This window comes from Copadichromis virginalis, linkage group LG16 (genome assembly GCF_057382275.1).
Source record: "Copadichromis virginalis isolate Kocher_CV1m ecotype Utaka linkage group LG16, C_Virginalis_male_GT1.1, whole genome shotgun sequence".
NCBI classification, from domain to species: domain Eukaryota; kingdom Metazoa; phylum Chordata; class Actinopteri; order Cichliformes; family Cichlidae; genus Copadichromis; species Copadichromis virginalis.
The window spans coordinates 24,481,582-24,698,125 of record NC_140633.1 but is presented as its reverse complement, the minus strand read 5'-3'; the positions used below and the strand labels follow the sequence as shown (position 1 = coordinate 24,698,125).

The following is a 216,544-nucleotide window of genomic DNA, read 5'->3' as shown; positions in this document are numbered from 1 at the left end:
CTGTTTTATCAGTCTGACTCTGGATGGATGAATTCAAGGACTGAAGCAGGAATGGGGTGCTGGTTTGTCTCTGGGTTCTTGTGGAAGATCAGCAGCTGTGTAATCAGACCTGGCTCTGACCCTACCTGTCCGGACGTTCCTCCAAACCCTCCATCATGTCCCGGTGTCACGCACATGCTGATGAATCACTGGTCGCGTGCAACCTCTGAGCTGGCTTGACCTGCAGTCCTGATTTAGTGAGGATAAGACATAACTGCCAGCACTGTCGGGACTTCCAGGGAATACAGTACATTATTCTTCCTCCTTAACATTCATCAGGGGTTTATTTAAACTCTGCCTGATTTATAGCGGATCTGTGGCCACTCAAGCTGTCCAATAAAGAGACAGATAATAAGGCCATCATAAAACCCCAGCTTTCAGCGCAGATCTGAGGTATTTTTAGTTTACATGAGAATGCCGCATTTTTTTATATTTAACAAGGGAATGCTGTACACAAAAGTGCATGTTATGCATTATACTTTTCGGGAAGGATATTAAAATTAGCTCCAACGTAAACATGTCAGTGAACCAGTAATGCGGTTATACATGTATTCTTTTAGGAAAAAGAGCATAACTGGGTTCTGTTCAAGCACTAACATGTAGAAAATGGGTTTTCAGACTGTCTGAAAAGCTGTGCACAGTTTTGTGCTTTTATTTTGTTTTATTTTTTAGCCCAGTTATGTCCCTGCCATAGTGCATTTATAATATCTGTTGAGATAAAATGTAGCTTTTTATTTTCTATAGGTTTACTGCTATTCATAGCAGCACAATCATATATTTTATTAGATATTCTATTTATTAAATCTCCAATCAAATACCAAACTGCATCACTTTCACTTAAATTACAAATCCAGACGACAGTTTTATCTAATTAGTTACCGTCTGCATGGGCTTACCCATTTTATTCTTCATTGTTTAATTCAGTGTCTACTTTTTTGGTCAGTGCAAATTGAATATGTTTTTGTGCATTTGTGCACTCTGCACTGCTGCAGCATTGCATATATAAATATGCTATACATGTTGTTGTTTTCTGTGTGTCTATTCTGTTGTCTGTTAAGAGCCTAATGTCTTGTATGTGTACACATACTTGGCCAATAAAGCTGATTTTGATTATGCATTACATATGTTTTTTCTTTTGATGCACTTTGATACACTGCTTACTTTTTACAGTAGTAACATGATTTTAGGGCTTTTTTTCCCTTTAACAATAACAATATTATTGAAATCGCTTTAGAAACTATAAAATATACTGATATTTTGGTAAGTAAAATTCATCTTTAACTTTCTTTGTTATGAGTTTTATCTCGTTTTTGGTGAATAAACACTGAGTCTGTAACACTGACTGTGCAAAAGCATACAAATAAGATATTATTCTATGTAATTATCATTATGATACCAATAAAATATCTTTTAGTACTGCTATATTGCAACACCAATATATTAATTCCTAATACTACTGCATTATAACATAATGACTTTTACTCAGGTGAGGATCCAAGTACATGTTCCACCTCTGCCCTCTGATAAAGAGCCCCAGTGAGTGCTCACATGGTTTATCTGATGACTGAATGTGACACAGTGGATGGAGCAGCCAGTGTGGAACATGTGGATGCTCTGCGGTCCCTGTTGAGAACACTAAGCTCTGTATTTGCCCTCCTCTTGCTGAGTATAACAGCCTCTCCAGCCCAGGTTAGGAGAGGGGCTCCCTGCAGCTGCTGTCTCTGAGGCTGATTAGCGCAGTGATGAGCGAATGGGGGCCGGGGGAGAGGCGCGCACACACACTATGAAAGGGTTAAGCAGCCGGTTAGGGAGGAGACCTGCTCTGTGTCCAGGATGTTGAGTGCTGCAGCACGATGGTGTGCTGTTACACTGCATGAGGCCTCGGCTCTACTTGGGGTTCTGATTGGGTCTGTAAGATCACAACAGCTACAACCTCCCCCCCAACCTCGCCACCCCCTCCTCCCTCAGGGTTTTTCTCTCTCCACATCCTCCCTGTTGATTATCACCACTGCCAGAGCTGACTCTTGCACTCCAGCTGCTGTCCACACTCTGGCTCTGGGGCTAATTTATCCAGGCTGCAAGGAGGGAGAAAACTTTCTCACACAGCACTGAGAAGCCAAGCTGCTGCACACCAAAACCATAGCTCGTTGCCCTCTGTGCAAACCACCATCAACAACTGCTGTTTGCTTTTCTGTCAGGCTTTCCCTGGTGGTGCATTTAAACAATATCCAGAGCTACAGATGTTCAGAACAAGTCCTCTTTACTTGGAAATAGTTCATCAGTGCAAAACAGACAGCGGAGGTTTCCCTGCAAACCACCATGTGTTGCTCTCTGCAGGTGTTTCCTCTGAGCAAAGCCAGGGCGGAGCGCTGCCTTCTCTGTCCAAAAGGTTGACTTTCAGCAGTCATCTTCAATGTGAAACTCAACCCTTAAGCTCTTAATATAAAACACACATACAACGTCTCGCTAGCTACTGTGAAGCTTTGTGTGCTTCCTTCACAATGCAACCACGAATAACAGACGTCAATGATGTGGGGAGGATTGTTGATTTCTTTTTCCAAGAAAGCAGACGGATGGATGAAAGAGAGCTGGAGTTTCTACCTGAATTGCTATTTCTGCATTAGGGTTTTTCAAGTTATTGTTATTTGATAAAAGCGTAGGCTGAATAATTCACACAAACATTGTCATAAAACGGAGCTACGAAAGCATCTATTTGACTTTGTGAGGCTGTGGGGGAGAAAAACATAGTAATTGACCAGTCAGACAAGTGACTTTGGGAGCAGGACAAAAAAGCTGGGACTAAAAGAAGAAAGGACTAAAACGTTGCCTTCAGGCTTCTGAGGGAAATTTGAATTTGAAATGTTCCTTGCAGAAAATGCTTGTGCAATTGTGCAAATCTGTAATTAATTTCTAAATAACTTATCATGGGAGATATTACAGTTTTGCATGTGTGTTTAATTCTTCGTGACAGTTAATAATTTAAACAACATGCACTCCATAAACATTAGGGCTATTCTCTGCCTTGGCATATATCCATAAACCACTTGGAAACTTGCCAGCGGCTCTCGGGTGTAGCCTCGTCTTACTTGCGAGTCCTTGCCAAAGCGGTATTATATGAGTGCTGATGGGGAGAGTCCTCTGTCAGCCCGCGGGGCTCCGGTGTCTCTCTGCTGTCAAGGGTCGTGCAGACAGGGTAACCTGTGGCTTCACAATCCCAGCCGCTGCCCCCCTCAGCTCATCATCTCATGTTGAGAGCATTGTGACTGAACAACACCCGCTCTCATCTTCATGTACTTTCCTTTTTTTGGTCTCATTCTCTCTTATTAACACAGATTTTGTAACATGTATGTGTATGGCAGTCCGCATAAAAAAGAAAAAGAAAAAAAGAGGATGTGAATCAGAGGTACACGTCTCTTGCTGCTGAGAAGTTTATCGACACACTTTTTCACGGTGTAAACTTTATAAACATTAGGGCATGTGGTAAATCTGTGGTGGGAGGGAATTTTTAATTTTGGGATTATACCTTTAATCCTGCCTAACACATTAAAATAAGTTGTGAGATAAATGTACACATAGCATGAACCCCTGCAATGTAACTCAATGATATCATTTCAGACATGATGGGGTTTTAATATCAGATGTGATTTGTTCACACGCACGCGCACACACACACACACACACACACACACACACACACACACACACACACACACATGAAATCCATTGTAGGAGAAAGAAGATTTATCCTGCTTTCCTCCCCCTTCCGTATAGAACTGTTCTTTCCATCATCTTTACTGTGAACAATGTGGTCACACTACACCTGACAGGTATTAAATCTCTCGTAGTCATTTTACCCTGGAATTCCCCTTTCTTTCAATTATCAATTGCAATTTAGAAATCAAACACAGCGGCACTGTTCACCCGCGGAGGAGTCATGAGAAGATCGCGTTTTCTGTTTTTCAGAGAAGCTGCACAGCAAACACTTCCATGGAAAGATGATGTATTCTTTGAAAAAAGGTGATTATTATTCCACCACGTGTGATGCAAACAATCCAGACTACATGGGTTTGTGCTGAAAGAGAGTGTCCTATTGGAAGTATTGCATGTACGTAGCTTGAGTTGGTACTGTACAAGCTCCTAGCAGGAACATTTTGTGGCTACTGCCCGAATATTAATTCAGCGTTTTGTTAAACTAACCACAGAGATATCATCTTGGGCCTCAGAAGGCAATTAAAAAGAAATTAACTCAAATTGTGTCTAATTTTGTGTTGTCTGCTATTTTCGTGTTTATTTTGAATAAGCTTTCTTGGAAACTCCCACTTTTTAATTGCACCAAATGCTTATTTTAGGGGTTTTTCCCTTCTTTTTTCCCTTGCCTTTCCACTGGTCAGCAGAAAGCTAAGATGCTATCAACGACCATGTCAGCATGGCTGTATACACTGATCTGGCGCATGTATAAATAATTCACATAGGTCAAGCTTTGATCCTCTGATACAGCCTCTCGGATTGCCAGTGGTGGCAGGAAAACCAGAAGATTGAAAACGAGGAATGCATCAAGGGGTGTGCTGTTTACTTGTAGCACGGGCAGCTGGTTAGCCACCCCTCTGCCGGTTTACACCCCCCTCCCTCACTTTTCAATTCCAGCCAGACCCCAGGCTCGGCTACTAACTGGGGGCTGGAATATTGTGCACTGGGGATCAATGCAGCCCTGAGTGAAATGTCAACTGTGGCCCTGCGATGTGTCAGGCTGTGAGGGAGTTGTAATGGCTATTGATCCACTGTGCGCTTAATGCAGAGCTGCCCTGCCACGATGCGAGCCAGCTGCAGCAGAAAGATATGTATGAGATGAGCTAAAAGTGAGAAAATAGAAAAGAAAGAGCCCACAGTTTTGTCCCCCTCCTTCCATCCCTCCCTCTCTGGCTGCAGATTGATCTTCCTCTTCCTGCTGATTCTAACTGGGGTCTGTCATTATCTTACTCTGTCATTAGGGGCTCCATTGACAGCCTTGGCTTGTCTGTGTCACTCTATTGAGACAGCAACACTTTTCCCATGCAGTGTTCCCTACATTTATTAAAGTCTCTGACAGCCTTGTCTTAGCTTTCTCCATAGATGGCTGAGCTTCAGGCTGCACCACAGCCTGAAGCTCAGCCTGTAATTGGAAGACGAGGCTCTCTGTCCCTGGTTAGTAATATCTGTGAGGTACAGCTGTAGGTCAGACTGGTTTATATCAGACTGCTGGTTATGAAGTACAAAATCAGACCACCTGTGTCCGAGGGTCAGTGGGAGCAGTAGTATAGACCCTACATTTATGCCTTTATCTATGAATCACATGAGGATGATTGGAGTTTTCTTGCTGCCGCTGCTGGGAGAATATTTTTTTTCTCCAAAAATGTAAGGGTAAGAGCCGGTGGGGAAAATTAAGAGATGAAAGGGATCACATATTGGCGAGGGTTATGCGTTTCCCATTTTGCAAAAGTTTAAACTTTCTATTCAAACTTTTGTTGGTTTATTCCCACCTGAATAAAATCATCCGAAAGCTAAACTAGGATACCAGTATAGGAGCAAACATATATGCAACCCAACTTTGCTCTAAAATTTAACAGAAGAAGTTTTGAAAGGGTATTAAATGTGTAATATTTTGGGGGGTTGCATTTTAGCCTTAATTAAACAGGGCGGTGCAGAAAATGATAAGAAAGCGGTGGGAAGTGGGGAGTATGACCCGTGTGGGTCACCGGCTCAACCAGGGGAGTCTGGGTGGTGCGCCTTAATGTGTAATATAAATTTAACATTGTAGTTCTTGTTCCACAGATTTTTGTTTGCATAATTTTGTTATTCCAGTTCCTCTCGTGTTGGATTTCTGATTATGTATGTGAAATTAGGACACACTGTCTCATACCCAGTGTGCACTTTTGGTTATTACAGCCAAGGTGAGTTGTGATGGTGTCATATTCTCCAGCTATAATTGGCTGCAGACCCCAATAATTTTCACACAGTCCCTAAATCACATTTTTGCATGTATTTTGTGTTTAACTGCACGGTTTTATCAGCTGAAGTGGAGCTAGTTTTCCATTCATACATATATGTATACCAAATAAGTACAGCAGCTTCACAGGGCTTTAAGCAAAAAAGCAACTACAGCACATTGAACAAAAGTCCTATAGCTGGACTTTTGAGGTTGTAGCCAGAGCCACATTAGTGCACTGCTGTTACAGCAGATTATTTATGTTTTATTCAGACTCCATAAACGAGAGTTTCAGCAGCCTTTTATATCTCAGAATAACAGAAGGTTATTTTGGCTGCTAGTTTTTTTCTGTTAGTAAATGAGTATGAAGTTTAACCATATTCATGGCTCGCTAAACTTGAAGGACCAAAAACCTTTACAATAGCAACTAAATCAGCTGAGATATGGACAAGATAGTAACCAGTGCTGTAGCCTGACAGATGAAATTAAACCTCAGCCTTTCTTTTAATTGGCCTAATAATTTTCAGACGCTCCCTCGCTGCGGTCAGGATGCATAAACTTGTTTGCAAAACAACAAATTTGTGCTCAAATGTCTCAGCTGTTGCTGCTGCTGCTGCTGCTGCTGCTGCAAAGAACAGCAAGTAAAGTGATTTGAGAAGCCAATTTGGTTCAGTGCCAAGGAGTCCAAACTGTTTAAATACCTCACCAGCTTTCCATGTGAAACAAAGTGAAAACAGCAAATGAAAGAGCCCGAGAGATGCAACCCAAACAGGCTCTTACGGTCCTTACATAACCTAAATATCTGATCACATGATTATTGTTTTGTTGTTTTCTCTGCTCCGAGACTATTACCGTAGAGATTTGACAACTTGAAAACATTTCTGGAGGCTGTCAGGAAGTTCACAGTGGGGTGCAGCGAACTGAGATTGGTGGTTTATGGAGAGAGCGTGTGTGCGTGTATTTGTGTGTTACACAAAAATGAAGCTGAGTATAGGCTTGTGCCGGGACCTAGCTGCTTTTCTGTGTTACTGGAGGCACAATCAAGTAAGACCGGGGGGTCTCTGGCTGTCTTGGCCCCGTAACACACAACACTGCTCAATGGGACGGAAGTTATTGGGGGGTTGGGGGTGAAACTGATGACATGGTGTGTGACAGAGACTCATCATTTGAGTGCGATACAAGTGTTTGAGCTGCAAGGCTGTAATGTTGCTCAGCTTGTCTGGAAAGATTTATTCTAGATTGCAGGGCCCGAGGGGTCAGCGGATGCACATGCGGGAGGTTTACCTGGGAAAAAAAATGGACTTTTTCTTTTAAGGAGGGGGGAAATGATGGTGTCCATAATGAAACAATTCACAAGAATCAGCTGGCTGAGAGTTAAAAACAATTAGTGTGGATATCTGACTACTTCTTCATCTGCTGTTTCCCTCAAACACAACAGCAAGTGTTAATGTAATGTTTCCTTTAATGGAGATCTACATAGGCGGGCTGCTTCTGAGAACACAATGCATTTAGGTCTCCACAGAAGTTGGATTTACAGCCACGTTTCTGCCTGACAGAAAAAAATGCTTTTATATATTTTTCACCCACCAAGGAAGGAGAAATGTTTAATCCAACACCCACTGCGAAAGGAAAAAGTAATGCATATCTCACTATCTCGTCTGTCTCGCAGCGAGATGAAATTGAAATTTTAATGCATTTCAGAGTTTTTTTTTTTCCTCCCGAATGGAGACGTTGATAGACACCAGGATGTCATATTTACAGTAGGAACACTCATGGTTTAATGCACTCTACAATACTGCCATCTCCAAGTTCTTCGGAATAAAACATGCTCTCGAACATAAAGGAAAAGCCAAAGGTAAAATTATTCCTCAAGCTTTCTATCAAGCTTCTGCATTCATGGCAAAGTCTAAAGGGCATGTCAGTCCTCCTGCCTCTGAGAGAGGTAATTATCCTTTTCCTGTCAGAGAACAACAAATGATAGCCAACTATGGGGGTGCATTTTCAGGAGCTGAAATTTGTCAAAAGGAAGGAGAAGGAGGTTTAATTTTCTGGCAGCTGCATATCTACTTTTATCATGTTTTTTTTTCCCCCACTGGTCATTTGTTGCTTTTTTTTTTGCTCTTCACATGAGCTCGCACAGTGTAGAGCTGTTTGTTTATGTCTGCGAGCTTCTGAGGGTGTATTTATGTGCCCTGCATTAACATACCTATTTATAGTCCTACACTTTCTTACAGTCATCTTTTTTTTTTCTGTTGTGACCATTTCACAGATTATATATTGTCCAAGTAATTTCCCTTTCAGCATCTGTGTTTTTTACCTTTCAGAGAAGGCAGTGAATGGAGGGAAAATTATCACAATTACTCATATAATTGAGCCGTCTTTGTAGCAAGTGCAGCTTCAGTAGCCCCTTTTTTCCATCAGCCAAAATGGTTTCATTATATGGGTTTTTCATATTCCCTGACACAGGGCTCTGCTGAGGGCCTGGCACGTGGATGAGATGCAGGATGAACAGAGCGAATCATTAAGGTCACAGTAGGAATAATTATCCCAGCTATGGAAAGAGCATCTACAGCCTTTTTTCTCCCCCAGCACAAATGCAATGTCCACGGCTTTTAGTCACAAAGAACTTTGTTACAAATGGAGCTTCCACCTTCTACTTATACAAAGAAGAGAGGGGGAGAGCAAGACTTGTATCAACATGACAATTTTCCATCATTAAGACTAATGACAGGCACAGACTGTGGGGATCAAGGGGAGCACAAAAAAGAGAGGCGCATTCAGGTGTTGGCTGAGTGCTGACCTCCTTCCTGTCTTTGTTGGAGACTTAACTCTTAACAAAAACTAAAAAGGGTTTCAGACTAAAGGCGCAGTGGCAGCTGAACGTCAAGCAGCCCAGCTCTCCATGGGCAAATGACTTAATTGGCGAATTTGCATGTTTTCCATTTGTGAGGAAATTAATTCAATAAGGCCTGCATGTAAAGATGTTTAATCAATCGTTGTTTTACTGTAGGTGAAATAATTCTCCGTTATGGATGCATTTTATTGATTTCTACCCCTGTCATCCATCTCTCTCGCATCACTGCGCAGACTAAGACTTTAATTTTTCACTCATTTTTTTCTCCATCTAATTTGTTAACGTGAAAGTGGAGCTTAACAAGTGGGACTCTGCAATATGTCCACAAGTATGAAGCATCCGCCTGACACTAGTTTCTTTTACAGTTTAGCTGAATTAAGTAAAAGTCATATTTTTCCAAGTCCTCTCTCCCCAGCCTTCCCTCAGGTAATTGGTCATTTTGCAGCCAATTTTGGTCAGGTTGGATGCTTGCTGCCATGGCCTGACCCCTGCTGCTGCTGTAATGGGGACAGCATTTCTACCAGTTCACTAGGAGCCTTTCCACGCCGTGACCCCCAGCTTTCTGAAGAAAGAGCTGCTCTGAGCACTGAGATGGAAAGAAAAAAAGGAGTTTGAAATGTGACTTTTCAGCTCTGCAATGAGCCACCTTAAGTCAGTCAGCCAGCATATTAGAGGTATATTAGGGAGGCCCTGCTGGATATGAAAGACTTGGACATCATGTTTTTCCACAGGTGTGAAAATCAAGAAAGGATATTTTAAAAACAAGCAAATATATAAATATATATATTTTCAATTTGATTTATTGCCTCCAGGCTTCAGCACTTATAAGAGTGTCAGTCACTTCCGGAGCAACAAGTCCAGATTGTCCAGTTCCTCCCAAAGTGATGAGAAGCAGGAGCTCATGAGGTCACCAAAGCCTGAAAACAAACAAAAATAATGATTGTTATCCCGAACAATTTCTTAGTTTCATTTTTTTAATTGTTTAATTGTTTAAACAAGGAGAGAGAAAAAAACATTTTAGTTTGCTATTAAAATATGACAAAGTGCAAAGTTAACTTTGTCCTGCTTATAAACAGTCAATTAAAATCAAATGAGGAACACAAGCATGTTTTAATTAGGATGTGAAATTGAATGAAAAAAGTCACATTTATACAGGAAGAAAATGAAAATGAAAAACTCTAAATATATTTAAAAAAATTTCATTTCACACAACATAAATGATGAGCTGATAAAATATACTGTCAACTCCGATTATCACACAGAAATGCACCATTAGCTATTAAAACATATTCTGAGGGAAAAAAACTGACACCAAACAAATTTGAGTTCAGCTGTCCAAAATAAATTCTGCGTCCTTCTCTGTTTTATATAAACAGTCAAATAAAACCCAACATGATTTCATCTTCTCCCTCTTGACCCCTATGATAATGCAATAAATTAACCAATGCGACAATCTTGCCTCTCAGATACTATGATTCATTTTTTGTTGTTTTTTTTTTGTTTACACGTAACTCGGTAAACAAAATCAATTCGCATTTTGATGCCGCATTGAACATGAAAATAGACATTGAATCGAGTTAATTGTAGTGCATCTAGTTTTCGTTCATTGAGGCTGCAAATTACAGGATGGCAGCGCGAAGCAACGCCAGAGAAGAAGCAGGACAAAAGGCAATTTCACTTGTCTGATCCGCTGCCTTTAAAAACGTGAAATGCAACCTTCGTATAGTTTGACATTTCTGCTGCAGACCACTCACCGAATTGCATTTGGATTTGATGATGTGCTGAGGCCTGCTGTATTCATCTTTATTATTATTATTAATAATAAGATTTTACATCAGTTATATTGTTAGTGCTGTTTGAGATATCTGTGCCCTATAACCATTTAGTAAATAATAATAATAGCAATAAAAAAAAAAGAAGGATTTGCACACTTCGGAAATAATTCAATATTCTCAGAAATTCTAAAATCAGAAGGAGGGGGAAATATACATATCCTAATAGGCATATTTGATCTTTTGCAGTTTAAGGAAGAGGAATTGCGATTTTATTTTATTAAAAAAAAAAAAAAGGATTTAAATTTCCCTGCACCTCCAGTGTTGGTAATTAATCATCACTCCCATGCAGAGCCTGCAGGGTGCACAGGGAGCTGAGCCTCCACACAGCATGGATGCACAGTTTACCAGCGCACCGCGGTCGGGGTAATATTTGGCGGCTGTTAAAATGTGGGTTGGTATGGCAGTTGAGGAGGGCTTTCTATCACCGGACTGAAATGAAGTCTGTGACATCTTGGCCCGTTTACCCCACCACCACCACCATCACCACCACAAGCAGCAGCAGCAGCCCCCCTCTCTCTTTCTGTCTCTCCACCTCTGCACTAACCCTCAGGTGAAGAGCAGCAGGTGTTAAAACACCCTCAGCCACAGAGCTACTCACTCCTAATGAGTCCTGCCTCCGCGCTCCATCCATGCATGGAGGACTTTATTTTTAGTGTGGCTAGTTAGAGCCGTGCTGCCCCGCTGCAGGAAGGACCGCTGTGGCCTGCGCTGCCCTCCTGCCGGCGTGCGCAGGAGTCAAATTATTAATGAAAGCGGTAATATTATCACCGCGCCTGCCTCGTCCGAGCCACACCGAGGATGGCTTGAAAAAGAGAGAGAGAGAAAAAAATCCCCCTTAAATAGGAAATAAATAGTTGTCAAATTAAGTTTGTAAATGTTTGATTCTGCAAGAAGGATCAATGGGATGAATATAATTTATGCAGGATGTTTTTCTCCTCGTCTCCAAATGACATAAAAATCTCTCATTATTATTGCTATTAGGGTGTTATTTTACATTTTTCTGCAAATTCTGCCTCTATTCTGTTAATGGTTTTGCTTCACAGCTGTCTGTAGATACTATAATCGTGGGAAAATAATGACAGTTATCAGTCGCACCCACCAAGTACCCATAAAAATCTGTCCTCTGTTCTGGAAGATGATAATTATTGGTTGTACTACCATTATCATTGTCGTTGTTGATAGAGGAAATCTTGAAGCATTTTTCGAAAGTAATTCCAGAGAAATCACTTCAAATTGGCCTATTTTAGGGGGGACAAGGGACCAGCTTTCGTTATAGCCTAATATTTCACAGAAATCTTTAAATTCAGGCATCCGCAGCCGCCTGGCACATTGTGGCACACGCGCCGTGATGTCAGCGCCTGCATTTTGATAACACATTTTGCAACTTGCTAGTTCTGCTATGAGTTCAATTATGTAATTATACTGATAATCACAGTGACGGAATTTAACTGCCTTTAATTTGTTATTCAGGTGGAGATGGAGGGACTACGGATGGAGCAGCCAGGCTGTGTTTCTGCTCTGCGCAGACACCAGAAGAGAAGCAGCCTACAAATGAAGCCTAATAAAATGAAGAGCTGCTGCTGCTGCTGGATACTTTCTTCTTCTTTCAAGTGCATCCCGCGGAGGCTCCCTGACCCCGGATGATGCGGATTTATTTGCTTTTTTTCATGACTTAAAAAAAATTGAGTAAGTGAACAGATATGTATGTGTATCTATATTTTAAATTGCAGCTCCTGTACCAATTTGAATTTTGTTCTAAATCTGCCGCTGAGGGAAATTGCCTCCAGTCTTTTCAGTAGTAAGTTCAATTAAATCAAACGACAATTATTCTTGTTAGGCTGTGGGAGGCTGGCCGCACCCCATCCTCACTTAGATTCATAATAATCAAAGGTGGCGGTGTTTAACTAAACTGTGATCAGTAAATTGACTGCGGCAAAAAGGGTGCGTAAAGATGTTTGGAAAGCATTTAAATGCGACTAGAAAACGTGTCCATCCGGCCTAAAAAACAGGGAAAAAAGAAAAAGAAAAAAAAAGATGCGCAAAAATAAAACCGCAAGTTTGCCTAAATTTGCAAGACTAAATTTGGAAACTGTAGTTTAAATACAAGCAGTATCCCCGGGTTTAATTTAAAGGGATTGCTCTGCTACATTTGCCGTAATATGCTGTGATGCTGTGTTGTTGTTGTTGTTTTTTTAGTTGGTATTATTCTTGTCATCATCAGGCCTCAGACAGAGAAGCTTCTCATTTCACATCATTGCAGACTTTGCTGTTTCAGTCCTTCTGCTGCCAGGTGAGACCTCAAGTTGCACTAAGTGTTAAATACATGACTAATTACAGGCCTACTTATGAAAATTGAACGCTAGTGTTATGCTAATACGCGTTCACTCCTGATGCAGCATTGGGAGCTGTGATCATCATCTTAAGAAAAAAAGGCTTTAATGCAGAAAGAGCAGCCGAATATTTAAGTTTACTGGCCTTTTTTTTTTTTTTGCAGTAGCAGTATCACTACTACAAATAATAATCATGTTATTATGGTGAATCTTGACATGTCAGGAGGAAATCTGAGGTTTTGCGGTTTTCCTTGACTTTATCAGGTTCTTCGGACCTAGCCCCAGCGTCACCAATCGGCTTCCCTCTTGGAGAGAGTGGACCAATCAGCGACAGTCTTGATGAATATTCATGAGTCCGAGATTCAAACCTTTGAGCGAGTTTGTCTTGGTCCACAGCATCATTCCTAGGACTTTTCACGGGCACAAACTACATTTTCTTATGAATGGAAAGAGAAAAAATCTGTTCGGCTTAAATTGGGATCCGTCCTTCACTGAGATCATAGAAGGAAAACAACAAAAGCGAGACAAGGGGAACCGCCAGAAGAGATGACAATGACTACGATTCCAGAAAGTCTTAATAGCCCTGCCTCAGGAAAAACCGTTTTCATGGAGTTTGGACCCCCGAGTCAACAAATGTCGCCTTCCTCCATGTCTCACGGACACTATCCCATGCACTGTTTACATTCTGCAGGTCACACACAGCACGACAGCTACAGTCCAGCCTCGTCGTTCCCCAGATCCTTGGGTTATCCATACGTAAATTCCGTCGGCAGCCATTCCACCAGTCCATATCTCAGCACAGTACAGACTTACCAAAACAGCTCGGGACTCACGCAGACACGATTAGAAGATGCAGGTAAGTGTGCCACAGAGTGCTCTGGATCCTAAATATCAACTTTCTGTGCTGGTACGGCTTTCCACTAGACGGTGTAGGCAAAAAAGACGACCCAGATGTGGAATTAGGCTTGGTAATTATTTATTGCGTAAGGCTATAAACAATGTATGCAATTAAGGGTAATTATACCTAAAGTACAGCCTGTAAAACTTGCGCTGCAGTATTCATTGCTGTGCAGCACTCTTTGCTACAACTGTCTCCTCATTTTTCTCCCCTTCTCTGCTTCTTCTTCTTCTTTGCTTTCTTCTGTGTCTCTGCCAGCGCCAGAAACAGAGAAAAACACAGTGGTGGAAGGCGGAGAGGTGCGCTTCAACGGCAAAGGGAAAAAGATTAGAAAACCAAGGACTATATATTCGAGTTTACAACTTCAAGCCCTGAACAGGAGATTTCAACAGACTCAGTATTTGGCGCTACCGGAGAGAGCTGAGCTCGCAGCGTCGCTGGGTCTCACCCAGACACAGGCGAGTGTGATCCGCACACACATAGCTTCACTGCGCAGCTGCGCCAACGACGCATTTCTGCACATTTTTAAATGTTTTTTTTTTTATCTCTCACAGCATACATTCTTCTTCTTCTTCTTCTTCTTCTTATATTATTATTATTATTATTATTATTATTATTATTATTATTATAGACTATAATTTATTTAGTGTTGTTTATTAATAAAGATAATTTATATTTTTTATTATCATGTTTTGCTTTTCACTTTTCACGTGCGTAAAACCGCGTAAAATGGTTATATATATTTACATATATTTTAATGTCTCTCTTTAAAAAAAATATATATATCTGCAGGTAAAAATTTGGTTTCAGAATAAAAGATCCAAATTCAAGAAGCTGATGAAGCAAGGCGGTGGTACGATCGACAGCAACGCTTTGGCCACCGGCCGTGGACTTTCCAGTGGTTCTCCCTCGGTGGCACCTGTCTGGAGCTCGCCGACCACCGTGAAGACTTCAATGGGCACGACCGGATCTTACATTCCCAGCTACACCTCATGGTATCCAACCACACACCAAGAGTCTATGCAACAGTCACAGCTCATGTGAGCAGAGAGCTCAGCATCAGGATGGTGAAAGGCCCAGCAGCCGCTGAGCGCGGCTCAGCATTGACAATGCACAACAAACAACAAGATTCCCGGAGTTTGCTGCCGCATCCCGCCAGCTGACACAGAGGCCTCCTCATACCGAAGACGGCGAGCAGAGATACAGAAGAAGAGAAGAGGTCAGACAGAGTGAAAAGGCGCACAATGCGCCAGAGGGCAACCAGTCCGTGACCGTCCCTGACAGCGGAAATCGCAGACAAAAGGATCATTTGGTTTTTTTTGGCTGCTTTTGTTTGTTTTTTTTTTGTTTTTTTTCCAAATGTCGGTTTCTGTTTGTTTTCAAACTCATATTTGTGTGAACACTTCGGTTGTTGAGCTGTAGGCTACATGTTTATTAGAAAACACGTGTTTGTTTACGCCAGATTGTCGGGGCCCAAGGTGATGACGGCCATAAAAGTCAATTTGCATTCATCGACAGTTAAAAGGGCCACTTAGGCCACAGCAGAGTTTCTCTAACCAAATAATTAACGATAAATTCCAGCGGTAGCCATCAAGCCGCTCCACTCACAGCGCATTCAACCGCAGAGCACAGGGTGCTGTGCGCAGAGCCTCGAGATGCTACTATGTTGTTTCTACGTGTTTGTTATTTAAGTTAAATTATTCGGGCTAGTTTTTTCTGTTTGAGGTCAGTCTGTGTTCAGTTTGTAAGCGTGTTTGAAATGACAACACTGTGTTGTTAATGCTGCACTAACGCAAGCAAAGCTTTTCTATGCCGTGCCCCGATGTTATGTGAAAAATGTAAAAGGCCTGACGATTTGCTGCTTTAGAAAAAAAATTGTCCTGAGGGTGAGCAGCTCATTTGTCACTGTATTTTGTACATAATTTTCTTTTTTTCTGTTCCTTTTTTTGTGCTGTATACTGGATACGCTGTGAAACAGGGTTTAGGCTTTGTGTAGCTTACTCGTCGAAATGTGTTTAGTCAACATAGGAAATATTTAGTTTTGTATTGATCACCTTAATTTATTTATCTGTTTCTGAAGTTTATGTACATAATGTGCAAAGTTTCAAAAGCAGTAAAATATGATTTAAATTATGTCAAGAACGGTGTCTGATTCACCCCACCTCTTCCTCCACCATACCGCCATCACCACCACCCCTCCATCCTCCTCTACCCACCCTGGCCCCTGAAAAGAAAGGCTTCAGCGTGGTGCAGGTTTAATGCGAGCTGACACAAAGGAGTATCATGTTGGCTATTGTAGCAGACACCATGTGAGCGCGTTTGAATTAACTGCAAAAGGGTCCTCGTTTAGATTTATGGTCATGTCTAGCGTTTAGCCTGCATGTGTTTGTGCTGCTGCTCGCTGGCTGCAGATGTTGTCAGACCTCTGGAGTCAAGCTCAGAATTAGAAATCTGGCCTCGCATGTAAAAATGCATCAAGACAGTGTTGTTACGAGGCCTAGTCTCTGCAGTGTGTGTGTGTATGTATATATATATATATGTATATATATATATATATATATATATATATATATATATATATATATATATATATATGATTTAACCACCACTGTGTCATTCAGCAAAATCGCCTTTCAGCCCTTTCTTAAAGATAACCTCCTTTCTGTTCTACTCTTTAACGATCCTCACTTTTTCACTTTTTCGTCATGAGAGAGATCAATTGGGTGTGTTAAGTGAATAATTGCACAAGAGGCAGGTGCTGCAACAAGAAAAAAAAAAAGTCTGGCAAAGGGCGGATCAGATGGAGATCAGTGAGAGTGAAAAGTTCAAAGGCCTTCTTGTTTGTTTAACACGGCCGAAGGCTGTGGTTAGAAATAGCCATCTACATGGGAAAAAATGAAATAAATATTAATAATATTTTAAAAAGAAGAACGAGATCTGTTTTTCGCGCGCATTTCGGTGGTGATATAGGAAACAAATTCATTTATTATAGTTGGATTTTAGCAATATTCATAGAAATTCAAATAACACTTGGATGCATTGGGGAAAAATCAAAGTAAACGATATAAGTAATTAAGTAAATAATGATTTGAATAATTAATATTAAATTAAAGTAAAAAAATAAAAATAAATATTAACATAAATTAAAAATAAAATAAAGAATTGAAAAATATATTACAAAAATTAGAGTTTTGTATGTGCCTGCAAAGAAAAAAATTCAAAAAACAAAACAAAGAAAGAACAATTTTTTTGATGCACGGATGTGCTCGCTCTTGCAGCTGTCACAGCTCCATGAATAAATAAATGTTATTATAATAGCAAATTCGGCCTAAAAATATTATTTTCTGGCATCTGCGAAGTCCGTTTAAACCTGACTCAAGCCAACATCCAAAAAAGTAACCAACACAAGATTATTATTATTATTATTATTATTATTATTATTATTATTATTATTATTATTATTATTATTATTATTATTGTAGAACACGTTAAACTAGTAAGCGTGAGTAGTAGCCTTGTTTTTTATGGCATGCTTTGCTTCGATGCCGTCTCCTTTGTTATTCTAATACAAATCTTAAACATGTAGAGCTCTTTGTGTGCAGCCTCACATTTACAACAGGCCTTCGTATATTTCGATACCATTAGGAAAGCAGAGCTGCTGCTGCTGCAGTGAACATAAATCTGCCTACCTAGCCTTAGAAAAGGCGCAGCTGCACATCCAAGAGGGTCAGTGTTATTTCGCTGTATTCTCCCCTTGATTATACGAGCTGAGCCCATCAAACCCAGCATAATTACAGTAATTTCGCCCTTATTTATTCTAATGCCGTTTCCTATCTCTGAGGTAATTATGAGCAATTTTTTTCGCACCGAGGATCTTTCTGCGTTGACAAAAGAGATAGCGCTCTGAAAGACATTTTCTGCTGCAATAGGAGGGGAAAAAAAGTGAAATAGGTGAGGTGCCATTTCGTCACCGTTCCCTTTAGACTTAGCCTATGTATAAGACTGACAAATTGCTTGCAGGTGTACATCACCGAGTTGTCAATGCGAAGAGGCTTCAAAATGAGCAAAGCACAATGTAAGAGTAACGAGTGCAGCGACTATAAAGAAGAACTTCTCTGTCTCCTCTTCCTTGCATCTTCTCTCCATGTGAGCGGCTTTCTAAGCCATGGGAGATTTCAGCTAAAAGAAGCTCCTCGGTTGCACTTTAACACTGAAGTTGGAGGATAAAATAGTCCACGTGTAATATATTTTTCTTTACCCCTCCTGCTTCTTGAGGATCTAGTCTTTGAAACGGCATCAAAGAATCAGCATCATTCACGGATGAGAATACAAATTAATAAAGGCTGTGCGCAATGAAAGAAATGGACAAATCGAGCCTCATTGCCACTCGGCGAAGCCCCTAAAATGTAAGAAATAAACATGTGGTACACACCTTTCAGCTTGAAATTGAAGAGACAAGCTTGCCCTCTCTGGATTTTCAGATATCAGCATGGAGGCAGATCAGCACCACCAGCAAGAAGCAGCAGCAATCCTTCAGCACAGACTCAAGACGAGCGCTTAAATCCCACAAAATGTGTCCCATGTGTCGGTCTAAGCTATAGCAGCAGAGTTCAGAATATGACTGAAAATGTCTGCTTTATTTCCCCTCTTTATAGCTGATGGGGAAAAAAATGTAGATTATTAGCATAAATGTTTACTCCTCATTACGCTGATGACATTGTGCACTCGAGATCTTGGTAATCTTTGGGGGAAATTATGAGTAATTTTTTAAAATTTAAAGCAGCAGTTACCATGCAATTCAGGCTAATTCTGCGTAGGCTCCACACGGATATAATTACCGTCGAGTCAAGATGTTAGGCTAAAAACTATGCATTGATATTCCCATTTATTATGTACATACAACTTTGACAATGTTGATGCTTGAAATAGCGGGAAATTGTCTTGTGTAAAAATTACACCCCATATTAGGACATCTAAAATTGCGAAGAATTATATAGTAATTGCAGGCTTTCAGATTTGAAAGCCAGAATGCTCAAACCAGAGCAAATGTGGATGAAATTACAGATCAGGGTATAAATTAGGATAGGGGGGTATGGCATTTACAAGTTGCCCAGAGAAATGCAAAAAGTATAAACCACAGCAGCTCTAATCCATGAATGAAATCACAGGGAGCAACAGAAAGCACCCAGAACCCCCCCCCCCCCCTTTATTTTATTTTATGACGCAAACAATAAATTAAAGCAAGCAAAATGTGTTATTTTGAAGCATTTTTTAAGTGCACGCTTGTACACTATTTGCAACACTGACTTTTTAGACGTGTGTACATAGGGGGGCTGCATGTGTCTGATACTGTCAGCCCTAGGGGGGGGTGGGGTTGGTTGGTGGGGGGCTTCATCATGCAGATACAGCAACCGCTGACAAGCTGCAGTCTTAATTATGTACAAGGAAGAGGTCCCACTTTATGGCCTGTGGTCTTTTGAAGAGAAGCGTGTGGGACCATGCACCGTATATCACCATCTTTGTGTGGGAGCCATGTGTAAATAACACGAGCCCCGCTCTACCTGTCTGTTGGAGTCAAAACATCTCTAATAAACATTTTCTCAATTAAATCTATAATAAAACAGGGTTTCCTGCATGGCTCCAATAAATTGTTTTTTTGGACGTATGCCTGTGTTTTCCATGTTGCCCACAGGCCCTACAAGCAGCCAAATAATGTGGGTCAAGCTGCTCGTCTTCGAAGATCAGAGACCTCGCTTGTGAGGCGTGAGAAATGTTTCCATGATGTTGTAGCTGCAGGCTGTCTTGGCTCTCGAGTTCCTGTCTCTTTTCTCTTGTTAGGTTGAGTTCATAAAACGTCTGGAAAGCGGCTCTGTGACTCCACAGAGTCTGACGAGCTTGTGCTCATTCATACCCACCCTCGTCTTCTCCTCTCGCATGCCAAGGCGTGTTGGTGATGTTGTCGCTCTAAGCTCGGCGTGCGCCCCCCGGGCCTCTGTCTCTGCTTGCCTGCCTGCCCGAGCCTCGGTTCGGATAAGCAGCTGCTGGCGGCAGTCAGAAGTAAATTTCAACCGAGACAACTCAGGAGTCCCCCTGGATGCCCTGGAGCTTGTCCACGCTCGTGATATAGCACCACAAGACCTTCATGTAACTACAGGCTACATTTTTACAACAAATTGTTTCCTAAGATTTTTTATTTATTTATTTTTAAACCCATTTAATAAAAAAAGGCACAAAATTAAATTAAATGAATAAATAAATAATAATAAATAAATCTTAATGCATCGACATGCCTTCATTTTCTAAAATGATTTATTTTTATTTATTTACTTTTTTTTTTTTTTGAGAGGGTAAATCCAGCTTTAGTGAACATAGAATGTATTTATACACACATACAAACTCGGATGCAAATGCACAGAAAACATTTTATTTAAATAAAATCTGGCCATATATGAAACACTGCTAAAATAAATAAGACCAGAACAAAAAAAGAAAATACAATTTAGTGTTGATACAAGTCAGAGGGCGGGACAATCAGTAGCTCACGGTGGTTAATGGATGAAGAGCCAGAAAAAGACAAAAAAATAAAAAATAAAATTAAGTCAAAGCGAGGTGGGATATGAAAAAAAAGCTGTTGTAAAATATTTACAAACGTGGATCGGAACACTTATCCCCCCGGACTATTCAGATGAACTACGTGAGGAATGGATAAAGGTAAGCTGGTTTTGTTTTGATCGCACAACATAAATGAGGTCATATTGCAAAAAAGGCACCATACAGTTAACTTGTGCTACATTTGTGACAGGTTGTCCTGCGATTCATGTTTTATTTTATTTTATTTTTTTGCAGGGATGGCAACACACATAAAAAAGGAAGAGAAAAAAAACAAAAGAAAGAAGAAGAAAAAGTGACGTCCAAGTAAAAGTATATGGGCTCGCGCCCATGCTGTGATTGCTTTGGGTAATAGTGGTTCATTCATCCCTCACATAAACAAAATAAATAAATACAAAAATAACTGTAGAAATCTGAGTCTACCATTTGTAAGCACGAAAACTGGCAAGGTCCATAAACCTGTCTGGTTCCATGAAATCTCCTAGATGCTGCGCGTAAAGTTCGTATGGTGCAAGCACGAGGTCTGCAAAATGAAGGTAATGGCATTTTATTTTCTCTTTATTCACCAGTATTGTCCGATTTACACCCGACGTTTTCTCGTTCTCTCGCTCGCTCTCTCTTTTAAATTTCAGAATATTGTCCCAGCGCTTATGGCGGAGTTGTGGTGATGCTGAACCAGAGGAGGCTGCAGATGCGTGGCAGAGTTCGTAGTTGAGTACCAGGAGTAGTTTGCCAAAAACGACGAAGGCGCAGTTGTGTTTGGAGGGCTGCTGCTCTGAGGTAAACTAGAGCTGACATTGTTCATTCTTTGAGTCTGTGGAAAGTCCCAGGCGGCTGTTGGTGGAGACGTGCACGGGGGAGATTCACTGGAAGCAACATGTTGTTCTGGGGGGATTTCTCCACTTTTCCACAGCTTCTTGAACTTGGAGCGGCGGTTTTGGAACCAGATTTTAACCTGAGAAAAAAAAGAAAGAAACTAATTTAAGCTTAAAATCGATTATAAGCGATATTTCCCCCTTAAATCCCATCTTTGTCAGTTTTAATTTGTTTTCACACTGAGACATGCAGTGGATATTTGACAGCGCATGAGCCCACAGATGCAGACTACCCACCTGTGTTTGCGTAAGGCCCAGCGACGCTGCCAGCTCGGCCCGTTCTGGTAGAGCCAAATACTGAGTCTTTTGAAACCTCCGTTGAAGTGCAGCCAGTTGGAAGCTTGAGTAAATGGTTCGAGGTTTCCTGACCTTCTTTGGTTTTCCATTAACCATCCGGATTTCTGGCTCGCTCTCATCTTTCTCTGAGGGAACATTCAAATGCAATTCACGTTAGGCACGAAGGGTTTGGGCATTTTTCAGTGTTGCAGAACTGCTAGGCGTATTTGCACTGTTGTCACTTTAGGTTTGTCAGATTTGTGTACCCCAAATACCTTAAACCTGATTTGATTAAATTATGTATATTTATAAGGCCCTACTAAAAAAATACAAAAAGCCAAAATAGGCCACTTTGTGGATCTGTAGGCTCTTTCTTTGGAAATAAATAAAACAGTTTATCGTGTTACATATTCATACAAGAAAAATAAAGCATCAATACATTTTAGTCAGATAATAATATTTTTGTCAAATACTGTGCATACAAATTAACTCAGACATGTTCTGCAGTGCGTTTTGGTCAAAGACAAAGCCACTGAATACATGCAAAATGCTCTAAAACGAACTTGAGAGCTCGCCTACCTGTGTCTGCGGGAGTTGGCGATGAGTTGGAGCCATAAGAACCGTATGTACCATACGATGAGTTGAAACCGAGGTCGTATGACTTTGCGTTATATGGCACAGAACTCGTGGCGCTGCTGTGGTACTGGTAAGTGCCCAGTTGTCCAAACGGTGACCCGGCGCAGTGCCCAGGCTGCTGGCCGTTGTAATAGCTGCTGTCCGTCGCCGTGGAAACCGGCAGAGTCGGGGACTCCTGCGATTTGTGCAAGCTGTGGTAATTGCTTGAGGTAATCTGGTTCGAATGCATATCAGTATTTAAGTTCTCGAAAACTCCAGTCATCTTGGAACTGGGGGAGAGCAGCCCACTAACCTATGCGAAAAAAAAAAAAGAATATCGCAAAAATCGCGACCTAGGCGATTGCGCGACAGGCTGTAAAGCACGACTCAAATCTTGCACTGATGACACCCTTTCGTGAATCAAAACGCATCCCCGTGTATACCTTGGCAAAATCAGCGCAAGGTGTGTCCTTCTCACAGTGGCCTGTGATTATCTGCTACGGTCGGCGGTGGGAGCGCATTTATGAGAGAGTGAGAGGGAGAGCTACTGTGTCTGAGGCAACCAATGAGTAAGGGCTGCACGACTGACTACTCCCCACCGCGTCCACCCTCCATTATTTCTTCAGGTCTGTCTGTCCCAGTTGTCTGCGGATAGTTTTACATAAAAGCATCTCAAAAGGTTTAGCCTGCAGAACCAGGCCTGATCTCCACGCGCAAACTGCCGTTTAAAACCAGATGAATATTGATTTTGGACAATGGATAACACCTACTGCACGTTAGGAAAACGATGCATTAAACTGGGCCAAGAAGCAGTTTTTGGCTTGCAGCACAGTGTATGTTTTTTGTTGGAATTTGTTTATTAAAGCTTAACAGTTCTTTATAGTAAAAAAAAAACCCTGAGCAACAGTAACACTTTTCTTCTTTTTTGTCAGAAGCAAACTAGATAAGGAGGGGACTGTTTAAGGGAAATCTCAAGGAGCTGACACAAAACCAAACCTTGTGGATATCGCCTAAAGGTGAAGGTTTTGTTGCTGTGCAGAATAACTACAGCGCCACCCAGAGGTCATAAAATTTACTTGTTCACAAAATCCCTTTTGTTCACTTACCTCTCTTTTTCTGTCTGCGCACAACTCTAAAAATAAATAAATAAATAAATAAACTAATGGTGATTTAAGCTACGTCACATCCGCGTGAGGAGTCCAGGTGTGTTGGTCGTTTGACACTGTGATGCGTTCAGATCTCCCGGAGATCCTGGGAAAGTTCAGGTAGTGACGGAGCGGAAGTGCAGTTGTCGCCATAAGATGGCAGCATAGTTCCTTTTATTAACACGCCTAAAGCCTAAAGCAGGCTGCTCTGTGTTGATGAGGTTAGCACCAGCATGCATCTCCACAAAAACAAGTCTCTCTCTGGAGGTTTATAAAGAAACCTGCACTGAACTCTGGCTACTCTTTATATAGTCATAAAGTGAAAGCCTAGAGATGAATCATCTCTGATAGTCTCCTCAGTCTCACAACGTATAATACATAACAACCACAAATACTGTCAAAATACCCTCAGAAAGTTCAACTCAAACTCCACACGTAAACTTTGTGCCACAAGTTGCTTAGATGTGTTGCTTAGCAGCTAACAGCTGACTACCCAGTCAGTTAAAAGAAGAAGTTTTTAGTTGAAAATGCACAAATCATCATATCTTTAAATAGAAGCCCACAAGGATTTCACAATCTAGTTCCCAAAGTTTCTAAAAGTAAAATGGGAGCAGAGCATTGTAGCTCTCCTCTCCTCTCCCTTGTGGAACCAGCTTCCAGTTTGCATTCAGGAGACAGAAACCCTCTCCCCTCTTTGAAGACTAGACCTAAAACTTTACTTTTTGGCAGACCTCATAGTTAGGGCTGGATCAGGTGACCACCCCTTTTATTTGCTGCTATGGGCTCAGACTTCTGGTGGACTTCTGACACACACTGAGCATTTCTTCTTCATTCACTCCTTTTATTTGTCCTTATTTCTCTTTGTGCTTCTTTTCTTTCTTCTTCTTCCTCTCCCCACCCAACTCACCACAATAGCTAGCTATTCCTTCCTGAGCCTGGTTTTGCTAGCTTTCTCTTCCTGTTAAAAAGGGAGTTCTTCCTTCCCACTATTGCCCATTTCTTTATAATAGTGGATCATCTGACTTTTTTGAGTTTTTAACTCTAATCTTGTTGGTTCTTTACCCTGCAGTATAAAGCACCATGAGGTAACTGTTGCTCCAAAGTGGCCCTACACACACACATATATAGTGCTATATATATATATAAATGAACTGAATTAATCAAGAAATCTACTAGATATGACCAAGACAGATACACAAGCGAGAAGGATACAAATCAGTAATATCCATAGTTTTGGTGACAGGTCAAATAGAAATGCAGCAGAAATTATGAATTCATGCATCCTTGCAGCACCGTGTGTTTTAAAGTCTGCTTGATTATGAAAGAGCTGATTTCTAAATCTGTTGTTTCGAAGTCCAGGTAAAGATGTGCTGACACCAAACTAAAGCACATTCATCTGAGGCTTAAAAACATTTTTTTAAAACTAGCACTCAACTATTAATGACAGTGACAAATGAGTTAAATCTTCTGTATTATCAGTGAAGTTCCCTTTTAATTTTCTTTATCTGTGATAGCTCCGAGCAGTCACCCTTCTGATTCAATAAATCATCATCCATTATGACCCAGTTCAGGTCACACGAGTAACCATTTCCTTCTCAACAGTGAGGGTGTAGCAGGACCCCATAGCTCGAGTTCAGGGGGGATTCCATCAGTCCATTGTTTTGCTGATGTGGGCAGTCCTCTGTCACCATAGGTCAGTGTAGCTGCATGTCACTGCTCATTAGTGGAACAAAGTCTCTGCATTCAGCTGCCCCGTCATCATCATCAGAGCCAGAATGAGCAGAAATTCTCCAGGAGAGTCACATGGAAACCTTAAAAGACTGGAGAAGGGGGACACGAGTAGTCATACAAGAAAATATCTTCTTTTCATAGTTTGCTTGTTTGCTTCTTCCGAGTAAGATGCTTATGCTGTGTGTCATTTATGCCACAAAGAGGAAGAACTAAACAGCTTTAAAGTCAGTTGATGGGATAGAAGATTCCTCTGGAGAAGGCACAAATCATTAGATATTGGGATTACAGTGAGTGATTTCACAGTACAGTCACAATCAGCATCAGGATGTGCCAAAACAACAGCTCAGGCTCCGTGTGCTAACGATAGGTGACATTCCTCCCATACCTTTTCTGTCACCCTTAGGAGCAGTTCTTTCTTGCTGCGTCAAACTTTTCTGTTTTCATGTCACTCGCGTGTCACTCTTAGTGACTATAAATGTGATTTCATCCCTCTGTTGCAGAGCAGCTGGTGTAGTGGATCTTCCCCGTGTTCGGTGACATGGAAATGATGCCAAATGACTGCAGACAGATGTAAGCAGCTTTCATTGTGCATGTCAAATTTCCTATTTTTACACGAGTTGCTCTTGACCGGCTTTCAGCACAGTAATCAAACAAGCTTTGCACGCACACACACACACACACACACACACACACACACACACACACACACACACACACACACACACACACACACACACACACAGAGTTGCATGTCAGTTTATTCCTAAAGTAAAAAAAAATTACAAAATTAAAAAATTAAATAAATTTTAAAAATAACAAATAACAAGAGTGAAAGCACATAAATCTTTCAAAGCAGCTATGGCAGAAAATACTTCATTCGAATAATATATTAGCACTCGTATTATAAAAGAAATTTACTGTTTCTTGAATAGAAAGAGAAACTGTTACGCTGCTTCAAATTACAACATGTGTGTTGCTTGTCAAATATAACCTCAGCATTGTCACAACTTTGTTCAGACTTTATGTCAAGACTAAGAATACCATGAGGACATACATAGTAATTACTAATTTCTCAGTCTAGCCGCACCACAAAACCTCTGTTGTTCTCCTTTTCAAGCAGTCTGCTGTACATAGAAACATCACATATGTTATCAAAAATATTTAACAATTTCTCTTTATAACTTCCTGTTTACAAATGAGTTAAAGTGTATCTATGGCATCGAGGTGTCACATAAACTTGTTAGATACAGAATAGACAGTCCAAATGATTAACTCTGACAATCATGGTTGAATTACAGTCTATGGGCTATCAGCCTGTTTTTTACCCTTTGAAAAGAGTGAAAGATGTGCTTATAAAAGGCCAACAGTGCTTAATATTGACAGTTTGTCACAGTTTGTCTTGAGGAATCAAAGTACACAAGCCAGGAAATCACTGTGAGAGATAAACACCCTGACATTTTTAGGAAGTATTGATCTCAAGCCTCACTTATCTGTTTTTATACTCAAACGGCAAACAGAGTCTGAGTTCTTCCTGATGTGATACCATGTGCACATCCTGAGTTTAGGTTATGGAAAACAGAAGTCAGAAAAGTGAAAAAAACAAAACAGAAAACAGCATACCCCTCCATGGCCGCACAGTGTCTAGTCTCTGTTTTTACTGCTTGTGCAAAAATAACAATACGGGCAGTACAGGAGGAAATCTCCTGCCATCTGGAGCGGATGTCAGACTCATTATTGACTGACCTGTTTATTTAGATACTAATTGCTACTGGTGCGAGGATATAATGGAAAGTCTGAAATCCTAAATAAACCCAAAGCAAGTTTAATTTCACTGTATTCTGCACGATCCGTTATGCGCAGAACAATGATGATGATGTTTTGATGATCTTTGCAGGAATGTTGACAGAAGCTGGCGAGAAACTGATGTTATTCTTCACAGCGCTTCGAATCCCACAGAGATAATATGCAAAGATCGTTCTGCAGGTTTTGGTTTTCATCATGTAGATCTTCTTTTTTATTACTCTTGTTCTGAGATATCACATCACTCTGCTTGATTTCAGATGATCAAAGGTAATGCCCACGATAGAGGTATCTGGCGTTTCGTGGCGTACATTTTGCTGGAGATTTGTCACATTTCTAAATCAGTGAGAAAGATATTAAGGTGAACCACTCAAAAGTTGCTCTGTGCTTTCAAGAAGCTTACCCAAAAACTAAGGACTCTGCTACTCTTCTGCACTTTATATACATTGTTTATGTACACCTATATGAGCTGTTTATATTTTTGACTGTTATCAGTATGTAAAGTTACATTTAATCTATTTGTTGCAAGATTATTTTTAATATAACTCACAACAGCTAACAGACTTGTGTAGAGTCAACAACCTGTCTCTGAACGTGGACAAAACAAAGAGATGATTGTTGACTTCAGGAGAGCACAGAGAGATCACTGCCTACTTAACATTAATGGATCCTCTGTGGAGATCATCAAGAGCACCAAATTCCTTGGTGTCCACCTGGCGGAGAACCTCTCCTGGTCCCTCCTGGTCCAGCTCCATAACCAAGAAGGCCCAGCAGTGTCTCTACTTCCCGCGGAAGCTGAGAAAAGCCCATCTCCTTCCACCCATTCTCACCACATTCTACAGAGCGACTATCCAGAGCCTCCTGAGCAGCTGCATCACTGCCTGGCATGGTAACTGCACCGTATCGGATCGCAATACACTACAACGGATAGTTAGAGCAGCTGAGAAGATCATTGGAGCTTATCTTCCCTCCATCAGGGACACTTACATACCCGCTCCATCCACAAAACCACCAGCATTGTGAAGAACCCCACACACCCCTCACACGCACTCTTCCCCCTGCTGCCTTCTGGAAAGAGGTACCGGAGCATCCGGGGCCTCACTAGCAGACTACGGAACAGTTTCTTCCCCCAAGACGTCAGACTCCTGAATGCTCAGTGAACGGACTGAAAGAAACACACACGCACACCTGCATACACATCACTACCAAGCACTTATCTGCAGTATCTCTCTCTCTCTCTCTCTCTCTCTCTCTCTCTCTCTCTCTCTCTCACACACACACACACACCTACAGACACCAACTTATTTTTGCACAATACTCAGCATTTTGTACATTTCCATTGCACTGTCTTGTCTTGTTTATTTTTGCATTTCTTTTTGCACATTGCACTTTACGTAGTCCTGTGTTTGTCCGTTATATGTCATATGTATGGTTGAAATGACAACAAAAGCCACTTCACATGACTTGACTTGATTTAAGAACGTTTTTGGATTGTAATGAAATTTGCATATTTTTGAAGTTCCCCTAATTTTAAATATGAATTAATGTATTAATATAGAGTTATTTTAAGTGTGCTTGTGGTAAAATATGTACAAAAAATGATGCCTAATTTAAAAAATTTATAAAACGTAATTGTATTTAATTATATCCTGAGTACAGTTGGAGAGACACCAAGGTCAACTTAAGTGGTTTTATTTCATTTAAAGTTACAGTCAGCTGATTTTAAATGGGAGAAAGGCACTAAATGACACATTATGATAATTTTCCAGATGTTTTGGGCTAACTGGGGCCAGCAGCAGCAACTCTTTCTGCATTGTCTCGCTGAGCGAAATTCAGGCAGGTTTAGACAGCAGTAGAGTGATTTGGATGTTGCTGATCTCCCGCTGTGTCAGCTGGAGCATTCATCACCCTGGCAACCCATCCTTTTCCTCAAATCACATAAATTCTCTCTGCAAAATGCTTTCACTGAAACCAAACTAAGAGCGGGCAGCTTCTTACAGAGTCAGGAGATAAAATCACCTGTGGGGTCTGCATACATTCAACTCGCTTCTCGCAAACATGGAAATGTGTTCCTTGACCTCTCCGTTTCAAAGGTTGAGCCTGTACTGCGAGGCTCCGGACATACGTGGAGTTTAAGTTGGAAACCTCCAGCGGGGACTTCATGATTGAGCATGTGTTTCCTTAGAATTAGTCACGGTGACTTTTCCCCTCAAGAGAAGTTATTTTTAACAACAAAGGCTTTCATGTTGAGCAACAGCAGCCAATAACAATTGAAAGGAAGTGTTAAGCTTTAAGCTCCGAGCAGATGCTAAGGTTAATGTTTGGTGCATCACACTGAGGAAATCTGTGCTAAAAGCCTTATGGTTGTGCTTCTGTTAAGCACAACATATAAGATTTGAATTCTTGCTTAAATCAGTGGAGGAATAGAGGAAAATATTCACAACCTCTTGGACGTGAAAAATGACATTTAAACCCGAAGGAATTAACAAATCCCCGTTCCTGATGTGACAGCTTTACATAGCTCTCGTTTCCTCTTTGTTCAGGAAAACCTGATTATTTAAAAGATGTGGTTTTCCCAGCTCATGTAAAAAGACTGCCTAGCGTATGATATGATTAGCATGACATAATGATAATACATCCCAGAGGGCAGTCCGTTGCACTAAAGCGGAAATTATTTCTCATTTTGCAGGGCTAACAAAGGAATTCCCTGTTTCATCTGCACAGCCTGGTTGAGAAAGATTTTGAAGAGGTCTGCGAGGTCCCACTCCCCTCACTGCTGACCCAGTAGCACCGTCCACCCCCGCCAAACCCAGGAGCCATAAATGGAACCAATCATTTGTGCGAGGGGAGTGGAGCAAATTTACTGCGGATGGTCTCCTTACAAAGAGCCACACCACTGTCACAACAGGACTGGGATCAGCTGCTCCAACTTTAGGGCATGCTTTACACAGCCACTGATGCAGACACAACTTCTGTTATCACTCAGCATTCATGCACCTCTCCGGTGCCTGTCTGCACCCACAGAGAGATACCATGTTCACTGTTCAGGCTGCTAAATTATAGGCATATCTCATAGGGACACCACAAGTTGTTTGGATTTCACAACGTACCTAAAACGAATTCGAGGTCAGTTCCCACTCTCAGTCCTTTAAAATCAGGGCACTCACTCTCTTGTTGAATCTGTGGTACTCTACTTTAGTTTATTGTACTCCTGTTTGTGTCTTAACATATTTAACATATAATATAAGCATGGTGTATCACCTCGTTGAACGATCCATCCAACTGTTCTCTCTCTGGTTATCTAATTCAGGGTTAAGGGAAGCTGGAGCCTATTCTAGGTGACACAGGATGAGAGGCAGGCTACACCCTGGTTTAGCACAGAGAGCCGCATATTCATGCCTGTGGTCACTTCAGATTCGCCAGCTAACCTAACCCCATCAGCGTCTCTGGGAGGAAGCCACACAGACACAGGGAGAACATGCAAACTCCACACAGACAGACCCCAGGTTAGAGTCAAAGGTTGGACCTCCTCACTGCGAGGTGGCAGTGCTAACCACCACATCACCGTGATGCCCTTTGCCATTAAAAATAAAATTTCCTCAGCCAAACATTTATTGCTATACGTCCAGTGTTAACCTACTTTTATGAAGATCTAAAAGAAACAAAAAAAATAAATTCAGTAACCAAAAGATGTTTTCTGCTTTTAATAACTTTGACCGTCATTCTGTCACCTTCAATAAGACTTGATTTCTTGGCTCACCAGCTGGCAAATTGCTTATGCCAACTGTATGCTCCGGCCATGTTTTCTTGTGGGTTTGGTTTTGTTATGCTGACTTAATTTTGAAACTGATAGCGCTGGCATGGCCGCCTCGCCGGGAGTGTTAGTATTAGAGTTCCTGAAACTCCAACAGTTGATTTGACACCTTCACGCCTACAAGGTGGCAAATAAGTGAAATCCAAATTCAACATGAACACTTACACCACAGTCAACATCTCTGAGAGTGAATTGTCCTGAATGCTGCACAAAAAAGTGAAGCTCATGTCTAAATTAATATTCAGTTAATGTAAACTACATTTAAATATTACAGATGTCCTCCAAATTAAGTGGCAACATCCATCTGTTTACGTTTCGTTGCAATCATCAGTGTGTTGGCACGCCAGCAAATTGCCTGCACCAGCTGTGCCTTTTGGACATGCTTCCCAGTCTCTCCAATAACTTTGGGTTTAGTTTCCTCCATCAGTCTCTGACATGTCGACTTTGGTGCTGTGAAACTTAAGCTCCTCGCCTTTCTGCCTTGCCAGGATCTGAAGTAAAGGGCAAAGTTAGACTCAGCAAGAAATAGTATAAAGATTTGAAATGACATGCTCAGAAAGGAGGAAGATGTTGACATAAAGATTTTATTCTTAGATGTTATTGTAAACAGCTTTGTGAAATGATTACATTTCATTTCATTTTATTTCAAATTCTGCTGAATACTTGAAGACTTATTTAAGAGGTATTTCCCCCCCAAACACCTTAAAATATTGGCTTTACAGGAAGTTGATATGAGGTCAAACACACAGATTATGTTATTTTTCTGATCTGTAACACATCAGTAACATTGATGAGTTGCAACTGATTAAAAATATTATAATTTAATCCTGTAATGCAAAGTGTATCATATTTGATAGAGAAGTTTTTAAGACCCCTACATGATCAGTGTAATATTTCCCCTGAAAAAACTAAATAAATTGCACAAAATACAAATTCTGCAAAAATGATACAAATCCTAACCCATATATGCAAATGTATAATTAATTAAGCTTTAAAAACCCTCTAGTTTGAGTATTTTATCTGGCCTTTATTTCATTGTTCAGGCTTTATAGGACTGATATGTTTTTGCTGCATGTAAGTAAAACTGAAATCTGAAAAACAAATTATTGTGAACATTAAGAATTAAATTTGCTCACTTCTTTTAAGTCAGTGCAATAAGCGTGCACTCATAGAGAAAGGGGACTCCGGTTCTCCAGTGACTAATGAAAGCTGATATCGTTTCCAGTGATTCGACCTTGGGGGCCTCGCAAATCTTTCTCAAGTGAGTGTTCATTTTGCTCATACAAAGGTGCAGCTAATCTGTGAAGAAAGCCCTCGGCACCTGCAGGGGTCCACCTGTCTGACCTCTTTCTTCCCGCTGACCTGAGACAATGCAAAGCTGGGCGGCTTCACCTTCTCCCACAGCTTGTGTTACACAACCACCCAGGGCAACAGTGGACATGAAAGTGCTGTTGCTTTCAGGTGAACTCAACACACCTTTTAACTCTCTCATAGACACGTAGACAAAATCTAACAACAAAAAAAACCTCTTAGTTTCTTTACTGAGCATAAAATGAACACAAAAAAAATGAATGATTATGAATAATTATTGGAAATAATAATATCTGCAAATAAATACACTGTTTATGCTGAATAGTCCAGATGTTAATAATCCTAAATGCGTTGTCAGAGTCAAGAATGGTGTATTAATCAGCATTAAATGCTTTAAATTACAGGAAGAAGTTATAACCTTTTTTTTTGCTACTGCCCTGCTGTGAAGTTAATATTGAGCATTTGCCATACCAGATCTTGACTGTAAATATAGTTATCTATATTTTAATTGATCTGCTATAAAAAAGTTTTATGCCCGCACTCAGTGAAGAAAATGCGGATGACATCAGTGAACATGATCTGATCTGACGCATCTGTGACCGAACCCACCAACAGAGATGCCTTTCACATATCTTACACTAGAACCCCCCAATCTCTTGCCACATTAGGAATGTGGCTAAGACCCTGACGCAGACCCCAACCCCCTCACACAACCCCCGCCCGACAAAACACACACACACACACACACACACACACACACACTGGGCACTGGGCTTTCTAGTTTCAACAATGCCCACATTGTGTCGTCTTCTGCTGTGTAATTGTGGCCCAGTGCGGTTCAAACTTCACACCCGCACCGGCGAACAGCAGCTGATGCAGCGGGAGAAGAGAGCAGAGAGAACAATGGATCTGTTTAATGCTCCTGATTTTGGAAGATGTGACACAAAACGAATCAAATTACAATTTTCAGGGACTCAGCAGCTTCTGCTCAGCTGTTTGTGAGACTCCTTTATCATTTCCTCGTCTCCAGAGAGAGTACTCTGCGATACTTCAATAAGAGTTAAAACATGACCAGAAGCAGAAAGAGGAGCTTCGGACAGGAATGACTGCTGATTTTACTAATTAGTTATTTATGAACACGAGGCAGAGCAGGTGCTGCTAATGACAGCCCAAATAAATATTTAATTATGATTTTCTTAGACGATTGAATACAAGATTTTTTGTGATAGATGCTAACAATGGCAATTTTAAGGTAGTATAGCTATATAGTGACCTGCAGCATCTCGTCTCTGTTGTCTGGCTGAATTTGGAGGCTTTATTTGTCCACCTGATGCAAACATTTGCTGTTTACGTGCGTCCATTCAGCACAACCTGCATCAGTGCGTTTAATCTAAAAGCTGTCTTTTTAAGCATTTATCCGAGAAATAATAAATAGAGCAGTTCTTATGGCATTATTCTTGTTATGTGTATTTTTATTATACACATTTTATCCAGGAAGTATTCTTAAATTCACTTGTGAGAATATGAGGAATTCTGTAAAAGGTGGGTCATTTATTTGATATTTTTAAGGACTATAATTTAGAGTAAAACACGTGTCATAAATTAAGCCTGCTTATTTCAGCTGAGACTAAAAGATATTCAGTTTCTAACGTGTAATTATGACACTGATACAGTGGGGCAAAAAAGTATTTAGTCAGCCACCGATTGTGCAAGTTCCCCCACTTAAAATGATGACAGAGGTCAGTAATTTGCACCAGAGGTACACTTCAACTGTGAGAGACAGAATGTGAAAAAAAAAATCCATGAATCCACATGGTAGGATTTGTAAAGAATTTATTCGTAAATTAGGGTGGAAAATAAGTATTTGGTCACCTCAAACAAGGAAAATCTCTGGCTCTCACAGACCTGTAACGTCTTCTGTAAGAAGCTTTTCTGTCCCCCACTCGTTACCTGTATGAATGGCACCTGTTTGAACTCATCATCTGTATAAAAGACACCTGTCCACAGCCTCAAACAGTCAGACTCCAAACTCCGCCATGGCCAAGACCAAAGAGCTTTCGAAGGACACTAGGAAAAGTATTGTAGACCTGCACCAGACTGGGAAGAGTGAATCTACAATAGGCAAGCAGCTTGGTGTGAAAAAATCAACTGTGGGAGCAATCATCAGAAAATGGAAGACATACAAGACCACTGATAATCTCCCTCGATCTGGGGTTATGTTACAAAGTATTGAGTTGTATTTTTGTTATTGACCAAATACTTATTTTCCACCCTGATTTACGAATAAATTCTTTACAAATCCTACCATGTGGATTCATGGATTTTTTTTTTTCACATTCTGTCTCTCACAGTTGAAGTGTACCTCTGGTGCAAATTACTGACCTCTGTCATCATTTTAAGTGGGGGAACTTGCACAATCGGTGGCTGACTAAATACTTTTTTGCCCCACTGTAAGTGATTCAGTGACACACTCCGCCATCATGGCCAGAGGTGGCGCCGTGGAGTACCACCCTAACCCGGTGGGGTTCAAACAGAGGCAGCTTTCAGTCATCAATTGACAGAGCAGAGAGGAGCCTAATTTTGGGACGGTTGGGCAGATCTGTACGACGCTGCAATGCTGCCGCAGGGAGGACGCTCTGCTGCTCACGCTGCACTTTTATTCTTCGTTTATGTCCTGGAGGCAACTTTTGTGCTCGGCTTTAACCTGGACACCGATCATGTCCTCAGGAAAGACGGAGAGCCTGGGAGCCTGTTCGGCTTTTCTCTGGCCATGCACCGGCAGCTCAACCCGGACAAAGTCATGTGAGTGATGTCTCCAGATGTTCACGTCTGTAGAGCTGTCTGAGCTCCTTGGAACAGGTTCATTTAACAAGCAAGTTTAGGGACTTTTCTGTCAGGTGGCATCAGCGCAGAAATTCAAATGTGACTGGAAGTGCTGTGAGGACTGACTGGCTTACACTCTACCTACTTTCTGTTTAAACTTTAAATAATGAGAGAAAATAACTCTTTAACCCTCTCACGTGTTACAGTCGTGCGTTAGAGCAACTTTCTAATACAATGTCCTTTAACTTTATCTTTTTTTTTTTTTTACCCAGTTTTCCCCAAACCCCACAGGGTTTCTCACACGTTTTGTTTCAATTCTCGGTGATATCAGCAGTTTCCCCGCTGATACTTTGAATATGAAGTAGGGAAACAGCCAAAGGATAACAAGTGAATTTACAATGCTTGTAGTGTCATGCAAATGTGCCTGCAGGGTCAAACCGAGGCAGCACTGCGAGGAGAGAGGTAATAGGAAATAAAAGGGTCTCAGGATTGCTTTGCAAACGAGTGGATTTTTCAATGTACATAAAAAGGATCGAAGCTATTATTCCTGACATTTCATTCACCGATTACAAACTGCCAAAAAATTTCTATTCAAGATGCTATAATAATGTGTCTTTCAGTATTCTCTTGTCTTTTAATCTTCTAGGTTTCCTGTTATCAGCTTTGTTTGCTGGCGTTCTGCACGATCCTGGCAGTTTTTAGATTAGATTAGATTTTTGCTCTTGTGAGACAATTAAGAAGAGAAATCAGAACATGCTGACTAATGCAGCCTCACTCACATGTCAGTGAGTTTTGTTTGAGCAGTGCAGAAGGGGCAGAATCGACAGCGGTGTAGTGACCCTGATCATCCTGCCTCCTCAGTGTTGAGAAGAGGGTGTGGTGTATAAAAATGCTGGCACTCACGGGACCCTGCAGCAGCATGTTGAGAAAAAGAGATCAGGGATGAGAAGCCCTGATAACACGTTTACAAAAAACCCAAGAGATTCCTCAAAGACGGCAGAGATTACTCTTAAATTGTGTAATTTAATCTAACTGCTGTTTTGACCACCGTGCCAAGACAGGTCATGTTGAAGTGAAGTTTTTAAAGCTGGATTTTTCAGATCGCTTTTTCACAAACATTTCTTTGTTCACAAAGAAGCATTCAAACTGAAAAGAGGAACTTTAACATTTGTCTGGCTTGGCAAGTCTAAAGGGAGGGAAAAGTCATGAAACTGATGTCATATTTGTCGGGCAAATAGAGCCTTGAAATGTGACACTGGCTTGAGAGTTTGTTTTCAGCCTGTAAAAGTCTGGGGAGCGTGCCTCTTTTACATCCTGCTCAGTGAGGAAGCAAACCTTATTTAGGGGAGGAAAAACCAGAGCATCTTTTTTTATGTGAAAGGAACCTGAATATTTCAGGTTTTGGACTGTTGTTTAGACAAAAAATAAAAGCTTATAGGGAAAGCTGAGTGATGTGAGCATTTTCATATAGGAAATGTTTTCTTCCTAATCACCAAGCTCAACAGCTGTGCAGAAGTAAGCGCACATCTACCTGACAAGAGGCCTGTGCTTATTACAGGATGTAAACATAACCGCCTCGCTTGGTTGAGCTGTAAGGGCAGCAAGCTGTACGTTTTCATATGCTTGTCAGATATAGTTTGCAGTAAAAAAAAAAGAAAAGAAAACAGTACTCACAACAAGGTTTATGGAGCTTCAAGTAACTTGGTTTCATGAGCTGTTTTGTGTATTCAAGAGAACTCCCTTCAAAACAGTTTACATGTTTAAATAATGCCAGAAGAAAATATGCACTGCTAAAGAAATGTATTAGACCAGCTCTCGTAAAAACTAGAAGACACAAATATTTCAGAAATCTTTAAAAAACTTGTTTAAAACTAAAAATGATCCAAATTCATGTTTTCATACCGAAGTTTGAGTCGGCATGTTGAACTCCTCTGATAAGTCAGAGATAAAGCAAGCATAACCACTTGAACCACTCAAACAACTTCTTCTTTGCAGGAACCACTTTTTTTTTTTCCACATGTGAGCTAATTAATATTTGATTTAGCATTACTTAACCAGCCACACCCCCAACCACAGGGGGCCACAAACCAGTGTACTACCAGTGCCCATAAAAGGGGAGGGTTGTGCCAGGAAGGACATGCTGTGTAAGCTCAAAGATACGCATCATCTGTAAAATTTCCATGTTGGATCAATCAAAGCCTGAGTAACAACAGCTGTCACTTGTGCAGCTGACCAGCAAGATGTTAGTGGAAATTGTGCTATTGTTGGCTGAAGACAGATGAGGACATGCATGGGTTGGTGTGACACTGGAGGAGGCTAGGAATAAGGTGAGATGGAGGTAGACAGTCCACTGTGGGAGACCCCTGAAAAGAAGAAGATAACTCCACAGAGTAAGAATGAGTCCTCCTGATCATATAAAAGAAAGATATGTTTATGGTTTTATGTGGTTTTATATGGTTTTATTTAAAAACTGACTTAAATAATTACTTTGTTGTTTTAGTTGACAAAACGTACAAGCACTGAAGTGACTCATTAATTGGAGCCCTAGTTACAATGAGCTCACATTCTTCAGCTCTTCTTGGTTGAAACTTCAGACACTGAGACACTGAGAAAGTGTAGCTGTACGGAAATAATAAAAGGACAGTAATGACGTAATAAACAGCAGCTCAGTCATGATCTTAGCTCTAGATCCTTGTGTGACCCTGAGATAATCAGTCAGACGAGACAAGAGGAAGCTCAGCAGAACAGCAGAACAGCTCTGCGTGACCTAAAGCTCTGAGGACCTCTGAGCCGGCGAAACCGCAAGTCAGGGATGCGTCACGCTGTCCAACATCCGTCGCTCCCGATTTTTTACGAAAACGTGTCATGACAATCGCCGGCAGCTGCAAATCTCTGCTGGCTATCACTACTTACTGTGCATCAGTCTGATTATGATAAATCATATGTGACGAGAGGAATGCTGGACTTCACTGGCTCTTTTTTAGGCCCTCTGCCCTGATGAGCGGTAGATGTAACTCCTCTCATGCCAAACCTACACAGGCTGAATTTCAGCTAAAAAAACACATTTTTTTGACTCTTCTGATGATTAAAGTGCTGGTGAATTTAATAATCAGGAAACCATCGCGTTGGTTAAGTATAGTCATAAGGTGTTTTGTTTTTGTTTGATTTCTAAAGAGATAATTAAAGCAAAGTAGACTCTCATTTCCATAAGTCACTGAAAGTATTGCAAAAAGTTGCTATTTGGCATTTTGATGCCTCTTTCATGAGTAATATGTTAAAGATGGTTTTAACATTCTCTCAATGAAACCAGACTGGGCATGCACGGCCATCTGTGCACATGTAACCCGATAGATTAAACGCATCAGTGAATCATCAGTGGAGATATTCCAGTCAAACTTCACACCAATGTCTGGCTAGTGTCAAGATAACAGATAAGTGGTCAATAAACAGACCCCCCGAAAATCCTCTAAAAACTTTAATCTTTACTTAAAGTTGACACGATTCTGTGATGTGTGTCAGCCAATCACAGGTCAGCAACAATCAGTGTGCGATGTGTAAACTGAAACAGTTGGAACAGCTGTGAGTTTCTTCTTGCTTTGAGTGCACAGCTGTGAAGGCATTGGAGCACATCTGTTAACAGAGACCAGTGAGATCACTGTGAAAGCCAACACCCGCCACTATGCATTTACGCCGCAGTGAAAGACACCCCACATGATGACTCTGAGTGGGACATTTTACATCTGACATGGTTACATTTTTCCTCAGTAGCCCAGAAAAAACGAACAAACTTTCACACTCTTTCTTCATTTCTTGTTACTTACATACACATGCACATCCATGATGCTAATATCAGCATGTGTGGTCCCTGTTTCGTTGATTAGGCTGTGTTTTTGGCAGTTTACAAATTGGACCGTGCAAATTCTCACATGTTGCTCAATATGTTTTTTGTACTGAGTCTATCCTCATCTGTTAGTGTCTTTTTACTGTCTACTCTCAGATTAGGCTTTTTCTTTGCAGCTCTGCCTACATTCTCGTCACCTCCTCACTGTCACTGTTGGGGGTCTTTATTTTACAGGAGCCATTCATTAAAGCTGCGAGCTGAGGATGCTTTCTCAGTTTAGATCGATGTACTTGTTTTCTTTCTTGGTTGTACACAAAGGCCTCCCACTTCTGTTTCTATTCTGGTTAGAGCTTTTTATGCACATCTTCAGAAGAAAGTTCTGTTGGCAATATCATCACATGCACCAAGACTGACAGATACTCAGCTAACTACGTTGTTGCTTCTTTAATCATCAGTTTTCAGCTGTGCCAACATAATTAGCTTTTTAAGGTGATACAGTTGAATTAAATAACATGATGTGCTACAGGAACATAGGAATGATGGATCTTGAAAATGGGCTTCCATAGGCACTAGATATGTTGATATTCTGTTAAAAATGTCTTTATGACTGAAATTATATTTCAGATGGAAAAACAAACAAAGCAAAGTGAGGGGTTGATCCTGACAACTACAGGTCATCAGTCAACGAGCATTCCCTTCATATTCCTTATTTCTAACACTTAAAATGACCTTTGTTTACAAAAGGGAGTTAATGATTTCATCAGCGTGGCCAGAAATGAGTGACTGAGCAGACTGGCAGAGAAGCTGGCGGTCCTTTGCAACCACAGGTATCAGATGGCCGATAAAAAGAAGGCAGGTTTTTCTAATATACTAAATATAGTTTAGATCTGAACAGGGCAGGAAATAAAACATACCACAAAGGAACAAGTAGGGGAAAACTTTTAACATTACATTTATTCTTTTATTTATTAAGTCATACCTTTTTTTGCACTTTTAAAAAAAAACCACTTTATGGTCTACTGTGTTGTGTTTTGTGTGTTTTAGTTGTGCTTAGGTCCAACATGTGACCGTTTCCAATTTCATTGAACCAAGTATGACTGTGCAATGAAAAGAAAGTGTTATCTCTTATCTTATGTTACAGCAGCTGCAGAGTGTTGCTTAAAGAGCTCACAAACACAGTGGCAAACACACCAACGTCCAGCTGCTTTTAAGATTTATTGAATGAACCTGCATTTAAAATAACTTTGATATTTCTTAGTTTTATCATTTACCCATAATCCCAAACTGTAACAAACTGTAAAGATTCCTTTTTAATATTTGCATGTCGCCGGGCTTTGTTTGAGAGGATGTTTAACGGCTCGGTTAGGAGGGTCCGTGTTGAGCAAATGAAACGCAGCGGGGCCGACCCTACAGATCAATAGGTGGGTCAGAGTCAGCTGCAGTGAGGAAGAAAGAGAGGATTTCCTTTCATTCCTTAAAACAAATTCCTTCATTGTAAGCTTGATGGTCAGCTAACATGTGAAGTGTTTAGATGACTGTTAGTGTAAAATGCGTCAAACTATTGTTTTGGTGCCAACTGGTCCCCAGTGACTCACATCCTGTAGTCTGATGTGTTCTGTTCACTGGCACACAGTTACAGTGTGTTAAAGTTTAAAATCAATCAAGCCTGAATATCAGACGTCTGTATCAAATGGCAAGTGTCACAATTTTCTGTTAAGAGCTGTGATTTATGTTAAGATTTTATCTATTTGTCTAAATGATAACAATAATATCATCCACTGTGTCTTTGACCTGTGCAAGTACCACAACACTGAGTGGAGGGAAGAGTTGTGGTTGAGTCTTGATGCATGCTCAATCATCCAGCTAAGGAAATCCCTGAAAGTTGACGTAGCGTTTTAAGGGGGAGAAACGCTTCATCCAACCGACTTCTTCAGTCTGTGGATGAGGTGATAGTATTTGTTAAAACTTATATGGCATACTGTTATATATGATGTGATTTTACTTGATCACAAGTAATAACCTTTATTTCCTTTTATTTTTAACAGGCCATCTCAGTTGTGTGCTCAGTGTTACTTTTAGTGCAGGAAGTGGTTCAACCCCACTCTATCTGATCAAGACTGCTTGTGGTTTTTCTCCCTCACTTCCTTGCACATTTACTTGACTCTGACACTGTGTAAAAAGTCACACAAAGCAGGTGCTCACTGCATTTCATACCCAGATACAGTATCTAATTGCAGATGCATTGCAACTGTATTTGAAGCTGCTGAATGAATCCTAAAAACGTTTTTAAAAAGTGTTAACAATTACATTTTCAAGCCAAGTAGTAAAATGTACTTTATGAGAAGCGCTGTATATCAGTGTATTTTGTACAGTTAATTCATAGAAATTTCATGTTTTTAGACCCTTTCACTTTCTTCCTGAAATAACTGTAAAACATGTTAAAAAACGCGTAAAATGTGACCGTTGCACACTGCACTGCACAGGAGGGACCATGATTCATGTTCAGTAAAAGCTCGAAAGAAAAACATAAAAATATTCAGATATATTTAAGTGCAAATGTAGGTGTATAATCAGCATAATCACACCCAGTCTTACTATTTCATAGTCCTGTAAAATAACCTGGTCTGCACATAATTTTTGGCAGAAACAGGCTGGGTTTTTGAAAACTATTTGTTCATGCATTTGTCTGTGTTTCTTAAATCAATCTGTAAAAAGACAGTCTGTTGAACCCCAGTGACCTGTGTGTTGGTGCTGCGTATGTCATCGTACCGGCTGCTGAAAACATATAAAACACAGAATCTCTTTCTGAGATGTTAAAAGATGTGTGAGTCTCTGCGACAGTGCGGGGTTTCAAAGGGAAGTGTGTTTAGAAGAGAGCAACAACCACAATACTGAAAAGCAATAGTCTGGTTGAGTTCCCCCTTGCCCTCTGCAGGGTGTGAAAACACTAGTTTATTGCCATATTTGGAACTTCTCTAATTTTTGTTCCTAAAAAATAAAAGATGCTCCTGAGAGCCAAGAAAACAAAAATGTTTTGATGTTTTATTTTATTGTAAACAGTTTAAGAATTGTATTGTAGTATTGTAGCTTAAAGAAACATGCTTTTCAATTGTCAATTGTTATTTCTTTTTGATCTTCTGCTCCTGGTAGTGGACGTCTGGTGCTGCTTGATCCCAGAAGGATATGATGTAATGATATTGTTTTCATTTTTGTCTGGCTTTCTGGTGAAAGTTCTTTTTATTTTACGAATTTTAAAATGAAGCAAACACATCTGAGCATTAAAACATTATTTTAACAAATAATTTCTCATAGTCAAGCTTTTGTTAACCGGCATTCTGCATATCTGATAGTCACCTAAAGCGGGGTTGTTAGATCATGTCACCCATTGTACTAATAGGGATCATGAAAGGTATGACAGAGAACTGAGTGAGGCAGAAGGGAATTTACTCAGAATTGTGGAAGTGGAGCCATAAATTAGCCTCAGAGATAGGCATACTAGCACTTGAGGAGCCCCAGCAGGGCCAAAATGATGACAGCTGTCCTTTAACCATCAGTATTGAACTCATTTGTTGTTTCCCTTCATTATCACTGTTGATGTTTTTATATGTTTTTATATGTGTGTGAAATTCTACAAGCTGTGGCTTTGTTGAATGGTATCCCAGCAAAGGTAACTAAAGCAACAGTTCCCAAACTTTTTATGAAATAAGTTTTGGATTAAATATATTTCTGTCTTGTTTTTTGTGTGTTTTTTAGGGTACTGATTGGTGCACCCAGAGCCCGGTCTTTGCAAAACCAAAAAGCCAATATCACTGGAGGCCTGTATAAATGTGAAGTCACCCAGTCTAGTAATTGTGAGCGTATCAAATTTGATGATAATGGTGAGAACTCTGCCTGCATACCTACCTAAACAAAATCCACTGCCTTTGTAATTTTGACAATTTGTAGAAACCAAGCTTTCCAAGTAAAATGTTCAATTATGTCTGTTGGCAAATTTTCAGCGGATCTGAGACTTGAGAATAAAGAGAATCAGTGGATGGGGGTGTCAGTGAAGAGTCAGGGACCTGGGGGGAAGATTGTGGTGAGTCAAACTAAGTATTAAAACCATCGTTCTGTGGATCCTCGTGCCCTGGTTCAGTAAAGGTCTTACTCGTATCTTTTTCTTCAGACATGTGCTCATCGCTATCAGAGGCGTTTGAATGTGAATACTCCAGAGGAGACTCATCACATCCCCGGACGTTGTTATATTCTGAGTCAGGACCTAACCATTGACCCTCAGTCTTCTGAGGATGGAGGTGAATGGAAATTCTGCGATGGCAGACCTGAAGGCCACGCAATGTTTGGAACATGCCAGCAAGGACTGGCAGCTACTTTCACCAATGACTACCATTACATGGTTTTTGGAGCAGTGGGAGCTTACAACTGGAGAGGTCACTATGTGATTGTGTCTTTATATGCTGTTTATCTTCATTAGAGGATTTAATTTTTGTACATGAATCTCATTTTTTAATCCTAATTTTTCTCATCACTTTGTGCTCTTAAATCTAGGGATAGCGCGACTGGAGCAGAATAACAGTACTTTTCTGGACATGGGAATATTTGATGACGGCCCATATGAAGTTGGGAATGAAAAAGTCAGGAACCCTGATTTTGTGCCTGTACCTGCAAACAGCTACCTCGGTGAGTTGAACACCCACAGATATTTTTTTTCCGTCACTTGTTTGATGTTAGTTCATTAATTTCCTCAAGCAAACGTGAATGAGCTAAAACAATAATGTAAAAAAGAGTGAGCCAAAATTCCTTTAAAAAGATGTAAAGACCAATATGGTCATACGGAAATATCCAGATAAACAGAAGTAACTTTCTGGGATTTCCTTACCTGGATGATTATGCATACATGAAGATATTCATCAAGTTATTATTGCTGCTACACGTGATTTTACAAACTACTGAATTCTGGGGTGTACTTAGTTTTTCAGAGGACTTCAGAGAGACCTGTAAAAACTTTGGTTTTCATATCATTGTATAAAGGGGGTCAGGGGGTCCTTTGTCCCACTTTGGGGGGAAACTCCCACTGGGTTTAAATCTGGGACTCTCCGCCATTTGACCTTAGAACTGAAGAAGCTTCTCGGATGAGAGGTGAAACGTCTTCAAGCAACTTCAAGAAGTCCAGACACTTTTCTTGCAAGCTCCTTTGACTACGATGACCTGGATGACTGAGAACCTTCACAGACATTGTATAAAAGTACAAAATTAGGCTTACCAAGCAAGCATGTCCCTCAAACCTGCTCAGGCCAACATCGAAAGAAGAGCTTTGATTGTCCTTCAAGAAGCCTGGAGAACTATTTCTGAAGACGAATTAGAGAAATTACAAGAAAGCTTGTGTCAGAGAGCTTTGAAGAGTAAAGCTGGTCATACCAAGCACTGACTTTCAAGTTTGTTAGATGTTCAGACTCACATGTTTCGGCCTTAGATACTATATTTCCATGTATTTTTGTGTATGTGTCAATAAACTGCTGCACCTACTTTCCATTTTTCTCGCAAAATATAAAGCAATGAGAGGTAGCTCAACACTTTTGCACAGCACTATAAACCTACTTCATTTAACACACTTTAGGATTCTCCCTTGATTCGGGACACCACATCACCACTAGGGGTAAGCTGACAGTGGTGGCTGGAGCGCCCAGGGCCAATCACAGCGGAGCTGTAGTCCTGTTCAAGCAGGACATGGTAGCAGGAAACCTCTCAACGGAGTACATTCTGCATGGTCCGGGTCTGGGATCCTGCTTTGGATACGACGTGGCTGTAGTGGACCTGAATAACGATGGGTGTGTAACATTTCTGACTGCCTTTGGGTACATTTATTAGATTGTTCAGAAGAGTAGACTCGATCCAAACTTAACAATTCACAAAAGAGTATAAAACACATAAATTTCAGATTTGCACAACTTTCTTTAATATCACTTCATTTAAAAAAATATTTTCCGTTTTTAAGTACTTTTAATAGCGTTTTTTGTTTTTTCACTCTATGTGATACTAGGTGGCAAGACATAGTAATAGGAGCCCCTCAGTTCTACATGAAGGGTGAAGACATTGGGGGAGCTGTTTATGTTTACATCAACAATGCAGGAGTTTGGGAAGGAAACACTCCTGTCCGTCTAATAGGGACCAAAGACTCGATGTTTGGCGTGGCAGTAGAGAACATCGGCGACATCAATCAAGACTCATATAAAGGTGATTAAGCTGACCTTTTTGCGCTGTGTTTGTCTTGTCTTTGTCATTTGCAGTCACATAAATTGTGTTTTTTCCTCATACAGACATTGCGATTGGAGCTCCGCAGGAAGATTCTGGGACAGGAAAAGTCTACATTTATCACGGCTCTGCACAGGGGATCAAAACGACCCCTGCACAGGTGGATATTTGTTTAGAAAATTATATTACATCAGTGTTTTGTTACAGTCTGAATGCTTTCATGAAGTCTGGTTTATGCTGTTGCAGAACCATGTTGCTAGTGATAAACCTCTAAAGCTAGCTGCCAAAGTTCAAAATGACTTTTTTTTTCCACCAGCATATTCCTGATGAACCTAATAACGGCTCCAAATGAATAAAAGTGTTTCTCCATAACTGCTGGACTTAAGAAACATCGGTTTGGTACAGTTTTTAAAAAAATAATAATAAGAAAAATACACGGCTACCCCTAATAGTGAGCCTTAACAGTCTTGGAAAAACAGGATTTTGCATCTGAAATTTTTTTCAGACTTGGGATCAAGAGATAGAAAGCCTGTGCTACAGCATTTTCTCATTATTAATATTTCTTCTTGCTCTTAAACTCAGACATACTAAGGTAAAGTAAAATCTTCAGCTAGTTTAGCTGCTAATTTAAAAAACCTCATTGGGACAACTTTGTCTTTACCGTGTTTCTTTTCCTCGCTTAATTTCAGTTCCATCTTTATTTTCCAGATCCTTTCAGGGAAAGACCACAACATTCGATTTTTCGGCTATTCTCTTGCAGGAAACATGGACCTGGATGGTAACTCTTATCCAGACTTGGCTATAGGCTCTCTGTCAGATTCAGCTATGATTTATAGGTAACTGTGGCCTTAACCGTTAGTTTAAATTTAGTTAAAGTCCTACTGACCTCAATCACAGTTTTATTTAACCATCTTTCTTTTAGAACAAGGCCAGTCATTAGCCTCAACAGTGTTGTCAAAGTGTCTCCAAATGAAATAAGTCTTACAAATAAGACGTGTGGGGACCATGTTTGGTAGGTGTTCTTATATTATTATATTCAAACAGACTTCAGAGTGAAAACTTTCTTTTTCCTAACAATATCTGTTTTCTGTCCATAGTTTCACTGTGATGGCATGCTTTTCCTACAAAGCTAATCCTGCATCTTATAATCCAAAGCTTAGTATGTAAAAATTTATTACATTATTTTTCCATTTTCAAATTTATTTTTTTCTAACATTTTACTTCAACACTGCAGCTGTTAGCTATTCTGTGGAGGTGGACAGAGCTCACAGGAGAGGACTGACTTCCAGAGCGATGTTCTTAAACGACTCCAGCTCTGAACTAGAATACCAGTTCAACGGCACCTTAAAACTCAAAGAGCAAAATCAGCAAAAGTGTATCAAACTAATAGCCAGACTTAAGGTAAATCAAGTGTCACACAGCTACATCACTGAGAACAAGCTAGAAGCCTCTCTCAACTTTAAACTGGAGAAATTATTAAAAAAATGAAGACATGGACGTTGACGATAGTAATAACAATTTCTTGGAGATGTCAGTATTCGAAAAATGACCGTGCATGAACATATGTAGTGCTAACTTTGAGGTCATTTATAATAAATGAATAGTGAAATTATATAAATCAAAACTGTAATAGTATATATTAAAACAGAGACAGTAACAGTAAATCATAATAATAAATGCATTAAAAGCCTTTTTTGTGATTCACGAAGGATAACATCAAGGACAAGATGCGTAGCATTCCCATTGAGGTGTCGGCAGATATAAGTACAAAACAAGAGGAATCAATTAATGGCCTCCCTCGCATGATTCCCATTTTAGACGCCACTCAACCGAGCAAAATCATTTCTGAGGTAAAGGCAACTTCTAAATGTAAACACTAAAACTCATTGTGTCGAGTTTGTTATGTAACATTTGTATATTTGTCGTCATTTCCTGTTGTTTCAGGTGAACTTTCTAAAAGAAGGATGTGGAAGCGATCATATTTGCAAAAGTAACCTAAAGATGAATTATAGTCTACACTACAAAGAAGCCAACAAAGAGGAGTACCCCCCGTTAAATAAGAGGTTAAAACTCATTCTCAGACTGTAGTAATATAAAGTAGCATTGATTGAGTTTTGTAATGGGACCAGTTGGACTTTAAAACCCACCCTGCTTTTTCATGCTTTGGCCTTTTGGATGACACACATCAAAGTGAATGGTTGAGTCTCACTGGGCCACCAACCCTACTTAAGCTCAGACATGCTGATTGCACAACATACACAGTTTGCTACACGATTGTTATCACTGAAGAAGCATGTTTTCTTTGTTTTTGTTTTTTTCATCACTGGTCATGACTGTGTGTCTGCAGCAAGAACGGCATCCCAGAGTTTATTGTGAAATCCCAGAGGAAGGACTTGGCTGTGTTGGTGACAGTAAGCAACATGAATGGTGACGATGCTTATGAGGCAAAGCTGGTGGGGACCTTCCCAAATACCATGTCATATTCTGGAGTCCGCACCGATCAAACAACAGTAAGTCGACTGTAAAATTACTTTGTTGTATTGTAAGAAAGTTACAAAATTTAAAGTCCTTTACCTGCAATTGATTCAAGCCCTAAAAGCATTAATCAAAATACTAAAAAATGACTTCCACTGTGGCTTAAAATACCTGGAGCATTTCCGCTGTTTAATATGCAGGAGGTATGAATACACAGTATATGGATGATGATGATGAGAGAGGTGGGCCTGGCAAGAGGAAAATCCAGTATTCAGATAATTAAACACAAATCTCTGACTGATTGAATCCATGACAGTGACTGCTTGTTCCACTCTTCTGGCATATAAAAAACAACGTAATGGGACTGTTACGGGTTTAAAAGCTTGGCCTTCTTTGTATGGAAGCCCGTTTCTGCCACTAAAAAAAAAAGGATCCATAACTCAAAATTTCGAGTTATTTTCTCGAAATTCCGAGTTATTTTCTCGAAATTTCGATTTATTAACTCAAAATTTTGAGAAAAGCAACTCGAAATTTCGAGTTAGCGCTGCCAATCAGTAATCTACGTGAATGACGTCATTTCCTTGTTACCCAGAAGCTGAAGCCCTCAGCTACAAATGCTACAGCTAAGCTACCGGTATTACATCCAGTCGTGAATACACAGATTGCTGAGTGTTTTCAGCCTGGCTTCACAAATGATGAAATCCCTGTGTTATTAGCTGAATCACATGGTGTTACTATCAGCAAACGTACTTGCGAAAGCGCCAATTTGTTGGGATCCGTTTTTGAGTGCGCGTTCCTCTGCGCCATATGCTTCCGGGTAACAAGAAAGCGACCTCATTCACGTATATCTTTGATTGGCAGAGCTAACTCAAAATTTTGACAAAAGTAGCTCGAAATTTCGAGTTATGGATACTAGCTTTTTTATTTTTATTTAGTGGCGGAAACGGGCTTCCATATCTTTGTGCATGTTCTTTAGCGTTTGTAATAGTTTGCATGCTAGCAGCTAAGCTCAAGTACAGTTCTACATCATCAACAAGAGAGTCGCCCCCTGTTGGCCCTTTGGAAAATTGCAGGTTTAAGGGGCTTTACCTTTTCTAAAGCCTAGTGGCTACATCCATCTTTTATATACAGCTTATGACCGCGTCATAAAGTAAATACTTGGATATATTACACACGTTTTCCGATGTGTTCTTTTCTAGATGGAAAACCTGATCACCTGTGATGCAAATGTAAACAGCTCTCAAGCAGAATGTGAGCTGGGAAATCCTTTTAAGAGAAACTCAAAGGTACAGAAATGTCACGCTCCTGCGCTAATGCTTTCTAAGACACTTGGCTGTTGTAATTCATATGTAAGAAATGCTACTACTTTTTCACAAGGTTACCTTTAAAGTCATCCTGAGTGCTGCGCATGTGACTTTAGACACCACTGAGATTGAGATCGACCTGCAGCTGAATACGTAAGTAAAGATGCTGAGATTCGCTTTCTGTTATGTGCTGCACACTTTCAAACTGGAATGTGTTATTGTTATTAATATTACTATCCTTTTCGTTTAGGACCAGCTACCAAGAAGCAATCCATGTAAAAGTAAAGTGTAAAGTGATCATTGAATGGCCTTTGTCTGTCTCTGGGTAAGTTTGTTCTCGCAGAGATTCCTTGACTTGTTTGACTTCACCTTTATACCTATACAGGACCTCCAACCTTCTCGCTTGTTGTCATCAGGGAAGCTAATCCTACCCAGGTGTTTTTTGGAGGTGTTGTGAGAGGAGAAAGTGCAATGAAGTCAGAAGAAGAAATTGGAAGTTCGATTAACTTTACTTTCACTGTAAGTTCATACATTTCACCTATTTTTTTAATATTAATATTGTTTTCATAAAACTTACTGGTCACTTTATTGGGTATACCTGTTTGTTAATGCAAATATATAATTAGGTACTTACATGCGAGTATTGTTGCTGACCACGTCCATACCTTCATGATCACAGTGTCACAAAGCTCATACCCTCTCAAACTGGTTTCTTGAACATGACAATGAGGTGATTGTACTCAAATGGCCTCCAAAGTTACCAGAACTCAGGCCAATAGAGCATCATTGGGATGTGATGAAACGGGGGATTCAGATATCAGATATCACGTCAATATGGACCAAAATCTCAGTGTTGAATATTTCCAGCACCTTGTTCAAGCTATAATATGTAGATTTAAGACAGTTCAGGTTAAGGGAGATTCAACCCAGCGCTAGCAACGTGTACCTAATAAAGTGGTTGCAATGTTTATGTGAAATTGCAGAGTTGTTTCCTGTTAATTTCTCCTCCAGATAAACAACTCGTGGAAGCACTTGAAACCTTCTTTCGAAACCTCACTAAACATTTTTTGGCCCAAAATTCAAAAAAATGGGAAATGGCTTCTGTACCTGATGAGCATCACTTCTGAAGGACCAGAGAAAATCCATTGCTCCCCTAAAACTGAGATCAACCCTCTGAATATTGCTCAGGTAGCATATTTAAGCGTTCAGCTTCATGTGTTACAACTGAAATTAGACCACTGATGAATGGGCCATTATGACACGCCTGCCCTGTTTGATTCTGTGTTGAATTAACGAGATGTTCTTTCAGCAGTCCTCTGTGCATCGAACAAAACGAGAAATTATGAAAGAAGAAAGAAAAACTGGTGGAAAAACGTCTTCGCTGAAGGACAAGAAGAGAGTTTTTGTAAGTGATATAAATGCACATGCACAGTTTAATAAAAGTGTTTATATGATGTTTAACTGTGTATTTGCCTACTAGTCCTGTGAAGATGGGATGGAAAAATGTGTGGTGTTCAAGTGCCCCCTGCAGGGGCTCGATGGTACAGTAGTCGTATTGAGATCCCGTCTGTGGAACTCAACCTTTATTGAGGTAATAAACAGCATTTTTATTGTTTTCACATGTCTCTTCATGTGAGATAAATCAAATCTCATGATTTTGCTTCATTAATAATTGTTGTTTTTTGCACACAGGAGTATGCCCCTAGTTCAACCTTGTCAGTAAAAGCCACACTTGAATTTGATACTCAGAGGGAAAACGTCATACTGACCAATCAAAACACAAATGTAAGCAATTCAAGCTGCATAACGACATTAACCTTATTGCTGTGTCGGTCCCAACTCAGTCTCTCGGATTTCCTCCCTTTTATGTTTTTTTCCAGGTGAATGTGAACGTGTCTCCTGACGATGAAGCAGCTAAGTATCAGGGAGGAGTTCCCTGGTGGATCATCCTGGTGGCAGTTTTCATAGGACTCTTGATTTTGATTCTACTGGTTTATCTGCTGTGGAAGGTGAGAACATGGATGTCACACCTACAGTTACACAATGGACATGGATATGAGAAAAGAACATGAATTTAGAGAACCCCTCGTGAAAATTAGCCAATTAGAAAAGGTAAATGAAGCCTGAAAATAAAGCTAAAGATACTTAAAAATAACATTTTCACCTTTTTTGCTAGATTTTTATGCTCTGATTGCCTTTCTCGGTTTGGTTTTATTGTGAGTATATGAGATATTGATACACTATATGGACAAAAGTGTTGGGCCCCACCTCTTATTCTTTGAATTCGAGTGTTTTCAGTCCAATCCCCACAGGATTATAAAGTCAAGCACCTAGCCATGCAGTCTGCCTTTGCAGACATTTGTGTGGAAACATGGCCTGTATTTGTATGGCGCTTTACTTAGTCCCTATGGGACCAAGACACATGGCTTTCAAAACAAGTATTTCGGTGCCTTGACATTAGTTGCCAGCCTAGCTCTGGTCAGCTGTAATAAAATCTGCCAACCGGCTCCATTAATAAAAACTTTCCCCCTTTTTTCACTTTACAGAAGGTGAAGTGTAAAAATGAAAATTCACTCTTTAATTATGGCAAAGAGCTCTGCACTGGAGAGCTTGTCAGCTCTAAATGATAGTTTATTGTTAGATTTGCATTAAAAGTTTCCATCCATATAAATCTGTTATTTGGTGACTAAAATACACTGTTGGGTAAACTCACTCAGGGTCTGGGTGGGTCATACCAAAACCTGGACATATAACTGATAATAAAACTCGCCACAACACAGTTTTAAGAAGGTGTAAATCATAACCCGAAGTTTAATATTTTCTACACGTTTGTTATTTGTCATATAACATCTGCACATCAACACTGGACTCCGGAGGAAGTATTTGCTTTAAAAATGTATGTTTGCTCCTGCTGGACACGTTTGTAACACTTCACCACCCTTGCTCCTCCTCAGTGTGGTTTCTTCAGGAGACCATCTAAAGACCAGTACAATGCTGCATATCAGAAGGCAGAGATCAACATTCAGCCGTCTGAAAAAGACAAACTCAGTGCTGAGGACTGATATATGCTCTCTGAACGTGGGTAAAGTCAGCATGGCGTGTGGTTACTGCAGTGACTAATGAACTTGCTTTTAAGCAAATTCTGCTGACTTGTTGAAGGAAAATTCAAATCAGACTCATATTGCACGTGTTATTTGTGGGGAAAAAGTCACTTTGCTCCTAAATTGAGTGAAATAGACATGCTGAAGAGAGATATTTTTCGTCTACATAAGAAAATAAATGTATATATTTTTTTTTTATTAATAAGCTCTTTGTGCAATATGGTTCTGTGGATTTTTCAAGAGTAATGCATTTTCTCGCCAGTAGACTTACTAGTTTCCCCTAGTGCTTCTGCAGGCGCTTTTCCTGACATCCCTGCACCTGTTCTGCTGCAAAAGTCAAGGTTGCAAGCATGCTCTGTTGCCACTGAGCATGCTTCCTCAGCATTTCTGCACAGCTCCTTTACAGACTGTGGGAATATTGCTGATACATTTTTTTTAAAGTTATTAATGCATTGTGTTTTCTTTAAAATTTCTCTTTCCTAGTGTGGATTCTTCAAACGCTCCAAAGAAAACGACAGCGTCCCTCGTTACCACGCAGTGCGGATAAGAAAGGAAACTCTTGAGCACAAAGATGGAAAAGTGAAACATGATCCTTTTGAAAAAAAGCAGTGGATGACGACTTGGATCGACAATGAAAGTTACTCATGACCTTTTTCTGCTCAGATGTTTGAACAAAGACAAAACTGATCTTAATTAATAATTTCATTAACATGTTGCTCAGATATAGTTTTTTTTATTGCTAAATGCAGATAATGCTTTTTACACTGTATAGCCTATGAACTATTTTTTCTAATCGTTGTATATATTTGAATATGTCTGCGCATTTTATATTTATACTTTTTTTTTTTTTAAAAAAGAAATCAAATCAAGCAACCAAAGTTTTATCCACTCATGTCTGAAGCCGAATAACAATGGGCAAAGTTTACTGCTGTTTTTAAAGTTGTACTGTCTCACTGGAAGGCAAGGCAAGGCAAGGCAAGTTTATTTGTATAGCACAATTCAACAACAAGGTGATTCAAAGTGCTTTACAGAGACATTAGAAACAAGAACAAATAAAAAGCATGATTTAAAATTGAATAAAACAAGCAAATAAACTAACTAACTAATTAACAAACAAACAAACAAACAAACAACAGTATATAAAATCAAAACAGATAAAATCAGAACAGTAGATAAAATCAGTAGTTAAATGTAAGTTTTGAAATTTAAGCTTAAAGTGTGGATTTGGTGCTTTATTCAAATGCAACTGAGAACAGGTGAGTCTTCAACCTGGATTTAAATAAACTGAGTGTTTCAGCTGATCTGAGGCTTTCTGGGAGTTTGTTCCAGATATAAGGAGCATAAAAGCTGAATGCAGCGTCTCCGTGTCTGGTTCTGACTCTGGGAACTGATAAAAGACCGGATCCAGATGACCTGAGGGATCTGGAAGGTTCATACTGGGTCAGGAGGTCATTGATGTATTTTGGTCCTAAACCATTCAGAGCTTTATAGGCCAGCATCAGAACTTTAAAGTCTATCCTCTGACGGACAGGCAGCCAGTGTAAAGACCTCAGAGCTGGACTGATGTGGTCCACTTTTTTGGTCTTAGTGAGGACTCGAGCAGCAGAGTTCTGAATGAGCTGTAGTTGTCTGACTGATTTTTTAGGTAGACCTGTAAAGATGCTGTTACAGAAGGTACAGCCAGTCACTGTAATATGAATGTAAATGAGGTTTTTTTTCTGTGAATGGTAAGTATGTAAATTTTCTGTTTTTTCTTCTTTGAAATGACATTTAGGTACATTTAGGTACATTGTCTTGTCACAAACAATAGATATTTGAAAATAACTGTGCGAGTCTAATGTGAGAGCAGCTCCATTTTTCCTCTCTGCTCACATTAGCTCACCTTGGTTCTCACATATGAACTCCATCTACTGTACTACGAGCCTCACTTTTTGGTCTCTGTGGGGAATTCAAAGCGAAGACGGTGAAAACAAGTGAAACGCTTTAATTCAAAATGCCTTAAAAAAAAGTTTTTGCCAAGTAAAATAAAAATGCTTAAAGAAAATCTTTTCCTGTTGAATTTTCTTGTCATGAACATATCTGACATGAAAGCTATTAAAGTTATTTCACATTCAGCTGTAACAAACTCCTTTCTAATAGCGAGTTTTCAGATAGTCAGAAATCCAAACACATGAAGTATCTGATTCAATTCAATCTTATTTATACACTGTGCCAAATTACAACAACAATCACCTCAAGGCGCTTTATACTGTAAAGTAGACCCCACACTAATACAATGGGGAAAACCCCAACAATCATATGATGCCATATGAGCAAGCGCTTTGGTGACAGTGGGAAGGAAAAACTCCCCTTTAACAGCAGAACCAGGCTCGGGGAGGGGCGGCCAGGGGTGGTTGGGGTGATGGAAGGAAGACGGGATAAAGACATGCTGTGGAAGAGAACCGCAGATTAATAATAAGTAGTGATTCAATGGAGGTGTATAAACACATGGTGAGTAAGAAAGGTGTCTGAAAAAGAAATACTCAATGCATTATGGGAATCCCACAGGAGCCTACACCTAATGGAGGATAACTAAGAGAGAATTCAGGGTCACCCGATCCAGCCCTACCTGTATGATTTAGCAAAAAGCAAAGTTTTAAACCTGTTACTGAACAATTAACGATTAATTCATTTGCAGGTTTTGCAGGTTTTACTACTAAACGTAGTAAAACCTGCAAAACTACCACTGCCACTGCTTTTATGTTAGAACATGCATTTATATGTACTGTGTTTGGAGATATCACAACATGAAGAACTTAGTATGTTTTAAAAAGTGTTCTATAAATAATGGTATTATAAATTATTGTTCAGCACAAGATCTGAAAACTCTTTGCTGACGATAAGAGCCCGACTGATTTAGCAGCCAGTATTAGTTATCTGCTGATCTATCCGTATGAGCATTTTTAATGGCTGATAAATATAAATTTTACCCTTTAAAGTCTGAACCATGAAGCAGTTGTTAGAAAACTCTCATTTTTGAAAATCGAGTTTCTAGCCATTAAAATTTTTTTTATTAAATATTATTTTGCATACATGAGTTTTGATTTGTATTATATTTTCTTCATTTGCATTTTTTATTTATTTATTACTTCCAGACCCATTCTGCCCGACTCTTCCAGCCCAGTCAGGCAGAATGTAAATGAGTAATTACATAAAACATAACAAACAACTATTTATGGCACTAAAACTTGGACTCTACTGGCAGAATCACTTCCTCTTAATAAAAGCTGTAAACTGAAGAGTTAAGAGGCTTCCAGCACAATTTGTCTGCATTTTTAAAAAATAACCAGCAAATGAAAACTGAAATCTTAGCTTGGCTATGATCATCATCAGAAATGTATGGCTTTGCAAAGTGTAAAAAGTCCAGTGAAATCACTAGTTACTCCAGATTTTCAATGAAATGTGTTTTGGGGCTCTTATTGTGGTGAGCCCAGCTTCACTACACAGGAGTAGAAATTGATAGAAAGCTTTTTTTTTAACTTGCTTTTTAAAAATAAATTTAATTGGTTTTTTTTGTTTTTAAAATTCAGTTTCATTTTGGTTTGATTCCACGGTGGGTTTCCTTGCTTCAGTTTAGCTGTCATTGTTTGAAAGTCTTTAGTTTTTATTAGTTTGGGTGTTTTTAATTTGCATATGTCAGAGACAAGATTTAGGAAAATCAGTACAGGTAATACCTTAAAAACAGAAATCTTTGAAAGCAGTTGACTTTCAGTCTTGAAGGCATTCAGTCTCGATAATCATCAAAGTCTCATCAGTTGTAATATTGTAATAACCGATGCTAAAACTAAGATTTACAGTAATTGTTTACTTTTCAGCTAGTAATAATTTCTTGAAAGTTTTTATTATAGTTATAAAAAACTTTTTTTCTTGTTTGGGATCCAGAACAAGTTTCTTCTTCAGGGAAAATAAAGTATAAAGTAAATTAAAGTTATATAGTGGTGCTACTGGATTGGCCTACAGTGGGGCAAAAAAGTATTTAGTCAGCCACCGATTGTGCAAGTTCCCCCACTTAAAATGATGACAGAGGTCAGTAATTTGCACCAGAGGTACACTTCAACTGTGAGAGACAGAATGTGAAAAAAAAAATCCATGAATTCACATGGTAGGATTTGTAAAGAATTTATTCGTAAATTAGGGTGGAAAATAAGTATTTGGTCACCTCAAACAAGGAAAATCTCTGGCTCTCACAGACCTGTAACATCTTCTGTAAGAAGCTTTTCTGTCCCCCACTCGTTACCTGTATGAATGGCACCTGTTTGAACTCATCATCTGTATACAAGACACCTGTCCACAGCCTCAAACAGTCAGACTCCAAACGCCGCCATGGCCAAGACCAAAGAGCTTTCGAAGGACACCAGGAAAAGTATTGTAGACCTGCACCAGACTGGGAAGAGTGAATCTACAATAGGCAAGCAGCTTGGTGTGAAAAAATCAACTGTGGGAGCAATCATCAGAAAATGGAAGACATACAAGACCACTGATAATCTCCCTCGATCTGGGGCTCCACGCAAGATCTCATCCCGTGGGGTCAAGATGATCATGAGAACGGTGAGCAAAGATCCCAGAACCACACGGGGGGACCTGGTGAATGACCTGCAGAGAGCCGGGACCAAAGTAACAAAGGTCACCATCAGTAACACACTACAACACCAGGGAATCAAATCCCGCAGTGCCAGACGTGTTCCGCTGCTGAAGCCAGTGCATGTCCAGGCCCGTCTGAAGTTTGCCAGAGAGCACATGGATGATACAGCAGAGGATTGGGAGAATGTCATGTGGTCAGATGAAACCAAAGTAGAACTTTTTGGTATAAACTCAACTCGTCGTGTTTGGAGGAAGAAGAATACTGAGTTGCATCCCAAGAACACCATACCTACTGTGAAGCATGGGGGTGGAAACATCATGCTATGGGGCTGTTTTTCTGCCAAGGGGACAGGACGACTGATCCGTGTTAAGGACAGAATGAATGGGGCCATGTATCGTGAGATTTTGAGCCAAAACCTCCTTCCATCAGTGAGAACTTTGAAGATGAAACGAGGCTGGGTCTTCCAACATGACAATGATCCAAAACACACCGCCCGGGCAACAAAGGAGTGGCTCCGTAAGAAGTCCTGGAGTGGCCTAGCCAGTCTCCAGACCTCAACCCCATAGAAAATCTGTGGCGGGAGTTGGAAGTCCGTGTTGCTCGGCGACAGCCCCAAAACATCACTGCTCTCGAGAAGATCTGCATGGAGGAATGGGCCAAAATACCAGCTACTGTGTGTGCAAACCTGGTAAAGACCTATAGTAAACCTTTGACCTCTGTTATTGCCAACAAAGGTTATGTTACAAAGTATTGAGTTGTATTTTTGTTATTGACCAAATACTTATTTTCCACCCTGATTTACGAATAAATTCTTTACAAATCCTACCATGTGAATTCATGGATTTTTTTTTTTTCACATTCTGTCTCTCACAGTTGAAGTGTACCTCTGGTGCAAATTACTGACCTCTGTCATCATTTTAGGTGGGGGAACTTGCACAATCGGTGGCTGACTAAATACTTTTTTGCCCCACTGTACATGCCAGTTTAAGCTGTATTTGGCCCATGAACCAAAATGAGTTTGACACCCTGCGCTAGAGGCTAAGCCAGCCGACTTACCAACAAGTGCCAAAATCGGGAAATAGCACTTTAATGAAGTCCCAGAAACTTAATTTAGACCCTGATCCTAGTGATGGAAGCGCTTTGAGTATCACCAAATGGTTCCTGCAGGAAATGATTACTGATGCAAAAAGTTTCAGCTGCCAGTCTAACAAAATAAAAAGCAACAAATCCTGCATCCATTTCAGTCCAAGTATTATGTGGCCTGTTCAACGTGCCATGTTGACAACCTTTGAAAAACAGTTATCTTTAGTAATAAGAGATATGGCTTGTTTGCACCAGAAGGTGGCATGGTAGAAGTTCATGTTTGCCTTATTTGTCCATCAACAGTTTGTTTTTTTGTTTACTGCACAAACTTAAATCTGTAAATAGAACAAATCAATTCCATCCACACCTCTCTTATCAAAATATATATGCTTAGCTGTAATTCAGCTATTACAGGGGCACCGGATATGTGAACAAAGCACTCCCTCTGACACAGAAAATAATTTTGTATTTAATGCCCACTGTTTTGCACATGTCTCAACTCTGTATATTTTTTATTTTATTTATTGTTTACTCTATTTAATTTGTAAAATATGTGTACACACACACACACACACGTAGAAAAATATTTAGTATACACATCCAGAAATGCATATACTATTATATATTGTACATATATTTATTAGTTTCAGATGTAGCCATTCTTGTATTTTGCTTGTTTACATTATTGTATTTTGCACAACTCTGTTGCTTGTGAAGCTCGCACACAAGAATTTCACTCACATGTGCTGTACCAATGTACCTGCACATGTGATGTGACAATAAAAGTGATTTGATTTGATTATTAAAAAACAAAACAAAAAAAAGACTTCCATTCCAAAGGTTTATTTAATCAGACTTTTTAGAACAAACATAACAATTGACATAGAAAGAGAGGATCCTTTTCACTACTCTAAAGGCAAATGCACTGAAAATATCAATCTTTATGCAACCAAGAAAACTCAAAATAACAGTAATGAAGGTTGGATCTACACCATCTAAAGCCCTGATGACACCTCTGATTACAGAGTAAAAATGTAAGCACACAAGTAAAAGTATTTACTGCAGATCAGTCGAATGTTAACCGGAAGGTTTTCTCCTGCTCCTTTCGTTGGGTGTCGCAAAGTTTGGACACTTCCTCGACCTTTCTCTGCAGCAGAACAGAGTTCTGATCGATCCACTGAAGTGAATCCATGTGGGCGTTGAGGATCTTACAGATCTGCTGCAGCTGATGATGAAAAAAAGGAAATTAGACATGAATTACGTGAGTAAATCTTTGTTAATCTTATCGATTATCAAAAACCGGAGGCGTCATCTTACCGGATCACTGGTGTCAGCCGGGCCGCTGGACGTGTTCAGGTGCTCGATGATCTCCTTCAGGTCCTGCGACATCCTCTTCAGCTGTGCGTCCACGTTCTCAGCGAGCTTGTATGTTCTTTCACGCTCCTCGTCGGCGTTCTGCATGTAGATGGTTCCACTTTGCTCTTTTACCGACTCCTCGAGGGGGCAGAGCAAATCTTCCAGCTCCTTCTGTTGGGACAGGATGAAATCCAGCTCCTGGTTCAGCCTCCTCTGATCCAGCTTCACTTTCTCCATCTCCTTGTGGAGGGATGTGATCTTCTCTCCGTTCTCCACCAGCATGCGGTCCCAGGCATTCACCTGAGTTGCCTGCTGTAAGAAATGTCTCTCCTGGTCCTCCAGCTCAAGACTCCACTTGTTAATGAGCCCCTCTAGCTGGGCATAGGTCATCACTGGAGGAGCTGTGCTGGTGGTGCTGGCAGTGGTTGTGGCTGAAGCAGCTGTCGTGGTGCTTGTGATCGATGAAGTTTTGGCTCCCAGCAAGAAGCCTGTAATAGTACCTGTCGTGGAGGCTGCAGCTGTAGCGGTAGAGGGGGGGGCAGATGTGGTGGTTGCTGGAACCAGAGGTTTGATCATAAAAGTCAAACCTCCACCAGTAGCCGTGGTTGTTGCTGTGGATGTGCTTGCTGCTGAAGCTGAAACGGCATTGAAAGCGAAGCCTGGACCTGCAGCTGTGGCAGCAGCTGTTGTGACAGGCTGAGCGAAGAGAGAAGGCCCGAAAGATGGTGGGGCCTGGGTGGATGCAGGAGGAGCTGGGGTTGATGACGGTTTAATCCCAAAGGTAAACCCTCCACCCTGTCCTGTTGCGGCAGCGGCGGCAGCAGCAGCAGCGGCGGTGGAGGTTGGCTGGGCAAGGCTGGAGGGAGCACTGGTGCCGAAGCTGAAGCCTCCACCTGTGGTGCTGGTGTTGGTTGTGGTGGTGGAGGCTGCCGCTGATGTCACCTGGACCTTGGTAGCTCCGAAGCTGAACCCTCCAAATGAGAGGCCACTTGGTGCTGTGGAGGCTGCTGGTGCAGCTGTTGCTACAGGCTGGGTTTGAGCCTGAGATGCAGCTCCAAAGGTGAAGCCCCCTCCTGCAGGTGCAGTAGCGGTGGTCTGCGCAGACAAAACTCCACCCAGAGTGAACCCCGACCCTGCTGCTTGAGTCGCCGTGGAGCCCAAAGTCAACCCTGAAGCTGCTGTTGTGGTTGGAGGAGCTGCATTCATTCCAAAGGTTGTGGTGGGTGCCCCAAAAGAGAAACCCCCGCCGGCTGCTGTGGACTTTGCTGGGGTGCCAAAGCTGAAACCACCGGTGGGGTTGGTAGTGCTCTGGGTCTGGATGGATGAGCCGAAAGTGAAGCCCCCTCCGGTGGCTGCAGGAGTGGACGTTGTCAGTCCAAAGCCGGTGGTAGGGGCCGGGGCCGGGGCCGTGGTTTTCTGCGTTCCGAAAGTAAAGCCCGAAGAGGGCTGCCCAAAGGTGAAAGCGCCGCTCATTTTCTCCTTAAAGATAAAAAAATAACATTATTAAAATCGACGAACGCACAAAATGGTTACTTCCTCGCTGAATCGTTTAGCTTTTGGCGGGTCACAAACACACAGACCAGGGGGAACTTACCGAAGAATCGGCTTCTCTTTTACGACGGCTTTCTAGACGTTGGCGTCTAATAAAGTTGACTACACCCTTCTTAATGTCACTTTAGTCGTAACAACGATAGAAAACTGGCAACATATCCTTCTTAAAAACGTGGCCAGCTGCCTCGACACTTTTTCAAGTAGGCAGTTCAGTAGTCAACTAAAGGAAATGACGGCAGTTGGCCTGAAAAACAAGCTGTTTATTTGCCCTGTATTTTGTCTAGCGGAGTACAACCCGCCTTTCTTAGTAATATTGGCAGGTCTAACGACCAATTAGAATTATAATTTCAGACAACTCAAACTTTGATTGGTTTGGCTTGTCACCTAGCAGACATACGTCGGAGATTAGGACGCTCACGTTATCAAAGACCAAATTAACAACAAGAGGGTTTACGTTTGTACGCAGTTCGAGCTGCTTCCCACCAAAATCGAAAGTTACATAAAATGAACATTATTCTATAAAGTTAAGATACAAATAATTCTAAGTAACAAGAAGGCGCGTTATTAGAACGGTTTTCTAGAGCAAAACGAATATTGTTCTATTTTGTTGCACACGCCTATGTTAGTTTAACTCAAAAAATTGCTTCAAAACCACAAGAAGCCAGTTCACAAACTTCACGGGAACTTCTGAAAAACTCCTCGATTGTTTTTCAACGTTAACAGTTTGGCTGTGTAACGTTTAGCTATAACGTTACACCAAATTTTGGTCAATAAAGTTTGCTTGAAGAGGTAGCTTATCTTGATGTCGCTGTGACGTCTTTGAATTTACTGGCCGCACACTCTCCTTTCCACGGCATCTGACCAAGAGAAGCTGAAGTAAAAGGCGATTTAGGAAAACAGTGCCGAAGCTCTGAGAATGGAGGCTGAAACTGCACCAAATTACGAAAAAACAAATCATTAATTACTTGTGTGTTGGCAGGCTGTTAAGGTTAGCTAACAAGCTTGTGTCAACACAGATTAGCAAACCAAGCTGCAGCCCTCGCTAGGCTCTGTTGCTGTGGATGCTAATTGCAATTAAACCTAAAAAAAGAGTACCGCTTGTTTAATTATTTATTAAGCAGCAGTCACAGCTGGAAGTGAAGCAATACAAAACGTGCCAGCATGAGGATTTTAAGGTTTCTGAGGAGCAGCGTGTCCATAGGGAAGGACATCGACTACTATTCCAAATTCTCACCATCCCCTCTATCAATGAAGCAGTTTCTGGATTTTGGTAAGAAGCTGCAAGACTAGTAGATATTTACTAACATAATGCTTTACTACATCGTTAACGATACTCTGCCCTAAAATAAGGAGAATCATCATACAACGTGTATGATTCATACACATCCAGGAAACTATATGGAAATAGAAAAAACAAACTAATGTAAAGTTAAACCGAGGATAACTGCCACACAAACGGTCCTAACACAGGCTTTTCCTTCTGTGATGTAAAGGTAGTTGATACCACAAGGATGTATTTCACAAGACGAATGATACTCTTAAAATCATCTAGCCTCCCCTTATTACACTTCCTCGTATTAAACAGGAAGGGATTTTAAAGTATCTCTTAACACATGACTAATGGGATATATGCCCTGTCTGTGTAAGTCAAGCTTGAAGACTTGAATGTAAGTCTTCAAGATTTTCTCTATTTCATACTGAAAATGGTCCAGTTTGCTGAAACTATGGAAGGTTTACAGTTATAAGAGGTTATGGAGCCTGAATGGTTTGGGGGTAGTTTTGCATCTGATATGTAATCCAGCCTTGATGCTAACTAGAAGTGGGTGACATGGAAAAACTTTTATCATGTTACATTTACAGGATTGTGCAAAAGTGTTGATTTATTTGAGTAATGCTTCTAAGGACCAGACTTTATTAGTGTTCATAGTAATCCTTGCATTTGTTTAAACTGGAAACTGGACAAGTAGGGCGCAAAAAAGAAGTGCCAGGCCTAAAAACTATCTGCAGCAGATGTCTTTGTAGGTTCTCAGTCATCCTGTTCATGGTAGTTTAAGGAGCTGGGAAAGAAAGTGACTGGACTTCTATAAGTGTCTTGAAGACGTTTTACCTCACATCGGAGAGGCTTCTTCAGTTCCAAAACCAAATGGCCGACAGTCCCAAGTATTCCAGTATCCCAGTACATTTTTTGCCTTGTATATTTGTATTTATATGTATCTTTGCACATGTTCAGTAGCTTGCTCCACCTGTTTCCCATTTTTCAAGCAAAATTATTAAAAAATATGCCTTTTGTTTCTCTCTCAGGTTCAGAAAATGCATGTGTGAAAACATCCTTCAACTTCCTCAGACAGGAGTTACCTGTGAGGCTGGCCAACATCATGAAGGAAATTAACTTGCTGCCAGACAACTTATTGAGGACGCCATCAGTCCGATTGGTCCAGAGCTGGTATGCAGGTTCTCCTTTTTTTCCACTTAATTTTAACGAATTAACAGTATTTAACTCTTGCCAGTCTGTGAAATACAAAAAGATAATTTTTCCCCCATGTAGGTACATGCAGAGTCTTCAGGAGATTCTCGAGTTCAAAGACAAAAATGCAGACGACGAGAAAGTCACATATGAGTAGGTTTCCTCTTTTAACCACTGCAACAGCTCATCTATTCCTGCAGATTCTTTTCACGCATTGCCTTAACTTTTATGTCTTCAATTAGTTTCACAGATGCTGTGATAAATATCAGAAATCGCCACAATGATGTCATTCCCACCATGGCTCAGGGCGTTGTGGAGTACAAGGAGGCGTACGGCACAGATCCCATCGTCAGCCAGAATGTTCAGTATTTTCTGGATCGCTTCTACATGAGCAGGATTTCCATCAGGATGCTGCTCAACCAGCACAGTGAGCACATGTTGTATTTTTTGTAATGTGATTGCTGAGCTGTACTTGTTTGGAAATGAAAGCCCTTGGGTTCAGGAGCCAGACTTCTGTGCTGAGAAGATATCTGAGGTTTCAGGCTGTCTGTGTCGTTTTAAAACTCCTGCTACAGTAAACCAGGAATCAACAGACCCCACCCAGTGTCATTTTCTGGCAGTTGCACGAAAACTAAATGACTTGTGTTTTATTTACAGACAGCAAAGACCAAAACAAGCTCACTTGCGTAAAGCTACGCTATAAAAACATTGTAGATAAATAAATAAAATATGGCTTATTTTGGACATCGCTAAATATTGTGAGTCATTCAGAAGGGGCTCAGAGTAGAGTTTCCACTTTTCCACATCTAAAGGAGCCAGTTCAAGTGGTTCAGGCATCTGACCAGGATACCTAATCAATGCATGAGGTGTTTCAGGTATATCCTACCAGCAGAAGGCCCTGGAAGAGACCTAGCACACGCTGGAGAGTTTATGGCTCTCTTCTGGCTTAGGAGCACCTCAATGTCCCCCTGGATAAATTGGAGGAGGTGGATGGGTAGAGGGAGGTCTGGGCATATCTGCTTAGGGTGGACTCTGTGACCTGAACCCAGATAAACAATGAGTGGATGGAATTTCAACCAAAGTTTTTATTAGAATTTCCTGCATATGGCGACACTGGAAGAACTCGTTACGGCTCAGGTCCCCTCAGGATGGTACTGCTCATCAGTTTTGTTTTAGCTCTAATCAAAAGGTCTCACATGAAACCCTGAACTTACAGAGACAAATATCAGTAAGTATTAAGACTTCACAATGTTCATGTTGTGTGTTTTTTCTGTAGCTCTGCTCTTTGGAGGGAAGGTGAATCCTGCACACCCCAAACAGATTGGCAGTATTGATCCACACTGTCGGGTCAGCGAGGTTATCAGAGGTGAGACTTTCTTATATTTATAGAAACATGCCGGAGAAAAGTGTTAATCTATGCTGTTCTTCCAGTTTGCAAGCGCCATGTAACAAAAACAAACCACTTCCTTGTAGATGCCTACGAAAATGCAAGAAACCTTTGTGATCGGTATTACATGAACTCTCCTGAGCTGGTCCTGGAGGAATTCAATGGTAATTTATGTAGTTAGAAGAAACAACACAAACAGTTTCAATGATGCCGCTCTTTGAACTGGTTAATGAATGAATTGTAACGTAATCAAATGTTTTCCAATCATCTGTTTGTCCTGATAGCCAAAGAGAAGGGGAAACCTGTCACCATGGTCTATGTTCCATCTCATCTGTATCACATGGTGTTTGAACTTTATAAGGTGCTTTTTAAAAGCCTGTCTTCATATATGTCAGCATTTTATATTTCAAAATATCTCTTTTCCAATGTTAAACATTTGGATAAACACTTGTCACAGAACGCCATGAGGGCCACCATGGAGTTATACGGAGATGCCATGGAGTACCCTTCTATCCATACACAGGTTGCTCTGGGAACTGAAGATCTCACAGTCAAGGTAAATGTGCAGATAAACTCCTGTACAGTAAAGGTTAAAGCAGCAAACTTGGCATTGAAAACTCCTTCAGGTTTTTGTGTACGTTTCGGAGGAGCTTGTGTTTATTCATGCTGTTTGCTTTGTGAGGTGAGCGACCGTGGAGGTGGTGTGCCACTGCGTAAAATCGACAGGCTGTTCACCTACACGTACTCGACTGCTCCGAGACCCAGCATCGACGGATCTCGTGCTGCTCCTCTGGTGAATACTCCTAATTTATCATCACTAGTGACTGAATCAGTGTCAAAGAGAAATCAATCAGTGAGTGTTTGAAAATGGAAACAGCTGTACCAGCGTCTCCACAGCTGGGGTAGGTATCCAGCTATCCCGTATACGCCCTGAAGTTCTAGAGTTCCTTTTCGACACACATACTTGGCTTTTGCAGGGCTTTCACACGTCCCACCTATCAAAACAAAAAGCACTGCTGCAATTTTACCCTATGTTCCAGAGAATGCTGTCTTTGTCATGGAGCTGCTCTGTTGTTTCAGACTTTATCTGGATGAACTCTGCTTCATTTCTCTTTAGGCTGGTTATGGGTATGGCCTGCCCATCTCACGACTGTACGCTCGCTACTTTCAAGGAGACCTCAAGTTGTATTCTATGGAGGGTTACGGAATCGATGCTGTGATCTACATACGGGTAACCCAGTTTCACAGAAGCAGCATTAGTGCCTCTTTTAGAGAGAAGAGCACATTCCTAAAGTATCTCTTTTTTCTTTCCCCTTCAATCACGTTTTAGGCACTATCCACAGAGTCCATCGAGAGGCTCCCGGTGTACAACAAGTCAGCCTGGAAACACTACAACACCATCCACGAGGCAGACGACTGGTGCGTCCCGAGCAAAGAGCCAAAGGACATGACGACATTTCGTAGCTTGTAGATCAAATGTAAATGAAAGTGCGCAAGAGACGTAACCGAATGTGTGAGCGTGTGGCAGTAATTACATCAAACCCTTCAGTTATTTACAAACAAAGCTTAAAGAATAATAGAACAAAGTTTTAGTGCCATATAATCCACATGGAACAATGGCTTTGTTATGATCAGTACTTTAAAGTGCAGCAGCTCTTGGTTTTCCCCATTCATCTTAAATGTTAACTGTTATCTACCAGGACCAGGTTTCAACAAATGCAAGCTGTATGTTTTTTATGTTTTATATTTATATTCGACATGAAAAACTTGCAGGTGCAGAGAAATCAACAATTTAAACATACATTCATGTTTTCTCTTTAAATGATGAACAAGATGGTACTGCACAGCTGTCAGCGCTCTCTGGTGGACAAAGCTTGCAAAGGTGTCATGTTTGTCTGATGAGCTAAAGATCACCTGATGCGTTTATCAGGACACGTATAATTTTTGTGATGCTTTAAGAATAAGACTTAAAAGCCATGTTGTATTGTTTGTATTAGCAGAGGTCTCAGCAAAACAAGCGGTCTGCAGGGTTCAATGCCATCGGGGTCGGAGGACAATGTATTAAAGCTCTTATGTGAGGTTGTCCTTACAGGTATCAGCAAAAGTTTAGTTTGCTTTGCTGCTTTGAAGTTTTTCCTTTGTCTGGTTTAATTACGGTGAACTTTAGTTTCTCCTGTTACAGTTTATCTGTGCGTAGAGTTTCTCTCCCCTGTTTTTGTGGAGTCTGTTACTTTGAAAGAAAAGCACAGCTGATGTGAAATTAAAAGCTTTGCCTTTTGTTAAGCTGCTGTCTTCTAAGCACTTCTCGTGTTTCTTTTGTTTATTTATTAGGGCATTTCTAACAGGGTATTGGTTAAAGTAACGTGATGGAAAAAAGGTTTGATTTGCTGTCTGTAAATTGTTGTATTGCACTTGTTTTACATGTTAGCTTGAGAATGTTGGGGGTATTTATTGGGAGGGTTGCAGCTGGTGTGGTTTATTGGGTCAGTGTTTGTGGTTTTCTGTTATGCTTTAAAAGAAGATACAACCCTGAACTCTTTTCCACATGATTCTTCTGTGTCCTATAAGGAAACTTAATACAGTATTTTAGTGCTGTGGTTGTATTATTTGGGCTCATTCAGCTAAACTGACAGAAGTCCTTGTTTTCCATGTTACACTATCTGCAGTTGTCTGAGTGGATCATGTTCAGTATAGTAGGTTATTTTCCAGATAATTACTTTTGTTAAAATAGCTTTGTGCATGCAGAGTCGAGGTGAGACAAACTTATTTATTTGTGATCACTGATTTCTGTCAAGTATGTAATTAAAACTGTAACACCAGCAGTTTGACTGTTGAAGGCATCAGATATGAAATCATTGCCGTGGGGCAAAAGTTTCAATAAACTGTTACAAACACTGACTACTGCCTGTTTTTAGTTTTAGACCACACGTCTGCTGGATCGAGGCTTATGTCACATGTTTAACTCATCCGGCAAATTGACTGATGTGCTGCCACGATGAGGCGTTTGTTATTGCTCTGACAGTATTGGTCAGAATGTAACTGGACTTGCACACAGTGATCTCATAACAAGTTTTCACACAAACTGAGTCCAAGAGAAAAATGGCTTTACTTTCTCAAGACTCACTCCTCCTCCTCTATTTTTAGTCAAATGAAATTAGTGCTGGATACGACTTTTGCAAGCTGCCTCAGCTACAGCAAACCAACGATCACTTTCTTTACACTCACCTGTGAATTGTGTGCCAGATGAGCAACATCACTGACATCTGGTTAAAGCAGACTTTAATAGTCTGCAGCTGTATATAAAAGCTGTAGCAACATCTTAAGCAATCAGTCGAATATTCACCTCGTTACTTGGGTGGGTTTTGACTCAGGTCTGTGAAGCTAACCCTGAGACTGTTGTGCATACAAGCTTTGCTTTTTGAAAGAGCAGCAACATAAAAGCACACAGGCCACATAAAGTGAAAATTAGTTTATTGACGTTGCATACACCAAGAAACATTTCTCTGATTTTGCGGTTGCAGTCCAATGTCTCAATCGATACGCAACGTGGAGTCATGCTCGAGAGGAAAGGAAGCACTTCGGTTTCGCGGTGAACTCTTTACTGTTTAGACCTCAAATCCCGCATCGCACAAGTCATTGTCACAAGCTGTTTAATGGACCAGTGAGGTGCACGTGTAGCAGACCTGCACGCTGTTTGTATTTACATGGAGCATCACTAACGACACAGACTTGGGGACAGCAGAGCAGCATTCACCTTGTCCCAGCTTGATCTCTTTTTGCTTTTCCATTCAGCAAAAATGATGGCCTAGCTATTCTACTTAGTAGAAAATTTTTGATAATATAAAATGAACAATGATATTTAAGTAAAAAAAAAAAAAAAAAAAAGATATGCAGTTAATAGGCACATGTATAAAACTCATTTATACATTTAAAACCTTGTAGCCCCTTGAAGCTTAAAAGACAAATATAGTGCTTTTATCCAGCTGTACATTAACCGTTCAACACTGAAACGGGCATATCATTTTAGAAAAAATATAAAATGCTTTAACAAAAAAAGAAAAAAAAATCAGTATACATTTGACTTCGATAGGTAAATGTGTGCATGATCTGCAGGAACTACATTATGTCTCAATACAGACTTTAATAATTATCACTTCTGACTTTTTAGTGGTAAAAAGGCTAGGATCTCTTTTTTGGAAAACGTTTTGACGTTTGCCATCTTTGAGTTAAAATTTGATTTTGATGATGCATTTTGGAGAAAACAAACAGTATAAACATAAATCACAGCACAGGGCTGCTCCTGGCACGGATATGTTCTGTGGCTGCCGGCATGGACAATGTCACGTTATTTTAAAAACAAACAAACAAACAAAACAAAACATTTCTCTCCGGATTGTGATGTTGATAAACTTTATGCAATGCATAATCGCCGAAGTGACGCCTCAGTAGACGCCTCAGCAGCCGCCTCAGCAGACGGAGTCACTGGACAGGGGCAGTTTTGCACTGCGTCGAACCTCCTTCTCTCGTTTCTCCCGCTGCTTTTCCAGCTTCTCTTGGGCCTTCCGCATGTCCTTCAGCTTTTTCTTGATGGTTGAGCGATCACTCTGACTCGTCACTCCAAGTGCCTGACAGAAAAAAAATTAAAAATAAATCAATAAATCAAGCACAGACTTGGGGTAAATATAATTCCACCACATTTTCCATACCATTACTGAAACATTTCAAAATTAGGACATTTCAAACCATTTATTTCATCACAATTTAATTACGTTAACTGTCAGAAAATATCACAAAAAAAACCCTGGGATCTTCAAACTGACATGTTTAGTAGAGAGACAGCGCTAACTGTGGATGTATGGAGAAATTGATGCCGTCCGTGTGTTGTCACTGCAAACCTCTCCTGTGCTACTAGGGACTACTTTTTCACAGCAGTTTTTGAATTTATCACTGAGTAAATAACAATCATTACCTCAATGTAAGGACTATATGCCAGCAAATGTTTAAAGGAAGGTTTGCTGAAACCACCAGGATGCATGTGAGGGAATGTAAAGTGGGAAAGCTTGAGGAACAAAAACCTGACCACATCAAAGAGTGAGGACCCAGGAGGGAAACAAGTCCTGGAGTTTTATTTGTTTCTATGAGCTGCCATTGAATATAAAACACCAGGTGATGACCACAAGGCATTTATGCCACACACCCACCCCCATAAATGCTGTCCACGATGTTGGCCTCTTACACAGGTTATATCGTAGGCTCCACAAAGATTCACTGCAGAAGTCTGAATCAGCTCTAACGCTGCCCTTTTACAAAGAAACAACTTTTTTAAATATACTTTTAACATATTTTAGTTTCAAACTTGTGTTATATGAAATGCAAATGTAGCAGTGAAATCAGACAAATATTTAGTCTTATAAACACCACAGTCTGACTAATACGCTTCGTGACATGACTTTAACCCCACACCCGTTAGAAATGTGAAACCTAAATCTGGCCACAAGGTGGCAGTCACAGGCTGACCTGACTGAAGTTTTTTTTCTATAACAAACTTTGATCAATCTACAACACTGACTCATTTGTAAGTGCTGTATTTGAATTTTGTGTTTTACCTTTAATTTGTCGCTGTCCAAGTGTAAGAGCTGCTGGCCGTCCACTCCCTTAGCGGTGAATTCAGGTGTGTACTGGTCCATATTCATGCCCATCAACCAGTGACAGACCTGTTGATTGGTCCAATCAGACACTGGCCGGTTCTGCCACTGATACTCTTTTCCTGTGGCTGCTGGTTCATCATCCAAAGTCTGCAGAGGAAACATATTAACAAATATTAAAATCCTCATACTGTTGCTTCTGTTAGAGCAGCAAAGAATTTATACCACCCTTATACCACCTTTTTTTTGGGCCACATGTTTTTTTTTTTTGTTTTTTTTTTTTTTAAAAGATTATGACTCGAAATGCTGGGAAAATACATTATACAGAATAAAGATGTATAGTTCATGTTCATCGACTAAATAATGCCATGGGCTTGTGTTGCCTTGTGTAATGCAAAGTATAGTGATGGGTGTTGAGCAACAGATCTAAAAATGTCAGCAAGCTAAAATTGCAACTTTGTGTAGGTGAGAAAATTTTGCCAGGAATTATAAGCTGGTCGAGACACCCGAGGAAAGCCAACAAAAGGACATGTTCTACGAGTTGATTTGCATTTCCTAATCTAGCTCAGAGAGAAAAACAAAAGCGTGCAAAGACAGCAAAGTACCAACAACACTCTGATGCATGTCAATGTCTTTATGTTTTCCTGAGACACCTGAAAAGAATTGACGACATCAGAAAAAACAGACAGTGAAACATCACTCAACAGGCAGCGGAGCAGTCAACAAGGTTCTGTGCGCTGCCAAAGCTTGTAAAAAAACAAAAAACAACAAACGAAGCACTGGTTGCACAAGTTCAAACTATTAACATCAGCTAACAGAAAAAGCTAAGCCACAAGACTCACTGTAACACAAAACAAAAAGATTTAACAGGCACACATGCAGCTCTCTTATATTCCCTCTCCATTCATGACTTAATCTGTACTATGAAAGGAGGGCGAAGCTCAAAGAGCATGCTTGAGAATGTCCCCTTTCAGCAGCATCAAGGCGTCCCACACGGCTTTTGTGACTGTGCAACAAGGAGAGCACTCACCTCGCTGGAAGAGAAGATTAAAGTGTGTGAGCGCCCAGACAGATTGGGTTCAGCAACTAACCCAGAGATGTCTGAACTGGGACTGGCAGGGTTAGAATCATCTATGACTGAAAAACTCTGGAACAAGTGGAAACAAGGAACTTGTTTACTAGAGTAACACAGCACCACTCAGCAGTTCTTTACGAGAGGCAAACAAACAGCATTAAGTATGAGGGTTAAAAGCTAGGTTGTCTTGCTTAAGACTGAAATTAAGATTTAATCTTATTACTATGGCAGCAGTCCATGTCATTGATTATAGGCATTGATTGACTGTGATCTTCAACATGTGGAAGGATTAACTATGTAAGAAGTACTGAAGCTGCTAGACTAACACCAATCCACCACCAAAACTACATCGACAACTTCTGAACTACCACAGCTGACACTAGAACACAAACACACAATTATTCAGGTATGGGGTAATGTTTTAATTAATTTGATGCTTGGATCATTCTTAGATATAATGCAGACTCAACTCTGGGTTAAATTTAGAGAGAGGGAATTTTTATCCAGGCCTCCAGGTTGTTGCACCAACTAAGAGCAAGTTCATATGCAGTTAAATTTTAAGACTGTTAGTTACAAGGTAGCAGTGAGTGCTGGATTTTCACACAAATCTCTGAGTAGATTTCTGATTAGCCAGCGCAACAGTCCCTGGAAACTAGTTTTGGCGTCTCTGTTTCATTTAATAAAAGCCAGAAGGCTCTCTCAGCTATAACGAAGGAAAATTAGACAAAAGTTTCCTGAAACAGTACCACATACCCACTACAAAAAACAAAATAAAACTGTGCACTATACATGGGATGCAGCTGAGGTGAGAACTTAGGCATCCAGAGCTATGATTGTTAGTATTTCTCTACTGTGTCATCTAAAACCAAAGGTGAAACAAAAATGTGCATACTGTACCAAATCTAACGAGCGACTGAATAAAGAGGACCAGGAGAGATTTGTCTGTTTAAAGGGAAAAAATGCCATAAAGCACACAGCAATAGAACCAAAAGCAATTTTTTTCCCAGTAATCTCCTTTTGGTGCGATCATGATCTCATTAAAGAGCATTCTGGGAATAATCCAACCACACAGCCTTAAATGAAAATCAGACTTTTCACTGGGGGCAGCTGATGTGTCACTACTTCCAAAGTTACTGAAAAGGGAACCAAATCCCTCACTGATGTGTCTCTCTAATGGAAAACTCGTGGATCTACTTATTAGAGCCTTTGGAAAGCACAGTGTATCTGAAGAACAAGCCCACAACAGGAAGTCAGCCTAACACTGTTTTATATAATAATGATAAGACTACAGTCAAGCCATCAGTACTGAGAGCTGGTCACTCTCTTTAAAGTTCAAGTGAAATTCCATAAAACAGTGTTAATCTATTAAGGCTGTGCTCGATACAAATATTTTCTCTATATTCCACATTTACTTCTTTACATACATTTTCAGGAACTTCATACCTTATTCTTGCGATCTTGACTTTGCTCGCTGCCAGTTTCATTGGCAGCATATGCCAGGCTGTTGCTGGAGGAAGAGGGCTCTCTGTCTCGGTCCCTGTCTTTGTCTCCAAACCAGGAGAAAGGCATACAGGTGGGGATGGAGGTCATTGATTCTGCAGGGGACAGGTTCCCTCCAGATTCCTCTAGTAACTCTGCTGAGCCCCTGGTCATAAAAGAAAAGTTTAAATGTAATTAGAGAGACACAAACTTACACGTGTTTATGCTGAAAATGCGCCACATTCTATAAAATTAATAATTGTTAATAAACACCAGCTATTTGAGTAATGAGCAAGCAAACCTTTGGAAGATTTGGAATCAACAATGAAGAAAACCAAACAGGATTTCTATAAATACTGCAAAATTAAAATCTTGTTCACCTTCCAATGTGGCAAAAGCAACGTCCCCATAAACAAATCAGACTTTTTCAAATATATTCATTTTTTTTATAAACTAGATTCAACTGTGAGTAGCCATAAAATACCTGCTGTCCAAAGATGCCCTCATTGCATCTTTCTCATGTTTTCTTCCTTTTCCACCCGACTTCCTGAGACCCCTGTTTCGATCATTGGAAACATTCATTTAGTTAGTTTAAAAAGCCAAAAGCTTACACATACAATAGTGCTTGATTTGGATATTTACCCAAAGTCTGGAAATCTTCTTTTAGGCTTTCCTCCACTTGAAGGCTCATTAAACTCCTCTGTAATGAAGCAATAAATTTCAGTCTTGGGAGCAATGCAAGAAAAAGCCTTGCTATTCCACACATCTCAAAACAGACCTTGCATACCTTTGGAATCTTTGATCTTGCCTTTGGACTCCCTCTTCTTCGCATTTCGTGTGATACCAGAAGGAGACTGTGGTGATGAGCTGTGTTTTTGGGGCGACAAAGAGGAACTTTCAATGCTTTCAACACTCTCTCCCTGTGATGGGGACAGAGATGGGCTATTGGAATGCTCTCCTTTACTCCTGGAACCATCTCTAGTCTCGCCTGGATCATCTTTCTGTCCATTCCCAGGATAGAAGACCGGCACTGGGAGGGACAGACTCTCCTGGATGGACCTCCTCCTGCAGGGAGATTGTAGCTCCTCCTGCTCGTCCTCGCCGTCACTTTCCTGTTGGGACCAAAACCATAATTTACAAGGACAATGCAAGGAAGAGGGGATAAAAGCTATTTATATAATAGCTTTATATAAGCTCTGCCTCCAAGTAATGTTTGGCTGTTGTCTGTCTCAGTATAATGGCGCACTATTATATTGTTTATTAAAAAAAGAGAAAAAGAACAACATTCCCTAGCCTGTCAGTATGTTTAAACATCTTCTGGACAGAAGTGGTCTCACATGGCTTACAGTTCAATCACATGCCGATATTATGCTCTTTGACAGGATCACAAGCTTTTTCTTTCAGACCTGTGAGTATGACGAAGCCACAGCAAGACTCTCCTTCAGTTTGCTCCGAGACGGAGGCTGACGCCTGGACTTCTGAGCCAACAGGGCCTTTTCTCTGTGTGCACTGGTGTTCAGGCGCTCCGTTTCAGGAAGCAGCTCACTCCAGTCTTTTTCTATAGCAGAGAAAAAAACGAATGCACACCTTTTCAGCAATTTACAAGAGTTCAGAGTTTATTTGTACTTATGAATGATTTACAGATCTCAAAATAAAAGTGTGACATGTACACTTCAGTTTTGGTACCTAGATTTGAGTCAACAGACTGTGTGTGTGTGACCGAGTGCTGGCTGCTCAGTCTATCCTCTGCAGCAGATTCCTGAACAATCTGACTCTCCAAAGCTGACTGAGCTCCTCTGGACTCCAGGACAGCTATCTGTGGACAAAGCATCACACTCTGGTTCATTTCAGTATCTTACAAGTCTGGTTATATATAAGCATTTATTTTTTGAGCTGCAGTCTTACTCTGTTCTGCAAGCTCTCCAGCTGCTCCTTGTACCACTTGTCTTTTTCATCTAGACTTTTTTTCAGTTCCTCCTCTCTCTTCACAAAGTCAATCTCTCTGGGGAGGAAACAAGGAAATGTGGCTCCCATCAGGATTTAAGCTTATAAACATGTTCAGTTTTATGTGATTATCACTAAACCATGCAATTCCACAGAGATATTTTCTGCGGAGGATCACAAAATAAGAGGCTAAGTTTAGACCCAACTGTTTTTTCTGTTGTTTTTTAATGCATAGACACAAATACATATACTCTTAATTTACACATATACTCTTTTCCAAGATCTTCCCACCATCCCTGAGTTACATGGTTGATCTCAAGCGACGTCAGTGATGTAAATCCATGCAAATAATAAATAAGCACTCTCCCACACAACACAGAGACATTATTTGCTGTCACACACTCTCAGACGACTCTCTTAGACCAAAACAGTTTTCCAAAAAATATTTTAAGATGCACCGCAAACGACTGCCTTCTGGGTGTTTTGATAATGCACTCTGTATAAAACGAAGCTAGTGAAATACCTCCGTTATAACGTAACAGTATGGCTGTTAATAAATGTCCATTTGGTTGTAAAGTACTGTGTTGTTACTGGAAATCCCCCTGGCTCCCTCTAGTACTTGCTTCCAGTTACAGTGTTAAGCTCTGTTCATATTTGGTGCTAACAGGCATTGTGGGTGATCAAATCACAATTGGGGAGCTCAATGTATGCAATTTCAAATGTTCAGTTCACAACTGGTATTATCTGTATATCCTGTAATAACAATTCTATAGTTTGAAACAACAGAAAGGCATCCTTCTCACATTTGCTCATGAACTGCTTCAATCAGATTTGACCAACTTAAACCAACTTTTATAAACATCTGAATTCAACAGCGATGGTTTTTTTAAACAGTGTTTTGTAATTTATGACAAACTTACTTTTGCTGGTAATCCTTAAGCAGTTTCTTGGCTTTGTTGTACTTCTTGTCCAGGGTCTCATACTGGGTCTGAGTCTCAGCTAATTGTTCATTCACAGTCTTACACAGAGCCTGGGCTTCCAGCCAGTAATTCTCCAGCTTAAGGATCTTGTCATTATTCTCCTCAATCTTAAGCTCCAGTTCAGACTCCCTGGCTTCCCACACCGATTTATCCTCCTCTGCTGCCATTAGCTGTGCAGAGAGATGGTGAATGTTAGGCTACGTTCACACTGCAGGTCTTGATGCTCAATTCCGATTTTTTGATCAAATCCGATTTTTTTGTCTGCTCGTTCACACTACAAATAAAATGCGACAGCAAACGCGGCCCACATGCGCAAAAGAAGACGTCACACACAACGCACTCTGTTTAGACCCAGAGCAAACAATATTGTTTGACTGATGGCCGTTAATATAAAGACTTCGGACTTTACGTTTCCCAATTTTTGCTTTAAGTTATTTACATAATAATGTAGATAACCTAATAATTATCCTTATTGCTGTTTTAGAGGAGCGGTGCTTCAAAGGATAGTTGCAGATTTCTGTCAGAATCTGCAGATTATACAGTACAAATAAAATGTTCACGTTTCTCCAACGTTGTCTTCCCAACAGTTTCACTGACATCTACACGGGATGGCCAGGAAGCGTTCGTGATGTCTTCTCCGGCGCTGATAATTGGCGTCTGTCTTGTGTCAGTGATGTAAAAGACGGATTTAATGCGACTTGACCATTCAAGCAGCAGTCGCTTTCTAAAACATCGGATATGTATCGGATTCAGGACCACATACGAAAGTGACCCAGATCGGATTTGAAAATATCGGATTTGTGCCGTTCACACTGTCATAGCATGATCGGATATGGGTCGCATAGGGTCCAAAAAAAAAAAAAAAAAAAAAAAAAAAAAAAATCGGATTTGATGCGCTTTCGCCTGCAGTGTGAACGTAGCCTTAGTTGGGGTTGGTAAAATAACTTAATAGATGAGCAGTGTTATTTTATTTGTTAAATACTGACTAAAAAGACACACGTCACAAATTCTGAATGTGTTTTTTTTTCTCCACAAGTCAAACTTTGGGGTATGTAAGGTTTACTAACTCAGACTTCTGAGATGATAACTTAAAAATCTGGCCAAAAATAAATACAGAAATAAATAAATAAATATTATTGCAGACATGGGTGAGCAATAAAAGAAACTCAACTTTTTCTATTTTGGTTTCTTTTTTTTTTTTTTTAAATAAAAATAGCATGGTACATATTATTTAAACTTAAGTTTTTATTACTACTGTATTATGTTATATGTTACATCAAGAGCTTCACCATACCTTTTCTTTTAACTGGTTTATTTCAGCTGTGGCAATGTTGTGTTTGAGCTGGAGCTGGGGGAAAAAGAAAATTGAATATTTTGTTACCTACATTATGTTCATTAAACACTTGAGTATTAACTTTAAATAACCAAATGTCGATAGTAATGCCTCTTTAAACTTGAAGGCCATCTGAGAGCTGTTCATGTTGGTCGGCATAAACAGGGACTCCGAATCAGGGAGTTCAAACACCTCTACATTTCGCCCAGGAGAGAAATTGGATCCCAGAATCCTTTCATCCATTCCATCGTCGTCTTCATACCGGTCCTCCTAAAATGTGATATCACACATGACATTTGATATTGCCAATAGCAACACACCCTCTGTGCACAGGACAAAGGTTAGCATGTGTCAACATTGATCCCAATGTCTGGAAGAAACACTGTAATTATTTTATCATATTCAAACACCTGTAGGTTGACTACACCTATCTGCAGTAACAAATGTAAATACTATGATGACAATTTTAGTTCATACCTTGGCTTTTCTTTCAAAGAAATTAATTTAAACAAAAGAAAAAGAATATCTCAAGGAAAGAAAATGTCACTTGCATTTATTTATTTTTGAGCCAAGCCTAATGACGTGATCATTAACTGATCACAAACAAAGAGGTGAATTCACCATTCAAGCATGCTTAAACTGCCATTAACAGCTCCACATGGGAAATCACTGGAAGCGGATGTGACATTCTGGACAGCTGTACTGCTCAGTTTTAGAACTGTTACAGCGTGAGCAACTGCTATGAATTAAATGAATAATTAAATGAATACTGGAATTTTGTGCTCCTTTTTCTCAGAATCAACCCTTAAAACATGGAGCTTTAAAAAAAAAAGGGGAAAAAAAGGGGGTGGGGTTGCTATGCTTGATAAGAGTACAGTGTTTAAAATTAAGTGAATGAATTTAATCCATCTTAGAATGAGTCAAAAAAAAAAAAATTAAGAACAATGTGGATCACTTTAAAAAAGTGCCTGAAAACCTCCTGTTTGCACTGCATATCCTCTCGCTCTCTCTGCTGCAAAAGCTCAGGCCTGTGGCAGCTTGAACTTCAGAAAGCAAACATTTCACAACTCCAGCAGACAGACGGTAGTTAAATGAACACTTTCCAACACAGCCGAATGGTGACACATGGTTTACTCACAGCCAGCTGCTCATTTGCTGGTTGAGCTGAGTGGGATAGGTCAGGGCGTGGCAAAAGGAGATAGTGCTATTATCGTGGCATGTGAGCTTTATAATAATTACCAGTTTTCAAGCAGCAGACGCTTAATTTTCTTTGGACGGTCTGATGTACAACATGGTTTTACAATTTCTGTTCACAGTACTTTAATGATGTCATGTCATCACTATGGGAATTTTCACATCTCTATCTTTCATCCCACGTGACAACAATATAGCATAAGGATGACCAATGATTAATCCCTTAAAGATATGAGAGGGGTGAAGGAGCAGCTGACTCACCTCTTCTGTTGAATGTTCATACGGGTCATCCAGGTCTTCCTGCTGCTGCTGCTGGTTCTTCTCCTGTTCTAGTGTCTCACTTATGAGGCGGGCTACCTCGCTTTGTGTTCCTGGCTTCTCCCGACCAATCAGAAACCTGTTAATGTTAACCTTGTTAGTAAACTATTTATCATAATACTTTACATGCTGCTTTGAAATACCACACTGCAGAGCATCTGTTATGCCTACTAGGGGGAAATGCAAATTTTGGGTTGCATTTCAGGCCTCCCCGTGTCACGCAGGGGTGTTTGATTTTCCTATGATAAATCAGTAATATAATGCATACTTTGTGCAACCTTTCCTCAAAAGAGAAAACAAACACACCTCACCTCTGACCTCTTATGGGAAAAAACACAGACTCAACTACTAGCTTTATTTTAATATTTTAAGATAACAGCGATACATTCTTGTTACCAGTAAGGTATTTTAACTAAAGTTGTTTTTAATTAAAGTTTTGGAGTTTGAACTGACCTGACTGTGCCTTTGGTGTTCTTTAGCACTGTGGCAGCAAACAGTTGAGTGACTCCCACCAGACTGATACCATCCACCTCCACTATCTGGTCATTGACCTGAATGCTAAAGACAGAAAATGAGGTGATCACAAAATGGAGTATTTCAAAGTACTTCAAATGGGGAGTTATATTACACACCCCTTCTTTAGATGACAATAAAACACATCTAAATATCACAACAAACAGAAACCGAACGATTACTAAAGTGGAGAATTTCTTGAGTATATCCATTAGCTTCGTTGCAAAGTTATAAATAAACATGTTTTTTCAGGTGTGTCAGTAGCTGTGTGACATTACACTGTGGTGTAGTACACGGTGCATTTTATGCATTTTTTTTTCTTCGAAGTCTAATCAGAAGAAGGTTGGAGCAGTGTGACTCACCGTCCATCTTTCTCAGCTGCTCCACTCTCAGTTATGGTTTTCACAAAAATCCCAAGCTTTTCCAGACCCTGGTCAGCTCCCACTCCCATTCCTATTATGCTGATACCAAGCCCATTGTCTCCTGGATAAAGAGAAAATAAGCACATTTTAAAGAATGGGTAGAAAGAACTGCATAACAGCAAACTTGAATTCCCACCTTTTAACTCTAGATAGCCTCCACATGTGAAAACATAAACGACTGGGTGAGCTCATCTGTAGCCTGTGCTATCGTCAACCTGTGAAACTGCTGGTGTTGAATACAATCTCTAGGAGTGTCGTTGACTTTTGGGGGGGTTTGGCAGCTTCATGCCATGTGTATACTTGGAAGATGAAGATGTAAAGCTTTGGCACGTAGAGTTAAATTTAATAATATTTTAATACATTAATGATTGGCAAGCTATCACCTCTCTTTATATTTTCAATGTCAGCACATCCTTGCAAAATTGTTTTTAGGTCTATGCACACCATACGCCATCATTTGATTAAAGAAACTGCTGACTGTCATAAATACTATTAATGCAAATCTATTCCAAAGTTACAATGGTCAACTGTTAAGATCTGTGAACATACGGTTGGCTTTGGAGAACAAACTTATCTTATTCTTTAATATGTGTTATTTATTCATTTAGTTATGGAAAACCCACCTTTCTCAATCTCCACGGGAAACACGTCCATCTTCTCCACCCTCTTCTCCAGCTCATACTCTGCAGATGCTGCAACTGGGTCAACATCATCGTTACGCCGATCGTATTCCTCATTAGAGAAGGTACTGAAAACCTGTGGCAAGAAAAATAGTCCATAGCATCAACAGAGTCGTTCTACGTCCTGACCTGGCAGATAAGCATCACACAAATTTATGAGTTAAATCCACAGGATCCTCACAGGCACAGGCTTTTTTTTGTTTCTTTTTAATAAATCTCGGCAAGCTTAACAAGGACACATTCTTGATATGGTTTGGGGAAGAAGGAATTTCACTCATGCACTGATCTTTGCTAGAGAAAATAAGTCATCAGTTCACTCACTACTTAACTGTAACAACGTGCTGGGCGACAGCTGAACCCATTGACTTGGACCAGTTTCACTAACATTTGCTCTTTTAAGTTCTGTTACACTTTCACCATTTTTGTCACCATTGGGTTTAACTTAGGATATATAGTAGCTTACATTTATAGTATTGATCTTCATGTCTTGAATCAAAGTAAAATGTCAGTGACACTAAAGCTCAAGAGACATTTTAAAACATGCTCTATGTAAGAAGTTGTGAACTTTGCAAGCAGGCTTCACAAAGTACTGGATGTGTCCCAAAGGCAGCATGTGTGTGCAATTATAAAGCACACACAAGCCGTATGTCAGAACAAGAACAGCATGGAAAGCGGGGCGCAGCTGGGGGAACCAAGCAGTGGATGTAGCAATGATCAATATTCAAAGACGACAAGTGCGGCCATCAGCACAGGAAAAAGAGACACAGGAAAAAAAACCCCAAAAACATTAGCCTTGGTTAGCAGGCATTATCCAGGGCTCGGAAACAGCCCCATGGTTTAAAACACACAGCAAGACAACAAGTTCCATTTATCCATTTAGCAGAAATTATATTCATAATCCACTTTGAAAAACAACAAGGGTCAAGCCAAAGTGAGCAGCATAATACTGGGAAAAATGGACATTGATCGCCATCTGTGGTCACTCAGTTATTAAAATATGTAACCCAAAAATACTTTGATTAAAACAAGAGAATTTTTTTCCAGCAAAATGCCATAAAGTGAAGACAGCAAATTACATTTGGTATTACAGATATAACATTACTGTTTTTAAAAGAAGAAAAGAAAAAGAAGTAGATTACAGTTTAGCAGACTCCATCAGAAGCTAATGCCTGATTATGCATTGGTAAGATAACCCCCCTGCTTGGCATTCATTGTTAATCTTAATCTGGGTGGAGTTATAATGATGCCAGTGTCAGTGTTTAATAGTACATCCACGCAGGTATGTAAAGGTTTTAGAGAAAACCGCTCTAAGCCAGAAGGCATCTTTTTCAGGAAAGGCCTCGGATATTTCAGCAAGACAATACTAAACTACATACTGCAGCTATTACAACAGCTTTACAGTAGACAAGTACGTATGCTGAGCTGTACTGCCTGCACTGCTGTTCCCAGATATTTATAGACTGTTGCAAAAAGAAAAGAAAGAATTGGTGTTGTAGATTAAAAGCAATATTATTAATTTCTCAAAATATAAATGTAGGGTTCTAAAAAATGTAGGTTTTTTGTTTCATTAACAGAGCATTCTCATGAAACAATTTTTTTTTTTTTTTTTTTTTTTTTTAAACAGAAAATTTCACATGAATCTTGTAACTATTAAGCAGATGTATTGTGCTCTAGTGTACATTCCTGGGAAACACTAAAACAAGAATCCTAGAACAAAAGATGACACAAACAAAAAACAGAAACTACAAAGTCTATAGGATTAGACTGATTGAGACATTTACCTTCAGATTAAATGATGTAATTAAATAAACATTTCCACTGAGGTCTAGATCCTGCAGCATGTCAAGACTTGAGGAATCAACCACAAACAATCTCATCCTTCCTCAGTTTTTCTTTCTCCTCACAATGTAGCCTTTGGATGAAGCCCAAATACACTGCTGATAGCAAGTTTCCCGAATAACTCACTAAGCTTTATGTTAAATCTGTCAGAGTGAATTACTGCAACCATTTCTGTTTTACAACATCCCACTGATTATCATCAAAGTGGACACATGGAATACATAACACTGCTTCCTTTAGCAGTCTTTTACAGAGGGGAATTCAGACACAGGTCAGTTATACCTTAATGTTCCTCACGGCTTCATTCAGACATAACCATGACAGTGCTGCAGAGTCATTTCCTGTTAAATCCTGTCTCAGTGACGGGGATAATTTATTTTTAGTATTTCAAGAAGTTACTACGGCTGTGCAATAGCACATGCAATTATCTTGCTTTGGAAAGCATGGGGTATATCCAAGATCCTAGAACCTGTTCTTTTATATGCTATATTACATATCTCCAGCAATTTATTTATTTAAGCAGTGCTATGCAAAAGACCCACATCTGAATAGCTTTTGCAGTGTGAGACCACTGTGAGGAGTCTAGATGGATTTATAGTCTAGGAAGAAACGCTATTACTAGTTACACTAGTATAGCATTTCAAACCCCTTTAAAAAAAAAATAAATAAATACCGTATTTCCCGGACTACAAAGCGCACCTAAATATTAGCCGCACAAGCTAAAATCAGGAGAAAATCCTGTTTTGTACATACATTAGCCGCACCTGACCAAAAGCCGCAGGTGTTTCAATGTTGACTTATCATATGTAAGAGAATATGCACAAAGGGAATTGTCAGGAAAGAGATGGCTGTTTGGAGACATCACTTTTATTAATATTTTGAAAAACAAGTTATGGGTACATATTTGCACATGTAGTACATAACAGTAGCCTACAGCACACCAGAAAAATAGATTTGGACTACCTTTTAGGCTCAGGTGCAGTGACACAGCTTTAACAAGAAGAAAAGTCAGTCATTCACCACCATCTTTCTCTTCTTCCTGCGCACTAAAACCACCAAAGTCCTCTTCTCCAGTGTCGGATACAAACAGGCTCAGGATGCCTTCGTCATCCACTCTTCTTCTCTCCTTCGTTGTCACTTTCAAAACCAAAGAAATCCTCATTGTCAGTGTCAGAGTCGAACACCCTCAGAAGGGCCGTGGCGGTGTCCTCCTCTCCATCATGCAGCAGTCCAGCCCTTCAAAATCCGTTGGTAATCGTGGATGTTTTCACACTTTTCCACGCTGTCAGAATCCACTGGTGGAGTTGGGCATAACTTGCAAGTTTATCGCCGCTCATCATCCACGACTTCCGCTGAACGCGTACCGCTACTTTGAAGTTTGTTTTTCGCGCTACTTCGTACGGCACTACGTTGCCTGGCGGACGGACATGTGACTAACATACCACTCTTGAACCCCGATCCTTCCGCCAGGCAACGTAGTGCCGTACAACAGCGGAACACACAAAACAAATCGTCTTATGATATGACAAAAATCACGGACAATCCATAGAAAAGCCGCACCTGACTAAAAGCCGCAGGGTTCAAAGCTTGTGCAAAAAGTAGCGGCTTATAGCCTGACATTTACGGTACTGAAATAATGTTATTCCAGGTGTAGAATTAATATTCCTGTGCTCCCTTCCCACATGTCTTTTTTTTTTTTTAAATCTACATCAAACTAAAGCAAGGTGTCTATACATAGTGTGAAGCTTACATATTTCTATTTAACAACAAGCCACTCAAACACATGAGGGTTACTAATACTGCAAGTCTGTGACTGTCTTTATAAATAGAAGTGGCAGCTATTAATTTATGCAGTTTACATGGATTTATCAGAACTCAGCAAAAGTCTTCACTAAGGATAAAATCTACTGTTTGGTTTATACTTTAAAGAGTTAGTAGTTGAGGGATGAAAATGTAGGTTAATGGAATGCAACAAGCACCACTGAATCCTGGTCTGTGGCATTAGCTGAGGAGGAGCTTGGCTTCTACCCCATACCTTTCCCTGATCTCTCACGTCTGACTTCCCTGTTGCCATGGACTCCTGGGCCTTTTTCAAACAATGTCCTGTTCTGTCCAGAAACCTAATCACTCAACCGCTGTCTTCTTTGCAAGAAAGAGAAAAATCTGTCTTTATTAGCGTCTCCCTTTACAAAAACACCCTTAAACACAGCTCGCTGTTTCCAGATCAGACAGATAAATTCATTTTCATTTTATGTGCAGAACGTGCCCAGCACAGTAACCACTTGAAATGTAAACACGCAAATGTCGATCAGACAACTGACTCCAACAAGTATGAGAAACCAAAGAATGGAAGAACTAAAAAAATTCCTTTAAGTTTATACAGAACAAGGTATTTAGTGCGCATGGGAACCAGACAAATCCAAGAGCTCGTGTTTCATTTGCTCTGGTTCCCCTCCCGATCAAACAAATTTCCACACAGACTTGCTCGTGCTGGGCCAATCACAGCTGTTTGTGTAATATGGGTGGGTTTAAGATAATGATCAGCCTCTCCTCACACTGTAGTTTTCTTACATTTTGCCATCATTTAGTAGTGCATCACATGCAAGGTTATTATACACAACTAAAGGCTCAACTATCACGCTTTCTTATTTTAATAGAAAACTGGACTTGAAATAAAAATGACCATAAACTGAAAGAATACTTATTTACTACCTTTAGAAAATACAAAACTGTAATGCTGATCATGTGTTTTGTTACTTCTACCCTTAATTGACCCCTTTCTTTGATTTCTGGTTCTTTGGTTCTTTAGTAAATTAATAAAATAAGACGTACTTTAAGTATGCCATCTATACGTTTCCATGTCTTTCAATACACTAGCTGTCTGCAACATATGATATCTTAACAACTCCCACAACTGTAATGGTTGTCTGTTCTCTCCATGTGGGCTCACATGCACAGATGGATACATGCCCACACCCAAACTGAAATCCTTTCCATCTTTCCCTCCCCACAACAGAATACCAGTGTGGGAAATGAGTCAGCAGCTGTGAGGAAAAGTCAACCCAGAGAAATATTTTGCCAATGCAAAAAAACAAAAAAAACAAGGGCTGACCACTGATTTGGAAAGCTCATAATGTAAGCAGACCTACAAAAAGACAACAAATCAAAACATGCTGTGGGAGCTAGATGGGGCAGGGGTGGTGGTCTGGCACAGATCAGAGAGTAAATGGGAAAAAAAAAGCAAAGGGGCCCAGTGCTGTGATCCTGGGTAAATGCACCAGAAAACAGAAAAATATGCATCTACTACTTCCTGCATGCATTCTCCTAAAATGAGTTTGTAGAGTTCACCATGACTGACTGTAAGTCAAGTTTGAGTTTGCCTTTTTTAGACTTCAAAGTGTAAAGAACTGCAGCAGGAAGAGGTGGAGTCTGAGAAGCGCACAGTGCCATAACAGAGTCAAATTTCCAAAAGGAGCGCAAACATAAACAGGTTGAACAGGTTTGTTTATAAATAGCACAAAAGCCACTTTTGTACAGCAAGAGCTTCTGAAAACTACAGTTATCTTTGAGTGAAATATACACAGCATCTGTTAAATGTGCTCGCTGGTAAAGGGATAATGAAACCGTTTAAGGCCATCACAATCAAGACTCATCCCATGCCAAGCTGTTTAATGAACAGCATTGAGCTGACGGCATTAGTATTCTGCCCTGTTTCGTCAGAGTCACTCACCAGTCCAGGTGGCTGAAGCAAAATCGAATCCCCTCCATTTGTTGGATCAGGGTGGGACCAAGTCAGACAAATTCCCCAACACAAGACCCATTTTAGTTAGGAAATGGAAAGCATAACGCTAAGGGGTGGATTGGCTGCAGAGGGTAGCATCCAAATGTCAACCCCCCCCCCCCCCTTTTTTTTTTTTTTTAAACTTTCTATGTAAAATACAACTAGAAGGACAAGCCTTCTGCCTTGCTTCAATTAAGTTTAGCTTGGCAAAAATGGGGGGGGGGGGGGGGGGGGGGGGACACACACACTCCTGGCTCTCCCGGTTTTTCACCTCATTTTAAAGTCATTAAACTGTGATCTTCATGACAGTTGAAATGTCTAAAGATCCCAAACAAAAGCTTTACTGCGGGCATATGGGACACCAACCAATAAAAGAAGGTGCGTGCTTGGGCGGCAACCCATGTGTACAGTGTAATCACCAACAGTGCAAACAAAGAAAGATGTGCTATGAACTGTACAATCCTAAACCACACCCTGTGTGTTTGAGAAAGGACAATACAGTCACTTGACCAGCAACTGCTAGTAACACTTCCTGTGACTCTGTAAGTGCAGCAAAGCAGCAGGTGCAGATCCTTTTTTTGTGTGTTATGAACCACTTATGTATAATGTTCAAATTTCTTTGTGTGCAACACAACACACAAAACCGTGACAATTTGGACAGATGTAGAAAATATGTGGCCCGACAGTGATTTTGCAGACTTTGACCCCAAACAGCTAACACACCTACAGGAGAGATTGTTTATTTTAAAGAGTTCATTTGATCATGCTTGATGTTTTGCTCTATTACAGTGTTCAGGAAGAATGAGAAATCCAGGTTATACAAACATACTGTGCTACACGAAGATTTGTTTAATGGTTTATAGTAGAGCTGGGCGATATGAGATTTTTTCATATCACGATATGTTTTTTTCATTTCAGGCAATAACGATATCTATCACGATATAAGCCAAATAACTATATTTGTAAGATTTAAATGTGCCGTTGCTCACAAGTAAAATGTGAAATAATCAGCAGCTTGTTTTTATTTATTTATTATATTATTTATTTCCCATAATAAGTTCAACAGGGTAGATGTACTTAAGGAACATGAGACTTTTTCAGATAAATAAAAGGCAAATATTGCAAACTACACAAAAGGCAGCCGCTAAAGCGTTTAAGTTTCAAAATAGAACAAACGAAACAGACTACTAAATTGTCAATTCCACTTAGAAACAAAATATTAATTCTAAAAATAAATCTTAGTTTGTGTTACAGAAGAACAGACAAAACTGACTAACTTTTGTCAATATCAAATAAACTGAGAACTAAAAGGAAATTCTCAATCTCTCCTTGTTGTATAGCTTAGCTTTTCAAACAGTTTTAACGGTTACTTTAGTCTGACAAAAGCCGAATGACGAATTAGCGCTTCCAGTCAGAGACTGAGGCTACGTCCACACGTACACGGGTATTTTTGAAAACGGAGATTTTCCGTTTCCGTTTTAAAAAATAATCCCGTCCACACATAAAGGCAGAAATGAAGGAAAACGCTGCTATGAACATGCCAAAGCAGCAGGTGGCGCTAGATTCCTAACCGTGCAGAAATGTTGGCCAATCAGAAGTCTAGAAGCCTCGGTGGGAAAAAGTAAACAAAGCTGGGGCATAGAAGCAGAACCGAGTCGTATGTGTGGACGGACAGTAACTGTGTGTATATGTAAGCATTTAAACACTGCAGAGAGTAGAATTAACAGTATTGTAGAAATTCATTTCACCGAAACAATAACGTGGCGCACAGTGTGACGCATGCACCAGTTCATTGTATTTCCAGACTTGCTTTCGGCACAATTTACAGTGCACGCTACTCTGTTTTTTGTCAGACTTGAAATAGCCGAAATACCTTCACACTACGGAACTTCTATGGCTCTTCCGTTCGACAATCTCTCCGGCGTTGGAACCATTATCTGTTTTCTCTTCGGTCACGCTCGGTTGATTTTTCTAGTCGGCACACTCATTTCCTCCATTACCCGCTGGCTGCTTCCCAAACAAACACACATGCGGCTTGGCACTTGTGCTGTACGTTACAAGTCACGCGACGTGACGCTGCGGCTGTGATTGGTTCGGCTCTGCGCTACTTAATTTGGATTGGCTGATCTTTTTTTTTTTTTTTTTTTTTTTTTAGAGGACAAGAGCGGCGAGGTCTATCGCGATAGCTTAATTTCTCTATCGAGTAAAAGTTATATCGCGATACATATCGTTATCGTTCTATCGCCCAGCTCTAGTTTATAGGCATGTCCTTGTTCAGAATTTGTTTGGTGACGATTAAAAACAGACAGTCGGCTCTCTGAGTGACCATTTTGCTTTTAAATCCGAGTATGTACGATACGATATATAAGAGCATGTAGACTTCATCAGACAGTGTCACAGTAACAAAAACTAGACTTCAACAGTGCAGTGCCTTGGTAAATGACTCCAGTGTTTTGGCAGTTTTTCCTTGTGTAAATGGGCCACGTTAATGTCAACATTTCATTGTTATTCTGTTGCCTAACAACAGGAGCAGAAAAATATGCCCGTAAGAAGAGACTGATTGTGAATTCAGCTGTATCGAAATATGATATAAATGAGTGCAGAGAAGAGAGAAGAAAACAAAACAGATGTAAACTGAACAGAAAGCCAGCTGTGTTTAGCTGCAATGAAAAAGACAAAGCAAAATTAACACACGACTCTTCTCTATTGGTTATAAATTGGTCAAGTTTCCACAGTTCATGGCCAGCATTTTATTTTCCTGGAGATCTGATCTGTGTACAGTGATTAAAGCTAATCATTATGTTGACCACATTAGATGCACCAGGCAATGTTTGGTTTCTTTTACTGAAACTATCAGACTCAAGGGGGAAAAGCAAAAAACTCCTATTACCTCAGAACACCAGGTTACTGTTGTTCGAGTCAGAATTAAGATGTTTGTACATTAGTCATACCAACACATTAACTAGTTATGCATTCTGCAAGGTAAAATTACTGTTTTTGTTATCAGCAGAGACTGATGGTTTTAACCAAGACAACAGCTTCAGTTCCTTTTTATAAAGAGTGGTCTGACAACAGCTTCTACCTAAAAAAACAACTTTAAATACAGCCTACAGTTAAACTCCTAATGATCTTTAAGTCTGCTAAAATACATTTTGCTCCTGTCCATGCACAGTAGTGCATGTTAGCAGCATGCTTTGATACTCCGTTATCAGTAAATTCTAGCTCAATTCCAGCCTATTAGTTACCCATTTTCTAAGTAGAAAGAGGGGGAAACTGGCATGCAAACGTTCTTGTTACAAAGGGGCTGAAAGACTGCTGGGAATAAGAGACTTTACATATTCACAACTCGTACTTTCATTTAGAAAATTCTCAGCAGAAATGTATTTTAATGATATGGGACCTGTAATGCAGTAGTGCAACATTTTATCCTGCTGATTCAGCTAGAAGGCCTCACAGGCTAACAGCACAGCAACATTTCCTTGTCCTACTAAAGTGTAACTATCCTACCTGCTTTATTTTCAACACCTTTATTCATCTTATATAGAACATCATGAGTATCATATTCGTGAAATGCATTTGGTAGTCAATCATTTGGTATTTTACATGTTGCTGGACTGCCTTAGAAGAGCTCTTCATCCAGCGTGATTCGTTTTGACACTGGACATGTCTGTCTTTCCTCCATAAAGAGGAAAGACATGTCCAGTGTCTTGCCTTCATAAAGAGGACCTTTGTTTCACACAGCACACCTCCTCCGTCAATAATACTCAGGTTACTTAGAGAGTTAATACTGTTCTGAGGCAGAGTACAAAGAACTTCCTCTCTCCTAGTCAGCTACAACTCAAGTGCACTCAGTCCCAGTGCCAACTCTGACTAATAGACAGTGGAGAATGATGCTGTGCTAGCAAAAGGCTTTAGTTTTCCAGGTAGGAATGTTCGCTGTGGGACAATCATGAGAGCACAACCAGCCCACGCTGTTGTGGTCCAAATCCGGGCAGATATCATCGTTTTAACAAACTCCTGCCCTATGATGCAGTGTGTGCATCAATCAGCCCTACTTTTCAAAAAGAATCACAGTCTAAGTAGAGCCACATAGAATATCCACCTGATCACATATTTGTCTGTTGCATAAGGTATCTGGTTTTCAGTTTCTATATTTGGGCGTTCATTATCTTTTGTTTTCAAATGGGAAACTATTTAACCACACAGCCCTGAAGCCTCAACATACTTTTCACTCCAGACAATGATCATCATGTCATGTCACGTCATTATCGACATCTTGGCGACATCAGTGAAAGATTCCACCACTTTTCTCAGTCTTTTAGCAACTCTTTCCCAAACTAAATAAATAAATCACCAACCTAAAAATCTATGGACAGTAATGCTGCCAATCTCAAGTCTTCTCTACCACGAGAATGCTGCTCAGTCTGAGCTAGCTAAACTGTACACACAAAGGTGTCACCCAAAAAAAGTCTTTACATAGCCTGAGGAAAAACGTAAGAAACTTGGTTTCTTCTGTCTTTTTCTCAGAGTGATACTTGTAAATGTAGCTAAAAATCACAGGCATCATCTTCAACTTATATCTTTAGTTACTTGTCAAGTAACGTCTCAAATATCTGAAGCAAAAACAAGCTCGTATTGTGGACAGCACTCATACTAACTAACATTAGTCCATACATGTAAATCAACAGGGAAATTCATTTTAACATCATTGATCAAAATCCATCCAACCTAACCACTTATTTACCTGAGGAGGGGCTGGAGCCTATGCCACTGACAAAGGGTGAGAAGTTGCGAGTCAACCAAGTAAGATTAATAACTAGGTGTACTTACTACACTGTCGACTTGCCCACATCATGGATGACAATATCCATAATGTGCATCCACATACTGTCCACACAGCAATCAGTGCTCTGGTTAGATGTGCCACATATTGATCAAAATTGTGGTTCTTTTTCAGAATTGACTATGTATGCACCACCTGATGCACCATCAGTGAAGCAAACATTTTGACCTAGTAAACTATGACACACTTGTTTTTTGTTATGAACAAAGTAACTCATTCGTTAGTTGAGAAAACTGATTTATATATAATTCATTATATATAAATCAGTTTTCTGAAAACGAGATGTCCAAGGCTAAGAGGGATAGTGGATATACTGGCCAACGGATGTTGAATATGAAGCTGCCAGGCAGGAAGAAAAAAGGAAGACCACAAAGATTCATGGATGCAGTGAAAAAGGACATGCAGAGCATTGGTGTAATAGAGGAAGATGCTAGGGTGGGATTGACACAAATGAGCCACTGTGGTGACCCCTAAAGGGAGCAGCCGAAAGAAGAAGAAAACAGTATATTAAAAGGACTATAATTTTCATATTGTTCACATACTTAAGTGTCATGCCAGCAGTTTAGTATGTGAAAATTTGGAACAAGCCCTGCAGATGCCCACTGATACAAACTTACATATGAACTAATTTAACCTGATATCAAGGAGTTCTCTTTTACAGACAGTGAATTGCTACAGAGAAGACAGCTTAGTGTTTTGCTGTGACATGTGTCTATAAAGCTGTGTTTATTCCTGTCATAGCTAGATTTTGGGGGGCTAAGGCACACAGTTTGTGTCCCCTTCAGGCCAGGTCAGCTTCTGGTCCCCTCTCTCAGGACCCCCTACCAGGATGACTGGGATAGGGAGGAGGACCCCACACCCTCAGATAACAGCACATTTCAAGGCCTGGATAAACACTGGGCTGTTCAAATGCTGTGTGAAATCTGCTGGTGTGATTCGTTTCCCCTGTTTTAGCAAAAAGTTGATGAGATATGATGACAGTTAAGTATCAGTAGCAGGAAAAAAATAAATAAATCACTTCTGCTTCACACCCCCTAATAACTAGGTGGTGATGTTTGCGCTCGTGATCTGTGTCAATACCAAAAGAGATTACATCAGCTGAAAAACAAGAGTGCAAACGTCTACAATATATAAAACAAATGATAGTACAGGGTAGGGCTGGGCCATATTATACCGTTCACGGTAATACCGGTATAATGTTAGGCAACAATAGGAAAATGAAATATCGCGATAGAATATGAGTAAAACGCGCATGCGCAGTGCCTTTGTTTTCATACGCACATGGCCGATTGTTGAGTGAAACAGATGAACCAGAATTGGTTTGTAAAATGGTGCAACTTCAGTGATGTGGAACTGGTTTGGTGTTTGTCCGTCAGATACACGACAAAGCACATTTTTTTGCAGAACATGCAAGCGGCCATCGTTATTGTCGTATTTGTCGGACTAAGATGCTCTTAAATCTGGGAGTAATCTGGGTCCTAAACTCCTTATTCTTCAGTTCAAACGAACACTGCAGCATCACTGAGCGTTAAAATCTGTCTAAATTCTTTCATCTTTAATAAAACGATCAGCATTGCTGCTTTACCAGGTGTAACTATGAAGTTTAACTTCCAGGGATCCATTAAAACAAAATTTATTACATTTAACAGAGTTAGAAGTTAGCGGGAAGCTAGCGGAAGTTAGCTCGCTAGTTACCTAAGCATGATATTGCATGTTCTGACTGAGAGATTTCTGAAAAAAATCAAACGTACAGCTCTGCTATCACTTCCAACATAAATGAAGACAGGAAACTAAACAGCAGTGACGTTTGTAGGGTTACTGAAGTTGGGCTAGCTGGTATATAATGATGTGCTACGTAATCGCTAGCGACACAGCTATGTTAGCATAACATAAACAGGGAAGCTGGAGGACGAACACTAACACTTTTCCACTTATAAAAGTTAACGTTAAGGTTCCTCATGGTTAGAGACAAATGCAATCGCATGGCAGGGTGCTGTAAACAGACCAAACTTCAGTCAGGAGAACAACTGAGATAATCCATCCACAATATGAGGTTAGTCATTAATATACTGCAACAACATGGGAATAGAGCAGCTGCCAGAGAATTCAACATTAATGAATCAATGGTACAGAAGTGGAGGAAGCAAGAAGAATGAGTTTAATAAAGTTTGATTTATCTGACTGCTTTGTTTCGCTTGATGTGCGTTATAATCCCGTGCACCTTATGGTCCGAAAAATACGTATTGCATACTGCAGTTTAATTTTGCAAAGCACCTCTTTTTAACTTCAGTGGATATTATATATGGTTATGCTCAGGATATGTCAGCCCATTTCTACTGGAAATGCCTTTTGGTTAAACTTTCAGCAAGGAATTTGTATTTGCACTGTTACATTTTTATAAAGCTTTAATGTACATAAAAACCAGCTTCTTATTTAAGTGAAAATAAATGGAAGGTTTTCTTTTTGCGCTAGTAATGTTGTGGAGTTGTATTTTGTCTCGCATCAATTATATCGTCAGTTATATCGTTATCGCAAATTTTCAAATATATATCGTGATAAATATTTTTGGCCATATCGCCCTGCTCTAGTACAGGGTTGTCTTTGCTACATCTAAATTCAATGTGATGCATTATCCCCTAGTCTAGAAGTCTGTATATTCCCACTTATGTGCCTACTCTAGGAAGATGAAATTCACCACTGCTTATTTGGGGAATTATGTTTTTAAAACAGGGACTGAAAGAGAAACATCCCAGAGGAATTTGTGCAGAGGAATTTGCTACCCCCCCAACAAAACCCAAAACAAACAAATACAAAACAAAAAAAAAAGAAACAAACTAGCATTTAAATTTTTTAATTGGCCTTGTTAATTGACAATGCCTTTGCTCAAGTATAACTGATATTTGTGTTTATGCAGTGGTGGGTAATAACAGGAAAATTGAATAGTTTAATAAGGTGACACAGACTCTTTAATGTCCATGAATTAATGTTTAGAAGGTTCCTTTAGGTCAGGGGTGTCAAACTCAAATACACAGTGGGCCAAAATTCAAAACTGGAACAAAGTCGCGGGCTAACATTAATATTTATTGAGAAAAAAAAAAAATCTTCCTCTAGATATAAGAATGAATCTTTTCTTATGGACTCAAACAAGTTTTGCTGAAAAACTGAATATGGAACAAGCAAAGCTTAATACTAAACAATATATATATTAGCTGTATAATACCAGTAGGCCTGCTCCAATAGTAATTTGGTATGGCTTCGCGGGCCAAATGACATTAGGCTGCGGGCCAAATTTGGCCCGCGGGCCAGAGTTTGACACCTATGCTTTAGGTGGTGACTAAGCCTGGAAAACCCCCATCTCTGGGTAAAATGAGATGAGTCATAAGAAAGAAGTCAAAAATATGTTAATTACAATTGTCCTCTCAATGTTCACCAACACCAACAAAACTAGAGACTCAGGTGGACTATAATGTAAATAAAAAATAACAAGTGTTACTGTTAGCCAGGGTCAACCAAAAAGAACTGTTGGACAAACTGGATAAATACGCACATCCATGTTGGACAGACATGAAAAATTCCTTATGACAGAAACAAATAATTCATGATCAAAAGGATAACCTGTCTAAATGAGTTAAAAAAAAAAAAATTTGTACAGTGCAGTTTCTATGAGTCTACCTCCTTGCAGTCTTGTTCAGCAACACCTACTCTTGGACGCTTTTAAGCAAAGTCAACATTATTATAAAAAATATGACCAAACAAAACCACTACCCCCCTTATCCCCAAACAGCTCCCCTATTAGTCATGGGGATTAGGGAGACAAGGTTGTCAAACTACCTGTTTTCCTTGACCCTATGATTAAATGAAGCATCGTTTAGATTTTCTCAGCTGTGGCAAAACTCATCTGATGATACAGTGCAGCAGCTGTGACGTCAACAAGTCCAACAAAAGCATTCATTCTGAGCATACACTCATTTGTCTTGTGTCTTCTGGGAAACACCCCCAGTCAGACACCACTGCTGAGTCAGTGCGACGGTGGTTTATAATGAAGGTGCTGTGCAATTTGTTTTAGGTTTTTTTGTTTTTGTCTCAGATGAGCAAGAATGCTTCAGATGCAAACAACACAAAATACTTACCAGAATGGGATCCGTAGAGAACTTGATTTTCCTTTTTAAGGGAGGCTCTTCCTCATCTGACAAACCAAGGACCTCATAACAGTCATCGTATTCCCCATACATCTGATCCTCCTCATCTTCCTCCTCCTCTTCCCTGAGGACCTGGTCCACTTCCCTGTCATCCACAAACGCTGCATTTTCTATACCATACACTACTGGAGAAGCTCTATCCTGTATGCCCTGGCCCACCTGCTCCTCCAGCTCACCCTCTTCTTCTGCTGCTGCTTCATCATCTACGTCACGTGTGTCTTCACTATCCCGACTCACAACTACATTGTCTTCCATTCTCTCTTTCAGCCCAAATTCCCCATTATCCTCTAAGAGTGTACCTTCGCCTACATCCTCTGCAGTCCATTGTGCCTCTTTTGTGTCATCTCTTAATAAGACCTGGTGGGCAGGGGTACAGTTCAGTTTTTCTGGAGCATGGGTTCTTTTCAGGTCTAACTGCTGATCTTTGGGTTGCTGAACCTTCTGAGCCTGAAACACATCGTCATTATTCTCATCTTCATTCTCCTCACTTTCCGAGGACTCATGCTGAACCACTACCAGTTCAGCACGTACCATGCCCACCCCTTTGGATTCTGGAGAGGAGTTTTGACTGGGAATCTTGTCCCCAACAGGACTGCGTGCTACACGGTCATTACTCTTGGCTTTTTCAGGGTATTTGCCCCCGTTGTCATTCTGTAAGCCACCAGCTGATGGAAGAGGCTGTTTCACATCCCTTGGGGGTGGACTTTGTGGTTTGCCCCTCTCTGAGTCAACAGATGTCCTACTAAATCCATCACCAGATGATGTCAAGCACTTGTGACCATGGCTAACTGGGCTTGTTTGCTCTGGTGAGAGAGGTTTGTGGGTGGCATCGGTTGTAAAAGAAACTGATTTGGATGCTGAACTGGTAGCTGGAAATGTTGGTTTTGGCCCAATATTTGTCCCTAAAGGTGCTGGTTTGTTGTCTCTCTTTTTGTTAGTGGCATCAGAGAAAGAGTCTACGGCGTCTTTAACAGGAGATGTAGGTTTATGTAAGGTGTCCCCTGTTGGAGAGGTAGGCACTATGTGTGCAGTGGTACTGTGTTGTTTAGCAGATGTTGTGCTACTGTCTTCTGAGTCATTCTCAACTATATAATTCTCCAACCTCTTTGACAAGGGCCCCGCATTTAGTGACACCCGAGGCAGTTTCTCAATATCAGCCTTCTCATCTGGCCGATTTTTAACTGCAGGTGAAGGAGTTTGCTCTGATTTGTTAGTGGTCTCTGATCCTGATACTCTCCTTGTGCTTTTCCCTTCATCAGAGGCACTTCCAAGTGACAAACGATTTACTACTCTGTTTGGAGATTGTTTTTCCACGGCAGGCTGCTCTTTAATGCCCCTTTCAAAGAGTTTTCTGGTCACAGAAAACTTCTCTGCCAAGGCCACTTTGTCAATCTCAGCATCTTCTCCCTTGGGCGTTTTATCCAAAATGTGCGATTCTGGGCTTGCTGCACTGTTCAAGTTAAGTCTGTGAGTGCTGACTGGAAACTGCACCTTTGGTGGAGACACCTGGGTTACATCAGACTTTAAATTCACTTTCCCATCTTGGCTCTCCTGTTGCTGACCATCCATCTGTAGGAATATATTCTTTATCTTGTTCACTCTGGTCCCAAAAGGCCTCCCCCTTGAGTCCTCCCGGTTGTCACTGGATCCATTTGCAAAGGTATTAGACGCATTTTCGGACTTTGTCCCATCAAAGGAGCACTTAATGGCGTGGAAGTCAGACTTGTATGCATTTCTGTGAGGGGACGCGCTCCTCAGGCTCCTCTCGCCTGCTTTGCTCTCCGCTTTGATCATTCTGTTTGTTTACGCTGCACACAACTCTTAAAATCCAGCTCTGGAGAGAGTTACAGTGTTTGACGGTGAGCAATTGTCCCTCGACAACTTTACACAACTGATGTCATGGGTCCGGCGGAGAATTTCTGGAGCACGGTTGTATCAACTAAGCACAAGCAGTAAAGTCTCCTACAGAGAGAAAAGCAGAGCAAAGTCTATCAGTGCACGGACGAAACAATGCGGTCTCACCACAGCCAACGACAACGTTAGCTATTTTAGAAACTGCACGCAAACAGGTCGTTCAACTTTCAAATCAAAATAGCCTGAAATGTAGCTTCAGGTAAGCCTGCAACTTATGTTGCACTTCATTTGGCTAGCAACTTGGAAAGGTTAGCGTGAACAGCCGATTGTGTGTATTAGCGCTAAGGTACAGCAACATTATGAGGCTCTAAAGCCACTTTAATGAACTACGAACTTCTTTTTGAACAAATTAAACCGGTTAAACATTACTCAAAACGTCGGCACCGCCAAACATTGATTTTAAAAAAAGCGCGACCAACTTCAGCTTAGTCGGCCAACAGTTCAATAGGAGCGAACGTTGGTATCTCGCTCTCGACAACTCATTGTGGCAATTCCAGCACGAGTTGTTGACAATATTTCAACATAAAACACCACACCAAGGTGAACAACTTTCTCAGCCTCTCACCTCTTTGTTGTTCCATCGTGCTAGCCCTCTAAAACTCGTCAAGCGTTTCAGTTTTACACTAGCAAAGTTGTCCCTTCTCCTTGCTCACCGCCATCATTCCCCCGCTCCAGCGGCTTTTTCCCCCTGCCTCCTCTTTGCACTTCCAGACCTGCCGCGGAGCTGCGCGCGCACACGAGTCTTCTGTCTGTCTGCACGGGCGCGCCGCTGGGACAGACGGAGTGATCGGGAGCGCGCGCACATTCCAGGACTGTAACCCACCGCTTTCCTCGCTCCACCCTCCACTCTATTTCTCCACAGACACGAGGAGGAGTGGAGGGAAAGGCGTGGGAAGCTCACCCTAAAAGTCAGAGAGCTCACCTAAACCTTCGGGCGGATAAAATGGAAACCTTTAACAGTACTCGTTGCAGAACATGTAGAGCATGTCAACAATACTATTATTTTTCTTTAGATAGGCCCCAATGAAAAAGGCATTTCCTTACAACCTTTCCAGTAGAATGGGATCTCTGACTTTTTGCTGTTATAATATGTCACACATTAAGTTCAGTTTGGCCAACATACCACAGCAGGAGCACTCCTCAAGCTGTAACAAAGTTATGATACCGTTAGGTGTATCTGGGCTTCGGATTAAAGATTAATATAAAAGCAATAAAATAAGTTGGTAGTGTGGACCAAACAGATCTGAGATTAAACAGGCGAAGGCTGTGTAATAAAAAATGTCAATGATCATAGTGTCACGTACGGTATTGCACAAAGGTTTTGAGCCACCATTCATTTTTCTATATTTCACTTCCAAGGAGTCAGGCTTTCTTGTAATTTTTAAGAAGAATATTTCTCCAGGCTTTATATAGACATAGTTGCTTTTTCACTCATTTCCAGCCCAGCCTTTGTATCTGACCATTTTCAGAGGAATGTTTGTGCTTACACTAAACACTGACCTATGAATCATTCAAGCATAAAAAGCGCACTTAACGCAAGAGATGGAGTGTTGTGTCTACGCAAAACTGTCACACACAAAAACACATAATATTGTGCCCCGATATTTTCCTATTTCTGTTCCTATTTCTTTAACTGAATGTCAAATGTCAAACATAAGAAACTGACAGGCATACAATAATATTTCTGAGTCAACAAGCTGATTCCCAAAAAACTTGTGTACTGTGTCCTTAAGAAATCTAAGGAAACTGGACAGAAGAAATGGCAGGCATAAGAAAACAGCTGAACTATATCTGAAAGTCATGTCCTTAAGAATTGAGAAAAAAAAATCCAACAAAGACCTGACACAGAATGTCAGGTCAGTCATGAATTGGCCCTGGAGCTCAACATTGCAGAAGTAGTGTGGGATCATCTTGAAAGAGAATAGCACAAAAGGCAACGATCATCCAGCTTTGACAGCTTTGAATGTCTTTCAAAAAGCCTGGCCTGTTCCTGAGGACTGCTTATGAAAAGACAAGAAGTCTTATCTAAAAGAGCTCGGGCTGTGTTGATGAATAAGGGTGGTCGTACCAAATATTGAGTTTCAAATGCATTAGAATTGTACAACCTCTGCATTTGCTTTTAATTACAACGCTGACTTGTATGTTTGCATTATTGTTTAAATAAATCAATGAATTTGCTTCCAACTTTAATAACAAAATATAAAGAAATGAGGGGTGGATCAAGACCTTTTGCACAGTGCTGTAATTGAAAATCGTCTCTGCTTTTATAGCTTGGACATCTTTGACCTTCCTCAAAGGCCCAAGACCCAGGGGAGTCAGTAGTTTCTGGTATCAGATTAATAGGTCTTTTGACACCACACAGGTGGAGCAATAAAATGAAATTGTAGTTTACTGATTTCATGCTGAGCTTTTCACATAAGGACGGTCAGTGTTACACTGGGATATTTGAGTAGAACAGAGTGGTTGTTAATATTAGCTGCACTGACATTTTTTTCCTTCAATCACAATTCAAAATGTGTGAAAAGGGCCCATTGTTCAGAGCATATAATACGGTCATGTAACGCAAAGAAGTCTTATTCTGTGAGCGAGAAATGCATTTCTATGCTTGCCTTTCTTATCATTCTCTTATCACATCTTTTGACCACTCAGATTTATCTCAGGAATGATGCTGGGGTTGTTAAAAGCCTTCAATTCTAAAGCCACTGGAGCAGAGCTCATTTCATGATAAGGTCCAAAGTATACATCCTGTATGTCCTCCAGGCAGATGGTTAGAAATTTACAGAAATGTATAGCTTCTGGGGGGAAGTGCAACCAGGAATATGGCAAAGCAGAGAAAGTTTGTAACACATAATCATACAAACACACGCTAAAGAGCCATTTTGGGTTAAAATATGAAACAGGAAGTGCAGCGCTAAACGCTAAGAGACAAATTAAACAATTCCAACAAGACCAAACTGAAATGCATACGGTTAGGTCCAGAAGATTTTTTTGCAATCTTACCTTTTCCGTCTTTATGACCAGTTGACACTTGTTGATTCGAAGCACTGAACTTGAGTTCTGTAGATGTTCACTTTAACTCTCAAAACAAGGTTACAAAAAGATGCTGATGCTAATGAAGAAGAGCATCATTCGACTGGAAAAACAATATAAATCTATCAGACCGAGGGCAAAACATTTAGGACTGACTAAATAAAAAATCTTGTACATATTAAAAAAGAAATAGAGAGAATGCTTTGACCTGTTCAGCAGCACAACTTTTGCAACCTGTTCTTTAATCTGTGCCTTTTCTATTACGTGCCTTTCTCTTGTTTTGTATATATTTCTCCTGTTTGTTATTTTTTCTTGCTGTCTTACTATTTATATTTTATTCCTACAGATTTGGTGTGAAGCATGGACAATAAAGGGCCATTCTATTCTATTCTATTCTATTCTATTCTATTCTATTCTATTCTATTCTATTCTATTCTAGCCCTGGTGGACCACAAAAGATAATTAAAGTGCATGATGGTAGAATTATTTCTATGGTTAAGAAAAACTTCAAAAACACCTTCATAATATCAAACAAAGTCATAAACACTCTCCAGGGGGTGGGCGTATCATTGTCATCAACAGACGCCTGAATACAGAGAGTTTTCAGAAGGTTTTCAAATAGGTGCAAACCACTGATTATGTTCAAGAACAGAAAGGCCAGATTAGACTTGGCAGAAAACTCTGAAAAGAGCACGCACAAAATAATTCTTTAAACAGAGGAAACCAAGATTAATTTGAACCAGAATGGTGGGGGCGAGAGAACATGGTGGAAGCAATGTTGTGACATGGGCATATTTGGCTGCCGGTGGAACTAGTCACTAGTTTTTATTGATGATGTGACTGCTGCTAGAAGTAGCAGGATGAATTCTGAAGTGTACATGGTTTTAAGCACCGGTCAGATTCAGGCAAATGCTGGAAAACTGACCAGGCAGCTCTTCACAATGTAAATGGATAATGGCTGAATGCATAATGGGAAAACAACCCAAGAGAAATGTGATATTCAACTCAACAGAGCTTTTCAGTCCCTGAAGACAACTCTGAAGAGAGGACTCACAAACAAGCAGCAACTGAAGGTTGTTTGTATAGCTGTGGGCGTGACAGAGCATCTCAAGGGAGGAAGTGCAGCATTTAATGATCTCAATGGTTTGTAGACTTCAGACATTCATTGGCTGCAAAGGATTTTCACTCAAGTATTAAAAACAGTCCTCATATTTCAAATCACTGTATTTTGTTCAATTACTTTTGAGTTAACTTTTGTTACACTCTTTGAATTAAAGGTGAAAGTCTACAAGTTCATATTTTAATTGTTTGATTTAAAATCCACTGCGGTGGTACGCAGAGGCAAAACAAACAAACAAACAAACAAAAAACTGCAGAAACTGCATAAATATATTGACTACAAGTGCAAGGCAGTTTGGCTCAGCTGTAGTGTGTAGTGTAATACTTTGCTTGTGTTAATTAAAAATATAACACGGACTAACGGTGTCATGAATTCAGCAATGTCATGTGTCTCAGCAGTGATCGTGACTTGGTATTTCTCCATACAACACAAAGTCTGTCAGAAGTATCTACTGAGAATATATATGACCTCAATAAAAAATGGGTCACCAGCAGAGATCTTATATCCTTTATGTGCTCGCTCTAGCTTTAATTAGTATTTTGGGTCAGTTTTTAGTACCTAATTTCATATTCATTATGCTTAAATTATCTGTCAAAGTGAGTGTACAGGGCAGTCAGTTTCTCATCGTAGCAGGATAAAACTCCCAAAACACAAAGCCTGCAGATTTTACTTGATATTCACTTTACAAATCAGGTCCCCTCCCAGGAGAGCCATAGTTGTGCGAGTTAACTCTCCACTACACAGTCCATGTACAGTGGTTTGATTCAGAAAAAAAGAGACATTCTCTCTTTTGAGCTCAGCTACAAAGATGCTGAATGAGAGCGCAGTCAGATTTCCTCAGTGGCTAAGAACCTACATTGCAAAAATATCATCCAGTCAAGCTGACCTAGGAAACAGAAGCCAGATCAAGTGCGAGAAGACATCAACGGAATATTTGAATATTTTGTTACAAACTGGCGAATCAGAGTCCACCTTTGAATTAATAATGGTATATAGATTTTAGCTTAGCAGATATTTGTTTGGATGTTTTAAACATGTGTAGTGTTACATTTGAAGAAATATTTATATGTGTTGAAGACAGTCTGTAGTAAGTGTATATGCAACTACAAGGAGCATTATATAACAAAATGCAAATAGATTAGTAATTATTGATAAAGAGAAACCAGACAGTAGCAAGAGCTTTGAGCAGATGGTGTTATTTATTCAGCTGCCTAAGGAATAATCCCATCTACATTTTTAATTGTATAGGTTATGAAATATTAAATGAACAACTCTGATTTTTTTCCTATCACAGATCACTACTTTAGGATCCCGATTACTAAATTCTCCTCAGAGTATATTTATAAATAAAATAAGAAAGCATTTTGGGCTGTTTTAGCCCATCATTGTAAATTTGCGCCTTAAAACATTGATGGAGACGTCTCTGGAAAAGATCCAGTCCTCAGGCATTTCCTCTGGAGTTATCTGCCCTAGCATTCCATCTGAGACGTGGTTATCTGATATATAAAGTTTTATGTAGCTCCTTAAAGCCGCTCCCATGTAGTTTATGCAAGCTTCTTGCTTGTTTACGCCGTACTGCACGGCTTTCAAAGGTGTTCTGTGCTCATTTGTTTTATGTAAATCCAGTGACATTTAACTGCCATGGGAATGCTGAAACTCGTGCTGGAACAGTGTAAATTATGGAGCACATTGCTTTAAACACAACTTCTTTTGAATGTGGCATTGTAATTCAGTAATTTAGGTCTACAAACACATATATCATGGCTCAGAATTATTATCTGACAAGAAGAAATTTAACACGTTTAATCCTGAAGATACTTTTTTGTGAAGCACGGATTTCAAAAGAGTTATATACCAGCAGTAGCAAATATTTCTCCAAATGCTCATCAGCATTTTGAAATTATGCTGTGTGTGCACATAAGGGTTGCATGTGTCCATGTGTTTACCATTTTCAGCTTGCAGGAGCATCTCCTAGCAACTGTGGGCCTGAAAAGCCACATACACAGTCAGTGGGCTCAGGATACGATGGCACATTGCAGCCAGTGGTCCCTATAGCAACATTTCAAACACCATCGAATGCACGGGGAAAACCAAATGGAAAAAGGAGCAGGTGAGCTGCTGAGAGTGGAACCTTTGAGACAGTGTCTCAGACTCTTGCAGGCACAAGAAATACTCCACACCTGGTGTCTTGTCTTTTTTTCTGCAGAACTACTCTTTTCTGTTTTCTTTTACAACAAATATTTGTTTGCAGCAGAAAGAAATGAAAACCCTTTCAGTCGTTACCTTCGTAAATCTTTTTGTTATGTCTTGAACTGATAGCTTGCAGAGTTGCAGTGCATGGCAAATTACTGCAGCGCATGTTGACGTCTTCGCACATTGTTATGTGTTGGTCCATTGCTGCTGTGAGTTAGTGGTATGCAGCATTACAGGAATGTGTGTTTTGTGTTATGCATGCCCTGGCCTGAACTCAGCCTCACACCTCAGCTATTTATTTTAACAAGAAAGGGCAAGACATGTAAGTTCAGCTCACTGGGAAGAAAAACATGTGGGCTGACAACGCAATCTTAATTTAAGGTCCACTGAAAGATCAGAAACAGACAGAGAAACACCTAAAAGTTTCCTTCAGGTGCAGGGCACAGCTCCCTTTGGTTAGACGCCTACATTTTTAAAATCAAAACAAGACTGAGTGCACTTCCCTTTTCTCTGCTCCAGGAATCGAATAGGTTTGTGCCCGGATTCATCTGTTCTTAGGTGTTTTCTTAGAACAAATGCTGACATCTTGCTGTCGGTAAAGGAACTGGATTTTAAATATTGGCTTGGTGAAATTCTCCTGAAGGAGAACCACTTTGGAACCGGTGTTGGGTGCAGATCTGATGTTTCGAAACATTTCCTTTATCTTTAAGATCTTCCATTTTTATCACTGTCTTATTATTTATGTAATGCTATCCCCACAAAGAAGGTTATGCAGTGTTTGCAAGCGTGTCATTACTCTGTCTGTAAAAAAAAAAAGAGTTTTGAATGAATTCTGATAAAAAAAAAAAAAATCTTGTAGAGTTGGGTCATATTAACACTTTGTTGAAAATTGAAATTTGTCTTTCACCCACCAAGGTCACCAAGGTCAACTTAATGATTTGTTGGTCAAAAATTAACATTTGACCTCTGACCTCTCCTTCAACATCAACAGATGATCTGAAGGTCAAAGTGATAATAATGCTACATAGAGTTATTTGAAAGGACAATAGTTGTCAGACTGACAAGAACATGCTGGCATGGGATACATTTGGAGAAAAGCTGATTCATTTTATTATGGCTTTGTTGTGTATATTACAATAAGACGTTATAACCATTTAAGTATGTAATAATATGAATAAATGTACAATATTTCTTAATAATAATAATTATTATTAATTGAAAAAAAATTAACTTGTGATAACAAAAAAATCACTTGATATTTATTAAACATAATTTTAATAAATGAACTTTACTAAACGGGAAGATGAATGCTTGGTATTTACTGTATCTACTCAAGTAAAAAAAATAAATAAATAAAAAAGTAATTGTACTCAAAATTATATCAGTTATATTAAATCTTCCAGTAGTCACAGATTTCAAAAGGCCAAGTAAATCTTTGCACTTATTTTTACTGCACTACAAACATCTTAACGTAAAACAAAATGAATATATAGAAAGTACAAGATTATTCCTGCTCTGGTCGAGGGTTTTACTCTTGGACTGCTTCTTGTTTGGTTTTTCTCTCAAACTATCCAAACCTCACCCTGAAAGGCATTAACTAAATATTTAGTTAAATGATGGAAACAGGACTATACTTAGAAGCCCTACTTTTATTATGATTTAGTCAACTTGTGGATGAAACTTTCTTTACTTGAGATTAGAGACAAAAATCTTTTTTTAGGAAGAGTTTTCTTTTATGCCTTTTAGTGCTGATGACTTGTGTTCAGTAAAAATTAAGTAAATAAATAAATAAATAAATAAACCAATAACATAAGCCTGTAACTTAGGTACCAAGGTATCTGAGCATCAGATGATGGAAAAGAAAATAATTACAGAGGCTTGGTATTTCTTTCTATGAGGTACTTTGTTGCCAGGGTAACTGAAGTAAAGCAATGGGCTTTTTATTATGTGGCTTGTCATAACAAAGCCCAATTTTCTCATGGCTATTATGAAAATGTTCCCACTTTGATATGTTGGAAATGTCATCCACTATACAGGGATGAGAGGCGTGCTGCAGTCAGTTAAAACAGCCATGTGTACTCAGATAGTTTGCTTCAGTGTTTTGGACTTGACTGTATGCAGTCTGTAATTGATCAGATCCACAATCTATAAGAAAAAAAAGATTTTGTTGCCATTTTGCATCTTTACACCATCACAGTGATTTTAAATCAGACAATCAAAATGTGATTTAAGTGCAGAATTTCAGCTTAAATTAAAGGGATTTAACTTAAACTGTTTAGGTGGTAGCTATTTCTAAGCACAGACCTCCATTGACAGACCCTCAAAATTAAACAAATATTAAATAAATAAGGGATTGTTTTAAATACATGTCCTAACATTTCCAGTCAATGACTGCGTGAAGTCCAGAATCTATGGATTTCACCAAATGTTGTTTCCTCCCTTGAGATGCTCCATTAGGTCTTTTGTAAAGCAACCTTTGGATGCTGCTTGTTTGTGGGTGTCTCTCCATTCAGTTTTGTGTTAAATGTCTGAACAGCATGCTCCACTGGGTTAGATCGGGTGACTGGCTTGGCCGTCGAAGACTATCCTATTTCTTTGCCCTGAGAAATCTTGGGTTGCCTTTGCGACTTTGGCTCTTTGTCCATTTGCACTGTGAAGAGCTGTCTGGTTAGTTTTTCAGCATTTGCCTGAATCTGAGTGGAGCTTATATCCCTGTACACTTCAGAGTTCATCCTGCTACTTCTATCAGCTGTAACATCACACGTTATTCTGTGGTCTTCCGGGTCTTTTGTTGTTGTTTAGTCAACCTGTTATTCCATTCTGTTTATAAAAAAATTAAAGTGGTTTGCTGTTGGTTTATTTTTGCATCACTTTGGACCTCATATTGAAAATGCCAGTGGAAAACTGAACAACAGGTCTCACCTAGCCATGGAGCTGCTTTTCAGTCAATTTTCCAACTAATTTTGATCTTCTGAAAATGGGGAAACTCAGAAAATAAGGTCTGTAAAAACCAATAAATCAAAGCTGAAAGTCTGCACTTCAATCACATCTCGATTGTTTGATTTTAAACCATCTGTGGCGGTTCACAGAAGCAAAACTACAAAAGCTTTATCACTGTCTAAATACTTATGAACATTAATGTGATTACGACCAATCACAGGTCACCTGTATGCCCTCCACCTCACCTTTGCAACAGTATCCTTCAGTAGAGAAGTGCCACTTTGTGCTGACTCACCTCATTCAAGCAACAAAAGCTGCTTCTATTTACAGCTCTCGGTGTAAGTTCAACAGCTCTAAAAATGAAATGACTGGAAAATTCCAAGCAACAGTTTGATCTTAACACGAACACTGGGACATACTGATCTATGAGACTGCGTTCATTTTACCTGCATGTGCCTAATAGCAGAAACTGACCTCCATTGCTGAAAAAAATAATGAGTGACCGAGCTCTGTTTCCCCCCAGCCACATCTCTGCTGAAAACTGTTGCCGTCCTCAGTTTGAGATTTTCTTTCTTAACAACATAGCTTTTCACTACAGCTGCATAAAACCCGTCAGTGTGGGCTGTTTTTCGTCCACGCTGCTCCCGCCCAGGTAAGGAGGGACAGCGAGGACTGTCAGCAGTGAGTGAGTGAAGGCAGATGAAGCTGCTGTCGTTGGTCCAGCCCTCTCCTCCGCATTAGCAGCAGCAGCAGCAACAGCAGGATCGCAAGATGGTAGCAGCGCACACTTCTTCACATTCCTCGGAATCTGCCGAGTGGATGATTTGTCTGGATAAGAGGTAATCACTTTATACCATTTCACCCGACCCATCTCAGGCTAGTGTAAGAGCGATGAATTAACGAGGAAATATCGCGATTTGGATTTTTATCCTGTAAGGAACTTGGGCGTTGTGTTTCAGTGGCTGCATTTAAACATTCAAATAAACGGAATTAGGACGTCGTGAGTCCGATCACAGCTTGAGTTAGTGCATCCTTGGACGCGCCAAGGTTACCTTTCCTACAGCCTCTGACCTCACTGTTGACTAAAGGAGTCACGCACAGTGATCCACTTAGCTGTAGAGTTGGGGAAAGCAAAGGCATCAGCTTCAGACTGGGATTTATTAATTATGTCAAATTACTTGCCAATTACTTGGCTCTTTGATGCATTCTACTTACTTCAATTGCTCACTATCTGGGATTATTGTAATAATCAGCAGCAAACTGCTTTCTGTGACTACTGGAAGATCAAAGATCAAATACTGATATCATTATAATAAGACATTAAAAGATATTTAATATGTGTCATGGTTATAATGTATAGTACTTTTTTATTTGAGAGAAATTTGTTCTGCAACTTTTGCCGTGAGCAGTAATGAAATTGCTGAATGCAGGCGGACATAGAGGATTATTGCAAGGGTGGCCAAGCTATGACCATTAACTATATTGGAGTCCTTCAGCTAGCAAAAATCTTTTTTCTGCTTGGCATAATGCTGCAGGAAAATCAGTCAACTTTTCAATCTTGTGCTCTTTTGACTTGATTGTGCCAACATGGCAGCCATGTACAAGTATTACTGAGGACTCATATAAAGTACTGCTTCTTTCTGCTGCTCCCTTATTCACAAACAGTCACCACAGCAGGTAACTCTGCGTGTTTAACCTCATAGATTTTTTTTTTTAACGATTGCCCCTCCTTGACTCTTTCTATCTTCTGCTGGATCAAACAGGGATCTTTCACTTATTAGGTGAATGTGTTAACCTCTACACTATGAAGTCAGAAAAACTGCAGGCAGGCTGGCTTCACCATTTGTTGTGTTGATGGTTTTGTCACAGAGATGTGGCCCTTTAGTCTGTTTTGGCCACGGCCACATCCATCTATCTATCTATCTATCTATCTATCTATCTATCTATCTATCTATCTATCTATCTATCTATCTATCTATCTATCTATCTATCTATCTATCTATCTATCTATCTATCTATCTATCTATCTATCTATCTATCTATCTATCTATCTATTTTAATTCTTACTGCATGTTTTTTTTTTTACATTATTTTTTACATTTACATGCTTAGACAGTTTGGCCAATATGCAAGTATATACTGGATGCAGCTCAGGTGTTAGTGGGTTGCTTACTGTTGATCTACAGGATGATGACAATAAGGGGTGCAGCATATATCAAAAGGTCCAAAGTACAACAGCTACACACAGCAAAGTGACACAGGGTGCCAGACGTGTTTACACAGTAATATCCTCTGCTTGCTTGTAGAAGCCACCTGTGTCCCTCAAGTCAAATGGTTCTTGGGTGACTCACCTTTTCCAAACAGCAAACAGCATCCATGAGTCACCCTATCATTCATTTGACACTTTTACATTGAAATTCAGTGGATGATAGACATCTAAGTTTATCCAAACTGCTTGATTATTTAACAGTTTGGAAAAGATTGGTGAATACGAAAAGCAGTTGTGTCATTTCCTGAACTAAGCTCACAGACAAATTACATCTCACTCATCAATACGCTCATTATTTGACATCTCAGGTTGGATTACTGGTCATTAGGTTGATCATTGTTTGCATTGTACAAATTGTAACAAGCTTGCATGATGAAGATAATCGTTTCTCACTTGCACGTCAAACTGGCACTTTCTGCTTTTTTCTCTGTTCTTTCTGTTTTTTTCATCTAGGTCAGTTTTCAAACAGACACTGGCTTTGAAAGTCAGGCTCCCACACATCTCGCTCTTTCTCGCAGTCTCTCTTTCTCTTGCCTTGTCCTGATTATGATAATGCAGGGTAGAAAAACAGAATACATTCAAAGCGGCTGCACTGCTGAACATAGGGTCTTATCAAGGAGTACATACAATTATAGAGGCATAATGTGAGGTTAAAGGTTTCCAGGGAATACACGATGAAAAGTCTTTTTTTTCCCCGCAAGCTGTTACTTAGTGTATTGTAAAACTATAGAGCAGTACATTTTCAAAAAACAAAAGCACAAAGGTTGTTTCCATCTTTGAATTATTGATAATGTTTGGTTTCACTTTTTTTCAAAAGCCGGACCTTGTTTCAAAGGTGATGTAAGCTGCAGTTTATCCACCCACCAGTTACATCAGAGGCTCTGGACTGAGTGTAACAAAAGTGAGACAGGCACAGAACAGAGAGGTAAAAATTCAGTGCAGGGATTAGTGCAATAACAAATGATATTCAGTTTGAACGTGCCATTAAAAATGGAGTCAAAACTGGGTCAGGCTTTTCAATTTAAATAAAAGAACAAAAGAAATTTTTACTCTAAGGTCTGTGCAACTTTGGAAATAAAGCCTTTCTTATTGCTGCAATGCAACTCATGAATGCAGCAGCCGTGCACACTGGGAAATTGACAGTTATTGTTTGAGAGGAACGAAATTATTGGTTCAACAAAAATCTGACTGTAGAATAAAAACAAATTGTTCTAAATGAGACAGATGCGAGAGATAATCTCAAACTAAATTTGGTGTGCTTTTATTAAAGAGTACATATTCTGTTAATTGCTATATTTTTATTCCTGGACTCAGTTAAAATAGGTTTGCATGATCCACAGCTTAAAATAACCCATGCAAGAGTCTTGAGACTTTCTTTTAATTTTTAAGGTGCTCTTGAGCAATAGTTGTCCAACATCCAAACAAGAGCTTTCGAGAAACCTGGAAAACTATTCCCAAAGACTACTTAATTACAAGAAAGAATTTGTCAGAGATTTTGAGGCTGTATTGAAGAATAAATGTGGTCATACCAAATATTGACTTTCAAGTTTGTTAAATAGAATAGTACAGTGTTAGAATTTAATGGTGTCTTCTGCAGACTTCATGTTTCAGAGTTCAAAGTAAACTTTACTTAAAAAAAGGTTCAGTTGCTTTGAATGATGCAGGCTCTGCAGCTCTGCAGTTAGCTTTTCATGTAGATTTTTAGTTAACTGTACATCACGCTGTTCTTTGTATTTCTCCAGACCAGCAGAGCGCTCGGGGGCAGATGTTGACATAATCCTGGCACGGCTGAAAAATGTGAAGGCCTTTGAGAGATTCCACCCCAGTTTGCTGCAGCAGATATGCCTGTGCGGATTTTACGAGTGCTTGGAAAAAGGCATCACCAGTAGGTGAAAATGCGAGCTCTGAAACTAATCTGAGGACAAGACGGTGCATCTATTTTTATCTTCTTTTCTCAAACTGTTCCCCCCCCCAGTATTTCGACAAGGAGATATTGGCACGTGCTGGTATGCTGTTCTCTCAGGTTCGCTGGATGTAAAGGTGTCCGAGACATCAAGTTATCAGGTATAATTTCACGAGCATTACATAAAGCCCCAGATTAAAATGAAGGCTGATGAAGTAATTGATAATTAAAAGAAATCGCTCTCTTCTTTCATACGTATCACACAAGATCACACTCATCTTAATCAATCTTAGCTTCACACACTAATGCTCCAAATTTGCACCCAAAGCTGAATTACTCTTTCTGTGAAGATCTCGGTAACTTTGTAAGCAAAGCTCCACCTGAAATTCATCAGACTTGAAAAATAAAAGTTAGATGAGGGAATATTACTGACCATTTGTTAACAGTGGAACTTTGCACACCTTAGCCTATTTGTCTGGGTGCTTACTGGAGTGATATGTTTGTATCTTGTTGAGTGTATGGAGTGCTCAGGAGTTCTTTAACCTTCGAGAGTTGTGCGATCGGCATAAATTCATTTGCTAAGAATATTACATTTGAACTTCACAGCATTCTCATCTAGTTGAAAGTTTTTAATCCCAATGAAGGAATGATCTAAGAGGAATGTGTGTGATGTTTGTGTGTCTCATGTAGGATGCTGTTACTATATGCACACTGGGGACGGGAACGGCCTTTGGGGAGTCAATCCTGGATAACACTCCCCGACATGCTACCATCATTACACGGGAATTCAGTGAGCTCCTACGCATCGAGCAGAGGGAGTTTAGGTCTCTGTGGGAGGTATGTGCCTCGTTTTGCTCCGTCTATACTTGTTGCAGAGTACAGAAATTATCTGGGTCATTACGATTTGTGGCACATCTCAGATATCAAAGTCTCAAAGTAAGATTTGAAAATGCTATGGAATAAATGTGTCCATAGGAACTAACTTCTCTCATTTTAGTGATAAACAGAAAATTCAGACCGCTTTTGATCATTTGAAGACAAAGCAGCGCCTTATCAGCTGAGTGGGTAGCTCAAAGGCAGCACACGCTGGTTTCCAGTTATCATTTAATTTGTGAGTAACTGAGGGGGCTGCTTAAAGTCAGAGAACAGCCACCTGTCCTAGCTTGTTCTTGTTGCAGCTGAAATGTTAAATCTGAAAACTGTGACGAATTGAGCTGAGCGCTCTCCAGAGCGTAGGTGGTGTACACCACCTGTGGATCAGCGAAGGTTGGGTTATGAATTTATTGTTGGGCCTCTGGAGGAAAAAATCTGTCCAATTCTTTTACTGTAACCTTCTGCTAGTGCTCCGTCTGATTTTGACTTATGAGTGGTTGGTTTATCCCTTTTGACCACTAGATGGAAGTGTAGCTCTGAGGAGAAACTCTCTCTCCAGCCTTGTGTTTTCACTCACACTAGCATCATTTCAGCAGTCATTCAGTGTAAGTATAAAACTGGGCAGTAACATTCAGTATAAAACGTTTAAATACTGTAAATTAAAGACAAACATAATGTTCATGGACCGCTTCAGTCAGAAATATCTCACTCGTCTTTCTGTCTCCTGCTACTGTGAGCCGGTGGGTGCCATGCTGTGTAGAAGTTCCTCTCGTCACTCACCTCCCCCTCAGCTGGGCTGGGTTCCTGAGAGAGAGACAGCCCATTTCCTTTGGGACCAAAGGGCATCAGCAGGTTAAGTTATAGGCTGTGTCTGTTCCAGCACACTGACCATCAGAAGCTGTGTGTGGCTGGATACTTTAATTTGGCTGTGTGTATGCTCACGCGGAAGTTCAACGGGGATACACATTTCACCTCTGCCCCCGGGCGACCTCTTCAGTTCGGTTCGTCTCAAATTAGATTTTTGAGCTTCTGTATCTGGTGTCCAGATTGTCTTATCTCACTCTTGGATCTTTCTGGTCTTGTTTGTTACTTAATATAAAGACTCACTGCAAAGTGATGGTGAAGATGCTGTTTGGCGCATGAAGATAAACAGATACTATTTTTTCGAGGCTTCTGATTTTTTTAAATTAATGAGTGTCTATATTTGGAAAGAGTTTCCCACAGCACCAGTTTCAAACTCAGGTTTAAGTTCAAGGTTTGTGAAGGGCGTCACACCCACGATAGATACATTCCTTAGATAATGGCACTGAAATGCTTTCTGCTCAACCTTGGTCCTCTTTGTTGCTTGTTTGACGGTCCATTCTTGTATTTTCTAACTAATAATATTACAGTATAAGTGTTTAAATCTAACTTTAAGACTTGGGCTTGTAAGTATTATTTTGCAGCATCACAGGTACAGCTGTTAAAAGGCAAGGATCTTACCAGGCACTTTTCTGAGTTCTCCAGTGCTCATTATGGTTTTAATGTGGTAAGTTTGCATATGTAATTTTGAGGCTTTTTAAAATTTTCTCAAGGTAATTGGTATTTTTGTGTAGGAAAAAAAGGATAATGGGTAGTTTAAAGTTGAAGCTCTCTAAATGAGATATGTCCTACGCTGAGATGTCTCCCGTCCTTGCAGTGTTTCTTGTACAGAACTTCATCTAAAAAAACAGAAAAGTGATTTACAGCATTAGCATCAATACATGGATCTTCTATTGTTAGATGTGCTGAGTTAGCCAGCCTGTACCTGAGCAGCACTGCGGTCAAAATTCACACAATCGAGACAGATGATCATTTCTGTATTTTGCAGTTTGTTGGTCATACAAACAGTTCGCCTGAATGTTCTTCCAGGCATATGTGCTTATTTTTTTCCTCCTAGTTTTACTGCAGTGCTGAACGATTGTTTAAGGTGTATCTTGTTACTGGTGGCATCAGACATCAGACTGTGTGAGCCACTTCTGATGTGCTGTGGTGACTCTAAGTTTCCTGCGTGTCTTGATGGTTGCTTTTGCAGATAAAGCTCAGCTGCTTCACAGGGTCTTAATTTAAGCTGAATTGCATTCTGTGGTGCATGATGAATGTTAAGCTGCATGAGGTCAGTGTTCTTACTGCTTCCAGCCCCTGAAAGATTGGGTGAAAAGAAGAATACAGCTTGATTACAGCTAATGTGAGGAGATGGGAAAAGAGTGATGCTAAAGGAAATATATTACCTGCTCCGGTCTGAGCCAAAGGAAGCATTTAAACAAAGCTACACGCCTCCTCCTTCACCACCTCCTCCTCCACCACCTCCTCCTCCCTACAACACAGAACTGTCCCCTTGCCTTTGGCCAAGCAGTCTTAGAAAATTTTGCAAGAGTGAGAACAACACTAGCTTTATTTATGATTATACTCGTGAATAATTTAGTGTATTTTTTCTGTAGGTGTTTCAACCTTCTGTTTGGAATAATACAGTAAATAAAAGAATTACAGAGAGGTGACAAATTGGATAAACGTAACATAGTAAATGCATTTGGGAAAATACTTTGACGTGCCTTAGCACGTTGATTCTTCAAGTCTCCGGAAGTCACTTGGAGTTATAAAGTACACTCACCATTCACCATTTTCCCATTAGAAGTGCCTCAATTCTTTGTGGAATAGATTCAACAGGGTGCTGGAAACATTCTTCAGAGACTGTGGTCCATATTGATATGATAGCATCACAAGGTTACACCACCTTTGTTGCCTTCAAATCTATTACATGACATGTTATCCTGCCTAAAAACCACTTATATAAGGCATGATGGATCCATGCTTTCATGTTGTTTACACCAAATCTTTACCCTGCCACCCACTGCATCAGAACTCGACACAGTGTGCCAATTTTGGCTTCAGTTGTCTGTTTACAGCTGACAGGTGTGGCACCTGGTATGGTCTTCTGCTGCTGTGGCCCATCTGCTTCAGTGTTTCATGTGTTGATTATTCAGGGATGCTCCTCTGTATACCTTGGTTGTAATGATTGGTTGTTTGTATTACTGTTGTCTTCGTCTCAGCTTGAAGCAGTCTGGCCATTCTTCTCTAACATCTGATATCAACAAGAGTTCTCCTAGAGAACTGCTGCTCAGTCACTGGATATTTTCTCTCTTTCAGACCATTCTCTGTAAATCTTAGAGATTGTTGTGAAGAAAAATCCCAGGAGATCAGCAGTTTGTGAAACTCTCAGACCAAGTCGTCTAGGACCAACAACTGTGACACATTTAGTGTCACTTGACCCACCTTTTGCCCCCATCCTTGACCATGTCTACATTCGCAAATCTAATGAGTCGCCTCCAAATTTGAAAGTCGCAGTAAGGAGCAGTTGAACAGATATACCTAATAAAGTGGCTGGTAAATATATATTATCTCAATTGGTGTTTTGATGATGGTTGTCTTGTGAAATGGTCTTTCAGATGATGATAAATTACGTCAACATCTGGTCCACAGGGGGTCAAAGGTTCAGGTTTTGTCCTTTCATTTTCACCATTTTCACCAGTTCATATAAATAAAGGTTTTCTACACTAATGTTAACAAGACACTTTGCTCCATATTTGTTCCTTAAAATGTTGTATGTCTTGGTGTATGACATCTATGCATATTAAAGCCTGAGCGCCCATGCGTGCAATTTTAATATTTATGTTCTTATGCTGAATCGTCCGAGCACCGAGAGCGCCTTTCATGTAGCTCGGCACGTGACAGAAGCTGTCCGTGTGCTTGTTTGTTTAACATAGCAGACATGAGCCAAGCTCAGCATACACAGGGAGGCTGACTGAAGCATAGACGGCCTGGTCATCAGCTTACTCTTTACTTTGTTTCCTGCTTCCGATGGCCACTGTGATTGAAACAACACAATTGTAATTTGTGCTTGTTGGGTGGCAAGGCGGCTGTATTACAATCACATCAGCCTGGGGGCCGCCTGGACGGGAGGCTTTGTTATCTTCTATCAGATCTGACAAAGGGAGTTTTATAGGCATGTGCACACTCAACATATAGTATATTGAGTAAAATGGAATTACAGATGCTTATATGTGTAGTGTTTTCATCCTTAGGGCAGGTCTGTTGGTCGCTGAGCCCAGCAGGGAGGTTGGTATGTCAGTATCATCAGTCTATAGAAGCAACCCGGTGTGCAACCCGTGGAAAAAAGTGATGAATAGGAAGTGGCAGGGATGCAACATGCCCTCTAGAGTCTGAGGACTGGGTAAGGGGGAGGTTGGAAAAATCAGGCCACATATATCCTCTGATAGGAGCGGTCGGTGGATACGTGCAACGAAAGGGCAGGAAGATTGTATCAACATAGTATAATTGCCTTATCTCCGCCCAGAGTTGTTACATCATCGTAAGCCTGCAACATGAATTTCTGTAAAATAAAACAGCACCTGTGAAGCTGCAGCTGCCCTTGCTGATCTTTGTAATCCTATTCAGCTAGACTAGAAGAATTGCTCCGTGGATAGCAATGTGGCTGACTGACTCATCACAGTCATTGTGTCAAGAGGATGAACCCTGTTGACTTTGTTGACACACGTTTATTTTTTATTTTTTTACGGCAAACCAGATTTTACAACCAACTATGATAACACTGCCAGCATGGCTGCTTATTTTTCTTAATTCACAAAAACAGAGCCAAATTGCAAGGCAGAGTAATGCAACCAGCGTCCCCGACCTCAGTTAAGCTTGCAAGTTAAGGCACATAGTCCTACAGGTCAAATTTGTGACACGAGAGGAAAATAAGGAAAATGGGATATCTTCTTCTTCCACTGTCTTTATCAGCTACAAAAGATAATTTATGCTATTGCCTGTTCAGTACAAGCCTGTATTAATTCAAATTCAAGATTGTTAAATCAAAATATGATTTGATTTGCAAAATTCTCTTGAAGTTGTTGCAGAATCTAGGCCCCTTATTGTTCTCTCGGCTGGATGTGACAGGCTGTCAGATTTGACAGTGACACACTCACCTACACCTGTGTGATCAGTGTGTGTTTCAGCACCTTCTCTCATTAGTAATCCCATTTTCTTCTCTGTCTTAGATCAATAGCTGTAGAAACTGAATAACTATTTAAATTTGTAGGTATTTTCATATTGTCTTATGTTGAGAAATTAGAATGTAAATGACAAAATACTTAATAAATAAGTAAAATGACTCTCGGTTGTTTTTGATGGATTAAGAGAGATAAGACATGTGATGTGACTAATTAATAATTAAAATATTTTTAAAATAAATAAACATCCATTAGATGACACTTGGTGTAGTATTTTGCTTTCTGGCTTCTTTTACTTTCTACTTTTTCACTTTGCTGATGATATATTCTTTGTATACACTCCCTGGCCATGTCATTAGTTCTACCTTGCTTCATTAGTTAATGGGGACTCTCTTTTAACATGCTTTAAATATTTGTAGCATAGATTCATCAACGTGCTGGAAACATTCTTCAGAGATTTTGATCTATATTGGTATCATAGCATTACACAGTTGCTACAGATTTGTCTTTTCCACAATTTGAATACAGTTAACTCTATGTCATGTTTGCGTCAATCAATCAGGTATGATTTAGGCTCAAAATGTGCCCTAAAGAATATAAGGCAGGATGGATCTGTGCTTCGATGTTGTTCATGACAAATTCTGACCACACCCTACAGGAGACATCCCAGATTGGGACCTTCTAAAAATGCGATTTAAACTTCAGCAGGTCATCTTAATCGTGTTGTTGAGTTGCTGCCATGTGGTTGACTGATCAGATATTTGTGTTAACAAATAATTGAACAGGTGTATCTAATGAAGTGGCCAGTGAGCATATAGGTTAAACACTTAATAGTGTGAATAATCACCTCCAGGAATCCAATATGGCTGTCTTGTGGCTCCGATAAGTAACAAAGTCAGAGATAAGATTCAGATTTTCTCTGTTCTTGAAAGGGACATTGATATGAATTTAAATCTTTATGTATCTCTACTACCGCAAATATGAAGCTAGTATTGGGTTATTTTGATAAGTTACACCGGGAAATACGCAAAACAACATTTTTTTTCCTTTTCGAAAAAACACAACACAACTGATTGGTTCAGTGTCTGTGCTGCACAGTTTTTATGTACTTCTTCAGCCTTTTATAAGACACACATAAGTTCTGGAAATGCAATAAAAACAACTCATTAACTGTCAACTCACACATTTTTAATGTCATATGTCAGACAACCATAAAAAGCCAAAATACAAAAATGAGCAGTGTTTTAACTCTGTTTTAACTGCAAAAAGCTGTTGTTTTATGAGACAGCACAGCTGTACTGAGTCATATTCTGTTTAAAGATTGGCACAATTTTTCAGTGGAAAATTAAAGTGCACTAAACTGGAAACACTGAACTGTTTTATATTACTTATTGGGTGTAGCTCAGCAGCCTATGCTACTCATTCAGCATGTACTACCTATGTATTTTTAATTAAAGTTTTTCTTTATATTGTATTCATAGCTTCTTGGTATTCTAAAGTATTTTTCAACCATTTCCCTGTTTAATTTCTTAATATTGATTGAAGTATATTGAAGTATATACTTCAATATATACTGGCAGATGTCAAACACCTGACAAACTAGAAGCAGGGTGGTACTTTTCCAAGTATAACACATAATGTGCAAAGCCACAAGACTTTTTCTGTCTGCAGACGAAAACATCCAAACATCCAAATATCAGTTTTTAGACTTTACTTGAAATAAAAATCAAACCACAATTCAGCTTTGATTGGCACATCTGCAGTTCATTGCAGTCAGTTTTATCTTCCTGAACATTAGTCTTCGCATCCTGTCTGTGACTGCCTTTTGCTCTTGCTTTATGAAGGTGGCCATGCTGAAAATGAGCAGGATTGTGTGAATAGATAAGCTTGAGCTTGTGACAGAGAGAGGGAGAGAGAGGGAGAGATTGAGCATGCTCTCCCGTGTGCTCGGTGACTGGAGTTGAGTAATCACCTAGCAACTGCTGCTCAGAAGAAGTCAGCAGCTGACTGGCACACTGCTGAGCTCTCCGGCTGAGACGGTCTGCTCGCACTGCTCTGAGAGCAGTTTGAGGGCGTTGCTGGATCCTGCTGGACCATGCTGACTGTGACCTGCGACAGACTGCTTGATACCCTGGAAATCTTAAAATCAGACATACATGCTTGGAGTGTTTGCCAACATCTGGATTAAGAGAGCGTGGCGAAGCTTTCAGTAGCAGGCTGCATGGGACTCTGGTAGCATCTTTAGGTAACATTTGCAAAGCTTTCCAGCGATAAAAAATTGATTTGTTGCATTTGAAACAAAATGTAGAAATGAAAAATGCTTCATAGAAATTTATCTTTCTAGTTGCAGGATAGTTACCTTGTAATTACCGGGGCAAATTTAGATATATGAGGATAACCTAAATGTTCAGTTTAAAAGCTTAAATTTACTTTTTTCAGTCCTACCTCATGGTTTGAATTTAGTTTGGAAGAAAATCTATAACTGTAGAAATGAAGCTCTTTTCCCTAAATGGTTTCCCTTTAACTCAAAGCATCCCTATAAATATTCAGAATAACTGCTGAATACTTTCAGAACAGTTTGCACTACGTTTGCTTATGTAATCTCTCGTGAATCATTCAAAATACAGGCGTGCATTCATGCACGGTGATGCTCACAACGCAGTAACGTACTCAAGCGTGAAAGACCGTGAAGGAACTTGAACTGAGACTGCACTGAGATGACCCGGTTAATAGCTTCACTGATCTGCTGTTATGACATAGATAATATAAAACATATATGTCATCTCTTTAAAGTACACCACCTTTGTGCATTAGATGCTTATTTTGCAATTTTCAAATCACGGTGACAGTTTTTTTAGTTGTTTAATGCATATGGAAAAACATAAAATGACATATCATAAGAGAACAGGGTTAAGAGATGTATAAGAGCACATCCAGACTTATTCATTTGATCTTTCAAACGCCACTATACTTACACGCTCCTAGCTAACGTGACGCTTACAGCATTACGTGGCTCGTCTGTCAGTTTGAACCGTGTTTTTGGATGGTTGTGACCTTTTCTGGTTGAATCCTTACTAACAAATTAAGATGAGCAAATGGAAATCTAAATTTTGGCTCTTTAAAAAAAAGTCAAATGTGCACTAATGACTGTCAGTGTTTGTTACTGCACAACAAGCAATCACCAAGGGTGATATTAGATATTACACTTACACAAAATAACAAAAAAATAAAAGTAGTGATCCTCTCTGAGAGATTATGATGCAAAATTAATTAAAAAATCTTGACTTCACTATTGTTAATCTGTGGTATTGCTCAGAAGTGCAAGATTACCTTTTCTGTTGAAATCTGCTCACTTTTAGTCTCTATAGAGTGAATGTGGACAAACATTACATTTGAACCTTTTGTTTTCAGAAATTTCAGGAACATAGTTTTTTTATTATTTATAATTCTTTGAACTTCATCCTTTGTTCTGGGTTCAGCTTTGAAGATGCTACTTCAAATGAGTAAATTCATATTTTTAAAGCATGTTTATACCTCATTTCTATACTTCAGGTTGAAAAGGGGACCTTTTTAAGCTGCTCTTTGAGTTGAACTTTTTAGATCTATTATCTATAGTTCTGCTTTTACTCCGAGCATTCGACTCCAACGATGAGCTTTTTCTCATTGCAATTGTTTGAAATATTTATGAAATATAGAGTTTTTGCACAAAGGTAAAAACCAAACTTAACAGTAAGTGAAATGTAATTGTAAAAATGAATAGAAAAAAATGGATGAAAACAATATTCCCATGTTGAATTTACACCACAGTGTCCTATTTCACCATGTTTGATGTCCAAAACTGTAAATAATTGTAAATAATAATTTCATGATGTGTTGGTCTGCTCTATTATCAGTTTAAACAGCATCATTCTTAGTTTTGAAGTATTTGTAAAATTACTGATCTGCTTTAAGCAAAAGTTCATGAATTTAGTCATGGAAATAAAACAGTCATTCATTTGGATAAAGGGTTGAATCAAAAACTGTGGGCTGACTAATCCATTGTGCTTGCTGACTTAATGACAAACTGTGAAGGATAATTTGATTTGCATATCTTATTTGGTCTTTCTAATTGATGCTTTGCACATTATGCTGTCAGAATCAGCTCAAGTACAAGTGTGGATGTTATTTTCCAAACTGCTTGTGAGTCCTAATACGGACTCTGTGTTAAAAACTTGAACCAGTACATTCTCCCTTCCTAAAGATACTTTCACACAACCATCATCAGGGTTCACAGAAAATGGACTTAAAAGAGAAAACATCCAGTGAGCAGCTATTCTCTGGGTTAAAATAGCTTGGTGATGTCACAGGTCAAAGGCGAATTGATAAAATGCTTACAGCTGTTATAACACTTGCCAGCAACACTTGTTACAACCAACGTATGCAGAACATCATCTCTGAAAGCAGAACACATTGAAAATTTGAAAATTAGAAAAAACATTACTGCTACAACATTTGGATAGTTTGATCACAATTTGTTGTAAACAACATGAAAGGTGGTTCATGTTCACTTTGTGGTGTAATTGCTGTGAATAGTGTAGTGCTGTATGCGCCCCTGAGTGCCAATCAAGCATCTTTTTTTTTTCAATGCAATTCAGTTTTATTTATACAGCACCAAATCACAACAGTCGCATCAATGCACTTTATATTGTAAAGTAGACCCTACAATAATACATACAGAGAAAAACCAAAGAATGTCTTTCCCACTGTGAGCAAGCACTTTGGCAACAGTGGGAAGGAAAAACTCAATTTTAACAAGAAGAAATTTCCAGCAACGGATGTATCGCCAGATATGTTATTTATTTGTTTATTTATTTATTTATTTTTGCCTGTCCTGTTTGGCTCTTTTGCCATCAGAATTATTGTCTAAAGGCAAAGAAAAATGTCCAACAGATTTACTTTACCAACCCAGCCTTGCCGTATTGGTCTATTTGAGTCGCCTTTTATTGTTTATTTTATTTTAACCTGCTAAATACGGGACAGACTTGACTGGGGAAAAGAAAGAGAGGAATCAATCAAGCATCATTTAAAGGCCAAAGCCTACCTGAGTATTGTTAGTATCCATGTTGTCATGGTTGAAAGATTTCTGGATCCAAGTTACCTACCAAAGTTAAGGACTTTAATTATAATAAATGATCAAAAAGGCTGAATCAAAGTTGGCTCTAAATTCAGTCTTAGGAATAAGGTAATGTCTGAGAGGCACAGTTAGACTGGGCAGGTATGGCTGAGTAGGGCTACTGCGAGTTTGGTGAGTTTGATGAGTCTGGCAGACCACAGAGCAGCAGATGCTGTTGCTATTTTATTGAGAAATAAATATTTGAATTAGCATTTCAGAGGAGCAATCCCGGCACATTTAGACATCTTAATAAACGAGCCTCATAAAATGTCAGAAATGACTTTTGCGCCAAATCTACTTATCAAAGTAATTGTAGTATAGCTGCAGTTTGAACCAGTCTAGCTGATCTGCGAGCTGATTTGATGCTCTAATAATCTTCTAATCTGGATGAAAGCAATAAAGGCCAGTGAGTGAATAATCAGACTGATTCATTTCAGTTAAGCAGCAGTTTGACATTTCAGGAAGTACGCCTCGACGAGATTGTTGCCTCTCTAATGTATGGCTTATAAATGCTAATTTTCTCCAGAAGATACCGACTAGATTGTTTTATGTTGTGTTTTTATACATTAAAAATATAACTGTCTAACTATTTGTTTAACTTGTTACAAAGAAATAAGAAATGTCCGTTTTGAATGTTCCCTTTGCAGTATGGTAAACGAATCTGCATGAAGCTTTACTATTTCTTAAAAGAGCGTAAACATGAGAGTATGGATTTTTAGAAGCAAAACCACAACTAACTGTTATTACTATTTGATGCATTTATAAAAAAGAAAAAATACATTTATTAAATAAAAGAAAATGATATACATTTTGAACTAATTTTCTCATCCGAGACTTTTATGAAAAAACGAATATGTTTTTTTTTTCATTTAATATACCATCAAACCAGAAGAAACTGAGTGAAGAATGATGATAAAAAATGACATCCGAGTGAGAAACTTCTTTTTTAATGACTTAAAAGATTTTATTATTACATGCCTGATGTTTTAAAATAAAACAAAGACAGTTTTTATACAGGCAAAAGGTTAGACAGTCCTGAAAACATGGCAGGTTACAGTGAGCTGGTATTAAAACAATTCCCTGCAGAAAATATCGTGTTGTGTATCACAAGAGTCAAAGACGTCATTACGAATAAAATAGAAACTGATTGCTTTTTACACACCTGACAGTGGTCCTAATCCCCCTCGAAAACAACGCTCCCATCCCATCTGCTGCATTCAGTCCCTCAGGGAGCATGGCTTTACTGGCTCAGAGGGATTGAGTTCATTTGTTCATGCGTGCCTCAGTTTAATCCTAAATCCTTTAATTGTCAGCCAAGATTGATAGAATTGCCGGACTCTGACTGAATCACTGCTTTTGCATTGATTAATTTAAAATTAAATATCTTGTTTTGCATGTTCACAGCAGGCACATTATCAAAATCGGAGCTTGGAGAGCTTATATCTTTTAGTATCTTGGTGAGCAACAAGTCAAGTTACAACCTGAGGCCACTGAGGTATATCTAAAAGGCTTGAGGGAAAAGGTTGTGTGCCACTGAGGGCTTGCTTAAGTGATTAACTGACTTCAGAGTGCAGAATTGAGTTTAAAGCATGACCTCTGAGTACGCTGCCATCAGAGGAACAAAGGGCTCTAGAGTTCTTGCCTTCATTCAGTCTCCACTGACCAGAAGATAGGATGGTGGGGAAAATTGGTCTGGCACTAAGTGGTCCTCAATCAGTTTTTTATTGACCTATTACGCAGTGGCTGCAGCACATAATCAGTTTTTGTTTGTCTTTCACCCCATATTAATCTTGAGTTGTCAATCTACTTGGCAAATTCCTATTAAGAAAATATAATTTTAACAATCAGCTGTGTTGGAGTGATGTATTTATGTATGCAGATCTCGTTATTTGATTGACAAAGTTTAAAATACGATAACAAATGCACACTCACTCAATGCTTTATTATTTGTACCTTTTTAGTACCAGTTCAACCCAATTCTGTCTTCAGATATGCTTTAGTTTTTTGTGGAACAACAAAGAAACATTCCTCAGAGATTTTCAGATATGCAGATTCTTCAGCTGCATGTCCATGATGAGAATCTACCACATCCCAAAGGTGCTCTATTGAAGCTCCGCTGACTATGGAGGTGACTCGCATACAGTGAAATCATTGTCATATTCAAAAATAAAGCCTGAGTTAATCTGAATTTTGTGGCACATTAACCTGGTGCAAGCAGCCATCAGAAGGTATACACTGTGTATGGACCTGGTGTGGTCTTCTGCTGTACTTTCAGAGATGTTCTTCTGCATACATTGCATGTTAAAAATGGTTATTTGAATTACTGCTGCCTTCCTATCAGTTCAAAGCAGAACTGTTGCTCACTGAATCTTTTCTCTTTTTAGACTATTATCTTTAAAGTCTAGAGGTGGTTGTGTGGGAAAATCCCATCAGATCAGCAGTTTCTGGAGTTTCAGCCCGTCTTCCGACAACAATCACGGCATGTGCAAAGTTCCTTAAATCCCCTTTCTTCCCCAAATGCTCAGATCGTACTTTAGCCGGTCACCTTGACCATGTCTACATGCCTAAATGCATCAAGCTACTGCTGTGTGACTGGCTAAGTGTACGTTATTAAAAGGTAGTTGTCTGTACCATCTAACTATACTTTACTTCCAAAGCTGGCTGAACACAATTTGTACAGTAATATGCTGCTAGGAAAACAGTGTTAGTTTAAAAATCACAGAAATAATTTGGAATTAAATGGTATTCTATGCATCTTTTTAGTGTTTTTTATTCCTGAATTTGAAAAAAAAAACCTGTCTCGCTGGTTACTGTTGGAGTGTCCTATTAGTGCTCCAGTGTCATAAACATTGCATTTGTAAGTGCACGGGTGCAGTATGATGTTCATTATGTAATATCTGTGCTGCCTCAGGACACAATTATGGTACGAGGGAAGTATACTTGTATTGTCTTGCTGTGCTTGTTCTGTGGCTCTCTGCAGTTGGAACAGCATTAATGGACATGTACTTAGTGGCAAAAAGAAATATGCAACATACAAGAGGTATTTGTATGTGGTTTTCCCCTATTTTTAATAATTATGCACTGAACCGTTCTTACATTTGCATGTTAGGACTAATAAGAATGAAATATCATCAGACACCCGAAACCCTCATTGACTTTTTATTTTTTCCACACAGCCTAGAGACAAGTGATGACAGTGGGGGTGATTTCTATTCCTCTTGTCCTGCCTTTGTTAGACAACACATTAATGAGAGGCAGAGATGGGAAATGCTGGAAAAGAGGGAGCTAAAGAACATGGAAAGACATTTAAGAAGTATAGATTTTTGAGTCCTAGAGTGATTCCTGAGACACATTTAAGTATTTTTCCAGTTATTGTGATCTTTTTGCTGCCATAGATCATCAGCCACCTTGATGAGTCAGAAGCAGCTAAATAAAGGCCATCGAGAGTATATTTTAATTTCAGTTTTGGTGTAATAATGATGGATTGACTCCACCTGTATGCATTTATTTGATTCCTATTGATACATATTATATATATATTATACAATTTACTTTACATTAAACATTATTTTATTTACAAGTGTAACTGGTATTTGCTTTTATTTTTATAGAAATATCATCACTGTATGGCTGGACTACTCGCCCCACCCTATGGTGTCATGGAAAGCGGTTGTAACGCAGACAGTAAGTGACCTCGTTTGGACCTAACAACTATATATTTCATTCCTAACTTTGTCAGTTATTATTAGCAGTTACGCCATCATAATCAACAAATGCCTCAAAATCACAGCCTGTCCTGTGATTTTGAAGCGTTCACTGAACATTGCATAAAATGTCATGCTAACATTCAACTGTAAAATGTCGCAGTGCTGATGCTCCGACACGTTTAAACACAGTAGCTTGTACAGATGGTTATAGTCTTAAAAGCTTGTGGATTTGTTTTACTTTCAGCAGCTTTTATGTCACAAATGATAAAACATTTTTGTGGCCGACGGTGTAGAGAGACAGGAAATTTAGAGAAAGGGCGCCTCCGTTTCACTAAATGAAATGGAGCAGGAGTACAGGCAGAAAAAAAGTACTCACTGCTGATGTGCTTCCTAATTGCTCGGCTGTCATGCCGTCCTCAAGTTGATTCAGTTTACTTCAGTGTTAGTATGTTGATTGTCTTCAGAGTTTATCAAGATGAAGAAGAAATTCTTCATTTTACAGTAAATGGCTCCTCTGACTTTATAAATGTTTTTACAAACAACCAATTTTTCTGCTCCTACGAATAAAAAGGATCTTTTATTGTATTTCTTTCTGACTAACTCCATTACTGTTGGAACCTCTGGCATTGTGTCGAGGCTGATACTATTATTTCTGCTTTTCTGTTGCAACCTAACTTGATATTGACTTTGCTCTGCTCAAACAGAGCACTTAACTTGCTTCAAAGTCACGTATCATAAAAATGATGAACGGCAGTCCATAAATCCATAGTCTGCTGGTTTACCAACACTGGGGTCACTGTCTATTGTTATGTATTTTTAATGATGATGGACATATTTGAAAGAAAATGCTTTTTAAAGATTTTCTTGTAAGGAACTCCCAGCCTCAAACTTACAGTCCCTAAAGCTAAGATTTTATTAACTACTGTAGCTTTTAAAAGTGGATGTGCCTTTTTGGTTGCTGCATGCTTTGCTGCAGCAATATAAGAGCTGGGGTTTGAGTATTTTTGCAGCATAGAGTTGAGTACTGAGGGGTTTTACAGCCTGAACTCGATGCACGGATGCAGAAAGACATAAGTCACACAAGCACCGGCGGCTCGAGGCTGAAGCACTCTCCTGTGCAGAGGCTCAGCCGCTTTGTTACTGTCACAGCAAATCAAATGAATTAAACATGTTTTAAACTGTTTTCTTACAGTGCGCTTTTAAATCACTTTGTTATTAACAGGTCAGCATTGTTTCCTTCACTCCAGTCATGCACTCCACCTAAGCATGCATTTGTTTGGCCACTACAATGGAAAATATTTCTGCTCAGAAACAGCATTTTTCTTTCCTGGCAAATGACTAACACTTGGTTTAACTTTCACTTTACTCTACATTCCTGGTTGAATGAACGGACTGATATCACAGCTTTGCAAACAGAATGATGGGCAGATGTGTTAACTTCTGTAAACATGCACAAATTCTATACAAACACATAACATGAAAAATATAATTCATACTAAAACCGTGCAAGGCTGGTACATGTCTTTAATGTTAGCATGAAATGCAATGACCCTCTCTGCTGCTGAAGGTTTCAATAAAATGCAGAAATCCTCCGGGCTGAACCACGTATACAGTAGGTTATATAAGATGTTTGTGCTTTCAGTGTTTTTCACTCTTTTTTGCACTTGTGGTGAGGAGAACTTTGGGGAAATTTATTTTTTTAAGGATTAATATTAAACAGAAACCATGATGTCAACTGTAAAAGCAACTATGTATGGAGTTTTTTCACAAAATGTTAGGATGTAAACATTTTTCCATCCTGTACTAAAAGTGAGTACTTTTATTTTTATTTTTGACAGTTGTTTGCACGCTGGCAGTAGAGCAGATAAAATGTAGAAAGAAATGAAACAACGCGATACAATTTTAGGCATGTAGATATTTTCAAGACATCTTTGAACGTGGTTTGGTTGTTGGTTCTTGACAGGCTGGTTGGAGTATTTCAGAACACAACTTACAGTATTGGTTTACAGAGAATGGTCAGAAGAAGAGCGGGAGTTCTCTTCGTAAATATGCCTTGTTGAAGCCAAAGGTCAGAGAAACATGGCCAGACTACTTCAAGCTGATTTAAAGGCAAGAGTAACTCAATTAACCATGTGTTACAACCAAGGTTTGCAGAAGAGCAACTCTGCATATGTAACACATTGAACACAGAAGCAGATGGGCTGCAGCGGCAGAAGACCACAGTGGTGCCACTCCTGTCAGCTGAGAACAGGAAACTGAAGCTACAGTTTGCACAGTGTCACCAAAACTGGAAAAACACCAAAGATGTCCAGCTGAGAAATCTGCAGCAACTATGTGATGTTATCGTGTCAATGTGAGCCAAAATCAGCACCTTGTTGAATGTATGCCATGAGTAATGAAGGCACTTCTGAAGTCAGGGTGGTCCAACAAAAAGAAATAGTATGAAGAAAGTGTAGTAATGCAGGCCAACATAGTCTGACATTCAAACCACTGACAGTTGTTCTACAGAGTCTATGGAGGAACCTAATTATTCAGCATAAAAAAAATGACCATTGAACAGTCTAAGGAGCTTGGAAAGAAAAGCTTCCGAGAAGCTTCTCGGATGAGAGGAGGTGGAGGTGACTGAGAACCTTCACACCACCACTGAATATTCAGGATGCAATTTTTAATTAAAAAATTCTAACAGAACATGTACAGTATATGCAACTTTTTTGTTTTCAAGGATTAGTTGATTTTTGTTATAGTAAATTTGAGTCCCCTGTAAAGCTTCTTGTGTGTGTTTTACTTATAACTTTAGCGGACATCTCAGTGATTATAAAGTCTTTTTTTCTCTGCAGCTTTGCAGGATCTTTACAGATCCTTCATGACTAACATACATCCTCTGTTTTTCCCCACCAGGACTGCCTGACAAAGAGAACATAAGCAACAACTCGTTTGTTGTCTCCAAACCTCTGAATAAGGTAATTCCTCTGTCTCTATTTAGGATGAAACCTTTTCATTTTATGAGGCCGCAAGAGCATCCTGTACTGTTGCTCACCTCCTCAGTGGGGCACAGAAATAAGTGTGGAATGTGAAGTTTGTTTAAAGTTGCTCTAAATATAAACACAGTACTGGATTTCTCGTCTCCATCCAGAACAGTTCCTGTCCCCTCTCCTGCTGTCATTTCCTGACCACTGAGTTGATAACGCTGCACTACAGCAGATTTATGGAGCTACATGCGTTGTTCACTTATGGAGTTTAGCCACATCACAATCGCTCTCTTACACAAAAAGAGAAACTGAAAGTGTGCATTCTTGTTATGTAACCGACAAAGACAGAATTAATTTACTATAACATATATAAATAAGCCCAGTTTCTTTGGCAACTGAGTGGTCTAATGTCTTGTAAATAAATGATGAGGCTTTAAAGCTTTCACATAAATGCATGACTTGCACTGCTCTCTGAAGCATTCAGAATGCATTTTAAATGTCAAAGTCCTGCAGCCCACCCCATGGCCATCCTCAGCTGGAAAAATCAAAAACAACAACAACAACAACAAAAAAGCACTCCCAGACTGTAATTCACAGTATCTGTGTCCCATTAAAGCAACTGAATGCATCAGTCAAGACTCTGCTAACGGAACGGTATGGAAAGTAAATAAAAAGTAAATAAAAATCAAATTTGAATGCAATAAAATCATAATGTCAGCTGTGAGTCATGCAGTAACAGCGAGGATGAGATCCTGTGGCCCCACAGTGAGAGGAAAAACATCAGACCGGACTTGTCTCTCTGACACATTGTTTCTTCCCCGATGTATTTTATCGCAAATTACTGGACTGTTTTGTTCTTTGGCGAACCTTCAGTTTTACCCACTTTGTGAGATTCAGTGTAATGCCATCAGTAGATCCTGAGTTTCAGTGTCATGCATGAGGCATTTTATTTCACCTCCTCTCATTTTTTTTTTTTTTATGTTTCACTTTATTTTGCAGAAGTCATTCATTCAAAGTCCAGCCAAACCCCACCCTAAATGCTTTTCTCAGGTAGTAAACACAATCACTGCACTCAGTCAGACTCCACAGTGTGCTGAGATTTAACTAAAATTCTACCGTGCAGGTCCCCTCCGAGAAGATCCTCCGTGCAGGGCAGATTCTCCGGAATGCCATCCTCTCCAGGGCGCCTCACATGATCAGAGACAGGAAGTACCATTTGAAGACGTACAGGTTAGTTCAATAAGGAGAGATCATTAGACAGAGATGAACATGATTTATTGATGCAGAGAATTTAGATAGAGGTATTTGGTGGTTAGACTTCAACAGAAGCCCAGCGGTGATAGGGAATAGAGCAGGACCCCCCCGGGTTTAGACGCTGGTGGTGGAGATGATTTAAGATTTAAAGTAGACGTTGTGAATTAGCCTGAAGAAGGCTGGGAGAAAGATGATTGGACTAGACCAGTGATGTCACAAACAGCTTGATGGCATGGGAAAGTGGAAGTGATGTGAAGCTTAGATTTAGCTGGCAACACCTGGGAACAGAAAGATGTGAGACCCCTTATTGAACTTATGCATAAGCTTCATTTGGCACCCCTTTGTTTTTAATGGAAACACTCAAGCAAAGTGTATTCATTAATTTTTTTCTATTTTTATCACTCTCTAAAAGCAAAGAAAGCAGTTGAAGAACATTAAGGATTTATGCCAGTATCCAACATCAAAAGCTGGGATGTGTGGGATGAACTTTGGCCAGTGTCACATGGTTTAGTATGGTGTTTTGCCTGAGTAGAGCTGACAGCTATTGGACTGAGGAGCTTCACCAGGTAATGTCCAGAAGAGATCAGGGTTGTTGTGCAGGTGTGAAAACACTTCATGGTAAAATCTCGAAACTCTAATCTGCATTGTAACCAGAGGGGCACAGATGAAAACCCAGCCAGTGGGTGGCCATCGGTTCTCTTCCGGTACTCGAGCTTCCTCCCACAGTCCCACAGTTATTTTGGTGATTCTAAATAGCCCATAGGTGGGAGAGTGAGTGTGAATAGTTGTTTTTCTCTCTGTGTTAGCCCCGTGATAGACTGCCAACCTGCCTCTCCCCTCAGTAACAGCTAGGATAGGCTCCACTACATGTTCTGGAGCTTATTTTGGACTGACAGGTGCAAAAAGGGCAGTAAACACACTTTTTGCTTCTACTGCTTTAGAGTAAATGGCAGCCAGGTAGATTTATCTGGTGAGAGCTAAAAGGTGAGTAAATATCATTAGTGGATTCAAAGAAATGATAATGTTGAACTGTGTTTGCCTGATGTGTAAATGTAAAGGTTCACCACGTCTTAGTGTTGCATTTATAGTTTGTTGTCAATCATCAGTTATATTTATTTTAAGAAATCTTCATAATTTTGTTTGTTATGAAGACATTAAATGTATTCACATAATATTCAATTTTATTTACCACATCTATCAGTACAAGCTGTAGACAGCGGCTGAATATAAAAGCTCTTTTATAGCAAAGCCCTGTTTGCACTTCAAGAGAATAAAATATAACAGCAGAAAATCATGAAAAAGGAAATCAGTTCATAAAACACAGAACAAACAGAAAATCAAAGTGATCTTTCGTACCTGCTCAGCCATGTAGGAGCTCATATAGGCATTTGTCTTTCCTAGGCGGTGTTGTGTGGGGACAGAACTGGTTGACTGGCAATTGCAGCAGAGCTCATGTGTCCACTCTCGCGTTCAGGCTGTAGGCATGTGGCAGGTGCTGCTGGAAGAAGGTGTTCTCAACCACGGTGAGGCTCTGCGTGATGTGTGTCTGCACGTGTGCAGCGCGCGACCCAGTGATTTGAAATTGAATGCCCGCTGTCTGCGCTGTGTTTCTGTGATGCAGTGGACCAGGAGCTGAGCTTCCAGGACAAGTACCTTTTTTACCGCTTTCTGGACGATGAACAGGAGGATGCCAGTTTCCCCACTGAAGACGAAAGAAGGGAGAGCCAAGAGGAGCTACAGGATACCTTGCTGCTTCTCTCGCAGATCGGGCCTGATGCCCATCTGAGGATGATCCTGAGGAAACCGTAAGAATCTGAAGCAGAAATCAGTAAAGGAATAAAAAGGGTGATTGTTTCATGACTTCTTTCATCCTCTGTCTTTTAGTCCATCTGAAAGGACAGCAGATGATTTGGAGATCATTTATGAGGAGTTGCTTCATATTAAGGCCTTGTCACACCTCTCCACCACTGTGAGTACAGTTTACCTGCATTATGTGACCATATTATTCCTTCTCTTAATGCACAGATTGAAATTGCATCTTTCTCCTGGTGAAAAACACCATATCTGGCTCATTAGGCCTTTTGGTCCCATTTGAGTGGTGAGAGTGAAGAAAAATGATGCAAAGATGAAAACTTGCGTATTAAACACTCATTCACTGATCCTGTCCAAGAACACTTTGACATACACGCTGGATAAGCAAGGCATTAAGTATGTACTGCGTAGCTTCAGGGGATTATTCTACAACTAAAATCATCCGTTTGTCTTGCTGCTCGGATTCAGCCAAACCAAAAAACAAGATATGTGATGTGGGACTGCTGTGCGTTTCACTCACATTCAGTTTTAAAGAAATCTTTCAAACACCTGTGCTGCATTGAATAGCTGGAATATTAAGCTTTGCACACATACAGCATGCCTTTACTTTTATTTTGGCTGCTTTCTCTTAATGTTGATCCTCCTGATCTTCCTCTGCAGGTGAAGAGAGAGCTGGCCGGAGTGCTGATCTTTGAGTCCCATGCAAAGGCAGGAACAGTATGTAAGTAATCTGATAAAAATAGTAATGTGTAATAGATGCATTGTTAATGCTGATTAATGATTGAATTTGCTCAGCACACAATCAGTATTAATTCAACAAAGACAGCCTATATGAAATCAAATCTTCTCTCCCTTAGTGTTCAATCAGGGTGAGGAGGGCACATCCTGGTACATCATTTTAAAGGGCTCAGTCAATGTTGTCATCTATGGAAAAGTAGGTATTTTCCTCTTGTGAAATCATGTTAGTTCTAGAGACATCAAACTGATTATACTGCTTTGACCGGGACGTTGATTCATCACCCAGTAACTGATCAGTATGCCGTCCTGGACAGGGTGTTGTTTGCACTCTTCATGAAGGAGACGACTTTGGGAAGCTGGCGCTTGTCAACGACGCCCCCCGCGCCGCCTCCATTGTCCTGCGAGAGGACAACTGTCATTTCCTGAGAGTCGACAAGGAGGACTTTAACAGGATTTTGAGGGTTAGTGTCTGTTTAAACTCATCTCATTAACAATGAAAAAGCACCAACACCCTCTGTTGGCAAAAATGTAGTAATGCATCCATAAAAGTTATTTAATGCATCTTTTGTGATCGTATGCCAGTCCCTTGCACCCACTAGCTCAATCATCCCACTAAATATGAAATATGTTGATAATGACCTCTTTTACTGATTTGAGGTTAATTAGGTGTGGATGTAAACTAACATCTGGGAGCTCTGACACGTCATACATTTCCTGCTTGAAATAGAAAATAGAAGCAGAGATTTTTGTTCTAGATTAACTACGTAGTGATGGTCTGCAGATCTAAATGTGTTGAAATTACACATGTAGTGACTGATGGAGTGACATCACATGTTTTTTTAACATATTTTATTAAAGTTGTTAAACGTGTATGATTGATTTACAGAATATCATATTAGGTCTGCATTTGCTTCTTTGGACCACATTAAGTGTGTTAAACATGCTATTAAAAATGCTTAAACAAACAATTAAAAAATTGTACTGAAATTTAGTATTACAGATAGTTTATGCATGCTTATTGCATGGCTCAAAATAGTGCAATGATGGTTCTGAATATTAAATAAATAAAATAGGGAATGAATAATAAGAATAATAATAAGAAAAAAATTAATTAAAAAGCATATATTTATAGTAAAATATCCAAATATGTATAAAAATTGTAAATATCATATAATAACTGATACTTTACATTTCTAAAGAATAACATTTTCACGAAGCTGCTTATGTACTGGCAAACACGTCACTACTGTTTAACACTGTTTAAATGTGACCTCTGGCAGGTGACCTGGGTCGATCAGGTCACATGACTTTATAAACTGAAACAACATTTTCATAGGTCAGTGGTCTCCATAGTAAATGCATTACTGTGTTTGTGTTTATTTGTATGAAGGATGTGGAAGCCAACACTGTGCGACTGAAGGAGCACGGTCAGGACGTTCTGGTGTTAGAGAAGAGCCTCAGCAGCAGTCGAACATCTGTCCAGGGATCCTCTTCCTCTCATTACAAGTAAATATGCCCACCACTAATGCATGTATAGTACAGAGCTGCACTTTCTGGCAGTTGTCTGTTAAACTTGTATCCTTAACTGTCTTCATGTTACAATATAAATTAAGTTGCTGCTTTTATTTAACAGCAAAGAAAAATTGATACTTAAAAATATTTAAAATTGTTTCAGCCATCCTTTTTCTTTGAAGTAATAAGTATGAGCTTTAAAAAAATATATTTGTCCAATCACATGACTATCCCAGGTTGCTGCAGGAGTGATCCTTTCATGGTCACTTTTGAACTTGTGATTACATTTGTGAACAATAGGAAAAATGCTGGACGCTAACAGTCAGTGTGACCAGCAGATAACATGCAGGCAGCACACACACAGCAATCCTGTGAGCTGCAGCCAACGAGCATTATCTTAATAGAGGCATCTGTCACTGCAGCACAGTTGCTAGAGAGACATATTAATGGTTATGATGGCCTTGCTCCTAGGGGGAAAAGAAGACCTGGCAAGTCACAATTACTTGTTTAGGGTCGCCCTCTAATCAACTCCACTCCTCAAACGTAAGAGTGTCAAGACTGTGTTCTCCCCCATGAGTGGGGAAGACATGGCGTTGCTTGTGTAGCTCCCTCTTGCCATGCTGTTATCAAGTAATGAAAACAACCGAGGCTGGATTGTGTTGATTCTCCTTCACGTAGAAGATGCCCCCTCATTTTTTTTCTCCCCTCGGCTTTTCTCGTGGCACTTAGCCCAGACTCCCCTTCATCTTCAGCTGGCCAAGAACACTGATTGTAAATAGGATTGTTATCAAATGAAGCAATCACAGACACACGTTGAAGGAACAGTCGAGGGCCATAGCTGTGTCATCAAGCATTAAGAGCCAGTGTTTCTTGATTAGTGAAGGGTGTGTTTTATTCTGTTTTCCTGCAGATACAACGTAATGTCTGGGACGCCGGAGAAGATTTTGGAGCACCTCCTTGAAATGATGCGATTGGATTCTCAATTCACAGAGTCAGGTACTGCTCACCATGACACATCCCATGTGTCGAATTAGTGCCATCTAACACGGCCTGCCAATACGATGATCATTTATTGTGGAGAGTTGTCACCTATGCAACATTCTCCTCCGCCCTCGCCGGCTCTGTTTCTCTCCTCTGTCCTCTGCCGACTGTTCTGCACTGACCCGTTTGTTCTTGCCTATAATTAGCCACACATCACAGGGCTGATCTAATTACTCTCGCTTGCGTGGATACATATGGTTTTCATTCGTCGGCAGAGGTGACACAGACGGGGCCGCGAGGATCAAGGCCCGATGCTACTCTTTGATGCTCTCTTTCGCTGGCTACACAGGTGTTTGACATAAGCGTCTTTCTTTTTTTGTTACAGACTCAGCCTTAGATGACTTTGTGCTCATGCACTGTGTCTTCATACCCAACACTCAGCTGTGTCCGGTGTTGATGTCCCAATATCCTTTCAGCATTATGTTCCCTAATTTTTTTTTTAATGTTCTTTACCATTCCTGTGAACCTGAAAACACTGGTTCACTGGTTTGCTGCAGCTACATTGTTTCAATCTTTAACTGCTGTGCAGCTACCATGCCCAGGCCTCGCAGGGATCTGAACAGGAGAAGCTGGACTACACGCTTAATAACAAGCGCAGGGTGATCCGGCTGGTGATGCACTGGGCTGCCGTAAATGGGGATCACCTGCAGGAAGAGGATGTCTCAGGGTTGTTTCTGGAGGTCAGCCTAAACATATATGAAGGTTGTTCTAACCTCTGATATAGGTACAGAATAGTCACAACAGCAGAACCGTCTGCAGCTCTGACCAAGACTTGTTCCAGTGTTTCAGATGTGTTCCTAATCAGTTTGCTTTACTTAAAAACAATTAATTGTTAATCATCTTCTTAGATTTTTTGATTCTTGATAATGATAAGATTTTGAAATGTTTTAATAAAGCGAAGGCGCCACACCACTAACCATAACTGATAAATTGATAGAAAATCAGATTTATGTCTGAGTGCATGATGTTCAAATCCAAGAATATCCACAGCTATAATGCTGACAGCCACTCTTTTGTTTCATGGTTGATATTAATTATTTACAACCGTAAACACATACCTTTGCAGTTATCCAAGGTGTTTGCACCTTCTGCTAAGTTTAATTGCACTCTCTCCTCACTATAAATAAACAGACACATGTCAGAAAATCAAAATCACTGAAACTGCAATTTTAAATGTGCATTTATTATAGATGTGAGCATTAGAATATACATATATATATATAAACTCTTATTAAATGAAAGGACTTATGATTCTTGATGATATGCTAACTTAATGTGGTGTGGTGCTTGAGAAAAACTCTTTGTAATTGTATGTTAAAATGAGTTTTAATTAGTTCTTCTGAATCATTGTTTTGCTCAGAGCTTGCTGTGTTTTTCAGGAGTTTTTCATGGCAGTATCTAATGATGCCAAAGCCTTTCCTGCCCTCAGGGATCAACTAACAGAACTGGAAAGAATTGTAAAACGCAAGTAAGTCAGAGCTTTGTTTTTTTGTTTTTAGGTTTTGATATGGATGAAAGGTGCTGTATGTGGTTAGTGTTGAGAATTTAAAGGAGAAAGGCTCTTTAGATAACGATCAAACTTAACTAAAGAGTCATTAACTGTTTTTTTAAATATTTTTATTTTATTCTTCAGTGCTGAAGATGCCAGATCCTCACAGAAAAAGGTATAAGACCGACTCTTTCTGTTCCAAATTAAAGTTCGTGTTTTTTCAAACGTCTGTGAACCTAAACTGTGAACCTAAAATTCCCACACAGCACAAAGTCCTGCTGCGGCATTTCAGTGTGGGAGAGGAGAAGCTTCAGAAACGTCAGCCCATCAGGAGTAACGATGAAAGTGAGTTGTGGATGAACATCCACTCTCCGGTTTCATAAACATGGATAGCTGGGCTGCTGACTGTCACATTCAGCTATCTATTTGGAACTCTTTATCATGCAGTGATAGCGATAGTCAGTATTTTGAAATAGCGACAGAGGTTCGCTACTCATAAACTCAAAGGATGTTTTCTGTTAAAGCATGATGATTTGGTACCGCTTGTTCTTCAAGTCATCTCTCCAATCTCCAAAAGACACACTGAAAATTGTTGTTCTTGGTTTGGTTTTTGTTCTTTGTACTGATTTAAATAATTTGTTTAGGGGCAGTTCAGTGGTGCAGTGATTAGCGCTGTCACCTCGCTCAGCTGGAGCCTTTCTGTGCAGAATATGCATGTGTGGGTGCTCCAGTTTCCTCCCACAGTCCAAAGAGATGCTTGTTAGGTTAATTGGTGACTTTAAATTAGTTGTGAGGATGAGGATGCGAGAGGTTGTGGGTGTCTCTCTCTCTATCTCTGTGGTAGCTGTGCTAATTTGGATAAATGTTTTGGTCTCTTTAAGGCCATTTAGTGTATTATAGTGACATCTTGCCTTTTTCTCTTCCTTGCTACTTTACCATGCCATCATTCCTTCTTGTTTACAGTCTTATTTTTGTTCTAATTCATTCCTTCAGTCCTGTTCAAAGTCTACTGCTGTGACCACACCTACACCACAATCCGGGTCCCTGTAGCCGCTTCAGTTAGGGAGGTTATCGGTGCTGTGGCTGACAAGCTGGGGTCAGCGGAGGACCTGCTCCTGGTCGGCCTCAGTTCGGCAGGAGGTGAGAGCAACGGCAGTTACTTGTCAAATGATTGGAGATGACAAAAGGTAGAACTAAAGCCGGGTGATGTATTAATTCTTTCTGGGTGATGTGTGACCTTTTGTGGTGAGTTTGGTGACGGTAATAGGCTGCTTTAGTAGGGGCTAAAGAATGGCCTTGAAGTGGCCCAAGAAATAACCTGAGCTCAGTTTTCCTCATTACATTCAGCAGAAAGCTGTTGGTTCAACTGGCTGCTCTTTATTGTACTGATATTTGTGTCCGCCAGAAAGTACTAATGCAGCTCTGCCTTCCTCTGAACTTGACCTGGACTTTCCTTACCAGTGGCAAGTCAACAAAGCTGAGGCTGCTCTTATTTGGAGTGGATTATCACAAGGCTCATAAAGAGCATCCAGAAAGTTTTCTGGATCCTAAAATCGCTATATTTATTTTTATAGTCACAAATGTATACATAGTTATCCGCAATGAAAAAGCAAAGCAGGTTTTGAAGTTATTCTCCGGTGCCTGTGCAACTGTGTCGGATCCACTGATAAAAAAGAAAAGATACAAAAGGACAACTGTGTTAGAAGGAAAAAATAAAACTATGAGGTAGAGAGAGAGATGTCATCAAGGAACAGATCAAGCAAAGGACACAAGAAAATTATGCTGCATTGAAAGTACCCATGAGTGCAACATCCTCTATTATTCCTAAATGCTGGATTTAAAAAAATAATTCCCAACAATGTGTGGATGAAACTAGGCATCATGTCATTAATACCATCTCTGCAGTCAGAAACAGTGCTGTGGGGTTGTTTTCCTGCAGGGCATTGAGACTGGTCGGTATCAAGTAAACTTTTTTCCAGGCTACTCAGGATCTCAGGCTGGTAAAAGAACAATACCAAAGAAAAGCTCCCTTGGTCTCATTTATAAACTGTGCCTGCTAAAAAATTCTCTTCCCCACGCATAAAATTATATCTATAAAGGATGAATTTTGGAATAAATCAGACTTTTTTTGAAAGTGAGCCAAGCCATATGTGAAATGGAGATTTTAAAAAGCATGACGGGACTTATCATAAAAGAAAGCAGACTATTCTTAGCAAACCTAGCTATATTAAAATGAACTATTTATTATTCACAAACCTCACTGCAAATTTACTATCTAATTGTATCAGTCCTTTCATTAATGTTAATAATATTTGTAGCCAGTGTTGGTGCTAAAATCACTGGAGCTTTGCATAATGATCTGCTTTTTTTCTGTGAACCGATGTGCTTTTGTGCTTCTTTTTGTTTGTAGTCTGACTGTTTATTTTTACCTCTGCCAGAGTCCTTTGGTATGAACTTCCCAGCTCAACCTGCATTACTTTTTTATTCTTCAGTAGCCTTTCTTCTCTTTGTTAGGTACTGACACCAAAGACACCTTTTTTGTTTTGTTTTCTCCGTGTCTCTGGTTAGGCAAAATGCACATCTTCCCCTGTTTAGTAAATGGATGAAGATGAGAAAAAAAAATAAGAGGTACATGTGGTCAATTTTAGGTTGACACTTATAGAAGTCTTTGTGTTAGAGCAGCTTCATAAATCTAATGAAAAGAATGTGTATGCACTTTTCGTCCTTTTTGCATACACAAAGTTGGTAGTCATGAATTTGAATGATTATTGTGCGTCTGATCTGTAAACTTAAACCCAACAGTGCATCTGGTGAGACCTGAAAGCAGCACTAATGATCTACAATCAGGCTGGTTGAGTTTGAATATTTCTGCCAAGAAAAATCTGGGCATGACTTTCAAAGAAAGACAGCCAGGTTTATGGGATCAGGTCTGTTAAGTTTGTAGGAACAAGTCTGCAGGCTATTGCTGCTGCTAGAGTGTTTAAAGGTGTTTTAACCAAGTAAGCTAGCAAATATGATGTTAGTCTTTTATTGGTAATGCATTTGGATAACACTTCATGAAATATTGTGTCTAGATATATATAAATAAATAAGCACAATTTATCTGAATTTCAGGACCAGGAGCACACCTCATACATACACCTTCCAGTTCTTTGTCTGTTTGTAATATAGAGAGGGCCGGTACTACAAGCTGTTCTCGTTTCCATGCTTCCCTTTTTCAGTTCATTCACCTCTCATAAGAACATGCTTACAGTTCTGTCTGAGGCCTTCCCCAAACCGCAGCCTGAATTCATGCTCATGCCATCTGTTCCAAAAGTTTCGAAGCATGACTTCAATTCAAATTAGTAGTGCCAATTCGCAACAATAGTTATACTGTAAGGTAAAGCCTCTAGAATATTAGAAAGAAGACCGCTACTATGAACAAGCATTTGGCAACAGTGGGAAAGAAAAACGTCCTTTTAACAGCAAGAGACCTCTAGCAGATGCAGCCTCAGGGAGGGGCAGCCATTTATTATGACCAGATGAAGGTGAGAGGAAAAACAGGAGAGTAGAGGGATTCAGGACGAATGCACACTAGAAGACAGCCAAATTAATAATTACTAATTTTGGCTTGAACCTCTAAATTGTGGTCTATAAATATGGATGGTCAAGGGTCCAAATGTATGCAGTGTTTTCTATCAAATACACTACAGCAAAACTAAAGCTTTAATCACCTGGATATATATTTTTTTTTAAAAAAAGCATATGCAGACAAAGACAGGTTATTCTGGTTGTTTGATACTACACACAGCAGTAAATATCTAATGTCAGCATGGTAACATGTTTGCAAAGAAAATACTATTTGATTTCTGAAGTTTATACATGCCAATTAATTCTGATGGTATTAATTCTTTCATTATTTGGACAAATGTTTAAAAAAGAATTGGAGGAAATGTTTTGGGATCACATAAGGTGTGATCCTCATGCTAAAAATAGAAAAAAGTAACAACTAAATAGGGCACTGAGCACCTGCATGCCTATTCTAAAATCTTTTGGCAAGCCATCTAATGGTTATTATTTTTCAGTCTGAGTGAAAACGGTAGACAAATGGATGTTTTCCATTCATTTTTTTAACCTTTGTGTGTTGTGGTCTTCCTTTTGCAGAGAAAACCATCTTTAAGCCCAGTGATATGTCGGTGTTCGCCACACTCAGCATTAATGGACGGCTGTTTGTGTGTCGGAGGGACCAGTTGGATTCTTTGGTGTGTTACAAATTACATTTACATGAGAAACTCGCATATTAACATGTAGTTCAGCTGCAGCTCCAACCCCAGCTGTACACTATATCAATATCACCCAACACGTCATGTGTATGAACTCATCTACACTCCCAACCAGTTGGCTTTAAACACTTCATCAAATTGATAGAAATGACAGTTAGTTTAGTTCAGCTTTCAGTCTCTGTTTTATAAATGTAATGTGTTTTTCATGCTTTGGAGACCACTTTACCTGAGCAGGAGGGTCCCTCTACAGGATCACTGGCCAGCTTTGAGTTAATGAGCTCTAAGGACGTGGCTTACCACATGACTTCCTATGACTGGGAACTTTTCCACTGTGTACATGAGGTATTCAACAGCAACTGAGTCTGATTAGAAGAGCTGAATATATATCTTCTTTTATTTATTGGTATGAAATATTCAGTTACTTCACTTGCTTATTTTACATGAAAATCAGTTGTTTTTCTTCTGCATCTTGCAGCTTGAACTCATCTATCACACATTTGGGAGACAATATGTGAAGAAAACCACTGTGAACCTGGACCTGTTCCTGAGGAGGTTCAATGAAATTCAGTTTTGGGTGATCACTGAGATGTGTTTGTGTCCTCAGCTGAGCAAGCGAGTACAGCTTCTTAAGAAGTTTATCAAGATCGCTGCCCAGTATGTGGATTTCATGTTCTAGTTCAGTTTGTAGTTTGGTTTATTTGCCACACTAATTTCATGTTTCCTGTTAAAGCTGCAAGGAGTACAGAAATCTGAATGCCTTCTTTGCTATCATTATGGGCCTAAGTAACCCGGCTGTTTGCAGACTGAGTCAGACATGGGAGGTGTGTATTTGTGCATTGTCCGTCTTTGGAAAACTATTAATTACTTAACTGCAAGGAAACTTTTGTCTGGTGTTTTTGTTCACAGAAACTTCCCAGTAAATTCAAGAAGTTTTATGTGGAATTTGAAAACTTGATGGTAAGCTCCAAAGTAAAAAATTTAAGATGAGCCACCTGATCAGAGTAAAATATGAGGTTAGTGTCCAGACTGTGATTGATCCACAGCATGACTGTCTCCACAGGATCCGTCCAGGAACCACAGGGCGTACCGGCTAACAGTAGCCAAACTGGAACCTCCCATCATTCCTTTCATGCCCCTGTTGATCAAAGGTTAGGCCAATTTATTGGGTGACAGTTTATCATTTTGGCCTGTAGACCACAATTGTTTCGCTGCTGAATTGCTTCAACAGCTTTAACACTTTCCAATTGGTCCTTTTTTTTCTAGACATGACATTTACTCATGAGGGCAACAAAACATTTATCGACAGTTTGGTCAATTTTGAGAAAATGGTGAGGCTCTGCTGCGCATCTGTGAATCTTTTTTTTTTTTTGTTCTTCTCAGCTAATTGGCGATATTTGCTGCTGATCATTGCTCTTTGTCTTGCAGCGGATGATAGCTAACACAGTGAAAATAGTGAGATACTGTAGAAGCCAGAGATTCAGTAAGTTTCAAATGTTTTCTTTTTTTTTTTTTTTTTGTACTAATTTCACATATGTCGCACTTAAGACAACAAAAGGACACTTTATAAAATTAAACATAAAAATAAATAACCAAAATATATCTTGGAAACACAATATCAAAAAACTGTATGATGAAGAAACAACAATAAAAGACTTTATGTCCTGTTAATTTGATGTCTTTTAGATACATCTTAGAATAAATCTGCAAGCTGGAATAGAACTAACAGAAGAGGCCGTTCTTCTAGAAAGCACATTGGGAGAAATTCTGACAACGACTAGCTTCCCATAATTTTAATTTCTTATTTCCAAAATAAAAAATAAAGTAATATTCTCACAATAGGTCGAGAAAAGTACCTGTTTTGACTGACTGACAGCAAGCTGTAATATTGATCTTTTGAAGTTTAGTTGGAGTATATTATTGGTATCTCTGAACCTTTAACATCTATATTCAATCATTTATCCAGCAGTTTCCTATTAATCCCTTTATATTGATTGCCCGTACAGCTTAGATATACTCAATCAGCACAAATATTTTATTAAAAAGCACAAATATTTTAGGTTCCTATATGATGAACTTACAAATTCTTCTTGCATTTTTTTCCTGACACTGCCCATCTTTTCAATTAAATCAGGTCCAGAGTCACCACTGCCAAGCAAGAACCACCCTGACGTTTGGACTTATATTCGTCAGCTTAACGTGATCGATAACCAAAGGATGCTTACTCAGCTCTCTCATGGACTTGAGCCCCGCAGGTCTTGAAATCCACTCAGGGACAGAAACATTACACGAAGACGCTACTCCATGACGTGATGTGCGCTCGCTTGGGATGAGTTTACTTAGTACAGGATTGAGGACCTGATGTTGTATCAGATAATGAGATGTTGTTTCAGAAGCCTGCCTTGTTAAGCTTTTTCTTACAGTAATTAGTGATATTTTAGCAGTAGTTGTTGGCGGGTGATGTACCTCCTCGTATCATTGTCGTACAGATATCACAACAAACAGCATGAAGAAATGAATGATGTTTGGAGGGATCTCATTCATCAAACTGTGTAAGATTTTAGATGTAAACGCTATATGATGCTGACGCTTACAGGTCTCAGTATTCCTGATATTCAGCTGTTTCGTATATTTTGTATCAGACAATATTTATATATATTTACGTTTTTAAGACTCTTGTGTTGTAAATTGTATACAGATATTTATTTTGACAAGCATGCAGAGGATTATGATTGTTTTACGTTTTTATTCATGTGAGCACATTTCTCTTTAAAGCCTGAGATATCATAAGTGTCTGAAAACCTTTTTGTGCGCTCTAAATAATAAAAAACCTTTAGATGTATTTGTTCAACTTTATATTTATTATCTAGTATAAAGACAGTTTGGTCAGTATAGTGTCAGTGTATAACATGGAAATCAACCAAGACAACTCATGAAACGTTTTCTTACATCTTATTGAATTAGAGCAGCAGAACAGGTCAGCTGATCACAGTCTGTACATTATGAAAATCTACTGGAGCACAGAATAGAAATGACTGTGAGCTGTTCAAATCATTGTCGATATCTACGGAGGAGGTCAGGAGAGTGAGTGAGTGTCTGCAGCCATTTGTAAAACATGGTGGAAGCGCTGCAATAATTTGGAGCTTCATTTCAGCCAGTGGTGTTGGACCTCTTGTCAGAAATAATGGAAATATGAACACAAATGTACCATCAGATTTTGATCCACCATGCAATACCATCTGGACACCTCTGACTGGCTTCATTTTTCAGCATGACAATCATCCCAAAAGGCCTACGCAGTAAAAAAAAACCCAAACAAAACAAAATCCAAAAGAGACATGGATAACAAAACAATGGAGTATTATCACTCATGGACTGGCCTCCCCAGACCCCGAACCTTAACATCACTGAAGCAACATGGGATCTTAACAGACAACAGAACAAAAGTCAGCCAACATCCAAAGACGAGCTTTGAATGGCCATCAAGACATGTCCATATTCCCGAAGACTACCTAAAGAAATTACAAGATGTTTACCTAAGAGAGTTCAGGCTGTGTTGAAGAATAAAGGTGGTCATACAAGATATTGACTTTCAAGCTAATTTGAATGGTATAAAGAAATAAAACAAAAATATAAAGAAATGGCAGACTGACAGACTGCTTTCTATCTTGTAAATCAGGTTCTGCTTTAAGAAATAGTAATTTATTAGTGCTGCTAAACTTCTAGTGTATATTTGTTTAGTTAAGAGTTGGTTTAAATGACTTTTTTCTGAAAGCTTAAGCTGAAAATATTTGGGGCAGCAAGAAGGAATTAAATGTAAATTAATTCTTATCTCAGGTTTAGCTTTGAGTGATTTGGCGTGTCTGATCAAACATTAATCATCATCACTTCCATTCATTTCTAGAAGTGCATTAAACATTTTTTATTGTTGACTTATACTGTTGACCTGTGAATTGTGTCAACAGTGAAGCAGATGGTTGCTTTATATTTTCCATTCGCCACTACTTGAGGAAAGAATGAGTCATTGACAGCTTTTAAGTTTGCAGAAATGTATTACCTAGATTTAATATGCGATGAATAGAGAATCAGTGAATCTGATATCTCACAGTGTTTCTGACGTCACAGTGGAGACTGGAGAAGTACTCATATTCTTCCTCCTGGAGCAGGGGTGTCGAACTCCAGGCCTTGGGGGCTGGTGTCCTGCATGTTTTAGATCTCACCCTGGGTTAACACACCTGAATCAAATGATTCATTCATTTTTAGGCCTCTGGAGAACTTCAAGACATGTTGAGGAGGTCATTTAGCCATTTAAATCAGCTGTGTTGGATCAAGGACACATCTAAAACCTGCAGGACACCGGCCCTCGAGGCCTGGACTTTGACACCCCTGTCCTAAAGCATGTTGTAAATGTACAGTTAAATTTATAAGCTGTATTATTGTTATTAGTGAGGAAGCTCTGATGTTGCTCTGATGTAGCTGGCCAAAGGTTTCCTGATGGTAAACACTTATAGACAGTTGGGGTACATGTGTACGCAATAAATCACAACCTTGAACTCATCTGATATTTTGTTTATAAAGTCTCGATGTGGAGCAACATTAGTTCTTGTGGAGTCAAAAGTAAATTGAAGTGAATGAAAAATTGTTTTATATAAATTGTACTTTATTCTTAAATGCTTTATTAAGATGAAAAATACTTTTGAAGGGTTTTTGAGTGATATATTTCTGTATTAGTTCATATAGATAGTACAGTACATTTGAATGATTCCTTTGCTTTACGTGGTCTTATTGATTAAGAAATCCACATTGTCATGAGTTTACATGGATTAAATGAGTGGTTGGTGATCTTATTGATTTCCCACCAAGCTTCCTGAGTTGCTGAAATGATGAAGGTCTTACAGCAATTATGTTTTTTGATAGATTGGGACATGAGTATAGGTCTTTAATAGAGAGAAATGCACAGAATGACTTTTCGATTTTAAGTCAAGGATCTTGTTGCATATCTGAATATATCAATTTTATTACGTCGTGTCATCACCCAAAAAAAACCAACAAAAAAACAATCTGACAATCCAATGAAAAGATTTAACACTGCAGACTGATCTAAGCTTTTGCACATATACAAATACATCTGAAAACATCTGTGATGAACAACTGCATAGTGCAGTTAATCCAAGATAACATTATGCATAGATCACATATTAACAATTGTAGAATGTACCTCGTGGGCTTCAAGGATACAAATGTTCCCAAATTTCTAGTAAATTTCCACTTTCCAGATTTCTGAGTCACAGCTTTGCACTGCGCTCACCTTTTTGCCTTCTATCAGTCATCTTCACCTATAATAACAACCTAACCAAAGGGACAACCCCATTAACCCCACCTAGGCTGACCAGGAGGTTTCATTTCAGAACCTGGTTGCTGTGAGAAGTCACACACCTCATCAACCCTTAACTTTCTTGACAGTGGCAATGCAGAAGTCTTTGGGTGTAGCCTGGGTTTAATTGCTAATTGTGTATACCTGAAAAGGTGTTGACAAAGACATTTCTTAGACTTGATTTGGACTGTCAATGCCTTTTAGAGCATTTAGAGTGGTCTCATCCAGATAATGTCTTTTTCAGGGAAACCCTTCCATATTTCAGTGAGACAATGCTAAACTACACACTTTTATTACAACAGCATGGCTTCATTTTAGAAGAATGTGGTTGCTGAACTGGCCTACAAGACCTTTCTACAACTCTAAACATTTGGCAAAGAAGACCCAGAGCAATTAAGCAGCTAGAATCTTATATAAGGCAAGAAAGGGACATTCCTCTCGCAGAAGTCCAGCTGATCGCTCTTTTCAGATGTTCATAGGCTATTGTCCTGATGCATGCTCAATCATCCAGGTAAGTAAATCCCAAAAGGCTGATTCTGTTCATCTGGACGTAGTGTTTTCAATGGGAGAAAGGTTTCGTCACTCATCTAAGTTCATAGGCTATTGTTATACAAAGAGGACATACTGTGCATTATTAAGCACGACCCTGTCCAAACCTTTTTGAAATGTGTTGCTGCCTAGAAATGGCCTTACTTTTTCCCGAAAATTGTAATTTTCTAATTAGAAACATGTATGATTATATGATTTCTATTATTCTATTGTGTATAAAATATCAGTTTCTGAAACTGCAAATCATCACATTATTTTTTATTTACACTTTACACGTTTAAAAAAGAAATTGCGGTTTTAAAAGACATTTTAAAACATTTTTACAGAATCAAATTAATTACAACTATTTTGTTTTTAGTGTACCACTGAGCTGCCCAGTAAGAGCTTGTTAATGAGAAAGAAATAACTGTAATATCCATCACCACGCACAATGTAGGCGTTCGTGCTCGTGTCCAGCAGGGGGAGCTGTTGCCATCAGTATCAAAAGCTGGAGGCTGTCCAGTTCAGCTGGCTGAAAGTTGTGCAACCAGTGAAACCACACTGGATCGGGGAAATCAAGCGACGTCACGTGAGATTTCCCGGAACTATCCTTTCTTTCGCAAAGTTTGTCTTGTGCCCGGTGCTACCTGCGTGGAGGAACAGCCGCTCCGGAGCGCCAGCCTTCACACTGAATGTCGGTATGTGTGTTTCGATAATGTTCACCAGTTATCCAATTAGTCTCAATGAGCAGTTTCGACATAGGCTTACTGTCCAGCAGATTAAATATAATGCGAGTCTTGTTTGATATTAAACACACATTCGTGCAGATGTGTTGATGCGGGCTGTTGAGTGTGACGTGGTGCATTAATATAAGACTGTTATAAACATGTAATAATAACAAAGTAATACCGCTTTAAGTTTACTCCTAATGTTGCTCATACTGTATCTAGTTGTTGTTGAATGTTTTGAGCAGTGAGTTAACCCTCACTCAGGTATTATCTGCATCTCATACACAGCATAGTAACTGAGTAGGGGTTAGATTGGTTAAGATTGTAACATCTGCATATAACCACACTTTTAGCTGTGAAGAAGTGACACAAAAGCTGACCTCGCTGTCTCAGTGATTAATTCATCATTTAGTTGAGATTACAGTGACTACCTGTGGTTTGACATATGGCTGTCAGGCCTTATTGTTGCGGCGCTTGCAGTCGTGTTTGCTATTAAGTGAGAAACTGCCAGCGATGACTGCAGGAGTACTCCCGTATCCCTGTAACCCTGGCTTCTTGAGTGGTCAGACAATACTTGGGGGGCTGGTCCACTGAGCAAATTGCTGCCAGGCTAAGTATAGCATGAATACAAGTAAATCAGCAGAGAGCAATGGCTCCCCTCTGTGACAATGGTGGCATTTCCCGTTGTGATGGATAGTAATCCCAATGAGGACCCAGGTAACAGCCTTTTAAAAGCCGTAATTGCTCAGCTGTAAATGGGAAACCTATGAACAATAGCAATGCTATAATTTCCTGTAATGATGGAATTATTTCTTTACAAGATGCTTTTATGTCGCTACAGACAAACAAAAGGATATGATAATAAATCTGTGTGGTGTCCGGTTTGGAAGCATTATACCACTAACCCTGGCTTACACACACATCATCATGTTTGGCCTCAACACAAGCAAGAAGAGCTCATCTTTTCTGTTAAATAGAGAAAGAGAATATGTGGATCTCTCAAGGTGTTTTTGTCTTGAAACAAAAGAAGCTTTTATTGTCAAAATTGTATGATCTCCCAGCTTGTTGTCCTACTTGAACCAAACCTGCTGGAGTAATCTGCGACTTTAGCTGCATGATCCCAGCATACCAGACATGCCTTTGTCCTTATACAAGCAGAGTCTGGACCCTGAGTCCATTGCTTACTGGTACTGATGAGGTGCACCGTATGTGTAAAAGTGGAAGAGACAGGGGGTGGTAGTTTAAAATGAGCGATATCACCCTGCAATGCTCAATCAACCGATGGCAAAGCAGCCTCAAACCTGCAGCCACACTCACAAATGGTGTTTGACAGTGAAGCTTCGCTTTGATGGATTAAGTTTGTTTTACCGCAAAGGATTTTGTTGTGAACCCAACTTCCTTCCTTTCCCGTAATCCCCCTCGCTCTTTTAGGAGCTGACTTGGAACTGAGTGCCATTATGAGATGATGTCTCCCAGCTCGTCTTTCGTGCAAGTCAATTTCGATGACATCCACTTCTTCGAAAACTGTGGTGGCGGCAGCTTTGGAAGTGTGTACCGGGCCAAGTGGATTTCCCAGGACAAAGAGGTGGCGGTGAAAAAACTGCTCAAGATTGAAAATGAGGTAAGAATCTTAATTACCTGGATCTTTTTTTTTTCATATATATTTTTAATTGTCAGCATAGTAATCATTTTAATTGCTATCCCATTTAGCGAGATCTGGTGACTTCTGTACCCATCACTCATGGTCATTATACTCCCCCTCTCTGAGCAGTGTGCTGCGAAAGAAACATTATAGCCAAATGAAAGAATGTATTTGGTCCAATTACAGCAAAGGCTGCTCCTGAAGTGTCTTTGAAAGCACAGGCCTATTGTCTTAAAGACAAAACAGAATTATCTTTGAAATCTTTTCAGGGAAATCGTATTATGTGTGTCGGCCTGTGATCGGATGTTCAGAAAATTGTTCATTGTTTCTTTTATGAAATTGTAAAAGATCACAGATATCCATTCAACTTCACTCAACTGTTGGGGAGAAGATTGTTCAATGGGAATAATAATGTAATCCTTGCACGTTGAACCAGATGTTCCTTTAATTATAGTGTTTGGTTGCGATTAAATGAGATCGTTTTATCAGGTTCATTCAAAAAAAAAAAGAGGTTACACATTAACCTTTCTGTGCCACGATTATGCATTGATACGTCTTTGTATACGCTCCAGAAGACTCCATAGGACCATTGGCGTCCAGTCAGAGTTTGAGAGCCATGCCACTGAGTTCTGTAAAAGTCTGAAAAAGTCAAAGTCTGCTTTGACCTTTCCTGTTGGGGCATCAGGATAACCAGCAAGTTCTCACTTCTGCTTTTTATTAAATTCTTTTTTTTATGAATTCACAAATGGTGACTCCTTCAATCATCCACTTTAAGTTAACTGGGTTCTAAATGGATTGCAGTAAATCTTATACAAGCACTCATTTCTAGGTTAGGGTGGTGGAGCTTTTATAATCAATTTGAGGAAGTATTTTATGCAGTTATCAGGTCATAATTTTAACTTTTATACTTTGGGATACTTTGTGGTTTGGTGTTAATAACAGTCATGTGAAAAAAAAGTTCTCACAGGACTCTGTGCAGTCCTTTGAATAACCAAGCATTAATTCCATAGGAATTAAGAGGTTAAACAGCAGCCAAATGCACGTAACAAAATGATCATCAGCAAGTGTGATCAACTCTATAAAGTTAGAAGTTTTGACAGTTTGCTTGTTCGGGGCATTCAGGGATATGCCGCATTCTTTCCAGGACCAGATGTCCCAGTGAAATTACCCCAAAGTCAGATTACGCAGTGCTCTGACAAAAAGCAAAAAACCCAAGAGCTGTATTTCAGACTTTACAGACCACAGTTAGCATGTTAAATCTCAAAGTTCGTGAAAGCACAATTCAAAAAAGTCTGAACAAATATGGCTTTTTGGAAGGATCATGAGGAGAAAGCTTCTTTTGTCTAAAAAGAACATGGTAGCGCAGCTTAGGCTTGTACGATTGTATCTGAACAAACCACAAGACTTCTGGGACTATTTTTGACAGAGAAGATGTTTGGTAATGTTACATGTGTACGGTGAAATAGAGTATATCAGCATGAACACCTCATACCAACTGTCATGCATGGTAGTGGGAGGGGTGATTTTTTAGGTTTGTTTGCAGCTACAGGAAATGAGCACCTTGAAGTCACTGAGTTGATCTTGAACTTCTCTGAATACCAAAGTATTCTAGAGTCAAACGTCAATAAAGTTGGGCCATGCAACAGGACAACAGCAAAGGAAAGAATGAAGGTGTTGCAATGTCCAAGTCAAAGTCCAAACCTCAACAGCAGATTTGTCAAGAAGTGTGGTGATACGAAAGACTGATGAAGTCATACAGAAAGTGATTATTTTAAGCTATTGCTGTGAAAGTTGGTTCTGCAAGGTATGTCATCATGAGGTGTAGTAATCAAATATGTAGCTTGTTCGTAAAAGAATGTAGTTATCTGTAGCATAGTAAATATGCTATAAGGAAAGTATACTCAGTGCATGAACAGTATGTGCAATTCTGCTATGTACATGCTGAATAGAGTGTGAATGTTGTCATTTCCTGAGACTTAAATGAACCTTTGGTAAAGGTGATTTAAAGATAAAATATTACTTCACACACACTGAAATCATGTGTGTACTAAATTATTGATCCAGACTTCATTTATTTAAACTCTAATGCAAATAAGGCTTCTATTTTCTCTTCTATTCTCATGAAAATTCCTTGTGTGTGTTCACTGGTCAGGCTGAAATCCTCAGCGTCCTCAGCCACCGCAACATCATCCAGTTTTACGGCGCGATTGTCGAGGCTCCCAACTATGGAATTGTCACCGGTAAGTTTATAAATAATGATGCATATTTACAGCAAAGAAACCTCAGTGAAAAACAGAATACAACAGAGCCACCAGATAACATCATGATAGAAAAGGCAGCAGCCAAATCTGTTCGCACCAGTTGCTCAATGGAGCAGAAGTTTCTATGGAAGTGTGAGTGAATGCCAGAGGCCTCAGGACGTGCACACATTCATACAGTAGTTGTGTGAGCCTGTTTTCAGTTTTTGTCTAGGTCAAAGACCGAAAAGAATAAAGCCTCAAATGCTCGTGTAGCTGTGAACTGTTGTAAACAAGGGGCCCATCATGCTCGCATCTATCAGGGAATCCTGCAGAAAAGTCGTTTAAATCGAGCCCCAGCTCAAAAATGTGCCTAACATATTGTTCGACCTTCACTGCAGAATGGTGTATATGGAGTTTGACTGTTAAATGTGCCTAATGGTGTCGCTCAGTATAGGTAGAAAGGATGCTACTTTTAGGCTCGTAATGTAGTTACTCATTCGATATAAAAGATTAAACTTCGCTTTGCTTCTAGTGGTGAACTGACACCTAGAGTTTCGGTTTCATTGTGCTACTATGAAAAAAAATGCCCATGAGATTCAGGAACTGCTGCATGTTTGGAAATCCTGGTTCTTCCCTTCATCCATCATCTTTCTAATATGTTGTCTTTGCTTTGACAGCTCACTATCTGTTTACGAAACTGTAAAAAAACAAAACAATGAATGAATGAGTGAAACACCCTGACTCACAACAAACATAAGGCATCAAATATAAGATCTTTGTTCTTCTGAAGAGGAAAAATGATAAAGCAGTAGTTTACATGAGTCTCCACTAAATACTTCAAATCGCTTTGAAAGTAAAGCCACGGGATGCAATGCACTTTTTTTCTCTCTCTATAAAACATGGCTCTATTTAATAAGTGTGCGGCGTTACAAACAAGTGAGAGAGACATGCTAACAGATTGTGGTTTTCTGTATTTACCTTTATGCTAATGTTTTACAAGGGTGTTGCATTTCCTCTGCAGCTTGTAATATCTAATAATGAAAACATGTCAGAGCGATTCATGATAATCTTTGTTGTCCTGGAAAAGAAATTGAATCTTTAGCCATGGTTGAAGACCAGGCCAACTAATATTATGATATAAAAGGAAAGTTAGGAAAAACAAAATAATACAACAATAAAAAATATTTTACAAAAAGTAATAAAAAAAAAAATTGCACTTTTAAAGTTTGTTGACATATGAGAGAACAAGAGGTAGTTAAATGAACAAAAGATAACAATAAAACAGTAAAATTCTTGATCAACTTCAACTGAAAGATAGATCCATCATTGTCAGCACCGGAAACAATTGTTCTTTAAAAGCTACATTTTATTGTGGAGTACCTCAGGGTTCCATCGTGGGTCCCATCTTGTTCTCTCTGTACATGTTTTCCCAGTGTCAAATGAGCCATAAAAATATCTCAAGAGAGATTTCTCATGCACTCATTTCTACTACTACCTTAGTTCTGCTGGACACTGAGGACTTTCTCAAAGCAATCAGAAAGGAAAGCAAAATTTTTTAAACAGTTTAGATTATTTCATGCAAATCGAATTTCTTTTGACCATGCAAAACCTTCCTGTCATCAACTGCTGCTAGCCACGTTCCACTGTCCCTTATTTACAAGGGATTGCCACAGCGGGTAGTTTTGCATGTTTGATGTGGCAAAACTTTTGACCTAGATTTCCTTCCTGATGAAAATCCAGGATCGAACCGGGATCTTTTGTGTGTTAGGTGAAGGTGTAATCTACTACACTATGGAGTCAGTAAAATGTTATTACTTAAATTATTTTGTGTAGCGCAGTTATGTAAAACCAAGTCCATACTTTCAGTGTAATTATTTATCTGTAGACGTTATCTAAGTGTTCTAAGTGTCTCTCATATAGAAGTGTAGAAAGACCTTTGATATTCTTAAAGAGGTGCTCTTTCACACACGGATATTTGGCTGCATCAGAAAGAAAACTAAGATTATTATGAAAAGGCTAATCAGGCCTAACCACATTTTGTAAAATGTTATTCATTTGCCATTTTCTATGTAATAGTGTTAAAAAAGAAAAAGCACAAAAGAATCAGAAATCAAATCAAAGTTTAGTGGAAAAACGATCAGTGCACTCCAATCCTTTGCAGGATCGGTTGTACTACAGAGCTCCGAAAGGGAAGGTTTTGTTGTCAAGGAGTAGGTTGTGGTCTCTATTTAATAAGGCAGAATCTAATTAGCAGCAGATAGAGGGAAAAAAACGTTTGCCGTGCTCACATTCATCATCTCTGTTATGACTGTGTTGACACACAGCATCAGTTCCCTCTTTCTCGCAGCCACTATCTACAACCTATCTGAGATACCTGATTGTCTCTGTTGACCTGCAGGAGTTTAACAATAACTGCCGTCACTCAGCGGCTTCATAAACCTGATGAATTATAGGAGAGTATTGTTTCAGGGTTAAAGTACATTTGCCAGTTACAGTCATTTTAAGGCGTTTTTTTTTTCCTTCCACTGATTAAGACTCTGCCGTGACACTACGCTAAACTGAAAGTGCATTTTACATTGAAGCTGGCACAGATTATCTAAGGAATGTGGATGGGTGCAAAGTGCAGAAGGAGACATGTATTCGCAGTTGAACTAGCTGCATGATGTCTCACACATGAGTTTGCTTGTCCATTTTCATTCAGTTTTTCCTGTATCAAAGTCAAAAAGCAAACAAAAAAGGGTCAACAGGAAACTCTGGCTCATAATAATAATAAAAGTCCTCGGTGTATTTTATGGTTGTTAATTATGTTCCTATCTCGGTGCTTGTGCGTGTTTACAGTATTGTGTTGGGATATGATGGGGTTATTGCGCACAAATGGAGGGTCCCTGCTGTTTAGCTGGTGCTTGTTTATCTCTGTTGAAGGACTTTACTTCACAAGATTGCCTCTGTCTACACATAGTAAAGCTTAAAGTTTGTGTTCCTGTTTCAATCTTTGTTTCATCATAGTTGTCTTTTAGTGTCGTCAGCGGTCTTATGAAGGAGATTTTGCAAAAGTCCACATAATTTGCAAGTTTCATACATTTCTAATGGCCCATTAGAAATGCACGAATCCTTTGACAACAGAGCACGAGCAACTTTGTGTTGTAGACATTTAACAGCCATGTCCGGAGGGGACAAGAGAGCTCGTTACGACTGGTGCTCACCCACAGCGTCAAGCCGTAGCAATCTAGCGAGACACTATGAGTGGTGTGGCCGAATATCCAATTTGTGTTTGCATAACCCTTTCGCATACTGCACTCATATGCATGCTGTAAAACTCGTTTTACCACTGTAACATCATTCATTTTTATTCATTAAGCAGCAGTATAAAGTTTTCGTGTTTCCTCAGAATATGCAAGCGGCGGCTCACTCTATGATTACCTGTCCAGTGATGTCAGTGAGGAGATGGACATGGGGCAGATCATGACATGGGCTGCAGAGATCGCCAAAGGTAAACTTCAGATGTATCTTACTAGTAAATAACAGCTGAAATGTTGTGAGATTGATTGATGAACTTGAAAGCTTAATTCTTACTTAAGGATGGTAGTAAATAATTTTATTTTATTTCATTTTATTTATTTGACAGTTATTAAAAAAAACAACGGAGTTAGCTCCATAGAATTTCTGGCCAATTCTTAGAAATGCAGCTTATAGAATAAAATGAGGTATATTAAAAAATAAAGAGACACACAATTTAACACCCAAAGTAGTAAAATGAATACTGATATTAGAAGTTTTTTATTAGCTTGTTATATGTTAACCAGCCATACAGTAAATAGATCTACTGCATTAGCAGCAGTCTTGCAGTTCAGTTTTGTAGTGATCTGCTTGAGCTGTGTAGTCATCCTTCATGGAAATATAAAGAAAATGAGTCAACAAGGCTGCAGGTTGCAGCTCCATGCCTCATTGCTCATTGCTGATATACAACAGGCATGCTTTAAATGACAATGTCATTTAAAGCATGTATTATCTTCTCATCAGAGCAACTACAAACCCAATTTCCCCAAAATTTGTGATGCTGTGTAAAATGTAAATAAAAACAGAATGCAGTGGTTTGCAAATCTCATAAACACATATTTTATTCAGGATGGAACAAAGAAAACACCGGATGTTTAAACAGAAAATGTGCCATTTTAAGGAAAGTATTAGCTCATTTTGTATTTGATGTCAGAAACACGTCACAGAACAGTTGGGACAGAGCCATGTTTACTACTCTGCACTGTCCTGGCTTTCTTTAACAACACTCTGTAAACATCTGGGGACTGAGGAGACCAGCTGCTGGATTTTTCCAAGAGGAGCGTTGTCCTGTTTTTGACTGATATTAGGTTCTAGCTGCTCGACAGTCCTGGCTCTCATCGTGTCGTATTTTTTAATTTCATGATGTTGCAGATATTTTAGTTGGGGAAAGGTGTGGACTTCAGCAAACGGGCTTTTCTCTATGAAGCCACACTGTTGTAATAGCTGCAGTATGCCTTTTAGTATTGTCCTATTAATATATACAAGACGTCATTGGGTGAGAGCATATGTTGCTCTAAAACCTGTATATACCTTTCAGCGTTGATGGTTCTTGTCCAGATGTGCAAGCTGTCAATTTCATAGACGGCGGTGCACAACCACACCATGTAGATGTAGGTTTTTAGACGAGGCACTGACATTCCTCCTCATCTTTAGTCATCTTCAGTTTTGTTTTTCAAAAATGAATTCATTTTTTTTATTTCAAATTTGGATTTATCTGACCACAGAACAGTTTTCCGCTTTGCCTCAGTCCATTTTAAATGCCCTTTGACCTAAAAAAAGACGGCAGTTTTAATGTTAATGTAGTTCTGGCTGAGGTCATGAAAATCGAAATATGGTTTCATGAGATTTGCATATCTTTGCGTTCCCCTTTTTATTTATGTTTTACACAGTGTCCCAATGCTCGTGTTATTAGGATTGTAGTTTCCAAATGAGTTTTTATTAATGTTCCTCTGAAAATTTGTCTTTATTTCTGCTTCAGGAATGCACTATTTACACTCAGAAGCTCCTGTTAAGGTGATCCACAGAGACCTGAAGTCCAGGAATGGTAACTGACCACGACACGAGTTTACCAAATTTAATTTCTTAAATATTTTAAGTAAACATCTGCATTTACTGACTTTTTTTTCTCTTTCAGTTGTTTTATCTGCAGAGAAAGTTCTCAAAGTAAGCCTTTTTATATAACCTATGGACTGAAACCTAATCTCAGATGATCATAAAATAATTGGAAATAATCCGAATTCTGTAATCATAAAATCTGGTCCTTTCCAGCCACCTTGAAACACCTCCAGGCACTTTTTAGGACAAAAACATTATTCAAACAAACTTTGATAAGGTGGAAAAAAAAGTGTTTACAATGTTGAATTTGTCTTAAATTTAAGTTTTAACAGCTTTTCCTGACTGAGAAATTGTACCTTGTTGCTGTGGCTCTGTTGCATAGATTTGAATTCAGGGTTCTTGGAGTGCCATGTCTCACTTCTACAAACTCAACCTGCTCTTTGATGTGATGGCCCTGTTAGCTAAGGATTCACATTCTATTCAGTGTTAAAAGAAATATAAGCACGAAATCCTCATTTGATATTTTCAGCAGTATACGGACACAAGAGGGCAGTGACTAACTTGGCATGTTCAAGTAATCAGGGACAGTGTTACGGTGTTTCTCGCCATAGGTGGATGAGATTGAGAGAAAGGAGATCCTCTTTGCTGATCTGCTGCTGACCGGTGACCAGTTCTTCTCTGATAAGACTTAGATAGATAGACACAAAACCAAAGTTGATAGTAATTGTGTTGGTACAGTATGTGATTGCTTTAAGAGTCCTGCAAAGTACATCCAGTTGTAAATCTGCCAAAACCTTATGTTATATATGTCAGTGCTTTGAGGCTTTTTCTGTATCATAGAGACATTTAATTTGCCTGTGGCGTCACAGTGACTGAAACATACGATGACTCCAGGAATAATTATATGATTACAGTGCTGTAGATTTGTTGCATCAGCAGCAGGTGAATCTAAATCTGCATGCTGCTATTGATTGCTATATTTTAAGTGTGACACAAGGTTTATGAATGACAGGTTACTCTGGATACCCAAATAAACATTAATATTATTATTATTTCTACAGATCTGTGATTTTGGGGCATCTAAGTTTGTCACCCACACAACGCACATGTCCTTAGTGGGTACGTTTCCCTGGATGGCTCCGGAGGTGATCCAGAGCCTGCCTGTATCTGAGACCTGTGACACCTTCTCCTACGGAGTAGTAAGTGGCAAAAAAGAACCTGAGTTGAAACACACACACACAAAAATGGTAGAAAATGCTGATTTCAGCTAATTTAATTACATGTACATTTTCCCTTGTAGTGTTGTTGCATAAGTACAGTGTAAAATGCTGAATGTAATGGAACCTGGTGAAATTAAATATGCTTGAGTGTTACATCACTTTATACAGAGCACATTTTCCTTAATGACTAATTGTTTGAATAAATAACCCGTCCTTGCTTTATATCTATTGAGGGTGAAGATTTTTTTTTTATTGCATTTTCATAAATCTGATGTTTACTTTTCATCCTCAGGGCAACATAAAGATCTTTAGGGGTGTCATAAAACCATCGTGTATGAATTAGATCATTTGGACACAAAATATACCATCTGTTTCCTGTTGTGTTTATGATATAAATATAGTTATGCACGCTTTAAACATCTAAACAATTTCATAATAATATACTTCTTCTATCTCAGTGCCAAAAATTTTTGGCATCTTAGCCCTTTGATTTTTATTTTTTATGTTTCAGTTTAAAAAAAAAATGAAATAGTTTTGTCTGGTTTTCTTCTTTCTGGTCTGAGTTTTGCCGTTTTAAATGTAAGCCCCGTGAAGCTGGAGCTGGTGCCATTTTTCTGTATAGTTACCATTTATTCGCCTCTATTCTAAGGTTAATAGAAAAGTCTTAGTGTTCGTGTCCTTTTGCCCTCCCTTAACACATAACATCCTAAGAGTTAACAGTTAAAGTTTATCACTTGCAGTCTCTGACTGTTTGAACAGACCTGCTTTCTCCTCCTGTCCTGCTCACTTAGCACCTAGCCTCTCCCATACAGAGCAGCGTAGTCATTCAGAGGACAATTTTATTACTTCTACACTAAAATCAGCTTCCTGGGTTTAACAAGAAAAGAGCGGTTGGGTAATAGCAACACATTTATCCGCAAGTATTTTGTTAGAGATCCTAGAGGTTTGTAGTGTCGTTATTAATCCTGAGCTGACTCATTCCTTTTGATGTGTCACGAAAGACGTCAGACCGAACGTAACGCTAACATTGCACGCACACAATTTGTGTTGCAGTAATGTTGTTACGTCTTTTTAATGTGACCTTCTTGTATTTGTTGAATGCTGCCTGTGTGTTTGTAGCTTGTCTCAACCTGTTATGTGGCCACTTCTTCTCACTGTGACGAGTTTAGATCATAAGCCTGTTTTTGTCCGGGAACCGGTAACTCCAAATGGTATCATAATGAAAGATGCAATAAGCTTCTTATAAGAACCACAGACCAAACAGATAAATTTACTGAACATGAGCGAATTTTGGCAAACTAAACTTTTTAGGAGCTACCATGAGGGACCTGTTTTTGAAAAGTGAAACAAATGAGGAAGCGTTGATTCCAGAAAGTTTATTCACTTCATCCAGATGTTTCTTCAGTGGAAGAAACATTTCATCACTCATCCAAGCAACTTCTTCCATTTCTTTCAGCTGACTGCAGATTTCCCCGACCTTATAGCAAGTACAGTTTCATAAGGATCTGTTTATACGGTTGGGGGAATTTGCCGTCAGCTGAGACACATGAAGTCACTTGGATAATGTTTTGTCACATCAACAGCGTTGCATCCAGGTAAAATGGATCAACTTTCTGGCATTGAGAAAGTACTTTAAACCTGCATTCTTGCTTGTGGTTGCAAAAAGAAATTTCATAGAAGACTTTGGTCAAATAACTACTTCTTCCTTACTTTTATGACCTATGGCGGGGGAAAAAGACACTTTCTCAAAGAGTTTATGGTTTCATTCACCAGTTAAAGAATTTACTAAATTCTGGTCCCCATTTGAGTCAAAAAGGATTATGACGAAGGTTGTGCTTCATACTGGGCCTGCTTTTGGTACCTATTTCAAATCCATCTCTCACTCAACACGTGCATTTTTAAAACACTGAAATGGAGTCAGCCTAACAGAGAATCAGAATCAGAATCAGAATACTTTATTGATCCCTGGGGGAAATTATTTTTTGTTACAGTGCTCCATTTTAAACCAACATTAAGACAAGACAGACAATACGCTAACTAAGAATAGTACAATAAGAAGTTGGGATATCTCTAATGAGTGATGTCACAGTGGCTTTATCCATTTGTTTTGTGAACTACTGGCCAGTGGGCAGTGTGGAGACCTACGCTTGTGAATGCAAGAACGAGGCGATGTAGGATCTTCAAATTGATACCATAGTAGTATCTACTAAAAATCTTGAACGAGTTACAATCTCTGTGACCTTGACCTCAAGGTCAGAGGTTAAGTTTTCTGAAAATCAAGGCCACGTAGGATTTTGAAATTTATACCATAGGTGTGTCTACCAGGAAGCTGAGGGGTATTTTCCTCGTATATTTATGTACTGTATGATTATATTTTATAAAGAGTAAATGTAAAGAAAATAACAAATAGCAGCACTCTTTCAAAGAGATGAATAATTAGACACTATATCAAAACTGATGACAGCTTTAGGCAGAATCAGTGCTTAAAGGATGCCATTGTGAACGCGTATAACAGAGGTCCTTCACAACAGGAGTCTTTGAAGTCTTAGACTTTGAAGAAAGTTTCTTTTTGCTTCTTTTTTTCAAATCTGTAAAGTTGAGCAAGAATCTATTGGCTCATAGAGCAGGTCAAGGCCATTTCATTGGAGCTTTGTACCGCCTGCTAGATTTCTGTTATTTCTCATTCAGTCTCGTGGTAATAATATAATCAAAACCATTGAAAAGGTGTTCATTATTGTACTTCAAAGATCACAGAAGTGAATAATTCACCAGGAAGTGCAGCTAAAAGCCTGAGGTCAAGAAGTTGGAGCCAATTTATGTTATTATTTTTTTTTTTATCTTTTTTTTAGAGGAAACATATGATTGGCAAGCTTTTTATTTCAGTCTAAAAATAAGATTTTATCAAATAGAACGAACGCAGTCGACCAAATAGCACTAAAATCTCTCAAGAGGAAAAAAACAAAAAACAAAATCAGGCAACCGGTCCCATTGATGCTTTTCATTTGAACATTTCTTCTCTCTAAGTGGAAAAAAAACAGCATTTGCGACCTTTGCAGGATTACAGCCTCTTAGAAACTTAGTGTCGAGAGTAATTTGGAAGTCGTTTCACTATGGAATCGCTTATCAGTTGCCCCAAAGTGGTTTTGAAAGTTGCTTTCACTATTATAAAAGATTGAGTCACTCTGGTAAAATGCAAACGCATTAATTAAAATTATTTTTCCTTGGATCTATGTAGGATTTTACAATCTGCCGTTGGTAAAATTACCTCAGCAGCCGTGAGTTTCTCGCTCAGACGCCTGCACGTTCATCTGATTTCTGTAGTCAAATACATACGTGTAATTAGACACAGCTGTCAAGAAGCATACATTTAGGAATGTGGTATACATATACAGTCTTACTCTTTGATGTTTGAAAGCGGCACTCCGCCACCTTTTCATTATGTGGTTTTTAAGATGTTGACACAGGTGATTATTTCTGACACTAGTGAAGCCCAGCTGAAAAGAAGCTGACTTATGAAGGGAGTACTTCAGCGGCCCAACAGCATTTAAATCATGCGTGATTCTTTTTTGATGTTTTTAATGTTTCGTGTGGTCTTCAAGGGAAATGCATAAATGTTTTTAGTGTTTTGCTATGAATACACATGCTATATAAACAGAGGGTATTGATATATTTATGATATTTCTGTGTAATTCAACCATGTGGTGATGGGTAACAGCAGCAGATCCATGCTTATCACGGCTCATGTGTACATTCACACATGTAGTGTGCTGTTGTGTAATTTTACAACACTGTTACCTGACTCTCTACCTTCTGTGACAGGTGCTTTGGGAAATGCTCACCCGTGAGATACCATTCAAAGGCCTGGAAGGCTTACAAGTGGCCTGGCTTGTGGTTGAGAAGAATGAGGTATTTTACTGCATGATTACATGAATGCAATTCTGAAAGGAGAAGTGAAACTGGCATATAAAAATATCTAAATAAATAAATGAAAAAGTTAATAAATGACTTACCGAATAAATCAATAATCCACTAATTACACCAGAATAATATTAGAGGTTTAATTAATTTATAACGTTATACTTGTTTTAATTTCCTCTTGTGTTTAATTACCTTTGCATCAATAACCCTTTTCCAAATTATAAAAAACAAAAAGTTCAACTTTGATGTATGCCAAACTGAAACGCACTTTTATTCAGAGTATTAACAACAACAACTAGTAATAATCAACACGTAAATAATCATTACTGGGCTTAATTTTTGGCTAGGTTAGCTAAGCGCCTCTGGGTTTCGGGGACCCCCGTTTGCGACAGTTGGCTGCATCCTTTAAGATGCGTTTTCCCTCCTTTGGTGGGTGTCTGAAGCATTAGGTCAGCGGCGACTTGTACCCTACAGTATTCAGGCAGTGCACACACTGAATCAGCTGCAATTGGTGGAACATTTTGGCAGTATAACAGGGTGTTTTGCCATATTTTGTCAGGACTGAATGCAGGCCTGGCAACTGCTGTGGGGAGCAAGGCATGATGGAGATTAGGCAGTAGGTGGAAAGTTGACGAAAATGATACAGTGTGAATGAGTCTTGGCCTCATTCACATAATGATGCCAGGTGTACTCAATAAAATGGTCACAGGTGTATTTATGTGTATCTTTATTTTTTGATTATGGCAGTTGTGATCCTTCATATAGAGCAATAATTAAATGCTTGACAAACAGGAGACCCTTTAGGACAAAGGCAATCTAACAGACACAAGAATGGTATTGAGCTTCTTATCTAAGTTAGCATATTAAGGTTCCTTTAAAGCTGTTCTTTCCTCTGCCTGTGTGTGTGGGGTTTAGAGGCTAACCATCCCCAGTGGCTGTCCTTCCAGCTTTGCTGAGCTCATGAAAAAGTGTTGGGCAACAGAACCAAAAGTAAGTTGTACAAGCATGCAAATATGAAGCAGATATATGAATTATATACACTGCTAATGGTTTTATGTTCATTTAGGAGCGACCAATGTTCAAGCAGATCCTCTCTACTTTAGAGTCCATGTCTAATGACAGCCAGCTTCCTCAACAGTGCAACTCTTTCCTTCACAACAAGGCTGAATGGAGGTAATGTGATCAGCTATTCTTCAAACCCAGTAAATGTATTTATAACTGTCTTTTTTTTCGCCGGTATACTGCCTCAGTGTAGGGAGATGTGCGACTGTTTTCAAAGAATGATGTGGAAATGTAGCTGACGGGGGCCGTGAAACACAAAAAAGGACTTGAGATCATGCATATAGATCTTTAATAATCACACTGATAGCTACATAAAGACATAAAAAACCCCCAAAGAATCATCCATCTGGATATACTTCCTCTCTTTACCCATAAGACCCTAAAAATAATCACCATCTTTTTCAAGTAGAAGTGTTTAATTGGCCTGTATGAGCAGCTGGAGGTTTGGTGGTGTTCGGCACAGCCTGAGTCTCAGCTGTTACTTTATTCTCTGTCTGCCTCTCCCCGGGCCTTGTCTGCGCTTGGAGTTTTTTTTCCTCAGAAGTTGTGTTGGTGTTATTGTGTCCAGGCAGCCATCTGCAGGTGGAGCAGGTTGAAGTAAATCTCTGCTTGAAAACAGAAAGCGACAATGTGTTTTGGCCCAAGAAGTTAGATCCGGCAACATTAGAGGGCTCAAAGTGAAAGATGGCACCTCCAGTCGTAAAAAAGCGATGTTGAGAAACCTGTTGTACCTGTTTCTAGCTTCCCAGGTATCTGTGTTACCAAGAAAAGCCCAAATAGTTCTATTTTTATAGATGCTATTTTTGGCTCTTTCCTTCTTAATATTTAACTTAAATTGAAAGATTTTGAGTTTCATTTTAAGGTTCATATTCTTTCCTGTTTTAGCTGTATTGTTACATTTGTCACATTTACATAATGGACCTGAAGTGCTTGTGTAAATTAAAAATGAATGCATTCTCCCTTCCAAGTACAATAACTTAAAAATACAATAACGTGACTGCTGGATAATACCAGTATGTAACTGTATGCACCTGAGATGTGGGGCTGGAAGCTGACACGTGGTCGATTCCTTCATTGCTAGGATTCACACGCTGATTATTTCAGTTTTAAGTATTTTTTTTCTATAAAAGGTTTTTATCTGTTTATAATGCTCACTGAGCAGGAAGGGTCAGGGCAATGCCAAACGTAGAGGCCTGTCAGTACAGCGGGAGGCCGTAGAGCTCACTATTTGTGAAGGAAGTGGGTGGAGGAACTGGAGGACTGGGAGGAGTAAGTCATGGCCTTCCTGCCTGGGCTGCATTTGTTTATGAAAAGAGTGTGGGAGTTTTAGCGGGCCTGAAGTTCAGCATGGCTTTCTACGATACATTGCGCAGCCCCACCTGCTGGGCAAAACAAATCCCAACATGCTTTGTCCTGCACTTGGTATTTAAAGTGTCGGCGTAACTCGTAATCACCTCCTGAGTGCAGGGCTTTATTTTGGATTCATTTTAATGTTGTGTCACTGGATGCTGTCCTAAAACTCTCTGTCTTATTTTGTGGTTATATTCTTTATTTTTCTCACTCTACAAATCCCCTCAAAGACCAAAAGCAACAGTGGAATGATTCTTCTCACGAATTTCACTAAAGTCAGACTGATATATTGAGATTGCCAGTGGATTTCTCTTTTGTTCCCTAATCGTCTTTCTGAAATGTGATTTGTCAATAGAACTCGGAAACCAGAAAACTTCCCATACATAACAATATTATCCTTTGTTTGTGGTTGCTGTCAGTTATACACATATTTAAGAAAAGAAAAAAGAAAACCTGGATTATTATTGAGCCACTTCGTTTATTCCTTCAAACACATACCTTGTCCTGCTGTCATGAATAGTCTAACTGAATGTAGTCCCAGATCCATTGGATGTTCGATCACTGCTTTACAGAGGTTCGTTAAAAACTACAGGGCAGCTGTTTTTGGAAATTATGTAAGGAGTGAGCTCAGACTGAGTGGTGCAGACTGTAGGGAAGCCAGAAAATAAAGAGACATGGTTTAAAAAAAGAAAAATGTTGGTTTTGGTTTTTATAAGAAAAATCCAGCCATCCTTAAATGTTAACAGTTTTCTCCTGCTGTATGATGAAGGTGTGAGATTGAAGCTACACTTGAGAGACTTAAGAAGCTGGAGAGAGACCTGAGCACTAAAGAGCAAGAGCTGAAGGAGCGTGAGCGGCGACTAAAGATGTGGGAGCGCAAACTCATCGAACAGTCCAACAGTCCGGTGAGTTCCTCATTATCCCCTCTTCACTTTGGTCCACCTTCACCTTCAGGACAGCCGCATCACTTTGTGAAGTGGTCTCGGCGGCAGCACGTCGACTCTGCGCTGTTGTTCACGTTCGCGTTTTCATGTAGAGGCTCATTTTCTGAGCTACCTTCTGAAGTCCCCTCAACCTTATTCTGAAATGAGAAGGAAAGTAGAAGAGTATGAAACAGAGTTGTGAACATTTGCATCGTGACAATAAAAAATTACTATTAGATTGTAAGCATCCAGCCTCTGACATGACAGTCACAGCTTTAATTCTATTCCTTTTTCTGCCTTTTTTGCATCTAACATCCAATGCAAAACGATTTAGGGCTCAACTAATGATCATTTTTATTACTGACCAAAATCTTATCAGCCCACAGCTCCTCCACCAGCAACTGAGTAGCCAGAATTGGCACACACATCTGGGGTGATCGTGGCTCAAGAGTTGGGAGTTCGCCTTGTAATTGGAAGGTTGCCGGTTCGAGCCTCGGCTTGGACAGTCTTGGTCGTTGTGTCTTTGGGCAAGACACTTCACCTGTTGCCTACTGGTGGTGGTCAGAGGACCTGGTGGCGCCAGTGTCCGGCAGCCTCGCCTCTGTCAGTGTGCCCCAGGGTGGCTGTGGCTACAATGTAGCTTGCCATCACCAGTGTGTGAATGGGTGGATGACTGGATGTGTAAAGCCATACAAGTACAGGTCATTTGCCATCTTAGGCCCCTGAAGTTTCTCATCTATATTAGAACATCATAATGTTGTACTAGAGGGACAAGATGACCCATTTGTAGCATTTATACAGCCTTATATAATTAAATAATTTCATGATGATAACATTTCATTTATGTCCAAAAGCCTTGAATTTTTGGTATATTGTGATATCATCATGTTGCTTAGTAATCGCCTACCAACGTTAAAATGATCCAGCTTGTCTGGGGTAGAGATGGACCGATCCGATATTACGTATCGGTATCGGTCCGATACTGACCTAAATTACTGGATCGGATATCGGAGAAAAATAAAAAATTTAATCCGATCCATTAAATATCACGAAAGCACCTCACAAAACTTGCAACACGCCGTAACTCACCTCAGAACGTTAGCAGTCGGAGCAGTATGCGTCACGTGATAGAGCGGCTGTGGCATGCGGGACCTGTCGGTGGTCTGGATAGCATTTGGAGCTTCGCTAGCAACCTGGCATTTCATCTCCGACAAAGTTATCCCCGAGAGAAGTAAAGCAAGTGTGTAAGTCCATCTCTGAATGTTTGTAAAGCATTCCCACGTTAAGCTTAACGAGCGGCTGCCTCTCGCTCTCCGGCTGCTACTTCAATCGTGAAACTGCTTAAATGATCAGCTGATCGGCTTTTCTGTCGCGAGTCCGTGTCTCTTGTTTGCTTTTGGCCCACTTTGCACCAGAAAGAGTAAACCAGCGGCTGAACAACAGCAGCACGTTTAAGCTTGATAAGCTGTTGTTACAATTTATTTAATATTACTTTCTACTCCAGGATCTTTTTCTACGTAGCTGACGGCTGGTAACTGTGCAGGGGCGGATCTAGCAAAGTTTAGCCAGGGGGGCCGATAGGGCATTAACTGGGAAAAGGGGGCACAAAGACATACTTTTCTTTCTTATTCTCATTTAAAATGTCGAGCTTTTAATAAATAATTATCTGACACCCAAAGTTTTAATTTGATGTAAAATGAATAGAAGTCAATTACTGTATATAGTGACTATTAAGTCTAATATATATACCCTAGTAAGCTATAGTACTTTTTACTTTGGGAAGGTACCATCTGTGCAGTCTGCAATTTTGTTGAAGAAAGATGTTGAATCTATTTAATATTTCTTGAAAAAGAATTGATTTCTGTGCATTTTTTTTTTCACACTGCATCAAATTAAGGTTGATTACGTCGATTAAGCATCATGAGGTGGAGCGTGAGGGGTGGTTCCCTATTTTTTATTTATTTATTTTTGTTGTTGCTGGGAGTTGGAACCCTATTAGTTAGGTTGCTTAATATTTACGCTAAGTACTCTTTAAAATACCAGAATAGGGAGGATGGTGTAGGTCTAAGTTTATTAGATTGATCAGTATTGCTGAACTATGAAATATTTTTTTTGTATACAGGTATAACAGAATAGCTTTAGTGTAGTTGTTGTTTTAAACTTGAGTATGAACTTGCAGACTTGCAAAATGCAGCAAGATATTTTAAAAAACAGTTTTGTTGATTAAAAAACACTATATCGGATTCATATCGGTATCGGCAGATATCCAAATTTATGATATCGGTATCGGTATCGGACATAAAAAAGTGGTATCGTGCCATCTCTAGTCTGGGGTTCCCAGAACAACTGAGAGATATAAGCTTTCCAGCTTGTCCTGGGTCTTCCCCCTGGCCTCTTCTTGTTGGGACATGCCCAGAACATATCACCCAGGAGGTGCCAAGGAGGCATCCTTGTCAGATACCCGAACCAGATCATCTGGCTCCTTTTGATGTGGAGGAGTAGTGGCTCTACTCTGAGCCCCTCCTGGATGGCCGAGCTCTTCACCCTAAATTAAAGGGGGAGGCCAGTATCTGCAAACATGTTCGTGTAGTCACTACCCAGCGCTCGTGACCTTAGGTGAGGGTAGGGGAGTAGCTCGACCGGTAAATATTACACTTTTATGCTCAGCTCTCTCTTCACCCTGACAGACCGGTACAGCATCCGCTTCACTGCAGTCGGAGCACCACTGCTTCACACTCGGCTGCAAACTGCTTCAGTGCAAACTGAAGCCCACCACTTAATGAAGCCAACAGAACCACATCATCTGCAAAAAGCAGAGACGAGATTCTGAGTCTGCCCAGGTGGAAGCCTTCCACCACTTGGCTACGCCTAGAAATTATGAAAATTATGAACATAATCGGTAACAAAGGGCAGTCCTTTAGGGAATCCAACACCCACTGGGAACGAGTCCGACTTATTGCTGGCTATGCGGACCAAGCTCTAGCAACGGTTGTATAAGGATCAAATGGCCCGTAGCAACGGGACACGGTCAAATGCCTTCTCCAAGTCCACAAAACAAATGTAGACTGGTTGGGCAAACTCCAATGCACCCTCAAGTATCCTCAAGAGCATAAAGACCTGGTCCAGTGTTTTTTGTGAATGATACCTAGTCATTTGTCTTAACCTATATATGGCCATGCATCAGAATCATGCACATGTTAGATACCTGGAAGCTGTCTCTCCCACATAGACAACTCACAATTTCTTTAACAAGTCAGTTGAGCCTTTGAATAAACTGCATTAAACGTGCTTCTTTTCTATGTGCTCTGTCGTTCTGCTGTCCTGTTAACTTCACTTTAAAATTTGGCTTCTTAAATTATTTTATTAAGGGTTCATGCTACGTCCAAATGGGCAGAATCAACTTTTGGGGGTTTTAGGGTTCACATTGTTGATTTTTCTCATTTACCTTTTTCTTTGTTATTTACTTCTATGTCTCTTCTTTTCTATCCTGTTTTCTTGTCTTTTCCCACGGTGTCCCTGCTTTTGACATCGTCCTGCCTCTCAGCTGTTCTTACCTCTAAAGATAAGTACTAATCCGTGCTTTCAGTCTGTGATTGAGGAGTCTTAATAATTCACAGATGTCTTCTCATATCACAACCTCTGGTAATGAGTATGTGAGTCTGCAGTCTGTGATAGAAGACTTGAGGCTTTATTGGCTGGCCTGTCCTGCACTCTAACATGCAGGTCAACACGTGAGTCGAGCAACTCCTCCAGGTCTGTGAGCTGTGTCAACATGACAGTGGAAATGGGACACTTCCTGTGGTCTGATGACACTGAATGAACCCTTCAAGTGTTTGGTATTGTTCCACCTGCATCCATCACATAGTGTGATCTCACTGAATATAGTGGGGGAAATAATTATTTGATACCCAGTTGGATTTGCATATTTTCTCACTTACAAAGAAATGAACAGTCTCTAATTTGTGTGGTAGCTTCATTTAATGGAAAGAAAAAAAACATATTACACAAAGATTATAAATTGATCTGCTAATTGAGTGAAATATTATTGATCTCCTACAACCCAGAATTCTGGCACCTATAGATTGGGTGTGTGCCCATTTGACATGCTGACAACAATCAATCAATTAATGAATTACAGCTACTCCTGATCTCAACTTGTTATGTATATAAACACACCTGTTTATATACATAAACACACCACACTATAAAGCACACCTGTCCACCACCATGGCCAAGACCAAAGAGCTTTCAAAGAGACAAGATTGCAGACCTGCAGAAGTCTGGAAATGCCTATAAGACCATATGCAAGAAGCAAGAAGTGGCGAGAAGGGGACAATTATTGGTGCAAAGAAATATAAAATGACCATCACTTGCCCTCAGTCTGGAGCTCCATGCGAGGTCTTTCCTCCTGGAGGATGATCATGAGAAAGCTGGTGGATCAGCCCAAAAACAGGAGGAGCTTGTTAATGATATGAAGGCAGTTGTGACAGCCACCAAGAACACTATTGGAAGCACACTACGCTGTGATGGATTGGAATCTTGCAGTACTTGCAAGGTGCCACTGCTCAAGTAGTCACATAGACAAGCCAATCTTAAGTTTGATCAGCAGAAATGTTGAGTTCCCAAGCAACAGCCATAAAACCTAAGGGTTTCGAGAGCTTCTGTAAAATCCCTCCCCGGATGTGTGGAAACCTGGTGACCAACTGCAAGAAATGTTACGGGTTTTTCCACCAGGGTACCAAGTCATGTTATGCTTGTGTTATGCTAGTCATGTTATGAGATATTAATAATCAAATACTTATTTTAGACAATGATATGCAAATCAGCTTATAACTTTTATGTCATTTATTGATTTTTGGTTTGAAATTCAGTTTCTCTCCATTAAACTAAAATTACCATATAAACTAAAAACTGTTCATTTCTTTGTAAGTGAGCAAACTTACAAATTCAGCAGGGGATCAAATAATTACATCCCCCACTGTATATTACTGGTGTTGTGAAAGCACTAATATGAACAGCTTGTTAAGTTGCGTTATTAATTATTCGACAATTATTTCATTAATCATTACTTTGTCACACCATAAAAGAGCATTTATTCTGCTTTATAAGCTGCGTTCATGATGTATTTCCACCACATATGGCGCGGGAACTTGGTCACAATTATAGAACATATTTGAAGCCCTCCACCTGTGGATATTATGGATGTAATTTGCCGTATGCCTAATGTTCTGGCTGTATAGTGCCATGCTGTGAAGAAAGAGCCATGTGATCCAGTTGCCTAGAGAAGGCCAGGCTTTTATGATGAAGTGACATTTTGCTGACATTAAGATTGGCCAATTTGTTCTGGTTGTGGTGGAGTGCAGTTGTTGAGACACAGTCTCTTACCAGGATAAGAAAGTACATGTTTTTTCCTCTGAGTGACCCAGGTTCAAAACAGTAGGAGAGTGACTTTGCTGTGTGGCTGTCAGCTTCATTCTCTCATTTTACTTTTGAAAACAGGTTTCTTCCTAAGGCCTCCAAAAAACCATGAATTTTCAGCCAAAGAATTTACATTTTAGAGCTTAACAAAGTAACATCTTTCTATAGACGCCACGCTGTATTTATCCACACAAAATCACGTCTCAAGAGCTGCTCTTTACAGTACAGAAAATCATATTAGCATTAGTGTTCACTTAGGTATTATGCCTCTTGTGGGGGAAGGACATGCTTCCTTGAGCATAGCCCATTAAATTGTCCCCTTCGCTTGTTATAATCAGTCAGTCTCATGAGGATGTAATCCTCTGTATTCCTCTGTTGTTGCTTGTTAGCTTGTTGCCATGAGCTAATAATCCTGTACAAATATTGCCTATCCTCTTGTGCCATCAACTCGTAGACATATTACACTAGACATAACAATCAGCATTTTGTGTTTTTCCATGTGAAAACTTCTTATTTCCTTTATTTTCCATTATAATAGTGAAACTTCTTCATCTGATTTATTTTCCTGTTAACAGATGATTTTCTTTTGACTTTCTCCTAATCTGCCTTGGCTCGATTTCATTACTTTCCACATCTGAACAATTAGTGACTAATAAAACAAACGTTTTGCCATTAAAATGATATTAGTTACATTTCTATAGCTAGTATTAATAAACGTAATGATAACAGAGGATGGCTTTTAGTGTTTTCATTTAAAAAAAAAAAGAAGTAAAATATGCATTTCCTGTGGCCATTTTTCAATCTTTTGTTGAGACATTAACTACATGCTTCTTTATAGGTATATCCATGGCCTGACTACCCATCATCCACTTAGTCCACATGGGGGCACAATTGTGTGAATTAAACCCAACTCAAAGTCCTTTTCTCCTGCATGTTCCACATATAAATCTTAAAACACAAAGACTGTATCCCCCATTTCAAATTTTTAGATTTAACCACACTTGCCAATGACGTGCCACACGAGCATGGCTGCTCATTTGTGAGATACAATGTGGCTTTTGAAGAGTGATGTTAAGTCACTCCAGTGGGATTCTGGCATTGGCTTAGTGTTTCCGAATCTGTTTACTTCTGAACTGCATTATAGGAGGAGGCGGAAAAGCTCTGTAGGGCTGAGTGGCTTTATGAGGCAGCAGCCTCAGCGACTGTCGACTGAGCCTGGCATTTAGTTCATAATCCGAGCTGTTACAGGATGTCGTGGGAAGAAGACAGTGAATGGGGGATTACTCATTCATTTAGACGTATTTTCTCCAATTTCCCATTGCATTATTTCTGTCATTACACACCAGTCTCATAATCACAATGATGAAATCTTTATTTTGGCTGGCAAGTTTCTGCCTGATTGCATTTAATGAGCAATAAATGATTTTTTTTTTCATTCAAATAGATCACATTAGATCAGTCAGATGGGCATTTCTGTTGGATATAGTCCATTATGGCTACATCCAGTCTTCTTAATCACAAAGCACAATAACTGAAAAAGTAATGGTTTCAAAGATGTGGACAAAAATATGGATATTTTCCATTTTAATAATATTTACTAGTCTTGTGAGTTTTACTTTGGAGTTCTGGCCTTTTTTAGATGGACACATGATGCCTATATCCAACCACATTCTGTTGCTTTGGATTAAATTTGTCTTGTCTTCGCAGTTGCTCCCCACGTTGGACATATATACCTGGACAGAGGAGCATGTGGTTGGTATCAGTGTGTTTTTACTTGCAGCCATTTAAATTGTGATACAGTCATGATTGCTATTAAAACGATTACATCGTGATTTTCTTCCTTTAGTATTTCTGGATGCAGCAAATATTTGGCGCAGGTTTGTTCATTTACTTTCTAAACAGTTCAGATCGTCTTAAATGTTTTCTGTTTCGCATTCTTCATTCTTTCCGCGCTCGTTTCAATGTTTGGTTGTGTCTTTGCCAGGAGACAGCGCATGTGACATGCAGCTTTATGCGGATCTGTTTAAAGAAAACCACATCACCGGACGGAGGCTGCTGCTGCTCACAGAAACCGACATGCGGGACATGGGGGTCAAGTCCAAAGGTCACGTCATGCACCTTAAGGCAAGACACTGTTAACCATTAACCGAAAACTTTTACGGGGTATCGGCAGAGCTCTCTGATATTTGGCTCTGCGGTGAATTCAAAGGGAATTTTTTTCTTTTTCCAGTGTGAGATCGAAAAGCTAACTAATGATTACCTCGGGTTCGTCCACTTCCCGCCACTGCTGAAGGTATCTTCATCTGTTAGACGTGTTACATTTTTATTGTCACGCACCTTTTGGGGCTTATGTTTATGTGCTTTTGTTTTCTTCCCCAAGGATGAACTAGAAAAGGAGGTGGAGCAGAGTAAAACTGTAAATCTGGAGCTGGTGTTTGGGTACCACTGGAAACCAGCAACAGGAAAGTCTGTAAGTCTGTCAGAAAACACATTCAAACACTGACTCCAACATATTTTGCAGCTGTGAGCAAGCGATGAAACCCAAAAAAATAAGAATATCACAAAGAAATGTTTTCTGCTTTGAGCATTTTTGGCATAATTGATACTTTCTACGGAGATATAGAGACATGCGATTGAATCGGCCCACTACAACTGAAGCTGTTTGTTCTGAGGATTCGTGATGGCGGCTGTTATGCTGACCATTCAAGGCATCACTAGACATGTATTAAACCAGACAAATAAACATTTCAGGCTCAGCCATGTACCACATCCACCTCGACTTGCTCACAGCCCTTTGTTAGGGTCTCAAACTGTGGAGAAAGGGTGGCTCTTCACTTGCTGTTTGAATTTAATCAAAAATAGCCCATTTAGCCAGAAGTCATTTTCTTTTAAAAGGCAAACGTTATTTAATCTTTCAGCTGTTCATTGTCCCATCATAAATAGTCCTCTTTCAGTGTGTTCGGCAGGGCTGAAACGAGCCTGCTAATTGCCTCCCATTTCTTCTGACATGTGGTGGTTTAGTGGGTAGAAAACACAGCAGGGAGAAGGAAACAGGAGGCTGAGAAAATGAGAGCTAATTATTTTCCCCTGCCTGGTGTCAGGTTCCGTGTCAGCCTTGTTTTTACAAACTGGAAGGTTTTTTGCACTAAATAAAACAAACCCGCACTGCATTTTTTTCTTCGCCCCTCTTTGCTGGCGATGTCATGGAAGCAGCTGCACTTCTCAAAGACAAAATGAGGGCCTGCGATTGTGCGGCCACCATCTGACAGCCACTGAGGGTCCCCTACTAATGAGGATATCACCGTGCAGCCAAGTGAAAGGTGCTGAATTATGTATGAGTTGTCATTAGACGCACTCGGGTCCTAGGCATCATTACCAGACATTGTTTCTGCTGGAGTGATTAGACTAGCATAGACCTGGGAGCCCCGGTGCGACCGTCCAGGCCCGACACCAGGCCAGCGTTGGGCCACTGGTGTGTTTCTGAGCCAGAGGCTTGCTCAAGCTTCCCCCTTTGAGTCATTTCCAGCCCCCGGGGACGATGAAGGAGAGGGCGAAGGCTCCTCAGACGAGTGTGTTAGTGCCACTCCTCTGATGTCTTTCTCTGTGATCACTACACAATGGATTGGCCTGTGCCATGAACCCTGTGTGGTTAAGCAGTGACCTGTAGCTTCCTGGCAGCTTTTAGGGATTGGCGAAATCATTACGTGCGTCGTCAGCATTCAGTATGCAGAAGAAGAGGGCTGGGGACCGCTTCGATTTGTGCCTCCCCAGTTTGATGTGTGTCTCTCTGCAGCAGTCCATGAGGAGAAAAAAAAAGGTTTTATCAACTAAAATCAGACAGTTTCCTGCTCCAAAAAATTAATCCTGGATTCTGAAAAGGCCTAAATGTTTGGAATTTAGAATAGCGGCATGAAAATATTTGCTGCTGATTTTTGTTTCCGTTTCTCTGTTAGAGTAATTTAATGAAATGTGCCGAATTTGAGGTATATTTATGTAGAGAACCTAATTCCATAAAGATCAGTCTTTTAACTTAGGTTTGCATTGCTGTAGACATTACATGCAAACTGCATTTTACATGTATACTCTGTCTTTTCTCCCCTTTGGTCTGCTAGCAGTTTATTTTAAAAGTTTTATTTCATACTTATCTGTCTTCACCCACAATGTGAGGCTTTCTGGCCACTGTCATTCAACTACCTGTAGGTTGTGCTGTTGGTTTATATACAAGATTTACCAAGTTCTCCACACAGATGAGTGAAATTAAAAACTTTTACATCTATTGTCGCTGAGACCTACATTATCTGACCGGCAATTGTTTTATTTCAAGGACTGCAAATGGAAAATGTACATGGAACTCGACGGCGATGAAGTCGCTATAACCTACATCAAAGATGTCATCTTTAACGCCAACAGACAAGACGTTGAAATCCTGCGGATGACTAAGGTGCCGTCAGAAACGCATTTCTGTAACACATCTAATTGCTTTAAATGTTTTGATTGGTGCATTTTAACCTGACGTATTGTGGTGGTTGCAATTGTCTATTTTTTGTTTTTTTCAAACAAAATAATGTTTTTCAATGCAGCCACCTTTTGTGATGGACAAATGGGTCACTGGGCTACAGGAGAACCAGAGAGTGGACTATACCGTCAATTATGAGGTGGGTCATTTTAGCAGCTGCAGTTTGAAAATGCATCACACAGGCAGTCACGCACAATCATGTTTAACAACATACATTAAATATCACTACTTTCACTTCAGAATGATGTCAAGTCTCCCAAGTCCACCAGACACAGCTGCTCGATGACATGGAGCGTCAATGGTGGACGAGACGAGATCAAGACTGTGGAGCTCGTCATTGAAACAGCCCCAGCTAGCACAGACTGGAACCTCAAGGACAGATCAAACCGCGGTAAATATTTATTATTTATTCATATCGTTTTTTTAGCGGAAAAAAAAAATTCTTCATATAGGAGGTGTATATGAGGTACGTGTTTTCTGTTTTAGATATTGATCCAAAGTGGATGTACAATGTAAGACTGAAGCAGATGATAGCCCAGAAATCCCAGCCGACGACTGCTGCTCACACTGCCTTCACGAGCTCTGATGCTCGCACTCTGCCTCAGTTCCTGTCTGCACATGAAAGACATGTGTCTTCTTATGCTGCAGCTGTGCGCCGCTCTCCAAACCGCGTCAACTCTTCTCACTGGGCCGACTCACGCAGCTCCTCGCCAACTGCCAGCCTGTCGGCCAAACTCTCAACGCTCTATCTGGGGTCAAAGGGCAGCAGTCCCTCCAGCACTACGTCAGAGAGCACCTCAGACAGAGAGCGCCCGCTCAGTGCAGGGGCAGTGCATAACTATCGCAGAAATAGCAACACGGGCAATACATTTACTGTGGGTGGGGTGCAGGGTTGGGGTCATACAGAGAGTAGTGGTAGAGGTGGACATGCTCATAATAAAGGTGGCAAAACCCCCCGACATCCATGGAGACCGCCGTCCAACAATTACAGTGCCAGACCACAGAGCCGCACACCATCGATACCGGGTTTATTGTCTGTGACACAAAATGCCAGTGAGGAAAAGGAGGGGGGCCAAAGCAGTGACGGAGGGTGGATCAAAGTGGAGCGTCATAAGAGATTACCACGGCAGGACAATAAACAAGTCAGAGGTCGACCGAGGAGGGGGGGCAGGGGAGGGCGCGGTGGTGGTGGAAGAACTTAATGTAGGCCACACAAGAACTGAACATGTTACACACTGAAAAGGTTTTACACATGGATTATGTCTGCTCACATGACATAATTAGTAACTGGGATTTGTATTTTAAAAAAATGAGCTTATTTGTTCACGTATTTTTAAAAACGACAGTGTAGTCTGTGATTTTTGCAGATGACATTCAAAACTGTGGTTCGCATTGAAAATATGATGCTATTTATCAATCCTAAAAATAAAGATTTAAATTTAAACTACATTCCTGCCTCACCAATTCTATTGTGTGTGTGTTTTTTTTAACATATAATAATTCAGAAGTGCAAAGTTTTATTTGAACTGATTTACCTCACCCCACCCCATTATTCCCTTTGATGTATAAGCAATCATGCCCACTTCCTGTTGTTTACAGCCATTCTTTTGTCTTATCGCACCTTTACAGCAGTCTGCAGGGTAACTTTCTCTTTGAAATTTAACTTAATTCAGTTAAATTCTCTCTTTTTCCTATCTCAATCCCACATTTGCCAACAAATCTATCCAATCTATCCTATTTAGCAACAAAAACCCGTATAAATTCCACCATAAATATTTATATGTATAAATATAAACCAGGATTCATAAATTGTATTTGATTTCCTGGCTTCTAACTTAAGTGTGGATGCTGAACTTTGGTCTGAACATGAAATAACCTTGCAGAAAAAAAGGGGGGGGAAATCTGGTCTGTTTGTGAAGTTGGAAAAGAATCAACATTTTACCCGCCTTGTATGCAAATAGCTCTGTAAAAAAATTCGCGCCGCGGTAAAGGCCGTGGAAGATACATACCTCAAATGATTCATTAATTCATTAGTTTTTACGTCTGGCGGTTCACATAAACATAGAGCACACTTCAAGCAATTATAAAGGCTTGTTTAAGAGTTTGGCACTTATGCTTTTCATAATAAATTTGCTCTGTTACTTAAAAAACGTGTCGCTGCGTTTTATGCAGCTTTCAGGACCTTGCGTTGGCGCGGGAAATGAACGGAGTGTGGACCGCTTGCAGCTGCAGGTCCTGCTTTGTTCGCTGCAGAGCTGCTGCACGGATTGGATCCGTTTCTGTTCGTGTGTCACGAGTTTTAAAAGAAAAAAAATGCCTCTCACTCGCTCCAAGGTAAGAAAAACACCCTGACGTTTTTAATAAAATTACTTCCTTTATCATTTGTGCTTTTATTAACTTTTTGAGTGGATAATATACTTTTTTGAATAAATTATCTTAGTTAAGTTGGACTGTAAACACCAACTTTCCCTTATCCTTATAGTCCGTGTTTATTGTTGGCGCTGTTGAAAAAAAAACGAACTGAAATGCAACATATACGGCGGAATGAACGTTTTTATTGCGTACATCCACGTTTTTTAATGCAGATCAATCAGGGTCCAATTGTCTGCCTTTGCTAGCTTTATAGTCAGGGGTGTGTCCCATAAATCCGAAGCTCAAGCATTAATGAAAAGCCCATCGAAAGAATTAACTGTGAAAGTGGTTTTAAGCAATTTCTTTTCCTTTAATTTTTGTTTTTTAAAGAACCTCTGTCTGGTTTTTGGACCTCAGCTTGGGCTTCAGAGACTTTTCTTTCTTGTTGCTCAGTTTTCATATGAAGCTCCACCATTTCTTTTCTTTTGAGGCTTTGCAAGGAAGTCTCGGTGGTTTTGTTAGCGTCTTCATTGAGAACAGTAAATCACGTGGCTCTATAGGCCCTCCTGATTTTTGAGCAGTTGTGCTCCTGTACCTGTTCTCTAAATGCTCTTGCTGTTCTTTTGTAGAAACTGGCCGCCCAGTCTCCATCCACCAGGATGAGCTTGAGGAGCTTCCGCAGCGTCCCACTAGTCCCCATTGAGACTTCCTCCTCTTCTTCTTCTGATGACAGTTGCGACAGTTTTGGCTCCGATGGAGGCTATGCAAATATGGTAACGATACAATGCCAATGAAATACTTAGGCTAAATGTTATTATGTGTGAACTGTATGAAACTAATGCTCGTGTCCGTTGTAGAGGAACAACTTGAGGCAGACGAGGAGAACGGTGGAGAAGCAGAAAGTGTTTGAGGCTACCTCGGAGGAGGACACGTGCAGCGGGTTTGAGGAGAATGTGATCAGCAGTCGGATAAAAGCTATGGTAAGGTCTGCGCAAAGCAAAACGGAACTGAACATCTTCAGAAAGCCCAAGCGTTTCCTCTAATTTCATGTTTATATTTTTGTTTAGAAAGTAGATGCTGAACCCCCGAGACGTGGCCGCAAGTCCAACACCCTGAAGGTTGCCTTAAATTTCCCCACCAAAAAGACGAGCATGAAGAGGCCTGCATCCGAACCACTGCCTCAGCCTAAAGTGCGAGACTCTGACTTGGAGGATGAAGAGGAGAACTTCATGAGCAAAAGAGCCCTGAATATTAAGGAGAACAAAGAAATGGTAAAATTGGTTACATTCAATTCACTTTGTAAACTGACCATGGTTTGGCCTTATTTACTTATGGCGACTTGTTTTACAGCTTGCAAAGCTCATGGCAGAACTGAACAAAGTGCCTGGACTCTTTCCTGGAAGGCGGATGTCGTTAACTACGGTAACGGAGATAAACAAATCGTCTGTTTTATTTTTACCTCGCCAATTGGTTCTCTATACTATATTAACATTTGCACATCTTCAGCCCCGACAGGCACCTCGGCGGTCCATGGGAACCCCGGGATCCTGCAGGAGAAACCAAGAGCGTTTGTCTCGGCCCCACACACGGTCCCGCTCCCTGGTGGACGGACCTCCCAGCCCACCTCCAGAGGAAGAGCTTGAGGACAAGTTCAGCCTGGTTCGCAAAAGTCGCTTCTATGAGGAAGTTGATGAACCTGTAAGTCAGATTGCACCGTTAATCATTTTAAAAAGTTCTAGACTCGCTTAAAAGACATAATAGCATGCTAATTAACTTTTTTTTAAAAACAAATTGGTGTGCAGCCCCGTCGCCGATCCTTCACTGGATGCAAGGCCATTCCCCATGTAGTGAGGCCTGTGGAGGACATCACAGAGATGGAGCTGCAGCGCATCTGCCACAATGTGCGAGAGAAAGTCTACAACAGCTCCACTGTAAGTCTTTGACTCAGAATGTGAAACATTTGAGCAGTTTAAAACAAACAAACAAACAAAAAACACCCCAACTCGGCTTCACAAACCTCCTTTCTTTTCAGGGAACCACTTGCCACCAGTGCCGCCAGAAGACAGTCGACACCAAAACTAACTGCCGTAGTCCGGAGTGCGTGGGCGTCAGGGGTCAGTTCTGCGGGCCGTGTCTTCGTAACCGCTATGGGGAAGAGGTCCGAGATGCTCTGCTGAATCCGGTAAGTTTGCAAACATGTACTGTGTTCTGTGTATGTATGCGTTGTACGTGTGACTCATTTCATTCTCATTGTTCCGGGTAGGAGTGGCAGTGCCCACCATGCAGAGGGATCTGTAACTGCAGCTTCTGCCGGGCCCGAGAAGGCCGCTGCGCGACGGGAGTGTTGGTGTACCTGGCCAAATACCACGGCTTTGACAATGTGCACGCCTACCTGAAAAGGCGAGTGGCACATTTGTCTTAAAATCTTTATCTCACTATGTTATGGGGTAAGGTTATTAACAGATTTATTTTCTCTCTGCAGCTTGAGAAAGGAGCTGGAAGAAAGCAGTGAGTGAGACGTGAATGCGAAGCAGCCTCTGCACCTGACTGACTTGCTCTGTGACCACTTTTTACACACACAGCCATCACGATGTTCATAGCTTTGAAGCGTTGTAGCGCGTTGCATTTATTCCGCTGGTTAATCTGACACTTCAGTGACAGAAGAAGAACAAAGGCTGTTTCTCTTCTGCACATTTTTCTTGTCTGTTCTCAAGAACTGAGCTTTACATTAAGGCTAGTTGTTTGTAAGCTAGGGTTGAGCGAAACACTCCAAATCTGCAATCTTAACTGTAAGATGATTCTTAAATCCTACAATGTACATATGGCTCGAATGTAAAGTCTGTTATTATAGCTGAATCATCATATTTGCTGCAGAAAGGCTTGTTTAGATGATCTGCTCTGTTTTACATTGTTTTAAATGTAATGATTTTTGTACTGCACTCATTGACTGACCCCCAGTTGCAAATTTATGCTTGTTTCTCACCTCTTTTTTTAAAAAAGATGTTTGCTTGGGATTGCCTGTAGGAATGGTCCAGTGATGTGCATGCCGCGAGTGGGAGGGGGGTGCAGCTGGGAAAAAAACCTAGAGGAACTGTGAGATATACTACAGCGCCTGGTTAAATATCCTTCATTAGATAACTGTCGCTAATGGTGTGGAAACAATTAGCACACTCTAATGGGAATCTCATACCTGTAAATCATTTTATCCTGTTAAAGCACATTCTCGCTTTGCTCCAGTCTCTTTGGCTCATTTTCTGCCTTACGCAGTTAAGTAGGAATGGTTGAAGGTGCAGTAGAGTTATGGCCTGCATTTTCTGTTCAGAAGTGATACTCGTATGCACAATGAGATGAAATTAACCTTTGTGCAGTTCGTCTTTGAAATGTACTTCATTTGACCTGGAAATACTCTAATTGTATGATACTATTTGACAAAGAATTAAAAAAGGTTGGAGTTTCCTCACTGTAGGTGGAGGTTATCTTACTGCTGCTTGGTTATAAGGCTCTGTACACCTTTGGTGATGCTTGCTTTGTGTTCATTGGGTTCGCTGTACAGTTTCAATAAAGTGTTGATTTCTGCAAAGTGCTGTCAGTGTTCTTTGACTTGACCATCACTCCATCCTCGACAGCGGCAGCTGCATATACTCTTGATATACTCGAGGTGGGGGGGTTTCTGTGTGATTGCAGTGACGTAAAAGGCAAATGCACTATACCAGCGGTCCCCAACCTTTTTAGCGCCACGGACCGGTTTATGCCCGACAATATTTTCACGGACCGGCCTTTAAGGTGTCGCGGATAAATACAACAAAATAAAACTAGTACCGGTACCAAAAAAGATGTATTCATAACACGTGAAAAGACCCAGGAAAACAGAGTTAACAATAAAAACCCCGAAAACCATACATTTCACACCTGAGCCTCAACTCTCGCGGCCCGGTACCAGTCCGAGGCCCGGGGGTTGGGGACCGCTGCACTATATTGGCAGTATTCACTAAGTATTCACTCACACATCCAAATTACTGAATTCAGGTGTTTCAATCACTTCCATGGCCACGGGTGTTTTTAAGAAAAAGAAAAAAAATCTAGCTGGCTGCTTCTACAAACATTTGTGAAAGAATGGGTCTCTCTCAGGAGCTTGGTGAACTTAAGCGTGGTACCGTGCGAGGATGCCACCTGTGCATATTCCATAGTCAACTTACAAAAAAGTGGAAGCGATTGGGAACAACAACAAATTAGTGACAAAGTGGTAGGCCACCTAAGACCACAGAGCAGAGTCTGCAGATGCTGAACCACATAGTGCACAGAGGTCGGCAACTTTCTGCAGGGTCAATCGCTAAAGATCTCCGAACTTCACGTGGTCTTCATATTAGCTAAAGAACGGTGTGTAGAGCGCTTCATGGAATGAGTTTCCATCGCCGAGGGCTGAGTCCGAGTCTGGGTTTAGCAGTTACCAGGAGAATGGTACTTGTTTGACTGCATTGTGCCAAGTGTCAAGTTTGGTGGAGGGGGTTGTTTTTCAGGAGTTAGTTGCAGTGAAAGAAATTAAATGCTTCAGCATACCAAGACATTTTGGACAATTTCATGCTCCCGACCTTGTAGGAACAGTTTGGGCCTCTTCTTTTTCCAACACGACTCGAACTAGTGCGCTAGTGTGGAAGAACTTGACTGAGTCCTCAACCTGAAAGAACACCTTTGGGATGAATTAGAGCAGAGGCTGCGAGCCAGGCCTTGTCTTCCAACATCATTGTCTGACCTCACCAATGTACCCCTGGAAGAAAAATTCCTATGAATGCACTCCTAAATCTTGTGTAAAGCCTTCTCAGAAGATTTTAAGCTGTTAAAGCTGCATAGAGTGGGCTGAGTCGGCTGACGTAATATTAAACCCTACTGATTAAGAATGGGACATCACTTTTGTCACCTACCATGATGTTAGCTAGGTGTCATGAGGGTTTATGGTAAGCTGGAATTCCTTCACACAGAGTAAAACATTTAACAAGGCAGACACCATCCTTCAGGGCTGTCACAACCACTGCACTGTGAGGGGGGTGTAGGTTGTCATTCATCTGCCGGCACAAGCTTGAATGGGTCTGATAATCACCATTTACACCAACCATGCTGCATTAAAGGCACCACACAAGTCAAAATACAAATAAAAGTGGTTTTGCTGATCTGCTGAAGTGTGAGCAAAACATCCAGTGTGCCTTCAGTCTAATATTTTTTACATGCTCACAATCAGGATTGCCACAAACAATCTTTTCATTTTAGCTCAGAACTGGAGAACAGTTGACATTTTTATGTGATAAAAGCCCAAAACAGCTTTTCCCTAAATCCCACTCACTATTATTAGACTAAATAAGGATGCACATTAAATTAATGCAAAAACAAATATACAAAATGCTGAATTGATATTAATACTGTAGTTTTAAATAAGCAATATTTTTGTACTTAATTAATCTCACTTCATTACCCAGAGCACAGAAAATCCTTATAATAACAAATACCTGTCCACCTTGAAGTTTTTCAGCTCTTCATCACACAATTTTTATACATTGAACCGTTCCTCCAAATTCAGTCATTTTTGGTGATTGACTAGCTTATAAAATCACCTTTACCAGCAACAACTTGAAGTTATCATTTCTCAAGCTCCCACCACAGCATTTTAGTTGGGTTCAAGTCTGGACTTTGGGCCACTGAAACACACATAGATGAGATTTTCAGCTGTGATTGGGATCATCGTCCTTTTGCATCACCCAGCTTCAGCCAAGCTTTAGCTTTCAAATAGACGCTCTTATATCTGACTCTAGAATATTTTTTATGCAGAGGAGTTCATGGTCGACCCGATGATAATAAGCCCAAATCATCATTCCTCTACCACCTTGGCTAACTCAGTGTTTGGATTTCTCTGAACTTGGCCAACTTCTTCACTTTGGTAGTGTGTCTATAAGGATTTTGTTCCAAATGTTTTGTGGTTTGTTCAGATACAAACCTTGCTCAGCCATGCTGCCATATTGTTTTCAGAGAGATGAGGCTTTCTCCTGGCAGTTCTTCTGAAGAAGCCATACTTTTTCAGTCTTCTTCTGATTGTACTGTCGTGAACTTTGACATTTAACAAGCTAACTGAGGCCTGTGGAGTGTGAGATGTAGGTTTTTTGCAGTTTCTCTGAGCTTTGCATGGTCTGACCTTGACATGAATTTAATGGGACGTCCACTCCTGGGAAGATTGGCAACTGCCTTTAATGTTTTCCACTCGTGAATAATCTTTCTCACTGTAGAATGATGGACTTCAAATTGCTTGGAAATGGCTTTATAACCCTTCCCAGATTGATGGGCACCAACAATTGCTTCTCTAAGATCATCGCTGATGTTTTTCCTCCTTGGTATTGTGCTAACGCACACCTGAATGCCCCACATCAACAAACCGCCAAAACGTATGCTTTATAGAGCTTTATGCTCACACTTACAGGTGATCAAATGCATTTGATTAACAGCACCTGGCTGCTACTTACCCTCTTAAATACAATCGAAGCAGTAAAGGTGCACTTAGTTGTTCACACTCTCAATTTTCTGCTTAGTTTTTGTTAAATAAATAATGAAAATGCCAGGTGTTATTGCGCACCTGAGGTTGTATTTAAAGAATTTTAATAGCTGCTGAGGACCAGATGATTTTTAAATTATTCCAGATATAGACAACCTTCGAATTGAAACAGAATATACTTTTCTTTTCACATGACTGTATGTGCCGTACGGAGGTTAGAAGGCTTTGTGGTGTTGCAGCAGAACAAATTTAAGCTTTTCCGTGTTGTTGTTTATCAGTAAGTTTGTTACAGCTGACCTTCACTGTTGGCCCGTCTGTCTAGTCCCTCATTACTGCCCACGTCATCACTGCTGTGCATCCTGCCATTTGTTGAAGCGAAATGTACACAAGAGAGGAGAACTAAAAATAAATAACATTAGCTATACCCATACAATGCATGCAGAAGGCTGAAAAAAGAATGCAGTGATCTCTCAGCACAGCTGCAGAGTCTTAATCTTCTGCAGATCACTGCCTGCTTGACTTCATCCAGGATTTATGCCTGAATTCATTCATCATGCAGGTCAGTATGGTGGCTTCAGACCAGTCCGTACACACGGAGTGTAGACAATCTGATCAATAATCTAACTAATAATCACTCGTTTAAAGACAGTAAACACTTATGAGCAGAGATCTTTAGGATATTCCAACTACTGATTCACAGAGATTCATGAAGATAGCACAGCTGTAGGATTTGTCCGTAGCCTAATATGCACCGTGCACAAACAAATTCATTATAAAAAAATTATAAACAGAAAATAATTGAACATTTGTACACACCCAACATCGCCACATTATGACTGGTTAAAAGGTTAGAACACAATAAAGATAACACAAGAGATATATGGAATGTATTAAACAGAATAATCAAAAATGAAACAAGGAATAATGATTACCCTGGATACTTTATAGAAGGGACAAGAAGTATTAATAACATGGAGGAGATAGTAAATGGCTTTAATGAATTCTTCGTAAACATAGGGCCAAAACTGGCAGAAGAAATAAAGGTTGATGGAATAGAAAGGGACACTGGTGAAAATATTGAAAGGAATAGTAGCTCAATGTTTTTAAGAGCAGTGGAAGAGAAAGAGATTTATGACATGGTTAGAGGACTTAAGAACAAAACCAGTACAGACTGGAATGATATTGATATGGTAACGGTAAAGACAGTTATTGATGGTATCGTAAAACCATTAAAATATATATTCAACTTGTCGTTTCAAAAAGGAGTTTTTCCACAAAAAATGAAAGTTGCTAAAGTTATTCCCATTTACAAAACCGGTGAAAGACATCATTTTACAAACTATAGACCAGTGTCAATACTCTCCCAGTTCTCTAAGATACTGGAAAAACTCTTCATAAAAAGATTTGACAGTTTTGTGGAAAAATATGAATTAATGACAGATAGTCAGTATGGGTTCAGAAGCAACAGATCAACAGCTTTGGCACTGATAGATTTAATGGAAAAGATAACGGAATGTATGGATAATAAGAGGTATGCGCTCGGAGTTTTCTTAGATCTAAAGAAGGCGTTTGATACTGTTAATCATGAAATTCTATTAAAAAAACTGGAAAAGTACGGGTTTAGGGGAGTGGTTTTGGAATGGTTAAAAAGCTATGTAGGGAATAGGCAACAATATGTACAAATAAATGAATATAAATCTAATTTGATGGATATAGCTTGTGGAGTACCTCAAGGTTCAGTACTGGGTCCAAAAATGTTTATTATGTACTTAAATGATATCTGCAGAGTATCGGAGATTTTAAAGTTTGTAATATTTGCAGATGACACAAATATACTGTGTGCAGGTGGGGAATTGCCACAGGTTTTGGAAATGATCACACAGGAATTAACGATATTAAAGAAGTGGTTTGATATAAATAAATTATCATTGAATCTCGATAAAACCAAATTTATGTTGTTTGGAAACCAAAAGAAAAACATCGAAGTAGAAATATGTGTTGACAATGTATATTTAGAAAGAGTAAATGAAATAAAATTTCTTGGGGTGATCATTGACCACAAGCTCTGTTGGAAGCCACACATTACTTATGTTCGGGGGAAATTGGCACGGGGCATTGCCGTCCTGGGAAAAGCAAAGCATACGTTGGATCAGAAAGCACTGCACATTTTATACTGTGCTTTACTACTGCCATATATGAGCTACTGTGTAGAGGTCTGGGGAAACACATACAAAGTAACACACAAACAATAACTATAATACAGAAAAGGGCCATTAGATTAATAAATAATGTAGGGTACAGGGACCATACAAATGCACTCTTTGTCAAAATGCAAGCTATTAAATTCCAAGACTTGGTGAAGCTTAAAACAGCGCAAATAATGTATAAAGTAAGAAATAAATTGCTTCCCAAAGAAATCTGTAAATTGTTCATAGAAAGAGAAGGTGGGTATAACTTAAGAGGGAAATGGAATTTAAAAATACAAAGTGCTAGAACAGCTTTAAGAACTATGTCAATCTCAATTTCAGGAGTTAAATTATGGAACAGTCTAACAGAAGAAATAAAAGACAGTCAAAACATAAAACAGTTTAAAGTAAAATATAAAAACCTAATTTTAAATAAGTATAAGAATGAAGAAAACGGGGTTAACCCAGGACGGTAATGTTGCTGGTAATGGTGTTGCGGTTCTTTTTTTTTTGTTTTGTTTTGTTTTGGTTTGTTGTTTTTCCATAACTTGTGTATCTGCAAATATACACATTCTGTATTTTTCATATGAAAGAAACTATACTGTGGTGGGGCTTGCTAATTTCTTGTTTTTGATTTATGTATGTTATGTTTTGTTTTACTTCATATGTTTCATATGTTGTTTGTTTAATTTAAGACAAAAAAAAAAATTAAATGAATGAGAGGTAAAACTTGAGGGGGTAGGGACAAATAAGTAAATACTTCAGCCTACTCCTTTTCAAACAAATAATGGAATGATATTTTGTAATGATTGTGAAGGCACATGTTTGAAATGTTTGAAATAAAAATGAACTGAACTGAACTGAACTGAACTGTTACTATCTGTGACATGCAGCAGCTTATCCTCAAAAAAGTAGAAATATGATGTACAGTAGAGATAACTGATCTATGCTATGTACCATTTATGCTTCATGTTACTCCTGATTTGTATGAGGAATGTCAGTCCTGAGGTTTCTTCGAGTGAGGAATAATATAATCAGTGGCCTCTTCAGAGGAGCTAATGCATCCCCACAGCATGACAGTGTTTGCTTCAGCACTCTAGAGGAAAAATGTATGCATTCAACAGCATACATACTCATCTGTATATGTATTTGAAAGTTAAAACCATCTCAATGAGAGTTGCCTGCTCCAGTTTGAGCCTCTCATGAATATCATTGCACTGAAGCCAGAGAGATGAAAATCAATCTCTTTGAGAAATATTTTCATTAAAAAATTATTTTAAAGAACTGGGTGATCTAATTAATATCCTTCCAATGTCTGCATAACTAATGTGTTTCTAAGGCCAACAGCTTAAATTAGCAGAATGTAGAAAATGGGGGAAAACCAAGACAGACTATAAAGAATTATTTGCACTGCTCCCGTTTAATGTTAATTGAAACCGGTTGAGGATTGTAGTGTGATGAATGCAAACAATAAGAACACTTAACATAACTTGCTGAGGAGGAGGAGAGAGATAAGAGATGAGAGATATGCTAAGCTAACCAGCTGCTGGCTCCTGCTGCATGTTGGCAGCACAGACATGAGGGTGATATCTTCTTCTTCTTCTTCTTCTTTCGGCTGCTCCCTTCAGGGGTCACCCCAGCAGATCATCCTGCCTCCTTCTCACACTGTCCCTAGAATCCTCTTCTGTCACACAAACCCTCTGCATGTTCACATCCATGAATCTTCTCTGTGGTCTTCTTCTTTACCTCCTGCCCTGCAGCTCCATCTTCAACATCCTCCAACGTAACCCTCCTCAGCACATGTCCAAACCCTCTGAGCCTTGCCTCCCTAACTGGCTCCAAACTGTTCAACCTGATCTTCCCCTCCAAATGTACTCATTCCTAATCTTGTCCATCCTCCCAATGAAAATCTTCAACTCTGGCACCTCCAGCTCACTCTCTTGTAATTTTGTCAGTGCCACCATCTCTGGTCTTTGGTAGCACGGTGAAGGGATTGCTTTAAGGTTAAAAAATTGCTATTGTAAAAGACCACCATTATTTGATTAAAGCTGTTGGACCATGTGATGGTATTTTAGTCACACTTTAGGCAGACTGTGTGTGTAAAAATGACTTAAATAACACTAGCCCATAATAATTCTGTCAACTTACAAATTTGTAATCTTCTCTCATTTCTAATTAAGTCTGTGAGTCTGGTGTTTCTTAATTAATAATTAGAAAATAATCATCGTATCCTCACACTTTTAAAGAATGCATTATTATATATATAGCTACCAATACAACATCTCTTCTCTTCACCCCCCTTTTTTTCCCTCCAAAAGCAACATTTCAAAAACTATTATTAGTATAATAAAGATGCACTTGAAAATACTAGTCCTGTATTAAATACCAATGATCATCCACTTTGGGGTGATGAATATTTAGGGAAGTAATTGTTTACAACGCTCAAGCATTGAGCTGATCTGGTAATCAGGCTATGAAATACAATATTTATTCATTAGAGCAGATTTAATGAGGCCTTGCGGCGCTAATTATGAAAACCAGTGTAGCAGTAAATGAGTAGCGCACGGTGGTGTCGGGGCTGCTGCGGGGTACCTGTAAGGAGGGACTAGGGGTTGAAGTGCCCTGAGTGCTATGGCACAGTGAACAGCAACACACAGCCCTGACTGTGACCGTCCAGCCCACAGCAATACATCACCGGACCTGCAGACAGGTCGCAGATGGGCTCCACATCCCTGCATGCCCTGCTCTCCCACCTCCAGGTATTAAGGCTGGAATCCCCAAAAGCATCTTAATGCCCAAATCATCTCTTCTATTGCATGTCAACAGACACAATGGCAGTGTAAAAAACCCAGTACAGTGGCTTTTAAAAATTGCTTTATTGATGTACTTCCAGCGATAAAGCCAGAACAGGTGGCGCGCTTATTCTGCAGTTACTATTTGTATGCAGGTCTGGAGATATGTGGTAGGATTTCACAGCATAATATGGGTTTTGATTGACTGATATTTTCATTATGGCTGCAGGGTAGCGTGAAGACTGTTAATTTGCTTGAGAGTCCTGCAGGTCTATGGTGATTGTAGCAGAGCCAGAAGAAAAGCTGAATAAATGAAACTCACAGGGCACAATCACAATCTGTGGGTCAAAATCAACTGATTAATTATAATTTAGAATCAATCTGTCAGGCCTCTGTAATAAACACCCTTTCAGGCTTGCTGCTTAATAACCAGCTTTACATGGTACGAATGTAACATGGTACACTGTGGTAGACCATGTAAAGCTAAGTCCTTACTGTGAATATGCTAATTAAATACTTACATATTTCCCATGATAAATCGAGACAAACAATAGGACGTGAAAGAGGAGTTACACCGGGCGCTCCTACTATTTGACGCCGCTCAGCAAGAAGACTCTCCACACAAGAGTCACCCACTGGCTCTGACCTCTACATCCTGTAAAGTATAGTGAGCAGAGTGCTGTTAAATGCATAGTGAGCGACTCTGGGGTGGCAGGAGGCTCATGACACGTTCCTTTCCCTCCTGTTCCAGCCTAGAAAGTGATGGAAACAGCAGTTTGGTCCAGGTGTCAGGGACATTATCAAAGAAAAGGGCTGCCTGCAGTTGCTCCATCTCACAGGAAATTGCCAACTCACCCTAACAAAGGAAGGCATAAGTGCACTTGCTGCTGCCTTCAAGGGGAGCGTGATAAGATGACATTATAAATACAGAATTGTTCATGGAGGTGGAGGGGTAGGCACATCAGGCAGCTGAACTTGACAATTCAGTTTTTCATGTACACTTCCAAAGCCTGTACGGGTTTATGTAAAACAAAACCTGCCTCTTATCCACCTTTGACTGCAATTGCGAATGTTAATCGTTTAAGGTAGTTGAGAGAGGAGCATTGCGAAGTTTGCAGCTTCACTTCCAGGATAAACTGACGAGACAAAAAAAAAAAAAAATGACAGAAAGAACATTTAAATGGGGAAATTATTTCATGTATATTGTTTATATAGCAGATGCACCATTACTGCAAGTATACAGGTGAGTGTACAGTCTGCTTTAAAAGGTAAAGATGGATTTACAGGAGAGAGTCTGCACATTTAACAACTGGACAAATAATTAAAGGAATTTAAATCACGTTCTTCGCGTTTTCCTTGCAGTTATCACTAAGGCACTGCCAAATATATTTGTAAAAATAACGATCTAAAAATAGACACTCATGATCTCAGTGTGTGTCTGGTAAATAATGTGCTGTACGCTGTCGTGTAACGCTGCTGCTCTTCATCATGTGAAGGAGTTCAGTCCCTAGATGCATCGTTCTCTGTGGCACCTGAAGGGGGAGCTCTAATACAGGTAACTCGGTGCACTTGGTCTGTCTTCAACTTTCAGAAAGTCTTTAGGAGTCGAGAAGAAAGTGGAAGGACCATCAGAGCTTTATCCGAAAAAACCCGACACCCTAGACGTGTGTGCTTCTCCGCAAAGTCGTATTGTACGAGACGGAAATTCAGTCAATTTCGAGCCTTTGAGGAAAAAGTAGCGAGGGGTTGTGAGGCTTTGCATCCGGTGGATCACAGCTGAATATTCAGCTTTTTGACAGGAAGACCATGAATGTGTCTGTGTACAACGTTCTGAAGCTTTACATAAAAAACATCTAAAGGAGCTGAAGTAGGGTAAGGTGGTGGGGTAATTATGACCAGGGGAACACAGGGCTGTAATCTGTAAATCTATTCTTACCCTAAGTAAGAACTGGTACATTGGATTGATTTTATTGAGATCATACATTATAAATGAGGCATGGAGGAGCTTACAGCCTTGAGATGGTGGTGCTCACGTGCTTCATTAATTTTTACTTCATTAACTCTCTCCTTCAGACTCTTCATTGGAGAATTCATTGCTGGTCATGAATCCGGGCTACAGGCAAATGGACAAGCCCGGCATGACTTTCAGTGGAGTGGATACAGTGAGTAAGGCTGTCAAAACAAATCAGTAACACATGAAACATACATAATCTCAGATCAGTCTGTGGAACTTGTGTCTTTACATTTAAAAAACATGTTCATAGGGGATGTAACATTTTATTGCACACACAATAAGATGAAGTGCTGTATCAGTAACAGTCATTACAGCTGCAGAAAACAGAAAGCAAAAAAACCCCTAAAAACATGGAAACAAAAACTTCTTTCTGGAGTGTTTCTTAATATCGAGGATGTAAAATTCTGTTATCAACAACAAGGCATTTTCACACAATTATCCATGTCACTGTCGCCGTTCTCTCAGAATGCATCAGTGACTGGTTAAAATCCAGCCTGATAATTACAGACCCTCATCCTCAGATAGCTGCTGTATTTTCACTGCAGTGTGTTTACTCACTCCCGTGGCTGCAAGGTGCTTTTTGTTTCACAGCGAGGATTTCAAAATTTCCCTTGGGCCCTTTAGAATGGACCATTTGTTTAATATTATAGCCTTAAACCCAACAATATCAATCAGTCATGAAAGCACCTATGCATGCTGCTATGCCCTGCGTCACCATTAACTCCAGACAGGTGACGCTGGATTGCAAGGGAGGGTGTCGGGAGGTAAAGAGGGATAAATGGATGGTGTTGGTTTGCTTTTTTGCCCCCACCCTCTAAACCACGCCACCCTACCTAACTTTTTTTTAAGTGATTGACCATTTCTGTAACAGTACACTTTGTGTGTGTTGTAATGGGGGGAAAATGAAGACTGCATGCAGAACTTCTGAGAAAAGTTGGAGTACACCTTACTTTTTATTTGATGTTTGATGTGAGAAACTGTGAGTTGGACAAGTTGTGGTAAACTTTGTTTGAGGTTTAAAAACAGAACTAATAATCTGGTTGGAATAATATGTGATTTAATACACCTTAAAATGTTCTACCTCTAAAATAATCCAGACTCTCTAGAGAGTATATCAGTCTTCTTTCTAAGGCACACCTCCAAGTGCAAATTAAGCTCTCAGTAGAGAAGTATATAAAAAGGCCTTATTGTGCGAAGGTCTGCGCATCATTCTGCACCGCAAGTGTCAATCATCCTGAAATGCAACCCTATCCCTAACCTTAAACAAAAAAAAGTGTTTTTAATAACATTATAGCTCCCAGTTTCAAAAGAAACTGATATTTTAACCATAATAAAATTTGAGGTTTTAAAAATATTGCATTTTTATGTGGTTGAGTGCATCACAGATTCTTGCTTGGAAGCAGTGAAGTTGTTCATGCCTTGGACTTGTTGTCAAACTCTTCCCTCGCTGAGCATGAGAACAACTCACATCAGTGAGCAGGCGCTAAGTGCTTCTCCTTTGAGGCAGTCTAAACTTCTTAACATTTCAAATCTGTCACGACAGCTGTCCCGGAGAACATTTGTGAGATCTGTTTCACCACACATGTTGAAATGATGATTCCCTCATTACATTTGCCATCAAATAATATCTCCAAAGCTAACAGTTGACAAAATCCAGTAAAAACATGCAGGGCGAGCTCTTAAAGGAAGAATTAATGGGAGCCAAAGAAAAACAGCTCTTAGACAATTAGCACCAGAGACCACTCTGTAATCTTAAGATTATTTTCACCACTTAAAAGCAGTACACATGGTTTGCATTGTGGCAGGGCAGAATGAACAACACTTGAGTGGATTTGATTTGGTCTCCCTAATCTGCATTTCCTTTAACATGCCTTTCTTCTGTTCCAAAATGTCAGCGTTGATCAACTCCAGCTGGAACAAGTCAGTGTCTGTCATCCCAGTTGCAAAATCTTTGAGATTTTTCCCAAGAGGAAGGAATGAAGTGTTTTGGTTTGTAGCTGACGCTATGCAGATTCAACACTCAGTCAGTTGGTTTTGTTTATTCCTCGAGACGGAGACTCATTCCCAAAGTATTTTTATTTAAATCAAAACTCCACAGTCTCCTACAGTCTTCCGCAGGCTGGCACAGGGATACCACAAATATCCTCATATATAGAGATGTCTTGTTGATGACCCAAAAACTGTTCTATTCTCTCTGTATGAAATTGTGAGTTAGAATAGAGTGAAATTAATCTACAATTCATTTTTCTGGAGAACAGCCCCCAAGGCGCTCCCAAGGACCCTCGGGGGTACCCAGACCTGACTTTCAGAACCAATACATTGGATCTGGTTAACAGAAACATCCCAAAGCTATGTTCATTTAAATAACACAATGTATTTTGCGGATAAAAAAAAAACCTGTAATTGCAAAATCAGAAATTTAACCCTGGGGGTGGTTGCTTAACCAAACATGCTTTGGCTGGTTAGGCTTAGTCACAGAGGAAATGTCTGGCACGCAGATTGAATTTGTTCTCTCTAAAGTCAAAGGCAGGAAAACAATTAAGTGTCTGCCGCACATTTCACAGTGTACCACTTGACACAGTTTTTCACATCACTGGGGCAATTGTCTGCAGAGAGCGCCGAGACAAAGCCATTACTTTCAATGTCTCAAAAAGATGGCATTGTTATTTTCTGATTTTGAAACATTTCAATTAAGCCACTGATGGATATAATAAATATAATGGCGTGAGACTTGAACTGTTTACTCTTGTCCAGTCGTGTCCGGTTTTTAGGAGTTACTGCTATTAAACCTGAGGTACATCAGAGGGAGCTTTGGTCTCAGAGGTGGGTTTTGTGTGTGTGTGTGTGTGTGTGTGTGTGTGTGTGTGTGTGTGTGTGTGTGTGTGTGTGTGTGTGTGCGTGCGCGTGTCCCCTTCCCCTTCTCAAACCTCGTCTTTCATTCAACGTCTAGTCCTTTCAAAACAAGGTGAAGTTCAGCAAAGTTTCTCTGCAGAGATGATCAAACAGTCACATCACTAATGGCGATGGGTGACAGGGCCAGTGAATACAGATCAGCTTTAATTGTGGTGGGTCTTACTGCCACTGTCTGTCAATCTGAGCCTTTGAATTGGTGAAAATTTGCTCTGTTCATTCTGTTAAATGATGTATCCAATTAAATGCTTTAGAATTCATGATCTTCAGTCAAGGTTAAATGAAAGCAGTTACTCCTGTCAGTAAGGTGATTAAAAGCTGCCTACATCAGGCACATTTTGTGCAAAAATTTAAATTTGGGACTAAAGCATGAATCTTTATTCATTATGTGCAGTCCTGCTCTATAAATGTCCAGCACGGTCGCTCTTAATCACCTTGTTCATTTTAAATCTCACTTTAGTCCTTTTTTTTTTCTATTAAAAGGCATCCTGGTATTCAAATCACAGTGTTTTACATATTCTGATTAAACTGAACTTTCTCAACAGCAAACACGCGTTTCAAAAAAGACCTTTCTGTTGTTTAGCCCGAACATTTGTGCTTGTTATGGCAAAAAAAAGAGAGAGAGAAGGCTTTAACTTTCAAAACAGTTTTTAATAGCCGGCCAGATTAACAATGCAGTAAAACATTTGTCCTATTACCTTTTTTAACTATGATTAAATGGATACTGGAAGTCCTGCTTGGCAAAACAAAGAAAAAGGATTTTTTGACAATTGACATTAAAATGAACAAGTGCACAAGAGCAAGGAAATTAATTTTCTTTCTGCAAGATGAATGTTGTACCAGGTTATTAATGAGCATACAATGTGCTTGTGCAAGTAAGTTTTCTGTGCCTTCGTGATAAATGCGATGATGAAGGTGAAGAGCATGTTGACTAATGAGTATTGTCCAGGGATCTGATCTCGGTGCCCTCTTGGGGGGATAGAAGCCACTGTCTGAATTTCACACATCACATGATGTTAATACCCCCAAGGTCCAGCAGTCAAGCTGCTTGTTAGACAACTGGCTCTGGCATTGCTACAGCCACCTAGGCTCGGGTTAGGGTGCAGGTCTTGAGATGCAATTAAAAGTCAGGTACTAACTGCTTCTTTTACTAGTGTATTTGATTTGAAATAACACAACTTAAACTGCGCCCGTGGCAACTAATGAACAAAATAAGATTTGAACTGAAGTTTTGTGCAATGTTTGACTCATTCATCCAGTATTCGGGGTAATAAGTCAGTAAGCACTCACATATGTATTCGCAGACGTCCGAATAAACACGCAAATTAAAGAGACTTTAAAAAGAAATGCACATGACTCATTTAAATATAACAAAAGATCTGAAACTTTTTCTGTTTTTTTGTTTGTTTTACATGTGTCCGTAATGCACGTACAATCTCAGTTCCCATAAATCAAGAATTATTATAGGGTATCCTCATCTGTGCATAGCTGGTTTATGCATGAAAGAACCACAAGATGCTAAAATTGAAAGCTCCCAGAAAGATGTCAAGTTGGCAAAGAGTGGTTCAACTTTCTGTAAAAGTTACAAGCGAGAAAGAATGCCGCAGGAGCGGCAGATAAACTTTAAAGGGGAGCAAAATAAAACCTTCAGTGTATGCACTGAGTCCTATAGATGCATAATGGGACGTGGGCCTGAGGGCCAAGATGCACATTTGAATGACTGCCAAATACATAAACCAGGCTCACTCAGGGGCTCGTGTTGAATAAAGAAGGCTGTGGATTACATCAAATCTCTTCTCAAACCTCTACTCCTGCACGCCACTCCCAGTGTAGAGACCATTTAAACTCTAGAAGGGGCCAAACATCAGCAGTTGGTCTCCTTTAAACAAGCCTGACTAAAGTAGAAAAATAAATAAAGCCTCCGGCGCTCTACTTTAATGTATTCAATTAACTGGGGTCCCTCTAGAGAGCTCCAGCGCACACTTGGATAAAGAGAGAGCATATCGCCTGGAGATGAATACGCTGAATGCACTCATTCTGAAGACCATGATTGGAAATCTTCCTCAACAGGTTCTTACTTAATTAAACTTCCCTTCATATGACTTTCTGTCGCTTTCGAGGGAAAATTGGGAGAGGCATATTCAAAGCCATGCAGGGAAACTTTGTTCACTATTGCATGTTGTTTACAGGGCAATTCGGGGGACTTGTAGAGCCCTGTGATAACCTCCACCATCTCTGTGGAAAGTCAACTCAGCCTGAAAGAACAGAGAAGTATATAAAATCTCCAGTTCAATCATAGACAATTATGTGGTGAAATGAAAGAAATTCAGCAGCCGTCAAGTCTGAGTGGGAGGGATAATTATCTGGCAGTCATTACTGCTCCCATTATAGCATTTACCGACATTCATATACTGTATGAACATACTGCACTTGTTGGAAACATGTAAGTTGAAAATAATCACACCAGCCTTTCCTTCAGACTATATGAAACCCTGGTGAGAAATAGGCTATAACATGTTCATCATGTCCTTGAGTGAATGATGTATGTTAGTGTGAAATTTATCTAATTATCTCAAATATGTCTCGTGAGAATCCATTCAGCATCCCTTTGTACCTTATTTTCCCTCTGCAGCCCCATTGTGCAGCAAAGCCCCAACAGTGTTCTCTATCTATTAAAATCAATCTCTCATCACATCGCCTACATCCACCATTTGCCGCACTTTTTCCATAACAAATCAACTTAATCAAGCTCATTAAGTGCCATTATTAGCTATTTATTGTTATCTCTCTCAATGTAGCGCTGACAGGTCCACCCCGCCCACGCGTGTCCCCCCTGATACCGGGACCTTTGCTTGTCACAGCGGCTCTGCACTCAGTTCTAATTGGCCTCAATTGTGTTGTTCTTGCAAGAAAAGAGGAAAAAAAAGAAGAGATGCGACATCAGTCGAATCCACAAGTTTCACATTTATATAAGTATCTCTTCACTGCAACCTATTCTTCAATAAAAGAAAAAAAAATCCTGTCAGGATTTGGGGAAAAAAAGCATTAAATTTGAAAGATATTTTCATTAAAGAGCTGCGTATTTGGGGCAAGGCTGTGTAAAATAGGCATGGAGAAGGTGCCCCAGATTTCTTTTGTGTTTAAGTGTGGTGTTAAACACTGTGGGTGCTCCTTAATGCAGCATGTCGAATGTATTTCCACAGCTGTCAGAGTGATGGACAGAGGGGCGAGTCTCTCCACTGCAACGGCATGCTCCTACCTGCACACAATAAACCTGCAGGATGGCAGAAAAAGAGAGAGAGAGAGGGGGGGGAGAGGGGATATACGTGTGTTATACTGTGGAGGAGGTGGAGGAGGTGGAGGTTGCGGGGAAGTTCGTCCCATCGCAGGAGTTATTAAGTTTGTCTCTCGGACACACTTGGTTTCACCAGGGTGCTCGTCCCTCATTCATAATAGATGCTAATCTGTTCAGGGCTGACTGATGACAGAGCTTCCTGCCCTTCATAGAATTAGTCCCCAGCTTTATCAAAGGACCCAAACTGCCTGCTAATTAGACTCATTTCCTCCAGCATGAATTATTTATTTCCATTGTAACTGATCAGAGGCGATTGTGACGCATCACGCAGCCACCGGTTTTCACACAGATGCGCATGCCACCACAAGTTCTCAAACTCGCGGCTCAGTGTATGGAGTTTAATGTTAGGAGGGATTGGCTCAGCTGCTTTCTCGGTAAATAATGGGGGATTTTCAGAGGAGTTTAAATGACACAATACAAAGGAATGCCTTATTTACATCGACAAATAATGCACATCAGTGTTTCGGTATAAACTTCAGGAAAAAGTCTATCTTAGGAGAATACTTACAAAGTATACATTTTATACTGTACTTTAACACATTTTTGAGGTACTTGTAGTTGACTCATTTCTTTAAATTTAAGTTATAACTTCCCTCCAACATGCGTAGAAATTAAAGATAAAAAAAATGCATTTCCAAATAAATGCATAATAATAAATGAAGATGTATTTCTATTGATTAAATGAAACTTTAAGGATCCCCTGGGGGAAATTTAAAACATATACAGCAGCATCTAAAGTTGCCTTTACTCTTATAAATGTTACTGTTCATACATTCTTTCATTACATCTTTGGGTGATTCACTTTCTGACTTGTTTGTAATAAAAGTAAAAGATCTATGCACTTCTTACACCTTACATCTTCAAATGCCCCTTTAATGCTATTTCAGTATAAGTGATGAGGACCAAGTGTAGTCTGTGGAAAATTCTACCAAATGATAATAAATGTAACCAATGTAAATGTAAATGGGTATATTCTGAAGAGCTGTGCCCTTAATTTAAGTTTAATTCTTATATTTAGTCTTTATGTGTCTCGGCAAGAAAACACCGTCCAGGGAGACAGAAATATGGACACAGATGGAAAATTACATGCTTCAAATCTTCATGTGGACTATGCAAAGACATCAGTCTGTATTTTAAATGAGAAACACAACACAATCTGCAAATGCACATTTTCTATAGCTGCTCTATGTTTCTCCACAGTGAAGGCTTATAGATATATTCCATAAGTTCTATTCTCCTCATCAAAACATTCGCTCCCTAATTACATCTACTTAAGCAATTTTGCGAAGGGGGGGGGGGGGGGGGAGTGTTGTGCTTAATTGCATTACTATCTGGAAGGCAGAAATATGCAGAGCGAAAAAAACATATAGCAACGTGAGGGAGCTGCTAATTAGTCAGATATTTGTTATGCATTACCAAATAGCACATTACACCCCACACAGATAGAAGGCTAAAGAGAGTGAGGCTTCTGTTCTTCAGACTGTAATCAAACAAAGACAGATGTACAGATAAACACTAGAGGGAAAGTTTGAGATGATTGTTCATCTGCTCGCTCTGTGCACGGAGCCGATTTCTTCTCGAGACGAAAAATCTCCAACCACAATACCTACTGATAAGGTTAATAAAAACAGTCCAAGTATTACAATAGCACGGAAAGTGTAACAGCTGAAATATTCATGATGGAGCATTGTACTGCATTTCAAAAGCTTATATTTACAAATCAGCCCAATACAATGTGCTGCAGAAGGCTGCCATTTTCTCTCCCAGCGAGGGTCAATGCGCAATAAGGCTCAGTTTTATCTCACAATTTCAAAGTTTATTCAGACTTTGAAGCAGTCTTTAAAAAAAATCCCTCTACAATAACACTTAAAATGCCCTTTTGGTTGCCATTTTCACACGAACAATAGGAAATTATGTCGAGGCAAGGGAGAAAAAAAATCTTTTTTCTAATGAACACCACCTTTAGTGATTGCAAATAATTGCGTTAAGTGGCTTATTTGCCTTAGGTCGGGGAGGGTGACTCCTGTATAACTAATATAAGGATCTGAACCCTCACCCTCACTGATGAGGTCTATTCACAGCTCGGCTGCCCTGTGCCCCCTCCCAGCTCCTTATGCTCCAACATGATGAGGAGTGTGATGTCAAAGTTTCAAATCAATGATTTTACAAAGCGATACTGTTATGTAGCTGTGAGCAACAACAGCTGTTTCTGTCCTCGGCATGGAGGGGGACAGTGGGAGTTAAAAGACACACCAGAAACCGCAACATATGGAGAGAATACTAAACTTACAGCGGCATAGACTTTAAATCACTGATAGTGTTTGAAAAACGTGTATGATACCTTAAAAGTAAGTATTTGAATACTTCAGTTTCACTTCATTAGATTTATCAGGTGGATGCAGCAGGCTTCTTTTAAGGTAACTTCTGTATGATAAATGCCTTTAATGCTTTTACATTTTCCTTACTTAAAGGTTAGATAAATGCTCAAATAACCTTCCCAATGCTGCTCTTTTACTTGTAACTCACCTCTTAAAGAGACAGAGACATTTCACATCAAACTAAATCGTTTTTGCATTGTGGTAGAAAACACATGTTGTGTAAAAGCTTATTTCCACCTGTAAACATTTTTTTTTGCGATGCCGTAAGTCAAAATTTGTATTATCATCTCAAATTTAAACTGAATAATTCAGAATTTTAATTTACTTTACGTTCAAATTTTGAGATTTTCAGTAGTAGAAACAAGCTAACATAGTAATCTTTACAGGAATGAGCAGGTTACTCAAAACATTCAAAAAAAACCTTCTAAATGTACATTTTTGTCCCTACGGTTTTCTTTCCTCTGAACTGCACCTGCCAACTGTGTATCTGGGCCGAAGGAAGTGTGCATCTAACCGTGAGATAGGATGTAAACACTTGTGGCATCCCTTTTGGCTACACGCTCCCTTTAGCTGTCAGGTGTAATTTGGTACGCACAAAATACAACTTTCTCTTTTTCGGCTGAATTTTTGGAAAGACTCTGACAAAAATGTTATTTATCTCTTGTTTAGGAAATTGTTTTGTTACAGCATTGAAATGGATGATAATAATAATACTAACAATGATAATAATACTAATAATAATATAATCTGGCAGATGGTTATCTGCCATGCAGGTGTATTGTATTACATAAAAGTGAAAAGCTTTGATATGAAAACTTTCTAGGGTCTGTCTTCTAGCTTTATTATGTTCCAGAGGAGGCAGATATCACAATCTTTCCAACTATTACACCAAAGCATAGCCGACAGTTAAATAGGGCTATAAACCAAAGGGAACACATTTAGACTAACACATGTACCTTAGATTTTGGTGTGAACTGCTTTAAATATACATGTATATCCAACATGTTAAATGTTTTCATAGAATATCCTTTAGTTAATTTGTTCTCACAATGGTAGTGTTAACCCCTCGTCTGCGTTCTTGTGGGATTAAACTCATATATTTTCCACTCCGGCCTTTTGCCCAACTTGAAAGTAGTTTTAAAAATTCCTAATAAAGAGGGGTGGATATTGTACCTCACAGAGAGACTATTACAACATAACCTTAAATTTTACATTTTTCTTCTACTATCATCTTATCTGAGCAATTTAAACCCGATCTTCAAGCAGTTCTTAGAAATAAATATGTTATTTACAGACATGCAAGGCTAAACAACAAAACGTAATGCGTTTTGTTTCAGCACTGACCCTTCCTGTTTGTCTGGGCCAGGTTACAGTTTACCTTTTAGGATAAAAAAAATGCCTTCATGGATTATTAGCAGTGTCCTGGCTGACGGTGGAAAACAAAAATATAGAAATGACTGCACACATTGTCCTCCATTTGAAAAGAGATACCCAGGGAAATCATGAAGAGAACAAAAAACCCCAAAATAATTCAGGATGCCGCTATAATTACGTTAGGGTATCCAGTACTCTCTCATGGAATATATCAGTGGCCACCATGTCTGAGGTCTGACCCACAGTAGCTGCAGAAATCTCAAGCAAACAAGGGACAAGAAATGTTCCTCCCATCATGGACGGCTAAAACAATTCCTTCATAAGAAAAGAAAACCCTGCAGAAACTGACCACCTCGACAGGGACGACACAGAAGGCTTCCAGTCAACTAGTAAAAAGTAATCTATACCATTTATGATTTATAAACAAATACAGAGTAAAGTATCTGGCGTTCTTCTGTGCTTAAATGTACTCTGTAAGTATGGCTTTGTTTTCACAGGCACAGAAAGTTCGACTTTCACCAAAACAGCACACAAAGAAAGACACAGTTTAGCACTTTTAAAAATAAAAGTCATAATTATGGGGGGGGGGGGGGGGGGGGGGGGGGGGGGGTTTGGTGCTAGATGGATGGGTCTGAGCATTTTCCTCCACAACCAAGTGTAAAACCCTAGAAATAAATAACCACTTATTACGACCAAGATATGGAGAAGAGCATCTCTTAATGCAAAACCTGTTGAATCTTGAAGCAGATGGCCTACAGCAGCAGAAGACCACAGCAGGTGCCTCTCGAATTTAGGCTATGATGTGCATGAGCATCAAAAATAAATTAAATAAGACTAGAAAAAATGGTCTAGAATTAGGATAAAGCGCCGTGTCACGAAGCTCAGATCATCTCAAACTGTTTTTTTGAACATGACAGTGAGTTGACTGTACTTAAATGGCCTCCACAGTCACCAGAAATCAATACAATAGAGAACCTGTGGGATGTGCTGGAATCGGAGAGTCACATCATGCAAATTTGTGATGCTATCAAGTCAATATGGAAAATCTGATCGTAATTTGATGAATTACGGCAGTTCTGAAGGAAAAAAAGAGGTCCAACCCTAGTAGTAGAAGCAAGGTGTACGTCCACAAACGTTTTTGGTTTTTTGCGTGTGGAGTGAAACTGTGGAGCAGATTTTATATAGTTGTTAAAACAAGATAAGATGATAATAATTTGTATTTTATGTAGTGTAATACATACATATACATACATATGTAGTGCATGTGTTATGTATTATTAGAAATTTGCCCCATGTTGTTATTAAGGTTTATATAAGTAAGGAGGCCGGATAAATAATAACTGATAACTGATGGAGAAGGGTGTGATGTGACACATTAAATAAGCGTGCACTTCAACCTAATCTTTTTAATATGTCAACTGAATGAGAATAAGTGGAGCGATACTGGAGTGCTTTATTTTGTATAGCATGACTTTCTGTATATTGAAACACAATAAAAAAAAAAAATTAATAGAATATTTAAATCAGTTAAAAGATGATCCACCCACAGTAGATTACTACAAATCCTGTGTGTGGGTAGGGGGTTCACCTCAAAAGGCTTAAAATCCTGTATGCCTTTCCCTCCTGTTTGTTCATTATATTTAGTCTTGATTAATTTTTGTAGAAATGGAGAACAAAGTGCTTCCTGTAAGTAATTACATACAGCATATACATTTCTCTTGCTGCTCTCTGTGTGTATAAAATAAAATACTTTTAAAACTAAGGATCAAACAAGCAGAAGGTCATTACACTGAAAACAAATAATACATTTTTAAATTTCAACAGTGTTTCATTAGGCGTGATGTATCCATGATGAAAGATTAACCTTAGTGTTGAATAAACTTTATTGGTCTTTTCCAGTATTCTGTTAGATTGGCCAAACCTGCTGGAATATTTAATGGGAGCTTAAATATAAAGCACTATTAAGTTCTGCTGATCTTTACATTTATAGTGTAGCTGGATTATCCAAGGTCTAAATAGCACATTTTGGCCTCTGTGGAGCCATACTGGGCTCAGCATGACTGGAATATATAAGAGAATATTTGCTTTCTTATACACACATTAGTGACTTTCAGTTTGACACAATTCAATTTCATATATTCCAGTGCTTTTGAACCCAATCTAGTGAGCAAACCTTTAAACAATTATGTTTTTATTTTGGATTTAACTGATCTTAAATAGTTACAGAGCTTTGCAACCCATCGAATAACGCTTTAAAGGAATTCCTCGCAATGAAGGGGATGTTTTTATGATAATGTATGAGTTAATTGACACAAACTTACCATGATTAGACAACAAAGTAAGCTGTCTAAGTTGATTAATATAATGAACAGTGAAGGGTTTAGGAAGGAGGAAAGTTTTGCAGTTCATGGACAGTTCATATAGCCTCTGTAGGAGCCAACACTTAGCCTATTAGGTCTAACGCTTAAGCAGCATGCAATTAAATGTCTCCACGCAAAATGAGCACTCAGGCCATGTTTAATGGGCAGAGAGCTAATAAAGGTTGGACCGAGTGACAGGAGAGGTGACTCACCTTACAGTAGAAGCATAAATGTGTTGCAAAGACAAAGAGGGGGGCTGGTGGTCACCTGTATGGACTCAATCATCAACATCCTGCACGGAGCCATAGTGAAGAGGATAAAAATAAACAGCTTACATACTGAAAGCTGTAGAAAATACGTGCACACAAGCTGCTCTGCTGTTATGAATGTCATATTTGCTTTACCTGTAGCTATTTCCTCAGTAATAATATAGGCAAAGAGACAACATGACACATGACACGTGAAGCTTTGAGTCGATGCCTCGCTTTTAATGGAGAAAGATGAAAATATCAATACCAGCTCATTTACAAATACATTTTCTTGCCCAGTTACTTATAGCTAATTGATTTTAACAGCTGCACAGGAGACGGAGCAAGAAATCAATTAAAGGGCCAAGTTAAGTGACTGCATGACAGCTCGTATTGAAGACAATTCAGCAAAGTGTAATCTGGAAAGACAATAATCCAGAGAGAACCCAGAGGAGGAGTGAATATTACCTGCCCACCGCCACAACAGCAATACCAAGCTGTCTGGTGAGAAAACATGAGATGAGGTGGAATAAATTTTTCTGGTAAATGTTATTACAAACAATATGCCTGGGTGAAAAGGAAAGAGGGAAGAGCAATCTGCGCAGACTGACCATCCTGTGAACCGTTTATCAGCTTGAAATGCTATTTCATGCATTAATACTCCACGGACTGCATTCCCCCCAACACTTTCTGTACAAAAGCCTCCGATTTATGATTACCAGTCGACTAAGCAATAGGCTGCGGCCCCCGCCGATACACCACTTCCTTTTACTTCCCTCGCCGTGAGCTCGTCTCAGGGCCCCTGCAGGTTCAGAGACAAGGCTGGCAGGATAATGTGATCAAGGTGGATGCAGGCTGAGAGAAGCTAAATTGTGGCTGGGGGGGATGACATTCTTTGATTTTTAACCATTACAGAGTTTTCATAGAGCTGCAGTCAATTTATTTTATTTATTCTAATGAAGAGCATTAGGAGTGCCATAGTGTGCTGCACTGCACATTGATCGCCTCGTTAATCACACTTTGCAGACACTCGCAAATCAAGTTCTAACAGCAAGCACTGAATCAAGTGCAATGAAGCATAAGCTCCTTCACAATTTATGATCTTTCAAATTGCATCTTTTCAACCATTAAATTGCAAGATACCATAAATTTTTATCCCCTCTTCTTCAGTCCTGCTATCGATTCTGTCGTGTGAAAAATAGAAGAGTAGTAAATTCAGGCAGTTAGACAAAATTTAAGCCTTGTCTTCAGAAAGGAAACTGAATGGCACGAGGAAGGCTGTTAATTTGCCATTGAGAACAAATATCAGGAGTGATAAAAATTTAAAAGTCCAACAGGGGCTTCAGAGACGTGGCTCAGATGGGCTTCAGTCCTCTGCAACCTTGAGCTCTTTTACTTCACTACCTCTCAAATGCCAGTGCACCTTCAGGGTCTTTTACCGACCATTTTTTAAGATTAGGTACCTGATGTGGTGCAGAATTAGAATTAAAGCCTCACCATGAAAATGACCGGATCTCCTCTTTTTCTGAGGCAGACAGTCACAGATCCTGAAGCTTTTAAAGAAAATGCAAGAAAGAGGATACGAGGATGGGCATTTTGTAAATGTTACAATATCGCATCCAGTACAGATAGTTGACTTTCTTTTCTCTTTCCTGCAGGAAGCAGTGAGGTTTGAATATATTTATAAAAAAAAAAATCCCCCCAAAAACTCTGAAATTCTGTACTTAAGAGTAGCCATTACATTTAACCTGCAAAAATCCCAAATGCCCCATACTGTTCTCAGAAAATGGCATAATTGTTCTCAGATTGCATTTCACTCACACCAAGGTGTAAGGAACACTTGTCAAACAATACAGTCAAATTAGTTCTCTGTGATTGAGCATGTTGAGGATCTATCCAGTACATTATATATCTAAGAAAAGAAACAGAAGTACCATGAAAGAGTCTCAATTACTGTGATAAAGTAAAGGAGAGGCAAGAAAACCAGCCAGCGGCTTCCAAAAGTGACGGGTTAACCTCTTCACATCTGTACAGGGACCAACTCTCAAGTTATGATTAGAATGAGTGCCTGCTGTTACATGTGGCATGAAAATAACAATGCCTGCATCACGAGGCTGTGTCTCGGAAAAGTTGTAAGTTAGATACGTGTGAACGTCTTATTTCTTTTCAAGTCTAAATCATGTTAAAGCGGAAAGGCAGCTTAATTATGGAAGTATGTAAATATCTTAATGCGGATGAGTGCTTTCACTAAAGATGACATGACATTTCTGTGACTCTTTAGTGGAAAAGAAAGTCTTTACTAACCTCCGCGCAGAGGAGAAAGCGGGGGCAGCGTTAATCATAAAGCACTGTAACAGACAACTGCTCTGAAAAGGTGACCAGTGAGACTGCAGCAGCATGGCAGAAAGGCGTGGAAGATGATACTGCTCCAGTCGCTTCCACGGGAGGTGCTGCCCGACTCAGGCAGCACACAAAATCCTGAGCAAAGTAGAGCTGGTCAGGCAGAGAGTGTTTTTGACACAGACACTCCCCAAGGGAAGGCAAATCAGCAGAGGAAATAGCACGTAAGGAAAACAAACCATAAGAAAAGGCATAAAAGCTCACAAACATTGGATTGATCAGACAATTACAACCCATCTGGCTTGTTAAACTCAATCTGCTATCGCACACAGGCTCGCAGTTTAGCTTTTTCCATTTGGACTGTTCCCAGATCTGCCGGCAAGTGAAATGTGAAGACATATGTCTGGTGATATTCTATACATGTATTTTTCTCCGTGCAAACAATTCCCCAAATCAAAAGTGACTTGAGCTTATTATTAGAGTGGAAGCAACAAAGACTGTACTTTATGTAGGCTGCAGATTTTCAGTGAGAAAGTGCTTTTTTTTTTTACAAATCTAGTCTGAGAGTGTTAAGCATTCTTTACACTTTTCAATATGGAAATTGAAATGTGTGACAAACGAAACATAGTCAGGGTAGTTACTGAAGTCACCAGTAAACCAAACCCATCACAGAAAGAAAGATCTGTCACTACAGAGTCCGGACAGTTCTCCTGATGTCTGTTCACAATACACAAATAAATCAAAAGAAATTAAAAGTTTAGTCATATTTAAACAAAGTGGTAAACTATGGGACTAAAAAATGAAGCCAACTTTGAAGCATCACAGGCCCAAAAGTGAATCAATCCCCATAGACTCCAAACTAGACCTTAAATAATCATTTCTAATACAGCCTAGCACAAAAAAATGATTTTAATATTTATAGCTTACAACCACACTTCATGACAACTGTATGAGAATGAATCTTTTTATATAACCATTAAGGTTGCCACATTACTGGGCACAGGTAAGCCAGAAGCTATCTGCTAAGCTTCTGCTCAGCTACTCTGAGTTGCTAAACTGGACCATTTCACCTGCGCTGGCCAATTCTGAAGCATTATTAATGCAATTATCTAACAAATATTAAAGCTAGCTTGGTTGTACAAACAAAAGTCACCACCAAAAAGGCTATTCTCAGGTAAATCCTTATGTTTTATGTGCACGCTACTCCGTTTTTAGCAAGTATCTATCTCTGTGTAATGCACTGATACCATTTATGGATGCACCTTGCTAACTGTGACACGTGACTACATCTTTCTTTTATTCACAATAGTTTTAAGAACATTTGCCAAAAGCTACAGAGCCCAGCCGTCATCTCAAAAGTAAGGATGTACATTTGTTTTAAAGATCGACGGCTTAATTCGTATCAATTTTTCTCAATTTGATAAGGATCATAAAAATCTTTATTATTTCCAGACTCATTCTTCAACCTACAAACACCCACATTTCCAATGTAAACCCGGCGAGTATGGCATGCTACGCATTTGAGATAAAGTGTGACAAAACAAACGCCGCCATTGAGATCTAATTTGGCAACCCATGACTAAGGGATCGCCTGACGTGCAGTGCTGCTCTGCAGTCACAGCTCAACTGTACAATATACCACATTACACATTCCTCTTGTGATGACTCGAATAGATTGCTGGACCAAAACACTATCTGACTCTATAGGCAAGCGCACATCAACAAGCACACAATAGTGCACTCAAAAAGACACTTTCACCAGCCCAACAATGGGAGATGCTATGGGGTATGACAACTTCTTGTGAACAACAAAATGCTGCCTGACAAGCTTTCAAGGGATGGTTGAGCTCTGGCAGATTACAGAGATCTTTATCTTTTCATAAAATGGAGTGCAGCATTTAAGTGCCAATGACTGAGAAGACAATCTGAATTGTAAAGTGTGCCACAGCCATTACATGGAGATGTAGGGCCAGTAATGGTGAGCGTAATAGTGTGATGACAGTTTCACTGCACAGTGACATTCTCCAGGGCATTGTCATCATCCCTGACAGGTAATATGGTCCCACTGGGAATTGCGTATGCCTTACAGTTGGATTTTCTTCTTTCGTAAACACCCATCTTTACTTACAGCTTCATCAAACCCCAGAACTCGCACTGACTTCAATATAGCTGCGGGTCTGAGTGAGGTAATTAGATGTTAATGTGAAATAATGGAATCATAGCGGGCTGTTACATAGGGAGAAATGCAGACCTGGGCCATGATCTCGGAGTGAAAAGCACAATTGCTTAAAAATCAAAACATGCTGTCAGCGGCTCACCTAAGCAGCAGAAAATGCCCTGACTTTGGAATACATTACAATGGTAATTGCTCCGACAAAATTACCTTGTCTAAGATGAGCTCGACCAGACATCTGAGACATGCATGTCGATTGGCTCAATTTCATGATCATTGGGAGGCTGAAATCAAGGCCTTTATGTGCAAGAAATTCAACGAGGAAATTGACATAAACATCTCATCTGAGACATTAGGCTGAATGGGAGAGAGCGCTTCATTTTACGAGGCATTGTCACAAATCTATTTAAGGTGAAGCTGTATTCTCCTGGTGTAAAGTGTCAACTTCATATAGAGATGCTGTGCATCCCTTATTAACTTGATATTCCTGTTTATATATCAGACACGTTGCTCCCTGTCGAGGTGAAATCACCCTTTTTTTGTATACATATAGAACGCCTTTAGTGCAACGTTTACTTTGCACAGCTGGATGTCAGCTTTCTCTTTTGCATTAGAAACCAAAACCTGTGTTTTTTCCTTTTTAAGAGTAACAACAAAGGAGGCTGAACAACAGAGATGACTTAATAAACAAAAACACAGCGTCATTCATGGACTCCACCTTTGATTGTTGGTTGTGTCTCCTTCCGTCTGGGCTTTTCCTCGCACGTATCAGGACAGGGAGCGTTAAAATGTTCCCTGTGTCTGTGATCTGATGAGGATCACCTTCATCCATTTGAAAGGTGATTTCCGAGCAAAATTGTTTCTCCGAACACATGCTGCTTGAGACGAGAGCACATTTTTCCAGCATGTTAACAAACATGTAATTTCCATAAACACGTCCAGTAATTGACAGCTTGATTTGGGCTCTGCCAGGAAAGCTGACAGACACTTCTTGGCTGCTTTAATGCAGACAGCACAGGCTTAAGGCCTCACCAGGCTGTAATGAGCTTCTCAGGGCTTTGTCTGGATTAGACCCCCAAACACAAACAAAATGTCACCCAAATCCCATCCAAGATTCTTCATCTTGTTAGATTATGCCACGTGCTGCAATTTGAAATTAGCTAAAGTAAAAAAAATGATCAAAAATAAGATTTTAACATGAAAAGTTAAGCCATAAGCAGGTTTCTGTAGATATCAGTGAGCTAAAGATGTTTTTCAGGTAGGAAGATTATGCAGGTAAGAGTTTATCTATAACAAAAACATATCATAGCAGGTAAGCATAAAAGATATACATGCTTATGTTAGGTTAGTGTGGTTTATAAGTCATCCAATCATGTAATTTTGTTATGAAGATATAAAAAATATTGTCAAAAACAAATATAAAGGGTGCCAATATGTTACCACTTGAATTACGGCTTACTTTAGGGAACAGCAGAAGGCAGATTAGGGATTTTTAATCTATTTATTAATATTTTTATGCACGCAATGTTGCACAACACACCTCTTCTCACGCTTTTTGGTTATTTGGTGGAGTCAACATTAAACCCTCTAGGATCTCCAGACTGCTTGAACATCAGCAGCACATTCAGGTCTATTCTCCTCATAAAAAGCTGTGGTTCAAGAGCAGCACAGAGATGATGGTGAGCACAAGAGGAAAAATGGAGTCTGATAAATCTGTATTGAACAGTGTGTGAAGGATGTTAATACATATTAATGGTGACAGGAATATTTGCAAGTGAATACACTGGTAAAGGGGATTAAACATAACTCTCCATAGAAGGGGAGGTATCATCACTCCCATTCTGGCGTGGGACTCGGCCGTATCAGATTCCTCCCCATGCACATTGCCAGCAAACACTAAGCCCTTATCTCTCCACTGGGCCTCTCCGGAGAGTTTACAATTTCTCGCTTCGTTGGAGCCTGAGCTGAGCTTGTTACTGGCACAAAGGCTGAGAGGTGGCCTGGTTGAGAGCACAAAGCCGCCCCCACCTCTGGACAGACACATTTCCCTCAGATAACGGACGACTTGTTGGACAGCGGCACTACACTGTCCCTATACATTAGTATGACAGCCACACATCCTCCGCACACAGGGACTCACAACAAAGTTAAAGTTAAATAAATAACTAAATAAATGTCACTGAAAGCTCCTTATTAATGAGACGTGTCAGAGGTGGTAGAGGGACATGAACTCAGCAGATGTGGTCTCGGTCCCTGGGAGACACTTTACCTTCCCGCCATGGGCGCTATTCTCCGAGGGCATGAGCATCACAGACAACGTCCCATTTGCTACTCCGCTGATTACATTAGGTCCCGAGGGGATTGTTGAGCAGAACACAGGCTTGAAATTTAGGGCAAATGTGCCTTTTAACCACATCAAAATCCATGTTCAGTCATTTTTAGGCAAATGAATCTATTTCAACTCTTCTGGGTAACGTTCATACACATTTTCAGTCCTTTTCCAACCCTTTAAAACCACATGCACTGCTACAAATGTCAAAAGATTTCTTTTTGGAAAAAAAAACCCCCCCCACAAAAACAAAAAACAAGGTAATGACATCCTGGGTCGATCCTTTTGACAGTTTAAATACTGCACCAATTAATACAAAGTTATCAAAAATAAACTAAACAAGATGTCGTAAAGAAAATTTGCTCAGCTAAAGAAATTTAAAGAAGAAAAAACATATTAACTTGTGAGGAAAAAAACCTTTACAGTAGAACACAAAACAAAAACACATGAAAATAAATAAGTGCTGTTTTCTTGAAATATGTCATCTCTCTTTGAGAACAAGCCTCAGTGACACATGGAAAAAAAGGGAGAAATGGTGAATTATTCATGTGTAACTAAACCAGAAAATATTGCCATCGTCTGAGCATAAAAGTACACTCCAGTTTGCAGCTGATTAATAACCTGGAGATTCAAAGACAAAAAATATTCTGCACATAATCAGCCGATGAGGTAACCCAAATCTCCTCTTACTGATGACATCTCAAGTTCAAATGTTGATACTGTAATTTCACCATTTTTGTTTACAGATACTGATTACGCTGTTACATGCAAACAGAAACCCCCCGAGGTCGAGCGACAGTAAATGGAAGCGTTTACCCTCAACGGGATGCACAGAGACCCTCGAATCCAGTGTGGGTTATAAGACAACGCTAAATGTGTCGATAAGGCTCGGTGTAGCGCATTGCTAAATAAAGAACTGCATGCGACCTTGCTTCACAGCTGAAGGGACGATGACAGCAGAAAAACTGCAAGTTATTTCACTGTATTCTGCAACACAAGAAAGTGCCAACACGGTTTCAGTAGATTTTACGTTGACAAGTAATATTGGATTGCTGCTTGTCTTACAGTAGGTCTCCCAGTCATGGCAATTTCAGCAGACATGTTGCTGAGACAGCTCCGGCATTGTTTTCTGGGACACAGTGAAATTCTATTTTCAGTTTTACTTGGTGCAGTAATTATCTGCATTGTTGGTGAGAATAAAGAAAATAAAGTGCATGAATATGTGCCGGTCAATTGGATTCTGTCAGTTCAAGCAGAATTGGGTACACAAGCGAGCAGCTTGCCAGCTTGTAATAACGATGGTGTTTGCGTGGAACAATTTCCCCTCTAAAACAGCTCATCAACAGCAGAGAGAGTCTGTCACCCAGGGTACGGAGTGACAAGTCTTCTGCATCTCCGTCTGTTATTAACATGTCTCTTACGACAAGCTCAATTATCTGACACTGCCCGCAATTTCCATTCCTTTTTCTGGCACAATGTAAAGTTCCTCTCCTTCATTTTCGAAGCTGGTCGTTTTGGATCCGGCAAATACTGATATAAGACATGTGTGGGAGGAGGAAGTGAAAACCGAGAGAAAAACATCTGCAAGTCAGAGCAAAGTTGCTGCAGGCTTTGAGGCCTTGATAATTTCGGATATTTGTCATTCAAAAAATGTGAAATATTTTTAATATGGTAAAGTGACTGGCTAGTTTCTATGTAATAGTGACTTTTACATCTTTTCATGTCTTCTTACATCTTAGTTACCTGCCCAGAGAGCAGAAACAAAACCTTTTATAAAGTACAAACTACTGACTGAATTCATTTAACACAGTCAGACAGTGTAAATTTAATGGATACGTTGAAATCGTGAATTTAGACGTGGCCGTTTCAGTATTGCTTTGTTTTTAGACTTTAATGATGTGTGTTCTTGTTTTCAGCATTTATGTGTTAAAGAACTGCGGACCACCATGTATGGGATTCCTGGAAATTCACCTTCAGGGTGTCAAAATACTGAATGTAGCAAGATGCAGCGCAAGGAGTGAAAGGATATATTTGAAAAGACAGGAAACTGAGTTCACGGTACATACAATATTATGTTACATTATCTTTTTATGGCGATTACAGCATGAATACCAAAATAACTATGTAATGGCACTCGCCAGTCATAAACTGTAAAACCTATATTCTGGACTTTCCCGTGATAGTTTTAACAGTAAGAAGCTGCTGTTGTGGATTAGAGTGGTGACACTGTACAATTATAGCTTAATGGTGTCAAATGTAGCTGTCAGTACCTTACTGTAATTTAACAGACACGTTTCTGAAAACAACCTGTGCGAGAGAATTCTCCAAATATTTAAACAGTAAGTGAATATTGCTGTTTTTAACTCAAAGGCTTTGTGAAATCGGGTGAATCTACTAAATCTTTTCAAAAGTCCTCAGAAGAAAAAAAGAAATTAAGAAAAAAATTGAAAACTTAAACATCTGCAATTCAGATGGAGAGAACTACCTGCTGATTAATATCACGATACAGGATGGAAAACACCTCTGCAGCCACTAAGTAGATCCTGCGGTGAGATCATTTGTCGACAAACCTGCGAGGAAAGACTCGCGTCTCTGCAGTTGTTTGCTCTGTCCACATTAGTCTTAATGTAACTACTGTTAAAGCACGAAGAAGTTGTCATAATTGTTGATTAGTCCCGATTTCAGACGGCGTTGTAATCAGTAAGCTGTACGTGCGTGATGTCTGTGACCTCCACAGTTTTGATTCCTCCTCTGTCTGTAGTGTAGCTACATATTTAAATGCAGAACAATTTCAAAAGGATTGCACTAATGAAAAATACAAATTAAGTTAAAGGTGCTTTCTAACAGCAAGTCTTGATTAAGTAACTAATGCAGGAGCTTGTTCCGTTTCTGATTCACTTTAATGAACCATTCAAACAGCTTTTTTCTCGGAACTGCCTAATGATTATTTTCAGACTGTACAATCTCGCAATCACTTTGAATAACCCAACTAAAATAGAGGATGAATGCCATTCAAATGACTAACCTCATATTCTTCATATTTTGACACAGAAAGAATATGGGCAGACGTCTTTCACAACCTTTTTTTCCTTAAGATTTTTCCCTTTTGGAAAGCGTCTTCTTCAATCGAAAAAGTTCAAGTCAGATCATAGCTTGTAACTGGGGCCTGTTCTGGAAATGTTATGTTTTAGTGCGGACCCCAAAACGCCTGCCAGAGGTTACCGTACTGCTTCGAAACTAAAAGCTAGACTCTTCCACTCGTATACGGGGGGAAGCGTGTAAAAAAAAAAGTGAAAATGTTCCACCAAAGTGAAATATCGCTGTAAGTGGGAGTGTCTGGGTTGCTGCGGGGGAACGTTAGAGGAAGTGGTAATGATGACAGCTCTAACTCAGTGCAGGTGCAGTAAAGCATGGCAGGTTGGTCAATTGCCCAGAACCCATTACTTCTCCCTGGAGACCAACCTTGTAATGTGCTAGGTACCTTCTGTAAAGGATTGACCTATTGTCAACAGAGAAATCTCTCAGGTTTTACATAAAGACACAAGAGTACCCCGCAAGGTTATTCAGACAGGTTATGAGTGTATTACGTGTGCGAGTGCGCTGTTTGCAAACATGACATATTATGCAAGAAAATACCCCGAAATAATGGTTTGCTTCATCATTAGACCAGTTAAATGCCTTCTTTGTACAGAGAACAATAGAGCACTAAAAGCTACCGACAGCATGTTCTCTCTTTGTTGCTGGAAAGGTTTAATATTGGCCTGTTGAGCTCTAGGAGACACTTTGCATGTTGCCAGTGAATGTAACATTCATATTGCTCCGCTCTCTCGCTGTGAGTGCCTTTACAGGAGCTCTAAACATTTGTGACTGCGCTGGAGATGGGAATAGGATGACCTTGGGTGTCAGATACATCTCTGTTCCTGTGTCATCTTCAGACAGCCACTGTTTGACCACTATCTACTAGATGCATTCTATCCGACACTTGTAACAATAGTGTAAATGGGACGAAAATTGAGCTCACCTTAAAGGCGGACTTCAGTCCTCTTGAAGGCTGAAAGCCCTGGATGAGCCCAGTGCCCAGTGGCAGCTCAGAGTCCTTGTTTTGCTCCCTGAGACGTGTGTAATCAGAGAGAAAGTCCAGCACAGATTACAGTCTTCAATCAGTCAGTGAGGAAAATGATATGTACATCATTGTCTCTGCCGCACATCCCAGGCACTGTCAGCCTGCATGCATATTACCTGTGTCAAAGCTGCCAGGGACATGACGAGAGAAACTGAGAGCCATCACAGAGCCGCCACTCAGGGGGGGTGTCTGGTCTCTGAGCGCAGCAGCCAGATTCAGTCTCCATGGGGACTCTGCTCTGACCTCTGGGATGTTGTTGACACCATTTAATGTACATTTTCAGATACAAAACGTCTCCTTTCATGTCGGAAATTGTTTTCAATGGTCCGGAGGCCAGCTCTTGTCACAGAAAGAAAATACTCAGCGCACACTCGCAGCGTTTCTTTTTCTTTCTTTTTTTTTCCTCCCCTCGACTCGGGAAAGTTGAAGCTGTTTGACCTTGAGGTTCACAATAAAGAGAGTTATTTCATACAGAGTGAAAACTATATGACTGCTGTGAGGAAAGGCTAAAAATTATCCCTGCTAATCTTCTCATAGATCTCTAACGTTATCTTATGCAATTGTCTCCACACTAAAAACAGACTCATACTGTGTATGAGTACAAAGAATGGCATAATGTGGGAAATTTCAAATGGAGGTCTTGCATTGTTGTTGATTCAATTTTCTCAGCTGGATTTGCAAAAAAACCCCACCCAAAAACATACATTGAATAAATGCAAAACAGCAGGAGAGCGAAATTTCACAATAAAGATAGCAAAGACAGATCAGATCTGAACTCCACCCTCTTGAAACAGAACATAGCCAGACCATAATTTTCCTGAGACAAGAGTGTTAAATTTGTCGCTGTGAAGGGCACCTCTGCATAGAAGGATGATGGAAGACGATTTGCAGCTACACGCACACACCTTACTCTTCTACTGGCTGTACATCTATAATGTTATTATCAATAATAACCAAAAAACACATGCATACGCGCGCAAACAAAATCAAATCCACAAGCATGCAACTACTAGTCTTGGCCACCAGGTTTACATAATAGCCCCCCTGTCCCACGCCAGGTATCTGTTCACCTTGACAAGTCCAGACCTTAAAGCAATGTCAGCACCAGCACTTTCTAGCTCGACGATTCTGTTTGTCTCTTCTGGTCCTGCTGGGGCTCTGGAGGGAGGTCACCAAATAGTCTCTGAAGTAAAAAAAAAAGGCACTGACCTTCTGCTAAATTGGCCACATTCAGAAGACAGCGAATATCAGGTTATTGAGTTGATCCATGCTGTGTTTCCTTGCCTGGGGAAAATGATCTGCACTATTGTCTGCCTTCTGCAGTTGATCAAGGGCAAGAATGTGTCAGGAATGTTGAAACGGGAGGCACTTTTAAAAAAACACATACTTTCAAATGTCCTCCTAATGGTTAAAGAGAAAAACAACATAAGTACCCCGCTGTAAACAAAATATTAAGCGGCATGGTAAGTGCTTTTCACTTATGAAGAGGCTTGCAGCTCATATCTAAGCAAAAATTAGATAAAGGCTTTATGCTTTAAATTCTGTGAAATGTTTTGAGGGGGGGGGCACATTGTAAATGAATGCAGCTGCAGAACCCCAACAATTCATTGCACTGTACTTTCAAGTTGTTGATTCCTTGGGAAAGGCAAATAATAGTCATTCTGCAAAATTGCAGGCCTATCCTTCAACAACTGGGGAAAACAGTTAAAATTGGGCACGGATAGGGAAGAAGCAGCCCTCTCGCTGAAGTATTTCGTATATTTGGGACAGCATAATGAAATAAGTCATTTCTGCCAACAGTTCACATTACCTCCCAATGGTTAAGAACCATAATCCCAATATCATTTTGAATTCTATCACACATACAGTTGGAAATGTTATTGCATGATTACAGTGTTCCTTTCCCTCTGCACAGTTATTGTATTTATGCATTTTGCACATGAATTGGAAGAGAAGTTGAGCACAATGTACAATTACACCGCTGTTCAAAAACAGAGTTAGAAGAACCAAATCTATTTGGTACAATGGAGGCGTACAAGCAACTTGTAGTGTAAGCGCTGCTTGAAATGATACCTGTCTATCACAAAAACACAACACAGAAGTCATATGATGGAAATCTCTTTGCTTCTGCTCTCCAAAGCAGGGCACGGGATGAATTCTGATTCATTGTTGTTCTGCGAAAATGTGCTCCACGTAGTCTTCAAACGACATCACTTACAATTTGCAACTAAGTGCGTGCTGCGAAGACATCACCTGATCAAATCTAAGCCTTGCATAGCTGTGCCTCTTTTCTTTTTTTTAAAAATGTAAGATGTATCTCAAAATTCATTAACTGGACTGCCGAAAGCTCTTGTCGTTATTATATACTGCGGGGTGATGTTGACACAAGCGTCTCAGAACACAAAAAGAGGAGCTTGAACAAAGTTCGCCTCAAATCTAGGTGGCTAGTTGAAAAGTGAGTGTGGATAGTGTCACGCTTAGCAGCCACCCGATCTCTCTTTCCTCCCTTTAACCTGCCGAGCTGCCACGGAGGATCGCCCACTGATGGCACCTTTTATCTGCCACGGCCAGAAGAACCGCGGCTCTTCCTGTTACGAGGCAGTGGCACTTTGTCAAGCAAGACAAAGTTATCCTGGGGTCTGATACTGGTCTAGGAGTATGATTTGCATTATAAAAGCTTAAAGCAGATGACACAAAACCAGTGGTAAGCAATATTAAGCTGCACAGACCTAAAAAAAAAACTAAAAGAAAATACCTTAAAGCACCTGAATTTTTCTCAAATCTGCAACAATTCACAACTGGAAAAACCACGATACTCCGCGCTGATCGTCCCTGAGGTCTGTGCATCACAGATTTCATTCCTGCAGGGGAGCAAAGATTATTACAATATTCAGATTACCGAGCAGAGGAAATTAATTGGACTAATTAACATACAAGTAAATGATGATACCGTTAACACATTTCATTAACTCTAACTGTCATTCTATGTTCCTGGTGCACTTGGTATTGCATTACAATGAATTGGATTCATTAAATTATGCAAATGAAAGGAACGACAAAATGAACGAGTCCTTTTGAACATTATGGACCACATTTTCAAACTCAAATTGACTAAGAGTCAAAAAGCATGTGCTTTCCACTCAGATTTACCAGATAAAGCTTTTCATAGACTACCACTTTAATTATGTTCACAGGTACTAAAACCAGGTAGGCTATAATATGTAACCAACTCCCTGATTCTGCAGACTTGA

The 216,544-nt window shown here is 39.7% G+C and overlaps 9 protein-coding genes across 15 annotated transcripts; 6 read left to right on the top strand and 3 right to left on the bottom strand.

The window, feature by feature from the left end:
- The first annotated feature begins 11,930 nt into the window (after positions 1-11,930).
- dlx1a (distal-less homeobox 1a) lies at positions 11,931-16,051 on the top strand. The gene is made up of 5 exons (XM_085433994.1): positions 11,931-12,376; positions 12,912-12,980; positions 13,285-13,876; positions 14,177-14,376; positions 14,711-16,051. The coding sequence occupies exons 3-5, from the start codon at positions 13,567-13,569 to the stop codon at positions 14,960-14,962; spliced, it is 762 nt and encodes a 253-aa protein (XP_085290120.1). The 5' UTR covers positions 11,931-12,376; positions 12,912-12,980; positions 13,285-13,566; the 3' UTR covers positions 14,963-16,051.
- A 4,277-nt stretch (positions 16,052-20,328) lies between these two features.
- dlx2a (distal-less homeobox 2a) lies at positions 20,329-22,795 on the bottom strand. The gene is made up of 3 exons (XM_085433992.1): positions 22,258-22,795; positions 21,640-21,824; positions 20,329-21,482 (listed from the first exon to the last, which is right to left on the bottom strand). The coding sequence occupies exons 1-3, from the start codon at positions 22,574-22,576 to the stop codon at positions 21,156-21,158; spliced, it is 831 nt and encodes a 276-aa protein (XP_085290118.1). The 5' UTR covers positions 22,577-22,795; the 3' UTR covers positions 20,329-21,155.
- An 11,857-nt stretch (positions 22,796-34,652) lies between these two features.
- itga6a (integrin, alpha 6a) lies at positions 34,653-53,925 on the top strand. 3 transcript variants are annotated; one of them, XM_085433990.1, is made up of 26 exons: positions 34,653-34,896; positions 42,512-42,636; positions 42,757-42,836; positions 42,924-43,185; positions 43,304-43,435; positions 44,373-44,583; positions 44,796-44,989; positions 45,073-45,167; positions 45,716-45,843; positions 45,930-46,019; positions 46,105-46,166; positions 46,242-46,408; positions 46,717-46,857; positions 46,952-47,070; positions 47,355-47,517; positions 48,682-48,768; positions 48,860-48,939; positions 49,037-49,111; positions 49,203-49,305; positions 49,798-49,974; positions 50,096-50,191; positions 50,267-50,377; positions 50,479-50,571; positions 50,667-50,795; positions 51,741-51,864; positions 52,371-52,435. In XM_085433990.1, the coding sequence occupies exons 1-25, from the start codon at positions 34,709-34,711 to the stop codon at positions 51,846-51,848; spliced, it is 3,216 nt and encodes a 1,071-aa protein (XP_085290116.1). In that variant the 5' UTR covers positions 34,653-34,708; the 3' UTR covers positions 51,849-51,864; positions 52,371-52,435. The 3 variants fall into 3 exon arrangements, with proteins under 3 accessions (XP_085290116.1, XP_085290117.1, XP_085290115.1); XM_085433991.1 differs by having other exon boundaries at positions 51,741-51,868; positions 52,371-52,421; XM_085433989.1 differs by lacking the exon at positions 51,741-51,864 and having other exon boundaries at positions 52,371-53,925.
- A 4,493-nt stretch (positions 53,926-58,418) lies between these two features.
- nup62l (nucleoporin 62 like) lies at positions 58,419-60,771 on the bottom strand. The gene is made up of 3 exons (XM_085433987.1): positions 60,542-60,771; positions 58,909-60,426; positions 58,419-58,816 (listed from the first exon to the last, which is right to left on the bottom strand). Exons 2-3 carry the CDS (start codon positions 60,418-60,420, stop codon positions 58,658-58,660), a joined length of 1,671 nt encoding a protein of 556 aa, XP_085290113.1. The 5' UTR covers positions 60,421-60,426; positions 60,542-60,771; the 3' UTR covers positions 58,419-58,657.
- Positions 60,772-61,312: 541 nt separating this feature from the next.
- pdk1 (pyruvate dehydrogenase kinase, isozyme 1) lies at positions 61,313-67,247 on the top strand. Its single transcript, XM_085433988.1, has 11 exons — positions 61,313-61,768; positions 62,800-62,941; positions 63,044-63,115; positions 63,205-63,389; positions 64,239-64,328; positions 64,436-64,513; positions 64,634-64,710; positions 64,807-64,905; positions 65,032-65,142; positions 65,467-65,580; positions 65,680-67,247. The coding sequence occupies exons 1-11, from the start codon at positions 61,660-61,662 to the stop codon at positions 65,818-65,820; spliced, it is 1,218 nt and encodes a 405-aa protein (XP_085290114.1). The 5' UTR covers positions 61,313-61,659; the 3' UTR covers positions 65,821-67,247.
- A 556-nt stretch (positions 67,248-67,803) lies between these two features.
- On the bottom strand, positions 67,804-97,246 carry ppp1r9ala (protein phosphatase 1 regulatory subunit 9A-like A). 4 transcript variants are annotated; one of them, XM_085433983.1, is made up of 20 exons: positions 97,074-97,246; positions 94,526-96,556; positions 79,876-80,008; positions 79,193-79,313; positions 78,771-78,875; positions 78,261-78,396; positions 76,917-77,075; positions 76,767-76,820; positions 75,413-75,642; positions 74,454-74,550; positions 74,235-74,364; positions 73,955-74,106; positions 73,336-73,660; positions 73,191-73,248; positions 73,033-73,104; positions 72,513-72,714; positions 71,967-72,011; positions 71,025-71,141; positions 69,956-70,144; positions 67,804-68,974 (listed from the first exon to the last, which is right to left on the bottom strand). In XM_085433983.1, the coding sequence occupies exons 2-20, from the start codon at positions 96,386-96,388 to the stop codon at positions 68,816-68,818; spliced, it is 4,347 nt and encodes a 1,448-aa protein (XP_085290109.1). In that variant the 5' UTR covers positions 96,389-96,556; positions 97,074-97,246; the 3' UTR covers positions 67,804-68,815. The 4 variants fall into 4 exon arrangements, with proteins under 4 accessions (XP_085290109.1, XP_085290111.1, XP_085290110.1 ...); XM_085433985.1 differs by having other exon boundaries at positions 76,998-77,075; XM_085433984.1 differs by lacking the exon at positions 71,967-72,011 and having other exon boundaries at positions 97,074-97,245.
- Positions 97,247-106,395: 9,149 nt separating this feature from the next.
- Positions 106,396-143,135, top strand: rapgef4a (Rap guanine nucleotide exchange factor 4a). 2 transcript variants are annotated; one of them, XM_085433981.1, is made up of 31 exons: positions 106,396-106,630; positions 109,803-109,945; positions 110,036-110,124; positions 110,654-110,800; positions 124,627-124,699; positions 127,621-127,682; positions 128,691-128,741; positions 128,815-128,921; positions 130,347-130,468; positions 130,567-130,750; positions 130,830-130,914; positions 131,418-131,478; positions 131,615-131,691; positions 131,810-131,956; positions 132,886-133,001; positions 133,918-134,003; positions 134,374-134,452; positions 134,578-134,728; positions 135,428-135,516; positions 135,682-135,712; positions 135,804-135,882; positions 136,531-136,677; positions 139,681-139,778; positions 140,016-140,141; positions 140,275-140,453; positions 140,530-140,620; positions 140,706-140,756; positions 140,860-140,947; positions 141,063-141,127; positions 141,225-141,279; positions 141,931-143,135. In XM_085433981.1, the coding sequence occupies exons 1-31, from the start codon at positions 106,563-106,565 to the stop codon at positions 142,056-142,058; spliced, it is 3,075 nt and encodes a 1,024-aa protein (XP_085290107.1). In that variant the 5' UTR covers positions 106,396-106,562; the 3' UTR covers positions 142,059-143,135. The 2 variants fall into 2 exon arrangements, with proteins under 2 accessions (XP_085290107.1, XP_085290108.1); XM_085433982.1 differs by lacking the exon at positions 128,691-128,741 and having other exon boundaries at positions 106,397-106,630.
- A 3,178-nt stretch (positions 143,136-146,313) lies between these two features.
- map3k20a (mitogen-activated protein kinase kinase kinase 20a) lies at positions 146,314-175,276 on the top strand. Its single transcript, XM_085433979.1, has 20 exons — positions 146,314-146,396; positions 147,858-148,047; positions 150,221-150,308; positions 153,697-153,798; positions 155,344-155,409; positions 155,500-155,528; positions 156,482-156,619; positions 160,460-160,546; positions 161,474-161,548; positions 161,625-161,731; positions 163,740-163,875; positions 171,019-171,063; positions 171,158-171,188; positions 171,296-171,435; positions 171,542-171,604; positions 171,692-171,781; positions 173,636-173,752; positions 173,892-173,966; positions 174,068-174,218; positions 174,314-175,276. Exons 2-20 carry the CDS (start codon positions 147,889-147,891, stop codon positions 175,027-175,029), a joined length of 2,415 nt encoding a protein of 804 aa, XP_085290105.1. The 5' UTR covers positions 146,314-146,396; positions 147,858-147,888; the 3' UTR covers positions 175,030-175,276.
- Positions 175,277-176,070: 794 nt separating this feature from the next.
- On the top strand, positions 176,071-179,759 carry cdca7a (cell division cycle associated 7a). The gene is made up of 10 exons (XM_085433978.1): positions 176,071-176,161; positions 176,809-176,952; positions 177,037-177,159; positions 177,247-177,450; positions 177,530-177,601; positions 177,686-177,877; positions 177,982-178,110; positions 178,212-178,361; positions 178,443-178,579; positions 178,662-179,759. Exons 1-10 carry the CDS (start codon positions 176,141-176,143, stop codon positions 178,693-178,695), a joined length of 1,206 nt encoding a protein of 401 aa, XP_085290104.1. The 5' UTR covers positions 176,071-176,140; the 3' UTR covers positions 178,696-179,759.
- The last annotated feature ends 36,785 nt before the right edge of the window (positions 179,760-216,544 follow it).

Bases quoted from the DNA above. Each gene is read 5' to 3' on its own strand.
- pdk1 (XM_085433988.1), top strand. From the start codon at position 61,660: ATGAGGATTTTAAGGTTTCTGAGGAGCAGCGTGTCCATAGGGAAGGAC. The intron at 61,769-62,799 runs GTAAGAAGCTGC...TTTCTCTCTCAG, and splicing joins GAAGCAGTTTCTGGATTTTG to GTTCAGAAAATGCATGTGTG. The intron at 64,906-65,031 runs GTAAATGTGCAG...TTGCTTTGTGAG, and splicing joins CTGAAGATCTCACAGTCAAG to GTGAGCGACCGTGGAGGTGG.
- map3k20a (XM_085433979.1), top strand. From the start codon at position 147,889: ATGATGTCTCCCAGCTCGTCTTTCGTGCAAGTCAATTTCGATGACATC. The intron at 155,410-155,499 runs GTAACTGACCAC...TTTCTCTTTCAG, and splicing joins AGACCTGAAGTCCAGGAATG to TTGTTTTATCTGCAGAGAAA. The intron at 160,547-161,473 runs GTATTTTACTGC...TGTGGGGTTTAG, and splicing joins TTGTGGTTGAGAAGAATGAG to AGGCTAACCATCCCCAGTGG.
- nup62l (XM_085433987.1), bottom strand. From the start codon at position 60,420: ATGAGCGGCGCTTTCACCTTTGGGCAGCCCTCTTCGGGCTTTACTTTC. The intron at 58,817-58,908 runs GTAAGATGACGC...TTTCATCATCAG, and splicing joins CGGCTGACACCAGTGATCCG to CTGCAGCAGATCTGTAAGAT.
- itga6a (XM_085433989.1), top strand. From the start codon at position 34,709: ATGCTGCCGCAGGGAGGACGCTCTGCTGCTCACGCTGCACTTTTATTC. The intron at 43,436-44,372 runs GTGAGTTGAACA...AACACACTTTAG, and splicing joins ACCTGCAAACAGCTACCTCG to GATTCTCCCTTGATTCGGGA. The intron at 46,020-46,104 runs GTAGGTGTTCTT...TTCTGTCCATAG, and splicing joins ACGTGTGGGGACCATGTTTG to TTTCACTGTGATGGCATGCT.
- dlx1a (XM_085433994.1), top strand. From the start codon at position 13,567: ATGACAATGACTACGATTCCAGAAAGTCTTAATAGCCCTGCCTCAGGA. The intron at 13,877-14,176 runs GTAAGTGTGCCA...TGTCTCTGCCAG, and splicing joins GACACGATTAGAAGATGCAG to CGCCAGAAACAGAGAAAAAC. The intron at 14,377-14,710 runs GCGAGTGTGATC...ATATATCTGCAG, and splicing joins TGGGTCTCACCCAGACACAG to GTAAAAATTTGGTTTCAGAA.
- rapgef4a (XM_085433981.1), top strand. From the start codon at position 106,563: ATGGTAGCAGCGCACACTTCTTCACATTCCTCGGAATCTGCCGAGTGG. The intron at 130,751-130,829 runs GTAAGAATCTGA...TCTGTCTTTTAG, and splicing joins AGGATGATCCTGAGGAAACC to TCCATCTGAAAGGACAGCAG. The intron at 140,948-141,062 runs GTTAGGCCAATT...TTTTTTTTCTAG, and splicing joins CATGCCCCTGTTGATCAAAG to ACATGACATTTACTCATGAG.
- cdca7a (XM_085433978.1), top strand. From the start codon at position 176,141: ATGCCTCTCACTCGCTCCAAG. The intron at 177,451-177,529 runs GTAAAATTGGTT...CTTGTTTTACAG, and splicing joins TTAAGGAGAACAAAGAAATG to CTTGCAAAGCTCATGGCAGA. The intron at 178,580-178,661 runs GCGAGTGGCACA...TTCTCTCTGCAG, and splicing joins GTGCACGCCTACCTGAAAAG to CTTGAGAAAGGAGCTGGAAG.
- ppp1r9ala (XM_085433983.1), bottom strand. From the start codon at position 96,388: ATGATCAAAGCGGAGAGCAAAGCAGGCGAGAGGAGCCTGAGGAGCGCG. The intron at 79,314-79,875 runs GTGGGTTTTCCA...CTCTTTATCCAG, and splicing joins TCCCGTGGAGATTGAGAAAG to GAGACAATGGGCTTGGTATC. The intron at 70,145-71,024 runs GTGAGTGCTCTC...TTTCCTCTGCAG, and splicing joins TAATCTTCTCTTCCAGCGAG to ACTTTGGATGATGAACCAGC.
- dlx2a (XM_085433992.1), bottom strand. From the start codon at position 22,576: ATGACTGGAGTTTTCGAGAACTTAAATACTGATATGCATTCGAACCAG. The intron at 21,825-22,257 runs GTAGGCGAGCTC...ATGTTCCCTCAG, and splicing joins GCCAACTCCCGCAGACACAG to AGAAAGATGAGAGCGAGCCA. The intron at 21,483-21,639 runs GTGGGTAGTCTG...TTTTTTTCTCAG, and splicing joins TGGGCCTTACGCAAACACAG to GTTAAAATCTGGTTCCAAAA.